We start from the raw sequence: 288,358 nt of genomic DNA, 5'->3' as shown, positions 1-288,358 counted from the left end.
TCTCTGTGCCTGAGTTCCTCCTCCGTAAAATGGTGGCACTAATACTTCCCTACGTCACAGAAATGTAGTGAGAATAAATCTATTAATGATTGTGAGGTACTCAAATACTATGGTAGTGGGGCCAGGTAAGTACCATATAGAGATCTGCTGGGTCATGCAGCCCGTCTCTCTGCCACTGCAGGATTGTTCCCTTCACTGTATATTGCCTTTTAAGGTGACATAACTTCAAGGAAACCAGCTCTTAGAGCTATGCTTGTGTGAAATGCTGTTTGTACAGGAGTGGATACACAGAAAGAACTGACACAAATGCCTGTGAGATGGCATCATGAGTGGCATGAATGTATCAGTCAGGCTGTTATCAATACTGCTGACAGAGTTCCACAGCATTAAGGACAAATACAGAACACAATGAAACTCTAAAGACCATAAAACAGTCTGCTTCGGACATCTGACTTTCCCCGTCTTCCATGAGGAATTCATCTGCAGGTAAATAATGGGTTTCATATGTTGCACCCCTTCTTTCATTCCCCCACTCAGGATGACAGATGACTTGGTAGCCTTTATTTTTAAACTGAGCTGCTATTTAAAGGAACTTACACATGCTTAGTATGGATACGAAATACAGATGAACCTCTCTTCATAGGTTCAGTATTTAGGTTCAGTTCAGATAAGCATCCAGGTTTTAAAGAGATTATTTGAAGCCAATTCATGGTTTCTGAACCTCTTGGATTTGTGAAACAGAGGATGAAAATCTCAAGAGAATATGCTGGACAAGAGATTGAGTATTTGTAGCTTCTGATCAGACTGAAAGACACCAGGACCAGCACTTCTTGCAGTATAGATGCATTTCCAGTCCCTGGTGGAACCTGGATATGAAGACCCTTCATGGAGGAGGGAGAGGGAATCAAAGGTTTTTCTAAATGTTAATAAAGTTCAGGTTCAGTTCAAGTTTTAGGTGAAGATTCACAGGCAGGAAGAGAAGTTGTCTTCCCAAACTAGTTACCCCATCCGGAGCTTGAGGTGTGAAGTGCTGCCACAAAGGCATTTCCTATAGGCGTGTGGTCAAAAAGAGTACAGTACCTGGGCCACTTCTCTCTCCGCTACCCTTCCTACTGAGGTCTGAGCAGATAGAAGACTCAGTAAATGCATGAAAGAAAGAACTTCTCTAGAGGGAAGAGTAGGTGCTCAGATACTTGGTGATAGGCATGAGATAGGGACCTGAATAGAATAATTATTCCTACAGAGAGAAGACAGTTTGAGACTATTCATTTCATATGTTGGTTACTTAAGGTTTTAATCCTGTTTGTTTTAAAAGGCTTATGTCCCTCACACACTTTTACCAGAATTGTGACAGTATCACTGCAACCTCCCATTGCAAGCAATATGGGATTACACTACAATTATTCTTTCCTTTCTGACTTTAGTCTGCTTTGGCTTTTAAGAAATCTGTCAACACTTGTATTAAGTGGGATTTAGTTAGATGCCTACAGCTATACCAATTACAAAAAAACCCACCCCCCATTAATGGTGCTGTTCCAGAGAACAGAACCTGTCATTTGAAATCAGCTCCAAAATCAGGGTATTCATTTCCTATTCTTGCTTGCTATCCATGTCAGGCAAACAAAGCTCTTGTCTCCTTGACAACCAGGACACAAACAACAAGCCTTACCTGGTTTATCTTTGCCATTGTGTCTCATAGCTAGCTATAGATTTATGGGTGCCAGGCAGAAGCATTCCCATCATGTACTCATTGAACATTATTTATCTCTTTAATTCTCCCTCTGACAGGCGAGAGACATTTTAAAGCAAAGAAACTAAAACAATCAAGTCACTTTCTAGTGTTGTCCATGCCAAAGTAAACTTGTGCTTCCTGTCTGAAACATCTGTCAGGTGGTTGATTTACACTTTTTATTTATAGGACTCCAAGATAAAGCTATTCCTGGCGAAGGTGGAGTTTTGATATGCCATTTCTCGTATGCTACAAGTCACAGCTCATTTTTCCCTTTGATCAACCAAGCTCCACCCAGGTGCGCTAAGAGGGAAGCTGATAACTTGTTCACTTGTCATCTTAAGTGAGTCATATCAAACATCATCCTATATGTTTGGCAAAGGTCTAATCTGGAGATGTGTTTTTGCCCAGCTAAGGAGTTAGAGACAATCCAGGAGGCGTAAATGGCAGCTCTCTCTTAAAATATCTGAAAACCCCAGGTGACTGGTGAATAAAGAGCTCTCTAGTCCCAGCCTGATGAAGTATTAGGAAAGCATATGAATGCCCTAGAGAATCAGCACTGGTTTTCAATCAAGTGACAACTGTACCCACGCCAATTTAGATGCACTTCTCCAAGTAAAGTTTTGACATGTTCAATATCAAAAGTTTCTCTAAAATCGAGGGGTGGAATCCTACGTCCAGTGAAGTCAGCAGAAGCTTTGCCATTGACTGAAGTGGGGCCAGGATTTCACTCCAGAGAGCATACTAGAGCATCTATCCCAATGCTCCACTGGCACCAAGATGCCATAAAAGCCAGATCAGCTGGACAGTAAGGGATTCTCTGAGCACAGAGGAGCTTCTCTGTGCCAAGCCACCATCCCAATCACTGGCTGCCAGTATAAGCACAGGATCAAAAAGTAACGGGGCATGGCCCAGGCTCCTTCACACCTAGCTAACAGCCAATATAAAGTACAGCAGCCCCAGTTTAGGGGAAGCACTAAAGTGAATTAAAACTAACCAGCTTTGAACTGTGCTGCTCAGACACCTCTTGGGATCTGGCCCATCACATCTACAGCATTTCTTTCCTCCACTAATTCTGTAATTCAAGTCCGAAAAAAAGCAATCATGTTTGGCTGGTGTGTTTTATCCTTATAAACACAAACTGTTTATTGCATATGGCTCTATTTTTGTCTAGGTGCTTACAGACTTCACCCCCTACTGCAATCCTGCCCAAACAGACTTTCCCCCTTAATACTTTCTCCAAACATTTCCAGTTTTGTAGTTCAGAGGCTATTACTGCATTGGGAAGGAGGGTTGGAGAGCAATAGTTTCATGGGCCTACAGATGAATCAACTTATCCAGAACTAATTTGGATAGCAGTCTGCCACCAAGGATGCCCACATCCGGGCTGACTTTTCCTAACAGTGTCACTTTTCTAGGTGGTGTGTTGGATGCATGCTGGCTTCCCTGAGAGCACACACAAGATCTAAAGCCTGGGAGTGGGAGAAGGAGAGCACCATTTCATTCCTACTCTCTGCATATTGCTGACCTGCCATCCAAAGTGAATTCAATTTTTTTTTAAACTCGTAAATGCTCCTGGAAACGTTTGAGACATTCAGTTAGCTTGTAAGCATGTTATATGTATTGAAGAGCTCTTAACATAAATTCATTATGCTTAAATGATAAAAAACATTAAAGTATTAGATGAAAAGTGACTGAATTATAACATATTACATTTTAGTTCTTTATATAGCACCTTAGATCCAAAGGCCCTACAGAATCATAGATGTTAGAAACAAAAATGATCTATTAGATCTTCCCCTCCATCTGCCTACAAATGCAAGATAGCAGCAAGAAGGAAAAACAGAGCCTGATTTTTTTCAGAGGTGCCAGGCACCCACAACTACAACTGAAGCCAGTGGGAATTGTAAGCATTCAACAACTTTGAAAATCAGGCCTGAAGTGTACAGAAAAACATACTAAGGAAATGGTGGGAGCTGAAGTGATGCCAAAGAAGATCCATCTGAATCAAACTAGCCCATTTATATATAACACCTCTCCAAGCCGTAGGAACTACACCAATTAAAAGCACAATATCCTTAGTACCATTAAAATACAAATATGTCTTTCTACCTGGCTCAAAATATAAAACAGCCAATGTAAAATAATAAACCCATGATATAATAAATCTTAGTGTGTAACATGCATAATGTGTTTGTATAAAATACATTTATACACAATCTTATTTGTATTAAAGCATCGAGGGATCCTAACCAAGATACCTCTAGGTCCCATTGTGTTAGGTACTTTACAAACACTTGGTAAAAACCAATCCCTGTCATGAAGAACCTATCATGTTGTGACATGTCCCGTGCCCAGGGTAGCCCCCTGAAAATGCCAAGGTCAGGGCAGGCTGCAAACGGAGAGCAGATTCTCCCAGCACCGGTGGGTGGCACTGAAGCCAGACTTTCCAAACAGCCACGAACCGTGCTTCTGAATCTCCACAGAAGCCAGTATACAAATGCACACAGCCCCTTTTACTGCATTTCAGTCTCTGGCTCCCAGTCAGCCAGTAGGTCCAGTAAAGAGACCATCTATTTAAACTCTATGCTCTTTACTAAAAAGGCTCTCTCTGACCCCATAGGGTCAGCCACAGTACCAGATCAATATAAGCTTGGATCTTACCCAAAATACCATGCTGCCAGCCAATCCTTTAGTAACTAAAACTAAAGGTTTATTGTAAACAGAAAGAAATAAACCATAAGAGAAATGTTAAAGGGTCAAAGCAAATCAGATACATACAGATGATTGAAAGTCCATATAAATCCAATTTCTGGGAGAATTGTGGAGTTGGCACAGTTGGCACAGTTCCTCTGGTATACAGTTGGCACAGTTCCTCTGGTATACATCCAGTATCTGGATGGGCCTTAGTCCTTCGTTTCAGTTGCAAGTGAATTGATCCAGAGGCAGGTATGTGTCTGTAGCTGAACAGGAACAAAAACAAAATGGTTTCTGTGGCTTGGCCTTATATACCCTCTGGCCTTGGCTATGCTGTCTTGTGGAATGTTACAAGAACTAAAATGGAGTCCAGAGTCACATGGGCCAATCCTGGTAACTCTTCAGGTATGCCTTTAGTTTCTTCCTGGGCTTGCATCTGTGAGTGTCTTAATGGGCCATTAAGTGGGCTATTGTCCTGCCACCATGCTATCTGGGGTGTTGTCCAGGCAGCAAAATTTGAAATACAGATATCTCAAATATATCTATAACTTCCATTTCACACATTACACATGAACATAAGTATTATCATCTGACTTAGCACATTATAACCTTTCTAACAGTACCTGACATGGCATATCTCACATGAATTATTACGATTTTGACACACTGATGTTAACCAATATGACAAATGCTCTCCCCTCCATCTACCCAGCATGATACATGTAAATACACAAAGATTGAGGGGGGGGCAGGGGAATGGGGCACACAGAGATGACGTGACTTGCCCAACATGGAGCTGGGAATAGAACTCTGGTTTTTCTTCATCCTAGTTTGATGCTCTAGCCACTCCTCCCTTAAGACAGTACTCCAGCTCCCCTGTCCCTCAGTTCATTCGGCATGGGGAAAGGCATGTGCCTTACTGCTGATCCTGAAGGTTACCAATGCCATTCTCCTTGAGATCCAAGGGAGAAGTGAACGGAGGACGCTTGACTATAATCTTCTCCCCTTATGGACGATGGGGCTCTGAACTCAAGTGCCTCCTTTGATCACAACTTGCTATGGTATCACCGGAGAAGAGAGACAACCCCAGAGGTAGTTGGGGTTACAGCCATTTAAAACGGGCATTTTATTTATGTAGCTTATTTTTAGAGTGCCAGATCACCAGAGAGTGGTGGGCAGATCAGTTCTGGTGGGCTTGATAAAGTTCAGAGGAGACTGAAAGACAAGGGTGGAGATAAAGCCTTTAAGATCACTGGCAAGGATCAGTTGTTATCTGCCTACATATAGGCATGAACCCAAAAGAAGGTACTAGTTGTGATCCATTCTCCTGGTTCCCCCAAACCTGGCAGAGATCACACTCCATTGGTTTTCCAGTGCCAGATATGTGGAAGGGACATCCTGGAGAAGGACTTCAGATCAAAGAGGTATAGGACACACGTTTTAATGTGCCCTCTTCCTGACACTGCTGCCCAGTTTCTCTCACGGTTTACTCCTATCTCTGGCAGAAGTAATCCACACTGGGTGTAGCACTGAACAAGAGCTCCGCACTTTAACTTGCATCCATGTATTCATTTCACAGTAAAGAGATCTGAATTTGGTCCAATGAATGTGTTGAATCCAGTAAACCAATCAGGCAGCTGCCTGCCTCAGAAGTGCAAATCTGAGGATTACCATTCAAATACGGTTTCCTTATCTACAGTCCTGTTACCTCTCCAGTGACTCATTTGGTTAGTCTATACTGGTGTCATCATGGCATCGCCTGGACTGAGTCTGCCTTAATAGTAGCGCATGTATTTATTAGCACTGATCTGAAGAAAAAGAAATAAGAAAAGTATTTCACAAAACGTTTTAAATGGGCTTCTGTTCTGCAGGGTTCTAAATGGACCCATTTCTCCATGAAATCCTTACCGAAATTGTTTTGACATTTTTCATTTACCAAAATCCTGGTTTTCCTTAAGAAAAATGCAGTTTTCAGTAAACTGTCATTTTTGAAAGAGATCATTTTATGATGGAAAAACTTTGTTTGCAAAACGTTGCCCTAACTCTAGTATTTATTCATTTAAACCCCCTCCGCCAGCGATCAGAACCAGCATTAGTTGCAGGCTCTGGTTCATGCTCAGCTGCTGTCCTGATTCTCTCTGGTTCCACTTGTTGAAACTTCGTTAAGTAGAGGAAACTCCTCCTGTGCTGAGGGGACATTCTATTTATTGTCCATCTAGATTCTAATAATGCTTCCATCACTGGGGGATCTGAAGGCTCAGGAAGGTATCAATAAGTATCAACATTAGATACTATGGCAGTGCAGTGCATTCTACATGTAGTACATGTTGAATGATGATTGGTACAATAGATGGGTCCCCAACAGGGTGCATTATAGTATGATGCTTATGTACCGGGTAATGCCTAGGAACTTAAAGAACCCTACCTACAGGAAGTGCTTGATGAGTGGGGTCTGGATATGTGAAGGAAAGCAGAAAGCCTGGGTGTTGCGCTGTCTTGGTTCTCTTCATACGTTTGACCACTGAACAATGATCGTTAGCTTGCTATATTTTACATACTCTAAGCTGTCCAAGTGCATATTGTGGCTGATTATATGACTTCAGATCCTGCACAGTGTAGACTGTTCTATATTTGATTCCAGGAAGGACAAGGAGGTTACAGACATCCTGGAGGATATATTATTATTTCCAACAGAAAAAAAAACAAAGGCAAGCTAGTGGAATAATGCACGCCCTTGGGATTAAGACAAACATTTTGGGAAAATAACACTATTGGGTATTCACTGCTTGGGACCACTGGCTGAAACTTGTTCAATTGTACACAGTAGATTCATAATATGAAGCCTTCATGTGAAATTCTTGAGGAATTTTTGGCAGAGTGCTTATCACCGATGGTTGCAGCTGCATTTGCCTTCCCTCATATTACTACAACACTCTCGTATATAAATGTACAGTTGTTGCAGTAAATAGTTCCAGTTTTTAATCCCATTAGACTGCACACCCATTGTCGCCTTCATTTTTCATTGAAACTAAGTGTTAAGTCTTAACAAAAGCAAAGGTTTGTCAGGTATTAGACTTATGTCATAGTAATGTAGCTGGTGGTACTGCATGATCAGGCACCCCTGCATTCCTCACCCCCCAAGACCTGGACCCTGGGGCACCAGGCCACCATTTCTCTCCAACCCGTTCCCCTACTTCCTCCACCCCCTGTCTGAGGCAGGTGGCCTCACCACCACCTCTTGGAGGCTGACCTGAAAAGGCCCTGGGAAGGAACTCTCCCAGGACAGCAGTCAGAGCATGGTCAAGAGGGGAGAGAGCTTCAATGCCCTTTAACCCAGACTGTAGAAATCTAGCTGTTCTGCGGCCCCTCATCCCTTCCACGAGGTAGGAACATCCACCAGCACTTTCCTGGGACTGCCATAGGAAAGGCCTCTCTCTTTCCAGAAGGAAATTACTAAAAACTACATAAGTAGGACCGGGAGAAGAAAGAGAGAATGGACTAGCTGGCATCCATAAGCCCTCCCCACCATCCAACCGAGATTCTGGGGAACCAGTTCCCCTATCCCACTATGGACAAGAGGGGTGGGAGACTCCACGCCAGCAGATCCCCAGTGCCTCTCCATCTGAGGCAGTGACTCAGGACAGCACAGAAGCAGGATTGGCGGTAGGATCAGTAGCACCTTCACAGCCCCGTGGGAGTCTGCATCTACCCTCTGACCTCCACAGGCCTACCTCCGCAAAGTGCCGTTTCTGCAGGGAGGAGGTTGCTTCTGTGAAGCGACAGGACACACTTCACTCGTTCAGGGAGGTGCCAGGAAATAGCTGGGAAAGTCACAATGTGAAAGCATTGGAGAGGGGGATAGAGGAATTGCTGTTTAGTGTTTAGAAGGGCGATAACACCTTGTGTATTACCCCCGCTTCCACTCGTCTTGTCTAGGTGCTGACTATTTAGAATGCAAGCTCTTTGAGGCGAGAACCCGTCCTCGAGTGTCTATGGAGTACCTGGCATGGGATCAGTGCCAAGTAAATAAACTGAATGACAACAAAATGAATGAGTAAGGCATGTAATGTAGGTAGTAGCAGAGATGGTAGAAAGGGGAAAGGAATAAGGAGCTGGGGCCCTGATTCACTTCAGTGGGACTACTCAGGTGCCTAACTGTAAACAGGTGCCTAGGCACCCTGCTGAATGTTGAACTGGGAATGTACAGCAGGTCAGGATACACAGAAAATCTGCCCTTGCAGAGGATAGGAGATAAACTAGTAGGGCTGTTTTATCTGTAAATTCTATGAGCAAAATACAAAGGGGGAAAATAGAGATGACCAAACCACAACGGGATAGGAGAAAGCAACAAGATGAGTAATAATGAGCTGCTAGAAATTCCAGATTACCTGAATCCTCAGTTGTCTAAGAACGTGTAGGGTAGGCTCAGTGTTAGTGGTAAACGTGTATCTGAAGAGGTGTGTCTTTTTTAGAGCAGGGCAAAACGTTTCACATACAACATTATTTTCAGAAATTTTTTTTTAAAAAACGAAGATTTGGTGACATCAAAACATTTGATGAATTGACGTCCATTTCACCAAATTGTTTTGGAAAAAAAATTCATTTTGACATCCTCATTTCTGGTTTGAAGCAACTTGTTTTAAAAATGTTATTAGAAACAATTAAACATTACAAAATGTTCAAATTGAAAAGAAACATTTCATTTTGGGTAGAACAAAAGGTTTAATTTGATCCAAAATGAAATTGGTTTGGAGTTTTTGACGCATTGGAAATTTCAAAAATTAGTTTTGGGTTGATCCAAAAATAATGTTTTTCTGATTTTTTTTTTAATTGCCAATGAACAAAAAAAATCTCATTATTTGCCCATATTTAGTCCTGTTTTGGCAAATAAACATCTACTACCTGCCCCTGCTGAAGTCAATATGAATTTTGCAGTTGTTTTCAATGGGAACAAAATCAAGTCATTAATTTTTTACAGTGAAGATCACTCAACATCCAGTTTGCCAGCTCCTTTTTGATTGGCAGCCAAAGTGTCTCTTCTTGCTCAATCAAGCATGAAAGCTCCAAACTAACACAGAAGAAACCAAACAACAAAAACAGTTGAGCAATTATACACCTGATATTTGTTTCGCTCTTTGTATGGGACTTTGGAACAGGTTTCATAGATAAAGGACATGAAATTGAGGCTTCTGAAAGTGTCTGAGTTACAAGTAACAAAAGATAATCCCTACTAGGATGTCAGAAGAGTCACAGAACTGCAGGAGCCAACCACTGAAGTAATGGATACCCTTCTCAGACTCAAGTGTGAAATAAAAGAGCTGAGGATCTGAAGGGCAGACTTAACTCAAGGTGAGAGTGTCAAGTTCAAAGGTGGTCAATATTTGAAATTATATTAAAAGTTAATTTTAAAAAAGCAATCCTATGTGTTCTTCATGGACATCAATGATGGCATGGCGTTTTTCATAAGAATAATGATTTATCTTTCTGTCCTTGGCCAAAGTTGTTATTTGTATTACTGGAGAGACTATGCACTATTCCCAAAATCAGGACCCCATTGCGTGAGGTTCTGTACATATATAATAAGGAGACAGTCCTGGCTTTCCCCCATCCCTTAAAAATGATTGTACCAATGCCCCTATATTTGGTGTAAACAGGCCTCAGCAGGCAGAACTCTATGCCCACACATGGAGTCAATTCCAAATTCAGGGCTTCAATAAGACAGATGAAAAGAATATTATCTATATTTTACAGGTGTATAACAGAAGCACAGAGTACTCGACATCATACTTGGTGTAACAGAACCAGAAATCAAAACCTAGGTGTCAAGGCTCCAAGTGTCCCAAGTCCCAGTCCATTCCCTTAGCCCCCAAATCATCCATTTGCTCTGCGACGCATGTCATTCTGTGGGCCAGTTGGCTGCCATCTTCCTCCCACAACAATAATACGCTGTTTCAGTAACATGGTTTGTGTCAGACCTATGCAAAAATAAGGAATGTTTTTCATTTGACAGATTTCACACTTCTATTTCAAGTGATCCTGCAACGCCAAATTTCACTTTTAAACCAAATTTCAGGGCTTGAGGGCCTTGTTTGTTGGGGGGGAGAGGAGTTGTCATGGGATTGGGGGAGGAGTTGAGATTTTGCACTGAATCACAGAAAAACTCAATGCCACTTTTTACACAAAACTTTGTGCTCACCGAATGTTGAGCAGGAGATCTGAGATAGTGGACAGCTTTGGAATTTGTATTCATGGAGGAAGAGACAGGGTAGCAGAATAGTGACAATTATGCAAATTTGCATCCCATTACATTAACAGTGGCTGCCAGCTGCCCTGAGAAGCTATTATGGCTAGCCATCAACCTGCCACAACCGACACCCTAGTCACACCCACTATTCTGCAGCCATGCCCCCCGAGAGTATCAGCCAGCACACCCTCTGAGGAGTCCCCTACAGTGGAGTTATCCACCAGTGGATGGCTAAAATGGCTTTAAGGCAGCTTTGTGGAATGCTTCCCAATGCAGAAGAGAATCAGGCCCTTTACATTTAGGTGTGTAAAGAGCTCTGGGTGAAGGATAAAACTTGTGCTAATTTTCAAGCCAAGAGGTTGGGAAAGACATTATAAACTCTAGAAAACAGCCTGATGCACATTCATTTGTTAATGAAATAAGGCTGGAGTGAGTGCTATCTTTCAGCTTTTCCACATGTGCCTACCTGGAAGGGGACAGCCTTAAAACTACATGACAAGTGGTGGAAGTCTCAGAGCAAGGAACATACAAAACAAGACTGGGAAAAATCTATTGTCAGGGACAATCCTGCATTGGCAGGGTGATGGACTAGGTGAACTCAAGTCTTTCCCATCTATGATTCTTGAGTGCAATTCTATATAGTCACAGAAAAGTGGATGCCTAATATAGATCAGATCATTAGCCACTATCAGAATAGAACGGGCAGCTCATGTGAATGCCTCTTTGCTGAGCTGCACCAGAGTGCCCTTCATGCTGGATGTGGTGCTTGAATGTGCCCCCCACTTGTCAGCTTTTCCGGGCTGTGAATGGGGGGGGCTGAGGTCTCAGTTGGTGCTCTCCTGCATATCTGCATGTGCATCTTTGCTAGTCAGAAGAATCCCTCTCTCTCCATTCTCTGCCAATGCTAATTTATCTCTACATCTGCTTTCAATGCTAAACAAGTTTATTTATTATGTCATAGAAGTTAAAATATCTTTGCACCCATGGAGCGGCCCTCCACTGAGGATCTCAAAGCATGTTATAATATACATATATATAAATAAATATAATGGTCTGCTCCTCTGCCTTGCACCCGATGTGACCATTTGAACCTGTGCCACGTGATGTGGTAGCATTTAACTCTCGCCTTGCAGACGATGAATTGGCTACACGAGGTGCAGGGCAGTGGAGAATTGGGCCCTGAGTGGGAAAGACATTCCAGTGCTTCACCACCCTCCCAGTGAAAAACTTTTTCCTAATGTCCAACCTAGACCGCCCCCACTGCAATTTGAGACCGTTGCTCCTTGTTCTGTCATCTGCCACTACTGAGAACAGCCTAGCTCCATCCTCCCTGGAACCCCGTTTTAGGTAGTTAAAGGCTGCTATCAAATTTCCCCTCATTCTTCTCTTCTGCAGACTAGACAAGCCTAGTTCCCTCAGCCTCTCCTCATACGTCCTGTGCTCCAGCCCCCTAATAATTTTTGTTGCCCTCCCCTGGACTCTCTCCAACTTCTCCACATCCATTTTGTAGTGGGTGGCCCAAAACTGGACACAATACTCCAAATGCGGCCTCACCAGTGCTGAATAGAGGGGAATAATCACTTCCCTCAAACTGCTGGCAATGCTCCTACTAATGCAGCCCAATATGCTATTAGCCTTCTAGGCAACCAGGGCACACTGCTGACTCATATCCAGCTTATCCACTGTAACCCCCAGGTCCTTTCTAGGACATCGGCAGGCACAAGCCCACCCATGGCTAAAAGCCCCTCCCCCAGCCTAAGGGGAGGAGCTACTGAACCTGGGACTTAACTGATTACAGGGGACAGCAAACGGAAAAACCAGGAACAGGTGTGAAGGTCAGTGTCCTGTAAAGCCTAAACCAAAACAAAGCTAGACACATCAGCCCAGCCTCCCTGATTTCAGTGGAGTTACACCAGGGCTGATAATGGCCCACTGCGTGTTTCTGCTTAACAGATAACAGAAAAAGTAAAGGGCAGGAGACATCAGAACAGTATGTTACACAGCCAGCAGTTAATAAGTTACAACTGCCTGAGTGACCTTTTCAGTGAGGGCAACAGGTATAATTAAATAGCATATTAGAGAGAGGGTGTGCAGTTGTATTCCCTGGGATTTATTCATTTGTCTTTGTTCTGACTAGGCAAGCAAAAATATGGGTTTGTCAGATGGTAACCTCCTAGGGTCTGAACCGACCTGGGGATCCCTGTGATGCCCACGGTCACTGTCCTGAGTTTGCCTATCTGATTTTTCAACATGAAGTAAACACATTTGAGCGGGTAAATTGCTAAAGATGTCATGAGGCTTCATCTCTTGAGGGCCACATCCTGTTCCCTTATTTACTTGTGTAGTCCCATGGACTAAAGTGAGCTGGATTTGCTTTTTTTTTTGTTATAGATTTTGCATAAAGACGGCAGACTGTGCTGCTGCTATGGCCAGAAAGTTCTCACCGTTTCTCTAGTGAGTACTGCCTAAATATTCTTAGGGTCCTGTGTCAAGTTGTTTGAGATGTTATTCCAGCAGCATTAGTAAGGGAAACCGTAGTATTGTCTTACTTTTAAGATTCTTTATATAGTTAGCTCTACTTAATATTCCCAGACATCAAATTGGATCAGATGTGATTTCAAGCCATTGGACACATTGAAGAGGAGCTAAACGTCGGAGGGTACATTGCTTTAAGGTCTGCAGCAAGCATTTATACAACAGTCAGGATCATAGACATTATCTAGTTGTATATAGATGGCTAGCTCTCCCAGCTACATCCTTGGGACACGTGCAATTTACATTCTGTATACAGAGTGTGGTGGAATAGTGATTAGCACTGGAGGATAACTTGTGAACAGTGAGATGCCAAAATGCCACTTGACTCTAGTGGGAATGTGAGAGAGAGAGAGAGCTTTGATTTGTATCTGGCAAATAAAATAGGGGTAGACTAGATGACCATGGGTTCTGTGATTCTATGAAACTGTAAGATTGTTTTAGCTGGCTTATTACAGGAGGGTGAATTTGAAGTCTGTAAGGGGCAGGTGACTCTAATGTACTAAGAGTATTCTTTGTAATAAGTGGTATATGAACTGCTCTAGGCAGGGATACGTGGTTCCTGTTTGAAATGCATACAAACCCTAACTATCTTAATGAAGCCTTGTTTGTGATTTTTCCTCAGTTTATGATGTTATATCAAAGCTTTGTCATGTAAACAATTGCTGTAGATTTCTTCTGAGATCAGGATACAGTTTTGTTTTAATTACAGATTTAGTGTAAAAAGACACTTGTTCAATGAAACCGAAGACTTGGATAACATACTATTAGAGTAGATCTCCTCAATTCTCTGTCATTTGTTTGACATTTACAGAGACTGTCACCACAACCATACACCAACAGAGTTTATAAACACCACAATGTTTATTGCCTTTCATTGAAGCTGAATGTGTCTGTAATATGCAGAGTTTATAAACATTAGCAGAGTTCCTTATAAATTCTGTATTAAGGAATACTTCAGGGATGTAAAGGCCATAAATGTTCACATAATACCTGAAGGCTAACTTTTTATCCAGACACTCCCTCTTCTCCCTGTGGCAGGATGCATGACAATGAAATTCACCCTTACAGAGGGACAGCACAAGTTCTTCTGTACCTCTGGAATCCCATTTAACCCCTTAAGTAGAATTTAAGTGATGCAGAGATGAGACTCAGTAAATAATTGATTGATTTTTTTTTTTTTTTTTTTTTTTTTGGTGGCTGAACTGGAAAAATAAAAAAAAAATTGTTTTGGGTCAAATGAAATGTTTTGTTTGACCTGAAAAAAACTTTTGGTTTTTCATTTGGTTTTTCAGGTGATATTTTTACCCTTAAAAACCAACAAACAAGCAAATCTAGCTAAATTTCAAAACAAAACAATGTTTTGAAACAAAGTCAACATTTTGAAAATGTCAAAACAAACAGTTTCAACCTTTTTTAAAAAAAACAAGAAGTAAGGTATTTTTAACTTGGCAAAACTATTCACAGAATGCAACCTGAATTCACCAGTAGTTCTCATTTCCCCAAACTGCATTTTCTGGTGACTAAATTATTCAGTCGAAACATTTTGTTCAACTCTAGCAGAGATCACGTGCTGGCTCCTTGCACAAAGGTGAATTTCATTCAGAGAGTTCTTAGAACAAAGACATGCCCTCAGCTCTGTACTTTTAATTATGAAAAATCCATCAAGGCCAACATATCCCCTGATAAAGCTGAAGCAAGTCTCCATCAGGCTACCCGCAAAGACTTAAACAAGAATTCTCCAGTATTCAGATTTGAGGAGAGATGGGAGGGGGGACCAATAAGTATTACCCATAATAGTAAGAGGCTGCAGCACTGAGGAGGGTGAATGAATACAATCAATTTCATATTTCTAACTGAAAAGCAGAGCTACTTGACATTTTCATCTGAGGTCGTGTCCCCCCCGCTGATAAAAAAACTAGAGTTTAGTCAAAATGACAATGTCTAAAGTGAAATTGATGGGTAACTGCAAAACAAAAATTATTGATGTTTTTGGTTTGTTTCTGTGTCTTTTTTAAAATTAAATTCGGTTTTCCTTTTTCCCACAGAATCCAACAGAATTAACCGATGTCTAAAGAGGTCCCCCCCCCCCCCCTTCCCTCCCCCGGGCTCCTGCACACTTCTCTTTCCCACTCTATAACTTTTCCATAGTTGGAAAAAAAAAAAAAAAAGGGGAAGGGGAAATAAAAAACAAAAAGGGAAGATGTGAAATCCCCCTTCCCCCCACACACCCACTGAACATCATTCATTCCACTGGATTCCATGGCAAAATGAGGAAAAGGCAAGAAAGGGAGGGGAGGGGATCAAATTTTTTTTGTTGAAAAACAAAAGGAAAATTTCAATTTGAAACCAAGTTTTCCATTTTGGAGCAGATGAATTTCATTTTGTTCTTCCTTCCAAGAAAAATAAACTGAAGACAGTTGTAAAGATTCTACAGCAAACTTTCAAACCAATGTGTGAAGTAAGGAGTATGGGTCAAGTTCCTCCCAGATTTACTTCCATTGCCCCTCCACTAAAACCACTGGCATGAATCCCAATTTTTCTTTGATATAACAGAGAAGAATAGGCCTAATATCTCTTCCTCAACTGAAAAAAATCCATAGTCACCTACTGACTGAAGGAACCACTGGCAAAGTTTATCAATTTCATGGTTTTATGGATTACACAGCACTACTGACATAAAACAATGGCTTGGAGCTAGACAAGAGGGTTTCAAATACTGCGCTCATCCACAGCACACTACTGTGATAATATACTAGGTATTTTAGAACATGATCATTGTGCAATAGTATGCAAATAAAACAAGTGTCTGTGAACGCACAAGTCTGTTAAAGAACAGTTTAGAGCCACAGGTAAAAAGAGAGGCAATTGCTTACAAATCAGTATATGGCCCAAACATTAGAGTCAGAAGTTCAGAGATCAGCTTGCTTCAGAAATCTGCTCTTTCCTGCACAAAGGCATAGCAAAATTGTAATAACTAGAAACCTCCATCTGAATCTGGACACAGGTGGAAAGTTTGAGTTTTGTTCAAATATTGGCTAGAAAAATGTATGCTTTATGTTTTCTGTACAGTGAACTTGAGCTGCTGGAAAAAAGGCTTAGTCACTCCTTTAAAAGCCAAAAGAACAGCTTGGCGTCTCCTACTTTATTTCTGAAAAACTTACATGATGGGCAGATTATCAGACAGCCACAATTAACAAACTGGCAGTGAAGAGAATCCTAGGAAAGAAGTGAGTGTCTTGCGCTGTACAGGAATGTCACAATGGGTCAAGCTACATGGGTGCATCCAAGGGGAGAATTGGGTCTATTAATAAATTAATCGGAAGAGCTTACTTATTTGTGGTGTATCTAGCTACATAGCTATTAAGCCTTTTGTTTGTCATGTACTGCGCCTTTCAGTGTCTAAAAATGCTCATGTCTGAAGACCCAAGGAGTAATTTCGTTCTCAGAGATGGTTCAGTCGGTAATGGAGGATTCACCACTGTGTGTCTTTCCTCTCCTTCTGAAAAGAGTTACTTGAGATAAAAGAGAACAGCAGGGGAAAAAAAAGGATGTGCTTTGCTTTTTATATACTGACAAATGTAACACGAATAAAAACCTCATTAAACTCTGAGAACAGGACAAGCAGCAATGGGCTTAAATTTCAGCAAGGGAGGTTTGGCTTGGACGTGAGGAAAAACTTCCTAACTGTCAGGGTAGTTAACATGGGAACAAATTGTCTCGGAAGGTTGTGGAATCTCCATCATTGGAGGTTTTTAAGAACAGATTAGACAAACACCTGTCAGGGATGGTCTAGTTATTACTTAGCTCTGCATTGAGTGCAGGAGACCGGACTAGATGACCTATTGAGGTCCCTTCCAATCGTACTCTTCTAGGGATCTACGATTCTTCTATGCACCAGCAGCTATGCATTTCTGTCCTTGGAAATGACTGTTAATATGTGACTCACTTGCCTCCAGACCAATGGAAAGATTGAGGACCAGGGCCAACGCTGTTTTACTGAAAGCGTAAAGATCAGAGGCAATAAACAGATTCCATTCACAGAACTGCCCTTTGCTTGGCCATTTCAATAAAGCAGGGAAGGACCGGGAAGAGACGTGCGCTCACTGTGTAACTTCCATGATCAGCAGCGTCTGATCACGGCTAACAACGGGTGACTGTAAGCGGGTCATCTCCCGCAGCACAGAGACATGACTCATGCCTCTGTTCCCCTCTTGACAGAGACTGGCAGGGGGAGTTCAGAGCTCTGGACCTGTGGCTAAAGCAAAAAGTTTCCCCTTTTCAGGGAGAAACACTGAACACCACTCAACTTTGCCCGCTCCCTTCTAGGCTCTGTGGGGCTTTGTGGCCCTTTCCAGGCTCCCAGACGGTTTCCTGGCTTGGTCCCAGGCTCAAGTGTCACTCCAGCCCTCTATACAGCAAGCTGAAAAGGAACATTAGGAGTTTCCCCACACGTTCTCTGTGCCTGGGGGGATGGGACGCAGGCATTCCCTCTGCTATAGCACCCCAGTAGTAAACTTTCCACCCTCAGCGTCAAAGCTGTCCTGTTTCTCTATTTCCCAGGGTCATTTCCTAGCAATGCCAAGTCTCTGGCTCCCCCAGTACACAAACCCCTCCCATAGGCTGCCGTAGCCCACCTTTAGGCCTCCTTTCTAGCCTGTTCCTAGCTCCTTCACAGGTCCTCCCCTAGCAGGGAGTCACCACCACCAGCCCTTCCCCTGAGCCTGGTTCAGAGACAGAGCAGCACAGCGCTCCTCCTGCCAGCTATCCCCTTGCAGGGAGCACACGTTGCCCCTTATATCTCCTAGCAAGCCTAACCCTAATTCCCATCATCTGGAAAGTAAACCAGGCACAGGAGAGGTTGGACCCAAGGTCCCCCTAGCTCACCCTGTGACCCTCAAAAGATTTGGAGGTTTGGGATGGAAACATCCTCAACATTTAGACCCTCATCCAAGGCATCTCCAGACCTGTCCTCTTTCCCACCTGTTGGTATCACAAACTTAGGGCTAGATCCTAACTTTTGCAGGCAGGAATCATGTTAGTGGGGGACACTCTAGCCAGCTAGAATACCTCATGTGAATCGACAGCTGAGCTCTGCCATCCCAGAAGAGCATACGTTATGTGCACCCCTCTGCTCCTGGAGAATTTTCGAGCTGGTGCATGGTGAAGAGTGGGGCTGTGTGGGCATGCCGGTTTTCAGACAGCTAACACCAGTGGGATGCCAGCAGGGAGCAGGACATGTTCCTCCCAGCAACAGTATGATTGGGTCTTCCAAGGAAATACAAGGCTGTGGCCTCTCCTACCTGCCTGCACACACAGCAGCCAGCAGAATCTGGGTTTTAGGATGGAAATCTCATCTCTGGGCCAGGGGTGAAATCAAGCAAGTGTTTAACAATGTAAGAGTGAAGAGTAACTACTGTACTTAATCAAATGAAATTGCAGGGGAATATAGGTTAACAGAATGGAGTAATCTGTTTTGCAATTTGGCCTGGAAACAGGGCACTTGAACCTCTAGCAAACAGTGCCAGAAGTCCTGAATAACAATGAGATAGAAGAACCTTATTTTTATCCCATCCAAAAAGAGGGATGCACTGCAACTGCTGCCTGGAACTAACAAGCAAGGACACCAGCTGATCCATTTACGGTATCTTCTGGGATTAAAAAAGAAAAAAGATGAATCCTTTCTTTTCTGTAATTCAGTCACCAGCATCATCTGATGAGCTGTCCCTTTCTTCCATTAGGCCTCCATGGAGGCAGCTGTATTAAATGAAATGCACAAATCTTTCACTATCAGTGCTATTAATGGAGATTAGGAACCACAAAGATTTGGAATAATTTACTAAGGGCTGTGGTGAATTCTCTCCATCCCTGGAAGCGTTTAAGATGTCTTTTTAAGAGGTGTCTTTTTAAGAGGTATGTTCTAGTTTAAACACACATTATTGGCTTGAAACAGGAATTACTGGGTAAAATTCTGTGGCCTGTGTTATGCAGGAGCTCAGATTAGACAATGGTATCTTCTGACTTTAAAATCTGGGAATATATCAGTAGTTGGCTTCAGTGATCCAAAGTCAGTATCTGATCTTCTGCAGCTTCCTCCCTCCCTGGGATGCAGGGACACACATTTTTTGGGGGGAGCCATGCCCCTGCTTGACCACCCCCATCCCCCACCTTCCCCATGCACACCCCTGCCTGACAGATGGTTGTCCAACCTGTGCTTACAAAGCTCCAGTGATGGGGATTCCACAACCACACTTGGTAACCTATCCCAGTTCTTAACTATCTTTATAGCTACACATTTTCTCCTAATATCTAACCTAAATCTCCCTTGCCGCAGATTAAGCCCATTAGTTGGGGATTACCTTCAGTGGCCATGGAGAACAATTGACCACCATCCTCTTTATAATAGCACTTAACATATTTGAAGAGAGTTACCAGGTCCCATCCTGAGTCTTCTTTTCTCAAGACTAAACATACCCAGGTTTGGGTTTTTTTTAAACCTTTCCTCTAAGGTGAGGTTTTCTAAACCTTTTATCATTTTTGTTGCTCTCTTCTGGACTCTCTCCAGTTTGTCCACATCTTTCTTAAAGCTTGACACCCAAAACTGGACACAGTGCTCCAACTGCAACTTCACCAATGCAGCGTGCCGCAGAACAGTTGTCGTCAATATCTTGCATACAACACTCACATTGATATCGCCCAGAATATTAGCTTTTTTGCAACTGTATTACATTGTTGCTCATGTGTGATCCACTATAACCCCCAGATCCTTTTCAACAGTACTACTGCCTAGCCAGGTATTCCCTATTTTGTATTTGTGCATTTGATTTTTCCTTACTATGTACTTTACAGTTGTCTTTACTGAATTGCATGTTGATTTTGACAAATTAGAGAACTGGTCTGAAGTAGATTTGAATTCTAATCCTATCCCCAAAGTGCTTGCAACCCCACTGAACTTGGTGTCATCCTCAGATTTTATAAGCATACTCTCCCCTCCATTATCCACGTCATTAGGAAACTTAACTAGTCTCATACCCCTACAGAACCACACTTGATACATCCTCCCAATAGCGAACTATTGATAAATAAATACTCTGAGTATGGCTTTTCAACCAGTTGTTGAATTATAGCAATTTATACTACATTTATATTATAGTAATTTCATCTAGACCACATTTCCCTAGTTTGCTTATGAGAATGTCATGTGAGACTGTGTCAAAAGCCTTACTAAAATCAACGTATCACATCACATCTACTGCTTCCTCCCTATCCACTAGGTCAGTAGCCTTGTCAAAGGAGGAAATTAGGTTGGTTTGGCATGATTTATTCTTGACAAATCTATGGCTGTTATTTACCCTATTATCCTCTAGGTGCTTGCAGATTATTTGATAATTTGTTCCAGTATCTTTCCAGGAATTGAATTTAGGCTCACTGGTTTACAATTCCTCAGCTCCTCTTTGTTCCCTTTTTAAAGATTAGGCCTTTCTCCAATCCTCTGGGACCTTACCTATCCTCACAGATAATCAATAATGGTTCCAAGATTGTTCCAGCTAGTTCTATTAGTTAGGCGCTGAGAATTTGATTGACACAGAATGAAGACAGATTGGGCCTTAGAGCTGTTTTTCATATAAACAGTCTCATTCACATACAAACATGGGTATTCATGCTTAAGCAAGATTGTTTGTTATTAGAAATTTCAAAGTAGTTTCCATTTCTCAGGTCTCTAAATAGATTTTTTTTAAATTTTTGTGACTTTCAGTGATACCTTTTACTGAAATGTTAATAGAAATTGGAATTGAAGTTTTTAAGACATGTTTTGTTTAACTGAAAACCAGGTTTGGGGTAATGAAAAATGTTGATGATAATTTCAAATACAATTCTGGTAAAAAAAAAAATTAACAAATAGCAGAACATTTTAAACATCAACTTACCGTGCAAAAGGCCATTTTTCAACAAAAAGCTTTTATAAAATTTTGACCAGCTCTATTTATTGTTTTATTTGTCTGTGTCTATATCTCAGACCTCTCCTTGTGGATATCTTGGCAAGAGTTTAAATGTAACATACACAAAACTAAGTCCCTCCCCATTCTTGGTCACCAACACCCCACCATGTTGCCATCTCGGAGGCCTATAACCTGGGCATCATCTTGACTCAACCCTCTCCCTAACTCTCCACATCTAGGTCATGCCAAAATCTTGCTAATTTGTCCTCCATAATTTTTCCAACTGCCTGCCTCGCACCACTTAACATCTCATCTGGATCCTCATCTCCCTTCTTGACTACTGCAACCTCTTCCTCTCTGGCCTTCCCAGTACCCACCTCACCCCACTCAAGATGTTATTGTCACAGTCATCTTCCTGGCCTGGGCTCTCACTTTGACCATAGAACCCTTCATTGGTTGTGCTAGGGAGACTGCACAGATGGTAGATTACTTGGCCCAACTTTCACACCCATGTGACAGCACAGGTTTTCATCTCCTAGTTTTTTATTTAATTGTATTGCAGTAGCACACAGTAGCTCTGGTCAGGACTCCATTGCACAAAAGGTAGTGCAAGTAGACAGAAACACCCAGTCCTTACTCTGAAGTGCCTAGGTTCAAAGAGATAGAGCCTGCAAATGGACCACATTGGCTTACCCCTGTGCCTATGCAGAGACCCCAGTAGGGTCTACATGGCCCAGTGGCAAAGAGGTGAACCCAGAAGGATCCATTTGCAAGATTTCGCCCTCATTTGAAACAAAACAGAATAGTAAGTGTAATAAACAATAAGAGGAGACAGGGAAAGAAGCCAAGGGTTCCATAAAAAGATGATGTAGTTACATAGGTTATTTATATACACAGCTTAATGGCTTTGAATGTTTTGGATTTTATTTAAACCTAAAATATATATATGTACATATATCCAGTACTACCAACTCCAAACATTCAAAAATCATGACTCAGGCCTCCACAAATCCTGAGATGGTCCTAAAAATACTATATCTGCAGCTCTTCATGTGCTGTTTGGCTTTGGGGTTCATGTTTTCAAGCTTTTCTCTGTTACCACAAGGGGTTACTTCCCCTTCACCCGCTGAAGGCTGAGATTCCCAATTACTTCTGACTCCAGGAGCTGGGGCTTCAAGAAAGAACACCAAATAACCATGAGATTTGGCAATAGTGAACACCAATTATCTCCAGCTGTGGTTCAGTCTAGCTAACCACGGATTTCTTGTAGCCATCACTGAGGCAGTGGATCTTGAGGAGAATCTAAGGCAGTAGTCACCTTTCAGATTAGTTTAGGGAGCGTTTTCCCCGGCATGGGGCATAGCATCAGAGAACGCACAAAGGCATGTGTGAGAGAAGAGGCAAATGGGCATTCAAGATTGTTGTCATTGGCAGAACAGACAAAGTGAGGGACAAGAGTAGATGAGTAACGCTGATTGAAGTATTAGACACAGAAAAAGGGACAATCAAATTATGAAGATCTGTGCAATCTGCAAAGAGGGGCTTTGCATTCTGGCACTCAGATTTGCTTGGGGAAAAAGTTCAAATACAATGCTGCAAATTCACTTGAGCATATAATAGGAGGTGCAAACAGTGCAGAAAAGATCCGAGACTGTGTCTAATGGTCTTTCTTAAAGACGTTGCTCTGTCAAAACTTAAGGAAAATATTTGACAAACTGGCATCAGCAAATATTCAGAGCTAAATAAACTTCACATTCTTCTCTCTTACTCACTCCTTTCAAGCCACTGTTTGTAGGAGTCTCAGAAGAGTGCCAGATGTTACATATCATGTGTGCTTCAATGCCTAGGAACAACTGGGTCAGCTAAGAATGAAGTGAGAGCGTCAGCTCTGACACGTACATTTTTAAAGGGTTGCCCAGAGACTCCTTTAATATCAAAGCCACTTGCTCAGTAAAATCCTGTGCAATGCTTTCAAAAGGCACGGGTCAATGTTTGTACTGCGCATATTGTACAAACGTCGTGGGGCTGACCTTGCAGTCCTGACGCAAGAAAACTCTCACAGTTGCACACTTCTCTGCATTTTGGAAAGTTCAGTTAGCACAATGGAAGTCCCAGACCCAGTATCTTTTATCATCCCTTTGCTTTGGCGGTCTCTTTGCGGCATTTAGAAGTGCCCAATCCTGCAAGGCCTTAGTGGCGGGAAGTCAAAGGTAACAGCAGCAAGCCTTTAGCGATGGGATATTCACATTTTGTTTCAGAGATTAAGGCCCAATCATACGAGGTACTCAGCACCTCCAGCCACAGTTGACATCAGTGGGAGTTGAAGGTGCTCAGCACCCTGCAGGATCAGCCCTCTAATGCTGATTTTCAGGTCTACTCCAATGTAGACATCTCAAATTTCTGGACTGACCATGACAATTTTACTTCTCTGATCTGTGTTAATTCCAGTCATTTAATTACTGGGGTTCATCTGCCCCAAAAGTAGCTGTCCCAGATTTACCAACAAGTCCAGGTAGTGCTAGATAGTAAAGGATGCTGGTATAGTATAGTGAAGTATGCCTGCACCATTTCTTTCCTTTTCAAAGAATTACAGTCATGTGTTTTCTACCATGAAGACCAATGGCCATGGGCATGCTTTTGGGCTCAGTCCTGCAAGGTCATATTTACCTTCCACTCCCATTCATGTTATAGGAGGGAAGTGCTCAATACCTTGCATAGTTGAGCCTTTCTAGAGGGAAAATGTTTTCCCCTTTAAATATGCACATCACGTGATACTTCAGGCTGTTACATCTCACTGTGCTGCAAGGTGAGAGTACTTAATGTACAGAAGTGAAATCCACAGGCACACAGTAGGGGTGAATCTGGATTCAGCATGTTTATGAGAAGCTTTTGTCTGTTCAGATATTACGTAACCTGCATAGCAGTATTAGATGAATACAAAGATTACTGCAGAATAGCTGTACTAACCCAGACCCTGGCACTAGCACCTGCTGCAGTTTATGATGCTGGCTCTGGGGGGGAGACAGCCAAGAAAAGGGCCACTCCAGCTGGGGAGGGGCTCACAATCTGCCCATAAGTGAGAGCTGGACAAAGAGGGAAAAGAGAAGGATGTGAATGCTGAGCTAGCGGATGAACTGGAGTTGGGGCAGGAGGTGAGGTGATAAAATAAAAGAACAGGCCAATAAAAGTAGAGGACTGAAAATTGAGAAGAAGGAAAGAAGGAAAAGTTTGAGGTCAGAAGAAGCAGGAAAAAAAAATAGACCTGGCTTTGTGAGCAGACACTATTAAAGAAGGGAAGTAGAGGGAAATAAAATCTACAGACTTACCAGAGAGAGAGAGAGAGAGAGCACCAAGGGGGAAAAAAATGAAAGGAAATATAACTGATGAAAAAGGGAATTGATCAGAAAGCTGGGTGAGATGAAACCAGATCCTGAAAACAGCAAACGAGAAACCCACCCCGAAAGGGCCTGCAGGATATGAACAGAGAGAATGGCAGAAATGGCAGAACACAGTTAATGGGGCCTAATGGACAAGTGAAGGCCCATGAGGTGATGAAACCCCACTTGGTGAAAAGAAGTACAGCCACAGGAATAGCAAATCTAAAAAGCACTTCAAGCCAAAGAGAAGCGAAGGACAGAACAGCAAGAGCAGAGCTGGACTTACAGCCAAAGATAGGAAAAGCTGATTCTTCTCTGAAGTGACACAGTGTATTGTTGAGTAATCTATTTTGTTCTTCTTAGTAACAACACATTTGGTATTAACTATCCAGAGTGAGGAAGAGTCGTGTGTACAAGCTCACAAAGGTAAGTATGCTGGTATTGTATAGTTTATTATTGTAAGTAGTAAGCACTTGGTAATGTTGTATATTATTTATGCTCCTGCCATAATTTGAGGGTTTTTTTTCCCCATATGATGTTCTAAAAATTGAAAAATAAACACTTGTGTCTTAATTTGCCTCTGCCTCTCCTCTCAGTTAGCCTAGCCAGGTCATTGCATAGAGACCAAGGGCCTGTGGGAGCCAAGTGACGTACAGAGCATTTTCCCGTGGCAATTAGCTCTGCATTGTTCAGATCCGTTTCCCAGTTTGGAGTTGTGACATTCCAATGCATCTTCCCACATACAAACATGCCAAGCAAATTCAAACAACCCTGAAAATGGACAACTCCGATACATGGCAGCATAAACTTCCATGTCCAGCCACACATATTCCTGACCCATCATCACTGTGGTAGGCACATTTGGCACAGTATTTCCTCAGAAGACCCCCTCCCCCGGTGATGAAAGACCATGAGGAACTGAGGCTATGTTTACACTATGTTTACAGATCGATCTTTCATGATCGATTGAGCGGTCATTGAGACCCGCTCAGTTGATGAGGGAGTCGACTTAATAAGTCCACCTCCTCACTAGCATAGCGCTAAGCCGACAGGAACGCTTTCCCGTCGACTCAGAGCAATGTGAACAGCGCGCAGAAGCAGTCGACGGGAGTTACGCAAACTACGCAGAGTAGTTTGCGTAACTCCCGTCGACTGCCGCTGAATTTCCAGGTAAGTGTGAACAAGCCCTTAATCCAGGAATGGAGACTCCAGCCACTTTAATTTAGCCTACGCACGACTGACAGCATAGAGTGGGGTGCAAAAGCCCCTAGTCTGGGCTTTTGTGCAGCTGCAAAATGATGGTTCTTGACTTCCCTGTGCAGACACAAAATCCAGCGACTGGATTTTAAAGAAGAGAGGAGATGAACGTGAAGTCAGAGGCTGAACCAGACACTGGCAAAATATACTGTGCTAACATGCCGAGCTGTGTAGTGTAATTAACGTGAGTAAAACCCAGATCTTCTAGCTCAGCTTCAATTCATATGGTGTTTGTTTGAGAGCCTTCTTATTACAGTATGGGATTCCTGGCAGCAGCCCAGGCCTGGCTAACCTGTCTGTCTCACCTCCTGCACCATTTAAATGTCAGTTATGTTTTTGTGGTTGACTGGTCAGTGAAGTGATGAATGAATAAATGTTTGTGCTAACCGATCTGCAGGAAGATGCCTCATTAAGCAGAAATGGACATTGGATGATGTGGTTTTGTTTGACTTCAGCGAGTGCCAGTTGGGTTGAGAGAGTATATTTTATATCAGATGTCTGTCTCGAAAAATTGAATATTAAATTTATCCTTAGATCTGTTCCCCCTGCCCCCCAGCCTGTTAAAATTTGTTGAAATAAGGAACTCCTAACTGAGCCCAGCCTTAAGTTCTGTTTAAAAATATACACACTCAGGGTCAGTTCTGACTCCTGGCAGATTTTTCCGAAGGGCTTGGCTCACGCTGAAAGTCAGCACCCCTCATACAAAACACATTCCCTCACCCCACTGAAAGTCAGTGGCACTTAACACACTTACATAGATTTAAATAATAACTAAAAAGACACCTATCTGAGGCTCCAAGTGCTCTGACAAACCATTAGCAATGCAATTAAATCTCAACAGCATTAAAATAATCATTTCAGCAGGAGCTCAGCCGGCCAGAAACCAATAGGAAACTCCTTTCCGCCCCGAATCATACAGGAAGATACCCTCAGCCTTCTCCAACCCCCCTCTCAAATACATGGCTTTTGCAGCACATCCAGAAGGACAGCAGGTTCAAACTCTCTCAGTCCGAGGTGGGGAGTATGTTCTTGAGTCATGGAACCCGCACACAGGCCCACTGACACAGGGGAGGCAAGGGGAGCAATTGCCCAGGGCCCCGGCAATTTAAAAGGGCCCAGGAGGATGGGAGGATAGATAATCTCCCTGGGGAGTCCAAGGGACCTGTGAAGCTGAGTAGCAGATACTGCCTCCTCAGCCACCCAGGAACCTGCATGGTGCATAATAAATATTAAACACTTCCGGTGGAAGCCCACTCGGACCTGAGCCATCCCTTTCTAGGGGGGCCATTGACTGTTCTGCCCAGGGGTCCGAAATTACTGTCAGTGGGCCTGTCCACACAGACAAAGAAAATCCCACCCTCGGTCAGGCACACCACCACTGACTTCCACGAGCATTTCAAGCAAGTCAGGAATGAGGAAAGACGTCAGGAAATGGCTAATGGTTTCTAAGTCTTTCCCCGCTCAAATTTACAGAATTCAGGTGTCCCCCGGAGGGGCGGCAGGGGAGGGAGTCCTCTTTAAATGTGATCTGGCCTTGGGTCCTGATCCTGCAAACATTCTAGAAGATTATTTTTATCTTTGTTTATTATCTATTGACTAAACTGTGGCTTTAGGCAGGGCCTGAACAAAGAGACCTGTGGCTCTGCCATGGCCCCCTAAGTTACATTTCCCTCCCTGCCTCCTCTTTGCTCCATGATGGGAAGGCATTTGTAATTGGTCTTTATTAACAGCAAACTGCAACAACTCCTGTTGGCTGGCACATTGGTGGCAGGGGCAGAGTTAAGGGTACATCTGCACTGCAATCGGAAGTGTGTCTGCAGCCTGGGCAGACGTACCTGAGGTAGCTTTGATCTAGCCAACTCACATAACAATATCAGTCATAGGAGCCCAGGCAGTAGCATGGGCTGTTCAAGCCCCCCAGGCCTCTGGGTATGTACTCAAGTGGCTAGTCCAGGCTGCTGCCCATACTGCCACGGCTTCATCAAAGCTAGCTCAGGTATGTCTATATGGGCTGCAATCACAGAAATGCAAGAGTGGCTGTTACTTGCCCTAACTGCCCTGTCCGGGCATGTGTTCCAAGGAAAAGGGTCAAAGCATTTACAGGACAAAGGACTCGAGAAGCTGTCCTCAAGCACAGTACCATTCACATCACTAGGAGATGTGGGTCCCCCATATCTCTGATAACCAGGTACCAAGGGTCTCAGGATAGGCTCCCTTGAACTGAGGCAGAGAATAATAGTACATACTACTGAAAATTTGGCTGCCAATGGTTGCGGGTGAAAGTACAATTTTTTTTAAGTGAAACTGGCATCAATCACCAGAAAACACAGGGTGGGCGGCTCTCTCTGGCTTCTGAAAACTAGAATTTTTCTTCCTTAGAGAAGATCAGGCTCATTGTGACCAATTACTTTCTTGTGCAGAACTATAAGCAGTTCAGCAATCGCATCATTGCTGAACAATGTCGTACTTGCTACTGTGTTCACAAAGTCAGGTAACAGTAGACAACTGAAAGGCAGAAAATCCTTCTGCTTATATATCGCACACCAAAAAATGACGTTCAAAGAACATTATTCAGGTTGCAGAGTCAAGCCCTCCAAAGTTAGAAAATGCCAGAATAAGGTTGCCTGTGCAACCTTAATTCAGACCCCTTGTGTATATGCCTTTAATTACATGCTATTTTCTCCACAGGCTCCTTGCCTCATTCAATGCACAGTATGGAGTGCTCAATTAATGAACATCTATTCAAAATTTTGGCTTATTTTCATTATTCAATGCATAACCCTAGGCCTTATTTACTGCACACTGCTCAAACCCTGCCTTGAAAACAGAATTATTAATTTCTTCATGAGCTTTTCTGCGGTAGTCAAAGCAATAGTATGTGAGTGCTTCACAAATATTAATGAATTTATTTTCATAACACCCCTGTGAAGTGAGGGGGTGGTATTACTCCCATTTTACAGATGGAGAACTGAGGCACAGTGAGATTAAGGTCAAAAGTATCCACTAGTTTTGGTTCCCCAATTTCAGATGCCCAGTATCTGATTTTTCAGAGTCCTTAACATTAGATAGCATATTTTATGTTTAAACCACAGCTCAGCACATCTTGAAATCAGACCCCCACACCCTTAGGTATCAAGTCAGGCACTCAGAAAATGAGCAGCACACCATTAGTGATCATGTGTGAAAAGCTAGGTTCAAGTAACTTGATGTCATATGGGAATTCTGCGGCACTGGCAAGAATAGAATCCAGTTCTAAATTGCCCTCATCATGAGACCTCCACTCTCTCTTCCTGCAATCACCTGTCACATTCATTATACATCTTACAACTTCTACTCAAGTCAGTGCCCAGTCCGAGCCTGTGCAATTATGGGGAAAATCCTGCTCAGCCAGAGGCTGGAAACACTCTGTGCAGACAGAATCTTTGGTGAATTTAGCTGTGAAGCTCTCACAAGTCTCTACTGAGCATGTGTAAACCAAGATATTTTATGCACTTATAACTTGGCCAGTTTAGCGTGGATTTTCCATGGGGATGGCAAAGGGTATATCCCTGCACAAAGCCCCTACTCCAAAGCACAAGAACACTAGAGTATCTCAAACACAAGATCATAATTTTTTGGACATGGGCAAATCAGTATTTTTCTCTCGCCTTGTTCTCGGAAATGGCTGAACTGTTTTTGGTGAAATTTCCCAAAACATTTCAACCTGAGGCAAACACCCAGCATGGAAAATTTCAGCCCAAACGGTTAAAACTTGGCAAAGTTTAAGCATCTAAAAACAAGGTTTTAAAATGGGAAGTGTCAAGCACTTTTAATAGGTAGCACCCCCACCCCTACTTATAATAACCCTATAACAACGATAACTTCTGTAATAGTAGTGCTAACTTTAGCAGTACATTTAGTAATACCCAAAGGCCCCCATTGGGGACAAGTCCCCAATGTACCGGGTGCTCTTTAAACATAAAAAAAGAGAATCTCTCTCCATAAAGGCTTACAATCCAAGACACAGAGGAAGGGTGCAAGCTGGGGACACAACTTGGAAGGACATCAGTCTGGTGAAGAATTGGCTCTACTTCGTAAGTTACATATTTTCTAGGGTTTTTGTTTATTTTTTAATTGGGATGAGAGGTAAGGAGGAATGGACTAGGAAAAGGAAAGAAGGGGAAGAGGAATAGTCATAGGTTGTCAACTGTGTAGCCGTGATAATCATGCTGGATTTTGTTGCCATCTTGGCAGAGGTGAGTTGAAGGAGAATAAGGAAGTGGCTGCTCAGAACTGATTAGCGTTTTGAGCATGCTGAAAAGGCAGTGTGGCAAAAGGCATCATGGTGTTTAAGGGAGAGCTGGCAGTTGGGCAGCACAGGCTAGGAATGCTGGCTGACCAAAGGCAAGGTTGGCATTGGAATAAGTTACTAGATCAGTCAGGTAGGGAAGGGTACAAATTAGGAAGAACCTTAAAGGTAAAGACATGAAGCCTGTGTTTGATGAGGAGGTGAAATGTGAAAGAGGAGGGTTTGGATGAGACTCCAGCAGTGGGAGGGTTTCCCAAACCATTGTCCCGCTGCCCCAGCCAGTCTGCAGCACCTGTGCTCATTGAACATTTCACCCTGCCCACCCCAGAGAGAGATGCCAGATCCCTTTCCCCTGTCCTGAAAAGAGGTGAAAAAATAAAGTCTCCCTGAGATGTTACCTGCAGAAGTGAAACTCTATCCTGCCCCAGCTGCCTCTCCTGCCCCAGCTATCCTGGATTACTCCAGCTTCTCCTTCCTCCACACACACACACGGGGGGTGGGATGAAGCGCTAGGAGGCTGTGTGCAGTGTGGGCAGACTTTATCCTGCAATAATGCAACATTGACATCCCTCAAGGGCGGAAGGTCTCAGAGCCCAGGTTCCAACCCAAGCCCAAATGTCCACACTGCAATTATATAGCCCCATAGCCTGAGCCCCGTGAGCTCAAGTCAGCGGCTATAGGCCACCCACGGGTGTCTTATTCCAGTGCAGACATGCCCAAAGGGGCCATCATGGGGAATGATGTTTTAAAGAGGGAATAAACAATACATCAACTTATTGGCCCTGCCAGGAAACTGACCGTGCTCAGAAATTATTTTCAATGACTGATAGCAAAAGTGGTTCCCACCACCCAGCTGGCCCAGCCAGATGGACAAGTACAGCTCTGCCCAGAAAAGATCTTGAAAAGTCTGTTTTCAGAAAGCTATATCAAAGAACCCTCAACCCTTTCAGATCAGTCTGCCCAGATGGATCACAGAAAATGTTGTTTTCCTAGCATGAATGGTTCCTGAACCTGCTTTCACACAAAGGATTACACAGACAATAAACAGTGCATTAACCCTTCTGGCCCCCACAGTAAAGTCGGTGTGAGATGGAGAGATATCTTTTCACCCAGCACTCTCCTGGGACCTAGATAGGGCAGGAAATTAAGACGAATCTGGCAGGCAAGTGGGTTCTCTGCTGTTTCATTCCTGAAACAGCCAGGACTAAAAACTCCCACATCTGTCATGGTGCCATGTAGGGCACTTAGAGGTTTTGTGGGAGACCAGGTCCCAAACAATATCCCGTAAATCCACAACTGAGGGTAGAGTTTCACAGATAGTTGCTGACAGCAGAGGAATGGTCAAATTCAGCAATCTTGAGTGCCATTCCAGGCCCCAGTGAGGAGTGTTATTGTTCCTTCTGCCTGTTCCCTTAATCCCTTCTGCCCCATCCTCTCCAAACTGATTTGTCCTAGTCCTGTCTCTTGCCCACACTTGGCTTCTCAGCCTAGTCTCCAATTCTCAGCCTTCTCATCCAAGTCCCAGTCTCCCCTTGGGTCTCCCTGTCTGGGTCCCAGTCTCTCCTGCACTCCCAGCCCCAATCTCCTGGCCAAGTCAGTCCCACTTTCCTCCTCTTGGCATCTCATCTGATGAGTCCATCTAAACACCCCTTCCCCCCCCCATGCACGCACACACGCACAAATCTCCCAGGCCGCATCTCCCTCCCAAGACTCCTCATCCAGTCTCAGTCTTTCCACTCACCATCTCCCCCATCTCTTTGCTTCAGTATCTTGGCTCAGTTAGTCCCCATTCTCCTTCCACACCCCGGCTTCCTTTTAATATCTGTCTCTGATGAGATTGTCAAGCAAGGGAGTCAATTAGTGCAATTGTGATGATGGATGTTCTGATGTCAACACCTGTCCCTTAGGAAGTGGGTAGAAACCATCAATTCATTTCACACAGGCTTCTAATCAGCAAGTAAACAAATAACTGGCTTTCATTCACCCCTTCATCAGAAAACATTCCCTGATACTTTCACTGGCAAATGAGCATAATGTATGCAGATGCAAATTACAGTACTCTAAACTAAGCATGCAGGAAAAAGCAGAATTAGAAAGTCCCCACTGAAGCACAAATATTTTTAAATTAGTTGTAACTTAATAGCACAGGGTATCTTTAAAACTACATACAAAAGAAATTGCTTTCCTGTTTACCGTAGTGTTAAATTCTTTTATAAAGTACTTATCAAGGCTGGGCCATGGGCAGCCTGAGTACACCTGTCTGCTACTAAATTGAGGTCAGGTGACGAATAGCAGGGTGGGGGTCAAGCTGGATCAGGCTACTAGGAAGTCAGGGTCAGGCACCAAGTTGTAGCCACAGGCAGACAGCTGAAACAAGCCAGGGGCAAGCAAGCAAGCAAGGTGTGGAGCAGCAGCAAGCAGTCTGCATTTTTGCTCAGAGGGCTCCCCATGATGGCTTCCTGGTTTAAATACTAGCATCAGCCAATCAGTGAGCTGTGAGGTGCCGTCACTCAGGCCACACTGGGTGGAACGTCCTCCAGAGCCTAGCTTCAGAGAATCCTTCAGCAGAAACCTATCCCGACCTTCCAAAGGTGTTGAGGAAGTATACGTGGTCCCAAACCCGCATGATCACAGGTTCTGACAGTAGTGGCCTGTGCTAATGCTTTATAACATATAATCTTTTTTCAAACACCAACATTTGATAACCCTCTCTAGGAAAAAGAAACCTGAAAAACAGTCAAACTGATGAGTTTCAATAATTAGTTGATGGATGAGCAGGTGCCATGGAAATGTTCTCTTAATTTCTAACATTCCTCCATTGATCACACTGGGAAATAACAAGGAAGAAAATTGCTACTGTCCCGCAACAACTCTGAATTGATATTACAGAACAAATTCTGCAGGAGATCAATATTCCCTTAAGAGCTCTGTTACAGCTGACAGAGCTAGTTAGTACAATGTGGATTGCTATGGACTTTGGAAATCCTATTATACTTACCTTCCTGAAGGATCCAGGTTTTAAGATTTCTTACAATCTTATACTTAGTTGAATCATAGATTAGGGTTGGAAGGGACCTCAGAAGGTCATCTAGTCCAACCCCCTGCTCAAACCAGGGGCAACCCCAACTAAATCATCCCAGCCAGGGCTTTGTCAAGCTGGGCCTTGAAAACCTCCAAGGATGGAGATTCCCCCACCTCCCTAGGAAACCCATTCCAGTGCTTCACCATCCTCCTAGCAAAAAAGATTTCCCTAATATCCAACTTAGACCTCCCCCACTGCAACTTGAGACCCTTGCTCCTTGTTCTGGCATCTGCCACCACTGAGAACAGCCTAGCTCCATCCTCCTTGGAACCCCCCCTTCAGGTAGTTGAAGGCCACTATCAAATCCCCATCTCATTCTTTTCTTCTGCAGACAGAAATTGAAGACCAAAGCCTGCAGTCCAGGCTAAGTCCTTCCTCAGATAAAACTCCCTTGACTAAAATGGGACCTTAGGATCTGGCTGTTATTATGTACTGTATTTCCATACTGAGTGAAAATGCACAAAACAGCAAGCCTGCCAGAGAGAATTGATGAAGATGTTACTATTTTGGGGACTGATCCTGTATTCTTTGATTATCCTAAACTCCCACTGTCTTTATAACCAAACAAAAGGAGGTGGAAAACATCATTTTACTCATAGTCCTCCTTTCTACCCTTGATATTTTTTCCACTTAAACTATTTTTTGTGTTTCCGTTGCAGAGTTTCCCCCTTATAACTGCAGATGTGCAAGATTCCACCACCTTGTTTCACAGGGATATGTCTGCTTTGCAGTCCAAAGTATGATTGCACTATGGATAGACATAGCTGCACAAGCCTGGCTAAAAATAGTAGTATAGATGTGACAGAAGAAGGAGCAATAGTCTCATGTTGCAGTAGGGGAGGTCTAGGTTGGATATTAGGAAAAAGTTTTTCACTAGGAGGGTGGTGAAGCACTGGAATGGGTTACCTAGGAAGGTGGTGGAATCTCCATCCTTAGAGGTTTCTAAGCTGTGGCTTGGCAAAGCCCTGGCTGGGGTGATTTAGCTGAGGTTAGTCCTGCTTGGAGCAGGGCGTTGGACTAGATGACCTCCTGAGGTCCCTTCCAACTCTAATCTTCTATGATTTTATGTGACAGCATGGGAAAGCAACACATGTAGGTGCCCAGAATCCTTATACAGCCTGCAATGAAATCCCTGACATTGCATTTGCATTCCTAGGCTATGTCTACACTGCAGCACTAATTCGAATTAGCTTAATTTGAATTACAGAAAGCAATTTATAGAAAGCGCTGCAGACTGTCCACACTACAGGGTTTGTGCTGGTTTCTTGCGTCCACACTGGCCAGCCTTAATTTGAATTAGAAAGCAGTGCAATGTGGGAAGCTATCCCACAGTGCAACTAACCATAGAGGCTGTTGTGACGAGTGTCATCATCCCAGGATGCAGCGCTGCTTCTCCCTTCCTCTTCCCCCACCCCCAAACAAACAGGAAAAGGATTTTCATGCTTTTTTTTTTTACTCCCCTGATTGCCATTGCCACAGGCACATGGAGCCAGCTGAACTATGCTCTAATTTTGACCGTGACAAATATATCACAGCTTATCCTGGATTACTTTAGAACTGTATGCTGTTTGCCTTTTATGTCCCCCCCCCCCCCCCAGTATATTGCTTGCCTTTAATTTTTCCCTTCATCAAATGAACCCCCCCACCTGTATGCTGTTTGCCTTTTATGCTCCCCCTACCACTCCCTGTATATTGCTTGCCTTTGATTTTGATTCTACAGGTGTCTGCAGAATGGAAGATAAATAACAATGGAGTCAGTTAGTATATTAATACAGTGATACAAATGTTTCCATGTCACTGATGGAAAGCATGATAGAATGTATCCACATGTAGCACTGTGAATAAACTCTTAAGAAAGTATCAATTTCCATGATTGGCCACTGGAACAATGTAGCAAAGAATTTCCTCTCACTGCAGGAATTTAAAACGCATTCACCACGCAGGGAGGGGGGTGGGTGCTGAAATCTTTCAAAGGGACAAACTTTAAAGGGCTAAACTTTCAAAGGGACAAACTGCAAAGGGCTTGCTGGGCATTTAAAATGCATTCACCACGCGGGGATTGGGGTGGTGAAATCTTTCAAATCATTAAAGAGACAAATTGCAAAGGGCTTGTTTTGTGTGTGTGTGTGGGTGATCGCAGCTTGGTTTTTAAACCCATTCACCGCAGGAAATGAAGATTTAAATCTTCCCGGGCTGCTTTGGGGGAGGGTATTGAAATGGGGCATCATGGGATAGTCTGGAGGCCAATTATTTCGAATTAAGTCCCATTGCGTCCACACTCACACTAATGCAAATTAACTGATGCGCTTCAGCCACTAATCCACTTGCAGAGGTGGTTTTATTAATTCGATTTTAAAGGATCCTTAATTCGAATTAACAATGCGCAAGTGTAGATGCGGGAGTAATTAATTCTAATTAAGGGACTTTAATTCTAATTAAGCCACCAGTGTAAACCAGGCCTTAGTTTTAGCTAGTGTGGACAAAGTTAGCCCAGGTATCTTTACCCATGCTGCAATCACATCTCAGATTGCAGTGCAGACATAGCCATCAGTCACTTGGGTCCTTCATTCCACCCTCCAGAGAAAAATATTGTTCAGAAACAATTTTTGGTTCTGATGGGGATGGGCGTCTTCTAAAATCTGGTAGTAAAATATACTCTTCCCTTTACTACAATGCTTAGCAGCCCTTTGGCACTAGGATTTTACCAGGCTTCAAGAGGCATCCACATGACATTAAAGTAGATAGTTATTGCACTAATGAGTCAAGACTAGTCTGTTTATTTCAGACAGCAGGCCTACATGAGTCCAGCCTTGTGTGATGCTGACTCTCATTAATGTCAATAAGAGGATCAGGGCCTGGACAAATTGGATGAGACTGGGAATGGTTCTTTCTTGCTCTTAGTCCAGAATACTCATTCCTAGTGTTGGTGCACATATGAAGCATATCATAGGAGCCGTGTCCTGCCTCTGAGATTCCCCCACTGCTGCAGTGTGGTGGAATGGCAGTTGCAGTCAGTGTCTTTACCCAGAATAAAACAGACAAAGGGTGATGTACCAGAACCTGCTTTGACTGATTTTAAAAAGGCAGCTTCATAAAGTTAGTTATAGCTATTTCTTAACTAATCTGCTTCTTAATTCTGTTGTAATGCTGCAAAACACTGCAACTTGCAGCAATGGTGTTTGAAGTTATTACTGCAAAATACTGTCATTTTTATATGGCTGGAAGCATTTTTTCTAATAATAGGACTGATTGCTCTGATGTTAGGAGGAGGAGTCCTTGCCTGTAACCCTTCCGCTGGTGTTCTATGCAAAGGCCATTTATTTGGGCTTTTCACAATGGAGCAGGACTTCCGCCTTAATATAATGGTCTGTGTAAATGATTGTGAGTGCGGCTTTCTTCTCTGCATGACAGAGCATGCAGACCTTTTGGATATTTGCATGTAAAATAACCACCATTAATTTCCACAGACATCTACAATGTGTATACACACACTTTCCCAGTCTCTAACAAAAATCAGTCTGAATGCAATGGTTGTGAGACAAAAATCTCTGCTAAATAAAATCAAATTGATCTGGGTTATTATTTATTTTTGCAACATGTTTACAGACAATAATGTAGCACTTTGATACCATAGAGAACCCCCTGGATAAATCCATCTTCACTTTTAACCAGAATGACCCACAGCATTCAGATTAGATTAATGTCATAACATAGTGTGATAAGCACAATCTGGTTGTTAAGAATTTTCATACTAAAAGGGATGCTTTAATTACTGAGAGCAGGAGGCAACCTGAAATTATGACTGCACTGTGTTTTTTGCTGCTTTAAATTAAAGGGAACTTGTAAGGTTAGAAATTGGGGGGTGAGGGGGGGGGGGAAGATCTTCAAAGGTAGGTGTGTCAGTTGGGCACCTGCCATCTGTGCATGTGAAAAATCTGCCCCAAAATGTTTTTTTTAAATCCCTCTGAATGCTATGAATAATCCTGTCGATCATTAAAACTGAGAATCATTTTCAGAAACTAATTTTCTTTTCACTGTTTTTGCCGCTTGTTTACTTTTTGCTTTTCTTTGAATTTGGATGATAAAACCAGACTAATGAATTTTCACTTATTTCTAATCTGCATATGGGATTTTCAAATACGACTAAAAAATTAGTATAAATTCTGTTGAAAGTCAATGGGACTTGTTCTCCTAGATCCCTTTGGAAATTTTGAACATCTCCCCCCGGGTCTAATCAATTTCACATTCTGGTTTTCACCCTATAGCACAAACCTGCCGTGTTTTTTCCAATCTTTTTCCAACACAACACTACAGGAGAATGTTTATTGGTTTATAAAACTGTTTACAGTGGCTTTTTATATAATACATCATAGGAAAACATGTCTACGGTTTTGAAGAAACTTGTTTTTACAAGACCTACATATAGTGGCAAATTTCACCTGACAATGTGTCTTTACATCTATCATATTATAGTATTTGTAAGGTAGTCACCTATGATAATGCTATATTGTATAACTGATGTCTGCCTGAGGAGCCATGAAAATAAGATGTGCATTTCATGCAGTTGCTCCAAGGAGCAAAGTATTAAATAAACAAACACATTAGTATGTGTGATGCTGGCTGGATTAGGGGGACCATTTATAATATTAACATCAATATGTCAAAATTACAATAATTCAGATGAGATAGGCCATGTCAGGTACCATTAGAAAGTTTATAATTTGCTAAGTATGATGATATTGTTTCTGTTCATGTGTTATGTATGTGTTGGAAGTTAGGGATATGTTTGTATCTGTATTTCAACTTGTGCTGTGTTTCTGGGCAACACCCAGATAGGATGGCTGCAGTACTAGCCTGCTTAATGGCCCATTAGGGAAACTCACAGGTACAATGGGCCAAGGGGGAGAAGCCAGGGATATAACTGATGAGTCAACCAGGACTTACTCATGTGACCCTGGACTCCATCTTATTTCTGCAAATTTCCACAAGCAGCATGGAAAAAGGCCAAGGGACATAAAAGACAGCTGCACCACATCCATTTTGTCATCAGTCTTCACCTACCTCTGGATCAACTGATCTACAACTAAGCTGTGAATCAAAGGACTGAGACCCATCCAGGTACTGGATGTACATCAGAGGGGACTATACAAGCCTGAAAACTTCACAATTCTATTGATGACCTGATATGTATGGACTTTCAAATCATTTGTATGTATGTGATTGCTTTAATCATTTAACATTTCTCTCATAGTTTGTTTCTTTCCTTTTATAATAAAGTTTTAGTTACTAAAGGATGGGCTGGCAGTGTGGTATTTTGGGGTAAGATCCAAACTCATATTCATCTGGTAATGTGGCTGACCTTTTAGGGTCAGAAGAACCTTTTTGGTAAAGAGCATAAAGTTTTAAATAACTTCTCTCTTTACTGGACCTAGTGGCTGATTAGGAGGCAGGAACTGAAATGCAGTAAAAGGGGCTGTGTATATTTTTGTTTTAGCTTCTTGATAACCAGTGTGGAGAATCAAAAGCATTGCTTATGGCTGGTTGGGAAGTCGGACTTCAGTGTCACCCCCCCAGTGCTGGGAGAATCTGCTCTCCTTTTGTAGCCTGCCCTGACCTTGGCATTTTCAGGTGGTCTACACTAGGCATGGACGGGTCACAGTATGTCAACGGAATTACTGTGAGTCAGATCTTCAGCTGGTATAAACTGGTGTAGTTCCATTGCCTTCAAGAGAACCATGCCAATTTACACCATCTGAGGAATAGTAATAAATATTGATATAACCCTTTGTAGGAAAAGAAATCCCATGAAGGAAAACCATATTTACCCCTGTACTAATAAAATAAAGGAAAATGGTTCAGAAATTAGTTTCATTTCCAAAGTTGTGAAAAAGGAATGAGAGCCTTCCACTATTTTTTCCACATTCGTTACCTTAAACTAAAGTTGTCACAAGTCATGTTTATAAGACCTGACATGTCTTGGACCAGTAATAAAGACAGACACTCAGCCCCTGACTTGTTTGTCTAAATTCACCAGGGATTTGTGCCGCTGTCGTCATTAGTTCCTGTACGTGGCAAATGAAAAGGCCAAATTTAGAAACGGATCACAAGTCTCAGGTCAGTTTGTTCTCGAGAAGCCTGATGCAATCTGCTTTCTTATTTAGCCTAAACCTCCCTTCCCAAGTCTTATCTTCCTTGAGACTTTCAGACCTGTTTCCATCTCTTAAGCTGTTCGCTCCTGCCATATTAGAACAATAAGATATGACTAAGCTGACTCTGAAGCCAACCAGAGGAGGCAGGTTGCAATTGCCATTTTAAAAAAACAAAACACCAGACAGCTCCCATTGAAGTCCCTGTATATTTACACATGCAGAAAAGCTACAAAAAGAAGTTGTGATTAATCTAGTGATACTAACAAAGGTTCAGCCTGTCACCCTTCTCAAGCCCTGCTTTCTACAAGTCATCACTGTCTCAGTTGCTGCTTTTTGGAACAGAAATTATTCATGGAGAAGTTATTTGTAAACATTTCATCAAAACCCAGTCAGCTGACTTTAAGTCAGTGAGCAGGAAATCAATATATGCTTTAGACTTGGATGAATAGTTATTGAAGCCTTTGTTTTAAAAGAAAACTTTAAAGCTTTTGCATGTGACGAATACACTCTGCGCTGAGTATGGAAAAGTTTGGTAAAAAATCCCAAAGATGTTAGATGCAACTGGAGCTGAGCATTGTTGTTTATGAAGCTCTGGCAATGTTATTTCAGTGTACAAATTAAAAACAGTCCCTGTCCTGAAGGGCTTACAGCATAGAGGCAAGACAAAGAAAAAATAAGATGCACTAGCACACACATGGGAGAGAATATTAATTATTATATTTATAATTATTATTAACACTTGAATGTTTGCTGTTCTTCTGGTCTTTTTTAAGTGCAATTATTATTAGAATCATAGAATCAGAGTTGGAAGGGACCTCAGGAGGTCATCTAGTCCAACCCCCTGCTCAAAGCAGGACTAACCTCAGCTAAATAATCCCAGCGAGGGTTTTGTCAAGCTGCATCTTAAAAACCTCTAAAGATGGAGATTCCACCACCTCCCTAGGTAACCCATTCCAGTGCTTCACCACCCTCCTAGTGAAACACTTTTTCCTAATGTCCAACCTAGACCTCCCCCACTGCAACTTGAGACCGTTGCTCCTTGTTCTGTCATCTGCCACCACCGAGAACAGCCTAGCCCCATCCTCCCTGGAACTCCCCTTCAGGTAGTTAAAGGCTGCTATCAAATCCCCCCTCATTCTTCTCTTTTGCAGACTAAACAAGCCTAGTTCCCTTAGCCTCCCCTCATATGTCATGTGCTCCAGCCCTCTAATCATTTTTGTTGCCCTCTGCTGGACTCTCTCCAACTTCTCCACATCCTTTTTGTAGTGGGGTGCCCAAAACTGGACACAATACTCTAAATGCGGCCTTACCAATACCAAATAGAGGGGAATAATCACTTCCTGCGATCTGCTTATTTCGCTTCTTGTGGGCATCATGGAAAAAGGGATCCTCCAGGCACCCAGCTTCATTTCCCTAAGCAAAATAACTGCACAGCATTCTAATTTCAGTGATTCAACGTTCAGCTAACGCCACATACTCTGAGTGCCCTGAGACACACCCCTCAGATTTTAAGGCCACTTCCTGGGCTTGTCTAAGAATATGAAGATTCTAACACTCTTGGTGGCTCTCCAAGCAGAGCCAGAGATGGATTCAATGGTAAACAGTGGTTTGTACAGTGGGCAGATATTTTCCCATGAGCAATATCCAATAAATAATCTCCTTTTCCTTAGGTCAGATGGCTACTCATGTTTGTGAGCTGACAAGGCCAGTATTTAATCCACTTAGCCTGCCAGCACCCTCACCCCTTCAAGAAGACAAAGTAAAGCACAGATCTCCTGTGTGTTGCCAGCACCCCAAGAGGACAGAAGAGGGTGGGGAAACACACATTTATAAAGCGATGGATTAGGAAAATGACAAGGTGGGTCACCGAATGTCAAATTGTTTTCGAGGCTCAAATCCTTGGCTCACTCAAGAGGCAGCCCCCTTGGTTCTTGTGACTCCAGTTCAAACAACTCCACTTTCTGACTTTACAATGCAACTTACGATTGACTCTGGTCTATATTAATAGTGCTGCTTGATGACGGAACATTCAGTAAATGGAACATAATGTAAACAACTAAACGATCATGAATTTCAGAAATAGGTTTACAGTCATTCACTGTAAAAATGGCTGTCTATTTAAATATAGCAGGCCAGATCCTCAGTTGATGTAAATCCATATTGCTCGATGAACATCGATGGATTTATGCCAATTTACATCATGTGAGGATCTGACCCAATACTCCTCCCCGAGCTAGCCAGTCCTCAGACCAATCATTTTTATTGTTGTTCGCTACAAAGAAAGAAATGAAGCGTTTCAGAACTGCTGCCTGGAGAGCTTAAATGTACACCTCCAGGGTGACGAATGGCTATCTCTGAAGCTATTTCTCACTTGTTTCTGTCTGTTCCAGAATATGAGATAAGCAATTCTGAATGCTCCATCAGTTATTGCTATTATTTGTACTACAGCAGTGCCATGCGTCCTCCAGCAAGATCAGAGTTCCATTGTGCACAAATAATACAAAGACTGTCCCTTCCCCCAAAGAGCTTGCAATCTATTACAAAGTGGGTCAAATTCTGTCCTCAGCTTCACCAGTGTAACCTAACTGGCTTCAGTGAAGCTGCACCACTGAACTGGAAGTAGAATTTGATCCAGTGTCAGTCCCAATTCTTCCCCTTCAGAGGGGTTACAGAATTCTGCAGGAGCCCATTACTGAGAATTTTGTCATCATGTTGAAATACAATGTCATCAGCATCTCAGTCTATCACATCAATCTGATTAAAATGTTATTGAGCGCCATAATGTAGCTTGTTATGCTCTGATGACATATGGAATTGAATTAACCTCACAGTGTATCATTTGACCATACAGCTATCTGTGCTTTTGACCTGGTACCACATTGCAAACTTGGCATGTACTTTACGAAATGACTGGAGTTATTTTATTGTATTTGCCAAACCCGCACGCATTACATTCCATGTCTGCCCCACCTCTAAAATGCCAGGACCCAATTCTGCTATTATTTACACCAGTCTGACCCCACTGTACTTTCACCCGAATAATGTGCACGTATGAATCTGAGCATTTCACATTCACAATTAGAGCTGGTTGTACATTTTCCAGTGGAACATTTTTTCCATTAGAAAATGTTGATTAGACATAACTGAATCTATCAATACTCCCTGGGAAGCTGTCTCCAGGAACTGCCTAACTCACCAGGCCTATGGCTCTCCAGGGAATTGGGCAGCCAGGCACAAGCTGAAAAATTTATTTTCAGTTCCCACAAAAATGCCATTTTTCTGAATTTTTCTTTCCACAAAAAAATTCAAATTTTTTGCTTTTCATCCCCATTTGGGACAATTTCCCCTTCCCTCCCCCCAAAAATCAATGTTTTTCATGAGAGGGAAATTCATTTTCTGTCTAGCTCTATTCACAACCATGCACACCCCTTTTCCTCCCATTTACCCTGACATAACTTCCCTGTGACAACTACAGCAATTGCCTACATCAAAAGTAATTAATGCGTTTCTAGATTTTTTTAAGACAGTTTAATAGTTGAGGGGGGGGAAAAAAAAGTCAGAGGAGGAGGCAGGATCCGACTAATCACCTCTCTACCAACCATCACCAATGATCCGTGGACAAAAAGGTTGAGGACTTACTCAAAGGAGATGGCAACCTGAAAGTGCACTGATCTTCAGACGGTTAAATGTCTTTAGGCTACAATAAGATACCTGGTTGCTCTATGGAACAACACAGAATTTGATGTTGAGGATTTCCCCTGTGTATATTTCAAGCATGCCTCAGCAGGGAGTTGATCTCAGCTTGATTCACAAAAGAAAATATTTGCTTTATACAAAACACAAATGTAAACAGGATTAGGTGAGAGCTGAACAGAAACACTCAGACTCACTAAACTATGAGGACACTCCCATTCTTACCATATACAAAAATACAAAGTTTCCGCAACAGGGAAACAGCATCTGGCCCAATTTTCATATTTCTCTGGGTCCGTCTTAATCTGCCTTCCCATTTTTATTTACTGCAGTTCTCAATCCACTCCTGCTCCAGAAACAGGTCTACACCTCAAGCTAAATTTATACTCTTTGTTTCCATTTCCCAATAATATAATCCTTTTCTTCAATAACCCTTGTAAAGAGTGGTGTGGTCTAGTGGCTTGAGACTGACTGTGTGCAAGGAACTGACGAGTTCTAAGAGTGGCTTTGAAAAGTCACTTAACTTCTCTGCCTCAGTTTCCCTTATGGAAAACTTCTATAGAACTGAATAGAGAATGGGACACTTTCCATCAAGCTTTAAACCAACCTATGAAGTCTATAGCAGGGATATAATTCTCTATTAAAAGTTCCTCAGGTTGGTCTAAAAGTCATATAGAAAAAAAAATCACAAAAACGTTATATAAATGAAAGGTATAATTAATAATTCTACCCACATTCCCCATTTGAAATTTCCTATTGTTTTTGATTTATTTGAAGTTTCCTATTGTTTTATTTAAATTAAGTCCCCTAATTCTGGAATCTGTTATCACTATGTAAAATAGTCCCTTATTTATCAGTCCCTTGTGTACTGTAATACCTTGCAGCAGGTGACCTCACATATATAGAGAGCATGGGGCAGCTTTTCCACTGATGTAAATGGTCATAGCTCCAACTGGATCTGCCCCAATGATTTTCATATCAAGCAAAGCAGCAGGAGAGTATGTGTTTTTATTTTATCAGGATTTTTACAAACTCATTGAGGCTTACATTTCTTTAATGGACCTTCCCCCTGCTTCTAAAACACATCACAGAGGAGGCCGCATTAGACTATTACCATAGCAGCTATATTTGAAAAACCCACTACTTTGAGATTTAGAAGGTTCCTTTGAAATCCTGCTGCAGTAGCCACAACGCAGAAACAGAGGCGCGGATGGTCAGACTGCATTGAGCCTTGCAATCCAAACCATCCTGAAGTTCTTACACCCCTGTACAGAGGGCCAGCGTGCAGTTTAAGCACCGCTCTAGCCCTCCTGACACAGCTATGCTGGCTGTGTGCCATTTGGGGGATTTCCCCATGACAGGAGAAGCCTCAGCTGCTCTCAGAGGCACAAGCAAGAAGTTGTCTGGCATGTTAGCTCATGTTTTCCTAAAATAACCTCTGAACTATGTGCTTAAGTCCCATCTGTGCCACTGGGGCAGCTCAAGAGAGATTGAGCAAGCCCAAATCTTACAACCACCTTAAATCAGGGGTGCTGGAACTAGGGGTGCTGCTGCACCCCCTGGGGCTTGAAGTGGTTTCCATCATATACAGGGTTTACAGTTTTGTTCAATGGCTCTCTGCACCCCCACTGTACAAAACTGTCCCAGGGCCTCTGCCTTAAATCTGCCCCCTGATATGCATGCATAAAGGCTCTTCCATCACATGGTCACGCTGCTGTAATACTAAAAGCAACATACACACATTACTTTAAAATAATTGTTCATTGAGAGGTCAGTGGAACAAATGGTAAATATACTAGCCTTTTCTCTCTGGAAATCTGTACTTAAATCAGGAATAGGTAAATCTGTCTGAGCCCTGGTCTACATTTACTTGGCGATTCGGCAGCAGTTGACGGGAGTTATGCAAGGTACACAGAGTAGCTTGCATAACTCCCCTCAACTGCTGTGCTTCCCTTCTGCGCAGCGTCTTCACTGCACTGTGCTGCGCTGACGGGAACAGTGTTCCTGTCGACGCAGCTCTACGCCACTTGAGGGGGGGTGGTTTACCAGCGTCGACTTCTGCATCGACTGAGCGGGTCTTCACTGACCACACAATCGATCCAGATAGGTCGATCTGACGGCGGAGACTCTGCCCCTGTCACTATAGACATACCTGTATAGACAGAACCTGCCCAAACTTTAGCTAGTCCATGAACCGAACCAACTTGCAGCCCTTTTTAACTTCAGCTCAGTTCAGATAACTGAACTTTCAGCCTCTCTTCTTGTCTCCCCCAATACGGCAGTGGTTCCCTGCCTCCGATCAGTCAAGCTACACTTCCAGTTGCTAAATTTCCCTAGCCATTTCCTTGAATGCTAGAGTGCAGGCTAGGCCGTGTGTCCCTTAACTCCCCTGCACAGGAAACACAGTCTGTGGGGCCCAATGCACAGGAGTAAGCAGAAAGGGACAGAGAACAGATAGAGCTTTGGCTCTGCCCTTCCAATGTGCCTGCCAGCCTGGCTTAACTGGCGTAAGGTGGAGGTGACAATTTGCTACTCGTATAGGGCAGCAGCAGATTACTGTACTATCGAGCTAGAATTGCTTTCCCGGGGGGGTAGTGCTGCAATGTGGCACCCATTACCATACGCAACATTTTTGTCACACCAATTACTATGGGTTGTGTCTTTGTAGCTCCCATTTCTACAGCTTTGTAGCTTTTCATGTCTGTGAAACTGACTTCTTCCTTCATGGACTTGTATTTGGTCAAATTTGCCTGAATTTTTGTGCAACTTTATTTCCTTTTTCACTCTGGATCTTCTAATCATTTTTGCTCCCTTCATCTCATTCTAGGATCTCATTTTCCTGACACCTCTTTATGAAATCTGTCTGATACAGTAAAAATGCCTCTTTCTTATCCTTCATTGTTTTGCAAGTGCATTTTTATCCATATTTGCCTTTGTTGGTTCCCTTTGGACCCAGTTCTGCTCCCCTTACTCATGCTGAGGAGTAGCAGCTTACTAAACAAGTTGCCTTGAAATCAAATGGTCCACTTGTGTAGCAAGTTACCACTCAGTGTAAGTAGGACTGGTGGAATCAGGCACTTGGTATTTACTACTAGATAGCACTCGCAGCCACTTGGCTATGCAGCCATCTATCTTTGAACACCTGCTATTTCTACAAAGCCCATTTCCTTTTCATTCCTTTTATCCACTTTATCTTTACTGCAATGCATCTCACATTCTCTCAAAACCGGATCAGCGGAAATCCAAATATATGCAATGTCTTAACATGGTCGACGAATGTGAAGCATTGCCATCCTCAGCCTTTTGGTCTTTCAGTAACCTGCAGCAGACAGACAGAAGGATACAGCTCCTTTAAATTGAGAGCAAGAAGTTGTCTGGAATGTTAGCTCATGTTTTCCTAAAATAACCTCTGAACTATGTGCTTAAACTCAACACCTGAGGCAAAGTGGGAGTTGCTATTTAACATTGCACAGCTTCCAAAACAGTCCTCACACACTATGTGATTCAAACCAGAAGGACAGAACTGCTGGCAGCATTTTAAGGATGACTAATGCAGCATTGCTAAAAACAACTTGAAGGGGTTTTCCATGAGCAAACCTCATTACAGGTACAGTATTGACTTTTCACCTGCTATATACAAGAACTTCACTGTAACGTACGCCCTGCTGGGCTTTTAATCAGCACATACCACAGCTAGTAAAATGAACCATAGCACTTTCATAAACAACCGCAGCACCCAATCCTTGTTAACACCATTTTATATGCCAAAAGTCACCATCACAGAAGAAATGCATAGAACTATGGAAATGGAGCTTAAAGAGTGTGGAGTAGGCACAAAAGAGGAACAAGAGTAGAATGTAATATGTATTGTATAAATGGATACCAACATATAAGGGCTCAAGAAAAAGATGTAGCAAATAACTCATCAAAAGAGCTTGTTGGAGAAATTTGGATGGAACCATAGTCTGTCAGAATATGCAGTTCCATCATCATCAAAATGTTTTGCAAAATCAGGTTGTTTTCACTGGAATTTCGTTCAGGGGCAAAGTTCTGACAATGATGAAACATCCCATTTTGACTTTTTCTGAATAAAACATTTTGTTTTGAAAAAAAAAAAAGTTGGAATTGAAAACAGTGTTTTGATTGACCTGAAACAAAAAACAAACAAAATATGGAATTTTTCTTCATGAAGAATTTTGAAATTTTCAGTTTTCGTTCCGATTCAGAACAAAGCCAAATTTAGAAATCTCAAAATTCTTTGCACAATGGAAATTTTGACCTCTACACAGCTCTATGAACCCATAGGGGAAGCATAGTATCTGACTTTTCAAACTTGTTCAATGAATGTTTTGTATGCACAAACTTTAGACTTATGGACTCCTTATGAACTGTTCACTGAGAACATACCTTTGAGTATTTGATGTTTGGAGACCAATGTTGAAACTGTGTGATTCATCACATGGGACTGTTTGTGCACCGTGGGTGGGTGACCCAACATTTATAAATTACTTGTGCTCTCACATGAAGTTAATTTGATTTTCTTATTTAAATTTATTTTGTTTTAGGATTACCCAAATCAAAGTCACTTCCCAATAATACTCAGACAAACAAAAACATTGCTTGCCTAAGTGATGATGAGAAACAAATAAAGAGATGTGTAATTGTGATTGAAATGAAATTCTGCTTAGAAGTTACCAAAATGCCTGTGGATGACCTCTCACTATGAGACATGCTCTATCAGCAGCTGAAGTTAATGAGAGCCACATGGGCATATTTGGGAGTGTAATTTGACCCTAAATATCTTTCTATTTGTCTTTCTATCTCCAGGTTTTCCACAGTGCCCATTACCACAGTATCTAAGCATTGCCCCCATTAATTAGATCAAGGTCCCCATCATGGAGTCTTCTCCTATAATCAGGGAGGGGAGAAAAACAGACTTTGCTGGAGTTCTGTTGGTGGGCCATGGAGGAGGTCATTGCCATTAATGATTCTGAAGAGGAGGAATAAGGCTTTGAACTGGCAATGGAAGTAGACTTGCAGCCAGGACAGAGAGTGGAGCAGAGGGTTTCACCGTCAATGGCAGCCAAGTTCATTGAGGAGGTGGCCAAATTCTGAACAAGACAGAGCATTTGACTTGCCTCACAGTCAGCAAATTGTAGTGATCCAGTCTGAAGGGGAGGAATGCACTGTAGTTAAACCCTAGTCTGGAAAGAAGGGGAAACAACATTTATTAAAATGATAATAATGGGCGACTTCAATAAACTGGTCAAACGGCACTAGGGGACAAGGTTTAGAGATGCCATTTCCCACCACCTTACATGGATTGCTTCTTGGAACTGCTAACTATAGAGCACACAAGAGAAGAGGCTATATTCCTAAGTAATGGTTTAAAAAGTAACTATAGCTAAGTCATAGTGCCCACGACATGTGGTAATTAAGCCTGATCTCTTCAGGGGGAAAGTCATACCAAAAGCTCGCACTGTGACACTAAGCTTCAGAAAGGGCAACTTAAAAAAAAATAAAATAAATAAGGAAGCTAATTGAAAAACCCCTAATACCAAAAGTAAGGAAATTAAAATCTGTAGACTGAACACAAGGCTACCTAAGCACAGTGTAACAGGGACAGTGCAAAGGAAAAGTGATCAAAGGAAATATCGCTTTAAAAACACATTACATAACCAGCCTTTGGAATTCATTGCCATGGGAGTCAAGAACCTGGAGGGACTCAGGAAAAGGACACATTATATTAGATAATGAGAACATCTAATAATATTAGATAGGATAAGACGACATACATTATTGAAAGAAAAAGTTATAAACTCCGAGCCATTGCAATAAGCCTACCTTTAACGAAAGGAGGTTATGCAGAAATTTTCCCGATTAACAGGGGTTACTTGCACCTGCCTCTGAAGCATCTGGTCCTGGCCATATCACCACTTGTTTGATCTGGAAAGTGCCATGTTCTTATGCAAAAGGTAGCAAAAGTTGCCATTCACCAGGTGCATCCTTAAGGCCAGAGGTGTTTCCGCAGGTCCCTCTCTCTCTTCTGGGGCCCTCAGAAGCACCATATAGTCTCTCTTAGAGTTATCACCAGCTGTCCCCTGAAAAAGGGTTGGTAGCTCAAAGTAATTCAAAATAGTCCTCAGTGTCCCAAACACAAGGTCCATCACAGTAGCCCCATAGATCAAACCCATTTCCAATGCTCCTGTCATCTATGGCGACCTTGTTCTGTTTAGCAGAAGCCTCACCTTGCAGCTCTGCCTACCTTCCTCTGTGCACATGCTCCCTGTTCTGAGAGGGAAAGCAGTATATATATACTAGCCTCCTTTTGAAAGCTTATTCTGATTGGCTGAGAGAGAAGGGAGCACTGCCCAACCCCACACCACAGGGCTCCTGATCCCAGGTTCTTAAAGTGATGGGGTCCTGGGATCTTCCCATCTCACTGCTAACTCCCCAGGACCACCTCCTCTCTCCCAGCTCCAGCTGGTTTCTGGTCCTCTGCTGACACCAACATCCTTGAAACAGGGTCTTCTGGGCCCCCTTACTCTTGAAGGGCCCCTACACTCTGTTACATAAAACCAAGCTACGTCATGAAAAGTCTCCTTTCTCATCCAATAAATGACCTGGAACTAATGCAAATATTATTTTTGCACAGTTTTGCATAACTTTTTCCCTCCTTATCACACAACACTATTAAAATCTAATTGTTCCCAGACTGAGGGAAAGCAGACCTGGGGTAGTTTTATTGCATCAATGTTCTTTGAATATGTAAATAAAGATACCGAGGTAAGAGTTGCTCAACTACAGAGGCTTTTTACACTCTATATTTATCACACCCTTCAAGCTAAATAAAAACACCCTTTACATTTGACAAGTTTAAGAACATGCCCAGCAAATGATAATCAAAATTCCTTGAATCTAAATCCTTCCCCCACAGCTCAATTTTATACACTGGGCTACTCACAGAGATCACATAAGAGCATCTAGGGTAACATTTTCAAAAAGCAATTCAGTAATTTAGGAGCCTAAATCCCAATTTTCAAAAAAGACTTAGCCAGTCAGAAGTGGGATTTTCTATGACACTTAGGGTTCAAAGTGCCTAAAAGCCAGATTTTTAAGGCTAATTAGGCACGTAAAGATGCAGCTAGGTGCCTACTGGCATTTTCAAAAATGCCTATAATCTGGCTTTAAATCATTTTTGAAAATGTGACCTCGGCTCCTAAGTCAGGTTGGTACTTTTGAAAAATCTTTCCCGTAAGCTGAAGGAAAGAGCTCTTTTCCCCTCGTGGCCTCCTTCAGGGTGCAGTTTGAGGTACAGTTTAGCTTCTTTAGCAGGGTTCCTTGAACTGGCTGCAACCTAAATGGAGACAAATTGGACGCTGGCTCCTGTGGCTTGCAGGTTTTATTTAAGCAAAGTCTCTTTATTAGACACAAAACCTCGGAGCATTTGAAGTTCTCTATTGTGGCACTTCAGCAAGTCAAATGCTGGAAATCGATGCAGAGCTTTGCAAACTAAAGTCTGAGGTGAAGGGGCCCCAGTATGAGGTGCCACCAGATCATACGGAAGATGGAGCTGGCTATTTCCATCTTCATCTTTTTCATGATCTGCAGACAGCACTTGCTGCAGCAGCTCTTTCCTTTAGGGCTCTGTTTGCAAAGCACTCCAAAACGTCTTTCAGCTACTCAGCCTGATAAAGCATTTAAAACAGAGAGAACTGGAGCTGATGTAAGAACTACTGAACACAAACCAGGTTACATTTGTTTTACTTCAGCCAATGTTTCAATGATTGCCACCAACTTTTCAAGGTTCTTATGCAAGGTCACATGTAGGATGCTGAGAATCTCTAACTAAATGTCTAGGTCCATTGAAATAATGGAACAGAAAGAAATCCAGAAGAGGAAAAGCAGTTCATAATCAGCAATGAAGTGAACAAATGGTCTTTCATTGAAATCTAGCCCATTTGTGTTTCAAAATTAATATGACTGAATTAAATCCGGCCTTCAGAAGGGCGACGAGCTATCTGTTGTTTATGGTACAATATGAAACTGCAGTCCTACTTGCTTTTAGCATTGAAACAGGAACGCATTTGAGCAATGGAAGGTTACTTGCCCAGTTGATTATTTATTAAGCATTTACTTTTTATGTGTTTTTATTCCATTATTTTAATAAGTCTAAAAAGTGGTTGTCAGCTTCATAATTGTGACTTCACATCAGAGCCCATCAACAGTGATGGCTGAACATTGCTGATATAAAACAAACAGAACAATCCCCACTGATGTTTGAAAAGCACCTCTTGTAAGGTTCCCAGACCTACGTACATTTCACCTAACCAGCTAGAGCTAAATCCTGTGGGGAGTGACTGATGAGGAGGTTCAGAGCTGGGCTCTGAAGGCAGCAGCCATGGAGCTTCCTGCAGCCAGGGGAGGTTCCCAGAGGTGGGGCTGATCTCCCTCCAAGAGCAGCCGTGCAGGGGAAGAGGAAGTCCCATCCTTCCCCAGCCCAGCTGGGACTAACAGCCAGATCCTGGTGCATGGTAGGAGCCCCCAGCTGGGGCATCCCCAACTCTGCCCCTCCTCTCCAATAGGTAGATTTCACAGGGGAGGTCTGATTTCACAGTCCAGCATGCATTTTTCATGGCTGTGAATTTGGTAGGGCCCTCCTCATATCCTTTCATAGGATGACTATGGTGGCTCAAGGGAAATCCAAACCATGTGTTTTGGGGGAGAAGGGAGCGCTCATGACCACTTTCATATCACCAACTCCACTTGGCTACCCTCTGCACACCATACAACAGCCAGGAGAGGAAAGCACAGCAGCCAGCATATGAGTCTCTCCTGTTGGCACACTGCCCTGGAAAGGCTGCACCGATCAGTAATGATCTGGTAGAGCACGAGTTGTAGTTTATCTGCATATTTCCTAAGCAACCAAACACGTTTGATAATATCTATCAGGACAAAAAGGTACTGGACATTTTGAGTACAATTTAGCAATGTCCATGAACTCAAGCAATTTGTTTTTCCTTTTTTTTTTTTTTTAAACTTTTGACTATTAACGTTCCAAAAACACCACGCAAAAAAATTTAACACATTCTAAAAAATTCTATTCTATTAGGAAAAAAATCTATTCTATTCTATTAACATTCTAAAAAAAACATACCAGAAAAATTTATCCAAGTGGAACTAAAATTATAAATAGCAACAACCAGGCTCTCCACTGACATGAACACAGGATTCATAAATCTCTCTAAAAGCAGTACTTTTTCACATAGTTGGAATCTACCATTATGCAAATTAGTCCCATTTGTACAATCAAGGTTGATGCTATTAAAATCAATCTCATTTGCCAAAGCACATGAGAACAATAGTGCCTGGACTTGATAATTTTGCAGTTCAGAAGTCATCTTGGCATAGGTTCCTAACCTGAGGTTTACAGCAAGAAATCACATTGCATTTGGAAACTATATCCTTATAATTGTACTGAAAATTAACAACAGACCTACCATTCATTTTTATTGGCACTTCCTGGTGCTTTAACTCCTTTATTTACTTTTATTCTGGGGCTGCCAGCTATTCCACCCAACTCCATCTCGACATTTTTTTCCCTCTACCTTCCTATTGTTGCCATAAGAATTTTTGTGTATCCAGAAAGAGAAAACAGACTTCCCAGGGACTTCCTGCAGAGCTGGTCAAAAACTTTAAAAGTTTTTGCAAACATTTTTCAAAATTTTAAAACATAGGAGAGTAATTGAATGTTTTTGAAAATTTGAAATTTCAGCCCCCCCCCCCAAAAAAAAAAACAAATTCCCCCCCGACCCACCCAAAAATCACTAAATTTTTCTGCCTTTTCAACCAGCTCTTCCTCCCCATAATGTTTCCCCATTAATTGGTCACCACTGACACCCAACTCTGACCTGTTGCCCTATCCAGGGACAAGGATGCAAACCTGCACCAACTCAAGACAATGGGAGTTGTGTCACTGGTATAATTTGGATTTAAACTAGGCCCCAACATTTTCATAATGGGTCTGATCCAAAGCCCATTGAAGTCAATGGAAAGAGTCCCATTTACGATCAAGGCTGATGCCTCAAATGTCACCACTATCTCAACATTACTAGGATCACAAAAGGACAAGATGCTACTGCTATCAAGTCAGCTTTCAAGGACTGGCACCACCTCTTAGAAGGAACCCAGTTCCCAGTCCTGATAGACCACTAGCACCTGGAATACCTGTGAATTGCTAGATGCCTTAATCAATGCCAGAACTGCTGGTCTCTCTTCTTCCTTCACTTCTGCTTTCTGGTTATCTATCACTCAGAGACAAGAAACAGGAAGGTGGATTACCCTATCCCATAAAGGCAAATACCTTGAACCTAGCAAAGAGCCCTCTGTCACAGTGCTCAAGCCATCTAACTTTCTCAGTGGGATGACTGACAGCAGTCTGCTCCTTGATGACCTGCATTCACAACCCAGATCCACCAAACCCTGAACGATGCAGGTGCCAGACCCAACTCTCAGTTCTGACTACAGAGTGCATTCCTCTATTGCAAGGGTTGCATTGATGCTCCTGAGTGACAACTTTGGCTCCAGGTATTGACACTATGCCACAATTCACCACTGGCAGGTCATTTTAGCCAATTAGAGACCTGGAATCTGGTCTCAAGGAGCATCTGGTGGCCAGGCCTACAAGCTTACGTCAAGGATTATGTAATGTCCTGCCTGATCAAGACCCCATGATCAAGATCCACAGACCATTTCCTGCGTCTGCCCATGCCTCTGCAGCCTGGGTCTTCTACTGCAGTGTTTCTCAGCCTTTTTGATACCAGGGACCGGCTTGCTGTCTTCCTAAATTGCATCAGGGAGATCTCAGGGACCAGCATCAGTCCATGGACTGGTTGTTGAGAAACAGTGTATTATAGCGATGGACTTAATTGTAGAACAGCCACATTCCCTGGGATGCTCAGTAATCCTGGTGGTTGTCTCCTAACAAAGATGGCGCACTTCATCCCATGCCGTACTGTTCCTACCACATGGGAGACAGCTCGGCTCTCACTGATTACTACATCTGTGTCACCTTTTAAAACCAGAGACTAACTCATTTGTCTATATAAGTTTGCTTGCTTTAACGCTCTCATTTCTTTTCTTAATTAATAAATCCTAAATTAGGTTATTATAGGATTGGTTACAAGTGTTGTCTCTGGTGTGAGATACAAATTGACCTGGGGTAAATGACTGGTCTCTTGGGACTGGAAGCAACTTGACTCTTTTGTGATCTTTGGTGTATAGCAACTAACTAGCATTAAGTCCAGCTTGCCAGTAAATGGAGAAGACTGTTAAAAGCTGCAGCCGACCTCATAGAAACTAGAAATGTCTGGTACCAGATATGTACCACATGTGCATCTACAGCTGAAAAGCTGACATGGAAATTGTAAAAGTTGAAATGCCTGAAAGCATCTGCTAACCATTCTGGGTCACCTGCGAAGGACAGTTAATTCTGCTTGTACTTGAACCACAAAGACAGCCCAGTTGATGCATTTTTGTGTGCATTTCTTTATCTTTTCACCTGTATATAATTAATTAATTATTCTTAGGGGCAGACTGTCTGTGTGCAAGTGAAGGAGAGGGTACAGACAGCTCTTCTCCCCTTTCTTTGTACCCCTGCACAGAGCCCAGCCACAGTCACAGTCCTTGAACTGTGGAGCAAGGACTTCTCCAAGCTAACACTAGGTTCAGGAAGTGATGTACTGTGGGCGGGGCCATGATACTAGCCCACCCTCTGCATCCGCCAGTGCTGCTGGGCAAATGATGTGTGGTGGAGTTTCCACTCCAGTGTGCACTTCCAGAGCAGGTTGGATTGATTTAAACCAGTGATTTAAGTTTTAATCATGACTTAAAACAGCAAGCAATAACTTTAAAATGTATTATTTAAATCAATCTTGTTTTGCATTTGGATTTTGTAGTTCTTTTTCTAAAGGAAGGTTAATTCTCATTGGTAACATTTAAAATCATTAGTTGATTTTCAGCTAAATATGGCCTTTTCACTAAACTTGGTGCTTCTTTATGCTAGCCAGGAGGTCATACTACACTTATTTAAGCACTTAGCTTACATTTACATTTATTCAGATACTTAGTTTTTATTATGTTAGAAAATGGTCAGTGATGCATTTCTTATTTACTAGATGATCACTTTTTAACTTATGAGCTATGTAAAGCTCTATTTGGAGGGAAGTGCAAATTAATTAAAAAGGCACAAACAGCATTTAATTCTTAAAAAATGAAACCAAGCAATATTAAATGTGCTGGAGACATAAGAAAAAAACCCTCGAGTTCATCAAAACATCTTTTGCATTCAAAACTAAGATGGATTAAACAAAGGAAGTATTATCTATATTAGTGAATTGAATTGTTTGTTTCTGGCTCTGATGGCATGTTTACGCTACAGGAGCTTAGAGTGGATTGATGAGGCTGAGAAGAGGCCAGTTCCCTGGATAGGCCACAGCTGGGGAATTAGGTGGCCTAAGTAACCCCTGAATGATGATGGAACCCAGCTGAGAAGGAACAGGTGGGACTAATATAAAGCCAGGAAGCTGGCAGCAGAAGGGAGCTGAAGAGAGGGAGCCTCTGGCTACTCTCTGGATGTTAGAGAAGGAAGCAAATCCAGGGGCAGAGCAGAAACCAGGAGTTCCAGGGCCTGAAGAGTTTATCTAGAAGGGGGGTGGAGTGAAAGCCTGAGAGATGTGGAATAGGAAAAGCCCAAATAAACAGCAGCAAGGTGGAACATCACAGATCTTAGCTGCTGATTAGAGGATCCCTGGGCTGGAACCTAGAGTAGAGGGAGGGTCTGGTTTCCTCTATTAGCCACTAGGGAAGTGGCACAGACAAGGCATTGAGAGAGAAGACTGCCATTTTGGATGGACATACTTTGACAACCCCAGAAGGGGAAAAGCACACAGTGACCTGACCAGAGGTCAAGCCACAAAGAGAGAGAGAGCGGGGTGACAGGGTGCACAAGCAAGTGACAGAAGGGGAAGTTGGACCAGGAAGGAGCTAATCCCCAGAGCAACCAGTAGGAGGCACCCTAGAAGGGAGTGGACCATGTGACACTGGTCATTATGTCCTTCAAGATTTAGCTTTTAAAACTAGCAGATGTCCTCCTCACATCTCATCTTAATTCATAGATCAGAAGAGGAAAACAAGCTTTTTTGCTTTTTCAGCTTCCAATTGGTTTCTCAACTTTGAATGAAATAGTCCTTTAACTGAAGAGGCTGAATAAACTGAAATGAAAATATTCTCTCTGCCCTTGCAGAAGAGGTTACTGCTGTTAAAAGCTGGTTTAGCCTTTCAACAAACTGTGGTTTCACATGCTTAGCCAGTGACTTCCACCAGTTCAACGCTTTGACTTTCTTTAGAACTTGGCAGCAAATATGGACTGCTTGATTTTTTTAAAATTTAATCTAAGGCCTGGTCTACACTTACCTGGCGATTCGGCAGCAGTCGACAGGAATTACGCAAGCTACACGGAGTAGCTTGCGTAACTCCTGTCGACTGCTGTGCTTCCCTTCTGCGTGGCGTCCTCACTGCACTGCGCCACTTAGGAGGTGGTTTTACAGCATCGACTTCTGGATCAATTGAGCAGGTCTACACTGATCCAGAAAGGTCTGATGGCGGCAGCAACTTTGCCGCCATCAATGTAGACATACCTTAAGTGGTGATGACTGTCATAATTTCAAAATTAATTTTAAATAGGTTTCCTTTTAAACAAGCCCATATTTAATTTTAAAATAACCAATTTAAAAACTCAGATTTTTTTAAACCATGGATTATTATACACCCTGTCCCAGAGCCACCAAAGGAATGCTGGTTACTTCACATGGAATGATCCTGGAGGGGAGGTGGCCTTCCTCTGTAGCCTGGGGCATTTGCTGGTTTGAATTAAAATAAGTGGTGGATTCTCTGTAACTTGAAGTCTCTAAGCTTTGAGAACTTCAGTAACTCAGCCAGAGGTTATGGTCTACTACAGGTGTGGGTGGGTGAGGTTCTGTGGCCTGCGATGTGCAGGAAGTCAGACTAGATGATCATAATGGTCCCTTCAGGCCTCAGCGTTTGAGTCTGAGATCTCCAGGGGCACCCACTGTTGTACGGCGATCCTACCGGACAGGCACTAGTTCACAGTCCAAATCTCCCCTGTAGTAGCTATTTAAGGTACCACACATACCCACAGAAATGGCACTAATATTAAATTATAAACAGTAACATTCAGGCTCACCAATAGGAAAGTAACACTTACAAACGCCTCTTTCTTGTATTTAGACTGAAGGATTCACTCCACATTAGGTTTGTGATCTGATATGCTCATTTAAATTCCCCTGCTGCTGGGCTGCTTTGAGTAAACAACTCCCCAACAGCAACATTTCACAGACCACTTTGAAATGTTCCAGCATGACACAAACAAGTGAGAACATTCAGTGAAATCCTGCCCCTTGCCTGCTGTACCTGTCAATATGACCTATAGAGATACCAAGGTTACATTCCCTCAGTGAAATGCAGAAAGCCCTCCTAAAAACACTGTTGGCTTATGTATACACCAGGACATATCATCGCCTTCATCTTTTTCCATCTGTGCATTGGCAAAGAGAAACCTGTATCACCACCTGTCTCCTTGTCCAGCCAGTTTCACTTACCCCCCTCATTGTTTTCATCCAATCAACTCTCTTCCCTCACCCCATTGGTTTGCCACCCCAGTCTCCTTGCCCAGTCAGTCCCAATCTTTCCCCTCACCCCAACTCTCAATTTCACTTCTCTCCATCACCCTCCATCACCAGCAACTTCTGAAATGTACTCCCCCCCGTCACCTCCAGGCCTGGGCACCAGCAGTTAGTGGGGTGTGCATTGACAGCACAGGAGAAACAGTCCCCCTCCCTGCTCTCACTTCTGGTGCCTATCCCAAGCCCCAACCTAAAATGGACCAACTGCAGGAAAAGTCTTGTTCAGCCCTTGGCTGGAGCATGCTCAGTGCAGATGGAACCTTGGGGGAATCTACCTATGAATCTCTAGCAAGTCTTTGGTGAGCATGTGCAAGTTGTGATGTTTTAAAAGCTTATAATTTAGGCAAATTTGAGTGTATTTTCAGAGACAGGAAAAGGTGACACAAAGGCCATCCCCCGACAACCCTCTTGCCAAATTTCAAGTCCCTGCTCCAAAGTATTGTGCTAGATGCTGTGTAAACACATAGTAAGAACCAGTCCATGCTTGCAAAGCGCTTAAAATGTAATTTGACAAGACAGACAAAGCATGGGAGAGAGGCAGTGCCATTATTCTCATTTTACAAATGAGAAGCTGAGACACAGAGATTAAGTGACTTGCCTGAAATCACATAGGAAAATATGGAAATCACATAGGAAGTCTGTAGCAAAGCTGGAACTGAACTCAGATCTCCTGAGTTCCTTTCTCCGGGTGGCTCTCAATCTTTCCAGTTACTGTATCCGTTTCGGGAGTCTGATTTGTCTTGCGTACCCCAAATTTCACCTCACTTCAAAACCACTTGCTTACAAAATCAGACAAGAAAATACAATTACTGAAAAATTGCTTACTTTTTCATTTTTACCACATAATTATAAAATAAATCAACTGGAATATAAATACTGTACGGTAGAACCTCAGAGTTACAAACACTTTGGGAATGGAGGTTGTTCGTAACTCTGAAATGTTCATAACTCTATACAAAACGTTAGGATTGTTCTTTCAAAAGTTTACAAATGAACATTGACTTAATACAGCTTTGAGCACTACTATGCAGAAGAAAAATACTTTAAAAATTAAGGGAAAGCAGCAGTTTACATTTAACACAGTACTGTACTGTATTTGCTTTTTTTCTCTCTCTCTCTCTCTCTCTCTCTCTCTCTCTCTCTCTCTGCGTCTGCCTGATTGTGTACTTCTGCTTCCAAATGAGATGTGTGGTTGACTGGTCAGTTCGTAACTCTGAGGTTCTACTGTACTTACATTTCAGTGTAGTATATATTGAGCAGTACAAACAATTCATTGTCTGTATGAAATTTTAGTTGGTACTGACTTCGCTAGTGCTTTTTAAGCAGCCTGTAAGACCTTTGCGTACCCCTGTGTACGCGTACCCCTGGTTGAGAACCAGTGCTTTGTCCAATTTCAGTTTAGGACTGGAGCTCTTCCTTTAGCGGTCTGAGCAGCTGCCTAAATTCACTTGTTTATGGAGAATTACTAAGGAAAAGCATTTGCTTTTTCAGCAGGCTAACTTTCCTTTAATTGCACATCAGGTTTATTGTCTCAGACTGCCAAATAGGCCAGCTCTGCTTGTTAAATTTTTGGCCCTCACTGAGTTCACCCACTACTGCAATCACAGCAGCTGCTGCAAAGAGAATGCCTTTCTTGGGTCCCGCACCAGTGCTTTTACGTCTGCAAGGGAGACAGGACAGACTCGCCATGAAGTCTCTTCAACCCCTTCATCTCCACCAGTCCAAAAGGAGGAGCGGAGAAAGGACCAAACCACTGCTGCATTGTAGGAGAGTCTTCTAGGCTCTGGAACTTGCCTCTCTCCCTACCCATGTCTGCCAGCTCAGTTCCTCATGCACCAATCAAGAGAAATCTGCTCTACCACCCGCAACTGCTAGGGGACACCATCAGCAGTCCAGGAAGAACTCCCTACCTCAAAAAGCAATGACACAGGACTGTAGAAAATGTCTTATCTGCCACCACCCTTCCCAGCTAAGCCTGAAGAGAAATGCACAGCTACCACTGTGGCTGCTCTGAAGGATAGCTGCCAGGTGAGGGCGTGTGGTGTGGTTACAGAGCTCCTGGTCCAACTCCTCCACAGTTACCAGAGAGGACCAGGAGGTTTTGCAGCTAGGAGCCTAATAAAGATAGGAACTTGCTGGTGGGGGAGATCTCTAGTTGCTGCTTAAAGCATGGCTCTTTGTTCACATCCTCACACTACATGGTGTCAGAAAGGAGTGAATCCTTCTCTAGAGAAGGTGTAAAGGAAAGAGACCCATTCCAGATGGCCAGAGCAGTGAGTGAGAAGGGAAAGTGGGAAAACCAGGGAGGAGAGCTGTGAAAGCAGCTGCAGCAGGAAGAAGGCACAGCGCTATTTCAGCACAGCAATGGAGTCCGTAGTGCAGATGGCTCCATTAGAGACATTTGTTTGTGGCCAGTTCCTTGGGAAATTGGAGAAAGGATGGAATGCTCCTCATCAAATAATATATGTAATTCACGGCCTGACAACTCTCCTGCTGGCATAAAAGGTCTACACCTAGTAGAGAAACTGGAATGGCAAAAAGCAAACTATACAGGTGATGTGTCCACATGTCTTCACAGGGCTTTGTAGGGGGAGTACAGAAAGAGAACTAGTGCCATCAGCAGTTCCCTTTGCTCTGACAGCCCCATGCCACATTCCTATATTCTTGCTAGGAAAAAGTCAAAGGAGAATTAAAGAAGATGGAAAATATAGGGGCTATTTCCCAGACAGAAGAAACCACTGACTAGTGTGCAGGCATGGTTGTAATATCAAAGCCCAATGACAAAAATCCAGATTTACGTGGGCCTTAATAAAAAGCATGTGCAGAGAAAGACATATGCTTCCTGCAGTTGACCAGATGTTAGCTCGGTTATCAGAAGCCAAAGTTTTCTCAAAGTTAGATGCTACAGCAGGCTTCTGGCAGCTCCCCATTAACTGCATCCATCACCTCATTTGGAAAGTACTGTTACTACAGTCTTCTATTCATCATATCGTCCACATCAGAAGACTTCCAAAAGACAAGCTCTCAGGTCATGTCAGGTTTGCCCAGTAGTCTTTGCCATGCAGATGATGTATTGGTAAATGGCAGAGATAAAAATGAATATAATGAGCAACTACATGCAGTTCTGAGATGCTTCCAACAAGTGGATTTCACTCTGAATGTGAATTTAGAAAGGAGCAGCTAAAATTTGGAGGCTACAACTATCAAAGAGGGAATTCAGCTGGATTCAGACAAAGTGAAGACATTACTTGGCTTACCCAAACCCAAAAGATGTTTCTGCTATAAGAAGTTTCCTGGGTATGACAAATCATTTGGGGAAATTCTTACCAAGTTTACTTCATCTAACAGAACCCTCCAGAGACCTCCTTGCTGATTACAATACATAGATCTGAGGTAGCCCCCAACAAAACACATTTAATAAAATAAAACAATTACTGACATCTCCACCTGTTTTGGCACAATATTTGGTAAGCTAGCCAACAACAGTAGCAGTGGATGCATCTTCATATTGTTTAGCGAGCGGTGCTCACATAAAGGCAGCCAGAAGGAGACCAGAGACTTGGGCATTCATATCAAGAAACTTCACAGAAACCAAACAGTGGTATGCTCAAGTGGAAAAGGAAGCTCTTGCAATCACTAAGGCCTGTGAATAGCTCCGTGCACATCTGTTTGGCTTGGATTTCAACACAGAGACAGACCAAAAGCCCCTAGTGGAATTACTGGGTTCATAACCACTGGGTGACCCTCCACGTCAAAGATTTCGATGACAGCTGATGTGATTCTCTTTCAACATCAAACACATACCTTGGAAAGGACTTAGAGCAGCAAGTGTGCTGTCTAGAACCCCAACTGAGCTGCTACTAACTGAAGAAAAGGCAGTAGAGACAGATGTCAAAATCTACACTGACCTTGTTCTGGCAGCAATTTCAGCATCAGCCAGACAACATCAGCATGCTAAAAATGAACAAACTAAAGGATCGGACTTGCCGGAAACTGATTCAACTCTACCAAACAGGGTGGAGTTGAAGGAGGCAACTTCTAACAGACCTACTACCGTATTGTTTGCGGTTTTGTTGTAGCCGTGTTGTTCCCAGAATATAAAGCGACAAGGTGTGTGAGAAAATATCTTTTATTGGACCAACTTCTGTAGGTGAAAGAGACAAGCTTTGTGTAGCTCAAAAGCTTGTCTCTTTCATCCACAGAAGTTGGTCCAATAAAAGATTATCTCAGACACCTTGTCTGTCTACCACCATATTGTCAGGACTGAAATGACCTTTACATGTCTGATAGCCTGCTTCTGAAAGGACAGTGCATTCTTATCCCTATGGTACTTCAAAAAGAGATGGTCTCCAAAATCCGAAGGAGACCAAGATTTAAACAAGTATGGGTCATGAACTCAACTGTCAATATGGTGTCCCTGTACGAATATGCAAAGTCAGGCCTTGGTAGAAGGTTGCGAGATATATGGAAAAACAAAAAGAATCACCAGAACCATTACTCTATAAAGATACCTGATGGAGCTTGGCAGCAGGTAGCGACAGATTTGTTTTTCTGAAAAAGACACCCATACATTATAGTAGTCAATTACTTCTCCAGATATACTGATTTGACTATACTTAATGGACTTCACTGGCACGTCATCTAGAAACTAAAGTAAATATTTGCAAGATATGGAGTCCCTGAAGTCCACATATCACATCATGATACTTATCTCTGAAACTTTGATAGTATTTGCACAGGATTTTGATTCTGAACATCGTACTAGTAATCCACACTACCCCAGAGCAACAAGGAGGTGGAGAGAGCAGTGGAGACTTTTAAAAGACTTCTACAAAAATCAGTGGACCCATATAAAGCACTCTGTGGTAATTGGTCAACACTGCTTGTATCTAGACTATTTTCAGCAGAACTTCTGATGAGAAGAATGACACCTTTACTTGTGGCACTGATACAGCTTAAACCTAAGTGGCTCAACCTGAAAGAATTTTAAAAACAGGATGTTGAAATAAAAATTCAGCAGCCACAAGACTTCCAGTGTTCCACACAATACAAAAGCATTACCTTAACTGAGACCGGAGAACAAAGTGCCAGCAGTGACTCAAGAGCATGGATACCAGCCTCAAGGCAGACTGTTAGAAAGCAGGGCACATACCCCAAATGGATTGTGAGTTCTATACTTAGATTTCACCAACCAGTCATAAAGTGTAAACACATCAGGTACTATAAACAGGCTTAACATGGAGTCACAGACTCTTGGAAACTCTGACCTATCTTGTCACCTAGGTGAGCATACCTTTGATAAATGGTTCCTTACACCAAGAATCATGGCAATGTTCAGGTTACTTCCACTCCCAAAAGACCAGTCACTTACCACAGATCAATTGCAGCTTAGATCTCACATCAAAGACAACGCTGGTAGCCAATTCCATAATAAACCATCTAAAGATTTATATTAACTAGAAAAAGGAAATGAGAGTTATTTCACACACAGAATGGTTAAAGCAGGTAAACATATACACAAATGAGTTACAATCTTACGTTTCAAAAAGTAATAGACGCTTCTATAATAAGCGAGCCCTATATGACCTTTAGGTCTAACCCAGGTTAAGCACTGGGGATGTCTTGCTTATGCCTGGTAAATCTTGCTCCCCAGAGTTCAAGTGGCATAGAGATTCCATTTTTTCATTACTGGGTTTTGCCCCCCTCCTCCCTTGAGCTTGGAGCTGCATGCTCAGCTGATGGGAGGAATCCATTTGCATGACTCATCTTCATTAGAGAGGGCAAAACAACAAATGTCTTTTGTCCTCTTTAGCATCCCACAATAGTCCATCTGGTGTCAATGGACCTTGCCTGTTGGGCAGAACGTAACAACCTTCGGTTGCAGATCAGTACTTCACACTAGTTAATCATTCTCTGTCTGGTGACTTACATAGTTACAGAGGCTCATGATCCAACCACTCAAATATTACCTTACAATATAGGATACAGATGTTATAAGTAAGATTAATGCAGGCAGCAACTTACAAGCATTCAATAAAGTTTAAACACTAAACGCATGCTTATAATTCTAATACCTATTTTAACACTACTACACACAGGTGAGCTAGACTGATTCCAGGTATGTATTTGTCACGGTTCCCTTGTGGCATGGGGCCCTTGACATGAGCTGGCATCTGGTCTGCCAGCAACACACAAAGTTTGGCTTAAAAGCTCTTAAACATTTGGAACTATTCAGAACTTAACAAAAACTCCCAGATCCTACCTAGTGAAGGCTCCAACAGGACTTCCCTGGAGGAATCCGGTTCATCTTTAACACTTCCAAACACCCTGAAGAGACAGGATTTGGGACCTGCAGTACTCTGTCAGAAAGTGAGCACTCTCCACAGGAAGCTCCACACACAAACCAACAGGTGTGAAAACATGGATGGAAGACTGATCAGACCTCCTCAAAGACTTGTTTTTTGGAATATTGCTCAGAACCATTTAAATGCCATTGATAAGGGGACATAGCAATGTAAAGAGTTTTATGGGTTCATATATTCCAGGGCCAGAAAGGACCACTGTGATCATCTTGTCTGACCCCCTGTATAACACAGGCCATAGAACTTCCCCAAAATAATTAGAAGAGCACATCTTTTATTTTAAGGAATTTGAAGTTTATGTTGAATTGTTGTATGTGTGTGTGTATACTTTGGTTTACAATTTAAGTTTTAATCTTTTATGATAAAGTAAGGGAATCATGGAGTAATTACAGAGTTCCTGGTCCTCCACAGTTACTGGACAGGATCAAGATGTGTTGCAGCAGAAAGCTTAATAAAGATAGAAACTTCCTGGTTGGGGAGTCCTCTACTTGCAGTTTTGTGTATATGTCCTCATTCTTCAGGGGGCTACATAGAGAAGCCTCTGTGAGAGAGAGAGAGAGAAACATGGTGACTCCAAGGCACTCAGCCAGGGTGCAGAGTAAAAACCTGTAATATAGTTCTCCTGCAAATAATTTGTTTCATTTAATTAAATACAGTTAATACATCTGGTTTATGCTACAAAGTAGCATTTTAATAAATACCATCCTTCTATAGGAAAAGTCAGCTAGAGTCTAGAGTAAATTCTAATAGCATTTAATACAGAATGATGTCTTTTCTCTAGATTTTTGGACCCATCCTTCAGGATTCAATGGCAGGGACAGAATTCTCTATTAAGTGATATAAGATGGGTCAAGAAAACTATTGAAATGTGATTAAATTCTATAGGACTTTTTCCACAAAGGCCTTTGTAAATTATTAGTCTTTCAGATTTCTGAATTTGTCATTTGTTTTGTTATAGCATTTTAAATGTTTCAGACTCACTTGACTGACGGGGCGATGCTTATTGGTAACATGGGTCTGCCAGAAACACACACCAGTAGCACAGAGAAGCCAACATGAAGTCTGCACTAATTGGAGAATGGAGCTTTGCATGTACTAAACTAAGTGGTTCCCTTTCAAAGTGCTATCATCATTGCTGTAGACAGCATTTGGTTGCTTAGTAACCCTCCTTATCAATGATTCAATTTTTCTCCAGCTAGCATTGTAAGTGGATAGCACATTTATTTTTCTCTCAGCCATTGTGCCAGAGGAAAGTATTTTATAAAAATCACTCCAAAAAGAAAACACCCTTCAGTGTCTAGGCAATAGAGGGCTAGCTCAAGCCGCAGATGCAAATTATTTTGACAAATCTCATTTTAGAAAGCATTACTGAGCAGTACAATATTCACAGCCCTCTTGTTTAGCTGGTATTCACTGGAAAAAAGAAAAAATGAATTTCTATGCATGTGGGAAAGCGTAGCTGCTAAAGAGCTAACAAGCAACAAACGGTAAAAAGAATGTCTCTGTAATGTTTCATTAAAACCACAGACATTACCATGTGGACAGTAGTCTGCAGTTCATTAGTAAATGAATTCTATCTGTGACAGACTTCCAAAGCCAGACTCTGCTGATTACATTTGGCTTTTAGGCAACAATCCCAATGGAAAGTGATTTGTTTCAGTACTCAAGGAGTTACTCCATAGATGATAGTGATGAAGACATTATATTGACATGGGTTAGGTATTTGTAGACCTTATGGAAGAAGAAGTGGGTCTTCAAGGGAGATTTAAATGAAGACAAGGTGGAAGCCAAGCACACTGCGATGATAATAGTTAAATCTTACAAAACAGGTTCCATCCATAATACCAAAGCACTTTACAATACTGGATAAGAATTATTACAGCTAGGAAAACTGATGAACACACAGGTCTTATGATTTTCCCCCAGGGCACACAGTGAGTCAGGGGTAGAATTGGAATAGAACCTAGTCCTGCGTCCTATCCACCGTCCCATGCAAATTCCCTTGGATAGGGAGATCATTCAGGAATAAGGAGTAGAATGAAAGAAGGGATGTAGATGAGAGTAGGAGAAGAAAAGGGAGGTGAGGTTGGCAACACTGGCAGAGTGTAGGAGGGAAAATGGAATATGATAAGAAACAGGAGCAGAGATGTAGGTAGTGGCAAAGATGAGGAAAGCCTTGAATTCCAGGACTTAGGGGAATAAAAAGCTCGAATATGAGCACTAATACATACAAATACATTCAGGTTTAAGCATTGTCGTGTGCTCAAATTTGCCAAGAAATCTCAGGTAATGCAACAATGCTGGCCTAAATAATGAATGTATTTCTTAACTTCCATTCAAGAAAAACCCAAACTTGACTACCTAATGGTAAAAGAGAAACTATACCAGTCCTTTGAGATAGTTCTGACATCTGTACCTCAGCCATGATCCTCTCACTACACTTAGGCCCCAATTCCTTACACAAGGAAATCTGCAGGCCTCCACACAGATGCAAGGGCCCTCTTTGTCTGTGTTAGACTTTCACCTCTGCAGGTGGACAATCACTTTTAAATTCTGACATTAATTCCAAAAATGCTAAGCTTCACTGTCACAATTCCCTTCAATTACACACAGTCTCATTCCTGGTAGTCCCTAACTTACAAAGTAAAGCAGATTACCTTACGAGCAGAAAATTTTTTTTTAAGTGACTTCCAAATCAGCAGTTGTTTGCCCTGTGTGATACTTCACTTCAGGCTTCTCCACATTCTCCTCCTGCTTCACCATTCTTGGTGCACAAGTAGCTAGGGCCCCACTCCAACGCTCAGTGAAATCAATTAATGCCTCTCCATTGACTTCAACGGGAGCCAGCCCTAATTTAGTATCAAATCTCTGCTCCATGGGTCTGGTAGCGTTTAATAATGTACTTCAGTTTCAAAAGTAGAGCCAATATCTCCAAGCTTCCCTGGAGCAGGAATTATAGGGATTTCAGAAAGCTGCCTTGCGAAAACTCCCACAGGAAACACCCTCCTTAGCCTAGACTTTAAAAACAGGTTCTGGTGGTTAAGTCTGCTGGCAGTTTCTCTCCAGGACATTCCTGCTGTGGAACTCTAAAACTCATGAAACACGATAAATCAACAGACAGAAAAATACTATCATAAGCCTGAAACCAACCGCATAGAAACCAAATACCGAGAGCTACACTACCTCATCCTCTTCCTCCTCAAAAGTCCTATGGTACTTACCCTTCCAATAATACTAAGGGGAGGAATGCAGACTGAGCTGAAGTGGCAGCAACTCACAGCTGGAGAGGTGGTTCTTAAAGGGCTTTTCCACCCAAAAGTAACATTGGGGCCACAAGGACCACAGTTGGAGATTAGACAGCAATAGGAAGGAGGAGGTGTTTGAAGCCAGGTCTCTCCCCAAAAACAACATCATGGGTTGAAAGCTGATGGAGCAATTATCCAAAACTCTTCATGTAGTATGAATGTAATTCTTGCTCTGACTAAAAGAGGAGAAATCAAACTGTGGTCCAGTGAGAACAAGTAACCTTCCAATAAGTTTAAATCATGGGCACAAACATTTTCACTGCACTCAGATAGGCTGGATACGTCCAGCAGTCACATGCATCCGGTGCCGCAAATTAGAGTGAGCCAGCCTTGACCTTGGATTGATTTCAGGGGTCCATCCATTTAAAATGGCAGCCCTGGGCCCTGCCAGGGACGTTAAGTTCACAATTTTTCTACATGGAAACAGTGGGCTACTGTACAACTATAAATTAAATAGAGCAAAAACTTCCTCTGCAGTTGCAGAATCTGCCGACAATATTAGGGTGAACATCAGGGGGAATATTTTCTGTCGATAGAAATTGCCGAGTTCATGTTCATTGGGAATAAGGGTATGTCCACAAAGCCGCTAAAAGAGCACTTGCCAGCACAGGTAGGCAGACTTGCTTGCTCTGCTCACAGTCTGACCACAACGGCACGGGCGGTGGCTTGGGCTAGTCACCCAAGGATAATCCCACCCAACACCTGAGCATGCATTTGGATGGCAAGCCGAAGCTGCTGCAGCCACGACGCTATTCGTTAGTACACCAGCTCGAGCAGAGCCAGCGCACGACCATCTCCCTGTGCTGGGAAGCACTGCCTAGCTGAGGTGTACACATACTCAAAGTCTCTCAACCCTTATTTAAGGCTCTGGAATACAGTGAATGTTCACATATGTACAGCATGATAATCAGACAATATCACTATGCTTCTAATCATGAAAGCAAAAGCTTATTTCAGTCACTAGATCTAATCATAGATGAGATCCATAACTAATTGCAAGAACAAATGCTACTAAACCTCCAAGAATTAATGCTATAATTTATTATCTTCAGCCCCAGTCTCCTGTTTGGACCATGAAAGTTCAGAGGCTATAAATCAGAAATGTGATATGATTGAATACCAGCTCTGTTGACAGTATGTGCTCAGTGATAACGCCCTTTGATACACAAAGCAGCATTGTTTCTGCAGCCTTTGCAGGTGTGCCTGCCAACATGAAAAGGATATTTTGGCACTGAATTACAGAGGGGAAGTTACCAGAGCTTGGAGAAAAGTGTCTGCCATTGATCTCACTTATTCAAGGCGAGTGGGGCAGTATGTAATATTATTGCATGATAATTAGGGAACTGTTAAACAGAATGAAAATTATTGCAGTGGCAGCCAAAGCTCGGGGTTGGGCTTCTACTGAATAATTAAAATCTTTAACCAATGTATTCATTTAGATTTGTAGAGTAGTAGGAAAAAAGAGGAATTCTGGAGATACTGAAGAGGGAAACGTGACCCTCCTCTGAAGCATCTGGTACTAGCCACTGTCAGAGAAACACCGCTCTGATCTGGCAGGTTTCCATGTTCCCACGTAATTTCTTCGGAGAAAGGTTTTTGTTTTCCAGCTTTTGATGTGCATACTTGAAGTGACTTACAGCACTGTGTACACCTCAGTGTGAAATAAACAATGATGATGAGAATACATCTTAAAATATAAAAAATAATAAAATTCATCTTCATAGAAGCTGGTGGATTTGAAAAGAAAATAGCCCGAAGCAGGTGGCAATTCTGTACTGCTGGGTTGTTCCAAATAGCCAGTCTGCTTCGGTATAATGCAAAATATTCCTTTAATATTTAATTACCATTTTATAGCACTCAGCAATGTTCGGTGTGCTTCCTAGAAGACAATGGAAGGCATAGGTCCAAATTCTGAGCATAAAGTGGTTTAGCACCATTGACTTAAATGGAGCTATTTTGATTTATACCAGCTGTGACTCTGGCCCAGAGTGTCTGCCTGTAAGGTAGTGCGCTCACCACCCATAGCTCGCCCTTGTGTCAGGGGGAGATGCTGCGAGATGGTCTCATCTCTGGTGCTTCCTATGATACATCAACCTCTTGCAGATCTTCTGTGGCTCAGCCCTCCAGCCAAATCACATCAAGTCCAGGCCTCTTCCAAGGTTACAAAAAGGTCTAATTGAAAGTCCAAGCTAAATGTCCAGATAATTCTGCTCCCCTCGGGCACTACAGAAGTGCTTTTACTGACCCCCACTTCAGAGGCTCACCCCCCAGAAGCCTATCCTGCTCCTGCAGTGTTCTTCCTTTGTTACTTTTTGTCTTCTCCCTCACTGCCTTCCTTCTGCAGGGACTCTGGCAGCTTCCCCAGGGGAACTCCCTGCCCCTTTTCAGCCCCACTTCAGGGCTTCCCCCACAGGAGCCTCAACTGCTCCCTGCGGAGCCTCCGACATGACTTCCTACCAATTTAAGCCCTAGTTCAGGCCCTCCCTCCTATAGGATCCTGACCCTGCTCCTTGTGGGCTCTCCTGCCTGCAGAAAAGTCTTCAGATGGCCACCTTCACCACTGAGTTCTCGGTCTGTATAGTCTTTTCCTGATCCTTTCACGGTGGGGGGTCTCTAAATTATCAATAAATTGCTATATCACTTCAGCTGGGAGCTAGCTGCTAGGTCACAGGCTGATCTGAGCCGGATTTGCTTTAAAGGGCCAGCCAGCCTGACAGTGCCCCAAGGACATTACAATCTAAATGTTTTATATGCCCCCAGGAGTGTTGATATCACAGCAACACAGACGGTTACGCAGGTTAGCCAAATTCTCCCCTTAGTTATACTGACGCGTTCCCATTGACGTTAACATGGATGCACCAGCACAACTAAAAGAAGAATTTGTCCTATAGCATCAAATGTGCTGACTTTGCAGTGGGGGGGTGCTATTGTCAGATGATGCTGACCAGTCTAAAAGCCCACTTCTTGCACAGTCATGGACAGGACTGTAAACTACAGCTGTGGCTGGGTTATGCTTTCAGTACCAGCCACAATGGACAGCACAAAGCAAAGCAAACTCCAGCATTGCCCATGAGTTCTTAGTACTGAACTAACAAACCAACACATCAGCCAGGTTACTGCTGGACATTTGCTCCGAAAAATGAATGGCTTGTGGATACCGTTGGCAATTCTGCCTGTTCTTTAGGCATCAGGTCCCTCCTGTTACTGTTTTAAAAGGAGTCAATTTTAGGGGAGGGGGAGTTAGTTATACTCCTATCATCAGTTGATACTGGTCCTAAAGCGGATATACTCAGACATGGAAGAATCAACCCAGCATAGGGGGGTCCTCCCATAGCAGCTCGTATGCCATCCCCATTGTGGTTACTGTGGTAGGGATATGGCCAGTGCTTCCTGGCAATCTTCATATTGGAAGCTGAAATACTGGGCCTCTCAAAGCTTTTGGCAGATGGCAAAAGCCAGAGCAGCCCACAGGAAATCAGAGCACTGCCCAGCCAGCCCACCGGTAAAAGAGAGCAAAGGAATCTTAGCACCATCTTTGCACCTCCTGAACTGTGCTGTACTAGGGGCTGCTGCCACAGAAAGATCTGGTCGTATATCTTTATAGAAGAGTATCCCGCATGGAGATTAGGAGGACACAGTATTTGTCGTGCTCTGACTCTTGAGAAGCTTTGCAAAGCAACAAAGTGAAATCTCCCTGGACCTTCATTTGCTACTCTTACTGACGTGAGTTGTGCCTTCCTCCCTGAGGAGTCCCACTGGTTTCAACAAACCTGCTCACAGAGTAAGATATTACACAGCAGGAGTAAAAGTGGCAGAATGAGGCTCTTTAGGAAGAAAAATGAACGAGGTAGCCTATATATGCTGCAACAGCACACCACTGGCTTGCAAGTCATTAGTCTGTGTTTGTTCCTCTTCCTCTAACCTTTGTATTCTTGTTGGTCTGTCCTTAGATTGTGAGGTCCTTGGAGCAAGAACGGTCTTCCTTGAAGATTTGTAGCACATGGCAGGCACCACCACAAATAACAGTAGGCTTTGCAGTTGTAGCCTGCAGGGCCCCAAATCTTGGTCCAAACAGGAAGCAAGTTCTACAGCAGAGGATCCCTTCTGACAGCCTTTTTAAACTGGTGGTCTGTCAGCTTGAGCACCTGAGCTGATTACAAATACCCTCATGTCACAGGGGTAGAGAGACACGAGAAGCTCTTACGAAGCCAGAGCCCAAACCATTTATGATTTTATAAGTTAAAAACACCGCCTTAAATTGCACCCCAGACTCGAATAGCAGCTAGTTCAGCTCATGGAGCACTGCTGTGACATGCTGCCTATGGGAAAAGTTGCTTAATAAGTGGGCCACAAAGTTCTGCACTAACTGCAATTTGCCACTTGTTTATAGGCATAGTCCCCATATGAAGCACCCTGTAATAATCCAATCTTGAGGGGAGATTGGCACGGATAACTGCAGCAAGGTCTCCTCCATAGGACAATGCTATAATCTTCTCCCGAAACAGAAATGATTAATAAAGTGCTCTGAGCAACTGCTGCTCTCCATGGATCCAGAAGCAGCTCAGAGTCTGAGCCTTAGAAAACTAGAGATTTCTCCTCCTCCTCAGCTTTTGTGACAATTTACACAGGATAGAACAATCATCCAGTCAGACTCACTGTTATTTTTAATTCACCTATCGTATGATCATTAATTACACAGATACTATGGTGACGGCTATGTAAACCAGAACAGTACAGGAGATAGATTCAGCAAAAAGATACCCACAGATTATCTGCATAACCCTGCGCAAGTCCGCAGAGGCCAGGGTTAAATCCTGCCCTTTGTGAAGTCAATGGGAGTTTGGCCATTGACTTTAAAGGGACCAGGATTTCACCCCAGATCTCTTTACTGAATGATACCCATGAGCTTTGTTAAAAGGGAGGGTTTTGGTTTCATTTTAAGCACAGAAAAAGCCTGGCTGTGTGTTTGTTTATTTTTACCTATGCATTGAGCAGTGATTACATGTTAACTCAGCAGGCCACAGCAGGTAGCATGCTCTGTTGGCTGCCCACATTCACAAAGCCAGGCTAGAACACCAAATCCATGTGGCGATTGAAAGGCATGGGACTGAGCTGCCTCTGTACTGGTGCCGGAATGGCAGCATGGAAGCACTGCTGACTTTGCTGATCAACCAGCAGTGCTCCTCGATCTCACCGTCAAAGGCTGAGTAACAAAGCTAGCCCACTCTGCTATTTTTGTAATGTCCCTTCAATGTTTTTTATTGACTGACTATCTGATGAGCCCAGTCTTTCCTATTCATAAGCAAAACCCATTATGTAAAAACACATTTAAAAATTAAAACTAATGTATAGTCTCTCCCTCTCCTGCAAAGCTGCAAGTTTGGGGAGTTGATTTCATCATGGCTCTCCACATGGAGACTTGCCAGTGCTTCTCAGCTTCTCTCTCTGTAAAACAGCTATTAATGTCATGGTATATTCCCTTACATCTCTGAATAGATTACACTGCTTCAATAATTTTGTCGTTTCATCTCTGAAAGATAGTCTTTATTTTCTCACAGACTATGTTGTTATGGAATTAAGGAAAAAGAAAACAGACAGATGTGTTTCTTACAATGTCTTCTAGAAACACATCAGGAGTATTGCAGAGCAAGGATTTATTACTAACACAGAATTGACAAGATGGGGACTTGAGACATTAGTACACATGGACCAGTTTCTGCCGTCAGGTACATCAGTGTGAATCCAGAATAAGTCTACTGACCAATTATTTCAGATTTAAACCAGTGCAAACAGGAACAGAGCTTGGCCTATGTTGTGTATTTTCCATTAACAAATTGAGGGAAGTGAGAATCATATCACTGTATAGTTCATTAGAAATGAACTCTCTGACATTTACCTCTTGGTTAATATACACCAGCTGAAGGTTGGCCCTCTAATTTTAATTCAACTCCACTCACTTCAGTGGAGTTACTCCCCATTAATACCAGTTTAACTGATGTCAGAATTGGCCTTACAGTGCATATTGGCTGCCAAATGTTATTTTGATTATTTTGCTGTTTGATTAACAGGATTTCTAGCACCTTTACAGAAAAGAACATTACCTGATGAAGAATCCTAGCCAAGATTGCCAAGGTATCGGGTGAGATGCTGACAAAGCCCTCATTAAATTCAGTGGGGCCAGGATTTCACCTATTAGCCCAGTATCCAACTGTGTACATTTAGGGCCAGGTTCATGGTTCTAGCTGCTGCACACCACACCAGTGTAGACAAACTGACTGCTGCTTTGCAGTACTGGAGTTGTATAAAGCAGCTGAAGTATACCCTTGAATCTGGCCATTATTTTAATCTTGCCCTGAATTTTCTGTGGAATAATTTTTTTTAGTATTCGACTCTTTGAAAGTCTCCAGAGCTGCAGCCGAACATTCAATGGTGGTTGGATATTGGCTGGCACTGTAGGTGAAGAAGTTGCCAGGAAGTCCAGTTTGTATATGAAGACCAGTGTGAATTCTGTTGTGGGACTCAAATGGTAAAGCAAAGAATCATTTTCGGGACAAAAAAACGTAGTTTGGCTTGGTACTCTACAAGGATTTATTGTTTTAGGTCTGGGCAGCAGAATGCATGGAGATAAACAGCACTCACAATATGACCAGTCAAAGGGCCAGAGCACAGTGACAATGGGCAAATCTCCCTGAGTGGAGTGGGGCCACAGGATGCTCCCAAATCCAGCAGAACCAGTGTGTTCCTACTGCGTGAGAAGGGGCAGGGTGCAGTGAGGCTGTCCAGATGGACTGTGTGCCTGAGTATGCCATGCAGCACAGCTCAGGGGCAGCCTTCACAGTAAGGCTGCAGACGCCAAAAGCTACAGAGCGGAGCTATGCAGAGACTTCAGGGGGGTTCCATGCCCTACCCCCACATTGCAGGAGGATTTCATCCCTGCCAGTCTCCTACCTAGTGCTCCCCTATGGAGAGCTAATTCACATGGCCCAGATAAATTGTACTGCCCTTGTGCCACTTGGTCATTACTAGAAATGCCACTCAGTCAGCGGGATTCCCAGAAGAGCACAACGTGGCCCAAAGAACATATGAACAGTAAGACATCTGTGGACAAACACATTCTAGTCATTTGACTAGCAAACCAGAAAGCCACAAGCAGCAGGTGACAATATATTTGCCTTCCCTCTTTGTGATCCCAGCACTTTCCCCTTTATTTGTATGCCCATCCTTGATGCATGTGCAAATGCTAGACACAGGCAAAAACCTGTACACATTCGAGCCTTTTTTCTTGTGACACCAAGTACATTTGCTTAAGGCAATTTCCTATTAAAAAAAGATCTGCATCAGCCCTTTTTACATCCGCTAAAGAAAATGTTGAAATACACTTCTGAAAAGAAATTCTGATTAAATTAAGCTAATCTAAATCAATAAACTATGCCAAGGTAGTCAACTCCTGATTATTCAAATTGCAAGGGTGATCGCTGTATTAATTATTTTTATTAATTAATTATTATTAATCAATCAGGAACATGCTTAGGAGTTTAAAATACCAAACAATCAGAAAATCAGTAGGAAGGCAGTCAGCTGAGCAGGGGAAAAGGCTGGCAGCTTCTTCAACAGGGAGATTCAGAGCATCAGGATTCTATGGTACTTAGTGAGTTTGAGTGATGTATCAAATGAGATAGGAACCTCAATTAGGATACATTTGATACCCATGTTCTCAAGCTTTCAAAGATTAATAGATTCCAAGGCTAGAAGGGACCCTTGTAATCATATAATCTGACTTTCTGTATAACACAGGACATAGAGCTTCCCCCAAAATAATTCATTTTGTACTTTTTAATATATTAAAAAAAACATAAATCCATATCTAATCTTGATTTTAAAATTGCCAGTGATGAAGAATCCACCACAACCCTTGGTAAATTGTTTCAATGGTTAATTAATCTCACCATTACCACTGTATGCTTCATTTCCAGTCTGAATTTGTCTAGCTTCAAACTCCAGCCATTGGATCATGTTATACCTTTGTCTGCTAGATTGAAGAGCTCATTGTTAAATATTTGTTCCCCATTTAGATAATTATAGACTGTAAGCAAGTCACCCCTTAACCTTCTCTTGCTGAGGCTAAATAGATTGAATACCTTGAATCTATCACTGTAAGGCAGGTTTTCTAACCTTTTAATCATTCCCATGGCTCTTCTCTGAACCCTCCCCAATTTATCAACATCCTTCTTGAACTGTGGACACCAGAACAGGACACACTATTCATCAATGGTCATACCAGTGCCAAGTACAGAGGTAAAAATCTCCCTACTCCTACTCAGAATTCCCCTGTTTATGCATCTAAGGATCTCATTAGCTCTTTTGGCCACAGCATCACAGTGGGAACTCATGTTTAGGTAATTATCTACCATGATCCCCAAATCTTTTTTGGAGTCGCTGCTTCCCAAGAGAGAGTTCCTCTTTTTGTAAGTATGGCCTACATTCTTTGTTCTTAGAGGTACACATTTACACTTAGACATATTAAAACTTGCAGTTGAGCATCTCAGAAACTTTATTTTTTCCCCACACATGGCATTTGTTTGACAGCATGTAAGCAGTGATTTTCTCTTAGTTTCTTCTTTTACGGGAAACAGAGCATCCCGGATCAACAGACTAGATGGAGGAGGGGGGCAGGAAATTACAGCGCAAAGACCACAGTGTGATTAAATGAGCTCAGTCAATGTTGGGAATAAGTGCTGTGGCAATAAATTATTTCCAGTTCTTAGGAACCAAGAAAGGCATACTGTTTGCTGGAAAGAGGTCATATGGGGTGGGTCAGATGACAGAAGAGAAGGCAGGGAGGACAAGAAGGAAAGCTTTCAAGTCACTTTTTTAAGCTGTCACATGAAAGCAGAACCTGCAATAACAACCAGCCAATTAGAATTGGTGCACATTTGCAGCTGGCGAAGCTAACAAAACATCCCCCCAAAGAAATAGAGCAAGGATGGAAATGGAAGAAATAAATTACAAACTAAACAATAAAAGGATTGTTACCATTCTTTCCTTACCCTTCATGAGCTGTACATTTCCAGCATGCCTTACCACAGCTCTGTCCCATACACCATCAGGATTCCTCATGGGCTCCCCAGTCTTTTCATGGGAAGTTTGGCATGGGTGTGAGTTATACTTCTTAAGTGTCTAGTGGAGGGGCTGTGCCTGATAACATCAGAGGCAATGGTAGTTTTGGCCCTGATTCAGCAAAACAGTGAAAGAGGTGCTTACCTTTAAGCATGTATTCTAATTCCATCCCTAATCAGCAAAGTGCTTAAGCATGGGAATAAGTCCTATTTACTGCAATGGAATTTATACCCATCTTTAAAGTTAAGCATGCACTTAAGTACTTTGCTATGTGGGGTACTCTGTCATTGACTTTAACAGGAACAGCATCAGACATATTAAAGAGTAATGCAGAGCTCTTACTATTGCTGATACTTGTGTAATGTCAGGTGGGGAACTAAGCATGGCACTTCCAAATTTGAGGCCAGACACAATTAGCTGCCTAATCACACTACAGCTAGCAACCAGTGGGAGCTCTCAGAACTTCTATACCCCACCCAGCCTGTATGAACTCAGGTTTTTTGCTGTTAACTCATTAGCTGATGGAAAACAAGGCAAAAGAGAGGAAGGATGGCCCAGTGACTAGAATAGTAGACTGGGAATTGGGAGGCCTGAATTCATTTCCCTGTTCTACCACAGATTTCCTGGGGCACCTTGGTTAAGTCACTTAGGCCGAGATCCACAAAGGCCTTTAGGATTCTAACTTCCATTGCCTTCAGCAGACATTAGGGCCCTAACTACCTTTGAATTTGGGCATTAGTCTCGCTAGGCCTCACTTACACGTCTTTAAAGAAAAGGATGATAGCACTTCTCAGCCTCACGGGGCTGTTGTGAAGATAAATACATTGATTGTGGGGCCCTTGCGTACCATGGTTATGGGAGCTATATAAGTACCTAGATAGATAGACAGTGCTATATTGAGTTGGTGGCTGAAATCCTGGCTTCACTGAAGTATTAGCTTTGCAATTTTGACTTCAGTAGCTAAACATTTTCTCATGAGAGACACCAATATTTGGGAAACATCATCAGTTAATATATTTGTCAACTGAGAGTAGAATTCTTTTTGCAATACGCATATTACTTTTCTTAATAATTTCATATACAAGGGCAGGAGTCACCTGCTACATGTAGGCTCACAAATTATTTTTCTTAGTATACGAGAAGCATGCTGTCTTTGAAGAAACGCTGTATATATTGCTCGTACTTTTATGATGTCGTTGGGAAGCTCTTGAAAGCAGCAAGAGAGTTTGCCCTCTGCTTTAATTGCTCTAGCATGATTCAATTCCTGCAGAGTTCTTCCTGGTAACGGGGCATTGTTTTTTGGACTGAGATCCCTGAAGGAGCTTGTGTATTGTTTGTGACCTCCTCTGTTCAAGGGTTGGTATATGTAGCGGAAATAAACAAGTTACCCACACTTCATTTCTCCTCCAATAGGAAGCCGACCTGCAGGGCCCTAAAATCTCCTATCACTTGGCGGAGGTCCAGCAATGTCCCATGACAAGTCATTTGTGACTTCCTCCGGGGCAGGGCTGGAGCAGCTGTCTGCCCCGAGGCTCCTGCAGGAGTGGCCCCAGGGCTGAAGCAGCTGCCAAGGTTGGGTCAGCCTCCCTGGTGGTGAAGCAGCAGTGGTCAGCCCCTGCAGCAGGAGCAGCAGTGGGGGTGGTGCAACTGCCAGCGGTCAGCACTGAGGCCGCCAGAACAGCTGGCTGGTTGTCAGCCCTGGGACCGCTGGAACAGTGACCCTGAGGCCACCAGAGCAGTGGTCCCTGGAGCAGCAGTCCCCAGATCAGCTGTCCTCGGGCCACCAGAGCAGCGATCCCTGAGACTGCCAGAGCAGCGACCAGAGTTAGGTCAGCCTCCCTGGGGCTGGAGCAGAGGCAGTCAAACCCGGCTGCAAGAGCAGTGGGAGGGCTGGAGCAGCTGCCAGAGGAGCAGCTGCCCCCCACCTCCCCCCTCCAGGGTATTTTAGTAAAAGTCAGGACAGGTTGTGGGCTTCTGTGAATTTTTGTTTATTGCCTGCGACCTGTCCCTGACTTTTACTGAAAATACCCATGACAGAATCTTAACTTTAAACATGGTTAGTAAAATAAGCTGTGGATGGAGGCAATGAACCCAGGCTTAGTTGGCCAGACCATGCAATGAGAGAAACGGTCAAAGGAGTCAAGAGACGTGTAGAATAAGAACATAAGGACGGTCATATTGGGTCCATCTAATCCAGCATCCTGTCTGGTCAATACCAGCTGCCTCAAAGGGAATGAAGAGAACAAGGCAATTATCAAATGATCCACCCCATCATCCAGTCCTATCATCCAGCAATTTATGGACACCCAGAACATGGGGTTGGATTCCTGACCATCTTGGCTAATAGCTATTGATGGCTTTATCCTCCATGAATTTATCCGATTCTTTTTTGAAGCCAGTTATAATTTTGGCCTTCACAACATCTCCTGACAATGAGTTCCACAAGTTGACTGTAGAGTCAATGACTGAGACAATTGAGGAGACAAAGGAGAGAGAAAGAGTTTTAGAGCACAGGAGTTAAGACATGCTCTAGGAATTATTTGGGGGAAGTTCTACGGCCTGTGTTTTACAGACGATCAGACTAGATTATCATAATGGTCCCTTCTGGCCTAATAATCTCTGAATCTGTAGATACTGATGGAATGGAAATCAAGAAAAGACTGGAGAGTTGGGGAAGGAGAAGGGGGCAAATGAGCGGTGTTGAAGGGGACACAGTAGCAGTCAGGCAGGTAATTCAGCAATGGGGAGTGAATGGGAGAGCTGATCCAGGGCTGCAGGTTAAACAGGGAGGGGAGGGCAAGGAGACAAGAGGCTGGGGTGCCAATGAAACTTTATATAGACACAATTTTGAGTTATGCACATTTTCTTCCTATTCTAAGAGACCTGATAACACAGAAAATCTTCATTTTTGCTCCCTTGAATGGAACGTTTCTGTCAACAGGGACCTAAGGTATGGAGAAAAGCAAGGTGCACATACCAACAGGGGGCCTGATCCTGTTTGCAGGACAGTGATTCTACAAAGCACAAGAAATATAGATCTGAATGCAACTCTGAAATGTACAGTACAGCTAGCGGTTGGTCGGTTTGTCTTCCTCTGTGATCAGAGGCTGTGTGTGTGTGTGTGAATAGTTGCTGATGTAGCAACACTGAATTGATTGAGAAATGAACACTTCCCCCCCCTCCCCCATAGTTACACCTCTGGTGGACAGCTGTTTATGTATTTTGGAGTATATCGCATTGGCTAGACAGATACTAGATGCACCACAGCCCTGTGTAGGGGGCGTGTGTAGGAGAAAATAAGACAAAATAGGAGGAGAGATGCTGGTGACCACACGCCCCATTTTGCCCCACTGCTCTCTCCCCACATGTTTTGCCCCCTCTGAGCCCATGTTTTTGCTCCTGCTGCCCTTATTCCCCAGCATGCTCAAAGCCAGTGAGGGCAGAAGTAAGGCACCAACTTCAAGGGTGCTACTGATTTAGCTGAAGGGGACGTGAGCTGTGACGCCGCAAGTACGCTGGGGTATCCAATCCAGGCGTCGCGGGCCACCGCCACTAGGCGAGCGATGGAACGCTCGCTCCACCCCTCCCTCCCCAAACCACCAATCAGCGCTCGGCAGCCCCCCCTCTCACAGAACGTTGTCTGTTGCAGCGTTCCATGGAGGGAATGCAGGGACTGGGTCCAGGCGTGTCTGGAGCCCAGGCAGCCCCCGGCTCCGCAAGTGCAAGCGGGATGCGCGCCCGCAGCCAGGCGAGATCGGAGGCTGCAGGCAGCCCTGGCCGTTGCCGCCTGTGTTTAGACAGCAGGGGGACCGGAAGGGCAGGAGGAAGCAGGAGAAGGTTTCCTGAGATGAGAGATTACTTCCGTCCATCCATCCTTCCAGCCACCCTCTCCTCGGTCTGCAGCCGGCTGGGGGCACAGAGGAAACAGCACTGGGACTCGGGGCAGTAGCATCCACACTTGCTCCAGTCAGGGGGGTGCTGTCTTGGCTTGTCACAAACCAGACCCAGAAGCTATTTGGCCTCCGGAATTTCTGAGCTCTCTAAATCTTCTCCCCCACCCCCTCCACCCCCAGCGATGGTGGCCAAACAGCGGATCCGGATGGCTAACGAAAAGCACAGCAAAAACATCACACAGAGAGGGAACGTAGCCAAAACCCTGGTAAGGTGACATGGGAGGAGGAGCAGAGGGGCTTGCGAGGAAGCCGGGCTTCTCTCTCTGCCCAGTCCTCGGCTCAGCACGTGGGGAGGGGTGGGAATCGTGAGCTAAAGGGTTAAGAGGCCACCGGAGCCCCAGGGCGGGAAGCAGAGGGTGACCATTGTTCGTGTGTGATGGTAAAATCAGGAGCTCCTCTCCCGAGCTGCAGCAGAATGGAGGAAATATCACACCACAATGACTTTAAAAAGTCAATGGCTCATCATGGAACAATCAGGAGAGGAAGAGATTGACTGACTGACTCACACACATCTTCCACCTAAACACCCAGAAGGGGACGGACACACACACGCACATACATAAACACACACACATGCATCTAGGGGGACTAATATCGGGCCAGTCTGGCTGCTGCAGCATTATCTCTTTTGGGAGTGCACAGGCATGGCGGTATACTCCCAGAGGGGTCTAACTCTTTAACAGGGACAGCACCAGTGGGGGTTGTGTTTTATTACTAAGTGTAAAAAGTGTGTTTTCCTCAGTGAAAGTCCTTTAGGTCTCTGAATCACGTTTTGTCTTTGCTGTTTTATTTGAATGAGCTGTTCGGCTGGTTGGTCTCTGTGGCTTTGTCTTGATGAGAAAAAGAAGTTGAATTTAGGTCAGTTTACTCCTGGTTAGTTAAGTGCTACGTACCTTTGACCACTTTTCCTAGTCAATACAAAGTCTGTGTCAGTACAAAAGAGGTAACTCGGACGTGATCGCATTTCATCTTTTAGGGCTCACTTCTGCCCTCAGGTAGAGTGGGAATAAAACTGAGCCCTTACTGAGTTGATAGTTCAGCTGGGACCAAAGTTCTCAGACCTGATGAAGCAATAACCTTCCAGCCAACACAATCTTGCATCTTACTAAGGCTAAGTTTCTGTCACAGGTATTTTTAGTAAAAGCCAGGGACAGGTCGTGGGCAATAAACAAAAATTCAGGGAAGCCTGTGACCTGTCTCTGACTTTTACTAAAAATACCCTGGGGGCTGGGGGAAAACAGAGCACTGCCAGGGCTTGCTGCTTCTCTGGTGGCAGGGGCTGACTGCTGCTGCTCCAGCCCCAGGGGAGCTGACCCACCCCCAGCCGCTGCTCTGGCAGGCCAGGGCCACTGCACAGGGCAGGCCGCTGCTCGGCAGCCCAGGGCTGGCCACCAGAGCTGTTCCAGTAGCCACTGCTTTTGGCAGTCCCAGGGCTGACAACTGCTCCAGCCCTGCCCCAGAAGAAGTCCCAGAGGTCCTAGAAAGTCACAGAATCCGTGACAGGATTCTATCCTTACTTATTACCTTAAATAAAGGTCACACTTGTGCTCCGGTTGTATATGCTGAGGTGGAAAACTGAAGTGCTTAACTGTGCTCAGATTCATGCCTCTTGTTGTTAACTGTGGTCTGGGCTGATCCACAGACATTTCAGCTGCTGACATTCAAAGTGTTCAGAAGTGCTCTTAGAAAGCTGGTTAATGGGAGAGAGTTTCATTTGAGTGCTAACTCCCCTTTTCTCAAAGTTGTTTAGAGCTCTTGATATTCTAATAAACACGCACAAAACGTTGTGTTCGTTAATAGCTCACTAGTCCTTCAGAGCTCCCCCACCCCAAGAGTGATCTGTTTCAAAGAGAACCCTGTTACTGTCATGTCAGAGAACTGCTGGAAATTCATAGTTGGGATTTTCACTTTGCCCTGAAGTTTTTGACACTTAGGACTTGTCTACACTTACAGGCCTGCAGCAGTGCCACTGTAGCACTTACTGAAGATGCTGCCTCCGCCGGCAGGAGAGCTTCTCCCATCGGCATAGGTAATCTACCTCCCTGAGAGCAGTGGTATGTTGAAGGGAGTAGCCCTTCAGTCAACGTAGCACCGTCTACACTGGGGGTTATGTCGGTATAACTATATTGCTCAGGGGTGTCGATTTTCTACGCCTTTTAATGACGTAGTTATAGTACCATAAGTCTATAGTGTAGACCAACTCTAACTCAGTCTCCTAAAACTTCCCTATCCTAGAATTCTGAGTGAATGAGCTAGCCTAGAAAATGGGATTTCTATTCAATTAGATTTCTCTGTAATCTAGAGTTAACCTAGGTGAATCACGCTAGCACCTTAAAGGTGACCTGAAATGCTCTTTTAAAAATACATTAAAATTGCTGAAGTTTTCAAATCCTTAACGCAGTAGTTTATTTAAATGCATTTTAAATTAAAATATTTCAAGGTTGATTTAAAACTGTGGTGCTATGGGACAGTGCCCTGCCAATGGCAAAAAGTAAAGGATATGCCTTTTTTTTCTTTCCCATAAGTCATGTGACTTCTTTTTTGTATTGTTCTACCACTTGCTGATTCATGAAGCCGTTTCCCTGGAGGAAGTGTCTGTGACTAACAACAGACCTTATCTCTGGTGAAATAAATAGTTTATGACTTTCTTTTATTATTTAGATTCCTTCCTGTTTCTGATAATACTGGGCACTTAGCGTTTGGTCCTGCCCCTCGTTCAAGTCAATGGAAAAACTCCTGCTGATGAATGATGGAGAATTGAGCCCTTATGTGGCAATTTTCATCCAGAGATGCTTTCAAAAGCTGGGTCAGCATTATTATTACTTTTTATCTAGCTGGGGAAACAGAGACACGATATGACACAGCCATGTTAAGAGGGCAGGTCAGTGCAAGAATCAGGGATAGAACCTATGTCTCCTGCCCTGAAGTCTGGTGCCCTGTCCACTGGATAATGCTAACTTCCTCTTTTTCTGTCATCTCTTTGGTTTTTCTCCTTCTTTGTTTCTAACCTTTTTGCTATCCTTTCCCCTCCTTCTCTCTCCTCACTTACTACTATCCTCTCACCCCATCTTTTCCCATTCTCCCTCCCACTGGCCACTTTTCTGCCTCCAACCTCCATTCATTTGGCTCTTCCTGCACGCAGTGCTTCGAGAATGAGATAGTAGCAGCAGCTCTATGTTCCTAAAAATCAAACAGTTTTGGATCAGGACTGCAAACTCGTTATTATTCGTATTTGTAGCATAGTACCCCTTAGAGGCCTCAGTCAAGACCAGAGTCCCTTTAAGGAAGGCACTGTAGAAACACATAGTAAGCGACCATCATTGTGCCAAAACACTTACAATCTAAACAGGCAAGTCAGACAAAGGCTGGGAGAAAGCAAGTATTATTATGGCCATTTTGCAGATGAAGAACTAAAGCACAGTGAAATTAAGTGACTTACCCAAAGTCACACAAGAAGTCTATGAGAGAACCTGGAATTGAACCAGATCTCCAGAGTCCCAGAGTAGCACAAATTCTATGCACAATTCTGCAACTTGAACCCAGATATGTGACTATCAATTCCTCCTTTACTTGCCTGCCCAGTCCTGATCTTAGTGCTCTGTGAATCCCTTGCTTCCGTTGATTGTGTCCCTAATATCTCATGTCATCATATAACCTTCTGCTCATGGCTTGGTTGGTAAGAAGCCTCTAAGTTCACCGATCCACCACTTCACTCTGTGTGGTCTTACAATTAACATATTTGTATTTATTCTTAGTTATAAAAGCCTCTATCCAGTGATCTAGATTCCAAACAATAATCATACGTCAGAACAAAACTCAGCAATTCAAAATAACCATAAAAGACCATGAACCTCTTCTTTCTTCCTTCCTTTCCCCTTCACAGTGACATGTTAGAACTTTCAGTCATGCTTCTTTAAAATAAATTGACTAGAGTTGAGACTAGAGTTGAGACTGTATATCAAATTTATATTTAACTTAAGGATATTTTTGGCACATGCTGACCTCAATAAAATAAAATAAAAATAGTGTCCTTTGATTTTGTTTTTAACAACTTCCTCTCCCCAGTGGATAGGAATTGGCTGTAGGCTATATATATTTTGTTCTAAAGTGACAACCCAGTCAGGAAACATAAATTATTTTTCAAGCATCCAACATCTATTAGCTATCTTAGAAAACATATAAGAACATGTTTTCTGTCCCAAAGAACTTACAATGTAGATACAACAAGGGAGACTAGTAAATGGCCCGACTGAGGGTGGGGAGAGGACAGAAACTGATAAGCATGCATTGAGGAATAAAACTTTACCCTTCCCCAGAGAAATTCAAGATGCCTGATCTGCAGAGAATCTGTGTGAGGCATTATTCTATTTAAAGGGGAAAAAACAGGAGCTTTCAATAGTATTGAGTCAAGCTGTCTGATCTAGTGTAAATACAATTATCCTCTATTACTCTTCTGTTAGCGTATTGTACTTCAGCTTTTCATTTCAGTTTCTTAGCATTCCTGTGAAACAGTTATGATAATGAAGCAAACTGTTTTACGTTAGACCTTTGGAGTGTGTTCAGTGTTTGAGATTTGAAGCTGAAACCAGGCCATTTCTTTATCTTGATTTTCTGCATCTATTTTTAAATGAGCTACCTAGACAAATGGTTAAACTGGTAACCAACTGAAATCTTCTTTTCCCCCCACATTTTAGAGGCCCCAAGAGGAGAAATATCCTGTAGGACCATGGCTACTGGCACTGTTTGTTTTTGTTGTCTGTGGATCAGGTATGAACACAACACTGAGAATAGATAAGGGGGGGGAGGGAAGAGTTGAGATGAAAGTAGAAAAGCATTTAAGAGCCTGATCCAGCTCCCACTGCAGTCAGTGGAATGGTTCCCAGTTACTTCACTGGGAGCTAGATCAGACCCTAAAAGTTTGTGGACAAAATTCTGGCCCTGGATGAATGAACACAGCTTCTACTGGAGCCAGTGGGAACCTGTGTGTGTGTGTGTGTTTGAGAGTAGAATTTGATTCTTGGCATATAGTGCAGCTCTGGATCTGTTCCAGAGAAACTTAGGTGAGTGTTTAGGAAAAGTTGCTGGTGATTGTAAGTGGTTTAACTTGTCATTTTTCCTCTCAAATCTTTATCACTAATTACTTGTTATGTAGTCTTGCTTAGCACAAATGCATCCTAAGAAGAAAGCTTTTTCCAGTTTCAGTCTAAAACTGGAGTTTCATTTCTATGTGGGACTGGATGGCTCAGGTTCCCTGGCCTGTTAATTTTCTTTCACCTCTAGGCTGCAGGTTTGAACCTGGGTTGGGACAGTAATAGTGTTACCATGTGAACAGGGGTGTAGTTTGGGCGAGGGGAAGGCAGAGGGTGCATTGCCCCTCCCAAACTGCAAGCCTCGGGCAGATGTGGAATTTTCCCCCCACTCACGGCCCCATTGGCCTGACTGGAGCTCTCCCCCGCCCCATAGAAATCATAGAAACCCCTATGCATGTGAAATATATTCAGTTCACGAGTTCTTTTTAGCAGTCCAATTCCTAGGCATCCAAATCACAAAATCAGCATTGCAGTTTGGCTCCAGTTGGCACCCGTAGTGGCAAAGTCAGCAAAGAGGCCATTGAATGGGAGAAATTGCACTACCTTCCAAGAAATGCCTCCAGACCCGAGTTAAGGCTCAGTAGTGTGTGGGAGCATGTGATTCTGCTTCCTGTGTTGCACCCCTTTTGCACACAGAGGAGTTTCTTTCCCCAGGGTGTCAATCTAGGATCTTTCACAAGAACTGATGGGTGTTTTGTAGTAGTTTTTTTTTTTAAAAGAGCCCCAATATGGAACGGGTCATGGATAGACCCAGCCTGGAGTCATGTTTTTAACGTTAAGATGGGTCCATTGTTATTGCTTTGTTCATAGAGCTAGTGAGTGATATTGCATTGTTTTCAGACATGCAATACGGTGACCACACTACGTGACACCTACGGTGTCTAACCTTAACGTTCTCAGAAATGGCATTCATTCTGTTCCTATTGTTTGGATTTTGTACCTGGTCTTAAAGCATGATTTCAACTCCCCACAAAAACAAACAGTGGTTATGGTAAATCCATCACCCACGGCACATTACAGCTAGCTGTGTTCTCCTAACAGTGCTAACATAAAGCCTTATGCCGCGTTCCTATGCACCCAAGCCCCGCCGCCTCCTTCTCACCAAAGTCAGTGGGAGTTTTCAGTGAATGAAGGTTGTCATTGCTAAAGCTAATAAACATGTAGAGCAGAGAACATAAGAACGGCCACACTGGATCAGACCAATGGTCCATCTAGCCCAGTATCGTGTCTTCCGACAGTGGCCAATGCCAGGTGCTTCAGAGGGAATGACCAGAACAGGGAATCATCAAATGATCCATCCTGTTGCCCGTTCCCAGCTTCTGGCAAACAGAGGCTAGGGACACTTCAAAGTATGGTTTTGCATCCCTGCCCATCCTGGCTAATAACCACTGATGGACTTATCCTCCATGAACTTATCTAGCTCTTTTTTGGACCCCAGTATTAGATGGCTCCAAAATCTCAAGCCTTAAGCTAGCCTGCAGCTCTCAACTCCATTATATGTCTTTGGTGACCTGTGAACTTTTATGTTTACTTATTCCCTTATGTGGCTTCTAACTAAGAATAAAGATGGCAATGCTTCTTAGGCACATCAGATGTGTTGTCAGTGTCTCAAGAAATAATAGTTTCTTCCCAGGACAAGTCATCAAGCTGTTTCAAACATGCTTTGACAGAAAGAACAAAGATCAGGGTCAATATGCAGCTCTCTATTTAGTTATTATTTCTATTGGGGGGAGGGAGGGGGCACCGAAGGATCCCACTGAGGGCTCCATTATACTGGGCAGTGATGACCAAACAGCACACAGGCAGCCCTTGCCCCAGAGAGCTCATGACAACAAAAATTCTAGGCAAAGTGACAAAAACCAATGAGTGATTTAAAAAAAAAAAATGGAATTGAAAATCAGTCAATAAAAGAAAGCCAAAATACTAGTTTTATTTTCTAAAAATAAGTATATTAAACAGCTGGACGTGGGAGATGCACAGAAGATAAAATAAATATCCTGGTGATAAATGACTAACCATACATCCAATTGATTCCCATCTAAGAACATTTTGTGGTACGGAATCCAATCCTGCAGTCTTTACTCATGCTAAGCTATCGCTGGCTGAAGTGGGAGTTTTGCCCACATGAGAACCACAGAATTGGTTTTATTATCTCAAGAGACGTCTTAATAATGTGGTTTAGATGTTGATCTTTGTCATTTTTAGTGCTCTGTCAGACATTCAGACTTCAGTCGTCGGTAACAAATTCGCTATGGCTATGTTTGTTCCTTCAGTAGTGAATCCATTAGACAAATGCTTCCTTTTTCCACAAACATTTTCAGGGCTGTTCTTCTGGACTATTGCAATCATGTACAGCTCTCGCTGTAGCCCGTTTAATGATCATTTGCATTGTGGCTCCATCCCCATGGGGCCAGGCACTGTACAGCCATATAACCAAGAAATGGTACTGCCCTGGTTGCCCATCTCTTTGTACTGGACAAATCAAAGGCCTGATTGTGCCACTGGATGAAGTACATGCACAGGTCCGGTGCAATTTGGAAGGTGGACCTCAGTTTTAAGATGTTGACATTTTGGAAATGGTTTTTAGGGTTATTGCTGCATGAGGGAGGGAATTCTTAGCTTATGGAGCTTAGATTTACAGATATAAAATCCAGAGAAGACCACTTGGATCATGTAGTGTGATCCCTACATTTTGCAGGACTAGTCTCCACTTAATTCCTGCAAATGTCTTCTCCATTATCCAATTGCCTCCATTGATAGCCTCCACTCAACTGCTCTTGCTGCTGAGAACTTTTTCTTAATGTCTAACCTGAACTTTTTTCCTTCTTTAGCTTCAGGCCATTGCTCCTTCTCTACCATCTTCTGAGAATGGAATAATTCCCTTTCTTCATTTCCATTATTACCCTGAAGGTATTTATAAACTGTGATCATGTTTTCCCCCATCCCTTCCCTAGTCTCCTCTTTTCTAAAACATGCCCATTTAGTCCTCACTCTTTCCCAGTAGGTTATATACCAGACCCCTGTGTCCTTTGTGTTGCCCTTCTATGTATTTGCACTAGTGTTTGTATATACTTCCAGAAAGAAGCACAATATTTAGTCTGGCCCTAGCCCTATTACCTCACTAGTTTTTACATATGAAGCCTATTTATATATCTGAGATCAGCAATGGTTTCTATTCCATCTGCTTGTTTTTCAGTGGTGTTGCACTTGAACCTAATATTTCGCTTGCTATCTACTATCACCCCTTGGTCTTCGGCAGGCCTCCTGTTTCCCAGATAGCTGTCCTCCAGTTTTGTATCAGTGCTGCTTACTTTCTCTTCCTAGGTGTATGGCTTTAGTATTTAACTTCATCTCATTGCATGCAGCCCAGTCTACAAAATGATTCTTATCCTTCTGTCTAACTGGCTAATCCTGTAAGGCTGAGATTGTCAACAGTTTGAGCATGGTTGAATTTACATCTTCCTCTAGATTACTAATAATGTATTAAATAATAGGGATCCTAATACATGGCTGTGACACCACACATAGAGAACTTGCCATTTACAGAATCTCTGCTCCTCAGATCGTCAGTCAATTTCTAATCCACAATTTGGTATTAGTATCTTGTTGGTATTAGTCATTGTAGTAGAATTAAAATATACTCATATAAGAAAAAATCCTATTAAGAGGAAGGTCCCAGACACTCAAAATCTGTTGATAAATAGGATTCTGGATGAGGGTGAGTTGGTCAGAAGTCATTAAAAAGATCGCACAACCCACAGATTTCAGCAAAAATAATTCTGGCTAGTCCCAGAACAGCCAATAGTGGTCAAAATGCTGCATCCAAGATTTCCCATTATACACTGACTTGCCTTAGAGAGACTATGTTATTGGAACACAGCACCTACCATGAGTGGGGTCTACTAGTTAGAATATGGAATTGGAAGTTGAGCCTCCTGGGGTACTATTTTTCAGCTCTGTCACTGATACACTGTCTGAACTTGGGCAACTCATTTAACCTTGCTGAGCCTATGTTCGCCCATCTGTATAAAGGATATAATGCTCACCAGTCCGAGGTGATGTGAGGTAATATTAATTAAGGATTGCAGAGTGCTTTGAGGCCCCAGAGTGAAATTAACCATGTGAGCACAAAGTAATATTGTTGTTAAAGATGGCTGGTTTGCGAGGCCATCTGAGATTCTAATCTAATGATACAAGATCCATACAACACTGGGGGATGTAAGTGAATTTACCTGAACTGGGGTTGTTTAGTAAATCCATCCATTTCTTTACTAAGAGAGCAAAGAAAGGTAATTGGGTGGAGTGAGCTATTTTAACAAACCCAAGTTGTATGTTGGTTTAGAGATTTCTTTCTCCCAAATGTTTACATTGACTCTTATTCTGTATGTTCAGGTAGTTTGCCTACAACAGCTGTCTGGCAGGTGCATATTATTCTTGTTACTTGCCCTTTGCACTGGTCATTAGGCACCTCTCCTGACCTGCAGGATTTACTGAAAAGACTCAGAGCATGCAAGATTTCTTTTAGGATCTTTTAGGACCTTAGGTGCATTGCATCCACAGGTATATATACACATTGCTCCATCAGGCATTCTCGCACCAACTCTTTGTTCCTCTCTGCTCTTGGCATCTGCAGCAATTGTCTCTAATAATTTCCCTGAACCCTAGAAGGGGTTGTCCCAATGTCATTAGAATGGGTTGAAAACTGAGCACCAATAGTTATTTATTCCAACTCAAGATAAATGAAGCTTTCCAGCTATGTTGGAGAGTTGCCTTATCGGCTGACATCTGTTTGCACTGGTCCTTCTCCCCTCTCTTTTTGACACCTCACTTTTCTGATTGCATTTATAGATTCTTTATTCCTTGAGACAAATTCTCTTCATCCCTATAGCTCACACCATTTCAGTTTGCTCCTTTTATGTATCACTGGGGCTAGGTTGGATCTACTCTGCTCCCCCTCCTTTTCATTTCCTATACACACTTCCCTCAGTTTCAGGTCTTGCTGTATCCAGTTCTTCAGCTTAGATGGGTTTTTAAATTGCTCTTTCTTCTACCCTGTTGCCAGTTAATACTCCAACTCTTTTTATTCTGCCTGCCTTCTTTATTTCTGCAAGGTTTGCAATATGAAAATGTAGGGGAAGACTTCTGCCTTTTAGAATGGGGGGTTGAATCCAGCAAAAGCGCTGAGGGTCCTCAACTGCTTTTCCTGTCCCCTGACTAGTCAGACAATTACAAATCCCACTCTTGGAAAGCAGTTGCACTGTCACAATATCAGAGCACCAAAGACATCAGGACTATTTTAACGTGCCTGCTAAGTCATCCTTGGATATTTAATACTTGAAATGCTGCTCTACAACCAGTAGAACCTAGTCTGCTTATTAATAATCCTTTGGGTCTGTTAGTTACTAACAGGCCTCCTTTCTAGGCTCTAATGTCCCTGTTGAATATTGTCCCCTTCGAATGCCTGCAGTTCTCTTTCCGTGCTTTCTTGTCTTATTTCTCTTGCTCAGCCATACACTCACAGGCACTGTTATTCTCTCAGCTCTGCTCAGCCGCCATTAAGTTATTAACTTGTCAGGGGCTAGACTCTCCACTTCCTCTCTCTCTCTTTGAACTTCTTCAGGAATTCCCTCGTCACTGTCTTCCTTTTTCATACTGCACGCTGGAGTCAGATGTTATTAGACAGATTGATTCACCAGTTTACAGGCAGAGCTCTATTCTCTGTGGAATTTGGTTTTTATAGAATCTGTTGTAAAAATGGTAGCTTTCTACAGTACAATGGCTCAGACAAACTGAGCCTGAGGGGGTTACAGAAGCAGGTGATTTTTCACTAGTTTTGCTGCTCCATAGCCCAATTGACATGTGATTCAATTTAGTATGATATTGCACAAGGCTTAACTGAATGGACTGCAGGGCAAATCCAATTTGATTCAGGAATCATGTTTATGTAAGCAAGGAAAACAAACTCCAGAGAAGTGAACTATAAAAGCACTGACAGGACAAAACAAAAATATGAAACAAATCAACCTAAAACGAAATCATGTATTCAAAAATCAAAACCACAAACCCTACCCCCAGCAGAGTTTCCACGCAAAATAATTGCCACAGGCTCCATGACATCCACTATGGACTTCGTTATTACTATTGATTTTACATTGAAGGTCACAGATATTACAGTGATAAGTGGCAGTATAAAACTAGGATAGACAGATAAGATAGTTCCAGGGCCAGATCCTCAGCTGCTGTAATTTGGCATCACTTCCCTGATTTACATACACCAGCAGAACATCTGTGCCCTAAAGTTGGCCATCATTTTAAGGATGACCTTAAAAAAATGGGTTGAGTCTCTTGTGTCCAAAATGAAGGCCTGACTCTGCAAACCATTCCAGAAGGAGTCCTTAACTGCACAGAGTATGTGTCTACACCAGCTGAAAAGGTGCTTGCCAGCGTGCGTAGACAGACCCCAGCTAGCACCGCTCAGGCTAGCACACTAAAATTAGCAGTGTGGCTGCGGTGGCATGGGCAGCAGCTCGGGCTACTTGCCCACCCCCTTGGGTACTTACATGGGTGACTAGCTTGGGCTGCCTCCTGTGCCACTGCAGCCACTCAGCTATTTTTAGCATGCTAGCTCAAGCAGAGCTAGTGCACGTCCACCAAGCGGTGCTGGGAAGCACCGTGCCTGCTGCGGTGCAGACATGCCCTCCTTGACTTCAGTGGAACTTCTCAAGTGAGTGTCTGCAGGATGAGGGCTCAGACTCAGTCAAATCAAAGTCATGCTTCCTGATCTTACACATTTTACCTTCTTCGTTTCAAAGTTAGTTAGTTTTTCTCTGTTTTTTTACGTTTGACAAACATCTCAGAGCTCTAGAAGGGCAACAGAGGAGGGAGCTCTATGTACATACAGCTGCAGGGCACTTTGCAAGCCTTTCTTTTCACTGGACATGCTCGGCATCTGCAGCGGCCGCAACACAGGCTGACTCTTGCACTTGCGCTGACTGGCTTCAGCAGAAGGCGATCCTGATGGATGCTGCTACGGAACTGGGGCCCTCGGAGGCAGCGGTGGTACCGCGTAATAAGAAAACTTATGTAATATTTGTATTATTAAAAACTAAGGCTCGGTCCTGCAGCCTTGCAATGTATGTAGTATCCCTTGAAGTCAGTGGGAGTTTTGCTTGCAAGAGGCCTGCAGAATCAAGCCCTTAATAATTAGTGTACTAAGTATAATAAAGGACAGGAAATACAGTGACTCAATGCTCGGGTCCTTTTCTCTGTGGAGGTGTAGTACCATTTTGTACCATCAGTTTTGATACCAACAGGAATTTCTGTTTCAAACGTGACGGCACAATCTGCCTCATTTCTATTTACTCCATTCTGGTAAATTAACATTTTTGAAGACTATCTTCTGCTTTGAGATTTGCATCCCTAATGACTAGTAAACAGTCAACACCGCTCTCCCTTGTGGCCTGCAAACATAGGCCCCCAGTCCGGCCAGTGGGTCTCAGGGGCGGACACTTGTACAGTGGAGCCCTCATGGGTCTAATGGAACTGATCTGTTTGCAGGATTGAGATGACAGTGCTCCATCATGCAAAACCTTACCCCCCAAAAAATCAGCTTCCATTCAGTTACTCACATGAGTGCGTTTTTGCAGGTTTGAGCCGTAGAACAGTACATGAGTTTAGAGGGCCCGATCCCACAAATCAGTTTTTAGCACTAATTAAAGTAGGCCAAGCTTGTGGGAGGTTGTAGTCCTGTTACTGATCTACCTACCTATAGGCAGCTGTTTTATAAACAGTCCTGAATAAGAAGTGATTGTTCCCAAGAAAGAGACCCACCAACTTGTTCAACATACGCAGCTGTGCCTGACAGCAGTGCTGCATACACTCTAGTCTAAGGGGGGTCTAATCCCTCCTCAGTGCTGGGGATTTACGCGTGGTACTTCAATTAGTGTTCAGAGAAGGAACCTGCATAATCCTTTTTGCATCAATGGGGGCAGCAGGCCCCTACTTGAAAGAAGTCCACTGATCTAACTACTTGCTAGATAACATCTAATCATGCATGTGAGAACATGAAACATTCGGCTGTTTAAAGTAGCAGTATTGAAGGAGTACAAGGCTGAATTTCAGGAAAGTTAACCAGCATTTGAACAGCCTCTCTTTTTGTCTTGTTTCAGCTATCTTTCAGATCATTCAGAGTATAAGGATGGGCATGTGAGGAGCTGTGTAAATGTGACATTGCCTTTCCCATTCAACATGGTGGACCAGATACAATTTTAGCCTGGCATAAATGTGACGAGCTCTTATCTGAGAGTACCTGCACATTCCTCTTGAACAGGGCAGACCAAATTACCTTTTGACGTGTCATATTGGTTACGTACGTGTTTTAACTGCCACAACAGAAAAGGACATTTTGCCTTTTTATTGACTTAATGAGTTAACCATATTGGTTAACTGTCCCAGCGCTTTTCAGTTGATTTATTTTTTTCTTTTACCTAATGTATTTATGTGTGATCATGTGAGTGCCTATGTATCTACTCTGTACTGTGTGTGTATATATTATAATTGTTTTATGCTGGAAATTTGTTTTTATTACAAATAAAATATTCACGTTCAGCTTGACTACATTTGTTCTGTTTTTCCAAATATATGGCAGTATAAACAGCCTTTTATTTCCCCCGTAAAGCACACACTTGTGGCCAAATCTTGAGGTCCTTACTCAGGCAAATCTCTCAATAGATCTGATTTGCCCTCACACAGGTGTAAATCAAGGGTCGCTAGATTTGAGTTCTGTGGAGTTACACCAGTGTAAAAGTGTTGTGAGAAGAAAAAGCAGACCCACTGGAAGGTTCACCTGAGTAAAAACGAATTCAAAACTCAGTTAGGACATGGGGAATAGTTGTCATGTTCTAGCCTTTTAGGAATTATATTTTCACAGCAGGCTGGTTTCAGGATTTTCCTTTGATTAGCAATTTTCAGAAACCTGTGTGCAAAGAGAAACCATCCCTTCCCAAAGCAATGGTAGTGACTCGAGTAGATTTAGAGGAAAGAGGTGGCAGCCTGAGGTTTTTTTCACATCCCTTCTGTTTCGGAAAGTCCTTTCTGAGCCCCCAAACATGTTTAATAAAGTGATAATTGTTCTATCGCTGCTAAATGTCCATCTTAAAGAAACACGTTGCTGATGTGGCACACCAGGACCGGAAAGGATAATTTACCCAGACACTGGGAGAGAGGGAGGATTTGCATACACACAAGTGGCAACTGACTTACTGCACCTGATTTAGGTAACTACCCTTTGTACCTTTGAAAATCCCCCCCAAAAATGCTAGGCTGGGATTGCTAAGGGGCTTCAAGTAGGTAAGCATCCACCTTCCTTAAACCTCTTGGCAAATCCCAGCCTTAATTAGTGTCTCAAAATGTAGTTTTTAAAAGAGGACATGGGAGAGAAAACCCAAGAAGAATCGTCTCAACTTTGATCAAGGGGGGCTGAACCATCACTGTGCTCATCTTTTCAATACAGTGTCAAACACCGTTGGAGTCTGCAAGTCAATTATCTTTGCCTAGATGGGGGGAGGGTAACATTAGGAGCACATTTCCTTTTGATATCTCCCCGAGCCTCCAGCCACTCTCTTTATAATCCTACCCACAACGGAGCAGCTCCAGTCACTTATCCACACCCTAGGCAAGCAATCTCCAAGATGGCAATGTTGGTCTGTAATTAGCTACTGTTAATTGCTAAGGGCAGAATCCATTTCTTCTGCCTTCCTCCACACATTCACAGACTGCATATTGCTCCCGGCCGCAGCTAACACGTGGGGCTGTGGGAAGGTCTCACCTAAAGCAGAGTGTCCTGTTTTGTCAGTGCATAGTTATCCAGTAAGGGACAGATTTTCAAAGGCACAAAGGAGCTTTAGGCATCCAACTCCCACAGACAGTTAATGGGCATTTGGGTGCCTTTGAAAATCTGCCCCGAAACGATCTTAAAAACCCACCATTATTGTTAAAGGTTAGGGACACAATTTTCAGCTCCTAAATCCATTTTTAGGCATTAAATAAAAGTGGCATGATTTTCACAGGTACTGAACACATCATGTCGGAATTATTTGTAGTACACAGCGTAGCAGCTAGAGATCAGGGCCCCTTTGTGCACTACGCTGTACAAACCTATAGGAAGAGAAAGTGTCTGCCAAGAAGAGGTTACAAGCTAAATAAACAAGACAGAGAATAAGCGGGAGGAGAAACAGAGGCACTGAAAAGTGAAGGTGATTTGCTCCAGGTCACACAGCTGATTATTCCTGGCTCTGGCATTAGTAATAATAATAATACCTAGCTCTTACATAACATGTATCATCTGTAGATTTACAAAGGAGGTCACAGTATCACTACCCCCAATTTACAGTTGGGGAAACTGAGGCACGGAGAGGCAAAGTGTCTTGCTCAAGGTCTCCCAGCAGACCAATGGCAGAGCCCACGTCTCAGTCCAGTACCTTCTCCACTGGACCATACTGTAGCTCCCATTGACTTCCAGGAGATTTGTGGGTACTTAGCTCTTCTGAGTGTTAAGCCATTTATAGTCATGCCTAAAAATAGCTGAAGGAGTCTAACTTTAGGCACCCGGATTTGAAAATTTTGTCCTAGTTTTTTGCCTCATGAAGTTTTTCTTCAAGGCATTTTCAAATCAGTGTTTATTGTCCTGGCCAAAGAGCAAAGGAACGGCCCTCCTGGCTTGTCCCATTCTTAAATAAATCCATTCCTCTATGTTTCATAAGATTAGCTGGTCAAGATTTGATTTACATGTGCACATATGTTTTTTCCCTTATTGACCCTAATGCAAACTCACCACACACAGTAAAGTTTTCAGCTGCATGAGAAAAACAAATACAGCCTTTAGCACATTCAGAGACAAATGTGTGCCTCGCATCTCTTTCAATTTGGGTGCAGTGATGCTGCACAAAAGGAGGTGGGTTCCTTTGCTAACAATGTAAAGGCAGCTAGAGCTGTCACAAGGTTATTTAGCAAGGCCCGCCCATCTACTTCCTGTGCCAGAACGTTCTGTTTCTGCAGGCAGCGCACAGCAGCTTACACCTCTCCGAAGTTTCGTCTTTTTTCTAAGTCTGACATAGCCCCTTTTTACCTCATTTCTCTCTGCTGGCTTCCCCTCACGTGGCACAGTGCTATGACTCTGCCTGGGCACTGCAAGCCAAGTGGCCAAGCTCAGTACCATGAAGCAGAAGAAACAAAAGACCTGTTCCTGCAGGTCCGGCAAGGCTCACCTTCCTTCCTGGATAGAAAGAAAGAGCTGCCAAGATGGATTATCTAGGATGGCCACAGCAGCCCTGTAGGGGAATGTTTCCACTCCATCCTGTTCAGGGCTGTTAGGTTCCAGCTCTGTACAGCTACTAAATGAAAGGTTTCTGAAAGCACCAGGAAACATAGAGGCACTTAAAAGATTATCGTGTGCTGCTTGGCACCTGATTCTGGTCTTGCACTCGCTCACCAAGAGGCCAGTTGACTTACTCTTGCTGTATTTCTGATCTAGGAAAGGGGCATTGTGGATATTAGAACGTGCGCATGGCAGCACTCTGAGTTGCTGTCAGTTGAGGATCAATAATGCACCCTTCCAAAGAAACAGTAGTTTGTGATTTGCTGGATTACTTTATCTCAAAATGCAATTTGAATTTACATAGATCTCAGGGCATAGGACTTGGGCATCATACATTCCAAAGTGACAACATGGGAAATAAAATGGGTGGCATATTCTTAGGGCTTGTTTGTTGAGGGTATTTGAACCAATATAGCTACACACGAGCACAAACCCTCATGTGTAGCTGCGGGTTTAGCTTAGCCAGATTTCAAACCGCATTAGTGCAAGCCCATGGTACTGCATTTCTACACTGGAGTATTTTCAGTTTTGGTACTCATTCACCCTGTATAAACAGGTTCTGAGTGTCATGCAAGATCTAGTTGAAAGCCTCGCACAGACTGCCTCTCTCTCTCTTGATACACCATGGCCAGCGGCTTCTGTGATGCTCTGCCTCCCCTCACCATGTGAGGAGATCATGGTGCATCATGGGAGGTGTAGTCCAACCAGGGAATCTGGCCTAGAAGAGAATGGGAGCATGAGGTGACCAAACTACAGCTCCCACAAGGCACCACAGGAGCATTTCCAAATCAAATTTTTTTTGTTTTTGGTCGAAATATTTCACTTTTTGAAATTTGCTAAAAAGTCAAAATTTTCTTTGGAAACCTCCCTCTCCAATCTCCAATCTCCCCCACAACTATCATTTTCCGATTAAGTCTAAATTATTATGCCACAAGTTAAATGAGTTTACAGGTCTTGGCCTAGTCCTAGAGGACAGTTGTAAGTATCTTTGAACCACAATATGATTGTCAGATTCTGGTTAGGAAAAAGCCCTGCCTTGGGATAACTGAGGAAATGCAGGGAAGGATTGAGGTGTGACAGATCTGTGTGGGGAAAACTGCACAAAGCAGCGCCTTTCTGAATTGCACTGTTATTTATATAAGCATAAATAGAGTATACATATCAGAGCAAAGGCACTGAGGGCAATACAGAATGTATCATACTGCGCAATATCACTGATAGAGTATGATATGATACAGTACATGAAGTGGGGCCTACGGCTCTGTCTACATGACAAGGTAGGGGAGTGATTCCCCTGCTCCTGTACCTATACTCACACTATGAGAGCTAGCATGAGTGTAAATAGGAGTGCAAGCACAGGGATACTGGTAGCAGCAATGGAAGCATGGCTGAGCTGTGTCAAGTACAAACTCACCTGACGCCACCTCTATGGCTGCTACACCGTGCTACCACAGCTACCCTGCTATTTATACTTGAACTAGCACGAGTATGGGTACACACACAAGTGAATCACCCCCTCACTTGTAATGTAGACATAGCCTAAGACAGAAAATACAACAGAACAGTCTGAATATTGCAGATCCCTTGATCAATTAGCTAGCTGGGGTCACTAACACTCAATATGGCATATGCTTTAATCTTTCCTAGTTAGACAGAGTTTAGTACTACCAATACAATATACTGCATTTTGTAGTTATTGTAGTATCCGTATTTGATACAGTTGCCTCATCTGTAAATACCCTATCTTACAGAGGCATTGGGAGGCAGTATCTGTAAGTGCAAAGTATTATAAGCCAACGTTTAACATGACAAATGGAGCCCTATTGGTATCGCTTTATGAGATACATTTTCATAAGATACTCATTCCTTTCCCTCTCTAAAGAGTTTTTTCCCCAAAAGGATGATGTAAGACTTCATATTTATACAACACTTTCCCTCTTCAGAGGGCCTTAGTAACTAAATAATTACTGTTGAGTGTTCAGTGTTCATCCATCACAGAAAAGCTCTTGTATACATCTTGCTTGTATACATCTGCCACAGCAACAACGAATGTTCTAAATTTCTATTTTCATGGTTTACGGAAACAGGAGGCTTCCAGGATAATGCTCCAGAGGAATAGTCCCATATAAATAAAAACCTTAGATTGAAGTTACCAAGCCTATATACTGTGAGAGAAATGCCTACAGGTAAATGAATTTAACCCAAACTTCCAGCATCTCACAAATTTAACATTTAGATGGTAATTTAGATGGTAACATTTTTGGTAATTTTTCTCACGGTAAAATGTGCTACGCTATCGAATAATTCCCAATCACTTGGAACATTTAAAATCAAGCTGAATATGCTAGAAAAGATAGTGTAGGGAACAGCTTTGCATTGGCAGGGAGAGGGACTGGATGACCTAATGAATCTTATTCATTTCCAACGTCTGTGTTTTCTTTAAAGGGTATTTTTTTCTACTGATTTTCTACGGATTCTTTTTAATTCTGCAAGGACTAAAAGCACACTTTAAAGACTGTTCAAAGATATGATCACTATTGTGGTCAGTTTTTGTTTTGTTTTTGTAAAGGTTACTGCTGTTTTCAAGTCTGGTTGATCTAACAGATGGTTTGGGAGAACAAAATATGTAATGCTTCTTGACCCTTCATTGCAAAAACACAACCTGGAATTTAGAAAGCTTGTTACCAGAAATTTCTCACAAGTTGGCTCTGCCCTCATCTGCTGGAGACTGTGAGAAAGTAGCACGGATTGCAAGAATACTGTTCCATTAGTCACAGAATAATACCAGGTTTTACAGCTTATCACTTTCCTAGTAAAGGGCTTTTACAATACTAGCTATATAATACAGAGCAGTAGCTGCCATACAACGGCTAGGTTGTAGACAGTATAAGAAAAGCACTGCAGTGAGCCTTTTTTGGTGAAAGAGTAAATGAAAGAGTGAACTGAGGTTATACTGTGGGATACCAATTAGGAAAGCTACAGCCCCTATCTGTTTGCAAAGCTATATGCAAGTGATCATTTGTCTTTTTGCAACTTCAAAAGCAACGGTGGTCTTTCTTGGCCCTTAATGAATTATTGAAACAGGTTATCTGTACAAAATGAAAAATCAAAATGATTGTTTAATTTGATTGCTTTTTAAATGTGGAGCTTGATGTTTTTATTATTTTAACCAGCCACAGGACCGGAAGAACTTTCACAACCCCCTTATGAATTTGGGACCAGTTCCTGTATTTCTTGTTCATCCAAGCTCCTCTTTACTTTAATGCAGGATCTGGGCATCAAATCAACAAAGGCAGTGCATGTTGCTGCAGGCAGTTCCATGTACATAACACAATAGCTACATACTGGAGGGGGAGAGGGCCCTGTTACAACGCAACTCCGGTATTGCTAACCCCAAGCTTCTGAGAAACTCATGAGTAACACTTCAAAAATCATAAGATTTTGAAAAATAAATACATTTGGGGTTCTTTTTTATTTGCCTTCTGGTTTCTGACTCTTTAGGTTATACTCAGGTCAGGTTTTCAAGCTTCTTTCCAGAACCATGAGAGCCAGAAACTTACTTGGTTTTTCAATAAGAGCTCAGATTCCTCTAAAATAACAGGATGCCAGGAGTTCAAGCTTTGAGAAAAACACCAACTATCACAAAATTATGAGAGTTGGCAATATAGTCTCATTTTATGATGCAGATTGAACTTAATTGTATTTTAGCAGTGTCCTTGTAACACAGATTATAGCTGTTTCATATTTGTATACACACGTCAAGTGTCCCCCATCTGGAACTGGCAGCAGAATATTTTCCAAAAGTACATTTAAAAAAAAAATCTGATCTTTTTTTTAATATAAACATGATTTGTTTGAATTGAAACATTCCCATAGTCTCTGCAATCCAACCATTCCGGGTTGTATTACAGTAAGAGAATCAGAAAGTGAAACTTAATCAAAACTACAAATCATCTTGACAGTTTCTTTTCTATGTCTAAACTGAATTAAATGCAAACAATGGTGGTAAGCAAATTTATATACAATTTACAATACAAATGGCGATAAGCAATTTAGATTTTTCAAAATTCTTTGAGTTTAAATAAATTGATGGTGTTGTCCGTAACACAGGGGAGGAAATTATATATTATTATTATTATTATTAACCTGCCAGTGTCCCTTTAAAATAAACATACCAGTATAAAGGTGCTTATATTGGTATAGATTAACAATAAATACTGACACAATCACCTTTATACTGCTAAAACTGCATTGATATGAACTATATCAGTTCCTCAATTGATTTAGTTAAAATGGAATAAAAAATGTGTGCAAACCAACCCTTAAAGGGGTTTGGTTTTTTCAATACTAACATCCTTGGTAATAGTTACAAAGGGATACATGTTCAGAAAAAGATGCTCCAGCACCAATGTCATGATTTATTATTTTTATGTCAGGCACTTTATTATGCATTATGTATTCAGGTGGTGGCACTTTTTGCTCAAGAACACACCGTATCATGCAACAGCTGGAATTCTATTTGGTTTACATATACTGATGAACTGCTATATTGGAAGATTTTGTTTCTTCTTATGGTGCTGAATCTGGGCAAGCCTTTTAATAAGCAGAGTCACCAGAAATCGATGTGTGTGTGGAATCTGCATTCTCTCTGAGCACCTAAGTTCTCCTGCAGATCTTTTAGCATTCCTCATTCTTACTACGTAATTTAAACTTTCATTACAAAGAAAGCATCTAACCTTTCTGGTTGTGAAGATAACCCGTGGAACGTAAACAAATGCATTAATACCTGAAGGCTTTTCTACACTAACATTTTTAGTTCAAGTTAATTGATAACCTAAGGCTCTCTCTTCCCTGAAAACAAAACACAAAACAAAAAGATGTGGTTAACATCAAGACTGTTATCAGGATGTAAAACAGTTTTACCTTGATGTAGCTGGTCAAGGTCAGCACTGTATCACCGTCCCCATCTCCGCAAACAATAGCATCCCAAAACATATTAAGTTTTTGTTTGATTGATTGATTTTAGGTGGGAGGGATCCAGACCAGCCTTTAGAAACCTGTTAACCACCTGGAGTTCAAAGGCAAACCAGCTAACTCAAAATAAAACACTCCAGTGTAATCAAGCCCTACAACAATAGCATGGCAGAATGAACAGCTCTCATCCATCTCAATAGGATGTCAACACAGACGCCTAATTATGGCAATTTAAATGTCAACATATTAAGTGTTTCATTGGTGCCTGGAAAGGTTTTAGTGAGGTTGAAGCCAATTGCTTTTATCAGAAAAAGCCAGCTAACCTGCTCATCTAGCAAAGATCTGGAAGATCCACGCATTTGAAAGGGTATTCAACAGGACTAAAGGACACAAGATGGTCAACACCTCAGCATCTTTACATACATTGGAAATACAGAAATGATTCCATGTCCTGTAAATTCCATGTGCATCTATATCAGTAAATAATAGACAAACCGGTGCAACAAACCAGATGCCGGCCAACACGGAATCGAACTAGGGCACCTCCAGAATGGAACGCTTAAGCCTAAGTGTCAAGCAACACAAGTGGAGGCTGTAGCACACTCATATCCTTTGTGGATCAGGCACAGCCAGGGATGCATAATACACACTGCATCAGTCCTCTCTCACCTAGATCTATCTCACTGCATTGTGATGGACAGCTGCTTCTCCATATTAAGAGCCCTCCCAGGGACTCTCCCTCAGGATTGAATCCCCTCATCTCTCTAATTCAATGTACAGTATAGATATGAGGGAGACAGATGTACAGCACCACCCATATGCTGCTGATACCCATCTTCAGCACTCCTCCTGCAGGGTACATGTACACAGCAGCTGGGAGGGTGCTTCCTTTCTTTAGGAATCCTGAACATGGCTGCCTGGGAGCAGCAGGAGTACACGCCAAACTCAACTAACTTTAGATACAGCCTCTTGCTTTCCCCTCCTTTGCTTGTGCTTATAGATTTTATTTTTTTTAAACCCTCACCTCCTCTAGCTTTCACTTGTGGTTTTGTGAGCTCTAATAACCAGCTCTAAAAAATGCTTTAGCCTGAACTTCAAATAAAGTCAGTTAAGAACATTATAAACAAGACTTGCGGGCGCAAGGGACTGGTAATGGGAAGTCTTTTACTGCTATGTCGCAAGTCTGTATGTGGTTTAGAGAGGTAGTAACTGTCCATTGTTACCATCTGATGCTTATCAGCCTATCTGAAATGAGTCTGGTGTCTCAGTCCAGTTCCTAGGGTTGCTGACCCCTCCCGAGACAACCATAGTTGAGAATGACATCCTTGCTGGCAGACATATGAACAGGAAAACTGAACTACCCCTCTCGCTTCCAGAAGCTGTTCCTTCAAGTGATGCTTGAGGCATACCAGTGGGACAGTGTGGGAAAAGTTTGTACTGTCACCAACATGCAATTTGCATAAACAAGCGACGTCAATGTCTAGTGCTAGCCCAGTACCATTAAGATTTTAAAACAAATCCTTGCTGCTGCACCACACTTCTATCAATGCATCAGAATTACAACATTAATATCTATATGTAGAAAGGTTAAAAAGTCCAATTACTTACCACCATTAAGAGTCAGGACGTCTCCTGCCTTCTTTTGAAGCATGAGGATTCTGAACAGGATAGGCCAGTGGGGTCTGATGCAGTATAGCAAATCACATGTTCCTAGATGGCCCCCCCCCCCTTTTTTTTTTTTTTGGTTGCTCATCCATTTCTGCCCCACAAAGCCAAAAGTCTTGATTTTACATTGCGATGTGTCCTGACTTCAGCCATTGTTATAGGTGCTCAAAGAAAAACCCATGGCATAGACAAAGAAAGCTGCGGTTTGCACAGCAGACTTCACCCATGTTTCAAGCAGGGATAAGCTGCATTGGTACAAGTTTCATCTTTTATTGTCTGTATTAGAGGATTGCACAGGTATAACTACACTGGATGCTGACCACTGGGGCAAATCCTTGATGCAGAGAACACAGAATTCTTGCAGGAACTGACTTTACTTCATGAAAGCCTTGCCAAATTTAGAAAATATGTTGAGATCTTAAGAGTTTAACAACACACCTGATCAAATTGCAGCTGTCCTTTCTGATGGATGTTGAGTGGCTGAGCTTCAACCAAAGCAGCAGCAGAGAGGCAAACTTGTTTTTCCTCAGTGATAAAAATAATGGGAGGTAGAATAAACACTGTTTACTAAGGGATCCACAGTGAGTGTACTACAGGAGGTTAAATTTAAGAACAGGGGTTTGTGAAGACATCAAGAGTATGTCTACACTGCATTGTAAACCCAGGCAAATATGGGTACATCTACACTAAAAAAAAAAATGAAACAAAATAAGACATGGCAATGAGTCACTTGGGCTAGTGCTACGGCTCTAAAAATAGCAGTGTAGACATTCCCACTCCGGCTGGAGCTCAGGGTCTGAGAATCAGCTGCCTCACCAGGTTCCAGAGCCAGATCTCCAGCCCGAGGGGGACAATAGAGATTTATAATGAAACACTCAACTCTCAATAACGAGGGAATGCAAATTGGCCTGCTCACTTGTGCATTACTACTTTGTTATCTTAGCCCCCTTTGCACTACTACTTGAGCTATATCCAGAACATTTTCCCTTGAAAGCTACATAGATAACATGGTTGTGCCTGCCAGGGTGGACAGAGCAAAAAATAAATAAATTGTAAGTCATCTTGAAAGCCAACATAGGCTCAAGAACAGTTTTAAAGAATTATTTAAAAACTTGTTTTAACATATCTTCAGCAGCCAGCACAAGTGTACCATTGTCAAGATCAGTTTGGAAAAGCCTCTTAACATTGCCCAATCTGCAGTGTAGATAGGGTCTTTCTGCGATGTCTCCCTTCCTCCTCGCCCAAAGCAATGGAACTGCACCATACACCTTTGAATGCAGTGCAACAATTGGGGACCTTCTGCTTCATTGTAGCCAATTGACACTTGGTTGACATTTGCTTTTTAATGGTTTCCCTTTTTCTATGTATTTACAATATAAGGAAACGTGCTTCTACGCATTTTTTTGTTTTTATCTTCATTGTTGATTTTAGCTTTCCCTCCAATGGGAATTGGTTCATGGCTGCTGAAATAAGGTCTACCAACTGAGGCAAGCGCCCTGGGGAGGGATTTTCAAAAGCACCCAGTATTGACCTCGCTTTGTGCCTGTTGAAGTCAATAGTAAAATGTTCCAGAGACAAAGAAAACTGCAACTTGCCTTAATCACACAGGGGTAAGGCCCCGCCACTGCACATCATGCCTTTCCTTGCTTAAGTTAGTGGTCTGCAGCAATACAGCTACACTCACTACTGACTTGAGTTGGGCTAATTTTCAATATAGAAAAGGCCTTAGATTTGCAAGTTGCTAAAAATCCACTCTACCAGAATTTATTCAGAGAGAACATGGTAAAATATAGAATCAGGGCCCAAGCATAATTTTTTCGGGTCCAGTACAAACTTGTAACACGGGCCCCCTCCCACACACAGAATGGGGGCTGGGCCCCCCGGGCCCTGGTAAAGTGTACCCTTTCCGCACCCTCCCATGTGGGGGCCCTGTATAGAATTCTCAGAGAAGTCTTTCAGTTTGTCTGGAAGTTTGGAAGTCAACTGTTTGGAAGTCAACTAATTTTGAAAGAAACAGTTAAAATGTAAACTGTATTTTAAAAAAATACTTAAAAAGTACTATTTTACTTTTAACACTTCCCAAAACTTCTAATTTACCCTCACAGTCATCAGTTGGCTTTGCATGCTCCTATTTTCCCTTTATAAACAAGGAAGAGTATTTAATGCCCTTTGTATACATCTGAATGTATTTATTATGGGCATAAATGATTTCCACAATGAACGTCTCTAGTAGCCATTTACAACTTTACTAGACATTTTCCCCACTCAGGCATACATGGCTGCCTTTCAGGCTATACAGTTACTCCTTATAGAATTAAGGAGAGGCACTCATATGCAAGATATTGCAATGCCTCCCACCGCTGTTTAGAGAATATGTTCAGATACAATCAATGTAATTTTTAAACACCATGTTAGGTGTAACTTCTATCTAGGTATTTATAAATGCACCCAGAATAGTGACACACATGAACTTGTCCTTACTTCTGTGTCTTCAGTAAGAAAAAGTGTAGACATTTACAGTAAAAAAGAAAAAGGGGAAAATACTTGTCTATGTGGTTGTGATAATTTTTCTATCTGTATCACATTTAATCACACAGGTGTTTAAAATAAAGCAAATATGCCATTAAATTCCAGTGGGAAGGTAAAATGATGCCACAGCCTGGACTACTGGGGTATGAACTTTAGAGTGCTCTAACATGTTGCACTCTAACTGCCCCACGTAGATTCTGCTGGCATGAACTAAAAGGTACCAAGTTTGCGGTGATGTAGTACTCTTTCAAACAGGACTTGGTTAACGCACCCTAGCTACCTTTTAGTTTTCACTAGCCGGGTCTACACTGGACAGCTAAAGCACTCTACAGTTTACACCCCCCGTAGATCAGACGGCAGCACTGTGTAGATAAGGATTTCATAAGTTGTGAAAGTTGTGCGGAGGATGGAAGTTCTGTTCCATAAAGGATTTTGAGATTTCAAAATCTGGCTTGGCTCTGAATAGGTGCAAAATTGAACATTAAAAAGGAAAATTCAAAGAAGATTGTTTCAAACCACTCTAAACATTGTCTCAATTTTGATGTATAATATCTAATATAAACAAATTCAGAACAGTTGTTTCAAAATAAAAAATTAGAATGTTTCATTATAAAAATGTCAACCTTTCTACATTGTTGGAACTTTTTTCCGTTTTTCTTCCTAAATGAGATTCTGGTGAAATCAATGACTGAGAAACATTTTGATTTCGATGCAATAAGGTATTTCAATGGAATATGGTTCTGCCAAAGTTTCTCCAGCCAGTTCTAACAACTAATAAGAGGACTAAAAAAAGATAGATTACAGTGTTAAAAATAGCTCTTTGCAGACAAGCAAGTGCAAACCTCCATTGTTCTAATGTTTAACTGTACTTTATGACAAAAAAGTCTTTTAGGCACTATGCTGGTGGGCACAGTCTAAAATCTTAAACAGAAAATATGCTCTGGTTGCTCACTAACCGAGGTAAAAGGTATAAATCTAATGTTCAAACATGGTTGCAGCATACTCAAATTTGCATAGAAGTGGGACAGCTTTAAACAAGTCAAATACGTGAAATCACATATTAAAATTACACATGTATATAATGAACAACCTGGCCTGGCTATTCTAGAGAGACACTAAAATTGGGAGAAAAACAACACCTAGTTAAGTTTTTAAAAATCACTAAAATGAGCATTCTGTTTGTTAGAACCCAGATAAATCAAGTGTACTCTTTTACAATGGAAATTAAACTCTTATTTTGAATTTTGTCCAATTTAGTCCAACAAAAAAACAACTAGCATCTCTAATTTGGCTGTATTTAAAACACATGTTCAACTGAGCCCATCTCATTATATAGTTGTGTTTTTTTAAGTATACATTCAATAAAAAAGTGAGATCCCAAATCAAACTACAAATCCAGGCCCTGATTCTGCAAAAGATTTACCGATGCACTTAATTTACTACACTGTGCTTAATCTCATGGAAGACAATGGAACTACTTGGTGTGTAAAAAAATTAAACACGTACCTAAATCTTTGCAGGATTAGGGCCTAAATATGTAAGAATTCAATTACAAATCAACATTCTAGAACAAAACTGTTCCTTCTGTAAACAGGCCCTCGTGTTCTACTTTCCCCTGCTGCAGTTGCTTGCTCACTAAAATCTAAAGCACTGTAAGGAATGCCACTCCTGATTTTATTTATATCTTGTTTTTGTGTTTCTTCTGCAACTACTGATATAAATACCATCACACACACACAAATGGTATACATATCAGTAGTTTCAGAAGAAACACAAAAACAAGATCCTGGAAGAAGAAAACCTTTCAGATTTATCCTTCAAGAGGAACTAACTACATATTAGTTATTGGATCCAAATTTTTAGTGCATCTAAGTTACTAAAAGGAAGATCTTATACCACCAATATAAATATTCTACTGTTAAAGGCTTGACCACTTTATCTTAACTCTTGGCTGAAAACTGTAAATAAGTAGAACATGCTTACTTCCTTACTTGATTCATTATGGCCTTAGCTAGGAAACTGCACTTTGATTATGGAGTAGCAAATTCTTTAGTTTTGGAAATTTTGGAAATTCCAGGCACCATCATCTAGAACAGGCATTTTGTAACACTGGAGTGATTTCCAAATTTACACCAACTTGACCCTGTTGTTTTTTTTAAATTACAGTGAAAAAAATTATCAGTCAATGGTAGTGCTGAGAAGTGAGCATGTAGATTTTGTGCCTGGGCTGGTAATTTTTCATGACAATTTTACAAGGCTGAATTGATGCTGTGTTCCAAGTTTGCATCATCCCATTTCACAAATGGACATTGGAAGAGTGAGAAGCGAACTGCTGAGAATGAGGGAGTGAGGAATTCTTGGACCCCCCACTTTTCAGCACATTCTAAATCCCTCAAAGCTCTACCTAGTAGGTACAGTTAAGAATGATGTTCTCAGGAAGCTACAGTAGCTACTTCATTTGTCACAGGTACTTGGATGGTTCTGAATTGCTGCCTCGCATGGGAATGCCTAGTTCCACATGAGGAAGTGCAGTTTGTTGCTAAGGAACCGCTGTTGTCTGAGGTTTACGGGTTCATTGCTGTTCACAGGGCAGATGTCCATACTATTACACTAACTACTATAGAGGGAGCAGAAGGCATCCAGCACTTCCTAAGAGCTGTTCAGCATCTCACAGGATTGGACCAAACGAGAGAGCATTTTTCTGGCACTCAGGCCCCCTTTACATTCTGTATTGTTTGCTTCATTTTAGGATTCCCACCCCTCCAAAACAATACAGTCTTTTTCCCTGCCTCTTTAAAAGTCGGTTTATATGGCACCTATATTTTTAATTTTCACTTTTAAAAACGGATACCATTATAAAGTTTGTGGATTTTTTAAAACACAATTTAGTATAGAAATCTCTATCCAAAACAAACTTAATCAGGTTACATTGGAAGATAGATTGCATTGAAGTTTGTAGAAATTATTATGGTTAACCTTACAATATAGAAGCAGTTGTTTATCAACATCTTATGCTTTATTGAAGGTTGACAAGTGCAACAGTTAAATACATTGACGTGTTACAACTGTTTAGATAACATGCACAAAAACATATGCATACTACTATACAGATCATATGCAAAAATCCATACTGGGAAACCCAAATATTTTTAATTCTTTTACTAGCAGGAATTGATAGTTTTTTGAAGTGTTTTTTCCTGTCTTAAACCAAACTACAAGTGAACAAAGATTACTTCAAATATTCAGCAGCCAGAGAAATTCAGAAATTACACAAAAAGCATAAATCTGCCCAATTCTGATCAGCTGCGTAGGTGCATTCTTATTTATGTAGCATTAAAAAAAAACCTATCCAAACTTCATCAGATCAGCCAATGAAACAACTAAATTTCAATCTGTACAACCTAAATAGTAGTTACAGTTTTCTATTTTACAAAGTAATTACACAATACACAAATATACATTAGGCAAATAACCTTCATTGTAATTATCCTGTGTCCCAACTCTGTCACCTACCTTCTCTCTCTCTCTCTCTAATATAGCTTTATGCACCTGTCCACGACTTCAGAGAACAGTGCAAAAATTTGCACTTAAGGTATCAGGTGACAGTTTTAATGTTGAACACTGAATTTACCTTTCCCTCTTTTCTTCTTAGATCCTACGCATCAGTCCCTACTATGAATCCCCAACTGGGTGTGGGGTACTGATCCATCACTTTTATTCCAGTCCATTTCTTCATGTTTTCATCCTTGCATAAGTTACAGCAGTGGATGGATGTAAGATTTAAAAGAAAATTCAAGCATGCAGCTCCATTTCTTAGCCATTGGCAGAAGCTACTGAAGTCCCCAGTGTATTTGTGCTAATTCTCTGGAAAAAAAGTGTTTTGGGTTTTTGTTTTTCTTTGAATTCACCAACTCCTTTAGCCAAAAAAATGACAGATGGGTGCTTAACACTGAAAAAAAGACATCTTGTGATGGTGTGTGCAGTGCACAAGGTCCTTGAGTCTGGACTGCAGCGTGTAATGAAATGGATGAGGTGTGGCTGTGGCAGATTTCCACTAGTCCTCTTTCCTCTGGGTAGTCCAGAGCATACTGGCCACAAAGGCCAAGGCATTGGAGACTATGCTGAAGATCCTGAGCCCTGTGATGCTGGCTGGGCAGGCTGTTGTGTTGTCCCTTGTGACTGGGAAGAAGGTGGGGAACCAGTCTGCAGCTGTGCTTGGAACTGGGCAAGTTGCTCTGGGCTGGCCAGTGTTTTCAGCAGAGTGTTTTCCTGCTCCAGCTGGGAGTTCTTCTCAATTAGCTCTTTGATTTGCTCTTTGAGGACCTCCACTTCCTCCCTCACAGCATACATCAAATGGCTCTTCACCAGATCCTGAAACACAAGAGAGAGTGCACAGATCAGGCAAGAGGTCCAACCTTACGGCAAATATCCAACCGTGCCCAGCCCGAGAAACAATAGATCCAACCCAACTAAGTAGGCAGCAGAGGATGTGGATCCAATTCTGAGAAGGCACAGCACCAGTTAGGCTGACCAGACGTCCTGATTTTATAGGTATAGTCCCTGATATTCAGGGCTTTATCTTGCATAGGTGCCAATTACCTCCCATTCCCATCCTGATTTTTCACACTTGCTAACTGGTCATCCTAGCATCAGTGGATGGGCTGGAGAAATCTCCATTTACTAGTGTTCATAAAGCATTTTGAAGATGAACATGCGGAGCCTGTGCACCAAAAATACCCAAAAGTAATATTGGATGTCCAAGGATTGGGCTTGTAAGCATTAGCGAGTCTCATTACAAACCCGACCAACAGCCTGGTCACTAGTTTGTCTATTGGATCCCCCTTCCCTTGCCAGCTCACCTATTAATTGATCTAAATATAGAAAAATACCATCTAACTGATTCAGGTTGCAGAGGGGTGTTTTGGTTCTAAAGGAAGCCAGGCTGGGCCATTGAATTCCCCCACGGCACGCTGTCTTCCACCTTCAGCAATCCACAAATCACCAGCCAGCACTGCTCCACGAACGTGCCTCCGATGAGGAGTGGGATCGCTGCCCGCCTAGAGGCAGGGTCGATGGGGCTTCACTGACGAGGTGCGGATCCGGGCAGCAGCCCGCTCTGCTTCTCTCGTGGCCCGGCGCCGTGTTAGAGGCAGGAGGGACCCTCCTCCCCTGCAACAACTGCTCTCTCCGCCTCCCCCCCCCGCCCCGCCTCCTCGGAGCACCGGCTGCAGCTAGTTCCTACAGTGCAGGTTGCCGCATTTCCCTCCCTCCCTCCAGTGTTCCGTGGCCGAGGGTGACGTCAAAGGGACCTGGGCCGACCACCCCCACGCGCCTCAGCCAATGAGCTGCCGAGTTATTTATAGCTGGGAGTTAAAGGTTCGGAGTTTGCCTAGCAACAGTAGGCAGAGAATCCCGTGAGAACAGCTACAGGCACCGCTCTAATAACAAAGAGCAGCCAAGGCGGAAATCAAAAATCAGGAAAAATTAGGCACGGACACAGGGTTTGTGCGCTTGGTTTTTTCTTCGTCTTTTCTGGGTTTGTTTGTTTTTTTAGGGGATTTTTTTTAAACCGGCTTCCCCCCCCAATCGTGCAGCACAGCCCATTATTTCCCCTGCACTTCAGGGCATCAGCCCCACTGTGCAAGATCCAAGGCACTTTTTTAATTCCCATGCTTGCTGGCAATGGAAGGTAAAGCAGCTTATGATGATGCCCCTATTGGATCCATCGGCACACTGTGGCTTGGAGGTTTGGGGGGAGGGGGGTTGAAAAAAATGGGAGTGGAAATATTATTTCATCCCCCCCTCCCCCCCACAGGGAGTCAAGATCGATCATTTTTAAAAGGCAGCAGCCAAAATGCGATGCCGTCATAGCCATCTAAGGCATCTATAGGGAAACGTATACACTCCTCGCATTTGGAAGGCTTTCATCACTCTATATATTATATATAAAAAACCCCCAAACCTAAAAAACAACCCAGCAGCTTCCCTATTAATAAACACGCCCATGCATCGGTTAAATATGACCCAAAGAACCTTGATATTGTGAGTACTTCTGTTCACAACTCCTGCTCTAAACATTTAATTGTATTTTTATTGAATAATGGGTACATACCATCGCTTGCTCGATTTTGTTGTCAATAGCTACCACACTTGCACCAGAGGAGCTGAAAAAGGGGAAAAAATATAATCAGCAGCTGAATTATTTACAGGACAAGAGAGTTGAATGCTGATAACTAGCTGGCTGAGAAATATATCCCGCACTGACTTAATACAGCTGTTTATGTCATCGGGATGCTTCAATGCAGTAAAACCAACCTGTAAAGCCACCTCAAACCGCCCGCAGGATCAGAGATCCGGACATTTTCCCTAATAACCCACAAAGATGGAGCTTAATTACATAATGCGGTAAAAGCGATCTGTGTCCCGCAGATTCAGGCTCTCGCAAAATAAACGTGAAACACACCAGCCACCCCCGTACCACTGCAGCTTCCCAGTGCTGCCCAGTCCGATGGACAAAGGAATCAGCCCCCTGGCATTCACCTGCATTACTGCAAATATTCCAACATGGAAAACAAGCGCGGTTTATACCATAGTTATTTACCTACTGTCGAGTCTCAAAGAAGAATTGTCGGTGCCCAGCAAGGATGACAAGAAAGAAATTGAAAAATGTCTTAGTTGATAAACTCCTAGATCCATTGCCACTGGTCTACAACATTGGGCATTCATGCAATTCCAGCCAGAAACACCCTTCAAAGAAAAAAAAACCCCACAACAATGCAGACAGAGATCCTCTGCTGATCTACATTAATCTCTTAATTTAATCTCGGCCCGCGGGGGAGTGGTAGGAGGCTGGCTGGATAGATAGAATTTTAAGAAGACATCAGTTTGTGGCGGTATGATCCTGGAAGATGCTGATCCCACGGCTGCGCAAAGAAATCTCCGAGGTCAGCTCTTCTATACTCAGCAGAAAACCTGAGGTTCCAGTCCCATGGCATAATATATGCAAGAGAGTCAGTGCCTATTGGCTGGCCGGTCATTCGGAGCCGCCCCCCGCCAGAACGGCTCCTTTGCATCTCGTTAGTAGCTGTGAACCGGCACCAAAATCCAGTTACCCTTAATCAGGAGACCCCTTTTCTCCCACATTAAAAATACTAGCATTTGCAAGGAACCGCATGAGCACCTAGCAAGATCTCTCAGTGCCACCCGCAGAGTTTGGGTGCCAACAGCAGCTAAGAAACAAAACGATCCAGTGCCCAATTTAAACCCTTCCAACACGTAAGAGGATTCGCTTAAAAGATGCACAGGCTGATTTTTGCCTGCAGAAAAACTACACATGCAAAGTTCATTCTGGGTAGAAACGATCGCTGATGTTGGAATTCAATAACAATGTCACTAGGCTTACGTTTAGTTACTCCAATGCCGCCATCTACTGGCGCAACACTATACCTTTAGATAAAAGATGATAGAGTATGCACGATGGAAGAGTATCAAAGTGAAACAAATCCTAGGACACCCCTACAATCCAACCTCCTCCCCCCCCCCCCCCTTTTCATCAGATCCCTTAGAATTTCCTTGGTGAAACCAATTCCGACAATACAATGCTTTATTTTTTATTCATTCCGTCTGCAGTTGACTGTCATGGCATAACATGAGAAGGTTTTGTAAAGAACTATTATAGGTAGTTCTTGAAAGAACAAGATCTGGTTTTCATATGAAAGGACAAAAGGAATTTCATGAGGATGAGAAAGATTAGAAGCAAGAAGCTGATAGGATGGTGTACTTTAGGCACACTCATGGCTCCTGGGCTACCAGCAGTTTCACCTAAAAATTACAATTCCTACACAATTTTACAGTGTAAGGATTGTGCCTAACACCACAGCACTTCAGCACATGTTGGCATAGGTAAACAACCAACTAGTTATTCAATATATTCTTATGATGAATGAATTCATGAAAATATTTGCAGCAAGAAGCAAATTATAAATGAAACAACCAATATCACTGTTTGGGCAAATTCCCTATACTTGTCTATTCTTTTATCAAATTTAATGGCCTCTGTGCCCTTATTATAGCCTTTAAACCATTTATTTATGATATTCAGTCACCAGACAATTCAGAAAATACACACAGCATGAATCTGTAAAATTCTAGACAGATGCTTTTTGACACTCTTATATAGTAACAATGAAAATGTCTATCCACTCTTTTCCAGATGAGGTAATACAACAGTTGCTTTTAAACTATAGCACACAAAATAAAGAGTTTTCTTAAATTTATCTCAATTAACCACAGCATATTTCAAAATGAAGATGTTACAGTTCTAATATTTTATTATAAAACAAAGTCACACATCCAGAACAGAATGATTTAAAATGGTGTCCTTTCTTCACCTAGCTATTTAACAGGCCCAATTTATTAATTAGAACAGTACAAAGCATGTGATCTTAAATAAAGCTGCAAACACCCTTTAATATACATAACCTATAAAGTATCAACATTCGTGTGATTTAAACATACAAAACAGAAAAGCCAAAACTCTTTACTCTTCTGTAGTGCAAGAACTTTAAATATATATTACAGTTGTCACTCTCATAAATGCAGAAAAGCTAGAAAGGCAAGGAATAATCGCCTTAAATTTAACTTTAGCTTTAGCATGTCATCATCCTTCTTAGAGAGATTATTTTAGCCTTCTTGGACTACTGTTCTTTCATTCAGTAATGCCAGCAGAGTGGCGCAACTAACTAATCCTACTCATGAGGGAGTTACATTTAAGAATACTGAGCTTTACAAAAGTGTTCTCCCAACACCAAATCACATGCATTTCCCTGAAGGGAGAATTCCCTCCTTACACCTCTGTGTTACTTGAAAAATAGTCACATTTCTCATGCCTCTGCAATGTTTCCCCCTATCTTAAATTACCTGCACCTGTTGACCATGCAATCCATTCCAATTTACTTAATATTAAACACAAACATTAGGACATGTATTGGGCTCCTTCTGCACTTCTGGACAGGCAAAATGACATCAGTAACCATATATTCCTTTCATACTCTTTGGCTGTCCAAGAGGTTACACCTCTTGTCAGCCATTGACCATGCCAAGGTGACCCATGTGTTTGTCAGCTCTGAACTTAACTACTGCAACATGCTCAACCTCAGGTTGAAAGTGAAAGCTCCAGATGGTACAGTAGGCAGTCCCTCTTCTCACCTACCAACTATGAGAATACATCACCCTGGTCCAGGGCTCTTTGCACTGGTTCCCAGTCCAATACTTAATCCAATTTAAAACCCTAATCTTCACAGCTCTTAATGGCTGCACCCCAAAACTCTCAGATCACCTCTCACATGGGAGTTAAGCTTCCCAAGGACACTGTGATTGTGCCTAAGGATGGTGGTTGTCCCACGAAGTGATTGTGACTAAAATGAAACTTGCAAGTGCAGGGGACTTGAGTCTCCTGGCAGGTGGCAGATTATTTTTTCTGAAGATGGTTAAAATCTCTTCACATTAGGTTTTCCTGAAGTAACCTACCTCAAGATGGCAAGTGATAAAAACAAAACACACACTTGCTATGCCGTCTCTTGGTGTGGCAAGAGCAAAGAGTCAGACTGCTGTCTTTCAGATTAATTGGTATTTGTAATTTTGGTTGCGCTCTGATTCAAGGGTCATGGGCACATTCTAGTTAGATCAATGTTTCTGGTGTAATGATCAGTAATGATTCCCTGAAATTGTTTTTAGAGGTCTACAAGTCTGAGTCAGTGCATAGTTAGCTGCATCTGGGTTCCAACATTTTGTCAACAGTGTGGATGGGACAACACAGTAACATAAGCATGCTGTCCTGTTCACTTTGCAGAAAAAAGAAAGTGTTAAAACACAGATGCTCCTATGTGTCATATAACTGTGTGCTGACATGATTAGACTTATAACATCTGGCCCACAGATTATGTAGAAAAACAGCAAAGTGTCAGGGAAGACCTTAAGCCTTAGAATCCATGGATTTTTCCACCTCGGTCAATATCTATTTTCCCTGTTTATCAGGGAATTTCAGGAGAGTTATAATTCTCTTCACAGTAAGAACATAAGAATGGCTGTACTGGGTCAGACCGATGGTCCATCTAGCCCAGTATCCTGTCTTTTGCAGTGGCCAATGGCAGATGCTTCAGAAGGAATGAACAGAATAGGGCAATCACCAAGTGATCAATTCCCAGTTGTCCAGTCCCAGCTTCTGGCAGCTGGAGGTTTAGGGACACTTAGAGCATGGAGTTGCGTCTGATGATCTTGGCTAATAGCAATTGATGGTTCTATCCCAGTTATACTTTTGTCCTTCACAACATCCCCTGGCAACGAGTTCCACAGGTTGACTGGGCATTGTGTTATGTTTGTTTTAAATCTGCTGCCTATTAATTTCATTGGGTGGCCCTTGTTCTTGTGTTACGTAAAGGGGTACATAACACCCTATTCATGATTTTATAGACCTTTATATCATATCCTCATCTTCTCTTCCAGACTGAACAGTCCTGGTCTTTTTAATCTCTCATCGTATGGAAGCTGTTCCAGACACCTCTCATTTTTGTTGCCCTCCCTGTATTTTTTTCCAATTCTAATCCATCTTTTTTAGAGATGGAGAAGCAAAACTGTATGCTGCATTCAAGGGTGGGTGTATTATGAATTTAGATAGTGGCATTATGATATTCTCTATCTTATCTATCCCCTTCCCAATGGTTCCTAACATACTGTTAGCTTTTGTGATTGAGCAGTGATTGCACACTGAGCAGATGTTTTCAGAGAATTATACATGACGATGCCAAGATCTCTCTCTTTCAACTCCTTTAGACCTCCATCATTTTGTATGTACAGTTGTGATTACTTGGCATTAACTTGGCATCTGTCACTGACTTTCATCTGCTATTTTGTTGCCCAGTCACCTAATTTTGCAAGATCCCTTCCTAACTTTTCACAGTCAGATTTGGACTCAACTATCTTGAGTAATTTTGTATCATCTGCAAACTTTGCCACCTCACTGTTTACCTCTTTTTCCAGGTCATTTATGAATATGTTGAACAGTATTGGTTTCAGTACAAATTCTTGAGGGATCCTGCTACTTACCTCTCTCCATTGTGAAAACTGACCATAACTCCTACCCCCCGTTTCCTGTTTTTTAACCAGTTACTGATCCAGGAAAAGATCTTCCCTCTTATCACGACTGTTTACATTGCTTAAGAGCCTTTGATGAAGGACACTGTCAAAGGTGTTCTGAAAGTCCAAGTGCATTGTATCCACTGGATCACCCTTGTCCATATGCTTGCTGGTATCTTCAAAGAATTCTAATAGATTGATAAGGCATGATTTCCCTTTACAAAAGCCATGTTAATTCTTCCACTACATATTGTGTTCATGCGTCTGATGATTGTGTTCTTTCCTATGGTTTCAACCATTTCCTTGGTACTGAAGTTAGGCCTGCCAACCTGTAATTGCTGGGATCGCCTCTGGAGCCATTTCTAAAAATCAGTATTACATTAGTTACCCTCCAGCCATCTGGTACATAGGCTGATTTAAGCGATAGGTACACACCACAGTTAATAGTTCTGCAATTTCATATCTGAGTTCCTTCAAAATTCTTGGGTGAATATGATTTGGTACTTGTGACTTATTACTATTGAGTTTATCAATTTGTTCCAAAACCTCCTCTGTTGACACCTCAATCTGGGCAGTTCCTCTGATGTGTCACCTAAAAAGAATGGCTCAGTAGATGCTCAGCATCTCACAATAAATGGGCCACTTGAGATGAACAATCCAGTAGTACTTTGAAGTTTTGCTTGGTTTTTGTTTTATAAAAGTTTCATTCTCTTCTCTTTTCCTCCTGTAAAGTCTTTCCTTTAAAAAATTACTTGTTTTTGTTGGTTTCCTACCACTAATCTTGATCTGGGTTCTCCCCTCATCAGTCCTGGGTCTGACATTAACATTTACAAAACAAGACAATTCAAAGGAGAGCAACAAAGATGCCCGCTCAAACTCATTTCTCCCTTTCCCTTTGTTTGGTGATCCCACCTCACTATCCCTTTCTCTTCTCTCCTGCTAACCATGTTTTTTGTTTACTACCATAATGCAAACAATAAATAGAGTTGCCAAACATGAAGTCTACCCCCACTGAACTAGGCACTGTACATTAGACATAGTCCTTCTCCACAAAAATTACAATTTTGGGTCCCCAGTTCTAGAAATGCTCACATAAGAAAAATTCTAGACATTCAATGGGACTACTCACATGTGTCAAGTTACTGCTTTATATAAGACTCTGTAGTATTATGGGCTAATTTCTGTCCTATTTAAAACCTGAACCTGCAGTAAGATTCTCACATGCACAGGGTCCACCCACACAGAGCTCATTGCAAGAATGTATCACCTTTAGGAAGCTCACATTTGTAAAGTACCACAGACATAGTATACATAAAGCACTGAAAAAATAAAGTTATACATAATGCTAAAATGTATTTGGCAGGTAAAGAAATATGTCCTAGTATAATGCTAATCAAGTAGCTGATATGCATGTTATGATCTTTATATACAGAGATCAATTAACTTCCTCAACAACTGCAAATTGTTCCATAGCTGAAAAGATTGTTTGGGAAACTACTTTTTGTAGGGATTACATTTTTTTATTTTTGTTTTTCTTATTAAAAATCACCTCATCTCAGTAATACTTAGCCCTTAAAAAGCACTTTTCATCTTCAGCACGTAATTCAATAAATATTTGTACAGACTCATTTAGACCCTGTAACTTGTTTGAAGTTCAGGTTTGTTTGTATGTATATGCTTGTTAAAGAACCCCACACTCCCCCACCCCCGGTTTTTCCACTTCCCTTGAGTTTTTTATTTAGTCTTTCAAGTATCTTGACAATATGTCTCCTCTTTAGAGCAGGCATTAAAAATACAGAACAAATATCTCCCAAAACTGAGATAATCTTAATTCTTGTCTACACTATAAAACACTAGAAAAGCTGATCATTCCAGGGACTGTGTTAGAACATGAGTAACACAATTTTAACTATATTACTCAACTGTAAAATACTGAAATACAATCAAAATGTGGTTCAGTCCCAAGTACAGTATGAACCAACTGTGTTGTAAGCACATTGGTGATGCAAAGGAAGACTGCAGTAACTGAGTCCTGCAAAACATTTGGCTTTATTACTTTAGAGAGGATTTTAATGTGGATGATATTGAACAGGACTAGTGGCATAAGTAGTAATGAGTTGCCTTAAAAATTTCTAAATACAAAAAGAATGGGTACCTCGTAACTGTTTTTCGAGATGTTACACCTAATTCAGAATGGACATAAGCGTGTATGTCACATGCATCAGTCCCAGAAATTTTTCATCTAGTGGTAGCCGTAGGGCTGGCTCTAGTGCCCTGTGCAGCGGCATGCGTATGTGCCCATATATAGGCGCTGCTGGCCCTGCCCCCTTCCAGTTCCTTCTTGCCAGAACTCTGACAGTGGGGAAGGAGAGTGGGCTGTGGAAAGGACATGGGCAACACATCTCAAAGAACAGTTACGAGATAAGTAACCGTTCGTTCTTCTTCGAGCTTGCTCATGTCCATGCTGAATTATGTGACTTGCCAGCAGTACCTCTGGAGGTGGGCAGGAGTTCATCAGCATTACAACTGCCACACCACTCTGCCAAAACTAGCATTGTCCAAGCTTGCTGTGTGATGGCATAGTGGGATGCAAAAGTATGGACTGAAGACCATGTAACAGCTCTGCAAATATCCTGTATTGGTACATGAGTCAGGAAGGCCGCTGATGACGCTTGAGCCCTCAGAGTGGGCTGAAAGGGATGCTGGGGGTACCGCCCCTGCCTGCTCATAACAGGCCTGGATGCAGGCTGTAATCCACGATGAGATATGCTGGGACGACACTGGTTGCCCTTTCATGAGTTTTACAATAGTGACGAAGAACTGCGTGGAGCGATAGAAGGGCTTGGTCTTGTCAATGTAGAATGCTAGGACCCTTCTAACGTTGAGGGAACTGAGATGTCTCTCTTCACTGGAGCTGTGTGGCTTCAGACAGAAGACCAGTAAAAATATGTCCTGATTGACATGGATATGGGAGACTACTTTTGGTAGGAACGCTGGGTGCAGCCATTGCTGAACTTTATCTTCATAAAAGACCATGTAGGGCGGTTCCGAAGTTAGGACTCTAATTTCTGAAACCCACCCTGCACTAGTGATAGCCACTAGGAACGCTACCTTCCATGACAGGTGTGAGAGCACGAAGCCTGTGGCTTGAAGGGGAGTCCAGTGAGCCAGGAGAGAACACGGTTCAGGTCCCATTGGGGATCTGGGTTTTGGAGCAGAGGGAAAAGAATCTTTGATGGTGAGATGTTCTGGATAGTTGTCTTCTTGGTGAGATGTTCTGGTGTGCTGCCCAGCAAGTGAATCGCTTCCACTTAGCCAGGAAAGACACCCTCGTGGAAGGCTTTCTACTCTCCAAGAGAATTGTCTGAACTTGAGCCAAGCAACTCTGCTCTTCCCTACTTATCCATCGAGCTTTCATGCTGTCAGGTGCAGGTAAGCCAGGTCCAGGTGTAGCAGCCGACCCCAGTCCTGGTAAAGGAGGTCTGGCTGCAATAGGAGCATCCAAAGGTGGGCCACCAATAGCTCTAGTAGCATCCTGAACCAACGCTGGTGAGGCCATGCCGGGGTCACCAAGATGACTCGTGCCCTGTCCCTCGATTTTTATGAGGTTTTTGTGTAGTAGTGGAACCGGGGGAAAGTGTACATAAGGCAGCCTGACCAAGACAGGAGAAAGGTATTGGTCAGAGAAGCGCTGTCGAGACCCTGGAAGGAGCAAAAGGGATTGTGCTCCCTGTTCTCGATTGTCACGAAGAGGTCCACTCAGGGAGTACCCCACCTTTGGAAGATAAAGTCTGTCACCTCCAGGTGTAGTGACCACTCATGGTGAAAGCAACAGGACCTACTCAGGCGGTCTGCTAATTCATTCCTGGCCCCAGGAAGGTGTACTGCCTCCAGCTGAACATTGTTGCTCACACAGAGATCCCACAAGCGTAAGGCCTCCTGACAGAGTCGAGGATCTAATCCCCCCACCATCTGTTGATGTAGTACATCGCAGCTGTAGTGTCTGAGAGGACCTGCACAACCTTGTTGGAGAGGTGAGGCAAGAATTTCTTGCATGCTAGTCAGACCGCTCTGAATTCTTTTATACTGATATGAAGAGCTAGCTCGTCCTTGTTCCAGAGGCTCTGAGTCCAGAGTACTCCAAGATGGGCTCTCCACCCTAGATCCAAGGCATCTGAGACCAATGATAACATTGGCTGTGGACCGCGAAGGGTACTCCCACCATCACGTGATGTAGATTCGTCCACCATGATAGAGAGATAAGTATTCATGACGGGGGGCCGTGAATTTCCTGTCCAGATGGTGTGTGGATGGGGAGCATACTGTTGCCAGCCACATTAGCAACAGTCTGAGGTGCAGTCTGGCGTGACGAACTACATAAGTGCAGGCTGCCATGTGGCCCAAGAGGCTGAAACACACCCTTGCCATGGTGAGGGGGTGGGCTGATAGCTGGGCTATGAAACCTGATATTGCCCAAAATCTGGCCTCTGGAAGGAGTGCTCTGGCTTGCATAGAGTCTAGAACTGTGCCAATGAACTCTATCCTCTGAACCAGTATAACCATCGACTTCCATTCATTTATTAGTAGGCCAGCACTCGACAGGTGTTTTGTATGACCTTGATGCTGTGTTGGACTTGCATGCTTGACCGACCACAGATCAGCCAGTCATCTAGGTAAGGGAAGACATGAATACTTAGATGTCTTAGGTGGGCCGCAACTACCACCATGCACTTGGCAAACATGTGTGGTGCCGAAGATAGGCCAAAGGGAAGCACTATGAACTGGAAGTGCTGGTTGCCTATTGTGAAGAGCAGGAATCTCCTGTGGCCTGGGAAAATGGAAATATGCATCCTGTAGGTTGAGGGTGGCATAACCGTTGCCCAGATCCAGAGAGGAAATAATGGTTGCTAGGGAGACCATTTGAAACTGATTTCTTCAGATATCTGTTGAGGTCTCGTAAGTCCAGAATAGGCCTTAGCCCTCCCTTCACCTTCAGGATAAAAAAATAACAGGAATAGAAGCCTTTCCCTTTCCGATCCTGGGGAACCTCTTCCACTGCACCCACCTGTAAGAGGGTCTGAACCTCTTGTATGAGAAGTTGCTTGTGAGAGGTGTCCCTGAAGAGGGATGGGGAACGAAGATAATGGGGCGGAAGGGAAACGAATTGCAGGGTGTAGCTGGCAGCCACCGTGCTTAGTACTCAGCAGTCTGTAGTTACGGCTGACAAGGCTAGGAGGAAAGGGGCAAGGCAGGAGGAAAATAGTAGGGAGGTTGGATCTTGGCAAACAGCTGGTAGGCTGCCCTTGGGCGTATCCTCAAAATGTTGGATATTCTCAGCTGTAGGCTTGCTGCTGAATAAATCTTTCGACCCAATAGATCCAGTTTTTTGGCCTCTTTATTCTTAGGAGTGGAACACACCTGGCCCTGACTGTTGCACTCATTGGTAGTTGCGACCACTAATGATCCTGGGGAGGAGTGAGTGTTGAGGTACTCGAACCCCCTTATCGGCACATAGTACTTTTTCTCTGCTCATTTCGGTGGGGGGAGAGAGGGGCAGGGGTAGGCAGAAAGGCCGGGGTCTGTCAGTCAAAGTGCCTTGACCAATTTCAGCACCCCTTCATGGACTGGACGGGGCTGCTGCTGCCAAAACACCAAAGAGCTCGTTGACTCTCTCTCCTCTACCTGGAGGCCCAGGTTATTTGCTACCCGCTTTAACAGCTCCTGGTGTGCTCTAAAGTCATCCAGCGGGATGGCTGTGGACAGGCTACTACTGCCTCATCTGGTGAGGAGGAAGAGGAGGCTGGTAATTGAAGGGGTGCCGGATCCGCCTCTCTAGTTGGGTTAACCTCTAATGGACTGTCTGAGGGTGCCCCCTACTGGTTTGAGTCCACATCTAAATTCGGTGCTGTGCCCAGGGTTCCTGAAGAACGTGGTACTGAGGTCCCTGAGGACAAAAGTCCGTGGAACCATGGTCTGTGGAAACCCCCACAGGTTCCAAAACTGCCAAGGACCAGGCTACTGGTCCAGAGACCACATGCCCATGTATGGTATTATGGGGAACCCGGATGACTGACTGGAAGTCTGCCCTTTGGGAGGGACTATGACCTTTTCACCCCAAGTCTGAAAAAGAGCTCCTGGATGAGCATGGAGGCGTAACCGAGTGCTTCTCTGTGTCGCCTTTTGATCACCAGTGCTCCAATGTTGGGGGGTGGTGACAGGAGCCCAATGGCTGGGTATCCCGCGGCAGTGTCTTGTCCTTAGTTTTCTAATAAGGATTTGGCAAGTGGTGCCGAATGACCAGGGATCTGCCTCAAGAATCCAATCGCTACCTGTTGCCTGGATCCTGATCTCTGGTGACTGCTGGGGGCTGGCGAGCGGTGCTCTGCAGATGGGGAGCGCTGCAGTGTGTCTAGCGTTGACATTCCCCTTGATGAAGCCTCCAAAGGGGTGGTTTGCTCTCAGTGCGCAGGCCTCCCTTCCTTTAGGGTAAGCAGCACCTGTATAGCCAGGAGGTCCTTCATCGCCTAGAATGCCTCAGGTGTGGTAGAAACCACTAGGTGTCACGGCCATCTGCCACTTCCTGGGGTCAGTGGCAGTGTGGGCAGTGGACTCAACACCCGTACAGACGGAGATCCTCTGGAGGTCGATGGAGACAAGTGCCTGTGCCTTTCTTAGCTGGCTTCGGTGCCGGCGAGCGTCCTCTTTCGGCGTGAGCCTTCTTTGGTCGTTTCTTTGGCACCGGAAAAGTCAAGTGGTGCCAGGAAGATACCAGCGCCAGGGAAGCACTTCTAGTCGATGCCGCAGTGCTTGGCGCCAAGTCTGACCTCAGTTCCAATGCTAGTCTAAGTGCTGATTCCATCAGGAGGGCCTAGAGTCTAATATCTCAGTCTTTTTTGGTTTGTGGGTGAAAGCTTTTGCAGATTTTGCACTTTTCTCACACGTGGGCTTCTCCCAAGCACTTCAAGCAGCTCTAGTGCAGGTCACTTAATGGCATCGGCTTCTTACAAGGGCAGGGTTTAAATCCTGGGGATCGGGGCATGGCCTGACTCTGAGTTAAATGTGCTAAACTAACTTCTAAACTACTAAGAAAATCCAACTATATACACTAGATTAAACAAGTGAACCACTAGGTCTGTAACCACTTGCGAGAGCAAAAGAGTGTTCCAGCACCGTCACATGCGGTAAGAAGGAACTGGAAGGGGGAGGGGCCGGCAGCACCTTTTATACGTGTGCCGCTGCAGAGAGCACTAGAACCGGCCCTATGGATACCACTAGGGAAAAAATTTCCAGCACCAGTGCATGTGACACACACACACCTAATTCAGAATGAACATGAACAAGTACTCAGAGAAGAACCATTTGTATAATGGAAAAAATCTAGTGTAAGAATTTCTGTCAGAAATTAAAAAAAACTAATTACCTAGGATGAAATCTTGGCCCACTGAAGCCAATAGTAAAACTGTCATTGTTTTAAATGGGGACAGACTTTCCAGCTAGTTTTAACAGAGCTGATTGATTTAACATCAATTTGGTCAAATTAAAGGGGTTGTCTTTTGACTAGCTTCTCTGACTTAACTGTGAATTTCATACTAAGGACAGAGGAGACCATTATGATCATCTAACCTGACACAGGACATAGAATTTCAGACAGCAATTCCCATATCTTGCCCAGTAACTTGTGGTTGAAGTAAAACATCTCTTTTAGAAAGCCATCCTATCTTGATTTAAAGACTCCAAGCCACTGAAAATTTACCACATCCCTTGGCAGTCTGTTCCATAGGTTAAATTGCATCTTATTATCAGTTTGAACTTTGCTGACTTCAACTTCCAGCCAATGGACTTTGTTATGTCTGCTTGTTAAATTAAAGAGCCCACAGGTAACCAGATATTTCTGTAGGGTTTTTTTTTTGTTTGTTTTTTTTGTTTTTGAACTAGAACCTTAAAGCTATTTAAACCTCTGGTTTGATTACATATGAATTTCTTTTTTCATTATTTTTAAAAAAAATGTTAGGGAAGATTAAAATCTAACACCTCAAGTGAAATGAAAAAGAACTAATGTGTCACTTACCATGCTTGTAATTTTGTTTTTGCCATCAGCAAGTTGTAGAAAAAATGAACTACGAAGTGGAAAGAACATGCATACTACCCTACATTCAACCTACGTGGCCAGCAATAGTATAATGTGTAATTACAGTACATTATTGAGGATATGCTCTGCACGTTGCATAGAAGACAGAAGGAAGCATGGAGATTATGTAAAACTCAAAGGACAAAAAAAAGTCAAACTAACTTCTCTGAGGATATGATACTGGTCACAGCTCTTTTATTTCTACAGGAAAGCAGAATAGCTAATTAAACCCGATTTGCTTTAATGAGGATGTCATCAGTAATCACTGATTTTAATGGTGATGCAATAAATCTTTATTTTTTAAAAATAAATCTGCATCTCTCCAGTTCAGGAGTGTCAGCAAGGAGAGAGGGACAGGTTACAATCTTTACCAGACACAGCACACCCTGCAAGGAACACAAACGTCTCTGGAAGACCTCAGGGGTGGGAAGACTTGACATCTCTCTTCTGAGGTTACCAAAGAATCCTTCCAGAGACAGGAAACTATATCTAGCAATACAATTTGAATTACAGGATTGAATCTGTTGTATATATATCAGTGGCTTTCAACCTTTCCAGACTATTGTACCCTTTTCATGAGTCTGATTTGTCTTGTGAACTCCAAAGTTTCACCTCACTTAAAAACTACTTGCTTACAAAATCAGACATAAAAATACAAGTGTCACAGCGCACTGTTACTGAAAAATTGCTTACTTTCTCATTTTTACCATATAATTTTAAAATAAATAAATTGGAATATAAATATTGTATTTACATTTCAGTGTATAGTATATAGAGCAGTATAAACAAGTCATTGTCTATATGAAGTTTTAGTTTGTACTGACATCATTAGTGCTTTTTATGTAGCCTGTTGTAAAACTAGGCAAATATCTAGATGCGTTGATGTATCCCCTGGAAGACTTCTGCATATTCCCAGGGGTACATATATACCCCTGGTTGAGAATCACTGGGGTATATATGACCTCATTGGGCTAAATCTCTTGGATTAAGAGATCCATTTAGCTTTCATGGTTACTCTCTACCTTGGAGTTAGCAACCAGGACACTACCTACCTGAATCTAGCGCTGATTAGATATGAAGTACCATCTAATTTGAGAACCAAACACTTCCTTATCTGTAAATTCAACCCTATACTAGAAATCTGAAATACTTAACCCTAAGAAAACTAAAAGCTCCCCTTGGAGCACTATCATTGCTTCTGACCAACAATCAGGGCTGGGAAAGGACCCACCCACTAAAAGAGTTAGTGCTTTTAAAATTTTAAATGAGACACTCCTTGGCCAGGGACCCAATCTGTGTTTCCCTCTTCATAAACCACAATCAGGTTTACTCCCATCCTCACTCTAACTATTGCATAACTGACCCTAAAGGGATGGGGGTTAAAAAGACTGATCCAGGACAGGGCATTTTGGTGTGTGAAAGGTTGGAAGAACATTACAAGAGCTCTTCTTCCTCTGACACCGTCCAGTTCTCCAGCATGGACCTCACTTTTATTCTTCCTTTTTGACCTCATACAAGAGATCAATTCTTACCTTTCCCCGCTCTGCAGCCAGTACACAGACTTTCAGAGCTTCCTGGCTTCAGAAGACTCTATACAATTTCATCTGATACATCCCTCTGTGTATTTGCCAGAAAACGAAAGTTATTCATAAAGTTTACATTTGATTCCATGCTTTCATCTGTACCTCTAACAAGTATTGGTTTCCTTAAAGGCAAAGGAAACACCTTGGAGGAAAAACCACCCACGCTACAGAATCCTGTTGTTCTCTAAAACATGTGTTACGTATTTTCTGAACTGCACTCAAACATTAAATGAAAGGAAATTACTGGAGTATTTCTAGTTACACCTACCATGAAAAGAAGAAACAAAACAACAATCAGGCAGTCACTTGGCAGCAGTGAGATCACATGCATTTGAAAAGCACGAATTATCTTGTATTAGAATGTAGCGCTCAGAGGTCCATTCTGATAGGCCAGCTGGGCCTTCTTGGTGATGTCACAGCCACACTTGCTCCCAGCAATGCATGGCTGGAACCTCACCACCCAGGTAAAAACAAGAAATCCCTAAATGTCTATGTATTTAATTGGGCAAGAGGGGACAAATTATCTTCTCCCATCTCTCTTTCACCCTCCACCTATGCATTTTTATTCTGCTCACCCCTTCACTTCCTGTCTCTGATTTTTCTTTGTATTGCTCCCGGTAAAGTTGCATTGGGCGTCTTGAATTGGCTCCTAACCTATTTTAAATTAATTTCAAAGCAGCCCTGCCTTTTGTCTAGTAGAGCAGCTGGACTCGGTTTCTAGCTGGACAGCAGTTTCCCTATGATGGTCACTTCCTCCTTCAGCTACACATTTTTAATATTAAACCTATTCTTAAAAAATTGCATTAGAAGCCAAATCAAGACTCCTAGGGATTGATTCAAAGCCCCCTGAAGTCTATGGGAATCCTTCCAAATAAGCTTTGGATTAGGCCACTATTACAATTACTTAACAGCAAAAGTCTATGGGATCTTGAAAAAAGGAAGGCAAAAATATAGGGGAACAAAATGGGGAGAAGAGAAATTGCTATCACACCCTGTCCTAAATAAGCAACCGGCCTGCACACTAACATTTTGTTTTAAAATCACATTCTGTTAGGGAAAAAAAATGGGGACTGTTCATCACCCCATTTTGTCAGAAACTAATGTTAAATATATTATATAGAGAAAATGTGTTTAGAACCTTTTCTCTACTATATTCTCTTATCCTTCCACTTTGAAGCATTTTCATGAGGGAATACTAATGTCACACAAGGCCCACCACCTTTTGTGTGTGCATTCGCAGTCTATGTGCACACTTCTCAGGTGTTATGAAAACATACTGCTTTCAGTATCCTTGTGCTTCATAATACCCCCAAAGCATTCGACCAATAGCCTACTACTACACCAACAGGTACGGTTAAATGCAAAACAACCCAACAATAATGCAATGTTAAGGTTCCCCAGAAGTCAGAAGATGCCAAAGTTCAGGTTTGACAGACAAAGCAATAGGTTGGCCTACTATATCAGAAAATTCTAAAGCTTCTGATATTTTAAGGAAAAATGGAAGATTTTCTGGGAAAGATTTTGGGAAATTTATTTCCATTTTTCATTTGGTTCTAGTGCACATGCTTTAAAACACAGTGTTTATTGACAATCACACCATTTCTTAACTTTTGAGTATTTAAATCATGCAACCTCAATGTTGCACTAATCTAGTTTTTACATTTAATGGTCTAGAATATTTTTGAGAGAATAAACAGATTCAGGGTCTGAGTCTCCATTCCAGATGAGTTGCACTCTGCCAGGATGGTGTGATTTTAAATTAAGGCAATTAAAAACAAAATCATTGAGTGGTTGAGACTTTGAAAATTTGTGCTATTGTTACTTGAGATTAAAATTTATAATGAACTAAATTGTAAATCCTGTTATTTTTTTAAATGCCACTACTGGTACGGTAACTTATTTGCATATATAGGCAAAAACAAAATATTGAAAATAAAGGCTTTGATCCTGTAAACTTTTAAGCAAGAATGTAACTTTACACAGTCTCAATAACTTCAATGAGACTACTTGTGTGCTTAAAATTAACAATGTGCACATAAATGTATGCAGCATCGGGGCTAAAATTCTATTTAATAAAAATTCTCATAGTGGCATAAAATCTTTATCACTTCAAAACAAAATTGTTTCTGTGACAACAATGAAAAGTCATTTAGATTTCCAATACACTGAAGTTACTATGAATTTTTTTTTAAACATAGGCCAAATTTTTCAAAAAATAGGGTCCAAAACAAATTTTTAGGCACCGAATGGGGAGCTTTTCAAAAGGATTTAAGTAATTTAGCACTAGTTCCACTGATTGTAAACTACAACATGGATGGAGAAGTATCGCTTGGTCAAAGTACCTCAGCTTTCTTGACTTGTGGAAAATGAATATACTGGAAGGTTATGTTGATTATAAATAAAGCACAAGATATCGATTGATCAATTTTGTGTTTGATTTGAATTGTTCTCACAGAAAGGCCCTGGATTTGTCTTTTTACATTCAAAATGCTTATCTATGCTGAAAACCTGTTAGTAGACAATGTCTCTCTGTAAAATCTGAAAAACTATCATGAACCAGAAAAACAATAAAATAAAATATATAACAAGTAGGAAGAAAGGAGAAGTTGATAGTAATGACTATAAATCAAAAGCTAGCAACTGCAGAAAATTCATAAGGGAAGCAAAGGGAAACCTGATGGCCAGCGGAGTTAATGGACAATAAGGAGTCTCAAGTAAAATTAGGAGCAAAAAGAATCCTGGTCCATTAATAGATAGAAATGGTAGAATTATCAATAATAATTACACTTGGCAGAATTAGTTTTATTATTTTAATGAATATTGATGTCTATTTTAAAAGATATTTTAAATTTTTATCTATTTAAATTTTCACAGTTGCTGTAAATTATGGGAAGAGTCAGACAATAAATATTTAATGAGCGTAGATGTTGATATTCAAAAAGTTAAACTTTATGACCATTAAAAATTGTCACCTTAATGTCGAAATTTACAAAGTAAATATCCTTAAATCAAACTAAGTTCCCAAGCAGCATTTTGCTTACTTTGCGCCTATCTGTAAATTTCTATCAACAAAAAAAGTGTGGGTGTGGTGAAATGTAAGTTTACTCACACTTACCAATTAAAATCCACTCCTTCCAAGCCTAACAATAATGCAGAAAAGGCAGAAGTGTTCAATACATATTTCTGTTCTATATTTGGGGAAAACCAGGTATGTAAGTCTCCTCATAACACTTTCTCCACTAGTATCTCAGGAGAATGCTGTTTAAACAGCCGAGTCTAAAATTAGACATTTTTAAAATCAACTGGCCCCAATAATTTGAATCTGTGTGTTTTAAAAAAGCTGGCTCAGGAGCTCACTGCATCGTTAATGTTATTTTCAGTAAGTCTTGGAACACAGGGAACACTGGAACACAATTCCAGAAGACTGGAAGCAAGTTAATGTGTCAGTATTTTAAAAGAGTAAACGGGATGACCTGTGCAATTATAAACCTCACATCAATCCCAGGCAAGATAATAGAGCATCCTATATGGGACTCTCAGAATTAAAAGAGGGTCATATAATTAATGAAATCAACATGGGCTTATGGAAAATAGATCCTATCTAGCCAATTTGATATTTTTGTGATGAGATTACAAATTTGGTTGGTCAAAGTAACAGAGTTGATGTAATATACTTAGACTTCTGTATGGTGTTTGCCTTGGTGCCACACAACATCGTGATTAAAACACTAGAATCTAAGACCTCTGATCAGAGAGATCTGGATGGCTTGGTAACCTGGGTGTAAGCAAACTTGAGTTTTAATGCAGCTAAATGTAAATATACATATCTAGGAACAAAGAATTTAGGCCAACATTAACATGGCACACATTAATTAAATAGATTACATTTTGACACTGATTAGCCATCTTTTTTTTTTTTTTTCTATAGCAATTTCAAACTATGAAATAGTGGGGGTGCATTAAGAAAAATCTATCCCAAGTGTAAACTGTAAAAGCCTCAGAGCTACTCTAATTTATTCTTGGGTTGCCCAGGCCTCTCTCTGAGCTGCAAACTACAGGGAATAGTCACAGCATAGTGATGCTGCAGTGCAGCATCTTTCTTTGCTTGTACCCAGGATATGCTTACTACACAGGAAAATGGAAGGGACTGGTGTATAGACATTCACCAGTTTTACACCAGCAGGGGAAAACTGGAGGTATTGCCCTGGGGGAAATCTGTTGTCTTTAGGACCCCCTTCACACCATCCAGTGGCATAAAAGAGCCTAAGGACATGAGAAAAGCCCTTTAAAACTGCAAGCAGAACACAAATTCCATAATCTGGAAATAAGATATCATTCGAACACTGCTGTCCTGGACAGAAGCCACCACACCCAGCCACCCTTGACCTAGGCTTTCCGAGAACTGCAGAAGATCTTCTTCTTAATCTTTACTTGGCAAATCATGTATTAAAAGATTAGAGTTTAGAATTTCATACCTATGCAACACTTGGTTAATCTCTTTAAACTACTTGGCATTGGCTAAATTTATGTTAACATTGTCCCTATTAATTACGAAGCAGTCCTCACCATTGCCTAGCATTGTATTAGGTCTACTGCATGAAGAATATTGCACTAAAAGTTTTGTGAGCCCTTACAGTCCTTCATACAAAAACAGGATTTGAATTGGGTCTGTGACCCAACACTTGTGTGTAGCTGTCATCTTATTCTCCAAAATCAGTTGTTGATTTTTTCTTTTTTTTAAAGCCTCTAGCCGTCCTGGTTACCAAACCCTCTTTTCCCCCCCTACTCCTAAAAAGAGATGTCTAGGAGCCTGAAACAGCTCAGAGAAGTGAGCTTCCTCATTCAGCTTAGTGGGGAGTTAACACAAGGACAATTTTAAAATGCCACCACCATTAACCATTACAATGCTATCAAAGCATGCAAGGGAGAGGAGACCATATGAGAAAGGTCTGTACACATTTACTGTGAATGGCTTCTCACCAGGAGGTGGCAGCGAGGGCATGTCTCCACATTTAGTTTACAGCAAGATGGGGTGTGACTCCACACCTCACCAGCCAGCTGTGCACTAAATGTCCATGTGCACCCTGCCGACTGCATTAACTGCTCTTTAGATTGCTTCGATCTAGTCCTCGTTGAAACAGGACTAGAGTACCATCAATCCCACCACACTCCCTCGCCATTGATTTGACCAGTGGAGGCAAACGGACAGAGAAATATAGCCCAAGGGACTTCTAAGCCCCACTAATGGGGAGCTAACCACACAGAGCTCACAAAGGCATCCAAGTCTCTCCACCAAAACCACTCTAGGCAACCTCCAGAGCTGTGAAAGCCTGCCTGGTCTGCTCTTGTGCTAGGTCTAGGACACATTAATTCCTCCCTGGCTCTCCTGGCTACTGCTATTCCCTCTACTAGAGGTGCTCTGCAAATTCAGGAAGACACCACTGCATCAGTCACACCATTCAAATTCTTGTGTAACCATGATGGCTAGAAGCAAACCATTTTTAAAATGAAAGCTGAAATTTTGATGTCATCACACCACTCTGGGAGCTGAAGTAATTGGTACAAGTCTGTGCCTGAATCTGGCCTGCCCAAGGGTGTATCTGAATCTCAGAAAAGGGAGCTCAGCAGAGCCCATGTGATCATAGTCTGAATATCTGCATTATCTCTTGAAAGTGGATGGAGCTTGGAAGTGTGCCACCACTTCTCCCATCCCTTACAATTTGAAACTTGTCCAAATACAATAGATCTTATTGGGAATTCATCTTGCAAAGCATTAATTATATTAATAAAGGTTTCCAGGATCATGCCCTAGTATGAAGTGTCAGTGGATGCTGGAATACTATGTAGAGTTCTGATAACCACATTTTAAAAAGGATGATGAAAAACTGGAGCTGATGCAGAGAAGAGCCACAAAAATGGTTTGAGGGCTAGAGAAAATACTTTACAGTTAGAGACTTTAAAAGCTCAATCTGTTTCTTTTATCAAAAAGACTGAGAAGTGACTTGATTACAGTGCGTAGGTACCTCCACAGGAAGAAAATACTGGATACTAAAGGGTTCTTTAATCTAGCAGAGAAAGACATAATACGAACCAGCAGCTGGAAACGGAAGCCAACCGATAAAAAGAAATAAGGTACCATAAAAAGCACTAGTGAAAGTGATTAACCATTGGATCAAGTACCAAGAGAAGTGGATCTCTTGAGGTCTTCATATCAAGACTGGATGCCTTGCTGGAAGGTATGCTTTAATCAAATAAAAATTATTTGGCTCAATATAGGAGAAATTTAATGGTATGTATTTCACAGAAGTTCATCTTAGATTCTCTAATGGTCCCTTCTGGCCTTAAACTATGAATGGAACAAAGAAGAAAGAATGGAGGGAGGCTGCTATCACTGCTATCAAGCAGGATTAAGTTTAATTTGTTGTTGCAGTCAGAAATCTATAGATCTGTATTATTGAACAGTGTTAGAATTGTACACCTAACCTTTACTTGCAATTTCCACAGTTAATTTATTTTCCCCTTTTTTGAAGCCAGCATGTCTAATTCAACTGTTTGGACCAGCAACTCCTCATCCTCAGCAGTTTGCTAATAAAGGCTTTTGTCTGAGAATATATGTTGCATTTATACAACACCTTTTGTCAGCCCAGAGCATGTCCACCCTGGAACCACAGCAGCCTCTGGGATAGATAGAGGGGCAGCATCCAAATGGTGTACACCGGTTGCTGCATGACTGTGACTGAAGACAAAAATTACAGTGACACCAGAACAAACTCCCTGCTCCTACGAAATGCATCATGGCCATTTTAACATCCACCAACAGAGATCCTATTATTAAGGTCTGCTCTGAAAATCTTATGTAGTAAACTGCATGGAACTCAGCCTATCTATCTTGAAGAGGGAGGTATGAGCCAAATCTGCCTAAATCTCAACTAGTGGCTCCAGGGAGACTAAATATTTCAAACCTGCTCCAGGAGAAGGACACCTTTTTGCCAGACTTTGGGATATTCTTAAATATCAGGGGACTGGCTGGGCTGGAGGAATTTAGGGGATTAAGCGATTCACTGTGAAAATTAAAATTGCTGTGCATACACACAGTACATCATTCCCTCATGGTCCATTTAATGAGCTTAGCATAAAAACCTCTACTCTTCATGCTCAACAAGTAATTTTCAAAACACTCAATCAAACCAACACCAGGTTTTTTTGGACTAGTATCACGCGCTGTTCTTCAATTAATATTATTTTCAAGCCAAACTGCAATACTAAATCAGTCACTTCGGCAACCGGGCTGTTCAAAAAGCATCACAAGAGATCAAACATGGAAAATATTAGCCCAAAGGATGTTTGTTACACAGTTATAAGAATCTGAAAACGGGTGTTATAATGGAAAGAGTTTTACAACTTTACCCTTTAATTACCGTGGTCACTGCCAGGAGTTCACAGTAATATAAATACAGATCTCTTATTCTAAAAAGTCCTAGCACATAGGAAGACAGGCTTTAAAATAAATCCTTTACACATGCAGGTCAGTCATTACACATTACTTATATCTATATTGTGTGTGTTCTTCAACAGCGACTGCTTTGCAACAGCAATGTCTTCAATGAAAAGACAATTGAATAATGATGAGCCCTTCTAAGTTATACATGACATTTCAGTGACATCTATTTCAGAAAGAAATGCATCCATCTCTTCCAGGTGGGAAACATGATGCGGTGGCAGTAGCCAATAAAAACTAAGGAAGACTTAAAGGGTTCCATTTATTTTGTTAACTGGTGGGTAGCAGGACTATCATCCAATCCATCCAAGCCCCTAGAGTATAATTATCCAACATGCTTTTATGGGAAACCAAGCAATACGAGTATTGTAGTTCACCCCGCGCTGTTTAGTGCCTCAAATAGAAGCATGAGGCAAGACAGGGTGCATGCGTGGGCCAATGGAAACTACTTTCAAATCTTCTGACTCCGGCTGGACACACGTTGCGCATGCATAACCATCAGTGGAATACAATAGGGACCATCACTCAAAGCAGCAGCAAAATAATTAATGAATAAAAAGAGGTAACTGTTGAAACAGGGAATACAGTAAAACATGTACAAATCGTATTTATATAACAGCTGCTGACAGATGTTTTTATGAGCTGAGTTACTGTATCTAATTCAGCATTAAGTAAGACTGAACACCACTTATAACAAAGCGTCATGTTCAGGGCAGAAACATCAGAAAATCCTCTTTTTCTCCATGATTAACATACTTGCTGCTTTTTTTCGCCTGGGCTATAATTGATCCAAACTTTGAGAAATATATTCCTAGTTCAGAAATTTGCAGTAGCCCAGGTTTCTGCAATATTCACATATATTGTTTATGAGTAGGGAAGCATCTCTAACCTGTTGTCATGAGCCACATTTGAGATGCAAGTGTTATCAATAATGATTTTTAGCCTTATTAAGTGCTAAGATACCAGTTTAGTGTAATAGTGTTTTTACTGCTCAACCTTTGAGAATACTTAAAAAGTCAAATGTATTTTTAAACAGTTGCCTGCTGAATGAATCTCAAAATTAGATAAATCTAATTTTATAGCAGCGTCCCAAATGTATAAAATTAAATTTTCTTTTCTAAAGAGTCCATTCACACTATGGAGAAAAGTTAATCTTTCTCTGAAGACATTATTAAAGGCAGTGGCGTTAAAATACCTTCAAATGGAATGCATTAAGTTACTATTTTAGTGTTCCTGAATACAATAAGAACAACAAAGCATAGTATGCCAGATTTTCTGGGCAAGGCAAAACAGAGACAGCAGCTCAAAGCTTTGAAACCTTCATAAGCAAATAAGCTTTTATAATTTATCCTCTATTTACACTATAATCACTCAACAACTAATACAGAGAATAGGATCCTGAAGAAACAATGGGTATGTAAGTTGTTCTCTTGTGTTTGGGTGGGGGGGTGGGGGGAGATGAGGAGGAGTAGGTAAGGCAGGAATCTACCCTACAACTTATTCTATCTGGAAAATCCTACATGTCATCACAGAGTCTGTTAAAAAAAGAACACCTGTTATTTGAGTTGGGAAACGTAAGATGTGATGTTATCACGTTTCTTCCCATAAAGGTAAAGGTGCTTATTTGCACTAGGCAAATAGCAATTATGCAACATGAAGGATCCAAGGCTTTTCTGCTTTCATAAACAATATTACATGTACCTTAACTCAGCTCCGTAAAAGAATCCCTCCCATTCTCCAAGTTAATACTTGATTTTTTTGCTTTTCTCTTTTAAATCAGGAATCAGACAAAAATCAAAACTCGTAAAACAAATTAATCCCAAACTCAGGCGCCAAAGGAGGATAATAAACATCATGTGATCGGCTGAAGATGAAACCACAATTCAAGACCATTCCAATTTCTAATACATTGCATAACACTAACTGATGTATTCAGCTTTTCTTTGTGGGTGGCTAAAGAGATAGTAGAAAACAGGCGGTGTGTAACGCTGCAAAACTTTTATTTAAAAAAAAATATTCTTTAATAAACTTTTTAAAAATTTTAATCTTGTGAAACAGGATTATTTAATTTAAAAAATTATGCATTTCAGTAGGGAGACACCACACTATATATCTACAATGAATATATAAAGTGAACATCTTTAAGAGAAAATAGTTTCCAAATACCTTGACTGCCATCAGTTTATAATGAAATCTCAATTTTAAATTGCACGATAGGTCTCTTTTCAAAGGGTGAAAGGTGAATAAAGTAAATCACTCATCATAACAAAGCACTTATCTCTGAGTCAGTATCACATTTCTAATTTGAGACAGCTTTAATGAAGTGAGAAGTACCTTGATTTAAGAGTAGCAATATAATTTTTAAACACTTGCAGTTTAAGAACTGCTTAAAAAAAATCATCAAGAATCTTTAAGAAAAATAAAAGCTTTACAAATACCTCTTAAGATGCGCTTCCAGTTCCAAGAACAACACTTTCATGGTTATTCCGTTACAGTTTTGTTCTTGGAGAAATGTCATTTTTATTGATATAACTATTTAGTACCCATTGATTACTTCTCACAGAATGAAGCACTGATGCAACACCTTTCAATTCTTAGCATCAGTAAGATTAGCGTTAGCATTCCACTATCAATTGTGAGCCCTGAACTCAACAGCACTGTCAAGAAACAAAAAGCTTTGCTGTTAAAGATTATTCCCTTGCTTCTATTCAAAGTTTACTGTATTTAACAGTGGTTGGTCATGATCAACAGAAACAAGAAAGGCAAATGATGACATCACAGAGTTTGAGATCACATGATGTGCTGTTATATAAAGCATCAAGAGAGATTAACATCTTTATGATGATTAGGATTTCACATCTCAACAGCCCCAGGCAATATCTTCTTTAAACAGTGCACACTTCTCCAATTCTGAAATTAAGTCACCTCGTGTTCTCCATTTTCTGGAGTAGTGCATGCTAATTGTTACATCTTCTCATTGTTCCATTTAAAGAAAACCAGCTGTCTCTTGTTGATCTCTCATACTAAATTCTAGTAGTTAATGACAGGAGTAATTAGGCACAAGGACAAGTGTCAGCACTGGATTAGCTAGAAAACTTCCGTAATCAGAAAGACCTTACTTCCCCATATGGGCATTGTGTCACGGTGATAACTAGCGACTACAACCTTGAAGTCCATTCTCAATGGTGTTCCTACACTTAATAGAATAAAGTAAAATTCCATGATGACAGCAACACGCTCCCTACCAAAGTATCCAAGTAATGCATGTGGCAAATGAAATTTCAAGCTAAAATTCTACATTCTTCCTAACACAAATTTATTTCTCTCTGGTATTTCTAATATGCTTATAGTATCTTGATCTTGTTTCTAGTAAACTGAAAAACCCACGACCACAAGCATCATCATCCTGTAATGGTTTGATACATCCAATACACTTTGTGGTACTTTGTATGGTCATGAATAATACTTCTAGTGGAAACAGTTTACAGTACAACAACTTGTTACAGAAACACTGAATGAATGATGAGACATGTAACATGTTTATAATCTATGCATCAGCTAGGGAATAAGAAGTTAGCTTGCTTGGGAGAACCACGGCAACAAACTAAACGTGGTGCAGTATGGCATACTTGTAGGGCAATGTAATAATCATTTGCACTTCCAGAATAGGTTCCACAGTTGGATCTCAAAGCACTTTACAAATAAGGAATTAACCTCAACACCACTTTCAAATAACTAGTATTCTTCTTTTTACAAATGAAAATTGAGCCCAAATTTACACAGCAGATAAGTGACAAAACTGAGAACAAAACCTAAATTTCTTGAATCAGAGCACTGTGCTTTGCTAGACAATGTTATATATTTCCTTCATACATATTTTCCCTATATGGCTACGTTTGAGTAAGCCCTACAAACAAGACACAGGATATTTATTATTTGTATTTATATCTGGGTCTTCTAAGGCTGGCTATGAGGTTGCTCAGATGGCAACAAGAGAGCCTGGCCCAGTATAAAGGATCCACAGAAGTTTAAAGAAACTATTGTTTGACAGCAAAGCTAGCATAACAAAAGAAATGTTTTTTTGTGGAGAGGGTGGATGGGTGGAAGGATGAAGGAAGAGAAAAATTGTATGTAGCTATTAAATCACTTCTTCATAGAGTGAAATAGCCCATTACCAAAGCAAAGAGATTACAAGACCATTCAAGCTGGGCAGCTGAAAGGTACTCAAGTACCAGAGATGGTGTGGAACATTTCAAATAGACCTTGTACAGGGCTGACAAGCTTTATTTGTATGCAGCAGAGTGCAGTGTGCCATTTAAAGCATACAGATATGGATTTGAAAGGCAAGCCACATTTTGTAGGAAATTTTCCATTGATGTAAAGTGAGGATTTCTGCCTCTCAATGCAGCAGTGGATTTGCTCCTGACTGCAGGCCACTGGATGGAGTCACGACTCAGCTGGATGAACCTTTGGGGATCCAGAACTATTCAGGCAGACTGATTTAATTGTACTCAGCTAAATGGATGATTGCAGGAAAACAGAATCCTGCACCCAAAACTGGTCCACCCATGAGTGCTCAAAAAGTGGGAGTCACTTTTTGAAGAGTATAAAGGGATCATTTGTCAAGTGCTGTGGCCTGTTCAGAGGGTGTCCCTCAGAAGGAAAGCAGTGAGTTAAAGGAAAGGAGGCCAACAACAATCAAGCTGAGTGAGCTCTGCTCGATATAACCAGACTACTCAGAAGTTCAGAACAAAAAGGTTATTTATGGGAGAGATTTTCCTATAAAAGAACCTGAGGTTCACTTTAAGGTCCACAACTTCAAGCAGGCTATGGACATGCTGAAAACTGAGGCCGGAAAGTTGGATTAGGACATATAGGATGGCTGAATGGCAGCTTTACATATCCCTTTCCATTGAGAGATTCTTGAGGAGTAGCTCCTAAAGAATTCCAGGAGAAAATTATATAGGATGCCATTTGTCTTGGTCTCCAGAGCAGTTTTATGAACTATTAGATTGACCCACAGAACTGCCCTATAGTAGATCCTTTGATCAGTCCACATCTGCAGGATAGGGGCCTTAGCAGCTTCACATGTCAAGTGAGCCTTCCTGCCCTCTATCCCACTTTTATATCTTTCTTTCCTTTTATGCTGTGTTCTACTTCTTCCTCTATATTCCCCTCTCCTTTCTTCTCTCACTTCTCCAACCATTGTACTTCTAAATCACCCCACCAATCTTCTCATACTTCTCCACATACCAACATAGAGAGGATAGAAATTTGACAGGACACCTGAAGCCACTGGCCACAAATAAACATGAGATTGGAGGGGAGGAGGAAGACCAGACACAACACCTACATGAGAAATGAACCTTCTGGTACCAAGCGCTGGACATGACAGCGTGCCATGATTCCTCTCACCCTGGATCTATCTTAGGGGCTCCGTTTTGTATATCAGTCTCCAGCAAGCAGGTGTCAGATATACATATGAAGCTGTTTCCCTCCATCACACCCCCTATGGCTGCCGGAAGAGAAATTGCTACTTAATTTTCACCTGACACATTCCAGGCTGTAACAAGAGTCCAAGGGGTGAGAGCAGGGAAGAGGGATGTCTTTGCTACTCAGATCCTTCCCTCAGTGTTCTATCTGTTGTAACAGGGGAGTATTTTAACCTATTAGTGAGCTAGAAGGGGCACTTTGTACTACCTACAGCTTTTACTGAGAGTTGGTGAGAATTCCTTGGGATACACTTCACAAGCTTCCTACTTGCCCAGGTGAATAAATTTTCCAAGCCTTGGATAAAATGTGCTTATTTAACATCTATAAAGTTGGCAGCCTGTTTATTGTGTCCATTTAAATGCTGTCAATCCCTTTGGATAAAGCACTTTGCTTATAATTTACAACAGACTTATCAAGCTAGGGATGTAGGCATTGCTGGCACTGTCATCCTTGGGCTGCACAGTTAACATCCACTGAGATAAATAGGGTGGTCACACACATACCTATCATCTCACCTTGCCAGACAGGCAGCATTGCATTGGCACAAAAACAGCTTTCTTCACAGTCACAAGGGCTAGAACTGTTATGTAAATGAAAATTTAAATTTTGCAGGAGACACTAAAGCCTTTGGAAAAATCATAAATATGTGCTAAAAACATGCAATTTCTGACCTTGCAATTTAAATCCTTATAATTCTCCCTGCTGATGTCAAATAGACCCATGTTATAGTCAGCTTGGCAAAGAACACTTAACACAGATATATTGAGAGATTTATTGCATATATTCAGGAATGCCCATTATCAAACTCCCACTCCACACTGGACAGCACTGGGAATGCTGATCAGGCTCAACAATAGCTATGACCCCTCTCCCCCCACTACCCAACATTACCTATTCCTCTTCCAATCATCTCTTTATTGTAATGCAGCCAAACAAAAAATTCACATGACGCTAATTCTCAGCCAGTCTTGAGCAAGACATACTCTACATGTTGTCAGGGCGCAATGTCTGATCCATTACACTCTCATTTCTGGAATTGTTCTGTGCTCCAATTTTATCTATCTTATCTATGTCAACTTTGTAAAAGTAAAGAGATTAAAAATTTAAAAGTGTTCATTAGTTACCATATTGAGACTGACTTCAATTTTAGACACCCTTAACTGGGTAATGGAGGGCTACTCTGAGAAAGGCTATGTGATTTTTTCTTCTAAACATCCCCATAAATTTGCCAATTCCAGTTGCAATGTGTATTCAAGTAATTAGTAATATTGCTCAATGCTGGCGTTTCTACACTCAGTTATGTGTAGGTTAACAATTTACAGGCAATAGATACCAAAAAGAAATCTTAAATCAGCTAAATGATAGAAATTTTTACTACTTTGAAAAATAGCCTCTAGCTACAACTGAAAATGACAGAAGTACAGGGATCTTCTTTCTTCTCCTGTCAGATTAAAGAATTCAGCACCAATCTATGCTTCTCCTCTTTTGTCCTGAACCATTCTGGCTGTTATATAAAGTGACACATTGCACACAGATGGATTACCACTGTGGGTACACTGGGACGTCAGATATAGGCATGTTTTAGCCATGAACTATACAAAAACAAGATTTCATGCATGGTAGCATCAGGGACCTAACGTTTTTAATTTCTTTTCCTCAATGCATGTCAAATCTCAAGAACAGACATTGAGGATCAAGATAGTACACCCACGCTACATGAGAGTTTTGCTTTTTGAAAAATTGGCATTTGACCAGGGAAGTTTACTGTTTGCCTCAATCTCAGTGAAATTAACAAATCAAGCATGAATTCCTGAGTGTTACACATCACTGAGTTAGCCGCAGTACCCATGTGCTGTAAATACTTTTAGATAACAAATCACTAGCAGATTTCATTTCCATGTGCTATAGAAAATTACAAATAAAGCTTCTTGAAGAATTCAAACTTTACCATACTGAAAAGCATAACGTGGAAGGCAAGCCAATTTTCATACTAAAGTAATAAGATTAAAGCCTTCTGATAAAATATCAATTTTGACGTTAAGCAGCAAATTAACGATGAATTTAAAGTTGTTGTAAAAGTCAGCACTTTAAGAGACAGAAAAAATTAAAGCAAACCACTCAAGCCCTTTTGGTAGCTCTTAACGGTAGAAAAACATAAATCCTTAATATTTACCCTTAAATATCTTATTAACAAAACAGATGATCTGGGACTAATATCCACCAACAAACCACAGTCATTACAATTCCAAAAGTATGTTTTGCAATTATGCACTGACACAGGTGTCCAAACACTGTTTCTTCAAAAAGTCTAGCAAGCTTAAATTATTGCTTACTCTCTCCGTACGTAAAATACATTGCACATTTAATCCATGTTATGTCTCAATATTTTAGCATTCATTGACACTTCAGTTTTAATTTTATTGCAAATTGAAATCTGCAAGATGGACTTTAAGAGAAAATGTTTGGAATTCTGATATTCAAGTTTTGTTGTGTTTTTTTTTTTTTTTTTTTTTTTAAATGCAACACACAACATGAAAAAGGATCTGGCTCCAGCTCTATAAAACATTCATTAGAACTCAGTTGTGAAATGATCCATGCTCTGAGAAGTGAAACAAACAGAAATGAACGGAGAAAGGAAGAAAACAAGACAGACAGAAAAATGATGATGAATACTGTGCATAACTGCTTTCTAGATCATGATCAGATACCATAATGGAAACTGGCGAAAAGATGCCAAAGCAGGGAGCAAGTCTGAAATATCCGTTTTATTCTCAGACACTAGCACTTCGTAAAAACAAAACACACCCACTTATACTTTTGCTATCTCCCTCCTCCCCCATTTGGGATCAATATTCTTTATTCTTCAGTCACAGGAGACATCTGTGTTTCAATCCAGCATTACAACCAATAAAACAATAACAATAGCATTAGATATTATTATTACTCAGTCTCCCTTGTGTCTCCTACGCATATACCTCGGTTTGTTTCTTTCACTTCTCCACTCCCCCCATCCACCACCATCTCCAAGAATGTGGGTAGCCACATCTAAAAGGTAAGAAAACTCAGCTAAATAAACATTAAAAATGTACATAAACACCCTTTCTAATTTCTTTCTTGGCTGCTGTTAGTTACAGATGTTTTGTAAAACATGAGATATGTCTCATTTATAAATCCTGTTTCAAGCTTAAAAGTCAATAATGCCAAATCATCCTGAATTTAGTCAGAAGTCTGGATAGTTCATTCGGAATGAACTGAATATTGTCCATTAACTTCGTAGCTAAACCACTAACTAACTAATTATAATAAACAAACCTTGCCATTGAAAATACATGAATCAGAATTTCTAGGTCAGATCTGAAACAGCCCCAACCTTACAATTTTGCAAAAAAAATTGTAACCAACAATAATCAAGATAAAATGACCACAAAAAGCAAACCCTACTGAGGACTACAGCTGGGGTTTTGTGGATGCTTTAAGTTCCACCAGTATAGCTAGCAGAATCTGTACTACAACTCTTGTGAGTTCAAGATAAGAAAGACAGGCACAAGATTCCAGTAACCATCAATGGCGGAAAGAAGGAACTGAGGGAGCATATGGCCAGTGGTGCCTCACATACAAAGGCATATGCAAGGGGCTCTAGGGGGCATCAGAGCTGGCCTACAGGTACTGCTAAGGGGAAAAAAATTCCGGTAATCGTGCACGGAGGTGCACACATACCTAGAATGGAAGCGACGTAAGAAAGTACTCTAAGAAGAACCTGTACTACAACTCTTGTGAGTGCAAGGTAAGAGAAAGCATCACTGAAATTATAAACAAAATCTAGTCACCTGTTTGAGGTACACTAACATGAAAAAAAATGAAACTTCCCCATACTCAACTTCCCCCTCCCTCACCCCCCCCCCCCAAAAAAAAATGAAAGGAAAATTTTTCACAAAAGGAATTAAGATAACTTTCCAATCCTAACTCTATTATCCATTAAAAAATACATGGATTTTTTTTTATTTGTTTTTCTTCAAGAGAACTGTGGGACCACATTTAAGATTCTAACAAACAAACCTTAGCTCTTCCCATCTTACACTTATAGGTAAGGCCTCTTTATTCTACTGCTTTGTCCTAAAAGGAAGTTTTTTCTTCCTTGGTTATAGCACCTGTGAAATCGAGACCAATGGAACTTCTGAGTTTTGGGTGGTCTGATTAACCTGGACTGGCACACCACAATAGCATAGTTAGGCATTTCTTCCTGCAACGGATTGTCAACTTACCTTTCACATGAAGTCAGTTAGATTTGAACCAATTTGAGCATACGTAATCAGATCAGAAGGGAACAAATAATTTGTGTTTGTAATTTTTCTCACCATATTCACATGTTGAAATCTGAGCCATGGGGAGGACGTGTGTTTAAGACCAGCTGCCTAGTGTAGGAGATGGACCTTGCTATTATGAGCTGATTAAAGCAAGCAGACACATACTAGACTCCATTACTGACAAGATTTAGGAAGATCTTCCTTTCGGAGGAGTTAGCCACATCACATTTACACATGCAATGGTTACAGCTCTTACTCAGGAAACTTCCTTCAACATTAACAACTTCACCAATTAACGTCCTGCCTCAAACCTTCAAATTTTGAAGGACAATGATAGAGAAGGTAATAATGTGACAATTCCAGCTACATAGAGGGTATATCTAAACTGCAATTCAAAACCCACCGATGCCAGCTGACTTGGGCTAAGGGGCTGTTTAATTCTGAGGTAGATGTTCCAGCTCAGGCTGCACCCTCAGATCTGTGACCCTTCCACCTAGCAGGGTACTAAGAGCCTTGGCTCCAGCCCAAGCCCGAAGTCTATATTACAATTAAACAGCCCCTCAGCTCACGTCTCACGAGCTCGAGTCAGCTGGCATTGGTCAGCCATGGGCATCTAAATGCAGCAAAGACATACTCTTAGAGTTCAGAAATATTTAACCCCTCCTCAACACAGCTGTTTATATTTTTTAAATATTCATGAAAGTGACCCTTTTTCAAAAACAAAATTAAAATTGTAATTTTTAAAATTAAAACCAAAAACTTTGTTTCTTTTTTGACTTCCTCCTTTGCTCAACAGCAAAATCAGGAGTCAGACCGAGCATGGAACTGGGAGTGTACGGACATCAAGGTGATTGCCTAGCAAGGGTTAAAGGTAAGTCAACAGAGTTAACTTAAGTCTAGGTTGAACCTGCGAGGGATGTGGTCCAAGGTGTCCATGCTGATTATATCTATCAGCAGCCATTCACCACAAGATATTAGCTCACTTGCAAGATCTGTGGAGTGAATGAAGCTCTTTCAGTGTGTTTGTTCCTTCCTTTAAGAGAAGTTCCAAAGAGTAATGTAATAAGAAGCTGCTCACCTTTCTCTAAGCTTCTCGTAGTTACGGGACCTTGCAAGACCATATATATCTATGACATTGCTAAAGCACCTATCCCACCTTGCTGCCTAAGTTACCAGTATTACCACTCCTGTTCATACTAAATGAAACCACTCTAAAAGATGTGTGATATTTAGGACTTACAATGTCATCAATGTATCAGGATATTCAGCTCCATGTCTCCTTTTTCCTTCAGATTTTACAGTTTCAATACGCTTACCCAGTATTTGAGACAGGCAGCTGGATGAAGGTGAACTGCCTGAAATGTCTGCTCACATTGTTATTCAGACCCAGAATACACAAAATTTGAATGCCAGCTGTAATTTCTGTATCTGAAATTCAGACAAGCAATCCTTCTCCATCTCTTTAACAAACAAGCTAACTAAATACAAATATATTCATCAATGCAACATTACTTTTGAGATTTTACATGCACAAAAGCTTCTACAGCAACTGCAATACTGTATTGTGTGTGTTTGTGTAATATGGCCCCATTTAATCAACATTTGTTTATACCCCTAAGACAGTGGTTTTCAACCTGTGGTCCATAGACCCCTGCGGGTCCACAGACTATGTCTGAGATTTCCAAAGGGGACTTCGCCTTCACTTGAATTCTTTTTAGGGGTCCACTACTGGGGGAGGGAGGGTGTGTGTGAAAACTACTGTCCTAAGAGATTTCAAAGTCATGCAAGTTGGTTTTTGAGGCCAAGCAGAATTTATGGTTTTTTTTTTTAACCATGTTCAGGAATTAATGTTTCCGGGGTGGGGGTGAGGATGTGAGAGAGAGAGACAAAGACAAAAATGCCAACACCTCCCCCTTAAAAAAAGTGGAACAAACAAGATTTTGCCAACCGTTGCCCTGATCACTCTGCTTGTATGTTATATTCCTTTCCCTTGCTGTCTATCTTGTCCACTTGATTTGTAAGTTCTGCAGGACAGAACCATCTCTTCTATGTTTGTGAGACAGCTAGCACAATGGAGCCCCAGTCTTGCATTTTAGAACTGATGCACAACCAACAGATTTCAGGGCTCTGAAGGCACTATTAATCAAATATGCTGATTTGTTTAGTAAGGTTATATAAAATAACTAGATAAGGAAATAGAAATAATGGGAAATAAGATAAAATAAGACTATGGCTTTCATAAAAGGATTTGAAGCATTCACAAACAGAGTTGAGTCTTTCTACAATGAACAATATCAGTGTTCCACCATGAATGTTTCAGCCACATCAGCTGATGTGCACTGATCATATAGATGTATTATCTTTTAAAGGCTCATTGCTACTTGAAGTAAGGTTTAGTTTTCTTATCTCAAGAACATGTAGCTGATCCAACACATTCTATATTTATAAAGGACTTTTCTATTTTTATTATACCCAGGCATGAATTCCTAGGTCCTTAAGGATATAGATTTTATTTTTGTATCTCTCTACATCCATCTACATTGGGCGGTTACACAAAATTTATTTCAGAAAAGGAGACAGTCACAATCTTCAATTTTTCTGTTTGCTTAGGTAACAAAATGGGGAAGTTTTAAAAGTAAGTCATTTCCTATCAAAGTATTCTCTGTGAAGGCCCTTGATGCCGATATTCACTTTCACTCCATCCAAAGGAGCTCGTATTTGTTATCCTTCCAGAAAAGGTCCCTCTTTTTAAACCAGGAATTTGGGCTTCAATCTCGCAACCTTTATTTATGAGACCAGTTCTGTTGAAGTCAATGGAACTTCACATATAAGTAAGGGCTACAGGATCAGGGCCTAGAATAGGATTGTGTGGAGAGACTGCAGGCTCTTATTGTATTTTATAGAAGTGATGTGGTTTATCTTGAGAGCAGTTCATTATTAAGGGTGTTGAGCAATTTTGTTGTATTTCCTGTGATCCTTAATACTATATAAGAGTATCCACAGCAAATGCACCCGCTTACACTTTTGCAAACTGAAAGAACAAAAACTGAAGGAAGAAGAAGAGCTGTGAAGATGGAGGAGGCGAGGAAAGAAGGCAGGAAGGAAAGTCAAAGGAAAAAAGAGGGCAGGAGACAGACTAAATTGGGGAAGGAAGAGAGAAAAGGAGGTGAGTGAGGAAGAAACAACGGGTGGGAATGGGAGGGAGAACGGGAGAGAGGCAGAGAAAAAAATGTTCAAGGGAAGGTGAAAACAGAAAAGCGGTAGGGAGAAAACACGTGGAAAGCAAACTCTGCCAAAATATATAAAAAGGGAATGAAACTCCTCCCTCTATCCTTGACTTAGGTGAGCATTGCCCCCCACTCTTCCTCGGCTGGTGTGGTAAGTGCTCCCCTTCCTGCTTCAATGTACTTTACTCACTGGCTGCCAGGATGTAGCATGACATGACATGGCGGAAGAAAAGATGGTATATTTTACAATCAGAATTGAATGCTGAATATAAAAATATAGCCCAGTAGGTAAATTAGTTACTCAGACCATTTTATAGTACTAAACAAACGAACTACTGTCTCAGAAATTAAATCAAGGCCTCGCCTACATTAGACCTTTTTTCCCTCAGAACCCTTCATCATTGCTACCACTAGTGCACTCTACCATTGTAGCAACAGTGGGAGCACCAGAGTTGACACTCACTAGCGCCTGCTGCTGTTTGAACTGTCATGTGGCCAAAAAGCAGTCTACACTACTTCTTCCGCTGATGTAATTGAATCAGTGGTAGCAATGGTGGGAAATTTTGAGGAATGGGTCTAGTACAGACAGCCTAAAAGTATAGCAGTATTTTTATTCCTCTTTAAAATACACATTGCTCATTTTAGAGCAAGCTAGTTTTGGTCACATGTCTGCTCTTCAGCTGGCCAAGAGTGGAAACATTTAATAAGAGGACTGAAGGACAGTTCACTGAAAAATACATCACAAATTGCATGAGGATTTCAGGTTCTAAATGCCTTTAGAAGTGTCTATGCATTTTAAAGTTCAATGGCTTATGAATATCAATTTATCAAGTTATAAAGGTGTAAATTCTCTGTCACAAGGTGCCTGAAAACCATAGAGTATTACTTTCTCCTTCAGTGAGCAGTTCAATATCCCATCACACACACGTCATGATCATGGACAGGATCATCATGTGTATGCCAAAGCTAAAAGCTGTTCAGCCACTCAATATTTCAGTAAGGTTTGATACTTGTGGAAGCTGAATTTTCCATGTTTTATGATGAAGACATGAACCAAGCTATAATACAAATTAAATTATTTTTTCTTCTAGGAAGCAGTTGGCAGAGTTGTATCTTTCTGGTTTATTAAAGGTATGTATAGTCTGTTAAAAATAGATAGCCAAATGTCTATCATTTCAGCCTATTGGTCTAAATTAGAAACATGTCAATAGTTTGTCCAGTCAGCACCATTCAATATTTTAATATGGGTTTGTAGTAACAAAGTTCATAATTGTTCATTACTATTATGTTGAGTTCAAAGTTTTATTTCAGCAACTGTCTTTTAAACAGGTACTATAAAAGGGTCTACTTTCATAATCTAATAGCATAACAGCATACAAAATCTATGGTACTACTTTGGTCCCTCTTACTGTAGTATCTGAGCACTACACCATCTTTAAAGTGTTTATTCTCAACACCCCACTGAGTTAGGGAAATGCCATTATCCCATTTTACAGAGAGGGAATTGAGGCACAGAGAGTAAGTAGCTTGCCCAAGGTCACACAGGATGTCTGTGGCAGAAGCCAAGACTAAACTTTGTCTTGTTCTCCTTTTACTGCCACTAGTTAATAAAAACTAAGGCAAGGTCTACACTAAAGTCAATTCAACCCAGCTACGTCACTCAAGGATGTGAAAAATCCACACACGAATGACAGTTAAATTAACTTAATCCGCAGGGTAGACAGCAGTAGGTCAATGTAAGAATTCTTGGTGAGGTGGATTAACTACAATGACAGGAGAACCCCTCGTCATTGCTGTATCTAGCTGAGCTGTGGTAGCAAAATAAGTGTAGACACAGCCTAAATTTTCAATCCTTATTCATGTTTACAAAAGCCAAAATTAACACCACGGAGACTTATTTTAAAAACACAAACAGCTCAAAATCAGTTATTCTTCTCTACATTACTTGTCAAGACATGAGTCTGAAGTTGGATATTTCTCCCACAAAAGATGTCACAAACATCTTAAACAGTGTAAAGAATTCAGTTTTTTAAAACACATTTGTGATACATAACTGTCACTGAAGCAATATAAGAACCTGAGGACCAATTGACTTTTAAAAAGGTGATTTGCAAATTGACTTGGCAAAAATCCATTAACTTTGAAATGATATACTGAATGCCCCAAAGAGGGACACTAAGCACATAGCTGATTTTAAAGGGTTTTTTCTTTTATATATATTGTCATCAATATTGCTTTCTGTAATTCTGAGTATATTATGTTTAATTCTAATATTAATGGGCCACACTGACCATTTAACTTAATTCATAGCTCAGAGATTTAAAGGTAATTTACAAATGGGCATGCGCCCTTTCCTCTCACCCCAAAAATCCCTTTCAGAATTATGTTCTGAATGCTCCAAATAAAACATCTTTTTTTGTTTTTCTATATCCAAAGTCCACATTGCCATGGATCTATAGCTTTAAATTCCCTTTCCTGATACAGTCTGTTGATGATCTAATATCTGCCACTGAACATTGTGGATACTGTACCTTGCCATCAAGGGTTTAGTTCTCAGGTCTTTCAGGTTGTTTACTTAGCAAACTGTTGCAAAAATCTGTACAGATTTTAAATAGGTTTTCAAAAATAGCATATTTCTAAACATTTACAAAACAGTATGCCCTGTTCTAAAAAATACCTGAGGTACCTGCTAGATATAGAATCCCACTTTTCAGAGCAGTTCCAGGGTACAGTATAAAGCAACCAGCAGAATGTATATTGCAACATTCCACCAAAAGGGATTGGGCAACCTAGACTTCACAAACCTGAAAAGTTAAAAACAAAAACCAACACATACATTCCAGATGATAAATCTGCTGCTTGCCTCTCTTATCAATGTTATTTGGAGACATTCAACATTGAACTTCACAGCTTGGAATTCTTTTTATACATATTTGCAAAGAGGGGGAAAAGATACAATTAAAGGGTCTGAATCTGCATTCCAGAAAAATGTATTGATTATATTACTTATTAATGGGTATAGTCACATTGAAACTAATGGGGCTATTCATGATAGTAAGCACTCACTGGTAGTGTCTGCAGATCAGGCCCCAGTTTTACTCAAGTGTGTTTCACCTCACTAATGCTAAAAGGTAAGAGGAACTCTCAGTAGCTCCTCGTTCAAATTCACCCTTAAATACATTTTCCAAAACTTATTTTAAGGGTTATCCGCAAAAGATTTTGAGAGAATTGGGCTTGTACCTTTTCTTGGTTTATTTTTTATGAAGAAGGCCTGATAGCTTCCCCCCACCAAAAAATGTGTCCCCCCACCTGCAATTTGTAACCAAGGATTTAAGCCTGGTCTTTTTTTAGTTTTGCTGAAGGATCTTTTGCCGGTCTCAGAACACGGACATTGTGAGCTCTTAACTTGAGTAAAGGGGGAAGGTATAAAGTTGCTAACAGACATTCTTTGTCCAAAATGTTAATTCGACTTTGTAGTTTAATAGATGTTAAAAAACCCCAATGTCTTTTTAAAAGATACCCTCTCTCAACTGGCCTAATTTACGCTTACAAGTACACATGCTGGTTGGATGACAATGGGGGGAAGGAAGGGGGAGTATTTTTTGCAGACATAGTTATAACAGTATAAAGGTGCCTCATGCTGGTATAGTTTATTTCAGTTCCTAAACTGGAATGAACTTTACCAGTATAAGCTTTTTAATCTCTGTATAATTGCATCCACACTTGGGGGAGGGTAGTTACTGCCACTAGCTATATTGGTAGAGTTAAAGCCCTAAGTCTCTAGGCTCTTTGATTTGTGAAGTCATAATTCACCATTTATGTAGGTACCATAAAGTCTCCTAGGGAATACAAGATCTAAATTTCTCATATTTAAAAAAAAAAAAAAAAAGGCAGAAACAGCCACCCTCACTTTTGGGGAGCAGAGGAAGAGGAAGGGAAGGGAACTTTGAGGCCATTTTTCTTTGCAGGTCATCTTTAACCACCGATTGTGATAATGACATCAGCATCACCTTATGCCTGAACTTATCCAGTGTATTATTCATGACTGAACTGTATCGTCTGTTTAATTAAAGTCTATTTGTATACCCTACCCTCCAAGCAGAGATTACATTCAATAAATATTGGTCATTAAAAAAAAGTTTTAACTTGTATCAGAAGTACATCACAACTGTTGAAGAGTCACATTCCAAAAAGGATAAGCAGGAGGGGGAAGAGCGGAAGGAGGGGAGAGGGAATAAAGTAAAATTAAATTATAACCAACTGCAGTATCTAAGATGTACAACAGCATATACAAATCTAACAATCAGTCCAATTACAAACTTAATTATATACTAAATGAAAATAGGATACACATTTTACATCAAGAAATAAAGAGATAGTGACACTGATCAACTAGTACACAACTGCATTTTTATGAACAAAATCATGCATTTGTCAGTAACAGAATTTCAACTTAATTGCTTTTTGATCAGCTAAAAAGGACTCTCAGAGAAGCAAATGCATTAGTCAATTTAGAACAAAAATGTGCTTAGAACCTTATTTGAAATAACGTATATGCTGAATACTAAGTTACAAAGGAAATGCTCCAACAGAGACCACTCATTCCAAACTAAACCAGTGCTACATCTGACCTGCGTAGTTTATAACAGGTGTTCCTGAGCTTTTTTCAAAGCAGGGGCCATGCCTTAACAGAGTCTCTTATGAAAACCACTTCTTGTCTGTGATCAAGTATTAGGCTTTTGATAACACACTGATTACATGTAAGAGAGATTGGTCCTTTTCTCCTTTCTAAACACTGAATATATGATTTCCAGCCACTTGCCTTCCCCCTGTATATGATGTGCAGCTATCCAATCCTCTTGTTTTCCTGCTTCTCTGAACATGGCTAGCAGCACCAGTCTCACTAGTAACAGTATTTCCTCTACTCCTCTTACGTTGCAATAGTCTCTAGTAGAGACAGATAAGCTGGGCTCTCCTAGTTTACAGCTCCTTTTATAGTCTCCCAGTCTCTGCAATAAATAACTTGATCACTTGTAGAAGTATTTGGAAACAAGGAGGACAGCCAGCATCAAGTGATCAACCAGGTCTTCACACACTACAGTGAGTGTTACAGGGACTACCAGTGAATCACGTACCGTACGGCTGGTCAATAGAGAACAGGGAGTTAAAAGAACTGCATATTAATACTCAAGACAAACCGATCCTTTGAATTTCAAGAATATTTCAGTTTACAAAATCATCTATACATGCTCCATGCCCTTACAGGAGTCAAACTTAAAAAACAAAAACAAACTGATCACATTCAAAAGTTCTAACAACCGGCCACACCCCACTTCCCCCCCACACACACCCTGTTCCTCTGCAAAAAACAAAAACAAATAGAAAACCCTTAAAACCTAAATCAACTTCCTATCCTTAACCCATTCACTTCCACTCAAGTCACCCATTTGTAAAAAACCCACAATGGGAATATATTGTCAAGTGGCTCTGAAACCTGTTCTAAAAGAAAAAGCTGCATGAACTAGGGAATTTTAAAACTGCTCTAGACAAAAGCCAAGACACATTTATGTTTAGCTTTTGGAGAAGCATCTTGCATCTAGGTGGGTACTGAGGACAAAGAAAAGATATTAGCAAGTTGAAACTTCTCTATAAAGCTTGGTAGAACATCTCAGAGTTACTTTTGTATGGCATGTTGGGGTTCAGTTAACTGGTCAAACATTTTCCATCAAAATGTGAGAGAGAGGAAACACCTTTCCTAAAAAATCAGAACCATCAAAAATATGGGAGTTTTGTTGAAAAACAATGGTTTTTCAATTAAACCCTGAAAAATATGAGAAAAATTTCAATGAAATAAACTGTTTATTGACTTTTTCATGGGGGAAGTGGTAGAGAGAGTCATTTTCTCACCAGTTCTAATTACTGTCTTCATTGTAAAACAGTTATGAGGATTGAGAAGTCCAGCCCACAAGAGAGTCAAGAAGTTCCAAAAGTTAAAATCTCTCCCACGACATTAAAACTATCACATTGCACAACCTATATATTTGTATCCTGTATACTATGCAGATTCCTATGGCTTGCATTAGACAAGTAAAGCAGGAGAAGGTAGACAAGTGCACCATGACTGAGCTAATGTACTGGTTAGTACAGGGGCTTCTACAGTTGTGTAACCTTCTCAGTTTCTGACTTTTTTCCCCTCTCCCCCAAGGAAGGTGTTCATAAAGGGAGTGAAGGAAAAGCCTATGGGATCCTTCCCATGCCCGCACCCTCAAATAAAGTGGATGTGTACTTTTTATCAAAATTCAGTCTTCCTTTGTGCAACATATAAATCCTCGTTCAGAGATAAGGAAAACAGTTATATATCCCAAGCATTTCAACTCATGGAAGATTGAACTCACCGCACGCTGATCCTAACACCATTTGCCAGGGTTTATTATTCATTGACTCAGTCTGTCTTCAATTGGGCTTTCCAACAGTGTTCTGTCCCATCACTTCTATGTTGTGTTGGGCTCTTAATAAGGGAAAGAAGGCTTTTGCCTAAGCCATGTCTAAAAAGAATCCTGTGTAGGCCAACTGCTTCCAAATAAAGAAAATGGGATTTGGCTAACCCCAGTAAATTAATAGTGCTTTCTTTTACTTTGGGAGCAACACACACAGAATCCTGGATCTCTTCTAAACAGTGCTTTATGAAGTCTGCTAATAACTTAAGTGTTAGGTGAAAGGCTCTTCAAATCCACTTTTTTACGCTGGAGGCAGATACCTTCCTAGATTTAAGCAGGAAATTTACTGGTTCCCGAGGGTGAATATAGCCAGGAGTGTTTATCTTTCAGATTCCAGGACAACAAGTTCAGCTCTAGAAACTAGATTTAAAGCGCCTGGTCGGGGAGACTGTGTCCAAGTCATGAAGGTACTGATTTATAAACCAACACTATTGCTAGTTGTGGGAAGCAAGAACTTCAGAGCCAAAAAGGTATTATCAAAATGGTGACATTTGCATCCTGAATTCCTCTGGTTATCATCAGTAAGTGTGGGGGAAAAGGAGAAATTTATACACTCTTTCTACTCCACTAATGCTGCTTCTTGCCAACAATCCCCCTCTAACTTTGTTCAAAACCCTTTCCTTCCAACTCTATCACCTCCTCACTCTCTGCCCAGCATCTTGTCAACTTCTTTAAATGCAAAATTGATGGGATCCAGCCTTTACACCATTCCCTTGTTCCTCTTTGACATTGTCAAATCAATTAGGTAATGGCTAGCCAGCATGAGTCAGACTGATTTTAAAAATATTCAACGTGATTCAGAATCACCATATTGTGTACGTAACTTATGTAGAGAGTGAGCTTATTACTGCTCCTCATTTTCCAACCCACTTGCCTCTTATGGGTACTCACATCTTATTTAAAATGAGACTAGCCTCTTTGGGGGCAGGGACTGGCTTTTTATGCATTCAAACAGATTAAGACCAACGTGACTCTGATCATGAGTGAGGCAGTTGAACAATATTGCAGCATAAAAGAGCCTTCTTTTAAACCCCATATTTTATTCTAAGGGCTCTATATGTCTGTCTACCTTAAAATCTCTATTTCTGAACTTGCCCTCATCCCGTCACACCTCTTAGCCCACTTTCTTTTCCTCTCTTCTTCCTTTCTCGTTTCTTATCAATATCTTCTCGGGCTCTTTCCCCCTCTGTATTAGCATGTTGCTAATGTTACTTAACATTTCTCACCTGCTCCCCATACCATTAAAATGGCACCTTGCTGAAGCTGGATACAAGCTTAAACAAGTGATTAAGCAGAGAGCCACTCAACTCAGGGGTGCTTCCTTCAAGACATGGGAAAGGTTACATTGCTGTTTCCAGTGATGGTCACATTCCATGAACAGAAGATCCTGACAGGCCAAAATGTAAAACTGGCACCTTTCAGATTTTTTCTTAAGGGGACAAGTTACAATAATGTACATGTTACCCTAAGATATAGGCCAATTATGAAAATAATTTTTAGGTCTAAATTTTCACACATACAGCACCCATTTATCTAACAAATGGATAAAAGCTCAGCAGCTTCCACTGATCTCAACAGGAGTTGCTGGATGCTGAGATCTTTAGACAGTTAAACTAGTGGTTAGGTTTTCAAATGGGACTGGTTTTGAAAATCTGGCCCTAAATGCCTAATTTATGTTTCACCACTTTTTGCCTTTTAATTACTTTTTACATTCCATTCAGCTTGGGCAAATTGGTTAGGGTCTCAGTTTGGTTTCATTTTGGTTCTCACACATTGCTGTTGTGTTCCTAGTGCAGCAGAGGAATGTTTTTTAAAAAGCTTTTTATTGGAATTAAAAAGGTATTCCATAAAAACACTTCTTTTCTATTTTGAGAGATTTTAAAGCAATTGGCCAAGGAGTCATAAAATGTGTTTATACTCAAAACTGCCTTCGTTCACCAGTTACATTCCTCTTTTTATAATATACTTTTTATATTGTAAAACAGTTCAGTTGCCAATAAAATATTCACATCTGTTTATATAACATGCATGCTAATTATCCACATGTTAAAGAAATGAACACTTCTCTAAAAATTCCAAAAATATTTTCATTTTTGGATTTTTAGTCTTCCACTTCTGCATCAACTTGATTTTTTTTTAACAAGGTAAAACTGCCATTGCAGTCATGGAAACACATACTAATAAAGAAGGTAAAATAGCACTGCAGTATTTTAAGACCAATTACTGTTAGGCCATGTGCATATGTTTGAAAGAGGAAAGAATGAGGTGTAAGACGCATGTTTTAAAAAGCTCCCTTTACCGCATAATGGGAAAGAAGAGTCAGAAGCTGCCACACTGCTGTGTGTGGATTATGTAATACCCAGATAATCAGCCAATCAGATTCCTGGGCAGGCTGAACACGTCTAAAGACCTACAATTCTGTTTCTGAAAGATGCTTCTTACTGTGGAATTGACTCTTAATATTACACGGAGGTGGAAGCCTCTTCATTTTAATTAACTGAAGCCATTTGCCTCACTGCTTTTTATATATTTCAGTGCTTTATTCTTAATGGCATCATAAAGTTACCTCTGTTTATATTATGCTGGGTCTCATTCACAGGAAGTTCAGGATAGATTTACTCAGCTTTGCTTAATATTATTATTGTCTAATACAGAACTGCTCACAATACACACTGATACAGATAGTGTCATTTACCCACTCTTCCTGAGGGCAGGATATATTTTGGTATGTAGCTTTAATACTTTAGTATTCCATCCCAACAATAATTAAAACACTATATTAAGTAGGAAGCAGAAACTTATTAACCGTTTAGTTCTAATATACCAGGTTAGTGGTACACTGGGATCAGCCACAGAGATCCGAGCACTAACAGCTCCTTCCTTTCCTCTGCAGCTGACCTCTTCATTTCCATCCCAACCCATGCAGTTTCCTCCGGCTGGAAGGTAGGGGCTTGGAAAAGCTGTTACTCCTCATGTTTCTGAATTATCTGGGTCTGATAGCCCCAAGCTCATCATGGTGGCTCACTGAGATGGTACTTTTTCCCCTAGTGGATGCTGCTTGTGCTCAAGGATGTAACTTTCAGGCTCTCTCCAGCCTGAGTATAGCACTAACAGGTATGAAGAAAATCTTCAAAGCGACTTAAATAGAAACTGATGCAGTGACATCTGTCTGAGTTAAACACTCAACCCTAGATCTAGCAATTTAAATGTCACCACTGCTCGCTATTTCTCTGTTGATCAAAGCACACAAGCAAATGGGTCATCATATTATGAAAAGCTGCACAATCTACTGTGAGTAGTGCATCTCATCAGTGTTACGAAGGGGTGGAGCTTGGAAGAGTACCACCATTTAACCCTCTCCCCCAAAACCAATATCTGACTCTCATTACTCAGGGACCAATCTGAATATAGATACACCCTTTAATACTCGTATGACTAAAACATCAGTTATTCCAGTTATTCCCAGTAAGAAAGTTGCATTTGTAATCTGGGCTCCAAAGTGGTTTTAAGATTGTTTCCTAATTAATGAACACAATCTCAGGGGTGGAATGCTCTCCCATTCAATGCTAATGACATGCAAATTCACATCCTTAAAGAACATCTGACATCTAATGGAAACATGATATACACACAAATTTTGCTTAACATATTCTGTGATTTTCTCTTGCCTTGCACCTTTATTACTAAGGTCATTAGCATAGAAACTGTTTCTTAGGGAATCAGTGACTGCAGTTCATTCCCCACCAGCAAGCATACTCCTCTGACACTGCATTTGGTTGCTGTAGAGAACAGGAGATCAAACAAAATCAGAAAACTGTAAAAGAGAAACAACCAGTTGCATCTGATAAAACTCTTAAGATGTTAATTTCACACACACATCATTCATACTCAAGGGTGGAGAAAGACAAATAAAAACAAATATATATCAGTTGTCTGACAAGGATTCTGCTTAGGAAAAAAAATATTCCAAAAGACAGAGACTAAGGACACATTAAAAATAAATTTGGTTTATTAGATATTTATAGATTCATAGATTTCAGGGACAGAAGGGACAATTGTGATCATCAAGTCTTACTTTCTGCATAATGGGATCAAAGAACTCTCCAAAATAATTCTTAGAACGTCTTTTAGAAAAACATCCTACCTTCTTTTAAAAAATTGGTAAGCTGTTCCAATGGTTAATTATGCTCACTATTAAAATTATATGCCTTATTTCCAGTCTGGAATGGTAACACTTTTCTATAAATAAGCCATAAAGATTTAGTACCCCAAACACATCAGTGCCTGCTAAGGATTCAAGTATGCAGTTATATCCAAACCATAACACAATCCTGCCACCTTGTGGTGCACTAGCAAAAAGACAATATCATGCTGTGGTATCTTCCTTTATAAATATATTTAAGAATTTATCTTCTAAAAACTGGATAATATTCAAGACCGCATTCCTCATTCATATATTGGCCATTTTATTTCCATACTGAATAGCCCAAGATGTTAATTTCCAGTATGTACAGCAGTTATAGACTGCTAGAAAAAAGTCATCTTCCACTTCCAAGCTTATTTACCATTTCACCTTGCTCAGTCAACTGTCAGAAGCAGATTGTATTTGCAACTTAGTACTCCTCTGGTCTTGAAGGACTCATGCAATAACTAAAAAACAAAAACTTACATGTATCACACTAAAGAACTACCTTTATTGGGTTAAACATAATTGCAAACATTTCACTGGCCACTAGGTAGCACTACTTGATAAGTTTAAACACAGTAACAGACTTGCCATGGAAAACAACTGTACTATTACAATTCAATTTAATTTGAGTCTTAAAAAATGTTTCTTAACTCTCAAAATTATCTCCTTATTCTAACAATGTACAGCTGGTACATCCTCTCTAATCCCAACCTTCACACAGCCCTGTCTGCTCTTTTTCCCCAAAGTCTCTCCTCTACCGCCACCTACTGTCTAAATTAATTTCTTCTGCATTAAAAATAAAGAACCTATAGTACCATCATATGCAAACAATATAAAATCAAGGCAATCTTCTGCTTCCCTGATGTCATCTCTCCAGCACACTGTTGCGTCTCCTTGTGAACTCCTTGAGGAATGTGCTGTACCTTCACTTTTAGGAGCCAAATCTCCTTAGCCCTTACACAAGTACACAAAGGGGATGACACAAAAGGAGCCTCTTCTACCCTTTGCATGTCCCACATAAGGGCCAGGCAGATCCGCAACATCATTTGGCCAGCCTATACCTTGCACGCTTGCAAATTCAGTTAGTAAAAAAATACATATACTTGCAATTAAAAGCATTACCTGATCTCCTTGGAATACAATAGATGTCACTCTGGAGGAAAGACTGCAACTCACGGTCCTTTTCACATCTGTTACTAGGCAGGCAGTCTTGACTGCATAAAAGGCCTCCAGCATGAACCAAGCATTTCCTTCCCCATCCTCTTCCCTCACAGTATTTATTCTAAATTGCAGAGGAAACCCAACAAAAAGGAACTCCCCAAAGTAATATTTCCCTGACCCAAAACTCTCAGAAGAACAAACGGACAAAAGTGGGTTGTACACAGAAAGCAAGAAAGGATTTCAATATAATAATGCACAAACCTTTAGCAATCTCTCTCCAATAATCGGTATGAGATAGGTGATGTCTCCAAGTCAGGGCACAATAATGTTCCCATAAAAGCAAGATTATCTTTGCAATAGATTCCTGAGCATTAACTCTGAAAAAGCTGTTTTTGAGCCAGAACTGACTTAGTTTTCTCTCCCCGAATAAACATATGAAACCAGTGTGTGTACAGTACAGATCTGATTAAATTCCCACTCTTGGGATACGGAGAAAGAAGCAATTATTGCTTTGCTTGCTCAGAGTCTGCTTTGAGAATCTGCTTTTGTTTTTGAATGGAGACAGAAGAGACAGTGATCTGTAACAGACTCAGAACACATGACTCCTTTCTGGATAGAATTACTCTCTGAAAGTCCAAATCATCAAATGAGACACCGGATAAATCAAACTCTAAACAACTAAGCAAGTTACCAAAAGGTAATTAGAGTAACATATTGGAATAAGTGTCAACTACCGATGAAAAGGGAACCACATTTCAAGTTAGACAGGTGTATCTCAGCACAATGAAAGTTTGCATTTTCCCTTCAAAATAGTTCCCTTCAAAATAGCAGGTCTGTGAATCAAATTCGTTCTCCTCCCCTCTACCACAAAGCCCAGTCTCATTTTTCTTATTTCCATATATTGAGTACGCTCTCACATTAACTGGATTACCAGTTTCCTACCAGTACGTTTTAAATGAATCATCCACAATGGCTGATTAAGTTTACCTTTTCCAAGATTCAATCCCCAGGAGGCCATTAGCTCAGTCTAGAGCAAACATGATCATGCATGCCCATGATTTTGCAGTTTCCTATAATAACCATTTACTGTTGACTAGATCTACCAATCTTTTTCTCACAAGGCACCACAAATAGTTAGCATGAACCTTTGACCTCTTAGTCTATTTAAAACAACAGGATCTCTCTCCCACTGAATTATTCTAATGAATAATTACAATTTATCTTGAAACAAGTTATTAAGGGAGTCAAAGGCTTTGGATTTGAATCCCAAACAATGTCTGCTTGCATGGCTAGGAATGCTTAAATATATAGGGAGGGGATGATTCACTGGAAAGTATGGATAAAAAACTGACTCAGAGTGCAGTGTGTCTAAAGAGCCATATTATATTAAATGGAAGTTTAATACGTTTAGCAGTTTATAATTAAAACTCTTAATATAGTAGTTAAATATCAGTTTCCATTATTTTTGTTTTGTTTTAAAAACTCCCCATTTTGTGACGAACCCATATCAGAAATATGAAAATATAATTGCTTTCTTTAATGTTTTAACTGTTTTCACCTTCCCTGCTTGGCAGTTTTTCTCTTTCTCACATGGCAAACACTGTTTCTCCTGCCCCTCTCAGCAGGTCCCCCACAGAGCGCCAGTCAACTTGGCAAAGAATTATTCCTTGCTTGCCAAAAGCATCACTAATATAAAAATAATGCCAGGATACTTTGGTTAGTAAATCTGTGCTCCTTCTGCAGAGGCAGAACAAACATATTGCCAGGTCAAGCATTAATGTAAACTATTGTTTTGCTCAGCCCAACAGTATGAAAGCTCACAAGACAAGAACCAGCTATACCATGAATAAACTGTAAAAAGGAAGATTACTCACCTCTAACTTAATTTCTTCAATTATATTGCCTCTGCAGATTCTGCATCCTGGGGAGGACACACCCCATAAAGTCCCCCAAGGAGTGAGGACACAGCAGAAGCAATCTCCAAAGGAGAATTAGTACTTCATAGTTTTTCCAGCTGGCATATCCAAACTTAGTCCTGGAACGTGACATCTTGATGAAAACTGATGTCATCTGTGAAACTGGGGACTCAATGGGCAAGACAGTAAACCATTCTACAAATCTGATTTAATAATGGTTTAACCATCATAATAAAATCTAAAACTAGACTTAAAATCTTTTGTCATTCCTATCGATAGATACTAGGCAGATGACAAAGGAGTTTGATGTTCAAAAAAGCTATGTATGATAAAGTACAACACAGAGCAGCAGAAAATCTACATGCCACAGTTTTAAACAGGCTGGAAAGGAGTACACAGATAAATGGTGTACTGTTTCTTTATAAATCTGCAGTCCAGATTTATAAAGAAAGGAAAAGTCTTTATTTAGTGACTCATTGCAAACTATGGAATAGGCAGCTAGAGCATCCTTATGCGTTACTATTCTAACATGACTGGAATACAATTATGGTTGCTGGTTAGATCATCCTGGAATACAGGGGTATATCTGTTCATCTTCTACACTTACATTATATAAACGTGTCTGTCAACATCAGGCATTCGCAAGTGCATGCCACAGCCTTAAACTGCAATCTCTATGTGACCAGTTTTGAAAAGTTTGTATAGTCCCTTCAAACTTAATGATCCCAATAAAATAGAACTTGGATCTACTGATGGTTCATCAAAGCAAGGCTTATACAGACACAAGACAGAGCTATTTCATCATCAAATAGGATGCATCACAATTATCATTCAAAATAAAAGCTAAATTACAACTGTTATTACTATAGACCAGGATAACAGTTCATGGCAGCAACATCCAAACATTGTTCTTATTTGGAGAAATATATTTTGAATTAGTTCAAAGTTTATAAAACTTTAAGCAGGAAGATAATCATACAAGAAACCCAGGAAGGAAACAATGTAATCATTTATTGTTATTTCTCACAAAATCCTGTCTGTAGTACAAAGCTGACCATATAGATGCGGGCCTTGTTTCATGGTTGTCCTAGCCAGTTAAAACACTGTTCCATCTTGCAGTGTAAATTAAACTAAATCCCATTCCCAAATCATCCTAAAGAGAAATGTTCTAGCATGATTTGGGGATACAATTACAACTTCATTCAACTCCATTTATGCTATACGTTTAAACAGTGACTGGAGACACCTGTGTTGTATCTGGGCTTGCTGTAATTGGATTTTATAGTGTTGACAAGATATGACAACATTTGTTCAAACTGGAAGGATCTCATCTACTTCAGAGGGGAACGAAGTGATTCAGAATATTCTTTAAAACATTCACAGAACCGTGCAAACATTTTGTCAGTGTAGACCAAATTTAGCTATGTGATAAACCATTTTTAAAAATTAATGTGCTGTACTAAGTTTAACAGATGGCTTTAGATGATGTTAACGAGAATACTGCACAAATTAAAATTAGGACCAAAATGTTCCAAGCAAAAATCTGCTGGTGTTTTTTTCTATAAAGAGAAAATGTATAGCTGCAGATTCTCCATCTTGGTGTTCTAGAGAGGTCAACTGACCACTTACATTTTTTATATAGTTTAGTCTCTCTAAACCTCAAGTCTGTTTCCTTGAAATTACTGGATGACAATGTTTCATTCAAAATGCTCAGTTACTGGCTACTTAAATCACAGTAACAAAATTCATTAGAGGGAAAATATTTAAAGAAAAAATAAAGTTTAAAGAATGAATGAGTAAACAAATCTAAACCAGAGAAGAATTAACATCTAGAAAAAAATATCTAGGGAGAAAAAAGACTTGGAGCATAAGAGGAGGAAATCTGATAATAGAATATTACACATTGTTTAAAGGAAGAGCATAGATTTTTCAGGCTAAGATGGTCTGAGAAGCAGAAATAATATCCTGACATTAAGGATGGAAATGTTCATTGCAGGTTGTTGGGAAGTATTTATAATACCAAGAGCAACTGGGCAGAGAACATGAATATTACGTTCAGCAGAGATACCGTCACTGCTGATATTCTAGAACAAGTTATTGGGAATGATTCAGACTGGATGACTGAAAGCGACTTTTCTAGTCTGTGATTTATGGGTCACAATAGCAGTTATTTAGCATGAAACTGTTACAAAGTTCGTTAACCGCAGTATGCAAACCAAGAGAACAGTTTTTATTCTCTATATACTTTCATTAATATAGTTTTCCAGATTTTGAACCATCAGAATTTTGATTAGGTAGAGATCTATTCCCACATGCTAATTTTATTTGAACACAAAAAATACCATAGTTTTGCAGCCCTTACTCATAGGAACATAGGTATTGCCATATGCGATAAGACCGAGGTCCATCTAATCCAGTACCATGTCTCTGACAGTGGCCAAAAGCAGATGTTTCAGAAGAGGATGTAAGAACCTTTCACTAGGCAAATGTGGGACAGTAGTTAAGACCTGACGAATGATGTTTAATATCCCTTCCAACATTTTTTGTGGTAATAAACAATAACTGGATCATATTCTTGATAGCAACACAAATATCCAACCCCTTTTTGCATCTTGTAAATTCTTGGCCTCAACAACTTCCTTTTGCAACAAGTTCTATAATGTAATTCATACACTGTGAAAAAATGTTTCCTCTTACCAACTTTGAATTTGCCATCTTTTAATTGTATTGAACAGACCCTTCTTTTTATGCCAAAGACAGGAAAAATAGAAGTTCCTAGCCATCTGTTAAGTAATGGCAACAACAAAATTGTAGTTCTTTCATCTTTTTCTAACACAGAGGTACTTTCCACTATGGTACTTTCCAGATTACTGAACTCTGATATTTACTGGATAGTAGGGTTGGGGCACATTAGAAATGTTTATGATCGACAGATGCTTGCTAAAATTATGAACAAATGAAGATAAGCAGAGTCGTCTGAACGTGGCAGCTATAAACTCAGGCTCTAAAACACCACACATATTCTTCTCATGGTCAGACACATTTGTTCTCAACTTTTTTGTGTCTGGGACCCAAAAGCACATATAGACATCCCAAACAATTCTCACAATCTTTGCTGCCACAAAGTACTGGGAGATGATCACAGCAAAGAACCTTGGTTGTTCTGACACAAAAGAAACCAAGTGAAAGGAGCTGGTTAGGGGTGTCTGGACTTGAAGCTTCTGCACCATTAACAAAAATAAGAAGAATCTTACTATTTGTAAAAATTAAAAGAGAAGACTCAATCTTGGGGTGGAAAAGAGCCCCTTAAGCTTAATTTATGCATTTTGTTATTTGGGAATTTAATGCTAAAAAAGTGCATGTTCATTTACTGTCCACTTACAGAAGGTAAAGCCCAAATGTAATTTAGAAGAGCAAGGCCTCATCTAAAGTACAAAAGTTCACCAGGTTAATCAAATCAATTTAAAATTTGACCTAGTTAAACTAGTGCAAAGCCCTAATGCAGACACTTAGATTGGTACTGATTTAGTCAAACTGGTACATTTTCTAGTATGTAAGAACATACTGGGCCAGACCAATGGTCCACCTAGCCTATTAGTCTATCTTCCGACAGGAGCAAACGCTCAGATGCTTCAGAGAGAATGAACAGAACAGGCAATCATCTATACCCCGTCATCCACACCCAGCTTCTGGTAAACAGAGGCTAGGGATACCCAGAGTATGGGGTTGCATCATGACTATCTTGGCTAATAGCCACTGATGGTCCTTTCTTTCTAGAAACGTATCTAATTTTTTTTTTTTTAAAACCCACTATAGTTTTGGCCTTCACAACATCTGGCAACAAGTTCCACAGGTGGACTGTGCTTTGTGAAAAGAAATACTTCCTTTTGTTTGTTTTAAACCTGCTGCCTGTTAATTTCATTAGGTAACCCCTTATTCTTGTGTTACGTGAAGGAGTCAATAATACTTCCTTATTCATTTTCTCCACACCACTCATGATTTTATAGATCTCTATTATATCCCCCCCTAGTCATCTCTTTTCTAAAATGAGAAATCCCAGTCTTTTTAATCTCTCCTCATAGGGAAGCTTAATCATTATTGTTGCTCTTCTTTGTGCCTTTTCCCATTCTAATATAGCTTTCTTGAGATGGGGTGACCAGAACTGCACACAGCATTAGGGTATGGAAGTATCATGGATTTATATAGTGGCATTATATTTCTGTATTATCAGGGATCCTAATTTTCCATGATAAAAAACGAAAATTCTCTGATAAAAATATAAAAATCTGCATTTTTCCATGATTAAAATGAAATGCTGAACTTTAGTTTCCCTAGTATGTATCAGTTGAACACAGTATTCTATTGATATACAGTAGAACCCCGTTTTTCCAAGCCTCCATTATCCAGCTCTCTATGTTAATCAAACCACCAACTGCTTGGGGTTTACTGCCCAACCCTGCCGCTGTCAGCACCAGGCAGCTGGTGGTTCGGTTAACATGGAGGCTCAGATAAACGGGATTCTATTGTATGTAAGTATAAAATGCATTCAAAAGTCAACCACGAGAGGGGGAGGTTACGCACACGGAATAAGTGACATTGGTACTTTCAGTAAAATTTAGTTAAATAGTTAATATATGTTTTATTTTTTCACAAAATGTAAAACTAAAGATTTTCTGTAAAAACGCAAATTCCACATTTTTCTGTGGCAAACAGATTTCTAGGACCCCTGCTTATTATCTATCCCTTTCCTAATGGTTCCTAACATTCTGTTCACTTTTCTGCCTGCCATTGCACATCGAGTGGATTGTTTTCAGAGAACTATCAACGACTCCAAGTTCTCTTTCACGAGTGGTAACAGCTAATTTAGATCCCTTCATTTTCTATGTATAGTTGGGAATATATGTTCCAATGTGCATTTATCAACACTGAATTTCATCTCCATTTCTGTTGCCCATCCCCCAGTTTTGAAAGATCTCTTTGTAAATCTTCCGTCTGCTTTGGACTTATCTTCAGTAATTTTGTATTGTCCGCAAATTTTGCCATCTCACTGTTTACCCTTTTCCCAGATCATTTGTGAATATGTTGAACAGCAATGGACCCAGTACAGATCTCTATGGGACACCATTACTTACTTCTCTCCATTCTGGAAACCGCCCATTTACTCTTACCCTTTGTTTCTATCTTTTAACCAGTTTCTGATCCAGGAGAGGATTTTGCCTCTTATCCCATGACTGACTTCTTTGCTTAAGAGCCTTTGATGAGTGACACTGTCAAAGGCTTCCTGAAAGTCCACATACATTGTATCCACTGGATCATCTTTGTCCATATGCTTGTTGACACCCTCAAAGAATTCTAGCAGATTGGTGAAACAGTATTTCCTTTTACAGAAGCCATGTTGACTCTTCCCCAACAAATCGTGTTCATCTATGTGTCTGATAATTCTGTTCTTTACTACAGTTTAAACCAATTTGCATGGTACTGAAGTTAGGCTTACTGGCCTGTAATTGCTGGACTCACCTCAGGAGCCTTTTTAAAAAATTGGTGTCACATTAGCTGTTCTCCAGTAATCTGGTACAGAAACTGATTTAAGTGATAGGTTACATAACAGCTCATAGTTCTGCAATTTCACATTTGAGTTCCTTCAGGATTTATTGAATACCATCTGCCCCGGTGATTACTTATTGTTTAATTTATCAGTTTGTTCCTAAAACCTCCACTATTGATACATCAGCCTGGGACATTTCCTCAGATTTGTCATCTAACGTATGGGAATCTCCGAAGACCGATGCAAAGAACTCATTTACCTTCTCCGCAATGGGCTTGTCCTCCTTGAGTGCTCCTTTTGCACCTCAATCATCCAGTGGCCCCACTGCCTGTTTGGCAGGATTCCTGTTTCTGATGTACTTAAAAATTTTGCTGCTGTTAGTTTTTGAGTCTTTGGCTAGCTGTTTTTCAAATTATTTTTTGGCCTAACTAATTGTATTTTTACACCTCACTTTCTGGAGTTTAAGCTCCTATTTTCCTCAGTAGGATTTAACTTCCAATTTTTACAGGATGCCTTTATATCTTTAACTGCTCTTTTTACTTTGTTGTTTAGCCACAGTGGCATTTTTTGTCCTCTATGTTTTTTAATTTGGGGTATACATTTAATTTGAGCCTCTATTATGGTATTTTTTTAAACGTTTCCATGCAGCTTTCAGGGATTTCACTCTTGGGACTGTACCTTCTAATTTTTTTTCAACTAACTTCCTCATTTTTGCATAGTTCCCTTTTCTGAAGTTAAAGAAGAACATAAGAATGGAGATATTGGGTCAGATCAATGGTCCATCTAGCCCAGTATCCTGTCTTCCTACAGTGGCCAATACCATCTGCTTCTGAAGAAATGACCAGAATAGGTAATCATCAAGTGATCTGTCCCATCGCCCATTCCCAGCTTCTGGCAAACAAAGGCTAGGGACACTTCAGAGCACGGTTTTGCATCCCTGCCCATCCTGGCTAATAGTCATTGATGGTCCTATCCTCCATGAACTTATCTAGGTCTTTTTTTAACCCTGTTATAGACTTGGCCTTCACAACATCCTCTGGCAAAGAGTTCCACAAGTTGACTGTGTTGTGTGAAGAAATACTTCCATTTCGTTCGTTTTAAACTTGCTGCCTATCAATTTCATTTGGTGACCCTTAGCTCTTGTGTTATAAGGACTAAATAACACTTCCTTAATTACTTTCTCCACACCAGTCATGATTTTATAGACCTCTATCATATTGCCCCTTAGTAATCTCTTTTCCCAGCTGAAAAATCCCAATTTTATTAATCTCTCCTCATATGGAAGCTGTTCCAAACCTCTAATTATTTTTGTTGCCCTTTTCTGTACCTTTTCCAATTCCGATATATCTTTTTTGAGATGGGGCAACCAGATCTGCACACAGTATTCAAGGTGTGGCTGCACCATGGATTTATAAAGAGGCAATATATTTTCTGTCTTACTGTCTATCCCTTTCCTAATGATTCCCATAATTGTTAGGGTTTGTTTTTTTGTTTTTTTACTGCTGCCACATATTGAGTGCATGTTTTCAGAGAACTATCCACGACTCCAAGATCTCTTTCTTGAGTACAAATGGCTAGTTTAGACCTCATCATTTTATATGTATAGTTGGGATTATGTTTTCCAAATGCCAGTGTGGTGGGCTTCTTGGGTGTTCCCCCACCTCCACCTACAAGGACGTTAAATGTAATTATTATAGTTGCTATTATTGAGTGTTTCAACTATATTCACCTCTTGGACCAGATCCTTTGCTCCACTTAGAACTAAATCAAGAATTGTCTCTCCCCTTGAGGGTTCCTGGACTAGCTGCTCCAAGATGCAGTCATTAATGGTGTCTAGAAAGTATGCTGTCTAGTAAGGATAAATTGTCTTACAAAGGCTGTATATACAACTCATGTTCAGGGTTTTTTAGGTTATAAACTGCTCAAATCCATTTAAAATATTTTTACCCAGTGGCAGTGCAATTTATTTTCTGAGACTCTCATTAAGGAAGTGCATGAGTTCCCATTGTTTCAAGCTAATCTGGAAACAACAAATTTCACAGCTCATTTAATAGTTCAACAATGACATTCGTAGGGGCTGTACTTACCATGAAGTATTACTGCTTGATGTTACGATGGAAAGTTTCATTAGGATCTTGCATTACCTCATCACAAAAAATGACACTATCTGGAATTAACCAAATGATTTCTTCCAGTTTTACAGATAAAGTATTCAAAGAGACATTAACCAGGAAAAATATTTCCATTTTGATGACAAAATAAAAGCCATCCATGCTATCTCATATGAAAAAGTTAAACGTTTAAAGTATTTGAAGTCAAAGTTTGCTTCAATAAAGGGTCTGCTTTAAAAAAGCATCTGCACACAAAAGTTGAAGGAGTTGACCATGGATTCTTTCAGTTATATTTAACCAGATTTATATTATCAGTTATATTTAACCAGATATATATTAGTTATATTTAACCAGATATATATTATCAGTTATATTTAACCAGATTTAAATATTGGATTCTCATTGAGATTCTGTCTCATACACAATTATTTAACAAGTCTCAGATATACTTTCAGTAATATTTATCAATATTTTCACTTATAATGAAAAACAGACAAAAACGTAACTAATTGGGATTTTTCTTTAACAATTTTTGATTAATTTCTGATGAAGTTGAAGGGACAAAACTACAAAACATACAGACAAGTAATGCTGTAAAATAAAAATCACATCTAAAAGTTAACAAGCTATCCATATTTGAAATTTAGAGGACAATTCATGTTTTAAGATAATATCTCATATTCAAGTTATATCTCACAGCTCCTGTAACAAGAGGCTGCATTACTGACTAGACCATATAAATCACAGATTATTGTGAGCACCTCTTACAGAAGACCATGGAAGGGCTCGAACAGGAAACATTTTTGCTTCAAGTCCTTAAGAAGCAGCGTTTAAGAAAAATATAGGTTAGGCTACCTACAATTAATATTTGCAATGAGTTAACACAGGATTTGGTGAATACCAAATTAATCATTCTGAAGTATTAACAACTTTGTCTCAGAATCAGTGCAAAATAGGTGTTTGGAACTCCTAATTTAATTAAAGATTTCTAGGCAACAGAGAAAGGAAAGGAACTGTTAGCTTAGGAAGTGTATGTTAATAAGTAAAGAGGGCAATTGTTTTTGTGCAACTGTGAATACAAAAGTATTTCAGAAGAATGTTCTAATATCTGATGTTTTGTATTGAAAGTGAGTGATCAGTTAAACATGCAAGAAGTCTATTTCTAATTTTAAAAAGTTATGATATTGTCTCCGTTTGTGCATTCCCTCGTATTATACAGCATGATTAAAATGCTGCCATACTTTGCTATTGAAAAAATCATATGCCTTGAGGAAGGAGATTGATTGTTGAAACCATTTTATTTGGTATGAAGTAGTCAAAGAGGATCTGGCTAGTGACTTGAATTACAAATCAACTAAATTTTAAATCTACCACGGAGCCTTTGTGTTCAGTTCCTAGTAATAAGCATGTCACTTCATAAATCAATGGCCTGACAAGTCATGGGGAAAAAAGCATAATAATCTGAGAAGGTGCCACACACTCAAAAGCAAGTGAATGCATGGAACAGTCAGAATTTATACCTGAGCCTGTCAAGATCACTAGAAACAAAAATCAAGATGTTAAAATTAATCCACGAGCTTGCTACTTCATATATTTGAAACTTCCTTGGAGCCCTCAGAAATCTAAATTATATTCATAAAGAGACAGGTTTACAATTCCTTTAAATTGCATAGCTGTCTTATTTACAGTATTTGTGTTCCACCAAGTTCAAGGCAAACATCCTGCAAATATCTTACGAACCAGAAAGAAGAGAATTCTCAAACTAAAGCTTTACATCCCTCTCTTCACTCATGTCTGAAATACAAGAAATTCAACTTGAGCAAGAACTTTTTGCATCCTGTGTCTTAGAGGTCTGTAATTCACCTGCTGTCTCTTTAGAAACATGGCTTCCAACACACTCCTCTGTTCAAACTCTTAACTTTGACTTACTCTTTTTTTTTGTCAGTAATTTAATTCCTTCTTCTATGGTCTCCAGAAATCCCATTTCTCCAAAGTTCTATTTACCCAAAATTCAGATTATCTTTTCATCCTTACCTATAAATGAGAAGACACCTTTCCATCCTACAGACTTCACTTGACCCCAGGCCTTTTCCGATTCCAATGTTAAATCTTCCTTCCAATTTTGACAATATACCGCTAAGTTATTTATTCCACTGAGAAACCTACACTCGAATGAAGTTTCATGATTAAACATGCTAAGGAGCCAAGAAATATGCAATCTTAACTCTGTCTCCTTGTACATTACAAGTCTTTAGTTAAAAGATAGTTACATTGCTATTGTTGTACTATTTTTCTACATTACATACCCATGTAAGCAATTTGCAATTTTTACCCATTGTTTCCTACCAAGCTCTCTGAGTTGCTTTGAAATAGGCTGGTCAAACCCTACAGTGATGCCCTAAACCATGCATGTCTGTAGGCTCCTCCCTAGAACTGATCATAACCTACTTAAAGGTCTTAAACAGCATCTGTCTCAGGTACAGAGACATGTTTTAAAATGTTAACTAACAAGTTTTCACACAACATGTGAAATTCAGACAGGCCCTACAAGACAGTCTAAAACTTCAGTGACGGCTACACTACAGAGTTTGCAGCTACGCCACTGTAGCCACTCTAAGCCGACGGGAGAGAGCTCTCCCATTGACTTAATTACTCCAGCCCCTGCGAGCGGTAATAGCTATGGCAATGGGAGCTCTCCCATCAATAGCGCTGTCCACACCAGCACTTAAGTCAATGTAACTTAACTCGCTTGGGGGTGGCTTATTCGCACCCATGAGCAACATAATTTATACTGACATAAGCTGTAGTGTGTAGATAGCCTAAAATCATCTGGCAAAAAACCAACTTAGGTTCCAGAAATAACTATACAGAAAGCAGCAATGTCACTCCCTTACTCCTGGCAATTAGTTTCCCATTTTTTCTTGTCCTGTGTGGAGGGAGTAAGGAAGTCCCCCTATTTGGCTTCCTTGAGAACACTCCTTTATGCCATCTGACCCACATGAAGTACCTCTATGGAAGAGTTTAAACACAGAGAAGTTCTCATGAAGAACTGTGTTTTTTCTGAAATCCCACTAATAAGCTGGTAAATATTGTACATTAAACATGCTTTACAAACTTCTACTTGCTAAAGCAGAGTAGAAGAGATGCCCCAATGACTGAAGACACTAAAAATTCTGTGCTGCTTTTGATTGTTTCTACCTGTCATTCAAGGTGAAAGAGAACCACACATGAATGAGTTAAGACTAGGGAAACTAGAAGCAGAAAAGATGTTAGGTGAACTAAGTGTAACATTGCACATTTGTACAATAATAAATGAATGCCACAATACACTGTACAAAAATGCATATTTCTTTAAGCCTGCAACAGATCTATTTAGTTGGTATCTGCCACATGGAACTTCTGACGCTAGTGAGCATGATGAACTGATCTTTTTTTATTTTACTGATCTTGTGTTGAGGAAGTCACAAATTATGTTCAAAATAAAAGCAGAAAACTGTGGCAGTGGATAATGACTTCAGAATCTATACAAGCCACAAAATCCATCATTTCCAGAATTTCATTATTTTTGGATTATGCCACTATTGTAGAATGCTTAATAAAGCAATCCACTTATCAGTATATTAATCTTTTCTCCTGACATTTACTTGGCATAGTGCAGTTGAGAACCAAGGCCAATGTTTTTAAGAGTGACTAGTGGATTTGGGGCTTCTCAAACTTTTGGGAATTTGAGACACCCCTTGAAGGGGTCTGATTTTTCAAAGTGCTGGGGATGAACTCAACCACAGAAACTCATGCTCCTTTAATGAGTCACGTTGGGCATCCAGAAACTGAGGCACCCCAATTCACTAGTCAAAAGTTGGTCTATCAGTAATTTGCCTATGTTCTACATCTTGGCCTCTTCTTATCGTTACATGGTTCTCCATTATAATGGAGTCAACTGTAATAATCTTTTAATTTTTCAGAAAACAAATGAGCATAAAGCAGCACTTGGAATTATGTTTACTTATGCCAAAACCAGTTTAAAAATGTTCACTATTGTTAAATCAACACTTGCTCCTTGTCTAACTCCACCGATTATTTTGGAACAGTTAACTGGAAACATAAGTAACAAAAAATGACCACATTTTCTCACATTACATTTGCTTCATAAAGCACTCGTGACTTTTAATGAAACTGCTAAACATTAACTATTTACGATGTAGTATCTGCACTGTACATCTAAGTCAGCAAATTACCTTTAGTTATAATCTATAAATGAATTTATAACAGATACCAAAGAATGCTTCTGATACTAAAATTGGCTTCATATTCTTAAGAGAACCCTTGATAATATATAGCCAGAAAATTTAACCCATTCACCAGTGGTATTTTGAGTGAAGGAAGAGTATGGGACCCCTAGGTTGGGTGAGTGATGGCTGAATCTTCCTCTTATTCCTCAAAACTGCTGTGTGATTGGAACTCTGGGAAGTTACTCACCATGTGCAGTAATGTTTGTTCTTTGAGATGTGTCCCCCTATGGGTGCTCCATTGTAGGTGTATATGCGCCTCTCATTGGAAATTTTAGGTAGCAGTGTCTGTTCAACACACATATGCACTCTCCCCCCCTCATGGTCTGCCTTGAGGCTATCTAGCACTACGCGGGTGAACCCCCCGTCAGTTCCTTCTCTACCACAGAGCCCCTTTCAGAGAATGCCAAAGTAGAGGGGAAAAGGACAGGCTGTGGAGCACCCGCAGGGACAAACACCTTGAAGAACCATGGTCACTGCACATCGTCACTCTTCTTCTTCGAGTAGCATCCCTATAAGTGCTCCACTGTAGATGACTTCACAACAGCATCCCCATGGAGGGCTGGGGCTTAGGAGTGGAGTCTGTTACTACAGAGAGTGCTATGAATCCGAAGATGGCATCAGAGGCAGACTCTCCAGTGATCACGTAACGTTATGTGAAAGTGTGGGCAGAGACCTAAGTTGCTGTTCTGCAGATTTCTGAGATAGGAACATTTTAAAGGAATGTAACCAAGGTAGAAATTGACTTTGTGGAGTGCGGACAGAGGCAACACCCTTGATAATAGTGATTAATGCAACTAGAAACTCATTTGGATAGTCTTTCAGCCAATACTGCTGAACCTTTGGAAGAGTTTAGGGGACTTCCTGAAGTCCTTAGTCCTGTCCAGGTAGAATGTCACTGCTCTTGTAACATCTAGCACATGCAGAATCACCGTCCTGTTGTCATGATATGGTTTTGGATAAAAAAAAACAGGAAGATGGATCTGTTGATTCATATGCAAAACGGAGACAACTTCAGGGAGAAACTTGGGATGTGGCTTCAGAGTTACTTTGCCTTTAAAAAACACCGTAAATGGTGGGTATGTCAGTAGGGCCGCTATTTCTTAGGGCACCTAAGGTGTTGGCAATTAGAACTGCTGTCTTCACGCACAGGTGTAAGAGACAGCAAGTTGCCATGGGATCAAAGGGAAGCCTAGTCAAAGTTCTAAGAACTAGATTAAGATCCCAGATTGCAGATAGTGTCTCATATGGGAAGAGATTCCCAATGCCCGTAAAGAATCCACATGTCAGCGGGTGAGCAAACACCAAGTACCCATCTAACTGATGGTGGAAAGCCATTATAACCGCAAAATGTACTTTAAGGAGCTGAGTGAGCGTTTTGACCTCCTGAGGTCTAAAACGTAATCTAAAATCAGAGGAAGGGATGATAAGATTGGGTCTGTGTGCTCAGAATGACACCAAACATGGAATCATTTCCATTTCTGTAGATAAGAACATCAACTGGGCAACTTTGGCTGTGCAGTAAGATGTTTTTCACCTCACCATTTGAGGCCAAAGGTGGTTGAGAAGAACTGAAGGGGGTTTGCCATGCAGTGCTAGATAGCCTTTAGGCAGACCACATAGGAGGGAAGAGTGCATGGGCGGCTGAATGGACACTGCTAATCTCCAATCAGAGGTGCAGGGGTGCAGATATACCCACAGTTGAGCACCCAGAGGGACACTATTCAAAGAGCGCAGCTAAGCTAAAAGTGCCAATAGGGTGTCCCACAGCATCCCTTTCACAATTTCACACCGAGAAAGTGGGAAGAAACTTTGCTGACTAGCTGCTGCAACAGCCCCTAGAGCTGTGCACGTGCTGAAAACAGGGTCAGCCAAGAAGTGGAGGAGGAACATAAACACAACAGGGACTGAGGCAGTGTTCCTGATGTGCTTGGCACTGAACAGCTGCTTTCCCCTCCGTCTCGTCCCTGCATGCCAGTCCCCCTTTGCCTCCACCATCACCCTAACTCTAGCCAGCAGTCTGGATAACTCAGGGGTGCTTGCTCATCTATGAATTTGAATGTGCAAAATCAGAGTCAGCAAGCAGATTTGATAACAGAAAGAACTTTAAAACAAACCCCAAATTATGCTAGTTCCTGTCCCGAAATAGTTGTCTTGCCTGATAACTAATTGTACCACTATTATGCTCTTAACCCATCTTCCCCCAGCTCCATTTTCATTAAATGGTCTCATTCCCATATAATGCAACAATTCACGTTCTGGAGGCCTGCCGGCTAAGGAAGCTCAGCTGGCTGGCCCCATTGAAAGTGAGATCACTGGTTGTGACAGGGAGCAAAATCTTAGCAGCTGAGCTGTGCTATCAGAGGTTTTGAACAACAGCATCTGACAAAATGGACAAGTCGCCTGCTCATCATGCCAGTGATTAACTGAAACCCTGTCAGTCACAGCCATGGAGAGGTCAAATGAGCAGGAAGAGAACAGCATAGCTTTTTAGACTCAACATGTCTCTGTGCAACAGTATCATCACTGATGAATGATGTGAACAGGGATATGCTCGTTGCACAGCAGCAGGAGGAGCTCACAGTTCATTGTTAAGCATGTCAGGTCAAAACGGGTGGATAATTTTAGAATCTCTTAGTGAGTGGTGTTTAAACAGATATATTAGATGAATGATCTGAATATACAGTGGTAGGCAGGACTACAAAAATTCTGAATACCAAGTGTATGAGTTGAATGTTTACTCACTAGAGATTAATCCAAAAATTAGTTATGCAAGTCCTTCCAAAGAGTGGGGCAATGAAAACTATGGCAGCCCAAACCACAGTATATTTGGTTTATACCATATATATCCAATGTAATGATTTGCCTTATTTTGTTTGATCTTTCCCCTTTCAGTCTCAGTCAACTTTTTTCCTTTTGATCTGTATTTATTACTACGGAAGCTGTGACATCACTGGTATGGCCCAGAGCTTAAAGCCCACAGGGACATAAGTGCAGTAAAAAAATCAATTGATGTACTGAATGGAAACCATACACAAAAGACTGACATACTTAAATTTTTTCACATTCGAGCAACAGGTTAGTGTAGTCCCTGTAAAGTTTAACAAATTGGGAAACAGTGTTTCTGTACTGAAGATAACAGAAAAATTTCAATTCACTTGCAAAGTTAATATTACAAACTATTCTGGGGGGAGGTAAAGCGGTAGGTACTCTAGGTGGGAAAGGGGTATTCAAAGATGGTATAAAGTTGTCATGGTTTTAAGAAATGAGGATTAAAACAAACATTTAGGTTTGTGTATCTTGTATTTAATAAATATGCAATTATTCACTTCCATTTTGAATGAAAGTTGTGACAAAAGCAAGTACTCAGGCCAGATATAGAAAAAGGGAAGAAGCCAGGAATAAAACAGCAGTGTGTCCTGGTTTTTGAGTCTTAAAAAAATAGTCACCGAACACTGAAATCAACTTGAATAAAAAGTTCATGCTTAAAAATGGAAAAAGCATTCAAACCACTGCTCTTTTGCTATTTTTTTAAGTAAGAATCTGTTAAATCCCTAGAGACCCCACTCTGGGTTGAAGCCTCATTATGCTAAATACTGCACAGATACATATTGAAGATAAGCACTTCATGGTAATGGCTGTATGAGTAATGTATGGCAAAATAAATAAATAGATCAGAACCTGGCCTGTGCATTAATAAATGGCCTATGCATGCAGACTAGACTGCTAGATTTCAATATCAAAGACGACATAATAAAAAATGCAATAGGATACCAATACAGTCACAAGAAAATGAGAAGGGAAGCGCAGCATTTTGTTCAGGGACACGTGGACGGAAACTCCTAGGATGCTTCTAGTAGTTGACATGTAATGCAATCAGAAGGCCATCATGTCAAATTCATCTTTGGTTTAACTCCATTACAAAAAATGATGAATTTGGTCCAATTTCTCGAACCCTGTAATGTGCCATTACGTTAGATTCTGAACTTTGAAAGTTGACAAGTCCCAGACTGAGTGTAAGCCAGTGAACTGCAATGTAAAAATCACCAGAGGAGACTCCATTAGAGGCAGAGAGAAGGGGCTAATGGTAGAATTGTTTTACAACTGTTTGCATCATATACAGCTGAACATACACTGGCAGAGTTCAAAGGTGGCCCTAAACTTACCAGTAAGTGACTCTAGATAAAGATCACAACAGAAAGATAGATGGGAAGCACAGAACTACATTAATTCACACCCACAAAAGATGGCAGTTCCTCTTGGAGATTTAATAGTAAAAAGCAAATGAAACCCCCTTACATTACCACTACAAATTTCTAAAGTCACCTTCAGAAATTACAAGACAAGCCTTTTAATTGCATTTATTAGCATGCTATAAATTAGCAATACAATTAAAAGTTAATTTTAGTTGTAAAAATAATTTAAGTATGTTTTAGGATGAATTAGTCATGCTTTATATTGTGTGTTTTACTCACTCATTAACTGACAATATTTAATAATGGGCCTTTCCATCAGTGTAAATTGGCAATGTTTAATATAACTTCAGGCTAAAAATGAACAGAAACACAGAATCAGACCAGTTGGGAGGCATGAAAGGAAAACACCCAATTTTGTAGCCTGTCAAGATGTTTACACATTAGTCAACAGGTCATCTGGTTTGGGTCCTCGTCTTTCTCTTCCCCACCCACTGAAGTCAATGCAATTCCATTTACAGCAAGGGAAAACAATGTAATATTAGTTACTATGACTGTAAAGTTAGTCATTTCTGCCTCTATACTGAAATCTCCCTGGTAAGTGGCAAATTTCTCTACAGTTATATTTAAATTTACTTGCAGTCTCAATTCAACTAAATAAATGCAATGAATTACAGTAAGAAATCTCGTTTTCTTTTAACAGCCATTGAGAGAGAAATATTAGAGCTATACAACATTGCTTAATTCCATATGCATCATTTTACTCCATTACCCTCATCTCAATACAAGCATTAATCACAAAAAAAATGGACAGGTAGAGAAGCAGTTACAGGACATACCCTTTATATGTTGCTTTCTTTTTATACATTACTTTCTTTGGGACAGAAACTATCTTCCTTTATATGTAAACAGATCTTTGCATACTGAGGCCATTACAAGAATTAGTACATAAGAAAAATGAGAAAAGTAAACAAATATTGCATAAATTATCTTAAGAACAATGAAATTGTATTTTTCCTTTCCCCTCCAGAATAGCACACCTAATTTACACAGCAGTACAGCAAAATGAAATGCATTTCAACTGAAAATGCATAAAAAGTTTGCTATCTTAAGAGAAGCGTACGTTACTGCTGAACGGGGAGGATGTTACCATCTTTCAAGAGTGAAAAATCAAGTGTATGGTACTAGACTGAAGGGCTGCATAATTTCTGCATGGAAGACCAAAATATATATGACCCTTGTCATACTTACTGTAGCTAAGGGATTACTGGTACATACCTTTACTAAAAATACAAAGGGTAAAAGCTATCTTTGAAAACTGTGCAAGTTAAAAACTTAGTCATGTGTCATTAACTTCAACTGTGTTGACCTTCAAAGGAAGATATTTAAAAATATGTTAGCTAAAACCTTTACGGTATCACTCATGAAGTCATAAGGGACAAGGCTAACAAATATATGTGATATTTTTAGTCAAGTCATGTTAAAATTCCCTTAATTAACCTGTGTGGAGGATTCTTTTCCAGGAAACAATTAAAAGTAGGGGTCAAAATGAAATAGCTCTATGTGGAAGTGTGCAAATGATACAAGAGTTGTGTGTTAAGTGCAGGAAGAGAGGCTTTCATCCCTTGCAAAGACCTTTTCTTATTTTCCAAGTTTAAGAGGCAGTGGTGTCAGCCAATGGCTGTACTCGTGCATTTTGGCACCATTTGCTATAACAATTAGTTTATAAAACAGTTTTCTCCCAGTCTATCGCAATCCAACAAACTCAACAGCAAGGAACAATTAAGCCCCAACTTTCAGAAATAGAGAGGATTTTAACATTGTATTAGTGCCACTAAAAAATTAATTATCTGGATGAGACATTCCCAGATTAGTGGATATATATATTATACACACACACAGAAAATATATTTACCATCTGCAAGTAATAAACTTCTTTCTGGGTCTTCAATCTATAATTCTGGAAGGAGGAAAACTGAATAGCACCATTCCACACCAAACATAAAGGACCTGGGAGAAGGGGGGGTATGAAAATTGAGAAGGCACTGGAATACTCTAAAACAGCGTTTCTCAATGACCGGTCCGTGGACCAGCACAGATCCTTGAGCTCTCCATGACACAATTTAAGGAGGCAACAAGCCATCAAAAGATTGAGCACACTGCTTTAAAAGAAAACAGTAGGAAAAACAGCTATTTAGGTTACTCTGTTTGGTAAACAAATGCAGGGAGGGTCATACCAGCTGTTCTACAAAATTTGTCTGAATAAATACACACATATTCAGCCTTCCGAATTAATGGCTTAGGTGAAATAAGGTAACTCTGAAGTTCAGAGGCCCCTTGTAATCTGCAAGACTGAAATATAAAAATCAAATTGGCAATAGTTTGTGTGGTTTTTGATAAACCACTGAAAGCATAATAATGAACGAAGATTCCCTAGAAGAGGCCTCAAGATTTGAGAGTGACATGGAACAGTGTGTGAGACTAAGCACACTGACAATCTTAGAAGGTTAAGTAACATTCTGGGCTGACTGCTACAATTGCCAGTATTGTTGATTGTCACATTTTTTCTCCAGGTCAAAATAGCTTAGTTATTTCAAGTGCAGCAGCAGTCTGTCACTCCTCAGTTTATTCACAGCTATGAAACAGACAGAATCTGTTCCATCACACACCTTAGTGTATGTAAAATCTGTTCATACCATATTACTCCAACCTCCCTTCTTCTCCAACATGTCACCCACCTGTTGCATTTTGTTCATAGAGGCAATTTATTATTGATTGACCATAAGGGTATATTGACTTCATTTGGACTACTCACAAACAGAGTTAAACACTTACAAAAGCATTTGCAGTATTGGGATCTAAGACTAAGTTCTTTGGAACAGGAAACATATGACTGCACAATGGGGTACCCAACTTGGCTAAGGATGCTAGCACTACTATAATACAAATATATAATAAATTCTCTCTGTGGGTAAGATACAGTTACAAACTTTTCCACTTCATTTCGATTTTACAAGCCAAGGCACAGTACAATTCATGGTACCAATGTGGTTAATAGTGCATGGACAGCATAGCTGGTACCTATTAGTCCACCATGACCATAGTCTTTTGTCTACAAAAACTCAAGAGCCAGAGAGGTAATCAGAAGGAATCTTAGAAGGTTTTACTGAAATGACATATCCTTCTCCAACTGCCATACAAGACCAAGAAGTTTGATGTCTTCCTGTTCATAGGAGCCACAAGAGCAATGATAAGTTTGTGAAATTACTGAATTTCTTTATTAGATAAAGGAGAGATCCCTTTATGAAAATCCTTCACGTACTCTCAGGAATCATCAAATAGAGGCACATCCACTTGCAACTAGACAGGAATATTAAATGGACGCTTTATAGATACATCAGCCAACTGTATATAGAATAAAAAGCCCTTCTGGCAATTGGATCTCATATTTGTAAACAGAAAATTTTCAAGAAATTCTGTGTAAATAAAAAGAACAAAGACTTTTTTTGGTCTTTTACAATCCAAGCATATTGCTGGCCCCTTAAATAATCTGTTCAAATAAACTGGACATATAACAAAACAACTATCAGCAACTGAACAGTTATATTGTGGGTTATAGTAGCAACATCTCCTTTGTAGTTTCTTTAGTTTCTGATTCTGCCACCTTTAGCATGAGCTAAGCTATATTTTACTCCAAAAAATCAATAGATCCACTCATTGACTGAGATATTACACAGCACAAGGTTGCAGCAATTCACATCCTTCATAAAGAAAACTCTGATTCTAAGGAATATTCTTTTTCTTTGATTATGTAATACACACAAGTGAAGGCCCCTAGTAATTTACAAGAAATTGTTCTAAACCAGACTTGCAAAATTCTTTCTGCTCATTCAGCATCATAGTAACCAGCAGATTTGGTAGAAAAAAAATTTTTCAACAATTTTGCAAAGCTATTTAAAAAACAAACAACAAAAAAAACCCACCAAAGCAATGATTAGGTGAAGATGTCTACAGAACATTGTTTATGTAGTCCAAATATCTCTATATATCATCTTAAATATATGCTATAAAAATGCAATAGTAACTTTCTCATTATACAAATCAATGGCCATCAACTCTGTGTCTAAGTTTATTTAAAAGATGAAGAAGTTAAGTTACTTGGTGTCCAGTTGGTCAGCACTGTAGTTAAACCTCACTGCCCTTTCAGGGCTGGGGCATCCAGGAAGTCAAAGAAAAGCAAAACAGAGAGGGAAGATAGCAAAAAGCTTCTCCCTAACATCAGTATCTAGTAAGGAAGCATTTAGCAGTTCTAGGTCATGGCAAGTGGCAAGATCAAAAAAACCCAAGGTGCTAGAACATTAAAAACTGGATGTTACAAAATACTTTAAAAGGTTGGGAACAGTGATTTAAAAGCACTTATACTGTTTAATAATCAGACATTGGTTTTGATGGAAATGCAGCCAGCAGCAAAATTGTTAGAACGCTGATATTTCAGCTATAGCTGGTGGTTAAAGCCTTGTAAATGCCATCTTTCAAACGACACCTATAAAAAAAATTAAGGCTCCAACATGGAGGGACACAGGGTATAGGCGTTTAAATGTAAGAAGTTACTGAAAGTCAACTTCATATAGCAAGGCAATTTAAAACAAATTCTGAATACCCCTATATTGAACAAAATGTTTTAAGTTTGCAGAAAACAATATCCATTTGTATGAAATATCCTTTAACTGAATTAAAAAAAAAAAAAAAAAAAAAAAAAAAAAGCCCACCCCCTCAGCCTAATTCTGCAAACACTTTGAAGGCGTAACCACACATTCATAGACTTTAATGAGACTACTCACAGGAGGAAAGTTACATACATGCTTAAGAGTGCTTTCAGGATCAGTGCCTCAGGATCAGTGCCTCAGTTTCCAGCAACACATTTCAAATTATGAGGATATCATGGATACTAAGAACGTTTGGGTGATACAAGACAATCGTGGTATGCAAATATCAGCTACCACTACATGCCTGCATCTCATTTTATGGGGAAAAGGTTGACCAGACCTGGGCAGGAAGCAATGGTTTTCATGGACCAATACTTTATGGTCTGACTTCTGTAGACAATTATGTATTTTTTGTTATTTTAAATATAAAAAGCATCTGGTACTAAAAAAATAGGCACTTCCCAGGAGTCTAACTAAACATCATAGCTTAATTTACTACCTCTCTCACATACACATTCCACCTCAACAAATGCCAATATTCCATGTAAAATGAAATGTTACCTCTAAAACCTATCTTCTGAAGTGTAAGAACAGCATTATGATGAGAAAACTAAAACAGTTCAACCAATATTTTCAATGCTATTGAAGTTTACACACAGACACACACATTCCACATTTGCATGCTCTCACTGGTTAAAATACTATCGCAGGTGGGTATCACTTTAAAGTAAGAGGTCAAGCTACAATGAAGTGCTAAGTATTGTAGCATCAGCTCCTTCTCCTGAGATAACATTTTTTCATTCACTGATAGTCTAGTACACATACATGTGCACTTCAAAGTTGAAGCTGTCATTAACATTGCATATGGTAAAACAGATACTTAGTACACATTTGATAGTTAACTAAAAGTCTTGCTGGTGCATTCATGAACCCAAGAAAAGCAGTAAACCAAGCACAAGAAACAAGGGCAACATGTCAAGACAGAGATGAAGAACAGAAACTAGGCTACAAGGGGGAAAGAGATATTTTTCACTATTTTCACCAGCAGCAAAAAAACCAAAAATACTGACTTGTGTTCTTTTTATTTATTATAACTTTTCCCAAAATTTGTTCCATCATGATATCTCTAGATTTCTGATGGGGGGAGGGTATTTTTTTAAATGTATGCTATAAATTTGTTTCTCTGATTTGGAAACATCTGGCTGGTGGTACTTAATCTCTGTTTACCTCCTTGGAAGTCTCTTTCAAATAGGTAAAGAAGAAGAGCAATCAAGTGTACCTGAGAATATAAAAGTGTGCTATGGCAACGGATGCCATAGAGAGTCAAACTCCATTTTAGCCAGATTATGAGCTTTTTTCCCTTTTTGGTTTTGTTTATAAATTCATTGCGTGACTAATCCTATGCCATTTACTGGCATCAGGATTTGGAGGAACATATTCTCTGTTTGAGAGCTAGAAATGACAAATCAATTGGTTGGAGGGGTGGGGAAGAATTTACTTTATAAACCTGGTTATTGTTATTTATAAATTTGTAATACAGTAGCAGCTACACTTCCTACCAGGGATTAAGGCCGCATTATGCTAGGCACCATAACACACACACAAATGAAAGGACTGTCTCTGTCCTGTACAACTTGGTATTGGCTCAGAATAGTTTTGCACTCTGCATATGTAAGTCCATTCAGAGTTCACTATGGCATCTGGATTTATGTTTTATTTTAGGCAGCCTGGGAACATGAATTCTTCAAGGCCAGGGCAGAGTTACTACACTGATTAGGTTTATGGATCATATGGGAACCGATGAGTTGTCCTGAGTCATTTAAGTTGGGAGATTTCAAGAGGACTTTGAAAGGGGAGGAGACATGCTTACCATGCCAGGAATTAGTTTGAGAGGAAGTAAAGGAGTTCTATAGACCTTTTGGATTTCTTATATTTGGACATATATAGAGCAGGGGAAGGTCCTTTTAAAAAAAACAAACAAACAAAAAAAACCAGCAAGGCAACATCTCTGGCAGGAGGCTTGTGTTGAGGTGGTCTAGTCCAGTCCATCTCATGTCACATTTTTCAGGAGAGGTATCTCAGAGATCACTGGATGACTGCATGCCCACAAAAACAATTAGACTATTCACGGAGTAAGGTGGAACATCAGAATCTGACCCTTAGATATTTGTGGCTTGGGTTTCAAGTTTTTGCTTCATTTATATATTTTCTCGATGTACAGATACATACACAAACTTGGGTATAGGTGCATACAAAAATATTAACAATTTGCAAAGCAGCAGCATTCTTTGATATTTGGATAGTGAAGACAGAAAGAAGAGAGAAATTGTTTATAAAATGCAGTGGTTCACCCAGCAAAGCAGATACTGGTAAACAGTAGGAACAGACAAAAAACAGGTGGGCAGTCAGGATAACACAAGGTAGCATAACAATTACAACAACCACCAGACACTGTTTTGTTTAAAGGTAAATGGAGATAGTTTTGAGCTGAGCCAGCTTTTTAATCTGAATACACTATGGGCTTCTTGTGTGATACAGTGGGCAGTTTAAAGTGCAGCAAACCATAAGGTCATGAAGAATGGAAAACTAGCTGACTTCTCTCATCCTACCATCATTATTCTGCAATAAGTATACATTTTAAAAACAAAACCATCACACAGAGAAACAGGAAAGCAACCTCTGGCAATGGTCATTAAGATATCTACTCTGACCAGCATAGCGGCCTGCTGGTGGTGCTCTGCACTGTCATATAGGAAACTCTGGTTTGATTCCTGGCCTTAATGATACCGTTTCAGATATCTTAAGACTCACAAGTAATTTATATTTATGGACAGCAATTAGGGATTTGATACCAGGAAAGCTTAATTCTTGACCTTCCCAGTCTTTCACTCAATGAACAAATATAGTATTTCTGTAGTTAGTTCATTTAGCACTGAGATGTAGGTAGGTAGAAATGCTTCTTAAGTTACCCCTCAACTAATTAAAGAGATGTTTCAATTGATACCAAATGACGACTAGTGTATCATTATAAGAATGATGGTAGTGAACAGCATAGCCTGATTTTTATCAGTGATTTAAATCAGCAAGCAGAAAGCCTTGATTTAAATGATTGATTTTAATTGTGTTTTGTATTTGTACTTCAGTACTAAAGAAAGGTAGAGTCTCATTGGATGGTAACAATTAAAACATGTTGATTTCCAACTAATCATAGCCTTTAGATTAAATTTGCACCTTTTTGTTAGCCAGGATAATACACTATCACTCTATACTTTTATTTAAGCAATTATGCAGCTTAATTTACATTTATTCAGATTCTTTACGTGTTTGTTAGAATCAAGGGGAATAATGCATTTATTTATTAGGTGATTTTTTTTTTTACTTGCAATTTATGTCAAACTATTTGTATGGAAATTCAAACAATTAAAAATGCACAAAATCAGCATGTATTTAGTTAACAAAACTTAAAGCTACCTTAAATGTTCTGGAATTGGATACATAAAAATGTTTAATAAAATCATCAACACACATTTTGGATTTGAAAATGCAAAACCTACCTTTTGTGACTGTTCTTTGAGATGTGTTGTTCATGTCAATTCCAAATAGGTTTTGTGCACCATGTGCACAGTCATTGGAAGGTTTTCCCCCCTAGTGGTGCCCTTCGGGTTGGTGCAGGCAAGCCCTCTCTGGAGTCATGCCTCTATGGCGCCGTATATAGGGCCCCGTCGACCTGTCACCTCTTCAGTTTCTTCTTGCCGGCTAGCTCCAACAGAGGGGAAGAGAGGTGGGTCTTGGAATGGACACAATCAATCCATTTCGAAAAACATCAGTTACAAAAAGGTAGATAACCATTTTTTCTTCTTCAAGTGCTTGCTCATGTTGATTCCAAGTAGGTGACTCCTAAGCTGACCATAGGAGGAGTGGTCGGAGCTCACAGAATCACTTATAGAAGCACTGCTCTCTGCCAAATGCTGCGCTGTCCCTGGCCTTTTGGGTGATAGCATAATGTGAGGTGAACATGTCCATCGATGACCATATTGCAGCCCTGCAGATCTCCTGTGTAGGGACATGTGCCACGAATGCTGCCAAAGAGACCTACACCCTCCTGGAGTGTGCTCTCAGTGCCAGGGCTGGCACCTTTGCCAGGTCATAGCAAGTCCTCATGCAGGATGTGATCCACAACGAAATCCTCTGGGACAACATCAGGAGACTCTTCATACTGTCCACTACTGCAAAGCATTGGTTTGAGTTACAAAGTGGTCTTGTCCTTTTGATGTGGAAAGCCAGTGCCTTCCTGACATCTAGGGAATGGACACTTTGTTCCCTGATATTGGCACGTGGCTTAGGGAAGACTACTGGGAGGAAGATGCCCTGGCTCGTATGAAATAGGGATGAAGGCCAGTCCTCGTCCTTATGAAACACCATGTATGGAGATTCAGATGTCAGAGCCTTGAGCTCAGACACCTTCCTAGCTGAGGTTATCATGACTAGAAACACCACCTTCCACGAGAGGTAGAGGAGCAAGCATGTTACTAAGGCCTCAAAGGGAGGCCCATCACCCTGGAGAGTACCAGGTCAAGGTCCCATGCCGGTACTGGACGGCAAACTTGGGGGTAGACCCTGTCCAGGTCCTTGAGAAAACAGGTCACTATCGGATTAGCAAAGACTGATCGACCATCAACCCCGAGATGGAACACAGAGATCGCCGCTAGGTGAAATTTTAGAGATGACATCACCAAACCTAGCTGCTTCAAGTGCAGCAGATAGTCCAAGATAGAGGGTATTGATGCTTGCATTGAAGAGGTGCCCTTCTACATTGCCCAAATCAAAAATCTCTTCCACTTGGCCAAATATGTAGCTCTGGTGGATGGTTTCCTGCTGCCATGGAGGACCTCTCTAACAGGGTCTGAGTACGTCGACTATGGCATTCAGACATGAAGCTTCCACACTGAGGTGGAGGGACTTTAGGATGGAATGCTGGAAGAGGCTACAATCCTGGGTGATTAGGTCCGGCACCAACAGTAGGGCGATTGGAGTGGCCACCAACAGTCCCAGTACCATTGTGTACCAGTTTTGTCAGGGCCAGGCTGGGGCTATCAGTATGATGGATGTTCTTTCCCTCTTGACCTTGAGCAGGACACTGTGGATGAGCGGAAAAGGTGAGAATGCATAGAACAGATTATCTACCCAGGGCAGAAGGAATGCATCCACAATCGAGCCAGGGCTATGGTTCAGGAATAAGTAAAACTGCTGACACTCCCTGTTGAGTCTTCTCATGAAGAGATCTATCTGGGGAACTTCCCACTGTTGGAAAATACTGTTCACGATGTCTGGGTGAAAAAGACCACTTGTGTTTGCAGAAGGACCTGCAGAGGTGGCCCAACAGTTTGTTCTTGGATCCCAGCAGGTAAGACACCTATTTGTGTAAGGAGTGGGCTCTCCAGAAATCCCACAATTTGAGGGCTTTGTGGCATAGGGAAGAGGAGCATGCTCCACCCTGTTTATATAAAACATAGCTGTTGCATTGTTTGTTATGACAGATATGCATCTGCCTTCTAGATGGGACTGGAAGGCTTGGCAAGCCAAGCAAACTGCTCGCAGCTCCCTGACACTGATGTGAAGCGAGACCTCTGTCCAGGACCAGAGACCTTGAGTCAGGAGGGTCCCTAAAATGAGCTTCCCATTCCAATGCCTATGCATCCATGACAAGAGACATTGTGGGCTGAGGCCTGGAGAAGGGGACTCCCGTGCATACCAATTGAGGGTTGAGCCACCACAGGAGGGACTTGATAATCCAAGGGGGGAAGCGAAACTTATCTTGTTCAGTTGGTCTCTGTTCAGGTGATTTGTCGAGGTCAGTCATAGCCTTGCATGCTGAACCATGTATGTGCAGGTGGCCATGAGACCAAAGCAGCTTCAAGAGCTCTGTGTAGCTGTGGTAGGAAAGCACCTGAAGTCCATTATGCTGGAGCAGATGACCTGGAAGAAAGACTCTGGTAGGAATGCCCTGGCCTATACAGAATCTAAGACAGCTCCTATAAACTCTATCCTCTGGGCAGGTGATAGGGTTGACTTGGGGAACATTCAGCAGTAGATCCATACTGCTGAATGTCAACCATATCAGGGCCACATGAGCCTCTACCTGTGCCCTGGAGTGGCCCTTGATAAGCCAGTTGCCTAGATATGGGAACACCTATACCTGTTGTCTCCTTAAGAAGGCAGCGCTGCCATGCACTTAATAAACGCTCGAGGGGCTGCTGACAGGGGAGGACTGTAAATTAGTAATGGGTATAGTTTACCATGAATATGAGGAACCTTCTGTGGGACAGGATTATTGATATATGAAAATACACATCCTTCAAGTCAAGGGCAGCGTACCAGTCCTCCAGATCCAGTGAGGGAATGATGATACCATGCAAAATTTCAGTTTCTTCATGAATCTGTTGAGATTTCACAGGTCAAGAATGGGTCTGAGACCTCCTTTAGGATTAGGAAATATTGGGAGTAGAACCCCTTCCCCCTTAACTCCTGATGAATCTCCTCCACTGCTCCTGCCCTTAGGAGTCCTTGCATCTACTGTATAAGAAGTTGCTCATGGAAAGTGTCCCTGAAGAGGAACAGAGACAGGGGATGGAAGGGGGGAGGAACAGAATTGGGAAAGAATATCCCAGTTCTACAAAGCACAGCATCCATCGGTCTGAGGTTATCTGGTCCCACGCCCAGTAGAAATAGGACAGAGTTCAAAAAGCAGGGGGTAAGGATCCAAGATCTGGCCTGGTGTGTCACCCTTGGGGGTACCCTCAAAATGGTTGCTTGGAGCTGGAGGACTGCCTTGCCAAACCTCGGCCTTGGTTGGGTGGGAGCTAGGGTGTCCTAGCAGCTCTGCAGAAAAGGACCTGGGGGTAACGGATATGAGTCAGCAGTGTGCCCTGGCTGGCAAGAAGGCCTATTATTCCTGCCCCACTTCCTAGAGTAGTCCCGCCTAGGCTGCATAGAATAAAATTACGGGGGAAGGTTGGGCCTTTAAAGGTGCTTTTTCTGAGGAAATGGTGTATGAAGGCCAAAGGACTTCAATGTTGTCTTTGAATCTTTTAGGCTGTGGGGCTTGGAGTCCATCTGCTCTGAAAGTAACCCCAAGCCTTCAAAGGGCAAGTCCTGTATTGTTTATGGAACCTCTGGAGGGAGGCCCAACACCTGAAGCCATGAACTCCCCTCATGGCAATTGCAGATGTTGTTCAAGTGGCTGAGTCCACCACATCCAGGGCATCTTCGCCACTGCCTTTCCCTTTTCTACAACCGCTGCAAACTCTGATCTGGAGTTGACCTTGAACTTTGACATGGTGTCCTATGTGTTGAGCCTCTATAACTTCAAGATCACTTGCTGGATTGCAATCCTAAACTGGAGCACCCCCCAGTGGAGTTGACCTTGCTGCTGAGAAGGTCCAGCTTCTTTGAGTCCTCGGACTTTGGTGATGGGCCTCGCTGCCCCACCTGACTTTCTTGTTCACAGCCGGCTACCACCAGCAACCTCGTCTGCAGATCAGTGAAGAGATTCTCATGCTCCTTTGAGGGTACAAAGTATTTTCTTTCTATCCCCTTAGCTGTAGGGGGACGTAGAGGTGGTTATCTACCACAGAGCTTTGGTAGTGGCCTGGATGGTCTTTATGAGAGGCAACATCACTTTTGAGGAGCCCTCTGGTGCTAAAATGTCCACCATGGGGGTCTACTGAATCCGTCACCTCTTCTACTTGGAACTCTAGGTTCTGAGCTACTCTCCGTAACAGCCCCTGGTGGGGTCTTGTTGTCCATAGGGAGGCAACTGAAGTTCCTGTCACCGCCTCGTCGGGGGATGATGATGACGACGCTCTGAGCAGTGCCAGGCCCTCTTGCTAGGTGCAGGGTCCGACTGGATTGGCGGTTGGGGACAAAGAGCTGTTCCATGAGGAAGGGTTTCAGTCTGGACCTCCTCTCTTTATTGGTCCTAGAATGGAATCCCTCACAAATTGTACAGCGAACTGTCTGGTGGGATTCACCAAGGGACTCCAAGCAGGATTTGTGGGGATTGCTCCTTGGCATAGGTTTATGGCAGGTCCCACATGGTTTGAATCCTTGGGATCGAGGCATGTGCCGATTTCTATGGGGGGGAATAAGTGGGGGGAACCCCCCAAACAGAATTTAACTAAAAACAACTAATTCTAATCTAACTATTTACAGGTTCAACAATCAAGACCACTAGGGAAAATGTTTGCCAGAGCAAGAGAAGAGACACATAGCTCCAACAACCATCATAGGCAGTAAGAAGGAACTGAAGAGGCGGTGAGTCGGCAGGGCTTCATATACAGTGCCTTAGAGCCAAGACTCCAGGGGGTGCTTGCACCGACCCGATGGGTACCGCTAGGGGAAAATCTTTGACTGCACACAGCATGCTTGCATACTTGGAATCGACGTGAGCACACACTCAAACTAATTGATTTATTATACAAAGGAAGTATTATCTATAGTCACAGTGAACTGAACTGATTGTTCCTGGTTATAATGTCCTTCAAGATTTTAGAAGTAGTAGATCTTTCTCACACACTTAGTTTTTACGCAGAAATTGGAAAAGGAAAACAATCTTTTCTGCCCTTTACATCTCAATTTTTTTCTTACCTTTGAATGAATTAGTCATTGACTGAATTAGCTGAATAAACTGAAATTAAGAAAATGTTCTCTCAGCAGTTGCAAAAGAGGCCTACTGCTGTCAAAAGCTGGGTTAGCACTTCAACAAACTTGTTCCAAACGCTTAGCCAGTGACTTCCACCAGTTCAGTGGTTTGATTTTCTTTAAAACTTGGCAACAAACGTACAGCTGAATAGCTGTTTTATTTAATTTAAAAGATTTTAATAGATTAGAGTTTAGGCTTTTTCTGTTTTAACTCAATCTTTTAGTATCAAAACACTATAATCAAGTCATAGGGATTTTAGTTTTTTAATATCTGATTTACATTTTGAAAGAGTTTAGTAGCATTAAAACCCCATTCAGTAGCCATTTTGATATAATAGTAAGTGAAAAAATTAAGTTACTCTATTTTAAATCTTTGTTAGTGGTTTATTTTTTTTACCACCACCAACATGCCACATGTATAACATTAAGTCATTTTTCTGTGAAGACTAAAATTAGATTAAATTATGGGTTTCTCCATTATCTGATGGTGTGTCATTTTCAGTCCCTGTACTTCTCCGGAACTCAAGTCAGTCCCTCTTTCCCCACGATGTGGAGGTTACTGAACATTCCATTTGTATACAGCATCTTATGACCTTGGCGCCACTCAGTACATTTCAGTTTGGATTTTGTCTCTTCATCATTGTGACCCAGGGACCTGTTGAAGCCAACTGGCTGAGGGCATGCACAGGGGTTTACAGGGATTCCCTGGTGCTGATGTTACATAACAGCATGGCATGAGAGGTCTCTACCAACAGCCAGTAAGTAACGCACTGGTCATTCTAACCATTGTGAGATGTCTGTACAGATAATATTTAAGGAGCCATGTATCAATGCTGAATGTTACATTCTTAAGGAATGTAAAATTACAACAGATCACTAGAAGGTAATAAACAGTTTCTGTTCAGGCATAGGTTAAGAGATGCTTCTCTCTCTGCCTAGTGAGGTGTATTATCCACTTCACAGTAGCAGCCTGTCTACACCCTGAGCCAAATGTTAATCAAGAAATTGTAAAATCAATCGGAAAAAAGCATATGGGGGGAAAGACAGTAGCAGGATATTCTGTTTACGAGTAAATACAATTAGAGCCCTGTGCGGATACAAAAATGTGGACCCAGTTCCTCGAGAATTGATTTACATCTGACCTGCCATCCGCAGTCACTTTTCTACGGTATTCACACCCACATTGCACCAACAGCCTTGGGCCCCCCCAGTCAGCTCTTCAGAGGCCTGCCCCTGGGGCTCCTGCTGAACAGCTGATGGGCGGCCCACCCCACTTCTGGATCTCAAAGGCCATGAGCTGCAGACAGCTGCTTCCCCGCCTTTGAGACCCGCATCCGAATCACCATCTGCAAAAAAGAAAATGGTTTTGCAGGGCCCTAAATAGAATGAACAGTTGGGAGGGGAGGGGGGAGGATGTACCTTGGGGTGGAAGGAAACATCTTTCACCTAGGGGACCAGCTGCCAGCATGCTCATTCTATGACTGGAGATCAGAACTGGTCTGGCTATTTAACTCTGGGAAGAAGATTTTGGGTTAGCTAACCTTTATGAGACAGGATAATGCCTTCTTAGTTAAGTTTGGCTCTAGAAAGGATGTTATGATTTTGTTTTAGATGTAAGTAATTGTATCAAATACTTCTACCTACTTACTATTATTTGAAGTGCTGTTCTCTGTTAAATAAACTTATTTTCATTATAAACAAATCTAAGTGCTTGTGATTGAGTGGCACAGTGATCATGTGATGAAACTGGTAAACTTTGTATTATTGCTTTGGGAGTAGTGGATCTGTGAATTCTATGAGTGTCCAACAGAACATGGGATGGACAATGCCGGAAGATGCTCGGACGGCTCAAAAGTTGGAGTGTGCCTTTTCCTTACCTGCAGAGGAACAGCAGCACTTGTGTAGTGCTTGTATTAGCCATGGCTGGTGGAGTCAAGGACCTGACCCCTCGCAGGCACAGACAAGGTTTCCTGATGCTAAGGGCAAGTGGTTGTGAGATACCTCACAACCCTGACTACCACCAGGAACCATCACAATAATCCTTTGCAGCTCTCAGTCAACAGAGATACCCAAAATCCAGTATGCCTCCCAGATTTTGTCCTGTCACTGTTCTCTAGTAGACAGCACAGCCACACCTCAGGAAAACACTTAAGTACATGCTATACAGGAAAGTTCCTAAGCATGTACTAGAACATGTTTGAGTAATTAAATTCCACTTAAGTGCCTGAATAGGTATGCTTTCCTGAATCTAGGGCCATGTGAACTCCTCAAAATCAACTTCGTCTGTTTTCTGAAGTTCATAATTCAATGTTTATATTACTTACCATTTATTTAGTTCTCAATTTATCTTTATTTCCATATTATCCTCTTCATTATGTATGTCATAGATATCCATTAGAAAATTACAATAAATGTGGGAATAATGTAAGCCCTTAGCACAAAGAGTGAAGATTTCCCCACACTAAGCCTTGCATTTGATTTCAGGCACATTTCTAGCAAATGTGTTGTTTATCAATAATAAATACTGTAATGAGCAATCCTAGAGTGGGCAGAGAGTGGACAAATTTCTTCCAGATCCTTTTATGATTCCATGAAGAAAGTACAGGACTTTTCAAAATTGCTCTTCAATTATGCTCCAAGTCACTAAGCAGCATATACTCAATAGAGCTTTCCCACACCAAGAATCAGCTATTTAATTAATACACATCTTATATATTTTCAGTTTATCAAGATAACGTACATAAGTACATTAGTAAGTAGAAGAGCCCTTCAAATGATGTTTCATCACCATAACATTTATTTTGACAAAAGTATCTTCTCATTTTCAACCATTAAATACAAAAAATGACGAAAGCAGCTACCACAGTTAACAAGGAACATTCACTTACATTCTCTTATACCTGATTCCGATAATACAAAAGAATAATTTAACTAAACTTAGTCTCAGGGAAGAATACTCTGTATACATTTTTATTAGCTGATCACCATTTTATTAGCTGAATGAACATGGCAATCTTATTTAGAATTTGGGTGTTTCTTTTAAAGCATACACTGACTTGTGGACTGAACTGCATCAAGCTGCATTTTTTTACTTTCAAATAATGTTCTGGGTTCTAAAATAAGAGATGCCCAGATCACCAGCACATCTGTTTAAACATACATTTTTACTCAATTTGTTCAAATATTATTCACATTAGTTCTATACATAGTACAAGATTTTTTTCCCTGCCCTGGGAGGAAGAGTGATCAGTTGCTGACAAAGTTAAAGTTAAACAAGGAATTCACACTAAAATGTAACCTACCTTAACCATTTGTATAGTCTGGTAGGGCACGTCCTCTGGATTCTAAATATCCATTAATTTTCCCCCCAAGAAAGCTATCATTTGTGAGATATGCTATAATAAGAGCTTCCTATATTGCTCAGCAACAAGCGCCTAATTCACACTATTCCCAGAATTGTCCACGTTCTTGACAACATCCATTCGCTTGGTGTGCAGACAAACAAGAGATAGCAATGTTAGCTTCTACTACAATAAAAAGAAAGGGAGTGACAGAAGGGAAATACAATATGAAACAAAAGGAGACAATTTAGCATAGAAGTATTTTCCCCCAGATTCTAAAAAAGGGTAAATAACCATGAAGAATTAAAGGGTCCACTGCCTTTACCTACACAAGCCCAAAGTTTAAAAAACACTTAAAATGTTCTTTCTGGTTAATTTTAACATGTTCCATGCCATTTTAAAAAATCCACTCTCCTAGGTAGCCAAAACTAAAGATTTCGGGACCATTCTACATATGCAAACATAACACATGCATGTATACAGCTGCACCAATCTTCCCTTCAACATGTGGTTGACCACACAACCATTCTCAAACAGTTCTTTCTAGTGCATTTGCAAGAAATAGCATTGTATGGTTCCACATTTGTGTGTATCACCAATTCCGTATCAAATTATCTTAGATTATAATAAAGGCAATTTTTCCAAAATAACAGCCCTTCAAGTCAAGCTGGATTCTTTCTTTCAGCTCATTAATGATAAAAGTTCTGCAGGCCAAATTATGCTCTCAGTGCCACCTGTGCCAACCTACTTTCCTAAGAATGCTGCCCTCTATCAATTACATATGGGCATCCCACTAGTTCTCAGAGTTGCAGAGATGGAACAGAGGGTATTATTTGGCCTTCAGCGTATTACTGGTGATTAAGCATGAAAAGGAAAGAACCAGGCTTGACTTTCAGAAGTCAGAGCATGTTTGTAATGAAGGCAGATAAGCAACACCATCTATTTCACTGTAAACTGAGAAAATCTGAGATGGCATAAGTGATAAAACATGGAACCCCAGAGGCGTTTCTTTCCCATAAGTAATTATTTCTCAGAGTATAACCACATTTTAAGGAAGATCTCCAGCAGACCCTTCCCAGAGAGCTGCACTGGAGTCAGCATTGATAATGCATTTCTCTATGCCAATAAAAGAGATTAGCTACAGTTGGGGCAGCAATGTTGGCAGGATTCTGGAAAAGAGACTTCACATCACTCCCAAGACGACATATCTCAGAGTCAGGATGTTCGCTCAAGAGGATGGATAGGAGATGTGGGGAACAGATCAGGACTTGATAGCGTACAAAGACAGCTTGAGGGACTTATTACTTGTAGAGGAAGGGAAAGGGAGGTGCCAACAGTCAGGATTTTCTTGATGGGCTGAGAGAGGGAAGTCTGAACTTGCCAGAGAAGTCCTGGTCATAAATTGCTAGAAGTGGGCACCTATGAAGAAGGTAGAGATCACATAAAGGAGAAATAAATTGGGATTGGGTGGTTCTAAGACTGTTAGGAAATCTTAAGGAAGTTGAGTCAAAACAAAACCAAAAAAAAAACCCCAGACAAACAGAGGTGCGTCAAGTCCCAAGACATTCTGCTAGGAATTAGGCAATGAGAACAAAGTAGAGTCAGAGTGATCATCTGTTCTGAACATGTAAGAAAATCTGAAATATAATATAAACATAAGGAAACATTGTTTTAATACCTTTATTAATATTTGATAATACATCATCAATATACACCTTTCTAAAACACACCAGCAGTCAAGCTGCAGGTTTTAGAGCACCATAAGATTACATTACACAATGCTGGTGCAGAGAGCAGAAGTATCAACATACCAACAAAAAGCTATATTGTTTTTACAAGCATTAAAAAAATTTACTTTCCTGAATGGAAATAAATTTGATTTGGATAGTTGTTTTAAGTTTCCTGTAACAAAGTCAACTTTTTTTTTTAAGCTTAAAAATATTTAGAACTTGAGAATGTGTCTTTAGAGATTTTTATTATTAAAAAAATTCTCAGTAGATGTGCAGAGTACATTAAATTATTCTTCACCAAATTAAGTTATTGAATGCTTCAATTCAGAGAAGGATGCTTATTCAGGAAGGGTACTTAACCATGTCCTTAACTTTAAATCAGTGGGACATATACTTAGGTCCTCAACCAGGACAGCACTTATACCAGTAGTGTTTAAGATCACATATTTTGCCCTTTTCTTCTTGGATTTAAAACTGTTTAGTCTTGAAGCTCTTAAGTAACTTCTGCAATTGAATTTTAAGTCTCGGCAAGCAAATTTTAAAGAGGCAAAATAAATGTACCTATAGTAAATAAGCGAGATACTGATTTGAAAGTAAGATGGCTTTCTTTAAAAAGCTAAATACATCTTCACTTTTGATTTAACTTATTACTGAACTTCATACAGCATCACCACATTGTCTGTGGATTAAAGAAATCAATTTAAAAGTCTGTGTTACTATAGTCCCATCTTTTAACAAACACTAACAATTTTCTAAAAATACTGCATTATAAATTGTGTATTTTACAGACTACATGATTACAGCAGAAATCAGGATGTAGGCAATATGTAGTCTGATAGTTATCCTTGGCAAAGGAAAAGCTACATTAAAAATCATTCATCTGAAAGGGCTCAATTTAAGTAAGTCTAATGTAAGCGGTTCATTACATAAGTATGTATTTAAGCAGCACTATGTAAACAATTATTTTTATACAATATACTTTGACTAAAATGCATTCCAACATAATAAGAAATCACAACTGCCATGAAGCTATAGCTTAGTGGCTGTGTTAAGAATGTTAGGCAATTTAGGTACGCTAGTGAATTTAATGAAAGACCTAGGCATTACTTAACACTTCATGGTGATCTGATTTAAGAAACTAAGTGGATGCAGGGACAAGAATCTGATTAGTTTATTCCAACTGCCGGAGACAGATAATAGAAAAACAAAGATTTTGTCCTCTACTGGTAAAGGTTAATGTTAACCTCCCATTGATAGTTCCAAAACTAGTCTTGGAGTGGGTTTTTTTTTTTTTTTTTTTTTTTTTAAAGAAATCTGAAACTTAAAAATATAAACTTCATTCTTCAGAACCAATTTCCTAAACTGAAAAGTATGCGTATGGTGTTAAGTAATATGCATCAAGTAATGCCAGACACGTGTTACTTATTTATCTGCTGATCTGGCACCACACTGAACTGAATTTGGATACAGAACTTCTCTTATAAAGGATTGCTACATACTCTCTATCGAACATGCTTTCCCAAAAAACTTTAGGATGACAAGCCTTCTGAATTATAGCTACCTCCACATTTCTCTCCCGAGCTCTGCAAAACACTTAAGTCTAAATTAACAATTAGCGTCAATTTTCAGAAATTTCAAACGTAATACTGTACATCTTGGTATTTTGACAGTTTGGGCTCAATTTTTTTCTAAAAACCCAGGAAAGGGGAAACTGATCAAATAAATCTATTTTTTATTTTTCATATGTTTTCTTTACAGATATACTTTATAGTTACAGAAGTTGAACCAGAATGCAAGAAGAGGGGTTGGTCTTATAAGAGCAGCAGTGTCTGGAATACAAGAGATGCATGTTTCAGAGATTCCTCTCAGGTCTCCTATGCAGAAGATGAGGAGGCCCAACTTCACTTAATTTGAGATCTGATCCTGGTAGTACAGCTGAAGACTTGCAAGCTTTATTGATGTATTTTACTTGAACCCTGGGACAGCAAAGTAAGAGGGGCCAGATCAAACAAACATTCTGCATAACACTTCAGTGAAGGACTACAGGAGATGAGAAAGCTCCTAGGAAATAAACATTCATTCAGGAGACAGTTATGTTCAGGCTTTCACACCAAAGACAGCCAATAACCTGGCTCTACAGATCCTGCATGACCTGAAAAAAGGATTCAACTCTCCTCTTCCAGAACCCAATTTATGTCAGGGACTCCTACTTGTGAAAGGTCAAGATTCAAGAATTCATCCTCTGGAATCTTAGAAGGCCCTCCGCAAGGTCCTTCCATTGAAGGATCATGACACTAAGGGCTGAAAGGTCATGCAGCAATTTTGGGGGAGTGAGGAGGGAGAGAAGAGCCATAGGATCCACCAGTATAGGATTGACTGTAACGTAGTTCTCACTGAATTTTCTTGGTATGAAAAAAGGACTGGGAAAAAAGGGCCTGGATCTTGGACTGACGCTGCAAAAGCCCTTTTAGAATCCCATTGCTGATTGCTGCGCTGACCTCTGGGGCTGCAGCCAGGGGATGCCCAGAACAGCCTGTCTGCCTCAGCTATGACATAGGTGAGATAGCGAGCTCTGGCAGTGGGCAGTCTGTGAGGAAGAGGCTGCTGCTGCATGTAGGTGTGAAGTGTGGAGGGAGAGCTTAGTTAAGCTCCTACTAAAAATCTCCCACTAAAATCATTCTTTAGGCCATTAGCATAGCTGCAGGGATGGATCAACAGCACCCCCTTCAACCAATGAGTCCTTACCCTAGCACCCTGCTCCAGTGTATTCACACAGGCAATGAAAGCATCAGGAATTGCCAAATCCAATGATGCGAAACCTAGCAAATCAATTTCCCTGGCTGAGAGAGAAGAGTGTCTGAGTCCACTTACATGCTTTCCACAGATTGTCTCAGCTCTTTTGTGTAGGGAGGGGAGAAAGGAAGAGCAGTAGGAGAGCCTACAGCATAAAGCCCAGCAAGGTGAGCTGGGCTAGGAAACAATGAGGTGCAAATACAAACCCCTCACAGGATGTTTTCCAAAACTATAGCAAAGTGGGTGGGGGGAATAAAGCCTTCCCTATTTCTCACAAAAATCTGTTGAGCCAGAAGCTCTTCCCCTCTCAGCCTAAAAGGGTAGGCAACAAAGAAGAAAAAGGGCAAAGGACCAGTCAAGTCAGTCCTCCACACCTGAGGGGACGGCAATACAAGGTCTATCTCCAAGGTGGGCAGTACCTACCTGCAACACTGATGGAGGGTTCAAGAATTCAGTGTCTACCCAGAGAACAAGGGAGGAGCAAATCCTGGAAGCAGATCCTTCCCCAAAGGAAATTTCATTTTGACTCTGCAACTTGAGAGCTTCTGCCTGAAACTGACTCACTTTGATATTTCTTGAATTCTGTCTTCTTCCTTTCTTCAATCATCTTTCCTGATGGCTTCTTCCCTGTGCTTTGGGGGGCAGCTGGAAAAAGAACGAAGCAGAAGGCTGAGGCATGACTCCATACTTCCAGGACAAGGAGGTAAGACTGAAGGGGAAGGACAAGCATATGTAACACCTTCTTAGTAACAGCCTCTTTACCTCCTCACTTCCTGTTAGGTGGAGACATACACAGTCTCTGACATACTGTAGGATGTGGGAGTGACAGGAGAGGCCATGCAGCTTTTTCAATGCTCTGAGTTGTCAAAAATGGCTAAACTTTCAATTTTTTTAAAATTGCCAATAGGCTAAGACCAAGCACGAGAGGTTTTTTTTGTCCAGAAAGAGGGTTTTTCCTTAGGTTTTTAAATGTTATTACAAGTAGAGCAGGTCAGAAAATTTTGAACTTGTCCAAATTTTGTAGAAAAACTGAACTTTCACAATTCATTCTCCTCCTTCTATTTTCTGATAAGCTCTAATCATAATTGTAGCATTTAGTGCTGTAACTATTGCAGTACAATAAACAGCTCACCACAAGATTAGGCAGAAAGAAGCTGTGAAAGGAAAAGGTGTTGGTACTTACATGGAGATTCCTTTAAATTGTCCCCCTTTCCTCAGCAGTAGCAGTCCACAGATCCAATAGTAAGGTCTTCCTCTCTACTTGCAGAACCAGACCACTGGCAGCAAAGTAAAACTGTCTTCCCTGCCTGACAGCCCACCACTTGAGACAACTTCCACAGTTAATATGGTATTGTGTATTGTAACTACATATAATGTCTACTGTAAAGCACAAGAACTGCCTCAATCCTTTTCTTAACCTGGTGAGCTAGATATGTGGTGTTTTTCTACCTGAAGAAAGCAAGTGTTCAGATAATTAATCTTCGGCATAGGAAGGTCCATAGATCTCTGAGATTTTACTCGCACTGCATAGCTGGAGAGTGATGGGGGATGGCGGCTGAGGTGGATGCAAAATATATGCCTCATTATTTATTTTAGCCTGCTTTTGTTCACTGAGGTAGACATAACTACCCGAAGTAAATGAATGAGCAAGGGGCTCTAAAGGAATTGCTTCACGTGTAGATGAAGAAAAATCCTCTCTTTCAGTTCACCCCCAGACACTGAATATGATGGAGACTTTGTTTAAAGTGGGAGCTTCTTCCCCAATAGCAAGATCATCTTGAAGACAGTTGAGGATGTACTTTTTAGTTGAATGTCATGATCTCTGCTTGGGAATTTGAATTTTAACATCACCACATATTGAGTCATGTGGGTACATTTCTTTCTGGTGACTAATATGGTGGACATCAATTTGGCTGAGCATCATCTCTTTTCAATTAAGGTTTGCCTCTGAAAAGCCAGCTGCACCCTAGTCAACCATGCTTGACTCCTCCTGCATGACTGAGGGGGGCGGGAGGGTCTGTCCTGCTTGAGAGGAACAGTAACTGATCTGGCAACATACTGATCAGGTCCAGGCAGCATCATCTTGGCCAAAATATCATCTTTGCATTCTCTCTCCTAGTAGTCTACATCATTCTGGATAGGAGGGGACAGGAGAAAAGAAAAATGGTAGTATACTGAGCTCTCTCTGGGACAGAAATTCTGTTGCTATGTAACTGAATACTCAAACAGGATAAGAAAATAATACAAATCAAAGTAATACTTCATGTATTGCATTATGAATTAAAGGGTCTCATTGGTCTTATCTGATGACTGCCACTTCTTTGCTCCTCAAAGAATTCTGATTTGCTAGAAGAAGTCGCTTGCACATCCACCTTCCATAACTGTAGTTACATGTTGTGTTTTGAGTATTGCACTGCAGTCCCTGGTGTTGGCTGACAGGTACTGGGAATCCAAAGAGGCATCCAAAAACAAACCAACCAAACTTCCAGAGTATTGAACCCAGCCCAAATTCTCTCTTGGTATTAAGCATTATGCATCCAAACATCAAATCAATGCACCCATCCAAGCATTTGCCAAGTAAAGCAAGTGGGCACATGGGATGGCCTGGCCATTCCCTTGTAGTTTTCTCTTAAGCGGGAATCTACTTTCAGATCGATGGAGTGTCTCAGGAAGGAGTGACTAGCGTTTAAATGCATATAGGCTTTACCAGGGAAGAAAGGACATTGTGTCATGTTCATTAGGAGAAGAGACTAGATCAAAGTTCCTTTGATACACAATGTAAAACTTCTTTGCCACTGAGGTTTCACAGAGGTTTCTCACTCTGCTCTGATAACTTCCTCCAGCACTGAATGGAGGGTTAACATAAAAGATCCAACTTAACTCCTAAGTGGAAAGTACTTCCTTGCTGCTTCATGGAGAATTTTATCTTCTACCTCCCTTATTTTTCCTTCTTTAATGGTTCATGTGGCACCAGATCCATAATAGATAACTTTCTAAGGATGGTTTTGAAATACTCTGGTAGAAACAAACTTATTTGTGTATCTTCCCCTTGTTGTCTCCGGCTCAGACTACAACAGCTCTCCTTTCTCCCAGAAATAGGAGTCTCCCTTCGCCTGGGCTTTTTAATCTTTCCAAGGGAGTTCTTAATTTTGCATAGGTTTATCTTGAGAACTCAGGAATAGGGAGATGGGTTCCTGGCTTGTGTATTCTGGCTACCATGCATTCTGGTAGGACTTGAACTCTTACTGTCACCCTGGTTGGATTCTGCTATACAGATCTGTCTCTCCAGGCCAGGAACAACTAGATTCTTCTGCATCTTTCTGGAAGCTTGTGGGATGGTGTTTTTATTGTCTTTTTTCCTGCTTCCTCTTTTTTCAGATTTGGAGGAACAGTGGGAAAAGATCTAGATCTGATGCATCTGAATTCCTCTTAAGAGTGTCTCAGGATATGGTTCCCACTGTCTTTGGGGTATGTGCTCATTCAAGGAACCCTATGTTCTTGACCCTATTTGGGCTATTTTTTGTGAGGGCCACTGTAAAAGGCTCAAGCTGTTGGAATGAGACTGCTGGATTGTGCCTGGGCCAGCAGGATAGGTCCCAAATATTTACTGGGAGAGGAATTTGCGGATTCCTTTGGCGTAGAGGGCTGTGTTGGATTCATCCTTGCTGGTGGAGAGATAACATCCTGGTTACAACAACACAAGAGAAACATAGGCTGACTCTGGATGGATTTAGAAAGTGGACTGATGGTCTAAGTTGCCCTTCTCTGCCTTCTGTCTGTTTCACTGTAATGTATGCTGATCGTCTTCTTTCACAGCTTTTTGTGGAGAAGCAAGAAGCAATGCTGTGGCTTCACTTGATGAACTACTTTTATTGTTGATGGGGGCTCTGGGAGTGCAGCAGCTCCCTTTGGTGCCTTGTCTGAGCTGGCCTCACTCTTGCTCCTGATAGGAAAGGGCTGACTGTCATTCAGTGCTTCATGGGGTAGGGAACTGTTTCTCTACATCTTGCATGCCTCTGCTCAGAACCTCACAAGAGAGACCTACACAATTTTGTGTATGACCACTGTGAAAGCCCTGTCTCAAAATCAGACAAAAATCTGCATACATGATTTGGTAAGTAGAGAGGAACATAAGCAGAAAAGCTTCCTTTTTCCTTTCTTCTTTGCCTACTTGTTTGCCATGATGCAAGTAACTTTAGTCAGAGTGCACAATGCTGAAGTACCTCAGCAAAGCAATGCAGAATCAAAATTTAATTCCAGACACCCAGCTGCCAAACCAAATTTATTTTAGCCCTCTTAGTCCAATTAATTTTTTTTTAATTATTGAATTGTTTTGGTTTGTTTAAAAATGTAACTGATTATCTGCAGCAATGAGGTATGAGCCACCAATCTGCAGCTACAGATGCAGAAGTAAAAAGGCAAGTTGTACAAGGGAAACGATTTTTATCCTGCTGCCAGTTACTGACAGGTCTGGTTCTACTTCCAGGACTGCTAGCAGGCTGAAAACCTACTGCAGGATTTGTTGATATGCCTATGCTGAGAAAAGCTGCTGTTCAAAACCATGTACACAATATAATACCAACAGAGTAAATCCTGGCAAAGTGAATGTCTTCTGTATATTTTCTTTTTGGCACCAATATGAAACATACTTTAATTGTTAAAGTATCAACAATAGGCATGTTATAATGATTGCTTAGCACTGAGCTCTGTTAACTATTGACACTGATCACAGAAAAAACTACTGAATTTTTTTAAGTTACAGTGGAAAAATGTTTTTTGAACAATACAGCAGCTATATTTTAATGGTCATTTTCATTAGAAATCTACTTTAGGGTTTTATAACAGCTGAATCAGGCATGCTTAAGGCTGGAACTTGGCATAAAATGTCTCATGGAAGCAATTTTAGTTTCTTTTAAAAGCAAATTAGGTTTAATTATTTGAGACATATCCTACAAAAATAATGTTCAACCTTGACTCTCCCTTAGGATGGTCACAAGGATCAGTAAGATTGTCTTATTTTACATATTCCGTAATGATCTCAAAGTTAAGGCAAACCAAATGTCAATGAAATATACAGAGATTAAATGGGGAGCTTTTGCAAATACCAGTGAGAACTGAAAAGGGATAGAGATCTAGAGAGAAAATAAGAGCAGGAAATAAAATTAGATTCAAAACAGAAGATGTGCAAGCTAAGAGCTTATCTAAATTGGAGCAAATGACATGGGGGGAAAAAAAATCACAAAAACTAAGTAAGTGCACCTTAGCTAAGCAGCAACTAAAAGAAAGATGGTAACATATGAAGGGTATAAATATCAAGGAAAGAGGACTATAACTAGGAGGTTGTAGAATGAAATTTAGTCTATATATTGAGAAAAGCGTCCTGATAATTAAATCTTGTAGACTACGGAAAAGTTTCCACAGGAAAAGGTGAATGCTCCATTTTCTTTAGACGTTTAAAATTACATTGAATGAAGTACTAGAAATGTACCATGGGGACAAACCAGCACTGACAACAGGTGCGACTAGATGACCACAAGGAATGAAATTTTCTTCCTTTTTGATCACTGGGCTAACAATAGTGTTTAGAAGAATGTCCTGGCCTTAGAAGCTTTTGATGGCACAAAGCATTGGTTTTTTTAATCAATAATTCTAGAGATAACAGTCATTAAAATGGGAGAAGAGGGAATCAAGATGATAATCTGAATGAGTTGATTTTAAGGTCAAATATTACACAGCCTACCATAAAAAGAAACTAATGCTATATACCATCAGAATGCTAGGATCTGCAACTTTCCCATTAATATAAAGCTTTGGTGTCTAACCACTTTGTTCCAGCAGGGCATTTGTGTCACCAGTGTGGGAGCTCTGCACCAATGACATGGACCATATTGGATTAGAATCGATTTGATTAAATTAGGGCTGAATATAGCACATCCAGGACCAGTGCAGTTTTCCATCCTTGGATGACCTTCTCCATCTCAAATTTAAGATTTGCACAGAGGATTTTCTGGATCCATCATGCCAATCAAATTTAATGTCACATTTGCACAAATTTGAAGTCTATTTCTCTTGTGTATTTTGAAGCCAAGAAAACACACATCGGAGTAATAAATGCATGGAAGAATTATTATGCATAAATGTGGTCATTTATAAACCTTATAATTTCGGTTTTTAAAAAAAAAGTCATTCATGTAATGGTCCAAAAATCTCATTTTTAAAAGTCATTCTAAGTCACAGGTAACGTATTTTAAGATCCTTAGTAAAAAAGGCTTTTGAGGGTTTTTTGTTTTGTTTCTTAATTGTTTCCTTACACACTTTGTATGCCAAGTGTAGCTGACAGCAAATTTCAGCAGCCTAGTTAAAAAAGCATTTTAAATCAGACTAATTGTCACATCTCACGAGCATTAATACGAATTCCACTGTAAAAAATACCTTCTTTCAATTTTCAGGAAATTCTAAGCCATACGTTGTTCTGGAAAGAGTATTTTAATTGATAAAAAGTTAAAATTTTGTTTTTCAAACAAAGATATAGTGGCTTTTTTTTTTTTTTTAAACAGCTAATTTTTAGAAAACCACAAAAGCAAGGTTACCAACATCTTGGTATTTACATATATATCCTTAACTTATTCCAATCATTGTGCAAAACTTACCATTTCTTTATGATAATAGGGGCTTTCATTTTACTTTTCAGAATTCAGTGCTCGGTTTACGCAATTCAAGTATACCTGCAATTAGCCTATGTACTTTTTTTTTAATTTGATCATTTTGTATCTCACTGTTTTTCCTCTCAATGCTCTGAACCCTCACATTTCTTCTACACTTCTCTAGTCTTTCAACTAGTTTTCTGTGTGTGTCAAGTTCCAAGTTTTTGTGCTACAAACGAGCAGTGTGAAGGGTAACCATTCCAATACTGCTGCCTGCATTTTTCAAACAATTGTGCAGGTGACATTTTGCTAGGCTTTTCTCCTTCGGTATTTACGCCTGCTCTTCTTCTCCATGACTCTCCTCTGATGTTTGTAATCTCTGGAGAACTCAAATACAGCAACAAGTGAAGAAAGTTTGCATCCCTTACATATAACCATCCTACTCTCAATAAATATATATCATTGCCATTAATTTTAGTAGAGAATTACACATTATGCATTGAAAAGAATTTAGACTCTTTTTGGTAGTATTCATTCCAAAATGAAAGAGTAATCCTATTTTAAAAAGCGATTCAACAATGGCATTGTGGGGTTCCATGTTTATTGTGTTTCATGTCAAATGTGCTCAACTATCAGGGGAAAAGATTGTTTCCTGTCAGCCTCGCAATCTCAGCCTAGAATATGAGACTCAAGCTGGATTATTTTCTTATCTTTACCAGCAATAAAGGATGAGGCTGATTTGGACCCTCTGCTAAATTCCAGTTAATCAACTGGTGTAAACTTATTGCTGAGGCACAAGCAGATGCTTGATGCTCTCATAGTTGTGTTAGTTCTGCAGTGCTAAAAGGAATACAAATTTTGTCTGATGTGTGCAGATATGACTGAATTTGTATGGGGAACAATTTAAAGCCTTGACTTTGCAAATGACAAGCATGCCCATGCACTATGTATTGCAGGATCAGGGCCCAAGATCTGGTGAGAAGATTCAATTTTTATAGTCATCTTTCAAGAGTACAGCCACACTTTAAAAGTTGTTGATATCACCCAGCTTATTACACATGTAAGATGTTAATAGTACATGAAGTGAAGCTGATGATCTTCCCTCAGAGCTTAGTCGAAGCTATATTCAGTAATAATGAATATCTTAAAGTAGTTCTGCAATAATTTAGCCTTTTAATATTTTCAGAATGTTCTTTGATTTAATTAAGTTTCCTTACTGGACTAAATCCCAAAAATTAGTCTATATTTTAATTATTTTGGTCTTAAAAATTAATTATCCATGTAAATTTCCCCTCCCCCCAAATGTGACTTAAAACAAGACAAACAAAATATGTTGAGTTCCTCTTGTTTTAGTCTTTCCTTGTAAGGAAATTCTCACCAACTCAATTCAGGTAGAGTTTTCTTTTAAATAAAACTGTTTCTTGCACTCATTTCCCCTCCATCTCTTCTCCATGCAAGCATCTTTCACCTACCTGCTTTGCTCAGTCAGACCTCCCAGCATTTGCACTAGACATAATTAACTTTGGTAATGCCTCTTCACAGGCATACAAGTGTGCAATGTTAGACTCAGTCATTCTGTATCTGTTGAAATATTAGCACTTGTTTAAGGTCACTTACAAAGAACAAGATTCAGCCATATAAAACAAAACAGATACAAACACGCACATACACAGGTTTATTTCTAGCCTAGATTCATTACTTCTGTAGAATTATAAAATAGAAAAAAACATTTGCACAAAAAACCAAACTTACCCCTCTTAATGATGTGGGTTTCAAAGTCTCATTAACTATACTTTAGATGGCTTTATGAGCCTCATGGGACCTTCTCCCTTCATTTGAGTCAAACCTCGATTGACAAAAATGAACAGTCTAGGGTAGATTTAAAAAAAACTTCTCTCCATGAAAACAATGCTTCCCTCTAACACCTAACTAAACATGCAACAGACTACTAGCCTTTTTGATCACATACACTATTTTATTTAATTATTGAACATCTCCCTGCACGATTACTACATACTGCATGCATTGATTCCTCTGAACTGAATTCTTGACAACTGTGTTTGCCAAATATGATCTCTCGTGCTTCATATTAGTTTCCTAATCTATTTGATTTCAATTCCTTTTGCTTAAGAATATAATTAAATTATAGGCTGGTATTTCCTCAAAATTCATTTGCATTTACATTTATTTAATGAAACTCCTCTATCTGAGGATTCTGAAGGTAACCCCAGCTCCCCTCATCAGATGTGAAGGGCTATTATTCAGAGACATTTAAAAGCTATTAAGACTAGCAAGGGTCCTTTGAGTGCACGTTTTTCCTTTAAGATAAGATTTTAAAATTAAATTACAACCTGCACTCTGATGGAGAGCTCTCCGTTAGAAATAAATGTTTTGAGACCAACTATAGAAGATATACCTTAATTAGGACTCTATAAATCTTAAGTGTACATTACATGTATATTAGAGATCTGCTTTATATTTTTTCCTCATAATGTTAATAGTAATAGCTTCCTACCTACCACCAAATAAAGTGAAAGGAACAGCAACAAGGTGCAGAAAGAAACATCAAAATCCCAGCCTACGATATCGGAGCTGCTCTGCTCTGTTCCCACTTCTATATTAGAGGATTTTAATCACTGAATGCATGTTAAACTTTCCCTTCTGAATAAAAAAAACAAAACAAAAACCCCCACAACCTAGACTTAGGTATGAAAGTGCTATCAAAACCAAAAAAAGGCAAAAGCAGGACACATGTGACAACTCAGGCTCAAGCTATTCAGCTAACTTATGGAACTTGCATTGCAGATATTTAATGAAGCAAAACCAATCACCAACACGTGCCCAAAGTTATGTTTTGAGGCTGTAAAGTTAAACAGTGTTTCATGTGGTATAAGATTTAATTTAGCATTATTTTAATTTTTAACTTGAGCTACTCTAACAAGCTGTTTGCCCAGAAAGTTTAAATGATTCTTAATTATAGTAAAACAAAGAATATTAAGCATTTTGCCAATTAAACTATATAGTTTGTCACTGTTTTTTTGCTAGATAAGAATTATATTAGCAATACCATCTCATGTCAATTCCCGCAACCCAAGGGCATATATTTTCATGTACCTCTAACTTCATTTAATGCTTTAAATCAGATGGTCAACATTAGAGGTTTCCATAGTTCCAAAAAGTGACTTACTGCAAGACCAGCTGTTAGGATCAAGCATCCCTCAATATTTTTTTTCAAGTGGTCAGTTCAGCAAGGAAATACTTGGGAAATTACCTCTTATTTGTGCATTTCCCATAAAATAAAGCAGTATACACAATCCCCATGAGACGAACATATAACTTGTTTATATATGTGGTGCCAAATAAAGCTCTGATTCTCTAATGGGATCTGTGTGGGCAAACTCTTACATCCCTGGGAAATGCCACTGAAATCGATGGGACTCTATATGTCTGCAAAAATCTGCCTGCATTATACAGCTGCGGAATCAGGGACTATTTAAAAAAAACAAAAAAAACAAACCCACCACTACAATAATTATGAGATGGTTGAAAGGCAAAACATAAGGAGAGGATGAGAATCATTTGGAAAATTCCATCCCAGCTGACCATTCTGGAAAAATTAGTGTAACAATTAATTTTAGGAGCTTAACAAAATGGACAATACATTAAACTTCAGCCAATTCAAATATAGCAGAGAAGGTATAATGTAAACTGAATATAGCTTTCAGAGGCAAGAAACATTCAACCAACTCTAACTAAGTTAGATTTTCTTTTAGCAACATGCCTTATTGTCAAGATGTAGCATTATGATCTTTTAACAACTACCATTAGCCATTAAAATCTTTCTTAAATCACTTCACTCTACTCTGGAAGTGGTGTTAACGGGGTTTAATTTGCTGCTGCTTTGTGGTTTGTTTTTCCATTATGTTTTAAAGAATAAACACTAACTGCTTGCCTTTCATTACCAACAGCAAATATGTGTTTGCTCTCAAACCTTTGAACAGTTTGTTCCATAGTCTTGTTGGGGTGAGAGGGGTGTTCCATATTGAATTAAAAGCAACTGCCATGAAGAATGCTTTCAGTCTCTAGGAGAAGAGGTGCCAGAAATTTCCTTGAAAAATGTTCGCTGCTGCCTCTGAAGAAGTCATTTCTCCATTCATCCAAGTAACATGTTGAGAGTTTAGCAAATCAGGAGAAAACGAGAAAGAAAATGCAGTAGAAACGTATACTTATAAAATGATTTTATTAGGGCTGTCAATTGCAGTAAATGAATGCGATTAATGCAAGACAAATTAACTATATTAAAAATAGTTGCAATTAATTGCAGTTTTCACTGCACTGTCAAACAAGAACAGAATACCAATTTATTATCAATAGTATTTTTAAATTCACCTCATACAAGTCCACTCAGTCCTACTTCTTGTTCAGCCAACTGCTAAGACAAACAAGTGTGTTTACATTATGGGAGATAATGCTTCCTGCTTCTTATTTACGTCACCTGAAAGTGAGAATAGGCAATGCTGTTGTAGCCAGCACTGCAAGGTATTTTATATGCCAGATATACTGAACATTCATATGTTCTTCATGCTTTGACTTGTAGGCTCTAAAGTTTTACATTTTTTGTTTTTGAATGCAGTTATGTAAAAAAGAAGTAATTCTACATTTGTAAGTTGCACTTGCACAATAAAGAGATTGCACTACAGTACTTACATGAGGTGAACTGAAAAATACGCTTTTTTACAGTGCAAATATTTATAATAAAAATATAGAGAGAACTATACACACTGTGTATTCTATGTTATAATTGAAATCAATATACTTGAAAATGTAGAAAAACATCAAAAAATATTTATAATCAATTTAAATTAGTATTCTATTACTGTTTAACAGTGCGATTAAAACTGCAATGAATATAAACTTTTTTTTAAAAGCTCCCAATTGCAATTATTTTTTAATAATCTGACAGCCCTAGATTTTATGTTTTAAAATGTTTTCTGCTGTGAAAAGTTTCTCAAACCAAGAAAGTATAAAAATATAAAAATATCATATTGCTTACACACACTTATATGTAACAATATATAGCAAATCAGTTAGCAAGGAAGGTAGATATTTATCCCAACCATCTTCACTGGATAAAGTTTTACTGAAGTGAAGTGCTAATTTAATGTAAACATTTATTTTTATCCCTTGTTAAAAAAAAAAAAAAAAAATTTTAAACACTGAGGCAAATAAACTTGATCTTAGGTTGAAAACATGCAGAACACGTAGTGAACCCTGATACTAACTGCAATTAAAAATAGATGGTCTTATTACAAAAATGGTAAACACTACCAGAATGCATAATTTTTTAAAGAAAGCATACATTTTCTGTGTCTTGTTTTTGGTATTTTAATGAGTATATACTTTACCACGAGAATTCTCAAACTTTCCCTACAGTGGACAGAGTTGGTTTCATAGACCACCTTCTCCCTGCCATTTAAAACCACATGGAGCACACATAGAATCATAGAATCATAGAATCATAGAATATTAGAGTTGGAAGGGACCTCAGGAGGTCATCTAGTCCATGCTCAAAGCAGGACTAACCTCAGCTATATCATCCCAACCAGGGCTTTGTCAAGCCTCAGCTTAAAAACCTGTAAGGATGGAGATTCCACCACCTCCCTAGGTAACCCATTCCAATGCTTCACCACCCTCCTAGTAAAAAACTTTTTCCTAATGTCCAACCTAGACCTCCCCCTGCAACTTGAGACCGTTGCTCCTTGTTCTGTCATCTGCCACCACCGAGAACAGCCTAGCCCCATCCTCCCTAGAACCCCCTTTCAGGTAGTTAAAAGCCGCTATCAAATCCCCCCTCACTCTTCTCTTTTGCAGACTAAACAAGCCCAGTTCCCTCAGCCTCTCCTCATAAGTCCTGTGCTCCAGCCCCCTAATCATTTTGGTTGCCCTCCGCTGCACTCTCTCCAAATTGTCCACATCTTTTTTGTAGTGGGGGGCCCAAAACTGGACACAGTATTCTAAATGCGGCCTCACCAATGCCGAATAGAGGGGAATAATCACTTCCCGTGACCTGCTGGCAATGCCCCTCCTAATGCAGCCCAATATTCCATTAGCCTTCTTGACAACCAGGGCACACTGCTGACTCATATCCAGCTTTTTATCCACCGTTACCCCCAGGTCCTTTTCTGCAGAGCTGCTGCCCAGCTCGTCGGTCCCCAGTCTATAGCTGTGCATGGGATTCTTCCTTCCTAAGTGGAGGACTCTGCACTTGTCCTTGTTGAACCTCATTAGATTTCTTTTGGCCCAATCCTCCAGTTTGTTTAGGTCACTCTGTATCCTATCCCTACCTTGCAGGGTATCTACCACTCCCCCCAGCTTATTTGTAATCACTTAAAATCCAAGCAGCCATTGTAGCTATTGCTTACTTTAAGAAGTCCTATAAGGAAAGTATTAACATATTTTAGCTATTTTTAAAGTGAGCTAGCAGCTGAAAACGACAAAAGTCAACTCTCCATAGGCCATAGACCACAGTTTGAGAACCACTACTCTACTACATTTAATCTGGAATCTGAATGGGGTAACATATAAGGTTAATATAAAAAGTATTTCAGTTCTAATAAACATAACAGGTTATGCTACAACAAACATGTCAGTGTATACATCCATTTCCTACTAAACAAGTTATGATGCACGAGGTCCCTTAGATGAAAATCACACAGTGACAGCAAGACAGCATGTTAAGCTGATAATAGGCAAACAGGCCTCAAAGAGGCAGCTAACATTAAATACAAAAAAATGCAACTGAAATATTTGGCATTATGATGATGTTAAAAATACATCTATGAACTCTTTGGGAGTTTTTAGATTCTCTAATATTAATAATTTAATTAGTATAATTTATTTAAAAATGACAAAAAATCCTGTAGCTAAAAGTGATCTAACTTTGATTTCGACTAAAGTTTTCCATAACTTTTAAATTGTTACTTAATCGTTAAACTTTAATAACTAAACATTAGAAATAATGTTCTTTAAGGCTCTGTGGCACTGCCTCAATTTATATTACAAGAATTAAAAATTGTAAACCTTTAGACCCATATCCTATTATATGTTCCATCCTGGCAAAACCCAATAACTAGGCAGAGCGCCACGGACTGATGAGATTCTGTGCAGGTTTAAGATTCTGTGTACATGGAGCTTCTTGTACAATTTGGGCTTTTGTGATGGGTGTTTTGAAGATTATTCAAAATACTGGCATCAAAGTCATGGTATATGTGACATAACCCTGATTTAATTCAGGACTCCCACGTACACCCTAATGAGAGGCCAGTCTTCCTTGCTGTTCAATGCAGTTATTTCAAACACCCTCCTATTTCCCAAATATTTAAAAGCTATTCTAGTTTCACACTGCAGTGCTTGTGTGCAAATATTAATATTAAGCAAAAACTGCTGTGTTTGACAATTACTTCTTTGCATATAATTAAAAATGAGAAATTGGCAGAAGTGGCTTTTATTTTTACACTAATACTTTGAATTTTCTTCTTACTTTAGAATCCTGTTGCATGAGTTTAGGAGCATAATGCCACAAGCAGATATAGGAACTTACCATTGGAATACAAATAGTAAGGATCTTACAATAAGTAATAGGGCCCTAATTTTGAAAATGGAGCTTCTCTGAGTGATAGAAGAAACGACACTGCTAACAACACTACATCATGAAGGATCAAATACATACCCTATGCAGGAATTTAAATGTTTAAAATGTATGTACACATAAAGGGACTAACTATACTAGCAAGATTTAAGTAGTCAAAGCAGAGGCATCTTTGAAAGATTTAAAAAATCTTTCAAACTATAACCAAGGCATTATATTCTGAATAGGAGTCATAATTTGACTTGTGCCACAGTTCAAAAAGTTTAATCAATTTACAAAAAATTTAACTTTTAAATTAATGCTTTTTTTTTTTTTTTTTTTTTTTTTTTTAAGTTTAACTTCAAAGATTTGAAAATGTAACAAATTTGATCAGCATTTCACAAACAGAGATGGGAATAAAGTGTTAAGAGGGAATTAAATCCTTCCATAGGCATTTTAGTTCAAATCCAATTATGAATTTTTCCTCAGTCTCTCTCCTTCCTCCCTTTTTGTTCCTATTTCTTTGAGGTAAGAGAGGAATGTCAGCCTAGAGTTTCCAATTACCAACTTTTTAGAAATTCTTTCCCATTTAACCAGCAATATGCCTAACTAATTAAGGTTGAATATTTCAAAAGTAGCATCTGATTCTGAGCCTGTCTAATTTTGAGTGCCCAAACTTAGACATACTGAGGCTGATTTTCAGAGGCACCCTTCCACTTAAGCCACCCCAAATTAGTGAAAACTTTTCAAAGTCTAGATGAGCCTGTGCCAGAACAAATTCCATCCAAGAGAAATAAAATATAAACTAGAATTGATAGAATTACTTTTTAAAAGTATGACCAAACTGGAAGTTAAGAAAATGAAACACTACAGATAAGGGCATTAGGGCAATCACAATATAGGAAAGAGTCTAAAAGGCATTCTAAAAGGAATTTCTGCAAGAAAAGATGTTCAGTCACAGCACCCTAGGTGGAAGGAGAAGAGCTATAAAATACCTGAAGGGGGACACAATCCTTTCTTCTGCGGATCTACCTAGCACCAGTTCAAAAGGTTCTTTTGAAGTCAAAAGCACATTAGCAAAATGTACATTTGTGTCCAATGTTTAATGAAAGTCAGAGAGAAATCAACCTAAAAAAGTTTATCCAAAGGGAGTTCAAATAGACTATTTTTTCATGTTGATATTCATATCAATAGGGACCCTTCTAGAAGCCAGCAAAATTCCCACTTCTAATACTAATTTTGCACTTTAAGCCCTCCCCAATTCTTACACCAATCTGAAATAACAAGGGCAACTGAAACAGAGGCTTCCTTGCAGTTTTAAACAGTATTCTGTTGACACTCATTATTGCAGAGATCAAGTGTGTTGGGCTGATCAATTAAATACCGAGATTGCAATATTCAGCTTCTGACAAGGGCTTCTGGTGTAACTGTTCTCCATGGTGGCTCTGTCCATAGAATCTCTTTCATTAGAGGATATCTTTACTAAATGAAAGAAGTGAGGATTAACATGGTTTCCACTGATTCACTCTTAGGGTCCCACTGTGATAGCAGGAGACTGAGGTGACAATGTAAGATGGCCTCCAAAGTATCAAGCCAACCAACAAAGAATATAGAATTACAGATAGCAGGGACCTTTTACTTTTTTATTATTCTTAGATAATAAATGGGAAAGTTAGAGAAAGCTACTGTCTCAAGCAGCCTGGAGAGAGAAAAATTTATAAATAGGGTGGTATATAAGAGTATCAGGTTCAAAGTAGGATTTTAAGAAGAGGGGATATGTAATGCCAAATTGTATTGAGTTTTGCCCCTGGTACCTGCCAAAAGCTTTTAGATAAGGACTTACAGATAGGAGAAAAAGGTTTGGATGTATTTGAGTGAGGATGGTATAACATACCAACATTTTCTTGGCTGCAATCCACCCTCCTTGGTCTGCTCCTCAGCTGAATAAAGCAAACAAAAAGTAACAAGCTCTGAATTATGTACGTTAATGTTACAAGCTCTGTATTATTAACATACGTCCGAGTTATTGGCTTCACTACATCAATCCATTCCTGAGGCACTCTTTTGCTTTCTTAGAAGGTGCAGTAGGGAAAGTGAATGCTATGTAGGTAGATATCAAAGTAAAGTTAACAGGTTCTTATGTGCTAATCCACCACACTTTTGAATTCCTGATTTTCAGGCTACCGCTCCACTTACTTCTCTCCTCTACTCCCTTCCACTGCTACTCTGAGGGCAGAAAAGAAGAGGAAGTTGCAGAAAAAATTAAATGAAATTGGACAAATAAGATTAATAAAATCTAATGTCAACAAACCAACAGAAGTTAAACTCAAGGCAGCTGTAGTGATGACTGTGTGGGCCCTGAAGTAGGAGGATCCAGGAAAGAGAGCGGCTGTAAGCATATGAAGAAGATAACAGACTAAGTTTTAATCATGAAAACCACAAGAGAAATATTCTTCTTGTGTTTTAGTTCTACATGTAATTTGACTTGGTAATTGGAATAGCCAAATTAAAAATTTAAAGCTATAAATGAGGAAATAAATTCAAATATATTACAAAATTAAATACTGAACAATGTCATGACTGCTTGTGATGCAGGAGCTTACATAAGTTCCGTACCTTGCCATATATAAGAACTGTAGTAGAACCCAACAAACAGAGTGGCAAGCGAGCAATGCTAGGACTGTGGACATAGGAAATAAGGCCATTACTCCCCATCCCTCAACCCGTTTGGACCTTTGCTTTCAGAGGAACAAGTAACTTTAAAAAGGAACTGAATGAGAAGATATGCACAGTGATACAAGGAACAGGAAGGTAAAGTATTACAGGAGGAAGAGTACTCAATGTTTGAAATGGAGGAGCTATTGCAAGTGAGATCACTAATTAAATTCCTTGCACCTGGTCTGGGAATATTCTTGGATGGCTGGATGGGTGAACAAGAAAGTTCATCATTCTGAACAGGAAACCAAGATTGACTGCAACTTTGGAAAGGAGAGAAATAAAAGTGAAATTTTGTAGTCTGGAGGTCAGTGATTTAGGACACAATGAGATTTCCAACTGTTATACTGAAATGGAGATGGTATGTTTACTACTATTTTACCAAAGCACCAACTTATGAGGGTCTCTTTTGGTTTGAGATGTCCAATTTTGGGAGATATTTAAATTTAAATATTTTTCTCTTTCATCACTTAAAAACTAAGTGAAGCACAGGTTCTGTGCCACAGAAATTAAATACCTTGTTACAATTTTTTTTTTTAAAATGGATAATTTTCAAGGGTTCTGCATCTAGCTTCCCTTTTCCTAAACTTACAATTTGCAGCAATTTGGTCTTCCTAACAGTTAAAGTGAGGAAAAACTAATGGACTGGTTCCAGTTCCTTCCAGACACCCAGGTCTGGGTGGGCCCATAACTTTAGGATTTGATAATTTCGGCCTGCCTGTGGGTATAAAAGTTCTCAACTTCAATAAATTGTAAGATCTAAATAACTTTTCATGGTTAACATGTAAGCAATATTGTTTTGAAGTAACAAAGGTTTTATGGCACTAAGGAAGTTTTTATAAAATTACAGTTTTAGCATCTGATTCCGCGAACATTTACACACAGATAATTCATTGACGCTAATAGGATTATTCACAAATCAAATTATGTACTACATGTTTGCAGGATCAGGGCCAATATTTTGTAAAATTAGAAAAGAGACCCTACTAATAATGGTATTTTAAAAAGGTGTTTAAAATGTATTGCTCTCATTTAGCACTATTCAGACAAAGCAAAACCATGCAAATAAGAAGTGATTGCAATAGGAAACTCTCAATGAATTGAGAGAGAACTGTGAAGAAATTCTCAAAAATAAACCTTTCTATAATTAACAGTGCTTTTCCTTGTCTGCGAATTAAAAATAGACTAAAAAATCAGATGCACAGCTATTTGAATGAAGCAAGGAGTTGTCAAATGTTTTGAAATACACAGGAGTAAGCAATTCTACTTGGAACACAAATTTCAAATTACAAAATCAAAGCTGTCATCTAGAAAAATTTACATTTTCCTAGATTTATACAGGGTAACTATATACACAAATGCTCAACACATGCTCAATACCTAAACAACCGAAAACGTTTTGTTCAAAACCTTGATATTGTGCCTCAGCTGGTTTTTATTACTTTTATTTAAATGCACTTTCTGCTGAAAAACAATTATTTAAATTGATTTAATTAACCTTTTAAGACAAAGAAATTAATAAAAATACAAAAGAAATCTACAGCTTGTTTTGATCACTGAAATGTAATTTTTTTATTGTGCAATGATTGAAAGATTTGATGATATGAAAAAAGAAGACAGAAAAAAGCAGGGTTATATAAGAATGTGAATTAGGTTTCAGAACTCTCAGAATTTTAGTTAGGCAACAGTAATTTATAAATTACAGGGTTTTTTTGGGGGGGGGGTTTTTTTTTTTTTAAAGAAATATCAAGAGCATTTTGGGGGATTTTGTGAAAGTGCTTTTGTTTCCACTTGCCCGCACACCCACCCCTCCTGCCAATAAAGGAAGTCCAATACTCCCTTCACTTACTGCACAACTCATTTCTCAGGTCATTTACAAAAAAAGGATCTGTTCACTCACCTGACTTCCCATAAAAAGGGAAAATACCACCTTTCCCAGACCTTATTTTGGTATGCACAGATGTTTACTTTGCATTAATTTTATGTAAACAACACACTTCATATTAGAATTGTTGAATACAACTTTAGAAATGGCATCTAAGTCCTGCAGTTATATGCTTTTCCATCTGATAGTTTGGCAATAGCCAATAGTTTTAGAAACTATGCATTTTGGAAGAAGTCAGAAATATATTTCTAACAGAGGTCTGCAGAACAATATGGAAGAAGTTTCTTTCCACTAAACACAACCTTACTCTACCGCTTATCTAAAGGCCTCCATATCATTTAAGGGTAACGTAACTGGTTAGAATTACATACTGGACTCTGTTGGTTCTTTTTTTCCTGCATGCCTTCCCTCCACTCTCAAGTCCCTTACATGTCGCAAATCTACCACTGTTCTCACCATGTACTGACGTAATATTCAAAGAGAAAAAGTTATTAAAGTTATTAAAATCCATCAACTTAAAGCATACAAAGTACCCAAACCACAAAATATTTTAAATGGAGCAACTTGGCAAGCTTTTTTATGATTCTTTCATTAATCCAAAACACGATCACTCCCAAAATGGAAACACCAGTGTCAGTTCTTTCATCTCGATTCAAAAAGCAATCCTGAATTAACCCGCCTTCCCTCCCCCCCAACCTTCCTTTAGTAACTCAAATTAGCAAATCTACTTGAAATCCTTTACCTTAATTCATCTACCTGGCAACACTAAAATTTTGTTTCCATAGACTATTAACCAACACCATGATTTGAGCAAATATTTCTGATGAATTTTTATAAGCTGAGTTTTGGCAAAGGGCACCAACTAAAGTTATTAGATAATTTAGCTCTCTCTTTAAATTACTACAAGATAGCCAATTCACCAGTCAATACATTGTACAGGATCATTTGGCTAGACAGCAGACTTAGATGCCTTCTTTGTACAGTACAGGCCATTTTGAGACACCTGTAATACTGAACTGCTGATCAGATGCACATCTTTTGCATGCAGGAACATCTTTTAAATGTATTTCTCACACAAACTTCTGAATACTGTACTACTGTATATTTATACAATACCATCTGAGTCTATTGTACATTATAGGTGATAAACAAGATTCCTCAGGATCTTACAACCTAAATTAGACAAACAATAAAGGAAGACAACAATGGGAGAGGAAGAGGGTATGAATAGGAAGGTCAGCAAAAAAAGTTTAATTGGAAGTAGAGAGTTTTGAGAAGGCATTTGAAAAAAAGAGGTAAATGGCACACAGTCTAGGTATGTACAACTGAAAATACTGAGCAGTTACATTAGCTTATAGTAAAAACAGAAGTTTTCAAGAGTTCAAAACAGTCTTAAAAATAAGACTATAACCTTCTAAATATTCTCAGTTGCCAACATTCAGAATAAAGTTAATGTAGAATTTACATTAAAATTGTACTTAATTTGCTATTTCCTGCTGTCAAAAGAATCATCATCATACTTCAACAAATAGTAGACTAACTTTATATTCAGTTAGTAATTCTCCCCAGTTTTGGGCAAAAACACACTTTTCCCCGACAAGTTTGCAATCCTGCTCATCCCTTAGCACTCATCCTCTAGTACTCTGAATTCTACGTAGGTGATCAGAAGATCTTTTTACAAAGTTCATAAATTCAATATGACACAAATACAGTGAACTTTAAAGCTAACAAGAATTATTGGTACATCAGTTATGAAAAAAAACCTGCTTGCCTATCAGACATATCTGACAATATCACTAGACATTAGAGCTATCCTTTTCTTAAGGAACATTTACTATCTCCCTCCCCTGATAGCTTGTTCCAGCTCTAAATATTCTTGGAAAATGATTCTCCTATTCCTCACAATATCTATTCTAAATCTCTCTCTAACCAGTTTCAGACAGTTATCTCATGTAAACTGATCAGATCCTTATCAAGGTCTCAAAATGAACACTTAAATATTTCCTTATTAATTAAGGTCTCTTTTATAGTCTCTTTTCGGAGGCAAAAAAAATGTTAAACTCTTGAAGTCTTTCTTTATAAACCTCTAACCTTCTACTAAGCTTTGAGGCCCTTCTCTGCATCTTTCTAGGAATTTGATAAAAGTATATATGCTGGTCCCTCTAACATTTAGGACTTGCTACATTTCCAAGTCATTAGTATCCTATAAGCCAACTATGAACATGCATAGTTATCAATAGTTAAAATACTGCTATGCTCACACATAACATACATAGAATATATTGCCTATTAAGGGCTTGTCTACACCACCTCCACTGATAGACGGGGTTCTCCCATCGGCATAGGTAATCCACTTCCCCAAGAGGCGGTAGCTAGGTTAATAGATGAATTCTTCCATGAACCTAGCACTGTCTATACAGGGACTTATGTCATCTTCACAGCACTGTTGGGGTGTGGATTACAACGTAGTTAAACTGATCTAATTTTCTAGTATAGACCAACCCTACAGTTGCCCAACAGTTCCCACTATAATACCCTGTTTTCAGTGGTTTATGACTTTGCAAACTAACCACTTAACAGCTGATGTTTTCCATGGTGAATGTCAGCCAAAGTGGTTCAAGCTTTTTCTGAGAACAAGGTTAAGGAAAAATAGTTTTTTGCCGATGTTGCCAGCTTGGCAAGGAGTTTGGTCTGGGTTGGGAGCGGGAATGGAATGGGACTGGTGGGCAAGAAGACTAGGACTGAAAACCAGTGGAAAGAAAGTGGTGACTGAAGAGAGAAGTGATAGATCGGTCAAGAAGTAAGGAAGAGAACTAGCACAGGCTAGGCAAGGAGACTGGGTTGAAAAGCCTGAAGATTGGAGACTGGGACAGGCTAGGTGAGGAGAACAGGACTGGGTCCAAGAGCCTGGTGTGGAAAGGAGACAGTACTAGGACTAGAACAGGTTGAAGGGGTCAGGACAGAAGGGCCACACTTGGGAGGAAATGGGCAGAAGAGCCTGTGCCAACTAAAACATATACTCCCCCTCCAGAGCGTGGAATAGAATCGTTCCTCTGCTGTAAGTGTCTGAAACCAACTGACCAAGTGTCCATTCCCCTCTACAGCTAGTACACATAGAAGATGACATCGTACTATTGTTATCAGTTACTCCATTAGCTCAAATGGTAGAGGACTGTGTGGTGAACCCTTCTCATAACCCACGTGGGTGTCAATATAATGCCACATGTCATCACTTCTGGTTTTTTTTAATTTGCTTTTTTAAAAACCTAGGAAAATACACACACAAAGCTATATTAAAAGAACATTATTACAGTTATGATCATGTAAGTAAAGACTATATAATAATGCATATGCACAAAGGTCCAAATTAAGGTCACAGGGGCAATCTTAATTCTGGCATTTCCTAATTTTGAAGTGCTTGACTTTGCAACCTTAATAGTGTTCTTTTAATGTAGTAGGGTTTTTTTGAGTGTCATATTTATAAAGAATAGATTCTGAATTGCAGTGGCAAACAAAGGTCTAAATCAAGATTGGAGTCCACTATGCTAGGCACTGCATAAATTGTAAATTCTTCTAGGCATGCATTCAAATCAATCTAACTTGAAACAAAATGCAGTGAATGTCAAACAATAAGGAGGGAGGAAAGCAAAGACGGAGGATTATTTTCACATATCCATAAACTGAGGGATGGGGGGGGAGGGAGGGACAGAGAGGCAGACACACACATCCATCCACCCCAAGATTGTGTCCACATATTCAATTTCTTCCTTGGGCTTGTTTCTAACATTGGATTTTTTCACTCTATCCACACTGCTATATTTCTCATTCAAGCCCTCCATCTCCAGTCTGCACTACAACCTCCCCATTGCCCATCATTCGGACTTTGCTTCATTCGTTCCAGTGGCTCTTCATTTTCCATCACATGAGATCAAGGACTCTTGTCCTCATTTTTAAGGACCTTTACAGCTCTTCCTCTCTTTAATTACGTATTTAATGCATTGCCCACCACCCCACCAATATATCTGCACCCTCTTCCATGTTGCTCCCTATGTATATAATGTCTTCCATGAACTAATCAATAAAACCACTAACCTCTCTTTCAAATACCTCTTCAAGACCTCCTCTTCTGTGATGCCTTAAAGAGGTCAGCCAACTTACAGTGAACAAATCGTGGAGCAGTCAAGTATAGTTGCTGTAAGGTTTTTTTAAAAAAACATACTGTACACATTGATTGTATCCCTCTCCCCAAGCCTTTGCTTGTCTTCTTAAACTGTCCATAGCAAGGATCATCTCTCTGTAGGTGTGAACAGCACCTGACATATTGTAAACACCATCAAAATAAGAATTATAAAAAATAATGACCATGTTGTTTTTTCATTTCCAATGCTGTGGTCCTCAGGTGCTAAAGATATTCTAAGAATTTACACAGTTCTCCATCATCCCAAGGCTCAGGAAACTGGACAATCAACAAAAACAGAAGGGCCATTCAATTAACTCTCTAGTGTTGCCAATTTTAAAACACAAATTAATTATTCAAGTATCAGAAATATTTTCAACGGCCAAATAAGTGAACTAATTTCTGAACGGTAATAAATATATTGAATGAAAATGCACTAAAAATGTAAAGAACTGTATTTAGGTAACATTTTATATCATACTTATACAACATTTTTTACTAAAGTATTTCAAACTGCTTCACCAAATTAAGGGAAAGTTTTATGCTTAACACACCTTATTAGGTAAGAGTGTACTATCCCCATTTTTCAAACAGAAGCACAGATCATTTCCTATGTGAAATTCAGACTCACCAAAAACTGTGGCAAAAACAGGAATATAGCCTATATTTCTTGACAAGCAGTTCTGTGCATCCAGCTATACACCATCCAAATGGTTTTTGGACAATGAGCAAGTGTTATGTCACTTGGTTTTTCATTTCTTTTAAACCCAATTCTGTCATTTACTACAATGTTACGTAGTGCTACCAATTTACATGTTTGACAATTGCTGGAAAAGACATGTTGCTGAATAATCTGTTAAACATATAGTAATTTGATTACTTATTCAGTTGCTTGAGATTACTTTAAAATTGATATTTTGTTAATCTATTTTAACTTTAAGAGCAACATCTACAGGGCTTTCTGGATCTCGCAGATTAATAATCAATCATTCTGCCACTAATTTGTAATAACATTCAAAGTGGACAGTAATTTGTATTATACCAAAATTAAACCAGTTAACTTCCTTTTCCAGAAGCCTAACAAAACCATTGAAATGTGTGTGGACTCCACCATCTTCTCAATCATGATTCCTGGAATAGCTGCTGAAAATCACATGACATTAATATTTACAAAATAGCTCAAGGATAAAATTTTCAAAAGCACCTATATGACTCAGGCTCTTAAATCCCATTTTCGAGTGATTTAGGCACGTCAGGCTTGCATTCACTGTAAACTTAACCTCAAGTTATAACTTAATGTTGCCACTAACTTGAGGCCCACTTACATATGAAAACTCTTTACTCAACGGTGGTGGTGCGTTTAATTCAACTTGGCTGTTCGATCAGGAGGTATAGGCTAAAGCTCAAATTGGCACTACTCATTAGTTGCTAGCACAACCACTCGGGGCAGCTCATGTGTTATAAGCTTTGGTCTCATCTTTACTATCTAACTTTAGGAATCATCTCTAAGGATTTATGTTAGTCAGCAATTAAAGTAGTTAAGATCTCAAAAGTACTCTGGGATACTCCCTCCCACCTCTCCCCCCATTCCCCCCTCAAAAAAGGAAGAGACTGAGCAGTTATAATGCAAGGTTAGAGGATTTGCAAATCTGAAACTTACATTATATTAGTTGAGCCTACAACTCTCTTCTCAGTTTAGACTGAAAGCATATCAATGACTAATTAAGGCAAGCCAGAAGGTTTCAAATAGCTTTGATAATACGGAACCTGTAGCAGTCAAATCTGAGGTGTATGAACAATTGTAATGAAGTTACTGTATACAGCAAAAAAAAAAAAAAAAAAAAGTAAAGGTTATTCAACATACCTAGTACTGATAAGTAATTTCCGTTTCCTGCACTGAATTTTTACTTTTGTTTCTGCCTATGAGCAAGTTAAACTTACCGTGATGTACCACTACATTCATAGACAGTACAATACTGAAGACTTGGAATGCCAAATTTAAAACATTCATAAAAAAATAGCAAGACGGAAGACATTACAGTACCTCTCAGTGGATGCTTATTGTTTTTGAAATTTTGAAATTGTTGAAATTGTTATTGCTTTTCTACAGAAACCAGGTACTACATTTTTTCAAAACTATTTTCCTTTATTTTTATAGTAAATTTAGAAATCCTGTATATTTCTCTAAATGTTGAGCTCTTATACACTATGGAGCTACAATGGGAAATATTAGAAAAGGTGTATTATATTTGCTTTTCCCCCTATTTTTCAGGTGCCTTCCAGAATTTTTGTACCACATAAAATATAAATTGATGTACTGATTTGCTTTCTCCCTTACCCCCAACTGTGCACTTATTTTACTGTACTTTAATTGAACTTACAAAATTTAATACTTATGGATAAAGTAGTATTTTAAAAACTTTTCACACTTTAGATTTGTTATGGAGATTTTCCTTTTCAATATTTTCTCTCAGCAAGAATCCTTGAGACTATTTCACAAACAGAAGAGATTTTCTTTGTACCTGGGTATAAAAAGCAATGCATAGAAGCATAGCAAAAAAAAGTATCTACTAGTAGTAGATTCAAGAACACTCTTGAAAACAAAATTAAGATCTCTTTATTAAGGCACATCATGCGTACTACATTTTATGCTGAAAAAATTCTGCTGCCAAATTGAACACAGATGAAAACAGAAATACATACACCACACTGACTCTTCTGACTAAGTCTTGATGGTAAAGATATTACCAACACAAAGCCATTTAAAAACTAACCAAGTTACTTAATTCTGAAGCACATTTTTGCAGAAATTCTTGAACATCTTTCCAGAGTTGCTAGGGCGATGCAACTGGTGAGACCACATTAAAGGCCATTAAAAACAAGAGACATTGATGTTCAGAGTCAAGTCCTTGACTTTCCCCATTGTGGCTAGCTATTGTAACACATAAGCAAAAAAGATAGAGTGAATACACACACAACTGTTTATTCCTGGAATAACACAAATCAGACATTGAAAAGAGACCCAGTGACAAGGGAAAAGCTTTGAATGGCTAGGAGAGCAGTAAAAACAAACAAGACTAGTTAGTTTCACTACTTTTATTTAGAACCCTGCAGGTAGCACTGAAATTAAAGAACCATGGTAATTTCACAATGCTGCTGCTGCTTAGAAAAGTAGGAGCAGAGACAGGCAGCAGAGTTATTCACAGAGACTACTGGAAAGGGTAGAGTAAGAGACACTATTTCAACAGAGAGACACTCTAGAAGGATGAGTGGCAGAGATTTTAAACAGCCTCTCCCTGCCCTTTCCAGATAGCCAGAAGGAAGAGAAACAATAGATAGTGTCTTCTGCTTCCAAAGGCAAAGAGAATAGATCTTCAAGTTTCAGACAACCACTAGCCAGAGATTTCAATCAAAGATGAAGACTCCTAACAGGGTCCACAACAGCACCCTGGTAGATATACAAGCAGCTAGAAAGACAAGGGATAGGGAAAAAGCAGAGAAACCCAGACCCTAAAGGTATTGTCCTTGTACCCTGCTGATGGGACTTCTTGTCTTGTCCTTTCTATCTACTAAGAGATAATTGCACTGAATAAATTTATCAAAACAGAAAATTAAGTTAAATATTTGCATTAATAATTTAATTCACCCATGTTTTCAGCCAAGGTATTGCTTTTAAGGAGGACGTTGCATTCTATGATTTATGAATGACATACTTTAGCAAAAAAACAAGATTTTCAGAAATCAATTTAAAATAGTTCTAAAAAATTGAAAAAGCTTAGCTTATTATATACTGTTTACAGTATTTTTCTTTTACAGGCCAGTTGGATGTTTTCCAATGGAGATCCAATGTCAGAGCTGTAGTGTCTAAAGTGCTCTTTTAAGAAATTGATGTGCTGACAATTACATTATTTTCAAGCACGAGAAAGGCTTCCTGAACAACAAACTCTAAATGAATGAGAAAGTTTCAGTTCAGCCATGCTGTTTACAGTAACAGTGCTCCTAATTTTGACATATTTGTTATGACACTTTAGTACAATATTGTTTTGGCTACAACTTTTCTGTAAAAAGATCCAACAGCACCTTAACTTTATTATTTCATAAAGACAGTGATTTATGTCACTGAGTAACTATTAATATATAATGGCCACATGACCAGTTTTGATCATTTTAGATTCTATAAATAGTCAAGATTTTTTTCCTCTATTCCATTGATTTGCCCTTTCATCCCATTACATTATTTTCCTCCTCCTTCCCACCCACCTTGAGCCTGTGTTCTCAACTAGGCAAAACTGAGATTTGATTTTTGAACTCCATTGGTTTTTATTTCTAGTTTGGAACATAAGAGTTATCACACTGGACCATCTGTCTCCAACAACTGCAAACAAAAGCTTTTAGAAGAAAGTTCAAGAAAACTGCTGAAAGTATTTATGAGCAGTCTGCCCCAAGGAAAGTTTCCTCTTAACCATGGATAGTTAGAAGTTGGCTTATGCGCTGAAGCATAAGGATTTATCTCGACAAAATTCATTTTTATTTTATTTATTTTGAGGTATCAGCTAAAACAGCTCAGCCATGTCAGGGAACAAGGTTATGGAAAAAGAGTCTTCCCTTAAGTTACAAAGTTCTTATAGTAGTTTCACTGAGAAGCTATAGCATCAGCATGTTTTAGATGATGCTCTACCAAATTTCAAGTCTCGAGAACAGACTTAAAATTTAGTAGAGGGAAGAAGGGAAGATTTTCTGGATGTTATGGCCTTTTGCCATTCCCAGGAAAATCCAACAATTTGACTGAATGATAGGCCTCTGGAAAAAAATCTCAAGAGGCTTGTTAGAGTTTGGCAGCTACATTCTCCAACAATTCTGACTGCACTGAGCATACTCCATCCCCACACAGCTCTTATAAGCTTATTAAAGATGGTGGCTGAGCATGAATTCTTTCCTTTGTTACTGAGCTCAGGATCTGAGAGCAGGGATACTGTCTCTCTTGTGCCCTCATTAGTCCCCCTGCTGATGGCTATACAGCATGGAGGAAAAGAAGGAAGCACACTAACTTGAATGCAGAAGGGCAGTGAACACAGGACGGGCAAGAGGTGAAGAAGACAGGGACACGAATAATTGGGGGGGAGAAAAACAGGTGCAGGAGCCATGGGGTAGGGCACAACAGTTTGTAACCACTGACTAGAGCATATACTCCTCCACAATCTGGAACAGAATCCAGGATTCTGAAGTCAACATTCCACTGCTGTCTAGCAAACAGCTGTACAACCCACTGGCAAGGTGTACTTGTTCCCTCTGTAGAGGCTATTCCACACAGAGGATAATGGCCTACTACAGCTGCTATCAGTTATTCCATTAATTCAAGAGATAGAGCTTTGTGTTCCAACAAGATCCAACACTCACAATCCTATGTGAGAGTCAATATGGTTGCACATGATGGATTTTTTTCCAGCCAAGCCAAGCCACTACTGAGAAGAATTTTGGTGACTAACTAAAGGAGCAAAACTTGTCTTAATGGACTCGTACAATGAGCAAATCAGTCAAAGTTAGAGCACAAGTTAATTAAAGAACACTCAATATAAAGTCATACTGTAGACAGATTTATCTACTAATAATACCACTGACCAATAAAAAAAATTAAAAATCCAATTTGCTTGTTATAGTTTATGTTCTGCTTACTTTTCCACATTTCTCTCTTGTGGGACATTGAAAATTAATTTCATGTTCAAGTTTTTATCATGATGGTTGTATTTCAAACATTTCAGGGGAAAGCACTTGTTTAAAGACTTACATTTTAATTAAATTTGTAGAAATATATTTATTGGTCATTATTTGTATAAAAGTTGTTTTACGCCAATCCCTCCTTCCATGAGTAGGATTTGCAGTCCAGTCCTTCTCTTAATCAGAGATGCATTGGAGAGGGTCTACATCCTTCCTGTAATAGGGACAGTTGACTGGGCTCCGACCCAGGGCCCTAGGAAGGTTAACTATGTCTGGCCCCTCAAGGTGTCTTCTGGGTCCTAGGTCCCTCCCTGGGTCACTTCCTACCATCTGCCTTTCTCCTACAGCCTGTAGTCCAACATGAGGCAAAAAGAAAACGAAAAGGCAAGCAAAACCGTCAGCCCCAACCAAGCTCAACATGCAGATTCCCCTTGAGAAGACTATTCCGGTGCCCTTGTCAGGAGCTTTCCAGGCAGGACTGTCCTCCTCCCCAGCCCTTCCCCTCCTGAGCTGGGTTGCTCCCTTCTCAACCCTTTCTTGAGTTGGACCATGCTCTACATGTCTGAAGAGGCTGGGCTACCTGGGCCCAATACTGCCCTTTAACCCTTCAGGCCCAATGTGGGATCTGTACGCCTCATCACAGGTGGATAACCTAAAACTCTTTACAAATGTCTTTAAAAGTTTACGATCTCATATCAACAGACTGTGTGTGTAGACTAAAAGAGCAAATTATATTTTAAATCTGATATTTGAAGACAGTTCATTCCTTCATTTAATTACTATAATCTAAACTCACTATTCTTTTTTCTCTAGAAAAGTTAGTGACAAACACCTAATAAGGCTTGAAAGTTTTCCTGATTCACTTCTGTAAAAGCAGGAATGCTGTGATATGGAGCAATTTGGAATTTCATTGAAGAAAATGGGAAAAGGTATGTTTTGCATCTCACAAACAAACAAACAAAAAACCAAGTCCAGTTATTTCTGTGGGGAAAAAAACCTTATTTGCTCTGAAAATTAAGCAGATGTGACAAAGGAAACAGATCTGATGGGTTAGAAGGTACCATTGTTTAGTCACCCTTCTGACAACAACTATACTTTAACTATGTCATCATCATTTGCAGGAGAGATACAGAACACTGAAATATTTTCATGGGAACTAAATAAAGGAGGACCCAATTTTAAAAACAGCCAAGTATCTGAATTCTAAAAAGGTTTGATTTTTAACGTTTACACGTAGAATCTTGCAGTAGAATCAGTAGAATCTTCAGTAGAATCTTGCAGGTTTGTTTGTTTATTTAATTGTTGCTTTTTGTTTTCAAGTTTACAGAAAGTTTTCAGTTTATAAGGTTGCCAACTCCAGGATTGCCCTGGAGTCTCCAGGAATTAAAGATTATGTCATGTGATGAAACCTCCAGGAATATGTCCAACCAACACTGGCAACCCTAGTTCACATTTCAGCTCAACTGTTAAGTTTGTTACTTTTTAAGTCAATAATCCTCTAAACAATTGTGTATATAAACACATATGCATGCATATGCTTTAAGTTTCCACTGTGTTACTTGCAGAATTCTTACTCAAACGTCTGTCATGATATTGCCAAGCAATCACCTGTTTAACAGATATTTGAAGTTACAGAACGCAAAAAACTAGAGATATTCTTTTCATCTAATAGTTTAACAACCACATTAAAATAAATTTTATTCTAGAATTTAAATATTTTGATAGTCTATCATATAACAAGGTATATGGAAATGTACAGACATTTCATTCAGATTGTCTAACAAACACATAAAATCAAAGACTTTCAGTGTTAGTCATCTACTTCAAAAAATTATTTCTAATTTCCATTCCCTAGAATACAATTCCTTTTTAGAAGCAGAAAATAAGATGTCCCATTATCAAGTTTTTCCTTTATTCATGTGTTAGTTTCTAGTGCATTAATAGACAACAAAGCTGCTTAGTAACATCACTCTCTATATTCCAGCATAAGCAACCAACAGCAAAAAGATATGCAGTTTCAAGTAGAGGTTATTTAGCAGGCATGGTAACCACACTCTGATCACAAAAGATATGGTGGCCATATAAAACTAAAAACATTTAAATTTATGCCACATCAAATTTTTAAAAATTGTTATTCTATAATGAATAGTACTAATCCTTCAGAAACATATGACATAAGAAGCAGAAAAGAAATCTATACACTTTTCATAAGGACCTAAATTTTCTCAAACATTAGATTTTTGGCATCTTTTCAACAGAGATTACAAACATCCAAAGATCAACACTGCAGTTTTTGTCTTCACAACCCTTAAAAAAAATTAATTAAATTCACTAATATTTTCTAGAATAATGAACACTATCAATAGTTGTATATACCTAGTCAGAAGTACATTTAATCTTGATGTAATTTCATAAATCTAGTCTTAGAAAGGGTTTAGAAATATTTCAATATGCTATCCTTTTTTAAAGTTCAATTACTCCTTTTTACAGCAAATACGAAATTGTAAACATTTTCTATATACTTGGCAGGGAAAAAATGCAGAGAAGACTTGCACAAAAACACTCTCCAAAACAAGTTTAGAGCTCACAATTTCACCCAATTTAAGAAATTACACCTACTGAAGAACCACTTGGCAGTAGAGCATGCTTTGTCCCATCTTAACATAATGAACGCATTTACAGGTTGAAATCCTGTGTACTTACAGCTGAGACTCATCTCAATACTACAGTAAATTATTAAGCAATTACTTAAATGCACAGCTGTTTAACACACAGCCGCTTTTACCTGTACCAACTTTTATGCTCCTACCAGAAAAGATCAAGACAAAGTGGAAATAAATAAAAGAAGCAATCCCCATTTCTCTAATCAACAGATTTATTAAAAAAGGAATATTATGATTAACGTTTTATACGTATGTGGAACTATTAGTTTTTAAACCTGAAAACTTCCCAAAGATAAAGTCAGCTATGGATAATTTACAGAAATCTCAAGCTAGAGTCAAGATTTTCAAGTAAGTAGTTTATAAACATTAAACATATTTAAAAGCCATCTTTATTGTAATAGACTAACTTATGAAACTATTAATAGAAAACTTTCCTTGCCAGACTTTAGACACATTCGGAGGCTATGAGCGGATGAACATCCTCAGGTACAACTGACATCAAGCAGAGATGAAGACACTCAGTACCTTGCAAAAGGCCTTCAGCATATCAAACTGGACCATTAAACAGTTCTTCCATAACCACCTCTATGCCTTTCTATAATGCTGCCATTAAATGCATGATCAAGTGTGAAATCCTCGACCCACAGAAGGTCACTGGCAACTTTCCATTGTCTTCGGTGGGGCCAGGAATTGGGACCTCCTATTTCAAATCCAGGCTCTGATACTGATCGAGCCAAAACTCTGAACCTCTGTTTCAGTTGCTTCATCTGTCAAGTGAGGATAATATTTATCTACACAAAAGTATTGCATAGATTAGTTCAGTACAGAATTAGTATACAGTTAGACAGCTTGAAGAAATTTATAAAAAATGCCTAAACATCAACTTTAACAAAAGAGAAGTTATCTATGTCTGCAAAAATATCTAAAGCTAGCATACACCATCTTGTGTCATATGCATGATTCTACTGAAGAGAATCTACTGAAGAAATTTTATGAGATTATTTCTAGGACTAATTAATCATACCTTTACATCCTATATCAATTCTGCTTCTCCCATTCTCTGAATGGATGTTTGGGCATTTCAATTAGCTTTTCAAATACTTTATCCAATTAAGGAGGCCTTGGAACGTATCTATAAAAGGCCTGCTAAACAAGCACTGTGATAATTAAAGAAAAATCCAAGGACTGAATGTTCCATTTAGAATATAAATACTATGATCATCCAATGGCTGTTGTGTCTATTACTTACAGAATTGAGACATCAGAATGTAATTACTATCAGGAGTAATTAGAAAAATAAATTGCCTTCTCATCATAGATATTATGACTACTGGAGATGAAGGAATATTCATACAGAAAATTTCTGGGTTTCAGTTTAGTAAGAAGAGGTTGTCCAAGAGTTAGCCCCACTGAGTTTACAATATTAAAATCAGTTCGGCATATACCAAACAAGTACTAAACAGATCTGGGTTCTAATTCAGTAATTTTAACTTGCACTTCTCTAAAAGGATTAAAACAAATTTTTCTGAACAAGCAGAAAGAGGACTCTTATGCTACTTATTGCCGCTTTTGAACCCAATCATACCACACCTTTATTGGCTCGTACTTACTGCTGTTAAAGAAAATACTAAGGACTGGAGTTTAGAATAATCACTGGTTTACATAGTTAAATTGCGTGCGCTCTTGGGAAGATACTATATTTTCACCACTGCTAAAGTAAAGACCTTCTTAAATCAGGAGTATGAAGGAAGCTCATGAGTAAAAGAATTAAAACTAAAAGCTTTCATTTCAAGCAATAGTTTTATATTTAAATCATTTTAAATAACTTACTAAAAGATCAAGTGACTAAGTGTGCGGCCAGTGTATGAAAACAATTTTAATGTGGTTAATTTTTGTTCTTCTGATTTCTGCAGTTGCTCTTGTATAAATTAGGATGGTCAGTTATTACGTATCTCACTCATATATAATGTTAGGTACATCTGCCCATACAGCAGTTGGATGAAGTAAAGGTAAGGTGACGCTTAGTGAAAGTCTAAATTCTAGTTACTCTTGAAGGTGATTTAATCCCTTGGCATTGCATAGCTGGGGGTTCACAGACATAGGAAAAGCTAAAGTTATGAAGGCATTTCCATTATATACATTTGTTTTTCATTTGAGTGCTTGAAAAGACTCATTTCTGTGCTAAGAATAAAGACTATTCACCACAGATGTCAATTTTTTGTTTTGTTTTATGTTTCATGCAATTTGAAATATTTGAATGGGCAGGAAATATTTTTCACTAGTTAAAAATTGTTCAGGTACATTGTGTTCAGATAACTATTTTTAAAAAGTGACACACGCTTAGTCATTGATAGCAGCTAGCACAGTTGACCTATTTGAAGACAGTTTACAAATAAAACTATTTGAAAACCACATACCAGTGTAGGTTCTGGCTGTTTATTCTGGAGAATGAATCAAGTTGTAATACGCTGGATACAAGGTATACAGGTCAATGTACCTCTGGTGTATATGGAGTACTTCAAGTTCAAATCCACAAAGCTGTACAACTCAGATGTAAGTGCCATACAGTACACAAATATTGTAACAAAATTGAACAGGACATGCAATACAAAATATTACATATTCATAAAAGGGTGGTGTAAAGGTTGTCGTGCAGCCCACAACTAAATTTTTTGACTGGTGTGTTTAAAGTCCCAGCCTATCAGCCCGTTAACACTGTTTTGTTTGGGGTTTTTGGATGGTGCTCTATATTTTATTCACATGGGCAACAGGGCCTGAATTTTACAATTTTCGGTTATATTTGAAGAAATCAGGGATTTGTGATACATACCTCCAAGAACTCTTGCAAGCTTCTCCTCACTGGCCTTCCAAACCAATAAGGAAATATTAATGCAAACAGAGTAAGTTAGTCTATACCTAGCCAATCATTTAGTGACAACAAGACTAAACATGTGATTAAAAGTGCTTTGCTGAATCTGGGCCTAATATTCTCCACTATTAAGACAAGGCTAGGCCAAAGAACACAAGCTATACAGAGTCTTCAGCTGCAGTCAGTAGTCCATACCTGAACAAAAACATTTAGTCTACAACTTTTCAATAGAAATCAGCATTTTGTTTTTCTCCAGTAAGGCACAAATGTACGGTGGGCTTCTCCCACTCTGCATGAAAAATTACTGTAAAAATGGCTTTTATGTTTGTGTTTGAATTATCCCATATTTGTTGACTATTTTTAAATGTTAGCTCTGCAAGCCAAGAAGTCAAGCCATGTTGTTTCCTGACCTATTCATCCCAATTACTTTTGAAACTCTGCCCCCACTTATACCTGTACAATACTCATTGTTGTCTTCAATGGGGCTGCACAGTTGATACCAAGTGCAGAATTTGTCCCAATAATTGGAACTTGAGTTACAGTTCCATGCAAAACAATACAATTCATTTAAAATTTTCCATTGCTGTGCTGACTGCACTACTAGAAGAAATATAAATTTAGGCCAAGAACTTAAGCCTACATACCCAAAGTTAAGAACCTATGTATGTGGCCTGATTTGCAGAGTTACCCAATATCTGGAGCTCCACTGACTTCAACAGGAGCTGTAGTTTCTCAGCACCTCTGAAAGTTGGGCCACTTATTTACCGTATTTCCCCATGTATAAGACGCACCTTTTTTCGAAAAATTTGGGGTCTAAAAACTGGGTGCGTCTTATACAGTGGTTGTAGATTTTTTTACTTGCATTTATGATGAATAAAACTTGAGTTCAATAACATTTTTTTTTCAAATTTCGGGCCCCAAAATTAAGGTGCGTCTTATACATGGGAGCGTCTTATACATGGGGAAATACGGGTATATATTTAGATGCCTATTTTTGCAAATCTTGGTCCAAGTGCCCAAGTTTAGGCACCCAAATGTGAAAATGTTCACGATATTTTTGCTACTAGAATCTAAATATACACAGAGAGCAAATTTTGTTAAGCAGAATGATGTCCGTTTTAAATAGCCAATTAAAAAACTGAACAACCTTTAAAAAAAGAATCAAGGGGCATACAGTTCATGTAGCATTTTCCATTATTTTAAAAACATCCTTGTTTTCTAAATTCACAAAGATTGCAGTAGGAAGACAGGAAGGCTATTAAACCAGGAAATTGCTGACAAAAAGGTAAAAAACAATAAATGATCACCATTAGCAACTTAACTGAACTGCTGTATAATTAACAGTCAATCATCCAGGTGATCAGAATAATAAATGTATATTAAAATTGTGGAGAAGGAAAGGGAAATCAAGGAGTCGCTTCTGATCACCTGAAGAGAAACAAATTTAATTGAAAAGATCTATTTTAATGGAGTGCTTTGATGATTTGGGATATAAACATTATGACTTCAATGGGAAGGCTGGCTCAAAGTAAAATAGTTAACAGCCACTGTACAATGGAAATCCATTATTCTGGTCCTTTTAATGGTAATCACTCACTATTTTACAGTGCAAAATTATGAACACTTATAATTTCACTAAAACATATATTTTACTCATACATATGAAATTTAGCAAATGCTATCCCTTAACCTCTACATAATGCCAAAGTCATGTGAGTCCCTGTTCAATAGGGCTTCAGCATGCCATTAATTCACAAATTAACGACTATTAATGATAAGACACACATTGTACCATGTGTACTAGCTTTCTGCAAGTGCAAGTACCCGGATTTCCCTCATGAGGTAAGATACATCATGTTTTCATGTTCTATTCATTCTCCGCCCTGAAAACTTCCCTCGCAACTTCACTGACAGATGCAACCTTTCACATATAGTTGCTACCATAAAAATATACCAGGTTCAAAAACTGATACTATACAATAGCTGTTTGGTGATTTACATGAAAGGAGTTGATGGGAGTTAAATGTTCACACCACATGACATATGTTAATTGTGAAAAACTCTGTTGTAAACCGTTCGCAACAGCAGGCCAAGGACCAAAAGGGTACAATTCAGATAGTAGGGTCCATAAAATACAAGTTTGGTCACTCAGTCTGATGCCATATATTTTGTAGGGCTTCTCACCAAATGATTCACATTAATGTCTTCAGCCTTTTTTTCTTTTTTTAATAATATCCATAATGGTACTTCAATCACATATTCTGGGAGTCTATTCTGCTCTCCAATTACTCTTCGTAAGAACTTTTTTCTGCCTTCCTTAGCTTCAGGCTATTGTTTCTTGTCCTATCATGTTTTGAGATTGTGAATAGTTATCTTACTTCATTTATATTGGTTGTTACTGTGAAATAATTTCTCAATCATGTATCATGAATGGGAAGTAATGCGTTTATAATTTCAGTGACAAAGAGAGCATCTTCCACATGGTTATCCCAAGTCCTCTCACTGACAGAGCCAGGGATTTGCTCCCTCGCCTCTCCACATTCTTCTAATGCACAATGAATGAAAGGTGTGTGGTGTATTGTCACACACTTTGCTTTCATTGTGTATTTGGGTAAGCAGAGGCTTATGTCTGGGAACACAACACATCCTGGCCAGAGAGAGAACCAAGACTCTTGCAGGAAGTAATAATGGGTAGAGCCCTGCGCGAATACAATATTTGTATCTGCATCCAATCCACAAACATGGTCCATGGATATTTGCAGATATAAAGCCGCTAGCTGCAGATTTGCAAGGCTCTAGTAATGGGGACAGAGGGCACTTATTTCCACCCAGCAACTGCTTCTGGAAAGAAGAGTACTTCCCTCCTTCCCTTCTCCCACCCTTCCAGCAAAGCAAGGATAACAGTGAAAGTCACTCCTGCCTATGCTTGGCATTCTGTGCTACTGGGCAGAGTGCAGAGTTGAGCCAGACAGCGTGACATGGCAACAAGAGTGTTCTCTTCATCACCAGACAAAAACTACATTCCTTTATTCATCAATCTGATTATTGGTGAGCAGGTAAGTGTTATTTTTTCAGTTCTGTTAATAGCCAAACTGAATTATGGATGATCTATTAATCATGCAAACATGCTCTTCCAGGATGCAAAATGTATGACAATTTCAAGTTCATGGTAAATTTCTAAAGTTAAATTTAGCTTTTAAAACTGGTGGACTGTAATAATGATAGTGCTAAAGAACTGGTGTTACAACTTACACAACTTCAGAAGCTCCTTACAAACAGTTAAAGTGCTATGCCTTTTTAAGGATACACCACAGTTCCCTTGTAACCCCAGTTAATGTATAAAACATGATAAAATCTTAGTTAAAAACAAGCTCCATATAAATTCACTAAGAAGTTTTAACTCTTACAGATTAAAAATATTAAACAGCACATCTCAGAAGAGAAAAAGGATCATGCTATGCTCACAGTTCTACAACCTGGTCTGCTTACCATAGGTCACAGTTGGCTAGCAACATCTATACAATTTCATTTGTTCTCTTGGCCTTGGTTGTCTACACTATATACACATTAATTATTCCTATTAAATTTCCCTCTACTTCCTCACTGCATTCTTTCAGTTAGTATTTTTTTAAAGATATTTTAAAAATCCTTACAAATGTGCTTAATTCACTTAGATGGGTTTCATTCATCCATCCTTTTCATAAGTTTAAGAACCCCTCAGACCAATCCTATAGTCTATATAGCAAACATTTCACTGCAACAGCTAACTGTCCAATTTTAAAGGCACATCAGCAACCTGAAATCTAGTCATTAAAAAAAATGCTATAAAATAGTTTCAGGTACTACACATGCCCTTAAGTCTCCATACCAGTTTTTGTGGGTCATTTTCCTACTTTTTCATTTTCCTACTTTTCAAAATGGTTTCTCACCCCATTGCTGTGCAAAAGACACACAAACAGGTGAAAACACAGACTGACTACAGAGGAAGCAGTGTAAGTGACATATATAAATTGTTCTTAAGTGCATGAAGCAAACAAATAAAGAAAGTTTTTACTTGTCTGATTTTTACCATCATTACAAGTGACATTTATGAATGAGAGGCAAATTTCAAACAAAATGTGTGATTTAAGTCAGTTCTGTAACTATTAAAAAAATACAAATACAGAGTTGGATTTTGTACTTATACATAAACTAAACATGAAGAGTTATGCTCTTTATTGCACACATGGATTCCCACTATGAGTTTTTTATTTGCATATTATATTAACAATGCACTGCCTAGGAAGATCCTAGCTTGACTCAATTTGCAATACAAAATCTACATACATGAAAATGTAATGGAAAATATTTAAGATCTGTTTTACCTATTTGAAAGATTCCAAGGGCATTAAAAACAAAAAATGAAGAAAATTGTAGGCTAAGATTTCCATAGCTAAAACATCTGAGGATCAAAGATTGTCTGAAATTGACTTATTAAATAACTAGTCTCTGTGTAAAATGAGGCAAGAGCTACTTACATGAACAATAATTTTTTTTAATGAAGAGTCAATATAGACCATGACTCAAGGAAAAAAAATTACCTAATACTGAAAGGGAATTTGCCTATATTTGAGAAAACTGAGCTATTAGGACAGATGACAAGTCTAGACTTTGACGTGTCAAATCTGAGGTGTATCTGACAAGCTAAAAGAACAGCAGCCAGAAGAAACAGCTTATTAATATGGCAGCTGTAACAGTATTACTTTTATCCTTTCTCTTCAATAACTGAAGTTCATATATTAATTTTCCACAGGATATCCTGTCAGGGAACTCATCTTTAAGTTCTTTTTTATGTTTTCTCCACTACATTTTGAAATATAGCTGTCTGACTTATACTGGGAAAATACCAGCTATTATTTTCAAAGCGAAAATCCTCTCTCCTCTTAAAAGGATGCAGATAACAATGAGCACAGGAACGAGTGCAGTTACTGCTTTAAAGAGGTAACAGGGTTAACAACTTAAAGGTAAAAAGACATTGACACATGAATTTACACACAATTATAAAATGGGTTCAGTGAAAGCTGGGATCCAATTTACACAAGATATTACATGGGTCAGACATTTCTTCAGAAGCATGCTCACAATGGAATTTTACAACTTCTTCACCAGTCCAATTATGTTGTCACTCAGCATTATTCAATTACATTTTTTCTTCTGCATTTTCTCGTCAGATTTGGAACCACTTGGGATGTGTACATATAAATCTTAAATCAGAAAATGTAGTGGCTGCCTGGAGTCTAGGCTGCCCCCATTTTATTTATTAGATATATTTTAGGATGCCTATTTAAGTATGCAGAGTCCATTTATATAATACAATATTGTTCCCATTGTTCCCCAAACAGGGGGCATCTAATTTAATACATACACTCCACAGCAAAAAGAACCAAAACCAAGAACACCAACTAAAGGAGACCAGTGGCTGAGGAGATTAGCGAAAAGCCAGACCAAGGAGATGCAACTTGCATCACTTCCTAAAAGTGACAAGATTCAGACTCCAATAGACTAAGTGGAAAGGCATTCCAGAGCCAAGGATCTGGTACTGAAGATATGGAGCTAATGACAAGCTGAGTTCTATCCCCAAGATGGAAAGCAAAAGAATTCCCACTAATGGTATATTCTGGAAAGGGATATATGGGGAGAGGTGGTCTCAGTTAGCCAGGTGCTAGAACATCTGTATATAATTGGTATCTTTGAACAAGAAGTGGACTGGCAACCAGTGAATTGCACACTAATAGTATAGTCTCCTCCGTCTACATGTCTTTAAAAACAGGCAGTCATATTCTACTCTAAGTGAAGCATCTGAGTGATGTTCAAGGTTAGCTACATGAAAGCACGTTTCAATAGTCTACTTGGAAATGACAAAGACACATAATGAGGGCACAGTCTGCATAGGAAGGTAAAGGATGCATTCTTTCGTCAGCCAAGAAACAGAGGAAGGCAGCATTTCCAGCTACTGCTATTACCTGGGTTTCAAGAACTATGAACAAATATACCAACTGTGACAAACAGCTGATTTCTACTCTCAAAATTAGTGTGCAGTCACATGCCTCTGCCAATTCTCAAAATGCTTTCCAGTATCAGCAAGCATACTCCCATCTTAACTGGTCTGAGCACACTAGCTAGCTTCAATTTCAATTACTTCTACCAACACTAGGATATGTATATGTTGCCTCCTATATATGTTATCTATTTGCTGTATCATTTCTACCAAATGCATCTGAGGAAGTGAGCTGAAGCTCACGAAAGCTTATGCCTGCTGAAATTAAATTTGTTAGTCTTTAAAGTGCTACAGAACTCCCGTTGTTTCTACCAACACTGGAAAAGCAAAGAGCAATGTTCAGGTTCTCCAAGGAAAAACACAAAACAAAAATCCACAAAGCTGAGCCTCATCAGCATAATGGTGACACTGCAGGCCCATAACATCTCAAAACCTCCTCTACCAGCTTCACATACTTGTTGAACAGAAAGTGTGCCAAAAATGGAATACTGTGAGACCTCTTATGCGAAAGCCCTCATGGAAAATGAGCAGCTACCCATTCTAACCCCTCAGGGATCTCTTAGAAACAGTGATTATAGCCACTTTGATCATGAGGTGTTGACATGCTTAACAGTATCAAAGACTGCTGATATAATATTAATATCTAACCTCTCTCAAAATCCTGAGATCTACAAGTAGGACAAATTTGTCCTCTGCTATTTTTCAGGATTTAAATGGCTGTATGAACCTAGGAATTTTTTTTTAAAAATACCTTACCTCTCACTGGATTATATCCAAGAAGGAGCTGGAGATAAAGAAAGTGTTTGCTATTTTATTTCTTTCACTTTCTCTAAGCCTGAATCTTTCCTTTTTTCATGTCCTTTTCTTCCACCGTTCATTTTCAAGACTATTTAATTCTGTCCTAAGTTACTCACCTTTCCTATTAATGGAATTTCTTCTTCTCAGACTGTAAATTCTTTGAGAGAAGTACCATGTCTTCATATGCATTTGTCCAGAGTCCATTACAATAGGGCCCTAATCCCAATTTGGTTTACCAGACACAGTCATGATTATTAATATTAAATAATGATTGTAAAATGTCCCTTGCCAAGGTCACTTCATTCTGTACAGGGAGCAGAAACCTTTGAAATTGACATAGATACACTGCACCCATTACCTAAGAAACCAGCGAACTCAACACACAAACACAAATCAAGACACCCAGTTCTCATCAGTTTGAAACATAGGAGTTTGGGGGAGGGGGTTTAAAACGCCTAATGATGTTTTCTCTGACAGAGGGTGGTACAGGCGCATCAGTTTCAAATGCCTGCACTCCATTTGCAGAACTGAGCAATTCTGGCAAGAGAACAGGGTTTTAAAATGGAAACTCCAGGAGCGAAACATGCAAGTGCCTCAAGTTGGGCTCAAAGATCAGCAAAAGTTCTGTGGGAAAGGAGGAAAAGCAGCAGAGAACATTGAGGAAATGTCCAGGTTCAGACCAGTCTGAACAATCTGTTTTAAAATAACCACCACCCCACCCCCACATTGCCTGAAGTGGAAGGCAACTGTTGGAGGCCCAAACCTTCCATAAGACATACATTCACAGCAAACTGAACCATAATTTAGTCACGGTTCAAAAAGAAAATTTGAGATGGACTCCTAGGCTTGTAAAATACACCTAAAAATAAATCTGAAATAGTTATTTGTATTTGAGAATTCCTCCCAAAAAACTTTAATTATTGTAAGTATACAATCACGCTCCAAAGGGTACTTTTGCCAGTCACTACACACATTGTGTATGTATAATATAATGAAAACACACACACACACACCCCTTGCTAGGTACTACTACACATACACAGTGTACTCATGCAACAATTTCAGAGCGCAATCAATACAATTCACTCCCTCTCTTAGAAGAGAAGCAACATAAGAATTTGAACACAGTAGCTGTATATTCTTCACCTGAGAAACTGTTTTTCTAACAAACCAGAAGCATCACAACTATATCTGCAATGTTACACTTCATCTTACAAAATCATTGCAATAGTAATTGAAAACCAATGGACATCTAAGTGATATGATTTCTTTAGAAAGTTAGTGGCATGATCTTACCTCTCATCCTCACCATCAACAAGGTGCGTTGTCAATGGCAGTACCTTCAGTGGAAAAAGGGAAGCAGAGGATGTTATGTTGCTGCCACTCCCATCTGAAACAGCTGCTGATGCTCCAACACCACTTTCACCACTGGCAGCTTGAGGTAAGCCAACTAAGGAAGGTTCTGTAGGGCGCCTGCCATCTTCAATTTGGCTTACAATGGACTGAGTTAGTGATTGTGCAGAGAACTGGGTAGAGCTTAGTGATATCTGTTGGGGCACATTCTGTGCCACTGGCATATTTATACTAGTTGATACCAAGGGAAGCTGACTAACACTTTGCGCCAAATTCCCATTTTGTACAGCTGAAGCCTGTGCTATGCTCTGTGATGGACCCAAACTTACAGAAGAAGAAGGTATACCAGGAGGTACATTTGAACTAGCTTGACTTGGAGCAGGAACAGTACTAGCAGAAGGCATAGGGCTAATTGCAGGCAATTGCTGGCTGGTTATTCCTTGAACTACAGTTTCTACTTGTGCCTGGGGTTGTACAGGTAAAGTATTTTGTGAACCAATGACCATTTGCTGAGGAACACTTGAAGCACTAGCTTGTAGTCCCTGTTGAATTATCCCAGTCGAAACTGGCTGCACCACTTGTGAAGATGGAGCAGCAGCAATTTGCTGCATAACTGAAGGTGTAATTTGGTTTGCAATAGGTGGCTGCTGCACCACAGCAGGTACATTTCCTTGTTGTCCAATATTAATAATTTGACCACCGGTACCTACAGATGGCATTGCTGTCTGAGCATGTGCGACAGGCTGAGCTGGTGCCACAGCAGGGTGTACTTGTACAGAAGGCTGAATGCTTGGTGCCTGAGCAACAGGAACCTGTGTTCCTGCTCCCGTAGAGCTAGACTGCACAGCAGGTACTGGAGGCTGAAGTATCTGCTGATGTTGTATGTAATCTGGTATGGTCCCTGTAACAGAACTCTGATTCACTGGTTTAACACGTGCTGGGACCATCTGCGTAGGAACTGTCTGTTGTTGTCCATACTGTAACTGCTGTTGTGGTACAACTGGCAAAGTTTGGACAGGCTGTGCAGGTTGAGAATATGGTAGCTGCTGTTGAGCCATACCTGGAATGGCAGGTTGTTGGTGACCTAAAGATGATACACCTACTACATTAACTGGGGTTGGCTGAACACCAGTAAGAGTGGTTACACTAGCCTGCGCAGGAGGCTGGACTCCTTGCTTTTGCTGCGGATAGTTTACTTCTTGAGAAGGTAACTGTATTTGTGCAAGCTGTGACTGAGAAATACTCTGTGGTATATTGGATGCTGGAATAGTCTGAGGTCCAGCACTACTAAAATCCATCTGCTGTGGACCCACACCTGGAAATGTCTGCTGTTGTACCACAGTAGGTGCTCCCATTTCTCCACTTCCCACACTTTCTGTGTAGTGACTCAGTGTGCTTACATTGCTGCTAACAGAACTCCCACTGGTGCTCTCCCTTTCAGAAGTCACTTCAAGTGGGTTTTGTTTTATAGTCTCTACCGCTTTGTTTACTGCTACTCCTTCTGTAACTGCTACAGTGTTTTCTTTATCATAGAATTCAGTGCATATCCATCTACCTTTTTTAAAAGGTTCCGAACTGGAATCTAATTTAACAACTCTAAACCTTGATGTCCCAGCTGCAGGCTGCTGCTGACTTGATCCCACTGCCATTCCTGCAGTTGGATTAGTAACATTATTGATGATATTAGAGGAAGCACTCGTACCATTGCCAACACCACTCAAGATATTTACATTAACATTGCTGCTGGTTCCAGACAAAGCATGTATATTACCAGTAGTTGTGATGTTGCTTAAGTTTATATTAATGTTACCAAGCATGCTACTTGTCATACTAGGACTACCACCACCCATATTACTTAAGGTACTAGTTCCAGTAACAGGACTTACGCCTATATTGCCAGGAGTACTTGTAGTGCGAATATTAGACAGGACAGATGCAGGTGTACCAGTGGATGATGCAGCAGAAACTGGTGCAGTTGTGATAACATTGTCAGAGCTTCCAGTTGTGGACAGTTTTCTAAATGATGGACTTGGGGGTGGTCCTCCAGAAGCTGGTGTACTGCCCACCCCAGGATGCGATGGATGATGATGCCCATGATGGTGATGATGAAGGTGGTGGTGATGGTGACCATGATGTGGGTGAACATTTCCATTGATCACAACACTCTGCTGTGGGTGATGAGGCAAAGGGGGATGCTGTTGAGGAAGGTGAGGCTGGTTTGGTGATACAGCCCCAGGAGTCTCAGCCTCTTGGAAGTTATTTAAAGTCTCTTCAGAGGAGCTCCGTTCAGGTTCACCCAAGTCTGTGGCCCTGGATAAAGAAACATCCAGGATTTCTGAAGAAGAGAGGTCTTCGGTGTGGGACTCATCCAGGTCGTCGTAGCTTTCCGTATCCTCTGCTATGCTGTTGTTGGAGCTCATGCTGGCAGAGATCTGAGCCGGGGTCACGCTGGTAATCTGGAAGCCACTTTTCTTTTTCATTTGGGCTCCAGCCTGTGCAAGAGGCTGTGGCTGGAGTTGAGACTGTGCGAGGAGGTTCAGGCTTTGCGGAGGCGGCGGCGGCGGCTGTGGACCCCCCGCTGAAGATGCTGCAAGAGGCGGAGGAGGCGGCTGGACGAGCAGAGGCGGCGGATAATCCTCAGCGGAGAGCGCGCTGCTCCCAGCGCCGGTACCTGGTGCATTGAGCGCAGTAACGCAGCTGCCGCTGCCCCTTCGAGGAAACATTGCCGGGTGCGCCATCTTCCTAGCACTAATGTCTGCGGCTGAGTCAGGCTGGTGCATTGTACCGGGTTTATTTTAAGAGTGCAATTCCCCGGCACGAAGAGAGGCAGCCGTACAGTTAGCTTTGCATGCAACCCAAGGGAGAGGCACCACGCACACAACCCCCTCCCCTTCCCGCTGGCGCGCACAGCCCAGGCTGAGACGCCTCGGCACAACCACTAACTAACCACCACCTTTTCTTCCTCCTCCTCCTCCTCTCTGGGGCGGGGGAGGGGGAGTAAGGCCGGATCCCTCCGTCGCCTTCAGCTCAGAGCCTGCGAATGTGACACTTTCTGTCCTTCGCCATTCACTTTCCCCTCGGCTCGCCACTCCCCTCCTCCCCCCGGCCCTCCTCTCCAGGGGGTGGGGAGCGAAGAAAGACCCACGTTATCCGGCCAACTCAGAAAGCGAAGCGACCGCCGCCCACCAAGCCAAGCCGAGCGAGATGCGGAGCGCTGGGGGAGGGGGGCCGCGGCCGAGCCGCCCTCCCCGCTCAGGGGTGCTGGGGGAGCGGCCGCCGCCTCTCGCTGCTGGGCGCGGAGAGAGGCTCCGCAGAGCGGCCGGCCGGGGCGCCTAGGAGCAGCAGCCAGGCGCAGGCAGATCCGTACCGGGCTGGCACGCAGCAGGGCGGCGGCGGCGGCCTGAGCCGGGCAGGGACATTCCCCTCAGTGGCAGCCATGGAGCTGAATCATTTTGGGGGTGGGGAGGGGGGGGCTAAAGAGACCGAAGGAGGAGGAGGCCGAAACAAGCGGCCGCCCCACCCCCGTGCTCCCAGGAGAGCCCAGCACCGGCAGGGGAACCAGCCCAGCCCAGCCCAGCCTCTCCCCTCCGCCGGCCCGGCGCTCTCTGCAGGGCGGCGCTCTGCCCCGGCCCCCGCTAACGGGAGACAGCCGCTCTTCCGAGCGCCTCCGGCCGCAGAAGGGATGAGGAGTGAGTCCGTCCGTCCGTCCTTCCTCCCCCCGCCGGGTCCGTCTGCCCGCCCGCCCCTGTCTTCCTGCCCTGAGCCTCCTCCGGCTGGCTGGCTGGCTGGCTGGCTGGCTCCCCGGAGGCGGCGGGGCGGCCCTGCCTGCGCTGCCTGCTAGAGAGACTCGTTCCGCCTCCTCCTCCCCCCGGGCTCCTCACACGGCATTGGAGGACGGCCGGCGCCGCGCTGGGCAAGGGGAGGGGCTGGCCGGAGCGGAGAGGGGCCGGGGAGGGAGAAGAAGCGAAGTAAGATGGCGGCGGCGCAGGCGCGCTGAGCCCGCAGACATAAAGCCCGTCTGGAGGGAGAAGAAGCAGGCAGCCCGGCAGACGGACCGGAACTAGGTTCGGCTCGGGCCGCCGGAAATTGCCGAGCGGTGACGGAGAACTCGGCTTGCCCCCCTCCCGGATCCGGGCTGGGCGGAGCGCCCCCTATTGGCGGAGCGGCCCCGGCCCCGGCGTTATTAATAGGCTCCCGCAGTGTCTGGGTAGGGAGCGCAGCGCAAGCGCGGTGAGAGCGGTCGGGGCGCGTGCTGCTGTTGCACGGTGTGTGCCTGTGAGCCGCGGAGCTGCCTGCGCCAGCTGAGCTGCTGCCCCCCCTAGGCAGAAGAATGTCTCTGGCTCAGATACTCGCGCCCCGAGTGCCTCTCTCCTCCTGGGGCTGCCGCAGCAGGTAGCACGCCTCTGCTGCTTCACATGATCGGTCCTCGCCCGGCCCCAGCCTCCTGGCCTGTTGCAGAGGTAGCCGCTGCGACAGGGTTAAGTGCTGTATCATTTTCTTTCCATCCCCGGTTCCAATTTTGATCCAGTCTATTCTGCTCCCAGCCCGCCCCCCGCCCAGCCTTTGATGAATGAGAACCCGAGGCCTTATCGTCAGGGGGCTGCCTGCCTGCCTTGTGCAAAAATCACGTGCCTCTTTTGTGCAACTAACTGCAGTTGCCATGTGGTCCCCTTCTCTCCATACAGGACAGGGTGGGGGAAGGGGAGCGGTGGGTGCGGCGCAAGTAGCGCCCTTATTGGCTAGTGCAGGGTTGGTCACTGCAGTTAGTGGAGAATGTTTCTGGAGTGACTCATCCTTTGATTGGACTGGCTGAAATTCAGGAGGTGGGCTCATGCTTTTTAACTCTAGCCTAGCCCTAGACGCTCACCTCTCTAGATTTCCACTCACCTGCAGTATGTGAATTACAGCAGGTGAAGATATTTATTTAAAAAAAAAAAAATTCAGCTCACTTGTTCCTTCATAATTGCCAGTGCTGTAGCTAATATGGTACCTCTTACTGGCTCAACCAATAATGCAGAATATATATAAATATTTGGGCTGCAAAGATCTCTTCTACAGTGATTCAGGCAACATAGATTATATGATAATAATTAAGGACAATATACTGGATGTGTTAAACATTCAAAGTTGCATACAAATTAGCAATTTAAAAAACTGCATTCATAAATTGTATCTATATCTATATAACATAGATAGTTGTTTCTTACAAAAGTAGATATAACTAAAGGAAAAACAGCAGTGCAACATTTCATGCCTCACAACTGAAGCAATTAAAATATGTGTTGGTGGTAGCTAAATTATAGTGAAGTAATTTTAAATCCATCTATTAAAATAGCACCCCTTTCAATAGCCTGCAGCCAACATTCTGCAAAGGAAGAAAGACCTCACTTTCCTTCTACCATCAGAAAGATGAGACTTAATAGACCCAACTACCCACTTCCCTCCACAGAGGCTCTGTCTATAGGTACACAATTCATTGTGTTAGAAAACATTAACAACATTAAACAAGATTTTGTCTTTAGTGTGAGCAAGAATTTTAGAAGTGTTAGTAAACATGTTTTCTAGCACAGTGCACTTCCCAGTATAAACCAGGCCAATGTAAGAAAAACATTCATCAAGGGTTAGCCCTGAATCCAGCAATGAGTTCACCTAGCAGATCTCTGTGTGGAACCACATTGACTTCCACTAGGCTCCAACAAAGGTGCAAGGATCTGCCCAGATGGAGCTTAGTGTAGCATTGGGACTTTATGAACGTGTTTAATTTTAATGGCACTACTCATGCTGAAAGGTAAGCGTGTGTGTGACTGTTTGCAAAATCAAGCCTAAGGTTGCAAGTCCCCTTCCATTATACATTCCTGTAACTTTCTCAAAAATTCTACTTAGGGCTGAAATTTTCCATGATCAGTCTCAGCCCAGAAGTGATTTTTTTTCTCAATATTTTAGCAAAACCCAGTCAGTTTTAAAATATGTGGTCAATGGGAACAGGTAGAACATTTTTTACAACATTAAATAGTATTAAAACATTTAACTGCACCTGAATAACTAAAAAATGACTGAACTTTAAAGTTTGTTTGTAACTACTTCCCAGTGAGGCATAGACATCAAATAAGTTCTGAAAAAAAATAAAATAGTAAAGCTAACTGGTTAAACATTTACATTTGCACATGTGTGCTGAACAATTATTTGATATTTTGATAGTTGTATGGCTCTCTGTTGAGCTGGAAGCTAAGTCCTGGTCCTGCAATTGGATCATCACAGTTCTGTTACTGCAAATCAGGAACAAAGAAAAATAAAATTCAAATAGCAATGTTAACTCAGTCAGAAAAAGTGCATACTGTACATTAAATTAGACATTTAAAAAGCCAAACAGTAATCTAGGATCAAGAAAGAATACATGATATAATTTGATAAGACTCTTTTACCTAAATAATTCTCTATGCATGCTGTACTTTCTTTTCTTACCCTTTTCTTAAAAACCAATTTGTGAACCTGAATAAAATTACATCAGAGTCAGATTTATCCATATTCCTGTGTCTGGTTATTGGTAGAGCTGGTTAAAAGAAAGAGTGGGGAGAATTATCACACAAAATGTTGTGATTTGTTTTTCATCCCTCCATTTCAAATTTCTTCATTTGTGAAATTAAACATATTTCAGTGAAATTTTAATTTAAAAAAAAAAAGGCTGCTTTTCCCTCAGAAAATTGTGACCAGGTCTGACTCTTGGTTTCCAAGTGATAAATGAATACTGGAATTGTTGTCTATCTCTCAGTCCATGAAGCAGGACCTTTTTTGTATGATCTGGAGGAAAGCTACAAAGTGAGGGTACTATTGCATCAATCAAATATAAAACTATAGGTGCTACAGTATCACATGCTGGATCCAGCGCCTTATCTTTGTGGAGCACAACTAACGGTTGCAATGGGGACACTATTGCAATCTATTCATTAGATCTGCTGGAGATGGAAGACTTCAAGAGTGTTGCAAAGGAAGAGGAGTCACTTTGGACTCGGCCTTCCCATGTATATGCTCCCCAAATGTACAATCACAGCAGGCTCATCCCAGCCCTTGGTGCTATGTAGGAAGGTTGTGTGTCAGAAGAAAGATGTCTAATTCAACCCAACCATTTTGTACTTCAGTTACTGCAACAGGACAGTCTAAATATTTGGATATTTATCTTTTATATATTAAAAATCTCATCAAAAGGGAAACAACAAGAATCTGTTTGCCACCACATATTCTCAAGCTGCTGCTCCACAGATATCAGAAGCATTATTATTTTAATATTAGTAGCTCCTTCACTATGTTACAGTAGTAATACACATTCATCTCTGTTCACACCATAGCTTACATCCCTATACAGGCTAATTACTAACCTGTTAAGTAGGCACAGTTTGTTGTATTCAGTCAAGATTAGGACAGGAACATTGCTAGTCAATTTCCAGGTTTATGGTAAGCCTGTATTGGCAGTACTTTTTAAAACAAGTCACTAACAATAATAAAAAATGAAGTGTTTTGCTATGGAGCTTCAGATGGCATTAATTCAGACAGTGGTTTAACATTCTGTGGGTTGTTTGTTTTTAACTGGTGACTATATTTAATCTATAAGGTGACCTACAAAGGCTTGTGCAACTTTTTTCTTCTTTAAAGAAGTCCTGAAAGGAATTCTCCCAACCTTCGTCTCCCAAAAAGTTTTATTCTGTTTCTCTTTTCTCTTTTCTCTTAGTCCTTGTCTACACTAGTGCTTAGGATGGCAAGATTTTGTCGATCAGGAGTGTGAAAAAACACCCATGAGCAACATAAGTTTTGCCAGCAAATGCACTTGTGTAGCAGCATTATGTTGATGGGAGAGAACTGTCCCACCGACATAATAAAAACACCTAAATGAGTGGCAGTAGCTACATCAGCAGGAAAGCGTCTCCCACCGACATAGGCTATGCACACAAGTGTTTATGATGGCAAAATTTATGTCGCGCAGGGGGTGTTTTTTTCACACTCCTGAGCAACAAAAGTTTTGCCATCATAAATGCTAGTGTAGACAAGGCATTAGAAAAACCAGAAATGTCAATCAAGTCTTGAATTGTATTTGTTTTGGATGACTTATTGGATGATTTAAAAATACATATTGGGAGATTTTTTCAGCTTGCAAGTGAAGATCTGGAGTGTTGAATCTTTAGCAAAGAGAGACTTTTTTTCCAAATTTTAGTTGTGTTGACAAAAACTAAGAATTTCAGCTATATTAATGAAAATACCACCCTCTTTCCGTTAATCAGGTTCAACAGTCTTGTTTTAGTACTAGTGAATTTTTAATCATACTAGACTATCTTTAAAAATTTCACTTCATGATTTCTCAAGCCCTGCCATGTGGGTAGGTTACCCCTTTCATGAATACTACATTCAAATGCAAATTTGATTAAGGAGGTCTAAAAGCTTTGTTTTATCATTCAATTATGGCATGTAAACATTGAACACAGAGCTCTAGTACAATGGTAAAGGTTAAAAGAAAATGTTCAGACCTTCTGTTACTCATACATTACCAGCCAAAGCAACTGTCTGATCTGATTGCTGTTACCCGTCATCCTCTTTTCTACTCATCTGCATTTGCAATCATCACTTATCAAATTACATCCTAAATATGGGCTCAGTTCTGGAAGGCCTTTGATAAATATTCCTTATTCATGGGTGTGAAGTCAATGGAACTAAACATTTAAATTAGGGCTTACAGGATAGAGCCCTTAGCTTTTAAACTCTTTGGGTCTTTTATTAGTCTGTTATGTACCATACCATATTTATGATGCAGCATAAACAAAAACAATGACCAAATAATTTACAGAAAATAGTTTGCTTGCCAGATATAGCCTCCTTTTGTCTTTGCAGAAAGTCCATGAGCAGACAAGGATTTCCTCAGATTTACTCAATTGGTTTTTGTGGTTTCTTTTACTCTTTATGAATTAATCATGAGTAGTTAGATTGGAGTATTTATTACTCAATGCTGGAAAGCTGAACTGCTTTGGTTACTTGTGAGCGGGCACATAATTCACATGACATTGCTTCTTTTTCACTGGCTGGGACCCCTAGTAAGGAAAGCACTTAAGCACATGCACATATTTTTTTCTGGAAAAAAAGTGCTTTTTTTCAGGAAAGCACTTAAGCGTGTGCTTAATTTAAGCATATGCTTAAAGCCCATTGACTTTCAATGGGACTTAAGCACATGCTTAAATTCTTCCTTAGGTAGGGATGCTTTTCAGATTCATGGCCTGGAGGAGTGTAACCATTATAATAAGGGGCAGGTCTTTAGAGCCTCTGTTTAGGGACAAATACACAAAAGTGGGGAATTTTGGAAAATCTGAAGGTGGAAGGCAATTTAGGTGAAAGTGATCATGAAATGACAGATCTCATTCTAAGGAAAAGAAAGGGTGAGAGCAACAGAATAAGGACAATGGATTTCAAAAAAGCAGACTTTAACAAACTCAGAGAACTGGTAGCTAGGGTCCCATGGGAAAAAATCTAAGGGATAAAGGAATCAGGAGAGCTGGCAGTTTCTCAAGGAGACAATATCAATGGCATAACTGCAGATTATCTCAATGCCTGAAGAAAAGCTAGGAAAACTAGTAAGAGGCCAATATGGCTCGCTCAGGAGCTCTTTAGTGACCTGAAAATCGAAAAGGAATCCTACAAAGAGTGGGAACATTGTTTAGGAGAAGTACAAAAGAATAGCTCAAGCATGTAGGGATAAAAATCAGAAAGGCTAAGGCACAATATTGTTATGTAACTTTGAATTAAGTGGGGACCGCCTCTCAAACTTGACCTGCAAGATTTGGCTGGGAACCCAGTTACTTGGTTCTTTTAATGTGATGTGGAGAGAAGAGAGAGGAAAATCAACCCGGCTTTTATCAGGATAGTGTTTATTATCAAATTGTTATGAACAATTTTACATTAATTACTTACTACTTACACAATTTATGATTCAACTCCCCTCCAACACTAATTACAACTTTCATTACGATTACTACAACAAATACATAAAACTACAATAAACTATATATATTAACGCTAAATACTCACCACAAAAGGACAACAACCCAACACCAACAAAAACAATAAAGATTTCATGACCTGGTCTTAGTTTCTTTACGTTATGGTACGGTTACTTGCCCGGGATATCATCCGTAGGACAGAATCCCACGGGTTATCAGCTCAATGCCTTACTAATCTATGCAGTGCAGCGTTGGGGTGACGAGCTGGAGAGAAGCGAGACGGTTGATCAGACCCTCCACGTGTGTGATTCTGGTGCACCCCCAACCAAGGACCCTCTGTAGAGGACTTGCGTTCAGGGCTCTCCATTTACCTTCCGTCTGACAACCCCTTTTATCTCCACTCCAGCGTATGCGTCCGCCAAGCCAATCGGGCATGTTGTACATGCCTTTCCTGGTCACGTTTACATGTCGCTTCCGGGTTCGTTTGGAGCGGTTGGCTTATGCTGACGTGCCTTTCTTCTATTGCTGTGCCTAGATATTGCCTTATTTGGTATTGGAACTGCAGAACTGACAAGTTCCCTTTTTCCGGGTTTACTCAGTTAACTTTTGGTCATGCGCTTTGTTGGTGCTCAGTATCCTCCTATATGGTTATAACCTTTATTACAAAATGAATTCCCTTCCTGGTCTCAAAATGGACTCAGGGCACACTAATTTTACATATACCCCTCTGTTATGACAAATATGAGTAACAATTAGCATTGGACATGAAAAGGCAATAAAGAGGTTCTTTAAATACATACGGAACAAGAGAAAGATGAAGGAAAGTGTAGGTCCTCTATTTAATGAGGAAGGAGAGCTAATAACTGATGACATTAAGCAGGTGGAAGTGATTATTACTGATTTTGCTTCATTTTTCACTAAAAAAGTTAATGATATCCAGATACTTAACACAATTAGGGGAGAGAATGCAAGCCAAAAATAGGCAAAGAACAGGTTACACAATATTTAGATAAATTAGATGTATTTAAATTGACAGTGCCTGATGCAATTCATTTTAGGATACTTAAGGAACTAGTTGAAGCAATTATCTTTGAGTAATCATGGATGAGTGGTGAGGTCCCAATGGAATGGAGAAGGACAGGCATAGAACCTATCTTTAAAAAGGGAAAGAAAGAAGACCTGAGGAATTATAGACCAGTCATCTTAATTTCAGTACCTGGAAAGATAGTGGAACAAATTATTAAACAATCAATTTGTAAGCACCTTGAGGATTACAGGATTATAGTAGAACCTCAGAGTTGCAAATGCCTCGGGAAGGGAGGTTGTTCATAACTGAAATGTATCTGACTGAACAAAATATTATGGTTGTTCTTTCAAAAGCTTTCAACTGAACATTGACTTAATACAGCTGTGAAATTTTACTATGCAGAAAAAAATGCTGCTTTTAACCATCTTAATTTAAATGAAACAAGCACAGAAATACTTTCCTTATCTTGTCCTTACCTTTTTTTTAAACTTTCCATTTATTTTTTAGTAGTTTACATTTAACACAGTACTGTATTTCAATTTTAAGTAATTTCTTGCTTCTTTTTTAGTGTTCATTATCCATGAAAAAAAGCCAACAAAAAAGCCACCAATTTAAATGTCATTCACATAGCACTAGAAAAAAAATGCTGATGCAAAATGCACCTGCACTAGTCTTTATAATGACAATTTTTAAAAAGAAAGAGAAAAGAAAGAACAAGGTATCTAAACTTAACTTTCCTGCTTAAGTACTACAGGATAGACTATGTAGACTTGAAAATAATATTTACTGGTAGTCTGCTTGAGGTTGCTAACATGTTTTTTTGATGCCATGGTGCGTAGCTCTTGAAGCATCATTAGGTTCGTCGGTGTGGCTTCAGGCTGTTGTTGAAACCATTGAGAAAGGTAGTGAAGCACTTTTTTGCTTACATGTGTGGGATCTTCTTGGTGTTCTCCCCTGGCTCACTGGCTCTCTCCTCTCCCACCTGGAGTGGTACCTGGGCTGGGGGTGATGGGAAATGGGCTTGCTTAACAGGGAAGCCCCAGCTGCCGCTGCTGCCAAGGGGACACTACATGCTGAGCTCCCACTCCCCTCCTACCTCCACATTCACCTTTCCCATCCCATCCCCCTTCCCCTTGCCCCTATCCTCCTGCCCCATTCCCCTATCCCCTTCTCTTCCCCCTGCCCTATCCCATCCTGCTTCCTTCCCCACTGTCTTTTCTCCCCACCCCACCACCCCACCGTGTCCCCTTTACCCTGGCCCACCACGGGCACTCAGCGTTGTACTGAAAACAGGACAATGGCCATGCAGGGTGCCCAGCACACATAGAAGGGGAAAATGACCAGCACTAGGACCCAGGAGGCAGCACCAAGATGCAGAGGCGGTGAGCCAAAGCGGGCACCCTCCCTCACCTAACAGGAGAAATGGCTCTGTCCCACCCCCTCCTAGGCCTGGCTTTCAGGGAGAGGAGCCAAGCAAGCCGGAAATGTGCCAGGAGGGAGGTGCAGCGTGGGAATGACAGAACCTCCTTCCCCACCAGCAGGCCGAATCGAGCCAAGTCCTGGGCAGCTCAGTACTTGCAGAAATTGGGGGGGAGGGGCTAGAAGCAGTGGCATGTGACCCTGCATGCACCCCTCACATCTTGCATCTGTTGGGGGGGGGGCAATGCCCCCCACTAACTACGCCCATGTGTGTGGTTGACCAGTCAGTTCATATCTCTGGTGTTCATATCTCTGAGGCTTTATTGTATAAGAAATATCTAGCATGGATTTCTCATGAACAAGTCATGCCAAACCAACACAATTTCCTTCTTTGATAGAGTTATTAGCCTAGTGAATAGGGAGGAAGGAGTAGATGTGACATATCTTGATTTTCATAAGGCTTTTAACACAGCCCCACATGACATTCTCATAAACAAATTAGGAAAATATAGTCTAGATTAAATTACTATAAAGTGGCTGCACAACTGGTTGTAAAACCATACTCAAAGGCTAGTTATCAATGATTCGCTGTCAAACTGAGAGGCCATACCTAGTGGGGTCCTATAAAGATCAGTTCCAAGTCCAGTACTATTCAGTATTTTCTTTAATGACTTGGATAATGAAGTGGAGAGCATGCTTATAAAATTTGCAGATGACACCAAGATGGGAGGGATTGCAAGCACTTTGGAGGACAGGATTAGAATTCAAAATGTCCTTGTCAAATTGGAGAATTCATCTAAAATCAACAAGATGAAATTCAATAAGGACAAGTGCCAAGTATTACACTTAGGAAGGAAAAATTAAATGCACAACTACAAATTGAGGAATAACTGACTAAGTGATATTACTGCTGAAAAGGATCTGGGCATTATAATGAATCATAAATTGACTCTGAGTCAACAATGTGATGCAATTGCTAACAGGGCTAATATCATTTTGGGGTGTTTTATCAGAAGCATCATATGTCTGACATGGGAGGTATTCTCTCTTTGGCACCAGCAAGTCTAAGCAGGACTATTTTGTCCAAATCTGGGTGCCACACTTTAGCAAAGATGTGGATAAATTGGAGAGAGTCCAGAGGAGAGCAACAAAGCTGATAAAAAGGATTCGCAAACCTGACCTATGAGGAGAGGTTAAAAAAAAAAAAGCATGTTTAGTCTTGAAAAAAGAGGACTGAGGGGGGATCTGATAACAGTCTTTAAATATGTTAAGGGCTGTTATAAAGAGGACAGTGATCAATTTTTCTGCATGTTCACTGAAGGTAGGGCTAGAAATAATGGGCTCAGTCTGCAGCAAGGGAGTCTTGAATATTGGATATTGGATTAGAAAAACTTTTCTAACTATTAGGATAGATAAGCTGTGGAATAGGTTTCCAAGGGAGGTCATGGAATCTTTTAAAAATAAGTTGTACATATACCTGTCAGGGTTGGTCGAGGTTTACTTGGTCCTGCCTCAGCACACAGAGCTGGAGTTGATGACCTCTCAAGCTCCCTTCTAGCTCTACATTTCTATGATTCTATGATATGCAAAGGCAGCATATTCTAAGATGTGGTGTGATTATGTGTGACCCATGAATCTCTTGATGTCAACTTGGATCTGGGACTATTATATCCATAATTAGGGTGAACATACATCCTGTTTGGCCGGGACAGTCCCTTTTTTAAGCCCTGGCCCAACTTTTTTGACAAAGGTGGGCATTTGTTCCATTTGCAAGAGCAAACGGGGCAAATGCCATCTTTTGTCAAAAAGTGGGGTGCGGAGGAATGGGTTGCGGGTGAGCAGAGATGCCAGCCCTACGCGGGGGGGGAGGCAGGGCTCAGGTGGGGGCAGGCAGTGCTTCAGCAGGCAGCTCCACCAGCTCCACGTGGGCTAGCCCCATGTGGTTTCCCATTTTCCCTTTGGGAAATATCATCATCCTGTGCATAATAATTCACTAAAGAATGACGTGAGGTCTCTACTAAGAGCCAATAATACACTGGTCATCGTAACCATTGTGAAATGTATGTACGGATTACATTTAAGGAGTTATGTACCTTTATTTAAAATTATGTTCTGAATATCTGTGAGTTAAAGCACACAGGAGATGACAAATATGTTCCTTATAGACATGCAGGAGACACTTATCTATCTGTCTGGTTATATGCAAATTGAGTATTGTGTACTTCACAATGGATATCTATTAACATACTAAACTACCACCTAATCAAGATTAAGAAATTAACAAGAGATTGCAAACATCTACAGGAAAGAACACACAGCAGGAGGGTGTCCGGTTTATGAATAAAGATCAAATAATTGTTTTGTTATATCTGGGGTTGTAAAGGGACACCCTGGTATCTTTCATCTAGGAAGTAAACTTACAGTGGGGTTGCTTCACAAATGGAAGATCACAACCAAGCTTAGTAGTAATATGCTGGAAGGATTGTGGGGAAGATTTTGCTTTTATGACAATTTCCTATTCATTACATTTAGGCTCTAGTATGCACATTGTGACTTTATTTTATATGTAACCCTTTGTTTCCAATATTTCTGCTTGCTATTATTTGAATCTCTGTTCTTTGTTAAAAAAAAACGTATACTTGTTTTCCCTATAAACAAATCCAAGTGCTTTGTGCTAAGCAGAACTGAGTTCTACAGATTAATTGGTAATCAGTAGTGTAATGTTCCTTTGGGAACAGAGGATCTGGGAATTCTGTGGGTCCCCAGTGGATCAGGGGCTGGGCACTCCAGGGAGACACTCGGAGGACTCTTGAGTGCCTGTTGTTAATCTGTAAAGAGAGAATGAGACCTGCAAAGGCCTGACAGGCAGTGCTTTGTGTTGCCAGAGGCTGGAAGTGTTGGGGAACTGACCCACAATATAGCATCAGTATGAGGAACATAGGGCAACCTCCAGTTAGCAAACCTAAGGATTGGAGCAGTAGTGAACTTTTGTTTCAAAGTACTCTGGGCAAACTGCATCCCATTTACTCTCAAGTGGCTGTTTTCTATTCTATCTACTTCCTTTAAGAACACCACTGAGAATTCAAAGGTTTTGCAGTAAGAGACTATCTCTCTACAAATTTTTGGTAGTAACCAGCAAATCCTAAGAATCTACAAAGTTCTCTGAGAGTAGTTGGAACTGCCCAAGTGATGAGAGTATCAGTTTTCTCTTTATCAGGACAGATCTCATCTTGAGAAATGATATGACCAAGATATTTCACTGAGGACTGAAATAGTTTATACTTTGAAGGTGTAAGTTTTAAACCATATTCCTGAAATCTTTTCAGAACTCTTAGGAGACACTCCTCATGTTCTTCCAGAGTGGCTGAAAAGATGATTAAATCATCTAACAAGGCTACAATTTCTATGAGATACCAGACATAATACATTCTATCATTTGCTGGAAGGTAGCTGGAGCATAAGTTACACCTTGAGGCATCATTTTGAACTGCCAATTACCAAATGGTGTAGTGAACAGTCAGTGGGCTCTACTGGAACTTGATAATATCCACTCTTTAGATCCATTACAGAAAACCATTCCTGCCAAACAGGCAAAGGTTTCTTCTAACCTTAGTAATGGATAGGCATCCTTACAGGTAATGTTCAGTTTTCTATAATCCACCACCATCCTAAGAACTCCAGTCATCTTATGCATGAGCATCACAGGGGAGGCATAAGAACTACATGTTTCCTCAATCATTCCAAGTGCCACCAACTCGCATAGATGCTGATGTAGATCTTCAAAAATGTGAGAGCAAAACTCTTCTAATTCTTTCTTTAAAAGGTACATTATTTGTGAGCTAAATTGGATATGTCTCTCTTGAAACTCTTCTAAAGTCTAGCTCATGAACAGCAAAAGCTTTACAAGCTTCCTGACTGATAGTCTCAGCAATCTTTTTCCTCTCAGCACCACTGAGAAAGGATCCTTCAAAGTCCAGTGCTAGTATAATACTATCTCTTCCTCTAGTCACAGCTGCTGAAACCTGGATTAGTACTGGTTTTATCTACTCAGGTGCTTGCCCCTTTGCAGTGACAGTGTGAGGTTTCAATATGATGTCCTGCCTTGTTAAGTTTTTGACTTGTACTCCTATTCTCATACTGGACCCACTGACTTTAACAAATTGAGACAGAACTGCTAGCCCACTGGGTCCAACAGTGACACCTGGATCTTCCAGTATTACAGCAGTCTCCAGTTCGTTTACCACAAATTTCAGAATTCCAGGCACTGTTTTGGATGTGCCAGGTGGAACTGTCATGGATTTTCTTCCTCTCGAGACCACATCAGCCCCTTTGTCAGCTTCTTGCTGACTGATCTCTGACTGAGAAGAAACTAACTATAAGCTTCAGCCCACTCATTTGATAATGAAATCCTACTTAAAAATTCAGGACCCCATTTCTTACAGTCTTCTACAAGATGTTTCAGCACATTTGTGCCTACAAGCGATGACATTTGCTGATTCAGACATTTGTCTGGACAAACCAAGACTAGTACCTCATGTTGTTTGTTAGTCCCAAAGATGAACTTTGGGAATCATATCTTCAAGGATATATATCCCAAGAATGGAACTTTTTGTCCTCCAGCCCCTTCTATCTGAAGTATATTGCCAATAAACTATAATATTAAATAAGGTAAATGCTCAAATAGAAAATTTTGCATATGCATTTCACTTGAGAACCAGTATCTATTAGGCAGATATTCTTTACCCCATCTAGGTAAACACACCCATGACAAGCAGGTCCCCGCTAAATGCTAGATGGCCTCACTGACACCCATTTGGATAGCATCTGTCTCCTGAACCTATTGATTAGCAGCTCTGCTCTGAGAGTTGTTAGTTTATTTTCTTCCTGGCTCAAACTTGTTCTGATTTGAATATCTACCAGTCAGTTACTGATATACTAGGTTGGGGTTAGGAGAATTCTCACAATCATTTTGAAAATGTCCTATTTGCCCACAGTTGAAATATAAAGGATTTCTTTGTTAAATGTTGGTATTGCTTGTTTATTAAAGTCTTTGAGGAGTGAACAGTGTATCTGAAATGGACATTTCAGAACTTGGCTGGGTCATCTGCAGTCCCACCAACTGCTGCTCAGCCAGCAGATATTTCCCCATCCAGTTTGTTATAGTGGCTACTTCACAGGCAGTGGAAGTACTTTCAGATGCCCTTATCAACTGTAAACTACTCCTGCTCAATGGCCTTCCTTTTTTCTTTTAGTTCTTGTTGAAGGTTTCTCTTTTGTTTACCAGAATGCTCCCTTTTGATGGATCTCAGAAAGGAGTGTGGCATAAGAGACACTTCTTTTTCTATCATTTACATTACAGCTAATCTCTTTTAATAAGAGTGTATTTAATAAGGATTCATGCCAACAACCATGGAAAAAATGATCTTGTATATAAGATCCAACTGAGTATCTTTTACCCCACCAGCCTACAAACTTCTTGGGCCAGTGCATGTGGTCTAGTCAGGCACACAGATGGTAGTTCTCTAGTATGCTGCTGAGTCTCAGAAAACTGAGCCTTAAGATAAGATGCATTTACGACACTTCCATATGCTTCTCCAAAATCTCAAAGCATTCCTCAGAGGGTGCCTTAATACTAGCTCCTAAGACCACCTTCAGTGCTGGGGGTAATAATCTTCCTTCTTTTGACTTGTCAGAAATCTCAGTGTCTTCCATCATCTCTTTGGCTTGTGCTTGCCAGGTATGATAATCTACTTCTCCACTCAGTCTTGGTGAATTACCTGAAAAACATTTCAGTTTAAATTTCATCTCAGTCACAGTTTCACTGGCAGATTTCAAACATCCACTTTAACAAGCAATATTGCATGTTGAGATGGTAACTCACAGCAGGAGTAGAGGCTTCTACTGGACCACTATCTATCTATAACAGGTGTAGAATCTGTTAACCCACAAGTTTAACCACAGCCCATGTCTCAGTCTCAAACCATCTATCAGAATACACAGAATATTCCTGATACCTACACTGAGGTACTCTGGGCACAGAACCAATGGATATAAAAGGAAAAACTTCATAATAAATAGGAGTCATATCCCATTTCTGCACCACACAGTTCCTCCCTATGTGTATCACAGAAACAGGGTCTTCAGATTCACCAAGAATCATATCTGTTTGTTTTCCCTTCACCTTCTTCATATTAGTCATATGACCAAAGGTCCTAGCAGTCCTCTTAACTTCTGCTGTACTATCAAAATGGTCCTATAAGGATCTCTAACTCAAACTCTATGCAAGTTTCCATGATCTTAACAATATTTAATACAGTTGACACAATCAGTAACAATATTCAGTAACACTGAATTCTTTTACAACTAACTCCTCAATACTCCTTAAAAAAAAAAATCAGAATTGAGCTCTGAGCAATCCTCAAGTCCCTGTCTGTTTGGGTGCCAATTTGTTACCATTAGGTGGAATAGGGTTTACTTCATTGCCCTTCTCCTACTGCGTAAAAACAGCTCCCTTAGAGAAGTATGTGGAGACCCAGAATTCAGTTATTGAGGATTTTTAGCAAGGATTGCACAGGATCAACCTCCCCACAAGCAAGTCCAAAAAGAACAAAAGGAATGAACTTATTTCGTAAGTACCAACTTTATAAAATCTTATAATGATAAAGAAACAGAATAACAGCATAACAAGGCCACTTTATAATCCATATATATTATCTTCACAGTTATACATAAACATAAATAAAACAAAACCAATTAAATCTAAACAGGTCAGTCACTACACAAACACAGTGAAAAGTAACTCAGAGTTCCCAAAAATTTAGATTGAGTTCACATGAGTCTCAGTTAGAATCTTTGACCACCAGGGATCCTAGTTTTCCATGATTAAAACCCCCCTTAAAATTATCTGATAAAAACCCCCATAAAATCTGCATTTTCCTGTGATTAGAATGAAACACTGAACTTCAGTTTCCCTAGCCACAATATATATATCAGTTGAACACAATGTTTTACTGACATACAGTAGAACCCCATTTATCCGAGCCTCCATTATCCATCTCTCTGTATTAACTGAACCACCAGATGCCCCGGGCTGACAGCCAGAGCCCCCACCTCCATCTTAAAATAAAGTATAGAAAGCTCTTTGCCAATTCTCCTGATTATCCCAATTTTTGGTTGTCTGATCTGGCCCGGTCCCAATTAAATCGAATAAACAAGGTTCCACTGTAAATTTAAAGTGCATTAAAAAATCAGCCAGAAGAGAGGGAGGTTACAAGCATTGAATAAGTGACACTGGTACTTTCAGTAAAATTTAGTTAATAGTTAATATTTGTTTTTATTTTTTCACAAAACGTAAAAACTAAAAATTCTCAGTAAAAACAGAAATTCTGGATTTTTCCGTGTTTTTCAATGGCAAACAGATTTCTAGGATCCCTGTTGACCAGATCTATATAGTTTGCTGAGTCAAAAGCACTACAACAGTAGTTTTCCTCCTCTTGCTTGCAGAAATTGCCAACTGGAATTCATATGGACCCTTTTTCCTCCTCTGCTGAAATCACTCAGTTAGCTAGTCAGCTAACTAATTAACTAACCAATTAGATTAAGTATATAAATAAAAAAAAACCCTCAGTAGAGTCTGAGTCTAGCTACCTATTGAGCACGTCCAAACTATCACACCCAATTCCAGAAACTTCTGGATGTGACATACTAATTTTGCGTCTGCCTAGCAACAGTGACCCAGACATGCCTCATTCTTCCCTGATCCCCATAGATCTCTTAAAGAGATATCTCCCTATTAGGCACATGGGTTAGATGTTTGTACTTAAGTAGGTAAGTGGTGGAAGCTCAGTCACCACGAACATTTAAATCTAGATTGGATCAAATACTAGAAAATTGACTGTAGGGAAGAATCCTGCCTTGGCCAGGAAATGGAATTAATAATCTAATAGATCTTTTCCACCTCTAGTTCATATAATTTTACTATCCTGAAGGGGACCATGAGCTTGTTGACACAGGGGCTTAAGGCTCTGACCTGACACCAAGTTTAAAGTGACTGGTGATTACCCACCCCTGATGTATAAATAGCAATAACTTCTTATACTAAAATTCTACGGTGTTCTACTAATCGACACTTCTAGCTTCTGCTACTGTCACGTGCCTGATGCAGAGCATTCTAAATCAGTCTCAGTTTGGTTCAGACGCTGAGAACTTCTTTCCATGCTTGTCATTTTTACTCATACAGAACAGCACCCAACAGTCCAGATAAACCAGTCTTCCTAAACAAAACTCTGGACAGGTAAATGAAAATAGATTTGGCACTTATCCCAGCTGATAAGGACACTGGCTGCTGTTCCTGCTGTTGTTATCTGCGTATTTTCAGGCAATGGCGGTTCATACCGATTTAAAATCTCTGGTTAAAGACAACAAAATCAGCATTGTATAAATAATGTTCTTTCTTATTGTTGCCCCTTTTCAACCCAAGTGGCTTGTCAAAACTTGAGGCCCTGTGGGCATTCCAGCTGAGAATAGAAATTGGAGACAGTTAGGTATTTCTTTGGTGCAGTTTTGTTTATTCACAAAGAATGTACAAAGTCCTGTGTTTCTGAATGCGGAAGGAACCAATAGCAGGAAACAGCCTCTTTTGCTCACAGCACCAAGAGCAGTCTTTTCAGCCTACACCTCTGACCCAAAAACCTCTTTCCAGATATTCTTCCAGTCAGTCACTTATCTAATAGGAGATATCTCTTTAAGAGACCTAGAGAGAAGTGGGGATGGGAAGTGACTGAGTTGTATCTGAGTTGTTGTTAAGTAGATGCACAATTATCATTCCACATCCAATAGTTTCTGGAATTGGATGTGGAAGTTTTGGGAATGCCTAATAGACTCCCTGTAGCTGGACTAATAGACTCTATTGAGAGCAGGGCAGTCAGGGCAGCTGCTTTACTAAAGACCATGTGAGTGACCTGTGTGGGTTGGGGGGAGAAATCCAGCTATAGGAGCAAAAAGTAGGTTGTTTTCCCCTGACTCTGAAGCGCTCTACAGCAGGCTGATGCTATTGTTAACTTTCAGACAGGGAAACGCAGGTAGGCTCAGTTGTAAAAAGGGGAAGTTGGGAGGGAAAATTAATTTATTTCATTTTAATTGTATACTTTGAATGTTGTTTGATTTTAGCCAAATTGTTGAGGTCAAATTATTTTAATCAGTATGATTCACCACCTCTTTTCTTATTTAAATGTGATGGTAAGGAAAGAGTAATTTATATTTTGTTATTCGCAGTTTTGTATTTTTCTTGTCACATGGTGATTTACACACTTAATTAATACTGATTGGTTGGTTGATTAATTAGTTGCCTAGCTAATTGAGTTATTCTGTAGTCCAGCAGAGAAAAAAAAAGAGTCTCTGTGGGTTCCAATTAGAGATCTCTGCAAGCAGGAGGAAAGAAAATATTATCACACTGTTTTTGACTCAGTGGACTGGACAGAGTTGATAAACAAAAACTTTAACTAAGAGTCAGGTGAACTCACACTAAGCTTCTGGAAGTCTGAGTTACTTCTCACTGTGTTTCTGTGGGAACGAACCTGTTTAGAGTTAAATTTTATATCTATAGATATATATATTTACAAGTAAATGTATGTATGTGGATTATGAAGTAGCATTATTTAGTAGAAATTAAGCTATCATCTTTCTTTATCATTACAAAATTTTATGAAGATGGTACTTAAGAATTAAAGTTCATTTTCCTTATTTTTTTTTGGACTTGGCTGTGGGAAGATTGACCCTAGGTGATCCTTGCTGAAAATCCTCAGTGACTGAATTCTGGGTCTCCCATGTGCTTTTCTATATATGTTGTGTTGAAGCACTGGGAGAGAGATGGTAAAGTAAACCGTAGCTGACCTAGAGATTACACTTTCAGTTGCTCCTTCAGGTTGTGTTACCCTCGCAGATTCTTCCCATTTTTTGTGTGTTCTTTCTCAACTCACCTCTGCCTCCCCACCCTGGTCACAATATCTAGTCAAACCCTCTGCCCCCCTGGTGCTAATTTCCAGGCAAACTTTATTAGGCTTTGCTGTTTGTTGTTTGTTTGTTTGTTGTTAACTGTCTCGTACAACTGTCTTAAATGGGGGGACTCATTCACACATCCATTTGAATGAGGTTTTAACAAAGTTTTACCCAGCTCATAACACTATTCTACTACTAGTTTTCTCTTAACATATCCTTTATACTGACTGATCCAGTGTATAAACTATTTTCCATCTTACTGAACTCACTTAAATTACTTCTATAGCTATGCCAATTCTTTTTCCTTTTTAAGTAGTTATCCTCCTTTCATTTGTCCTCCATTCTACCTAATATTTTATTTCTTCTTGTTGTTACTTTCAATTACTTTATTTACTCCTTCTCTCTTCTGATCATCTGCTTTGCCTCCTTTTCTTCCCAGATAAAACTTCTACTCACTTCAGACTAACCAGCCCATCTGTCAATAACTGCCCCCCACTCTCAAAAAATGTCCAGTTGGATCAGCTTCTTGCCAGTTAGCATCACACAGGAATCATAAGTTTCCCTTTGAGCTTCTCTTCTGATCCTCAGAGCCCTAGAAACAGGTTTTCCTAGCAGAACATGTGACTCTGCTGAGACATTAAACTAACATACAGAGTGATAAGAAGTATCTAATTTCAGTGTATTGTAGCCAATGGTAGGTGTACATTCTATTTTGTTGCTGTTTATTTTTGAGGAAGTTAAGTGATATCCGTTTTTGTGTTCCTTTCTCTTTCTTCAAAATAGAGATTTTCTCTCCTCTTTGAAATATTGTGTGTGCACATGCACGCATACACACTTTTATTCATTTTTCATTGTTTGTCTGTACAATGCTGAACACAATGTTGTCTTGACTGGGGTTGCTAAATGCTACTGTAATACAGTATGTATTTTTTATTATATATATAATATATTGTGACAAAGCTCTTCCTCTATCCCGGTGAGTCCAGCACTTCCTTCTAGCGATAGGTCAGGGAACTACTTCACCTTTTAGTGTTCTTCCACCGTCTAGTGGTGGGGGGAGGTAATACAGCCTCTCTAAGATGGCCACTCCCTGCTGGGTCCCAGTCCTGTCTCTGGTTCTCACAGGCCCTTGCCGCTTCGCTGGGGCTCTTGCCTCTCCAGTGAAAGGCTGGTGGGGGAGGAGGCAGTCCCACACCTAAGTCCGAGCCCCAACCCAGAGACCCTACAAGTAGCAGACTCCTGCTGTGGCTTCAGGAAAGCTGCTAGCTTCCTTGGGTTACTTCCCTGTGCTCCTTGACTTAATGTCTGGACCTGCTCAGACAGGAGCCCTTCCTGGCCTCCTTACCAGGGGAGGTTCTTGACCCCTGACAGCCACACTGGGTGTGGTAGTGCCGAACCAAATGTCCAGTTCTATCTTTCCCTTCAGGCAGGGTCTTTTCCCTCAGGCCTCCAGGCCTGGGAAAGGTCCTTTACCCTCTTTGGGCAGGGTTTCTGTTCCTTCTCCTAAACCCTCCTGGTTTCTGACAGCGTCTTGCCTGCTCACACACTGTCTGGGTAGCTTGGCTCCAGGTGTGTTAATTAACCTGGAGTAATCCCTGCTCAGCTACCAGGGAAAAAGGGGATTTGCTGAGCCTGGGGCTGATATATTGGCCTTCTAGAACTCTCCGGTAGCCATCTAGTCTGACCCTGTCACAATATATATATATATATAAAATCATAAGATATAATACTATTGCACTAGGAATGTTAGAGGAAGACATTCTGGTGATTGTGTACCAGGAGAGGGGTTCTAGCATCACTTGCAGTCTTTAGACTTTCCCATCAGGTTTCCAACTCCATTATGCCTTAATCTCCTGCTCAGCATGGCATGGCCTCATTCTCCAGCTAGTCATATCTAAAGTAGCTCAGTCTCCAAGCGTCCTTCTCAGTATGTTTTGTGTCCCACTCCGTGCCATAGAAAATATCAGTCTATTATAGATGCTAGCTAGGGGCTTAGTATTCTTTAACAACTCATGTTGTAGTTCGGCAATCCTGGGTTGAGTTTCCAGCCATAACCAAGCTGACAGTCGTTATAAAGGAAATCATGCATTCATTATGTGATAAATAACCTGAACTACACCTTAAATTATGAGGCTAGATACTATTATAAGTTCTGTAGTACCAACATGGTAACAGCTAATGCAAACAAACAAGAGAACAAAAGAAACAGTTAATCAAATGCTAAACACAACTATTGCATCTGGCATCCTGGGCTGAAACTTGATTCAGGCTGAAATGGATTGCCAATGGGAGTGAATTTTAAAGGAGGTGGCCATCAACTAATCCTCATTGCCAGCCTTTGGTTGGGAAACGCTTACTGTCAGAACCCATCTTAACTATTTTGATCCATAGGATGAGAGTTAGTTTCTCAGGGGACCTGGCCCTGATCATTCAGGACTTTAAATAGCATCAACATCTTGAATTGCACCCAGAAGCAAAGAGAGATCCAGAACAGACCGACCATGAGTGTTAACTGTTCACATCAGACTGCATTGCTTAGCAGGTGGTTTCATGCCACCAAGCAACATGGTGCTGCTGCTTGCCAGTCCTGCTCCTTTGCAACCTGAAGCTGCCTCTTGTCTCCCACCCCTTCAAAATGTGACCCAAGGTAAATTGATAGTGTCTCTTCCTGAGTCTGCAGACAATCTGAAACAACAGTTCTGAGTGGCATGATCTATTATACTGTGATATTAGAGCACCTTGAGAACCAATGTTTGTATTATTTTCTCAAAAACAAACAGTTCTTGAGATAGATAGATTAGATAGATAACTCATAATGGACAACCAGCACATACATATTATGGAATGTCATAATAACTGTATGTTAGCTAAGTTAATGGTTGTACAGAACTTCAAAGATCAAAGGCAAAATAGAAGTGTGGTATTTTCGAGTCTTTACTGCTCACCACATTGCTGAACAAAGGAACAAGAATAAGGGTAACAAGGGCCCCCTATTAATGGAAGAAGCAGCATGCTTAACATCTTAGGGTACTGTTCAGACACCATGGTGGCTGGGGATTAGGAAGATGCAAAGGAAAAATGGGGTTTCTATTTGTCTCACCATGCAGTAGGGGCTCGACAAGATTTCATGGACATTCTAGAAGCAGGAGGCAGAGGACATGATGGTGTCTGCTGCATGCCCCCTCTAAAACTTGTGGCTAAAATGCATACATGGCTAACATGCATAAATTAACAATTCTCCTTGCAACATTAGTTTATGCTCCAAAGAGGGGGTTTTGCATAGGCATATTAAGAAAAGGAAAACTGCTAGGATCATGATTTCCAGAGGAACCATGGGGCCATGGACAGGGAAGGGATGGGCAGAACTACTGCGCAGAGGTCCCATGATCTGTGGTATTCCTGCAGAAATGGGATTTAGACCAGGTGCCCTTTGCCCTTCCTCATCTCCTCCCCCTTAAGAGAATATGCATAGAGTTCAGTGAGTTTAAAATAATAGAATCCCTCACATACATGGGGGATGAATATGGCCCTGTATTATTCACAAACATGTTCAAGTCCATTGTAAGTTTCTCAATTGATCATGTAGCTTCATAAAAAGAAAGTTATTGGACAAGAAATATAAACAAAAACAACAATAAGCTCCTCCTGGTACAGAAAGAGCCTCAAAATGGGGGCTGTTGTCTAGTTAGATTAATGTTTAGGCCTACCAATTTTGACAGAGACTCACTAAAGACTGGTAAAGGTAACTCCCTGAAATTACTTTATTCACTGTTGGCTTTACAATCTGTTCTAATGTACGTAAGTAAGTCATTGTGGAAATACAGGGAAAAAACAATAATTATAGCAATACAGACAATAGCAATCATGCTGCTAGCAGCAGTAGTGAATTACTATCTGTATGCCAGGGTCTAAATGAACCCGTTGCTGATGGCTGATTCTTGCCCCAGAACTTTCTAACACTCAGAGGCCCCTGTTTCAATCAGTTTCTAAGTAACAAATTATGAAAATCTTAAAAGGCCGGTGGCAACACCGAGCTCAGTTTAAAGAAAATGGATTTAGCTTGAGCTATCTCAAAGAGCAGATACAAATTGTCAAGTGTAAAATTAAAGATGCGCTGGTCTAAATGCTAGTCTGCATCCAGGAACATCAAATGTTCTGCAGCCATCATACACATCTCATTAAGAATGGTCATTCAGTTTTCTTTAAAATATTATTTAATATTTTCATTCATCATTGAATTAAAATCTTTCTCCCAGTCTCGTCTATTTTATGGTAGTTCTATTTTAAATTTAACTTGACTCAGGGTCTATTTGCTAGGCAGCTACAATTGTGTTTCCAATTATAATTCTTGAACTGTGTTTTCAACCAAAGAACTGGTTTTATGGCTTCTGGAATGTAGCAACCAAACCACTGTTTGCATCACATGTGGTCTCATGTCTTTCCTATAAATAACTGGAGCAGGAAAGCACCTGTGCTTTTTCCTGCCAGCATTTTGATGGATAGCTTTGTTGGCATCTTAACTCAATAAAAAGGCTGAGTCAGTCCATAGTAAGGGAAACATCCAAAATCACTTTGGCTTTGATTCTAACAAAGCAAGCCATAATTTTCTTGTGTCTTTCCAAATCGAACCTGATTCCATTTGCTACTGTCCTCAAAGTACACTCCTGAAACTCCTACAAAGTATAAGAATTCAGTCAATGAGATACTTTTCGCAGTTATGTTTCTATTCTGTTTAGGTTCTTCTCAGTTATTTGGTATTTCAGATGCCTTGTCTCTTGACTTTTTAGGCTGCCTGTATATGGCAATTGTTGCCTTTAATCTTGTGTGTCTTGGACATGATTAAAACTTGTTTTAGTTCACTGTCTTGTCTCCTTGACTGGAATCCATCACCCTGATCTTCTGTTGTTTCCTAATGAGGCACTTAAAAACAGAATAAAAATATAGAATCCCCACCCTGGTCATGAGGATTCTTCTTTGAAATTTTTTTGGTGTAGCACAATTGATTTGGAAATTGTACAAAATGCACTTTAAAAATCAGAAAATCACTATGCATTTCTCCCTCTCATCTGTGATCAATCACATAACCAAATGGTGGTATGTCAACAGTTTCCTGACCCAGCATGTGTGGTGAGTTGAAGAGGGAGATGAGGCTTTTGGTACCAAGGTAGGAAACAGGTTGGGATTGTGGACACAAGCTCTATGTTTCCAGCAGTGAAATGGTTAACAATGTTGACTTGTACATCATCATCTTCAGGTTTCAGATTTCCACCCTGTGTGATGAATAGGGTTCACATTTAAAACCGCCTTCAACAAACAAGGACATTTCACCAAAGAAATAGATTGCATCATGGACCAAGCCGCCCAAATACCACAAGAGAATCTGCTTTAATACAAAGGAAAAAGACCCACTGATTGCACACCCCTAATTATCACTTATCCCACACTGGAACCCATGCAGGCCATCATTAAACACTTACAACCCATGCTCAATGGTGACCACATCCTGACAGAAATCTTTCTGGCTTTCAAACAACCCCCCATCCTCACCAAGCTCATTATCAGAAGTAAGCTCCCCACAAACCAAGGCACACCAACTCAAAGTGGCATCAGAGTCTGCCATAATAACTTCTGTGATGATCATTCCCCCTTTCCCGACAACACACTTTTGAAGATCCATGGCTATCACAGCATGTGGCGTACCTCATCCAGTGCACTAAATGGATGGGCGAAATGAGACAATAACTATGCTCTCAAATCAACTCAAAAAGAAAAATTATAAAAGACAAAAACACCCCATCTCCCAGGGGCAAACACTTTTCACAAAATGATCATTCCATATCTGTTGTCTCAGTTCTCATCCTCAAGGGAAACCTTCAGCTACCTACAGCACCTTCAAATGATGAGCCTGGGAGGTTAAATTCATAACTTGGCTAGATACTAAAAATAATGGATTCAAAGATGCTGGATTTATGGCTCATTACAACAATCTGCAACCCACTAATCCTACTTTGTCCCATAACTCCCCACTTCCACTTGAATGGTCTCTTGCAACATGTGTGAACTCCTTTGCTTAACAATCTGTTCCAAGTGATATTTAGCTGTGACACTTTTTGTACCTCTCCAAGACCTGAAGAATAGCTCAGTGTAATCTCAGAAGCTTTTCTCTTTACCCATAGAAGTAGGTCCAATAAAAGATATTACCACACCCACTTTTTCTCTATAATATCCTGGGACCAACATGGCTACATCACCACTGCAAACAAAGATACAAGATACCTTGATACTGGGCTTGTGGGGAGGACTTGCTCATTAACTTTCCTTTAAATCCGCAAATTAATTTCTCCTTAATCTAATGACTATCTGCTTGTACAACGAATACTGGACTTGGAATGGGGTCGTACTGGTTGACAATCTTGGCTTGAGTTTGCACATAGGTTGGTTGGTCTAAATTTAACTTTTTTTTTTTTTTTTTTTTTTTTTTTTTGCCTAATGCTTGCTTGGTTGTTTCTTTGTTAGTGTTCTTTTAAGATCCATCAGCTGCTCAGGATATGAAGAAAAGTAGCCGGTAAACAAAAAGCAATTTCAGATTTAGAATTTCAGAGATTATATCAGATGCTATCACTTTCTGTAATCTCTCTATGAAATTCATATTCTATTTACACTTCTAAACAGAGAAAAAAGGAAATTAAAGGAACATTTCAGACTGTCACAACCTATTGTTGGACACACAACCTAATGTCCCACTGACATTTTATACACTAGTGGCCAAATCCTGGCTTGACTTAAGGCAGTGAGACTTTAATTAGGACCAGAATTTGGCTCCAGTGTACTCCAGGAACTGCCTGGCTGACATTAGATGCACAGTCAAAACCACTTTCTGTCAATGACATTTTAAAAACTTTAATATATTGATTGGAATTGGATGCAGAATAGATACGTTTCAGGACAGATATTTTTGAAGATACAAACATACATAACTTAAAGTTTGGAAGTAGTTTGATTTATTCCCTCAAAGAAGGACCTTTTCAAAGAGTAGTGCAGTTTTAGCTGTATTGACTCCTATTGATTCTATCGGTCTGGTCCTGTTTCCATAAGAGTTGATAACAAATCTTCCAATGACTTCAATGGGAGTGGTCCTGGGCTATGAGGCCACGCAGCATGTATTGCTTTGAAAATTAAAGGAAGCATTAAGGTCATAACGATAACTTTCATTAAAATAATGACAAAAATAATGCATTTTGCACTGTCCAACTAGTCATTGTACATGCAAAGTAACAGAAACTTTGTAGTTTTGCTCAGTAATGCTGAATTGGCACTGACGAAAAAGTTCTTTACAAAACACATAGCCCAGGGCACAAGCTGCCATAAAATCAATGTTTTTACTGGTTTTCTTATTTATATAACAAACCTATCTTACTGAAGCTTTTTTAAAGAGAAAAAAATAGAGCCATACAGGATGGTTTAACTCAACAAATGCTGAGTGTCACTGGAGAAATGTAAGGCTTTAACAGAGTTTGGCACAAAACTCAGGAAAAGTTATTACTTTAGTATTATACAAATTGTAGCAACATAAAACATAATAGAATACAAATGTATGTAGTGAGATAACCCATTCTGTAATAATCAAAGGCCTGGTCTACACTTACCGGGAAATTCGACAGCAGGTGACGGGAGATACGCAAGCTACATAGAGTATGCCCTCCCATCGACACAGCGTTCCTCTTTTTCTGGGGTGGATTTATTCAGTCGACTTCCGGATTGATTGTGTGAATCTTCACTTACGCTCAATCGATCCTGGAGAATCAATCCAGCAGCACCAAATTTGCCGCCTTAAGTGAAGACATACCCTAAGTGATGATTGCATTACTAGTGTGATCTATTAAAATATATAGGAATAAATCCTGAATAAGAACTTCAGGATTTGGCCCATTGAAAGGTAATAAACAGCACATGTAACCTTAACTCAGCTCTGTTGTGCTTACGGGACCAGATCCTTACTTCAGTGGATTTACACCAGCCAAGGATCTGTCTCCATCTTTAGTGACATGATTATATGTGATTTCTCAAATAGTACCTTCATTTTTTTCCTACAGTATTAAAAATATATAATACACACTACGGTGTCATTCATACAAATGAGTCCATGATGGTTGTTTATATAAAGTTATGTAATATACTATATATTAAGCATACAACAGTACTAGTCAATTTGTGTAGCCTGCCTACGTTCACAGGTAATGAAATGTAATGTAGTGTAGCCTGATCTATAGATTATATTGATTACTTAAGAATCCGCAGTTATCACTTTGAGGGCTGACAGATCCTTGTCCCAAGATCAGGCCCAGTATTATTCAAATTATTATATAGTTGGGAACTCCCCTGTGCACAGTTACAATGCTCACACTATAGGAACTCTTCTGTAATTACAAATACCTTATTAATACACTTAGCAGTCACAAACACCCCAATTCAGGGCATAATTCAGGTGTATAACACAGAATGTACATCTGCACATCCATATACTCACACCATCCTTTGTAGAACAACCTGAAATGTTAGCCATCATCTTCCCCATCACCATCACCTTTCCCTTCATCACTAGTGGCCATCATTCTAGCACCTCCCAAGGACTACATCTCTTTCTCTGACTGCCCCAAGGCTGGGATGTAACTTTTATAATATGATACGCTGATGCCATTATGCTTGATGCATATTCAGTAGGGGATTTTCCTCTTTTCCTTATTTGTACTTTCTCACCTTACTAATATTGGAGTCTTCTTCTCCTATAGGTTAGTATATCAGTGATCTCAACTTATTTATCATATACATCAATTTGTTACCATGGCCCTCTTGTGGTTAGGTGTCTGAAGATGTGGCTCATGTACCTGTTATGTACATCATAGAATAATAGAAGAAACCCCCTCCTCAAAGCAGGACCAACCCCAACTAAATCATCCCAGCCAGGGCTTTGTCAAGCCAGACCTTAAAAATTAGTTAATTTGTTGCCATGATACTTGTGGTTGGATCATATACCTGTGGCTAGAAATTATTCTTAAAACACTCTATTTTCAGCTCCCCAGTACTTAGGGTTTTCTTTGGGTCATTTATCTGTTCAAAGTTCATAGGCCTCAAGCCTTATGCTAACTTGCTGAAGCTAATGTCTTACAGTATACAGGCCTGTAAGTTCTTTGCATTACTGCTGAATATAATGGAAAGCAGTGAATATAATAAAAACAAGCTAGCCCTATGGGCTACAGTAGTTAGCGCCTTCAGTCGCTGAAGACCATCTCGTCTGTTCTGGTTTATGCCCTGCATTGAATCTAAAGAAGGTAGTGCTATTGCTTGTAAAGGAAAATGCATAGTAAATTAATAACAAATATTATTGTAATATTCTGCATGAGTGTAAGGAGCGGAAGAATATTGTAACGCGAGGTCATATTAGTATGGCAAGAGCTAGGCCCTAGAAGTGGCAGCAGGCTTATGAGCAAGAATTAGGCCTCTCAAGAGCCAGACTTGTAAGGGATAAAAGGAACTGTCTCCGGTTCTGGAAATATCCTTGAGATGAATATAGAAGCCAGCTGACCATAGGGTCAGCAGAAAATTAGCAGTTTCAGCGGCAAAATCAGCAACTTTAGTGATAAACAATTGACATCACCTTATTGCAAAAAGCCTTTAGCTAATGGCCAATAAACTAATGAAAAACAAGTGTTAAGGCCCAATCCCCATGTGGGTTGAGATACACATCACCTATTGCTGGGTAAAGCTTATTGTAAGGCTTACGGAAAGAGGAGTATATTAGGAGTTCCCAGGACCCGCCCTGTAGAGACTCTCTGTGGATCCTTTGAGGCACTAGCGGATGCCTCGGGTGGGCCGGTTTCCTGGTTGCAACTCACTTCATAGGGCAAAACATGGGTCTCCTTGCCCTCGTACTGGTAAGCGCCTGGATCCCTGAATTGTACTCCTAACAGCTTAGCAGCAGCCTAAAATCTGTAACTTAAGTGCTGCGTGAATAAACTGCTGTATGGGCACTTCCTCATCAGTCTGTCTCTTTTCTTACCACTGAGATCTAAAAATAAGAACCTTTCCGCCCTAGCGGAGCACACTGAGAGAAGATGAGTTACCAAATAAAAACCTAACTCCATATAGGTAACAGACAATTGTGATAAAAGTGTATAAAGATACTATATATAATATATATATATTTGTATCAAATATAGAATGTTGGCTGGAACATAATCAGCACTGATTACAAATTTTAGAAGCAAAGTGAAACAATCAAAATAAAAGCGAGTATTATTTCATTCACTCTGTATAGAGCTGCACATTTGTCATGGCATTTTTCATCGAAAATAATGGAACAGTTATAGTAAATATAGTAAAACTCATGCATTTTGTGATTTTTGATTTTTAAAAAGCCACAACGGAAGAGGGGATGGGGCCCTGGGAGAGGGGAGAGCTGGAAAGCATGATGATGGAGGGGTGGGTAGGCCAAACCTGCATGGCACTGCAGCCCTGTGCACCAGTTCGCTATACCTGGAGCAGGCAGCCAATCCCAGTCCCGTGGGACAGGAGCCATGGGAGCCGTTGCTGTGGAGTGAGTTTTTGAAAATCATGGACACAAAGATAAGTAATGGACAAACAGGAAAGTCACAGTATCCATGCCATTTTTCCCAGCATGACAAACTTGCAATTCTGACTATGAATGACCCATTTTGTACCCTTTATAAAATCTTAAGGGGAAAAAAAAGAAATCTAGAAACTGCTATCTAAAGTAATGGCCCTGTAGGCCGATGGCATGGTCCAGCCAGGGCATCCCAACACTTCCTCGGGCCCAGGCTCCAAGGAAGGCCACAGCGCCTTGCTTCAGGCCCCCATTACCATAGGATGTGAACACCTCACAACTTTTAATGTATTTATCCCCACAACAACCCTGTGAAGTATAAAATCAAGGCACAGAGAGACTAGGCAACCTGCCCAGTGCTACACAGGAAATCTCTGGTGGAGCAGGAACTTGAACTTAAATCTCCCAGCTCCTAAGCTGCTGCCGTAATCACTGGACCATCCTGCAACATACAATGGAAAAATGCAAATCTATAGCTATGCAGAGACTTTAGTAGTGTGTGTCAACATTAAATGCCCTTCTATACTTACGTGGATGATTTAGTGATTTTAGCACCATATCTCCCAATTTTATCACTTGAAGATTAGATCAATTGAATTAACATTGGGTGGGATCCACAAAATCTACTCAGGCATCTAAGTCCTGTTTTTAGGCATCTAAATCCTGCATTTAGGCACCCAAGTCCCATATTTAGGTGCCTCTGCGATGCACAAAACTCCCACTTGGCTGCCACCTAACTCTGTAGATGCCTAAACTCACTCAGTGGCTAAGTTTTTGCAGTAAAAGTTCCCTAGGGCTCTATGTTCCTGTCTCTGAGCATACTGTTGTATATTGCCAGGCTCTAGGTGCCCATATACCTAAGTGCTGCGTAAGTCCCAGAGGGATCCATGAACCAGGGGAAGATAGGTGCTCCTCTGCCTAAGTCACAGGTGGGGCTCGAGCTAGTAGGCATGCTCATAACTCCACACAAAACAGCTAGCTGGGGGGGAGGAGAAGAAGGATTTCTCTTATAACCTTTAGCTAATGCCCCTGGCCCTGGCCATTTTGTGTGGCATTAGGCAGCCCCTGAGCATGCCTACCAGATCAGGCCCCCCCACACACACATTAGGGACTTAGGCAGATGAGCACCCCTTGGTTTGTGGATCAGCTAACGAAGACAGGTGCCTCTCCGCAGTTCACCCTTTGGCATGGAACTCCATGAGAAGGGTGGGCTTGGGACACATTTCCCTTACCATCCTCTCCCATTGGCTAGCTTAGACAATTCTCCCTGTAGCACGCTGAACGTGTAGATTCCATTCTAAGGTACCTGTCCCCATTCATTGTACAGGAAGCCAAGATGCCAAACGCAGGTTTTGTGAATCACTGTGTTGTTCCTGTGAATTCTAGGTTTCAAAAAATTGAGTGTTGAGTTACTCGGCTTTTGTAGATCTGGGCCTTTCTCCTCAAGGTCATTAATGATTTATGGGGCTAAATTCATCAATGGTGTAGGTGGGTTTCATCTGCCTATGTTAGAGGTTGAAACAGAATAATGCTGAACCATACATACTGAAGTTCTCCACATTCAACTCTCAGTTTCATGCAACACCATTGATAACTTTGTTTTCTATCTGTAAGCCAGTTGTTTAGCGATCATACTGATCAGAGACTGTCTCTGGTATTTTGGTATAAATCCAGAACTCCATTTAAGCCAAGGAACATCAAGAGAGACACTACAGATTTACCCTGATGTAACCAATATCACACTCCAGTCCAGTATTTCAGATTTCTGAATGAGCCTTATTGAAATGCAGATCAATGATGTTTAGAATATTTCCCTTACCCTCTCAGGGGAAAAAAAATACTGTCCACTGAAGTCAATGGGAAACTTTCCTCTGACTTCAATATGCATTGGATCAAGCTCTTAGTCTATTCTTTCAAAAAAACCCAAGCAGGTTAGTCTAGTACAACCTGTGCTTCTCAGGCAACTCACAATTACTGGATAATATATCTACAGTAACAGGGTGACCTGTAAACTACTGTAATAATGTTTATTTTTGTTGCAAGGCAGAGTTACAGTCAGACATGACACCTCAAAAATTTTTTATCTTATTGTGTGGGTAATTCTAATTTTGCTATAGATTTCTATGTTGTAATTTTCAATGACCTCATACTAAATCCTGTTAATCATAATTTTTGAGGGAAGCCCACTAGAGATATGGTGAATTTTAGCCATTGGTAAAACGAGGGGAAATAATACTTCCAGATCTGACAGGGGTAAGAAGGATGCATTCATTGATGTTTCTTAGGTTCTTGGATATTATGGTGGCAAATAACATAGAAAAGCTCACACCCTAATTAAACATTTTACTGAGACTTGGAATTGGCCCAGATTCAAAGGTGTGTAAATTACATGTCCTTAAAGTGAACATGGGTAGATAACTGTAACATATTCTGATGGAAGCTGTAACATATTCTGATGTAACATATTCTGATGTTGCTGCAAGAAAACCTGTAGAACGGTGTAAAAAGTGTAAGTTAAAGCAAGCCGTCTCAGTATGTAAATTACACCAATACACTCGCATAAGACCTTCAGATCCTTAGCATAGAACGTTTCATTTTTAAGCACAGTACTAACTAGCAACAGGACACTATAATGATTTAAACATGCTTTTTGTTCATCACAAGTTGTAACCTGGCCCTGATGGAAATAGTCACGGTTTGTGGGCTGACCGGGTCACAGTGGAAAAGGAGAAATGACCTTGTCACCTTTATCTTCATATCTTGTTACCTTATTCTCCCTCTCAGGAAAAACTTGCCATTTTGTTGATTAACATTTAACAGAGAAGGGACCTGATCCTGCATGCACTATAGTGATGAAAGCCAAGTGCCTTCCAGTTTAATAACTTGGCAAGAGCAAGGTCCTTAATGGACTTCATGGAATCTCTGGCTCATCTCCCTTTCTGGCTATGGGAAGCTGTACCCAGGGTATTATTATGTTTATCTGGGGAGGGGTTGAGGAAGTTTTTACTTTTCCCCTCTCCTTATTAAATATACGGGTTTTGATTTCACACCAGTTTCAGTAATATCAGCTTGTTATTGTCCCCAGTATATTGTATTGCTAATTTTTTTTGACTTCTCAAAACAAGCTGCTACCAAAAGGAGATTTAGTGTGCCTCTGGTTGCAGATATTGAGCTGCTGAGAGGATTCTGATCCTGAATGTAGAATTTCTTCTTTAACTGCCCTTTCTTAATTTACAATACTTGAGGAATATAACCTAGATGGAGCTGGGATAAAGTGGGTGCATAATTGGTTGGAAAATTGTTCCCAAAGACTAGTTACCCATGGTTCACAGTCAAGGTGGATGGGCATGTTGAGTGGGGTCCTTCAGGGATCAGTTCTGGGTCCAGTTTTATTCAATATCTTCATCAGTGATTTAGATAATGGCTTAGAGATTACACATAAAGTTTGTGGATGATACCAAGATGGGAGGGGTTGCAAGTGCTTTGGAGAATAGGATTAAAATTCAAAATGATCTGGACAAACTGGAGAAATGGTCTGAAGTAAATAGCATGACATTTAATAAGGACAAATGCAAAATACTCCAATTAAGAAGGAACGATCAGTTGCACACATACAAAATTGGAAATGACTGCCTAAGGAGGAGTACTGCGGAAAGGGATCTGCGGATCATAGTGGATCACAAGCTAAATATGAGTCAACAATGTAATACTGTTGCAAAAAAAAGGAAACATCATTCTGGGATATATCAACAGGAGTGTTGTAAGCAAGACATAAGAAGAAATTCTTCCACTCTACTCTGTGCTGATTAGGACTCAACTGGAGTATTGTGTCCAGTTCCGGGCACCACATTTCAGGAAAGACGTGGACAAATTTGAGAAAGCATCTGACATTGGCCACTGTCGGAAGACAGGATACTGGGCTAGACTGACCATTGCTTTGACCCAGTATGGCCTTTCTTATGTTATGATTTAACCTGTCTCCTCCTTCAAAGAAACAAGGAAACTACCTGTAAATCAGCCTGTCCCACTGCCCATGCCCTGCTCCTGGCTTAGCCACTTGCAAGGTTTTGCAGCCTAAGTTTTGAGCCCTTTACTTGGAAAGAATTTCCTTTATTCCACTCTCAAAAAAATCTACGCCATGAAATCCAAATTACTTCATAGTGGAGTTATAATTGACCTCAGCAGATCTACTTCCTGCCTCTGCCTGGATCTGCATTAACCCTTTCCTGCTCTCCAGATTCATGATGGCTAATACCTCCCACCACTATACCACTACTCCCAAAATAGTAATATTTTGATAAATGAGCAGAGTCATGTGAGAACCCTTCAGAGAATTAATGTTGTAACCAAACTGTTTTGACCAGAGGGCTATAAAAAGTACAGCACTGTCAGGGAACAAATTATTTTCTAGGTTATACATTTCCTCCATTAGGGTTCAGTCATTAATCTTTGAACACTCAAAAGTCAAAGGGACTTTCTGATACCTAAGAAGCATGAAGAATCAACCCCTTAATAGGACTGCTCATTGTCAGGATACACTCTCAACTAGATACATGCTCAGCTTCATCACTCATCACATGCTTTTCATGTCATCACATCTCCATCCACATTCCCTCTCTCTCACTTGTATAATCTGTTAGACTGCAAGATCCTCGGGGCAGAGATCTTCTTTTCATACCTCTCTGTTAAGTACCTAGCACACAGCCAGAATTATATAAATAAATAATAATGACAAGGCTAATGTAGATTTATAAAGATGTTTGTTATTTCAACTCTAACCCAGGTTAATACTAGTGACTTGAAAAGTTCTATGGCTTATGGGAAGTGAGTTGATGGTATCAATCCTCTGTACAGTGGACTGGTGTCCACAATTTAAAAACTACTATGGTTATTTGTACTACTTGCCATTCTTGCTGGCAATCTCAGTACATAGGCTAGTTACTGAAAGGACAGAGAAGATAACTTACCATTTAATCTCCTAGAAGGTCTACTCAGTGGAATGAGACTCTGCCACATAATCCTCTTCTAGGTTCCAAATCCCACACAGATTCTTACTCATTTAATGCACTGCCCCAGCTTGGGTCAGAAGAGATAGAGACATTATACATGTGTAGTGATAGCTGAAGGGAATCTGGGAAAGAGAAATAGGAAGAGAAAGGAAGAGGAGAGGTAATAGTAAAAAGGACAGGAGAAAGAATAGACAGAAAGGGAAAGGAAAAATAAGGGCGATAAAACAGAGATGGAAGGAGAGAAAGAAGTGAATGAAGGAATTAATTAAATGAGAGAGGGGAAGATTATATATGGCCATCCAACATCTTGACAGATGAAAGGAAACATGACGAAGACAGTCAGACAGTGGTGCTTGACAGTAGTGTGGGAAAAGAGCCCAATGTGCGAGCGGCAGACCTTCCCACAGTGGCTACAGGTCCCCTCGCCAGCTGGAGGTTGGAGCACACTCTGCTTCCTGGCTCACCTGCGGGCCTCAGCCTGGGCTCTCTGATGGATCTCTGTGAGCCTTGACCAGCTTCTCCAGACTGAGCAACTGTGGGCCCAGTTCTCCCAGTTGTCAGAGGAAACAATGAATTTCTTTAGACCTTGATTGACCTTGATGGAGTGTCGGAGCTTTGGGCTTCCTCTGCGTCGCGGGTAGTTCTTGAGTTGGCCATAGAGCACAGCCTTCCGCAGATGATCTTGAGACATACACTCCATGTGCCCAGCCAGTGAAGCATGCGAGCGTTCAGTGTAGTTTGCATAGGCTGTAGGCCAGTTCTCTTAAGGAGCTCATTGTTAGTGATCTGTTGGTCCCAAGTGACTACAATGATTTTTATGAGACTGTAAAGGTGAAAGCTGTTCAATCTCCACTCCTGCTTGCAGTACATACCCTGCTTTCCACAGCCGTAAAGGAGTGTCCTGAGGACACGAGCCTGATAAATGGACACCTGTGCTTTCAGGGTTAGCAGCTTGTTGTTCCAGACACATGAGGTAAGTATGCCAAAGGTGACAAAGACTTTGCCAGTTTTTGCGTTGGGTTCTCTATCCAGGGTAACTGAGCTAGTCAAAGTTGAGCCAAGATACAGAAGTGATCCACATTGTCCAGAACTTCATTACTGTTGTAGATTTTAGGTGGGATGTTGGTGCCCTGTGACATGACAACTGTTTTCTTGATTCTGTGCAAGTACTATGCCAAACTTGGTACGTGCAAGGTAGAATTTTGTTTAAATTTAATCGCTATTTTATTTCCCAGGCAGAAAGTGAATGAAGTGAAGGAAATGATGGATAATCCAGTGTAGGTTCATTGAGGAACAGGAGTTTCATAGATTATCTAGATGATATATATCCCATAGCCATAATCAAGTTGCGCACAGCCCAGAAAATGGGGTGATACCATCATGTTTATTCCTCATTTCTGGCAGCTGCAGTGCATTGTCCACTTCTGTGCCAGTAAATAATTGCATTGTGAAAGGGCTGGGAGATTATCATTATTAACTATTTAATTTATATTGTGGTAGCACCTAGGAACCCCAGCCATGGACCTGGACTTTATTGTGCTAAGTGTTGTACAAACACCAGAACAAAAAGACAGTACATGCCTCAGATAGCTAGTCTGATGGATGTTGATTCAGGGCTACTTGACAGAAGAGACTCAGGACCTGTCCACATTAGGCTAAAAGGTGAATTTTTAAACATTTAAAGCCCTAACATGAACAGGGTGCAAACTGTATTTTAACCTGTGTTAACTGTTCATGATGAATTCCAGTTTCTCCACTCAGGTTCACCTCAGCCAGCTCCATATATTACATATACATCTTGCCCCATCTACACTAGGATTTTAATATGTTCTAGTTAAAATATGCCAGTGAACATGTTTTCAAAATTCATCTTTTACACTAGACTAGACAAGCCCTCACTAGCCACAAGAAAAATCACACTCCTGGATTTTTTTTATTTATAATTAAATCCTAACTTTCCTTTTTAAAAATGCACATCTAATCCTTTCCTTTGCCAAGGCAGCTTCCCTCTGCAAGCCTGCTGTAGAAACCTGTTGCTTCCCAGCCTACCATACGGTCATACCAAAGGTGTGAAATCAAGCCTGCCCTTGGCCGTTTACCTTGAATCCAGCAAAGAAAGAAATGTGAGAGCTGAGGGAAGGAGAGAAAGGGATTTTTAAAATGAGACATAGCGGCAATACTTTCAGAGTGGACCTTTATCTGGTCACAGGCTGCATGTGTAAGCTAAACAGGGAATGCACATGCACATTTAAAAATGTGGCCCAATGTTCAAAGTAACCGTCTGGTTTAGACTGCAAATCCCTTTGGCAGGGGCTGTCTTTCTTGATGAGCATAGCACAAGCACGCTGTTGGCACTCAATAAAATTAATCATTTTAAGTTCCCTGCATAATGGATTCATTTCTAAATGCCATAAATTAAAAGCAAGAACAGTATCTGAATTACCAATTGCAATTTTAGGGGAAGGTAAGGTTGTAAAAAACCCTTCGTCTTCCATGTTCTACACTGGCAATTTGATTAAGAACTGTGATTAAAACTTTATTCCTAAAGTATCATCACAAATAAAGAGTCTGCATCCACTTTTGAGAGACTTGACGGAGCATTTCTCTCCTGTCTCATTAGTTCTGTGCAGAGACAGATTCCTAAAACCCTAGTGTTTCCCTTTGATAATTTTCACATTGCTTTATTGAGATTCACAAACGAAAATAATGCAAACACCAGTGAAGATAGAGAAAGGTTAGAAATGTGGGTAGAAAAATAAAGTGAAATCCACTTGGAAAATAAAGTCTAAAATATCTGGGAAAAATAATCTGAAACACAGATATTTACTGGGAGGAAAAATCTTGAAAGCCAAACCACTGAAAAAGACAAAAGCATGAGCTTGTGACACATTCTGACAATAAAAAGGCCAATATAAGTTTTGGCAAAGCAATATGTAACAGCAGAGGGAGATACTTTAGTAGTCACTCTCTAAGTAGCTCTGGTGCATCTGCACACAGAATATTACATTCAGTTCTGGGCACCACACCACAAAAAAAAGATATATGTTAAGGGGAGATCTGTACTGATGACCTGCTCATCACCGTATCCAGAGCAATAAGCTTTATACTGAAGCCACTCTGGAATATACATATACACTTGGAGCAATTTAAACCAACAGATTTAGTTAAACTATTGTTTCAGAAGCACATTATAATTACTGGCATGCTGGGATGTAGATAATCCCTTTTCAATACATGCAGCTGACTGTCAATCTGGAAATGACAAGATTTCAGACCTAAAAATCTACTAGAAATGTGGGGAAGTAATTTCCTTGATTTTAATGGGACTTAATCACATGCTTAAAGTTAAGCATGTGCTTAGGAGTTTTGCTGAATCAGGGCTAAGCCCTCCTCCATGACCACCAGTATTGGAATGATGTAGTTAGGGTCACATTTTTATTCCACTGCGTGTAACCACACTCCTTGAGCCAGACACCCCAGTCCACTAAATTCACTTTGTACCACTCGGTGCAAAATGGACTTAAACTGGCCAGAAATGGTCAGCAAAGAAGTCCCCCCCTTCCTCGGTAGCTCTGTACTTGCAAAGGCTGTTCCCACCTCAGCTACTGCTGCCATAAAGGGAGAAAGGGTGCGCATTTGGGGTGTGGGAGTGGCATGGTGGATTAGAGCTCTGCTGTGCTGAATCCGACAATGGCATAGTGTCACTGAGGGACCTTTCATCAGCAGTGTAAGTTAGAGCTGTTCCTTAGCAACTCTAATTTACCCTCGGGCCAGCTGGCACAGGATCAAGGAGCTCTTCTACACCTGAGCTCCAATTAGGCAGGCTAGAGAATCCAAACCCTTAGGTCTAATGGCTCTCCCTACGCTTACCATGGCTCCCAATTTCAGACATCTTAAACAACAAAAGTTATTGGGCATGTGAGTGAAAAATAAAGCAAAAACTATAATAACGTATAAGTGAAAGGTAAACAAAACTTGTCTAAATTACATGAAAAGCCCAGGTGGCTGGCTTTACTCTTAAATCCAAAATATGGCTTAAGAGAAATGAGAATTTTTACATCACAGAAAGACCTGTGGCTTAGCTATATTTTCATCCAGCCTTCCAGCCTGTCATGGGAAGTCTGTCTGCTTCTCTTTTCCAGAGTCCGAGCTCAGTTATGTGTTTTTTCTTATCCTGCGTCTGACAATTTCCTCTTTTCACAGCTCATGTTTCTTGTGTAACTGGAGCACCTTCATTTACTGTGTGACGGGGCTTCAAGCCCAGTTATAAAAGTCTTTGTTAGCATCTTTTAGGGTGACCAATAGCAAGTGTGAAAAATCGGGACGGGGTGGAGGGTAATAGGCAACTATATAAGAAAAAGTTCCAAATATTGGGACTGTCCCTATAAAATCGGGTCACCCCTAGCATCTTTGGACATTACAGCTGCAACTTTGTTACAATAATCTTTGACTATGTGTTTTTCTTTGCTTCTTGGCATTTTTTTTACTGATCCACCTCATTTTCATGCTTGCATTTCTAATACTGTGTATCCATTCAAAAGGCTTATGCTCGTTTGAGATGTTTTGAACCCGTAAGGAATCTAGTCTTTTTTAAAAAACTGAATACACCAACCTTATTATTTAACATCACTTAAGGTATCTCTAGTAGTCACCTTTGACACATGGGCTTTTTTTTTAAAAAAGAGCTATCCTGCCTTCTTCTGTGGGGCTTATAAACATCTCTCTTTGGGAGTGTTTTGACTTGTTAAATATTTTGTCACCCATGTGATCGGTGGCTAAGGGACAGATTATGCCCTCTGAGATCTATGAGCACCAATCAGTGTTGACAGAAGTTCAAGATTTGGCCCAATATGCATAAACTTATAATTGCAGCTTTCCTGTCTCAACCCCTGTGATCTAGTTGAATGCAGGGTTGAATCAGGAGCTCTAAGGGTCATCTGACCTGGGTTCTATTCTTGACTGCAACTATTTTGCAGTGTGACCTATCTTAGTTATCTATCTTAGGGTTTTCTATCGCATCCACCACTGTCATACTTAAGTGCTGGGCAAGTCATTTATCCTCTGTGTGATTCAGTTTTGACATCTGTAAAAGAAATGCTTAGAGAGCCTCACATAAAGGCACTACATAAGTACCAGAGGGGTAGCCTTGTTAGTCTGTATACAGCAAAAACAACGAGAGTCCTGTAGCACCTTAAAGACTAACAAATTTCTGCAGGCATAAGCTTTCGTGGGCTGCAACTCACTTTGTCAGATGCATGAAATGGAAATCACAGATAGGAGGTATATAGATACATCCCAGGGTAAGAAACAACAATGGGGAGGGCAAGTGCTCAAGTGCTAACAAAGTCAATTCAGTTAGAGTAGATGAGGCCTATTCATAACCGTTGATTGTCACTCTTCACATATTCTCACCTTCTAATCAACGGTTGAGAATAGGCCTCATCTACTGTAACTGATTGACTTTGTTAGCACTTGCCCTCCCCATTGTTGTTTCTTACCCTTGGATGTATATATATACCTCCTATCTGTGATTTCCATTTCATGCATCTGACGAAGTGAGTTGCAGCCCACGAAAGCTTAAGCCCGCAGAAATTTGTTAGTCTTTAAGGTGCTACAGGACTATCGTTGTTTTTACTACATAAGTAGGAAATGTGGTTATTTTATTCCCTATTATGAGATAAACAGGAGTTGAAATGCTGAACAAAAAATAATGATGAAAATTATTCTGTTTACTCCTCCTGCTATGTGAATCGTGCAAGATCCTGGAAAACCGCTGTGAGATTCCACCTGGCTGCAAGACTGTTCTATTATTCTTCATATTAGTATTTTCATATCTTTTTTAAAGAGCCTATTATGTACTCTATAGCTCCTTGATGACCTTGGACTGGCTGGCTTCCAAGCAACTGAAAGCTGGTCAAAAGTCATTTAGGCCATTCCCAATGTGTTTTCTATTACCTTGATGTTGATGGGAAAATATCAAAGCATTTAATATTCTTTCAACAGTCACACAGTCCTGTTCAGCTATACTGCTGAAAATACGGCACTGTTAAAGAGCTCCAGTGGATTCTCTGATCATTTGAAATTAAATACTAATTGCCTAATTTTAAAAATGATTAATTCAGAGAGTCAGTTCCAATAATTTATTAAAAGCTGCATTGTCTTCTTTCTGAATCAGACAGAGCTCTGAGCATCACCACATACCATGTATGTGTATAAAGGATGGTAGTATGGTAACATGTTGACCCTTTCCTTTTCCTCCTGTCTCAACTAACCTATTTATGTCCTCCTGCATTCCACTCTACTTCATATAAGCAATGGGAGGACTGTGGTATTGCATTCAGTGCTTTTGTCCACCTAATCAATAACACTAATTCTCTCCATTGAGCAGATAAAATATAAATGGAGATTACCTGAAATCCCTTTCTATCAATATTATCAACTCCTGCATTTTATTGTGTTAAATATATAGGTTTGTTTCTTAATCTCCATTTAAGATTAGAATAAATTATTTGTCAGGGGGAGGGGAGTCTAAGGCGATCTTGTGCTGTGTATTTTTTGCTGTTCAGCAGATCTTAAAACCAGGTTTGAACACTTTTATCATTCACATCTGATTCCTCATGCTCAGATTATGATTATTTATTCATTATATGGGAAGAATTTAATAACCCGAACACATGGTGATGAAAGAAACAGAACATTTCACTGGAATCAATCAATAACTATATGTTAACTATATTATATCCTATTAAAACACTAATGTTTTTAGCTAGCTAGATTAATAATTAGGGTCAGTTATGATGTAATTAAGACCTCTCATTTTCTTTCAAATCATCCCTCATGGAAACATGATGGTGATTTTGGGGTCTTTTCTTGACTTGTGAAAATGGCAAAAGAAAATAATTTAGATGTACTTGTTTCTTTTGTGTGCACATTTGTTCAAGGCAGCTCATAATATAATAGAAAATATACACTGCTAATTCCACTCACATAGCTAGAAACCAATTTGAAAGCTTCAGAGAATGTCAAAACATTTTTACTAAACAAAGAACATTTTTTCACAATGATGATCACAGTGTCCACAAAAGTGGGAAAATAGGGAAATCTCAAGCTGAGATACAGCTTTCTTCGCCCATAACAATGACACTAGGATCAGTTAATCATCACTTCCATAAAAGACCAAATCAAGTTCAGTGACCTTTCAATTTTTGTTGTCTTCCTCCTGCTGTCACCCACATTGCTACAGAGATTCAAGCAGAAAACAGTTAGCACCACTTTCTTAGCAGGATGAATTCTAATGTATTAGAAAATAGGTACCCAAGAGGAAACAATACTGATAGAAAATTCACAGTGAGAAACAAAATCCTACAATGAATTGAATTCCCTTTCCTTTTGGAACACAAGAAAAGTTTGCATGGGTGAAGGGGGACAGGACACAGGGGCTTGAAACTATAATCACCTCACCTTGAAGAGATGGGCACAGGAAATCACGGTGGCAAACAACTTTGGAGGTCAATTGCATTGTAGATGAAAGAAGTGTAGCCATAAATTGAATAAATGATAAGATTATTCCTGATGTGTGGTCTTTTCTCAATAGTTTGTTTTTATAAAGATTTTTTCCTCTTTAACATTAAAGAAGAAAAACTACTTTATTTTAGGAAGTGAACAATATGAAATATTTCTGGTAACAAATAGCTTATAAAACCTAAATGGGCTAAAACTGAAGTCAATGGACTTACACGAGGAATTAATTTGACCAGATATGTATGGTCATTTTCAACCCTCAGCAAAGAGCAAAGCAGGCAATACAATTAGTGTTATTAGTTATTTGTACTGTGGCAGCATGTAGGGGCTCCATTCATGGATCCAGAGTCCGTTGTGCTATGCTAGACACTGCAAAAATAAGCAGATAGTCACTGTCCCAACAACCTCACAGTCTCTCATGAGAAGATACAATAGATGGATAAAACAGAAAAGTGGGGGGAAGGAATTAACAGTGAAACAAGCACGTTTTTGCACATTAAGCACTAGTCTCAGCTTTCCAAATGCCTGGTCATAATTAAATTGTAAAGTCTTTGGTGCAGAGACCATCTTTTTGTTCTGCATTTGTACAGTACCTAGCATAATGGGGTCCTGGTCCATGACTAGGGCTGCTAGGCATTATGGTAATACAAATAATAAAATGAATAATAATAATATATGCTAGTGCAAATGTTCCACCAAATCAGGATAAAGCCAACACTTTCAGGGACAGCGTTAATTTGGTCCCCCTAGGAGTTATTGATATTCTTTATTTGAATCACAGAAACACTTAGAAACCCCAGCCAAGCTCAGTACCTGTAGATAAGCACTATGCAGACGTGTATTAATAGACAGTGACACTCCCTGCCGTCAGGGGCCAGCAAACTAAATAGGCAAGATGTACAACGGGTGGGAGGGGAAACAGAAGCACAGAGAAGTCCAACAACTTACCCAAGGCCAGCAGATCAGTGGCCAACACAAGAATAGAACTCACATCCCCCGACTCCCACGCCGATGCCCTATCTACTGAATCATGCTGCCTAGTTCAATTTTAGATTTCTTTTGAGCAAAGGCTGATAGATTTTTGTCAAAATGAACCTGGTATTTTCAGTGTGGGCTGCCATGCTTCAACAATAACCTGAAAAAAGAAGCATTTATTAAAGTAGCCTTGTGAGTTAGCCAAAAGATCCAGTCCTGTATCCCTGATGATAGCAAACTCCCATTGGAAATGTTTTCTATCTGAGAACTGTAGAATAGGGCCCCAGAACTCTCGTCCTAGAAGTCCCATCAGTTCCTTTTCAACTCTCAGCTCTATTCAGGAATATTACTCAGACATATAATTGCATTACAATAAGAATTCTGTACGTGGCTAACTGAGCACATTATTAATCACCCCAAACTATATAGATTCACCTGTGGGTTATGCCAGACCACATATTTATTTCAGATATGGACAGTGGAAAATTTGGTTAATAATATGTAGAAAAAATGGAAGAAATGCTTACATCACCTCTTTAAACAATACTCAGTTTAGAAATCCTGGATGTGATTTTCAAAGTTAGGCCACTAAATCATGTTGGACTTCAGTGAGATTTGGACACCAACTTCCTTAGGCTGCTTTGGATATCCCTGCCTCTGCCAATATATAATAGAAGTCA

The 288,358-nt window shown here is 40.4% G+C and overlaps 2 protein-coding genes and 1 long non-coding RNA gene across 11 annotated transcripts; 1 reads left to right on the top strand and 2 right to left on the bottom strand.

The window, feature by feature from the left end:
- Positions 1–46,171: 46,171 nt before the first annotated feature.
- On the bottom strand, positions 46,172–76,617 carry LOC137162855 (uncharacterized). The gene is made up of 3 exons (XR_010922527.1): positions 76,465–76,617; positions 48,127–48,192; positions 46,172–46,307 (listed from the first exon to the last, which is right to left on the bottom strand). It is a non-coding gene; the product is annotated as an uncharacterized lncRNA (long non-coding RNA).
- A 3,596-nt stretch (positions 76,618–80,213) lies between these two features.
- SERP2 (stress associated endoplasmic reticulum protein family member 2) lies at positions 80,214–94,178 on the top strand. 3 transcript variants are annotated; one of them, XR_010922525.1, is made up of 3 exons: positions 80,214–80,693; positions 82,441–82,516; positions 93,746–94,178. XR_010922525.1 is itself a non-coding variant. In XM_067562764.1 (3 exons), the coding sequence occupies exons 1-3, from the start codon at positions 80,610–80,612 to the stop codon at positions 93,784–93,786; spliced, it is 198 nt and encodes a 65-aa protein (XP_067418865.1). In that variant the 5' UTR covers positions 80,214–80,609; the 3' UTR covers positions 93,787–94,178. The 3 variants fall into 3 exon arrangements, 1 of the variants encoding a protein (XP_067418865.1); XM_067562764.1 differs by lacking the exon at positions 82,441–82,516 and adding an exon at positions 85,182–85,254; XR_010922526.1 differs by lacking the exon at positions 82,441–82,516 and having other exon boundaries at positions 80,614–80,693.
- A 14,935-nt stretch (positions 94,179–109,113) lies between these two features.
- TSC22D1 (TSC22 domain family member 1) lies at positions 109,114–245,250 on the bottom strand. 7 transcript variants are annotated; one of them, XR_010922623.1, is made up of 4 exons: positions 241,080–245,250; positions 206,770–206,878; positions 199,077–199,298; positions 192,197–197,836 (listed from the first exon to the last, which is right to left on the bottom strand). XR_010922623.1 is itself a non-coding variant. In XM_067563154.1 (3 exons), the coding sequence occupies exons 1-3, from the start codon at positions 243,914–243,916 to the stop codon at positions 110,236–110,238; spliced, it is 3,144 nt and encodes a 1,047-aa protein (XP_067419255.1). In that variant the 5' UTR covers positions 243,917–245,250; the 3' UTR covers positions 109,114–110,235. The 7 variants fall into 7 exon arrangements, 5 of the variants coding, with proteins under 5 accessions (XP_067419255.1, XP_067419259.1, XP_067419256.1 ...); XR_010922624.1 differs by having other exon boundaries at positions 199,218–199,298; XM_067563154.1 differs by lacking the exons at positions 192,197–197,836; positions 199,077–199,298; positions 206,770–206,878 and adding exons at positions 109,114–110,490; positions 112,232–112,283.
- Between the last annotated feature and the right edge of the window lie 43,108 nt (positions 245,251–288,358).

The sequence above is a fragment of the Emydura macquarii genome, unplaced genomic scaffold, assembly GCF_026122565.2.
Source record: "Emydura macquarii macquarii isolate MOO-44397 ecotype Brisbane River unplaced genomic scaffold, CSIRO-AGI_Emac_v2 contig_2473, whole genome shotgun sequence".
NCBI lineage: Eukaryota > Metazoa > Chordata > Testudines > Chelidae > Emydura > Emydura macquarii.
This window is presented reverse-complemented; position numbering and strand designations above follow the sequence as displayed.

Bases quoted from the DNA above. Each gene is read 5' to 3' on its own strand.
- SERP2 (XM_067562764.1), top strand. From the start codon at position 80,610: ATGGTGGCCAAACAGCGGATCCGGATGGCTAACGAAAAGCACAGCAAA. The intron at 80,694-85,181 runs GTAAGGTGACAT...CCCACATTTTAG, and splicing joins GGAACGTAGCCAAAACCCTG to AGGCCCCAAGAGGAGAAATA. The intron at 85,255-93,745 runs GTATGAACACAA...GTCTTGTTTCAG, and splicing joins TTTTGTTGTCTGTGGATCAG to CTATCTTTCAGATCATTCAG.
- TSC22D1 (XM_067563154.1), bottom strand. From the start codon at position 243,916: ATGCACCAGCCTGACTCAGCCGCAGACATTAGTGCTAGGAAGATGGCG. The intron at 112,284-241,079 runs GTAAGATCATGC...CCCCTTTTTCAG, and splicing joins GTTGATGGTGAGGATGAGAG to CTCCTCTGGTGCAAGTGTGG. The intron at 110,491-112,231 runs GTATGTACCCAT...CTTGTGTTTCAG, and splicing joins ACAAAATCGAGCAAGCGATG to GATCTGGTGAAGAGCCATTT.